The sequence below is a fragment of the Pelophylax lessonae genome, assembly GCF_965119305.1.
Source record: "Pelophylax lessonae genome assembly, chromosome: 1".
In the NCBI taxonomy this organism is placed as follows: Eukaryota; Metazoa; Chordata; class Amphibia; order Anura; family Ranidae; genus Pelophylax; species Pelophylax lessonae.
The window spans coordinates 370768030-371043992 of NC_138768.1; the positions used below are offsets into that span (position 1 = coordinate 370768030).

General features: G+C 43.9%; 2 protein-coding genes across 2 annotated transcripts in view; both read right to left on the minus strand.

The window, feature by feature from the left end:
* Window positions 1-1149: 1149 nt before the first annotated feature.
* On the minus strand, window positions 1150-195014 carry SMC5 (structural maintenance of chromosomes 5). Its single transcript, XM_082243764.1, has 24 exons — window positions 194870-195014; window positions 185915-186056; window positions 182535-182587; window positions 176736-176898; window positions 175445-175579; window positions 161206-161346; window positions 160307-160468; window positions 148020-148091; window positions 144992-145247; window positions 144176-144330; window positions 139106-139219; window positions 129809-129903; window positions 127140-127272; window positions 109804-109977; window positions 108028-108197; window positions 100290-100413; window positions 93909-94031; window positions 73190-73315; window positions 43997-44092; window positions 43540-43644; window positions 37464-37583; window positions 29289-29468; window positions 27643-27738; window positions 1150-1313 (listed from the first exon to the last, which is right to left on the minus strand). Exons 1-24 carry the CDS (start codon window positions 194986-194988, stop codon window positions 1176-1178), a joined length of 3192 nt encoding a protein of 1063 aa, XP_082099890.1. The 5' UTR covers window positions 194989-195014; the 3' UTR covers window positions 1150-1175.
* Window positions 195015-210294: 15280 nt separating this feature from the next.
* MAMDC2 (MAM domain containing 2) overlaps window positions 210295-275963 on the minus strand; it is a 199326-nt gene continuing 133657 nt past the window's right edge. The window contains 14 exon segments of the mRNA XM_082247924.1: window positions 210295-210698; window positions 221348-221432; window positions 223933-224195; window positions 226143-226194; window positions 226196-226239; window positions 226242-226295; window positions 228322-228415; window positions 229058-229323; window positions 230627-230767; window positions 235957-236050; window positions 238065-238321; window positions 247567-247704; window positions 258010-258094; window positions 260241-260509. Coding sequence (XP_082104050.1) covers window positions 210631-210698; window positions 221348-221432; window positions 223933-224195; window positions 226143-226194; window positions 226196-226239; window positions 226242-226295; window positions 228322-228415; window positions 229058-229323; window positions 230627-230767; window positions 235957-236050; window positions 238065-238321; window positions 247567-247704; window positions 258010-258094; window positions 260241-260509 — 1910 coding nt within the window. The 3' untranslated portion in view covers window positions 210295-210630.

The window sequence follows — 275963 nt, forward strand, 5'->3', positions numbered from 1 at the left end:
AAGTTCTGTCATTTGGAAGTAAAAGAATACTACTCACCATAATTTTCAGTAAAGTGCATACTTATTTAGCCATAAGACCAGCTTTTAAATCCCTGCTCTGTGTATGCTGTGACCTTTACATTTCTACTCAAGTAATTATGAAGGTCATAAAAAAATGTATTAATAAATATGTAACAATACTTTTTTTATTCACAAAGTTAAGTTAAAGAAAATTGGGAAATACATTTTTTTTTCAGAATAAAGACACATGTAAAACAAAAAAAAGTGCAATAATAATGGCAATAAAGTGATATTAAATTCTGTCTACTGCAATGCATTTTCCTTTACGCGATCAACAGACATTCTGAAAAAATGTATTTCTTAATGTGGCCATATTTTGTGAAATGCTAAATAATTTTGTAACAAATACGTACATTTTTCATAAACCTATTAAAGTAGCTGGTAAACCTATTAAACTAACATTGGTAATGAATCCAGATAAGATAAAGTATCATTTTACCTAAACCTTAAAAGCAGAGCTCCAGCCACAAATGTATTTTAAGTTTTAGAGTGAGAAAGGGTTTCAACATGTCTTAGTTATTTATTTTTGCCAACTGTGTTATCAGTTGGGGAGATCAATCCTCATTGTTAATCATAGGGACGAATGTCACAAAGACCAAACCCAAACATGTATTTATTTTTGCCAGTAGAGAAATAGAGGGGATATTCTTTAATGGTAGACACCTATTCCAGTGACTTTCGTCAAGGGATTGGATCTCCTCCTACTTTGAGGAGATTTCTTAACATTTCCTGTTACCTCTCAGGCATAGAAGTACAGGGAAAACAGCCAGATGGGAACACTAAATATATATATAAAACAAAACCTGACAGATATATACCTTTCATTGTCTCTTTTAAATTAAATTAGGAGAGGAAAACAAGTTTGGGTGGGATCTCTACTATGCTACAAAATTATTTTTCCCCTTGTAATTATCTCTGCCCATGTGTGGCAAAACATTTAAGCCAAGTATAATTGTATCATTTAGGTAACCTTTTTACCTAAAACTGAATTATCAGCTTTATAGGGGTGTTTTTATCTTCGAAAAATTGCATATATCAAATACACTCTTCTGCCCTGAATTATTAAAACAATTTTGCCATCTGATGACATCAACTATAAAGATGGAAATCCAAGGTCACTCAGTCGCTGCAGCTACTCTTCGGCGTCTTCGATGAAAAGCTTTTAAGTTCCATTTTGTGGGTTCCAGCATGCATGGTCCATTGTAGACAAATAATACAGTCATCTTGTCAGAATAAGTAAGATTCTGGAGAAGCTGTGTGAAAAAATAAATAAAAAATATATATTGTGAACATTCACAAAGACATTTTTATTAAATATTCTTTTTTATAAACGTACTTTAACACACAGTCCAATATTTCTTTAGGGTGAAGATGCCACACTGCCCCAGTCCCCCATTTTTTTTCTGTAAAAGGTTTGCTCTCTTAATTTATTGGATAGATATGCTCTCTAATTAGATACAATATTTCTTTTCCAGATATTTTTTTTCAAGGACAATGGAGAGGGATATGAGTATTTGGAGAAATCTAAACATTTTTGGTAACTTATTTAAAGCGGAGTTCCGGCCACATACACATTTTTGAGATAAAAATACCCCCCTAATCCTAAGCTAACACCAATTACACTAACCCCACATTACAGGACAGTAATTAAATTAAGATAAAATCTTACCTTTAAAATTGATTGTAGACCGCGTCCATCTCCGGTGTGGGCATCTGAAGCTGCTGTGTCCCCCGCTGTGACCTTCTTCCTGGTTTCTGGCTCCCAGAATGCCGATCGCAATCTCGCGCATGCGCTGTAGATTGTAATCGGCAATCAGAGTAGCGGCCGGCCATTCCCATTGCATCCTGGGATTGATGACTCACATCTCTCAGGACACAATGCGAAACCGGAAGTGACGTCCGGGGCCGTGACCGCAGGAGGAGGAAGTTGGACAGAGATGCCCCTAAAATAAGGTAAGTGACCCCCCCCCAAAAATGTCCAATTCTTTTTTAACCTGCTTTTCCCCACAGGAATCCGGAAAGAAGTAAAAGAGGGTGGAACTCAGCTTTAATAAAAAGCAGGGATCTCTGTTAGAAATAATAGGACTCTGTACAGCCTACAAGTTTTGTGCAGGCTGGAGTACTGTGTGTACCCCCTTATTGGTGGCCCTGCAGTTAGGTGCAAGTTTGGAGGGGGAGGGGGGGTGTGAGTGAGGGTTAGGGTTAAAAAATATGCACTGTTACTATAATAATAAACAATAACAAGCAATAAAAACACTTACAGTTGAAGTAAGGGTAAGCAAGCAGGAACAAGCAGCAAAAGACGTCACCCGGTCTACGGCCGAGACCGGAAGCATCTGTGGACAACGCATCGGCGGTTTGTTTTTGCTGCTTGTTCCTGCTTGCTTACCCTAATTCAACTGTAAGTGTTTTTATTGCTTGCTTTATTAAAGTATTTACCTACTACACTATGAGCGCCCCCTCTTGTCATTTTGATGATTGAGTGGCATAGGAATACATCAGGATAAACGTTCCCTTAAGGAGAGGAATTTCCACTAGAGACAACTATTCTACGATCTGAGGAGATATCCACTGTCCATTCCCAGTTATACTTCGTTGGAAAAGCCCCTGATGTCCTTGATGGTGATCTAACACACCAATAACGCTCTTTTGAGTGTTAATGGAGGTGAGCGGCCAATGCACTTAATTTAGGATTAAAGCTCACGAATTAATTGCACACGTATATCACTGGATGAGATTCTTTGTTTTTTACACTGGAACACCCTTGAACTCTTTCACCCCATTTTGCATTTATTTATTTATATCTATTTTGTGCACACCATCCAGTGACACATGGACTATTTATGCTGTTAGCATCCTCACAGTGTTTTTGTATGCTACTTTATTGCATCACTTGTACTTTTATTTATTTGCTGTTCAGTATTGTCACAGTCACGTTTATGTGTTGATTTGTTGCATCTTTTGCCCTTTTATGATTACTTATTTATCACTTCACTAAGCACTTCAGCACTTTTTGCTCATTTGCATATTTTCGAAAATTTATCACCTATTAGCTATTTAGCTAATTTTATGATCTTCATTGTATATTTCATATTATATATATATATTGTTTATTCATCATATATTTCTTGTGAACACCTTTCATCCACTTTGTGTTTTGTGGCCCACCATTTTAGAAATTGATCGCTGATTCCCCCCTTTACGCTTTAAAATTGCACATGCTCGTGCAATGTCAAAAAACGAATGTGCTTAAAAATGTAGACGACATTTTCAACATCTTTACAGCTTACCTGTTTTGAGTTACAGAGGAGGTCTAGCGCTAGAAGTGTTGTTCTTGCTCTGAGGTTTGTGGGGATACCTCACATATGTGTGGAGCAAACATCTTTCAATATGCGTGCGTGACTTACGTATGCGCTCGCTTTTGCACGGGAGCATGAAGGGATGGGATGGGGTTCCTTTACATTTTTTTTGTCCTTTATTTTACTTTTAATTTTTACACTGTCCATTTAACCACTTTAGCCCCGGAGGATTTTGCTGCTTAATGACCAGGCCCTATTTTGCGATTCAGCACTGCATTACTTTAACGGACAATTGCGCTGTCGTGCGACGCTGTAAATAAAATTGACGTCCTTTTTTTTTCCCCACAGAGATTTCTTTTGGTGGTATTTGATCACCTGTGCGATTTTTATTTTTTGCGCTATAAACAAAAAAAGAGCGACAATTTTGAAAAAAATAAATAAATAAATATTTTTCATATTCTGCTATATAACATTCCCAAAAAAAAACAAATTAAAAAAAAATCTAATTTTTTTAACATTTTAGGTCAATTTGTTTTCTGCTACATATTTTTGGTAAAATGTTCGCGCAAAAGTTATTGCGTTTACTAACTATGGGAAAGATTTATGTCATTTTTATTGTTTTTTTTTTTACCAGTAATGGCGGCGGTCTGGGATTTTTTGCGGGACTGCGACATTGCGAACGGACAGATCAGACCCCTAACTGACATTTTTGACACTTTTGGGGGGACCAGTGACATTACTACAGTAATCAGTGCTAAAAAATATGCACTGTTACTGTAATAATGCCATTGGCAGGGAAGGGGTTAACAGTATTAGTGATCAAGTGGTTAAATGTAAGCCTAGGGGGAGTGATTCTAACTGTAGAGGGGCGTGGCTTGTGAGATCATCACAGAGACATGCGATCCTATATAGCAGGATCACATAGCCTCTGTGATCACTTCAGGGAGAAGGACAGATGGCTGTGTTTACATCAGCCGTCCGTCCTTCTCTGTCAGAGGGGGGGGAGATCGCGAGTGGCCGGCGGCCATCGGAGCTGCCTGTCACACGCACTGGCTCCCTGGCTGACGAAGCTCTGAGGAAGAGGCGAAGCCTCGAAATGCATCAGCTATCCACTAAGGACAGTGGACATTCGTATAGACTACTCCTGACACTTGGTTTTGAGATGACTGATTTACACCATTGTTTGTAAAGCCTTTATTGAGGATAATGTGCTAGGCCGGTGCACCCTTCTTTGTTTGCAGTACTTGTTGGACTACCCCAGTCCTATAGGGCAGCAAGGCCATAGCCATTTGAGATGCCAAACGTGAGTCCCGTCGAAAGAGTGGTCGGGGAGCTTGGATTCTGAGCGCAGGAGCAAGGTGTTATAAACACTATATCATTTTGGTGGTGTAATGGTGTGGGAAGTATTTTCGTGGCACACTTTGGGCCCCTTAGTACCAATTGAGCATAGTTTAACCACTTAAAGACTGCCCACCGCAGATTTAATGCGGTAGGCAGCCACTCCTGGGCAAACCGACGTAGTATTCCGTCGCTCGCTCAGGAGACTCTATGGGACGAGTGCGCACCGCCGCCCCCGCTCGTCAGCCGAGGAGCCAGTGTGTGTGACCGGCTGCTCCAATGGCCATCGGCCACTCACGATCTCCCGCAGCTGAGAGAGGACAGACGGCTGATGTAAACACAACCTTCTGTCATTCTCCCTGAAGTGATCACAGAGGCTATGTAATCCTGCTATATAGGATCACATGTCTCTGTGATGACTTCACAAGCCACGCCCCCTGACAGTTAGCATCACGCCCCTAGGGACAAATTTAACTCCTTGATCACCCATACTGTTAACCCCTTCCCTGTCAGTGTAATTTTTACAGTAACAGTGCATATTTTTAGCACCGATTACTGTAGTGATGTCACTGGTACCCCCAAAAGTGTCAAAAATGTCCGTTAGAGGTCCGATCTGTCTGCCGCAATGTCGCAGTCCCGCATTAAAATCGCAATACGCTTATTGCGATTTTTTTTTACCAAAAATATGTAGCAGAAAACAAATTGGCTACAATGTTAAAAAATTTAGATTTTTACATTTTTTTGAGAATTTCCTATAAAAGAATGTGAAAATATTTTTTCAAAATTGTCGCTCTTTTTTTGTTTATAGCGCAAAAAATAAAAATCACACAGGTGATCAAATACCACCAAAAGAAAGCTCTATTTGTGGGAAAAAAATTACGTCAATCTCGTTTGGGTACAGCGTCGTGCGACCGTGCAATTGTCCGTTATAGTCACGCAGTGCCGAATCACATAGGGCCTGGCCATTGAGCAGCCAAATCCTCTGGGGCTAAAGTGGTTAAATGCCACATCCTACCTGAGTATTGTTGCTGACCATGTCCATCCCTTTATGAGTACAGTATACCATCTTCTGATGGCTACTTCCAGCAGGATTATGCACCATTTTAGAAAGCTCAAATCATCCCAAACTGGTTTCTTGAACATGACAATGAGGTCACTGTACTCCATTGGCCTCCACAGTCACCAGATCTCATCTAATAGAGCACCTTTGAGATGTGGTGGAACAGGAGATTTGCATCCTGGATGTGCAGCCGACAAATCTGCAGCAACTGCGTGATGCTATCATGTCACTATGGACCAAAATCCCTGAGGAATGTTTCCAACGCCTTGTTGAATCTATGCCACGAGGAATTCAGGCAGTTTTGAAGACAATAGGTGGTCTAATCCAGTACTAGCAAGGTGTAACTAATAAAGTGGCCGGTGAGTGTAAATTTTTTAAAGCATTCTTACTATATAGCATTTCTTCACACCTGCTTAAAGCTTTTGCACAGTACTGTGTTTTATCTGTGCATTTAGAGGTTTGCTTGGAGCTCAACAGTTTAGAGGAACTACTGCATTTTTAATGTTTTTGGTTGTGATGTAGGCTGCCTGTGTTTTTTTATTCCCATCAAGAAAGTGACAGTAATTTATTTTTCAAATACTTTTTACTGAAATAAAATGTGATTTTGGTAATCCTAACATGTGCCATATTGACAGTAAATTTTAATGGTAGATCCACTTTAAAATAATACCTTAAAATACAATGCAATACTATGTGCAACACAATTTTTACACTGACTTAATGGAATTGGCAGCACGTGGATGAATTTAACCCACCCAATACATAAACTTCAATAAGCAAAATAAAGTAGGTATATCACATAGCACTGCTACCTAGGAATTACCTCAACATAAAAAAAAAAGTAAGATTTACAATAAAAACATGACCTTAAAAATTGTCCAACTTTTCTACAATAAAATGTGTTCCACAGACTCTTATAATAGGTACAGCAGGTATGTAAATCAGGAATGCAGATATGTGTGTCTACATACAAGTTACAGACAAAAACATTGGGGTATGATTCACCTGAAACGTTGTGTAGTACAGAATAAATATTCAGTAAACAGGATAATCCCAGATTGCAACAAGCCCTAGGAGCATAGCAAATGATGTACACAAGTGGCACTTCTGCCTTCCTAAATGATAAAGAAGATCAGCACAGTACTGGAGAAAAACAGGTCTACTCCTAGGTGACTGCATATCATTCCAGCTGCAACGTTTACTGAAGTGCACATCACAGATAAGTGACATTTCAAAGGGACTTCCCTATTTTCCCCCCACACAGAAAGGAAGGCCCTCCAAAACAGCACTGCTTCTATGTGATATGCTCTTCAAGAAATATGGTGTTTGTCACCCTAAATTTGAATCGGGACCTCTTCATTTTTAGTATATATAGTCATCATCTAGGGGTAGACATGATTTTTAGCAAGCCTATGCTCTTTGTTTTAATTCCAAATGGAGCCTTGCGGTCGTATATTATTATTATTATGACCTGTGGTGTTTTTTTTTTTTTTTTTTTTTTATCAGCAAGTTTAGTTCCCCTACGTTAGCAATTGGTAATTTCCTTCCAACTAATTACACAATGTTAACTCTTGCACTTTGTTCCTACTGTTTTTTTTTTTTTTTTCATATTTCCTTAAGCTTTTTGGGGGGTTGGGATGGCAAGGTGGATGTAATATCCTTAATCCCTTAAATACCTTAATGCCTGAAGGTGAAAAAAAAAATCATAATGCCTACATGCAGTTTTTCAACTTTGGCAGGTGATTGTAAAACTCTACATATCATCATACCTACATAGGTGAATCATACCTTGCTTCCAGTATAAACTGGGCCTTCATTTGTTGGTAAATAGTATTTTATATCACCCAATATTTGTTTATTACCAAAGAAAAAGCAGGCCAAAATAAATAGTAAAAAATAAATACTCCAACTACTGACAGCTGTGGCGATCATAATTATTATTTTATATATATATATATATATATATATATATATATATATACATATATACACACACACACACACACATACATTTATATACATACACATACATAAGGAATTGACCGAGTATCGGTCACAAAACTTGCTGATATGACAGATATTGTGTGCGGAGCACACGTCATTGCGTAAGTTGCGCCACACGCCTCCACGCACTGGGCCTGCACGTTCAGGATACTTAGGACACCTCCCTAATTTTGGACAGAGCAAGCCACGAATGACACGCCAGCCAGCAGCCAACCACCCACAGCCCCTGTGCCAGCCAGCTAGCCACAGCAGCAGGGTTCCAGCCAGCCACCCACAGCCCGATGCCAGCTAGCCACCCGGTGCCAGCTAGCCAGTCACCCACAGCCCGGTGCAAGCTAGCCACCTGGTGTCTTAAACATATTGGACTAGGTGGGACTTTAAATGAGACCCAAGCTGGTGTTGCCCGGCATCTCCATCCCTATAACAAAAAACAAAATGAGGTTGAAGGATTGTAAGAGGTGCACTCTTACAAGAGCTGGCTGACTTTCATGCACCTCTTACAATCCTTCAACCTTATTTTGTATTTAGCCACCTGGTGTCAGCCAGCCAGCCACCCACAGCCCCTGAGCCAGCCAGGCACAGCAGGGAGCCAGCCAGCCACCCACCCACAACAGGGTGCCAGCAAGCCGGCCACCCACCCACAACAGGGTGCCAGTCAGCCAGCCACCCACAACAGGGTGCCAGTCAGCCAGCCACCCACAACAGGGGGCCAGCCAGCCAGCCACCCACAGCAGCAGAGTGCCAGCCAGCCACCCACAACAGGGTGCCAGCCAGCCAGCCACCCACCCACAACAGGGTGCCAGTCAGCCAGCCACCCACAACAGGGTGCCAGTCAGCCAGCCACCCACAACAGGGGGCCAGCCAGCCAGCCACCCACAGCAGCAGAGTGCCAGCCAGCCACCCACAACAGGGTGCCAGCCAGCCACCCACCCACAACAGGGTGCCAGCCAGCCACCCACTGCAGGGTGTCAGCCAGCCACCCACAGCAGAATGCCAGTCAGCCAGCCACCCACAGCAGTAGGGTGCCAGCCAGCCACCCACAACAGGGTGCCAGCCAGCCACAACAGGGTGCCAGCCAGCCACCCACAACATAATGCTATAATGTAAAGTAGTGAGTGTACAGCGTGTATGCAACAAAAGCGAGTACGCCCCTAAGTGAAAATGTCCAAAGTGGGCCCAATTAGCCCTTTTCCCTCCCAGTGTCATGTGACCCATTAGTTTTACAAGGTCTCAGGTGTGTTAAATTTGGTGTTATCGCTCTTACTCTCTCTCTTACAGGTAAAGAATTGTTGCTCTACATAAAGATGGCCTAGGCTATAAGAAGATTGACAAGACCCTTAAACTGAGCTGCAGCACGGTGTCCAAGACCATACAAGGAGTTAATAGGACAGGTTCCACTCCAAACAGGCCTAAACGTGGTCGACCAAAAAAGTTGAGTTCACGTGCGCAGCAGCATATCCAGACGTTGTCTTTGGGGCAAGAAAGCCCGCAAACAGTTTGCTGAAGACAAGCAGACTAAGGACATGGGTTACTGGAACCATGTCCTGTGGTCTGATGACACCAAGATAAACTTATTTGGTTCAGATGCTGTCAAGCGTGTATGGCGGCAACCATGTGAGGAGTACAAAGACAAGTGCGTCTTGCCTAGAGTCAAGCATGGTGATGGGAGTGTCATGGTCTGGGGCTGCATGAGTGCTGCCGGCCCGGGAGAGCTACAGTTCATTGAGGAACCATGAATGCCAACATGTACTGTGACATACTGAAGCAAAGCATGATCCCCTCCCTTCGGTGACTGGGCCGCAGGGCAGTATTCCAACATGTTAATGACCCCAAAGACACCTCCAAGAGGACCACTGGCTTGCTAAAGAAGCTGAGGGTAAAGGTGATGGACTGGCCAAGCATGTTTCCAGACCTAAACCCTATTGAACATCTGTGGGGCAACCTCAAACAAAAGGTGGAGGAGCGCAAGGTCTCTGACATCCACCAGTTCCGTGATGTTGTCATGGAGGAGAGGAAGAGGACTGTAGTGGCAATCTGTAAAGCTCTGGTGAACTCCATGCCCAAGAGGGTTAAAGGCAGTGCTGGAAAATAATGGTGGCCACACAAAATATTGACACTTTGGGCCCAATTTGGACATTTTCACTTAGGCGTGTACTCACTTTTGTTGCCAGCGGTTTAAACATTAATGGCTGTTTGTTGAGTTATTTTGAGGGGACAGCAAATTTACAGTTATACAAGCTGTACACTCATTACTTTACATTGTAGCAAAGTGTAATTTCCTCAGTGTTGTCACGTGAAAAGATATAAGATATTTACAAAAATGTGAGGGGTGTACTCACTTTTGTGAGATACTGTATATACACATTTATTAGAGCTGCATGATTCTGGATAAAATGGGAATCACAATTTTTTTGCTTAGAATGAAGATCACGATTCTCTGCGTAACATCATCTTTCACATTATACAAAAAAATTGTGCCAACTTTACTGTTTAGTTTTTTTTTTTTAAATTCATTAAAGTTTATTTTTCCCCAAAAAACGTGTTTGAAAGACCGCTTTGCAAAAACAGTGTGACATAAAAGATTGCAAAGATCACCATTTTATTCTCTAGGGCCTCTGCTAAAAGGAAAAAAAATGTTTTATAATATATTATATATATATATATATATATATATATATATATAATTTTTAGGGGTTCCAAGTCATTTTCTAGCAAAACATACTGATTTTAACTTGTAGGCAACAAAATTCAGAAAAAGGCTTAGTTCTTAAGAGATTAAACTGCCCTCCTTTACAGATGGAAGTTCATTCCTTTGATCTAAAAGAACAAAAACGGAATTTTTGTAAAATCTTACCTGTAAAATTCCTTTCTCTGAGTCCTCCGACAGTCGCCGCCTCTTCATATTCGTCACATATGGGGTATTAGACTTTGCTCCGAAGGAGTAGCTAGGCAACAGAATATGTTAACAATAAAGCTTTTAACATATCCCACCCTCAAGGGGTGGTCCCCTCAGTCAATACCCTCCTACTTCCTGCAACCATATCTCAGTTTTAGTGGAATAGCAGTAGAGTATACAACCAAACCCCAAAAGAGGGGCGGGGGCGGCGACTGTCGGAGGACTCAGAGAAAGGAATTTTACAGGTAAGATTTTACAAAAATTCCGTTTTCTCTTACGTCCTCCGACAGTCGCCGCCTCTTCATATTCGTCACATATGGGGACGTCCCAAAGCAGTGCAAACATGAGGGGTGGGAAACGCATCCGTGCCGAAAGGCAACGCAGTCTCCGCATCAAAGAAAGGAACCTTACCAAAGGAAGGAAACCAGCTGGGCAACAGCAAAAAAACAAGTGCTCAACAGGAGCAACAACCCAGGAAAAGACAAAAAACCAGGGGATACAAAACTTATCCCAACAGCCAGGAGTCCCCAACAAGGGACCCTAGGGAACAGCCGCACTAAGAACCTTGCGGCCAAAGGAAGCATCCGCCGATGCCTGAACATCTACTTTGTAGAATTTTGTGAAAGTGTGCACGGTCGACCAAGTCGCCGCCTTACACACCTGGGCTACAGAAGCCCCATGACGACAGGCCCAAGACGTACTCAAGGATCTAGTAGAGTGCGCCTTCACAGGTACAGGAGGAACCATTCCCTGCAAAGCATAGGCCTGTTCAATGGTCTGCCTGATCCATTTGGCGATGGTAGAGGCCGAAGCCGCCATGCCCTTCCGAGGACCCTCTGGAAGAACAAACAAGGAGTCCGTCTTACGAAAAGACTCAGTCGATTTAAGGTAAACCCTTATCGCCCGAACAACATCCAGAGAATGCAATCTCACCTCCTTTGGATGTTTAGGCTTCGCGCACAACGAAGGCAAGACAATATCCTCATTAAGATGGAATTCCGAAACTCGTTTCGGAAGAAAAGAAGGATTAGGTCGCAAGACCACCTTATCCAAATGAATAACCAGGTACGGAGACTTGCAGGACAAAGCCGCCAGCTCCGACACTCTGCGAGCCGAAGTGATCGCCACCAAAAAGGCGACCTTTTTGGACAACATAGACAACGAGATCTCCCTGATCTGTTCAAAAGGAGCACGTTGTAACACAGATAGAACGAGATTCAAGTCCCAAGGGGGCAGAGGATCCCTCCTAGGGGGAACCAGATGCCGCACACCCTGAACAAAGGAGTTGGAAGCCACGGGACGTTGAAACAGAACGGCCAGCGCAGACACCTGACCCTTTATCGTAGCCAGCGCCAAACGCTGATCGACACCCGTCTGAAGGAAAGACAGCACACGGGAAACCGAGTACGTGCGGGGTGAAAACCCCCTGGACTCACACCAGGCAAAATAGGCCTTCCAAGTACGGTAATAAACCTTCCCCGAGGAAGACTTCCTCGCGTTGATCAAAGTATGAACGACCTCTGGAGAGAGACCCTTCTCCTTCAGGACCTCGGTCTCAACAGCCAGGCCGTCAAAGCCAGCGACTGTAAAGCAGGATGGTAAATCGGTCCTTGAGACAGTAGATCGTCTCGAAGAGGCAGACGCCACGGGGCGTCGACCGCCAGATTCACGAGGTCTGCGTACCAGGACCGGCGAGGCCAGTCCGGTGCCACAAGAATCACCGCGCTGCGTTCCGAGTGCAACCTGCGAAGGAACCTGGACAGCAACTGAATCGGTGGAAACGCGTACATCAGCCTGTACTGATGCCATGGGGCCACTAACGCGTCCGACGCGTCTGCCCGAGGGTCGCGCGTCCGTGCCACGAACCTTCTCACCTTGTTGTTGAGACGAGACGCGAACAGGTCCACATCTGGAAGACCCCACTTCGCGCACAACATCTGGAAGACAGCCGGGTGGAGAGACCATTCCCCCTGATCCAGGGTCTGGCGACTCAGATAGTCCGCCTGCCAGTTCTCCACCCCCGGAATGTGAACCGCCGTTATCGCCGGGACATGAGTCTCGGCCCAAGCCAGAATGTCGGCCACTTCTCGAGCCGCTCGGGCACTCCTGGTGCCCCCTTGGTGGTTGATGTAGGCCACCGCCGTGGCATTGTCCGTCTGCACCCGAACCGGGCAGCCCTGCAGCCGGTCCGTCCAGCGATGAAGACAGAGACTTATCGCACGCAATTCCAGAATGTTGATCGGAAGGGAAGACTCCCCCTCCGACCAAGTCCCCTGGGCGGACAGAACGCCCAGAACTCCACCCCAGCCCGACAGGCTGGCATCCGTGGTGATCACCGTCCACAAGACAGGACGAAACGACTTGCCCCCAGACACCAACGGGGACTGGAGCCACCACAGAAGGTTTTCTCTGGTGCGATGACTCAACGAGATTTGAAGATCCAGAGATTGAGGTCGCCCGTCCCACCTGGACAGGATCTCCGCCTGGAGACCCCGCGTGTGAAACTGGGCGAATGGAATCGCCTCGAAGGCCGAGACCATCAATCCCAGACATCTCATACACGTCCGCAGAGACGAGTGCGGAACGTCCCTGAGGGACCTGACTTCCTCCTGGAGAGTCCTGAGTTTGTCTTCCGGCAGGAAGACCTTCGCCTGCACCGAGTCCAGAATCATTCCCAGGTAGGGAAGACGAACCGACGGACTCAGTGTCGACTTTGGAAAATTTATCGTCCAACCAAACTCCTGCAGAGTTTGCATCGTGACAGACAGGTCCTTCTCCAGACCCTGGCTGGTCGCAGACCGAACCAGAATGTCGTCCAGATACCCCAGGACAGAAACGCCCTGGGCCCTCAATAATGCCAGAACCGGTGCAAGCACCTTGGTGAAGACCCGCGGAGCCGAGGCGAGACCAAAAGGCAACGCCACGAACTGGTAGTGATCCTCCGCAATGGCAAATCGAAGGTACCTCTGGTGACCCTCGAAAATGGGGATGTGAAGATACGCATCCTTCAAATCGATGGAGGCCATGAATTCCCCCGGAACCAGGGCAGCCACCACCGACCGCAGGGATTCCATGCGGAACTTGCGAACCCGCACAGAGCGGTTCAGAGCCTTCAAGTCCAGAATTGGACGAACCTTGCCCTCCTTCCTGGGCACGGTGAACAGATTGGAATAAAACCCCTGAAATCTGTCCCGATGAGGCACCGGAACCACCACTCCCTGAGCCCTCAGGTCCCGCAGACGCTCCGCCAGGTGCAGGTCCCGCAAACGCTCTGGAGACAGTTGAAGATTTGAGGGAAAAAATCTGCTCTCCGGCCGAGAGAGAAACTCGATCTTGTAACCAGATCGAACGATTTCCTGAACCCATCTGTCCCGCACACGGGCCAACCAGGGCTGAAGAAAACCGAGCAAGCGTCCCCCCACCCCAAAACTGGGTGAGGGCGCCCCTTCAGGCCGAACTGTTATGGGCTGCAGATCCGGATTGGCCGGACTTCTGTTTACCAGACCAGGGCTTCTTCTGAGAGCCTTGACCTTTGAACGGCTTGCCCTTGTAGTGCGGCCGAAAGGCACGAAAGGACCCCTGAGGGGGCCGAAAATTAGCATGCTTCTTCCCAGAAGCCCCCTTAGCCTTGGGGAAATGGGGCAAGAGAGTGCTCTTACCCCCGGTGATCCCCTTAATCAACACATCCAGGGATTCCCCAAAAAGGCGAGACCCATCATAAGGAAGATTGGCTAAGGTCTTACGTGAAGATTGGTCCACCGACCAACATTTTAACCAAACCAGGCGGCGAGACAACACCGCCACGCTGTGCACACGTGCAGCCAACGGAACCAGGTCCAGGTCCGCATCACACAGATACATGACACCCTGGTGGATTTGATCCACCATATCCAGGGTCGCCGGCGAGGCCGAGTCGGCCACTAGGACGCGCCTAAGCATCTGCGTCCAACTTGCGATCGCCTGGGCCGCCATGAGAGAAGCAAACAGAGCCTTAAGCACAGAACCCGTAACAGAATAAGTATGACGGGCAAGAGACTCCAGTCTCCTATCCGTGGCATCACGGAACACAGGGGAATCCTCTGCAGGAATCGCAGTGGCTTTGTTCAAAACCGCAATTGCGTGATCCACTGGGGGAGGCACACACCACCTTTCATCAGTGGAAGGCGAAAAAGGATAACGCAGCTTGAATCTACTTGGTACCGCAAAAGGTTTGCGCAGATTGCGTCATTGTTCCTTAACAGCGCGCTGAAAATCATCATTGCAGGGGAAAACCTGCGGCGTCCTGCGTTTTCTCTGCGTCCCATAAGCCGCCAAGGCAGCGGGGGGGACACACTTCATCCTGCAAACGCAGCGTTTGCTTTATGGAAGCAATCAACTCATCCATGATTGCAAGCTCTTCAGGCGAGCCAGGGGGAGAATTATCAACCCCCTCAACTTCAGCCTCCACCTCAGACCCCACCAGATCAAGAGAGGAGCGGGACCCCGATAAGGAGGCCCCCGCCATAACAGCCCCATCACCTTCACCCTCAGAATCAGAGGAAAGAGCAACTCTGGGCCTTTTAGTAGATTGAGCAGCCACCAGCATCTGCACCTGAGCAGCAAGGCCAGCCACAATAGTGGCTAAATCCCCCCCCTGGGGGGGAAACAGCGGTCCCCTGGCTTTCCACCAATGCTGTAGGAAATTTGCCCTCCTGAGAATCCATTGCCCCTGTAATGCCAGACAACAAAGGGTTAACTGCCCCTTTTAAGCAAGCGCGGCAAGCGCAGCCCACCGCACCACACTCAAGCACAATAAGACCCCCACAGGGAATATGCAAACTGAACACAGGCAATGGATAGCAAGAACAGAAGGATAAAACCTGAGGAGACCCTCGCCGCTGCTGCTGCCTCGATCGGTGTTCCTGGAAAGAGGAAGTGATGCTGCCAGGGCGCTCTATGTAAGCCTATGGAGGCTACAAGAAAATGGCCGCCATGCATGTAAAACATGCGGCCGGAGCGAGTGTAGGCAAAATGGCGTCGTTTGGCGCCGAAACCGCCGCTCCACAGTGCATTAAAACACACATTACATTCCAATATCAGAATACATGTCAGATCGCCGCAGCGATCGCTGTATATGCCCAAACATGCCAAAAAAACATGCCCCACAGCACACAGCTTCTCACACTGACCAGTCTGACACACACAGTGTCATACAGCTCCCCCCCCCCCTTGCAGCCCACAGCATGCAGCCGAGAGATAGGGAGACAAGCAGTGTGAATAGAGGCAGGTTACACAGTCCCAGACTGACACCCCCCCAGACAGACAGGTCCCCACATAAATACACTTACCTCACATGGCGTGGGGGACCCGCACAGGCGAACAAGCCGCTGCACATGAGGCAGGGAGAGTCGCATTCAAGACGCACACAATGGGGGTTAAGAAACCGCACAGCGTCCAGTGAGGTAGCCACCTCACCAATCATCCCTGCACCGAACAGGGATGGGTCGTTCACTGTGCCAGGAGCGTTACCTGGCTGAACGCTCGATGGCAGACTGGGAAGCCACTGACCCACGACCTGCGACCAGGGGGATCAGCCCGAGACCCAGTCCGCATGATCCTCTTCATCAGAAGAACTAACTAACGCTGACAAAAATAACAGCTAAGTAAAGGTAGAGAGAAAACTTCAAACAAAATTTTAAAAAGAAGAAAGAGTCTGGGGCAGAAAACCCCAGCACAGAGAGAGCCAGCCACTCCTGACAAGCTAGACATTAAAACTGAGATATGGTTGCAGGAAGTAGGAGGGTATTGACTGAGGGGACCACCCCTTGAGGGTGGGATATGTTAAAAGCTTTATTGTTAACATATTCTGTTGCCTAGCTACTCCTTCGGAGCAAAGTCTAATGCCCCACATGTGACGAATATGAAGAGGCGGCGACTGTCGGAGGACGTAAGAGAAATGATAAATTGTAAAACATTGTGTTTATAGTTATCTCGCAGCCCTAAAATGAAGATAAACATTTGGAGGCTCTTTCCAGGAAAGGTACTGGTCTTAGTATGAACATTGAATTGTTTTTGAGGAGACAACCGCACAAGGAATGGAAAGCGGAGTTAAGCAGGCTGGTCCAGGTGGAGATGTGGTTGGACGAGAGCTACAGAGCCCTCCGCTGGTATGTAACCCAAGTGTGCCCATGGACAGCGGACTAAAGCCCAACGGAAGGCTTTTTCTACAGCAGCCCTGGGCTGTTATTAGAGAGGCTGTCCAAGGACCCAGACTTTGGGAGTGATTTGGAGTGGCGGTTAGAGGAAATTGAGGATTACAGAGAAGAGATCCTGAACATCTCGGAAGTGTTCTGGGCACTGGAAGATTTGGAATTTCTAGCCAATCAGGAATGGGAGCTGGAGATCGCCTACAGATGGCTGCTAGACTGCTCAGTGCCGGGCCTGGGAATATCCAGAAGTACCAGCTGACAGTCCAGAAATCCTGCCTGAAGAATCGACAATATGGCACAGTAATAATGTGTTTTGCTCACCTGCACCCACGGTCTTGGATGCGGAGGTCTTATGGCAGATGCAGCAAGTGCTGACTCACCTTGGCGAACCTGTTTCTGCACAGGATGAGCTTGGATGGAGGAATGCCTCTGCACAGCCACTGGATAAGGCTATGGGAGAAGAGGAAGCCATCTTCATTCCCCAACCACTGGTCACAGATTTAATTGACTCCTTCGGAGGATGATATGGATGATAAATCACGCGCCAAAGTGTTGGCATCAGCCCATACCCTGGACTTTCAGCAATTCCAGAGGCCGGGGGATTTAGTAGACTTTTCTGCTGAGGAGGAACATCCCAGTAAGCCTACGGCAGAAGAGGGGGCATCCAGGCATAGCGCTGCTGACCTCTGCCTGCAACAATTTGTGACCCAAGAAGATGTGTGCAAGGCCACTGACTTTTCAGTTTACTTTCCTGCAGAACAGCTGGTATCAGGGCCTAACATCACTGAGCACTGCCCTACACCAACAGCAGCTTCAGCCTCTCTGAGAGAAGAGGCAGCGGACCTATCTACTACACCACTGACAGGGACATTGGATTTCCTGCCAGCAGCATCTGTGGAGTTACAAGAAACTTCTTCAGCTGAAGCGCTGACAACTGGACAGATGGTCCAAGACCTCTGCCCCACACCTGTGGCAGTTCCAGAGGCCCAGGGTGAGAAGGTGGTGATCACTCCCCAACAGCAGCTACACAGTTCGGAGAATAAGGTGGTCATCCTTCCTCCCCAGTGAGAGATCCACAGTCTGGGAGCGGAGGAAGCCAGTCTCCCTCCCCAACAGTTAGCCGGAGCGGATTATGTGGAGTCCCCGGCAGAAGTGCTGGCAACAGGGCAGAGTGCTACCAACCTCTGCCCAGCACCCGCAACAGCTACAGAGTTCCAGGAAGCTGGAGAAATCGGCCCCTCGCCCCAGCGACAAGCTGATGAAGTGAAGCTTCTACACCCAGCTGAAGCGCTGGCAGTCAACGACCTCTGCCCCTCACCTGTGGCAGTTTGGAGGCCCAGGGTGAGAAGGGAGAGGAGGTTGTTGCCCTCCCTCCACAACAGTCAGTCGGAGCGGAGGAAACGGTCTTCCCTCCCCAGCCAAGATCTGTGCATCTGGGAGACAGTACCAGAGAAAGGTTGTCCCAACCGCCAGACGAGGGTAAGGAAGATGGAGCAGCTGTCTCCCCTTCCCAGCAGTAGATGGTGTGTCCCAGAATGATGACACCAACCCAGCAGAAGAGCTGGCAACAGAGCAGAGTGCGGCTGGCCTCTGCCCTCAACGCACAAAAGATGGAGTTCTTGTGGTAGTGGATGGGACTGCGGTCTTCACCTCTATATCCCAGGGATGACCAGGCAGTCAGCCAAGGTCCCCAACAGCATGAGGGTGTGAGCCCAGCCACCCTCCCTGTCTTCCCTCCAGCGGCTGAAAGAAATCCAGGAAGAAGGGCCAGTCCATGCTTCTCCTCCACAGCAAATATGTTCTACGAGAGAGGCAGAGGTTGGCTGGGTGAGTAATGCTCTGTTTGGGACAATTTGCTTGGGGTACTGTGTGGGTACAGACATTGGTGGACTGGAACTACGAACTAACTTCGAAGTCAACCTGTTTGGGGTCTTCTTCTGTGTTAGTCTCCTGCCGAAAGGGGAGGTATGTGATTTGGGTGGGGGGCTCGTGGAACCCAGATTACTTTAGAGAGGTCGGGAAACTCCTTGTCCAGCTTCCCAGCCCCTCTTATGTGTAAGTCGCCCAGTGTCTATTAGGGGCACAGGGTGACTAAGAACCCCAGTCGGGTCTGCACTAATCAGACTCGATGTACAACCACACGCATTTTGTGTTACCCCGGTTATCCTGGGTTCTATATGTGTGGTTTGTGTTGAAAGAATGAAGGGCCTCTTTCACTCAAGGACAATAATATTTAATAAAATAAATAAAGTCAAAATAAAAAACTTAAATAATATGGTTACATAAGTGTGCACACCTTTAAACTAATACTTTGTTGAAGCACCTTTTGATTTTATTACAGCACTCAGTCTTTTGGGTATGAGTATCAGCATGGCACATCTTGACTTGGCAATATTCGCCCACTCTTCTTTGCAAAAACACTTCAAATCTGTCAGATTGTGAAGGCATCTCCTGTGCACAGCCCTCTTCAAATTACCCCCCAGATTTTCAATCGGATTCAGGTCTGGGCTCTTGCTGGGCCATTCCAAAACTTTAATCTTCTTCTGGTGAAGCCATTCCTTTGCTGATTTGGATGTATGCTTAGGGTCCTTGTCATGCTGAAATATGAATTTCCTCTTCGTGTTCAGCTTTCTAGAAGACGACTGAAAGCAATGGCAATATTGACTGGTATTTGGAACTGTTCATAATTCCCTCTACCTTGACTAAGGCCCATGTTCCAGCTGAAGAAAAACAGCCCAAATCATGATGGGTATGGTGTTCTTTTGGTGATGTGCAGTGTTGTTTTTGCCCCAAACATATTTTTTGGAATTAGGGCCAAAAAGTTCAACCTCGGTTTCATTAGACCATAACACATTTTCTCACATGCTTTTGGGAGACTTCAGCTGTGTTTTTGTAAAATTTAGCCGGGCTTGGATGTTTTTCTTCGTAAGCAAAGGCTTCTGTCTTGCCACTCTACCTCACAGCCCAGATATATGAAGAACACGGGAGATTGTTGTCACATGTGCCACAAGCCAGTACTTGCCAAATATTCCTGCAGCTCCTCTAATGTTGCTGTAGGCCTCTTGGCAGCTTCCCTGACCAGTTTTCCTCTCATCTTTTCATCAATTTTGGAGGGTCGTTCAGTTCTTGGTAATGTCACTATTTTGCCATAATTTCTCCATTTGATGAGGACTGTCTTCACTGTGTTCCATGGTGCGCTCTGATTCCTTTTTTACCAAATTGTATTGTAACCAATGTCTGCCTTCATTTTGTTAAGTGCTGCGCAAACATTTGGCGCTATATAAATCCTGTATAATAATACTATCTAATGCCTTGGAAATTCTTTTGTTACAAGAAATGGGCAATTTGGGACTTTATGGGATATCCCATCTTGCTTTTCAATTGACTATTCACAGGGATGGAGACACTGAGCAGTGCTCGCCAGTTCTCACATAAAGTCCCAAATTGCCCATTTCATGTATCTTACTAGGGATGGAGACGCTTGCTTTACAGGCGGGTGTCTCACTCAAAGTCCCCATTTGCCTATAACATCTTTACTAAAGGGATGGGGGTGTGTGTCTCCCAGCTGATCACATTTAGTTTGCACCCCATGGTTTTTTATACAGCCATGCGTTTTTTATTGCCAGTCATGGATTGGAGCAGGTGGGGGAGGATTGGGCGGTCTCCAATCCCATCTGTTTCCCATCCATCTATTAGCAAGCATGTACTTCCCTTTGTGAAGAAACTTGGACACTCAGGTTGAGTAGTGTTATTTAGTGTTAGGTTCTGCAAGTAACGCAGGATGCCTTGTCGTTGGCCTTGCAGCTTCCGCATGCATTTGCAAATATGTGTTAACTAAACTCCTGCTTTTAACTTATATTGTTAGACAGGTTTATTTTGGTTTGTTAGCAGACTGGTGGGTAAGTATTTCAAACTAGGGACCGGCTGTTTTTCACACACCTTCATTTATCCCATCTTGCTTTTCAATTGGAAATTCTTTTGTAACCTTCTCCTGACTGATACCTTTTAACAATGAGATCCCTCTGATGCTTTGGAAGCCCTCTGCAGACCATGGCTTTTGCTGTAGGATGCGACTAAGAAAATGTCATGAAAGACCTACTAGAACAGCTGAACTTTATTTAGGGTTAATCAGAGGCACTTTAAATGGTGTACTGACTTCTATTGAACATGAGTTTGAATGTGATTGCTTAATTACGAACAGTTTTTTTATTTTTACCCCCCCCCCCCAAAAGAATTCAGTTTCTTGTTCAACTGAGTTGTACAGTTTATAGGTCACATTAAAAGGTGGAAAAAGTTCTGAAATTATTCATCTTTGTCTCACAGAAACCTGACATTTTAACAGGGGTGTGTAGACTTTTTATATCGTGTGTGTCTGTGTGAGAGAGTTAAAGGAGAGTTTAGGGTGATCATGGTAATACCCAATCTAGGGATGTAACGATATCGAAGATATCGCGATATCGTATCGTCGTGGTCGTCTCGATATCGTCGCGGTCATGTCTCGATATCAACGTGGTTGGGTTACAATATTAAAAGGACAGGTGTCCGTCAAAAAGCAAGAGGAATAAACACAGTCCCGCGGAACAAATCATTGTTAACTACATAGACCAGAGTTTAAGGATTTTTTTTACTGTTTTTTTTTTTCTTGCAATGTAGATATTTTGATCTTTCTGATGAAAAAACGTGAACATAAGCTAAATGATAGGTCAGTGGTTTTTTTAAAGGCTTTTTGACTGACTATTTTATTTAAGTTTAAGTTATGTTCCTAAATACCAGTTTTAAAAGGCTGCCTTTATTTGCCTTGCACATTTAAACCTGACTTAACTTGATCTTTGTTTGCACTTAAAGGGAATTGCCTATTGTTTGTTTACAATTGTTCTAGCTGCTTCTTAACTTGAACATTGCACAGAAGAATCAGTTATGCAACCAAATATTACTATACAGAATATTGATGTTCCTGACTACAACTTGCACTTTAAAAGCACTATGTGATCAGTGTTTTATGTTGTCATGGATCCATAAATACAACAATAAATTGCCTGTTGACTGGCAAAAGCAGAATAAATGTCAGTATTTTTTCGCTATTATCATCACAAACACTATCATAAGCTATTTAACAATACCATGAGCTTTTCCACAATATCGCAATAAATATCGTACCGTGAGGTCAATATCGAAATTGTATCGTACCGTGAGATTTTGATATCGTTACATCCCTATATGGTACCTGTGTTTTTTGACTCCTGATCATTAGTACGAGACAAGGAGCTATTGGTGACAGCTCAATCTCCTTGCTGAAGCACAAACCTCACTGCATATACTCAGCTCAGAAGACCCCCCCCCCCCCCCTACGACACTGCATATATTATTCATTAGTTTTACATAAACAAATCAGGAGTTCTGTTGAACTTATTTCACCAACATAAGGATATCGGTCAAAGTGGATCTCTGCCTTTCTATTTTGCCCTCAACACACACACAATTATTTTACCACTTACTGTGGTCTTAGGGGCAGGACCTGCACTCTTACCACATCATTGGAGGTATTGCGCTGCTAGTAGTATTCTATATTACACACCATTATGACCCTAGAGTGTAAGGGCGCATGCATACTGTATCTCAAAGAAGCAACTCCTACAGGCTTTTGAGCTTTTTCTGCCTGAAAACTCCCCTCCATGTTAGCCAATGTGTCCATGCACACCAAGCCTTTTTCAGGAGTTTACAGGCATATGCTCTTACAGGCAGAGAAAAAAAAAAAAAAAACACCCACCAAACTCACGTTTTTTGAGAGGAGCTTTTGAGCAGAAAATATGCTTAAGGGCCCAAAAACGTGGAAAAAAGCGTGAAATAGTTCAAAAAAGCTTGCCAAAAATGAGCTAAGGGGAGGGTTTGTGAAAAAACCTGCTTATGCTCAAAAACAAAAAAAAATAAATAAATAAAAAAAAAAACCTCAAAAAGAGCTCAATTAAAACACGCAAAAAAGCACAAGCTTCTTCAAGCTTTTAGGCAGAAAAATAGAAGCTCAAATGCCCGTAAAGCAGCTTTTTTTTGAGCTGCAGTGTGCATGAGCCTTTAAACTGATTATCGAAATGAACCCGCCAGGACAGAATTACAGAGCTGCCATGGCTATTTAAGGAGTCACTGGGGTTAATTTACTAAAGGTAAATGGTCTGTGCACCGCAAGTGCAGTTTGCTCTAGATCTGAAGGGAACATGCAAGGGGAAAAAAAAGAATACATAACCCAACTCAGAGGGGTGGGTGCTGTGTCCATCAAAGAACATCAGAGGAAAGGATTTTACAGTAAGACAAAAATCCAGTTTTCTCTTTCGTTCATTGACGGACACAGCTCCATATTCTCTTTGACCCTTGGCACATCCCAAAGCAGTGTCAATATGAGGGGTGGGAAAACACAGCAGTGGATAGAATTCCCAAAAGAGGCTAAACACAGCCAACCAGGTAAACTAGGAGCTCAACCAGGAACAACTGGAACTCACCAACCAGAAAAAAATACACCCTCAAGAGGCAGGAGCCTCTGCAATGGCAGCCTGCAAAACTTTGCGGCCGAACACAGCATCTGCAGATGCGAGCACATCCACCTTGTAAAACCTTGTGAATGTATGCACAGATGACTATGTGGCTGCCTTACACACCTGGACCACTGACGCCTGATGACGGACGGCCCATGAGGCACTAACCCTTGTAGAATGCGTCTTAAACAGGGAAAGGAGGAACCTGACCCCCTGATGGAATAGGCCTGCACCACCGTCTGCATGATCCATCTGGAAATGGTCACAGCAGATGTGGCCTGCTCCTTACGAGATCCATCTGTAAGGACAAACAAGGTATCCGATTTTCAAATCGACTTAGTCACCGCCAGGTACACCCCGATTGCCCGAACCACATCCAGGGAATTTAAAGCAATTTCTTTAGGATGTTTTGGCTTAGGGCACAAGGAAGGCAACCCAATGTCTTCATTCAAGTGGAAACGACGAGACGACCTTAGGAAGGAACGACTGTCAGGGACGGAGCACCACTTTGTCCCTGTGAACCACCAGGTAAGGTGATGCAGAAGTAATAGCCACCAAGAAGGCCACCTTCTATGACAGAGTAAGCAGAGGAAGTTCACAAATATTTTCAAAAGGCGGTTTTTGAAGAACCGACAGTACCAGGATTGAGGTCCCATGGAGGTACCAGGGACCTTACCGGGGGAGCCAAGTGGCGAACCCCCTGGACGAAAGTGTGAACCAAAGAATTTGCAGCAAACGGCCATTGGAAAGAAAATTGCCAAGGTGGAAATCTGGCCCTTGATGGTGCCCAGAGCCAAACGCTGATCTACGTCCTGTTGTAGAAACTCCAGCAAACGGGACACTGAAAAGGAACAGGGAGAAACCCCTCGAGACTCACACCAAGAAATGTACGCCCTCCAAACACGATGATAAATCTTCCTAGAAGTAGATTTTCTAACTTTTAACGGTGTAGGAATCATCAAATTCGACAACCCTCTATACTTCAGTACCTGGCTTTCAATAGCCAGGCCGTTAAAGCCAGCGACCATGAAGAAGGATGGGAGATCGGACCTTGAGACAAAAGATCTTCTCAGAGAGGGAGTCTCCAAGGAGCATCGGCTACCAGACCTACGAAGCCTGCATAACAAACCAGCGAGGCTAGTCTGGAGCCACCAGAATGACTGTAATCCCTTCTGCCTCGATTCTGTGCAGAAGTCTCAGCAGAAGCTGTAGTGGAGGAAAAGCGTAACTTTAATAATACCGTCCCCCAAGGGGCCACCAGAGCGTCGGCCAAAGGATCCCGAGATCATGCCACAAACCTCCACCTTCCGGTTGAGACGAGAGGCCAACAGGTCCGCATCGGGAGCCCCCCACCGTAGACACAGTTGTTGAAATACTTCTGGGTGAAGAAACTATTTACCTGCCTCCAATGCCTGTCGACTGAGGTTTGCCTGACAATTTTCCACCCCTGGAATGTGCACAGTAGAGGCTGGAACATATCGTTCTGCCCACCTTAAAATGCCGGTTACTTCTCTGGCCGCTAGGGCACTTTTGGTGCCCACTTGGTGATTGACATATGCCACAGCCGTGGCATTGTCTGACTGAATCCCTACTGGGCACCCCTGCAGACGATCTGTCCACAGGGACAGGCAAAGCCTGATCGCCCGAATCTCCAGGATATTAAATCGGCAGACTGGACTCCTCCCAAGTCCAAACCCCTTAAGCGGATTCTGTGCCCAAGACACCTCCCCACCTGGACAGGCTGGCGTCCGAGGAAACCACTGTCCAGTACAGGGGGAGAAAGGAATTCCCTTGTTGAAACGCCGCCACCAAATCAATGATCCCTTCGCACCCTGGCTTAACAGGATCAGATTGTACAGAGATCTAGGATTCTTGTCCTATTTGGCAAGCATCTCCTTTTGCAGAGGCCTGGTAAGGAATTGAGCAAACGGAACCGCCTTGAAGGTGGAGTCCATCAAGCCCAGCACTTGCATGCAAGTCCTGAGAGATGGCCGACGGTCGGACAACAGGAGCCGAATCTCATGCTGCAACTTCAGCAGTTTCACCTCCGGAAGAAACACATTGGCTGCGGCTGAATCCAAAGTCAGGCCCAGGTAGTCCAGGTTGTGGGATGGAGTCAGAGCCGATTTCTGAAAATTCAGTGTCCAGCCAAACTCTTGCAAGGTTCACACAGTGATGTCCAAGTCATCTTGTAAGACAGACGGAGACTCTGCTCACAGAAGGAGATCGTCCAGGTACCCCAGTACCGTGATCCCCCTCTGCCTGAGCAAGGAAACACCAGGGCCAACACTTTTGTGAACACCCAAGAAGCTGAGGCGAGACCAAAGGGTAACGCCATGAATTGATAATGCTCCTCTCCCATAGCAAAGCGAAGAAACGCTGGTGCCAGACATATATTGAGATATGAAGGTAAGTGTCCTTGATATCGATAGAGGCCAGAAATCCCTGTTGATGCAGGGGTGCCACCACTGTGCAAATGGACTCCATCCGAAATTTCTGAACCTGCAAAAAGCAGTTTAGAGCCTTGAGGTCCAAGATCGGACAGACTTTTCCTTTTTTCCTGGAAACAGTAAACCGATTTGAATAAAATCCCTGAAAACTGGCACAATTACTCCCTGTGATAACAGATCCTGCAACCGATCCAGGGATAGACGCAAATTGGAAGGGAGGAACCGCGCCGGAAGCAAGGACCGAAACTCGATCTTGTAACCGGACCAAATCAACTTGTGGACACATTTGTCTTAAATGAGCAAGGTCCATGGGTCTGGAAAGAAACAAAGACATCCCCCCATCCGATACAGGTGAGGGTGTCCCCTCAGGCAGAAGAGGGCTGGTCTGCGGGGTAGCAGAACCCGCTTTTGACTTACCAATCCAAGGATCTCTTGGAGCCTCCTGCGAAGTAACGGGTGGATCTTGATCCCTTGTTCTGTGAAACTGCTGGACAAAAAGGGCCGTTTGTGAGCCGAGAAGAAAGGACCACGTTTACGACAAGGCTCTTTGCAACCTGAGGAAGCAGAGTATTCTTACCTCCTGAAAGACCTTTAATGATCTCTTCCATAGAAGCACCGAACAGAGGGTCTTCTACAAAGGGTAGATCAGTCAGCACCTTTTTGGAAGCCTGGTCCGCAGACCAGTATTTCAACCAAATCATGCAGCAAAGGATCACAGCTGTCACAGACACCCTGCAAGCCAAAGGGGCCACATCTAGGTAGGAACCCCAGATATACTGTAACCCCTGTATCAACTGATCAGCCAGCTCCGCCAGCTCAGGAGGATGGTGACCTCCTTCCAGATCCTGGCGTAAAAGTTTTGCCCATTCTGTTAAGGTCTGGGAGACCAAGGTGATGGCAAAACACTGGGAGGAGGGGCACGGACGGAGCACTGCACACACCGACAGGCAGCAGGTGGATGCAGGTGGCTAGAGGCTGACCAGCGATTCTACTACACCACTACAATACAGTTTCTGATACTGGATTGCTATTGATAGATTGGTGCACTCACAGCACCAACAGTATAGCGATCCCTGAGGTAGGACCCCCCACTTGGGGGGATTGGAAGATTGTTCCCAGCCTAGGAAGGCACTAAGCGTTTTCTGACCAAGCTTAATTGCAAGGTCGCATAAATTGAGGTGAGGACCCAGCCATGAGGGGGTGCACGGTTTTAGGTGAACTTTCACTGGGACACTGTTTGAAGCACATTGTCACTTTGTATTTCTTTTTGAGCTTGATATTGGCACGTCTACAGCACTACTGGCACTTTTTGGAGAAAGGATTGTTTGTGACAGCACTCCATATTAATATGGACTTTTTTCACCGCACAATATTGTTATTTAAGCATTTTTATATGTAATATAGATGTATGATCCTACATTTGTTATTTAGCACATATTCATACGTTGGAGGTTTCCGTATATTTCAAGGACTTTATTGCACAGTTAAAATATTGCCTACATTTATATTTATTGCGTGGCATTATTTGCTTACACTTATGAGATAGTGGAGTGCCTGCAGCATTAATTTTTACACATCTTGGTTGCTTGCAGGACTAATTATATATATATATATATATATATATATATATATATATATATATATACACACACATTCAAACGTGAACCTGCCACGGTGAAAAGGCATCGGACCAGAGCCTCAGCTCTCTTGTCCACAGGGTCCTTAAAAGACAGGGAATCCTCCACCAGAAGAAGCATGGGTTTATTTAATCTGGAAACCTGAGAATCCACCATCACTATTGTGCACATGTATGTTATGTTTACCTTTGGTGTGATAAAGAAATATTGAGAAGTATCGTTTTTGCAGGCAGTCCTCACCACCATTTCAAACACTCTTCTTTCATTCACTGGATCCATGCCCTTAAATAAAAAAAGAAGATTGATCCTGTTAGTAAACAAATCACTTCAGTACCAGGACATTAAGACCCAGTTCACATTGGTGCCATGCGGGAACCCTGTGAATCCATTGTGGGTTCCCGCATCACACCCGACTCGCAGGCAGTTCACACTGCCATATGCGAACTGCTGGGAGTGTCAATACAAAGTTAATGACACCACCAGATTAGTTCGCATATCGCAGTGCAAACTCTCGATTTGGATAGGAATCAGATCGTATGAACACCCATGTGATCAGATTCTGGTGCGGACCAAAAAAAGGTCCTGCACGAGTTTGTTCCGAATGCGATACAAATTCAGCCATACAGTCTGTATGTCTGAATTTGCATCACACAGTCATCGCATGTGATTTGCACAGCAGTACGGTGCGAATCACATGCAATGTCTGGCATCGTTACAGTGTGACCGGCCCTCAGCCCTGGTTCACACTGAATGTGGCTTTGAAGTCGTGCAACTTCATTTAACCACTTCCCGCCCAAGGCTGTCATATGACGTCCTGGACTTTGAGTGAAGATATGCAGGCATCATTCAGATATTTTTCAGCCGGCGATTCCCTGCACCATAAGAATAATCATATCGGCAGTTCGGTCGCTTAATCGTTCTTACAGGCAACAGGGGACGGCGGCGACGGAAGTTAACCATAGAGAATACCGAGGACCAGATGGTCCCCGTCAATCTCTTTGACCTTCGGAGGCCCGGGCACGACAGTATGACGTCATGTCTGGCCCGGCAGATGTAAACAGTGCCGTGTACTCGGCTGGAAAGGACGAGATTTTTTTTTTTTTTTTGCTCAGTCGTTCCTGCCTAGAGGAGAGATGTGGGGTCTTCTAGACCCCACATCTCTCCATAAAGAGGATCTGTCATGCCATGTTCCTATTACAAGGGATGTTTACATTCCTTGTAATAAGAATAAAAGTGATTAAAAAAAAAAAGAAAAAAAATAATAATTTTAAGTGCCAGCGTCCCCGCGTCGCACCCACATATGTAAACGGCATTCAAACCACACATGTGAGGTATCGCCACAAACGTTAGATAGAGAGCATCAATTCTAGTCTAGTCGTCTGCGCAAATAGTGTGCTACATAAAAATTAGCAACGACCGCCATTTTTCTCCCTAGGGTCTGCTAAAAAAAAACATATAAAATGTTTGGGGGTTCTGAGTGATTTTCTAGAAAAAAATTATGATTTTTTACGTATAGGAGAGGAGTGCCAGAACAGGCCCCATATGGAAGTAGTTAAAAGCGCATGAATTCAAAGCAGCATGTCAGTGCGACTTCAGGTGTTTTGGTGGAAATCTGTGCGACTTCATGCACAGATGTCTATGCAGGTCGCACCTGAAATCGCAAAAGTAGTGCAGGAACTACTTTTTCAATATCACGGTGAGGCACTGCAAAGTCGGTGTCGCACTGATTTGAACAGTTCCATTGGTGACACTAGGGTGCGACTTGTCATGTGATTTGACCTGTCAAATTGCACCGGTGTGAATATGGGCTCAAATCGTGACTAGTGCATTACCTGGTTTATTTCATCCACAACTCGGAAGGGGCACCTGTTGAGTTCCTGAAGAGCCATGAGGTAAAGCATTGTGGACACACTTCTCTCTCCTCCACTCTGGTGATGGGGGTTCAGCTCATGTAGTTGTGTGCTGCTTCTAAACTTTACACGGATTCTTATGCCATACTTATCATAATCCTCCTATTGTGAACCCACATTTAAAAAAAAAAAAAAAAACAGACGTTAGCTTTAAAGTAATGTTGAAACAAAACAGAATATCACATATCCTTTTATAACCGATAAGGTAAAATTACCCCTGGCCAAAAAAAAAAATTGCACATCACGTTCATAAGAACAAACTATCATATAGAACATCCTAAATCCAACTTGCTCCACCATGACAGTCATAGCTATAAACTGGCCCTCAAAGAAAAGAAGTGAATAAATGCTCACTGTATCCACAAGGTCAGAGGTATTAATGAAGCCAGATCCTAACTTTCACATGTGGACCCAACCCTACTGGATAGAACCTATATACAAATCACCCCATACTGCAACACCTTCCTAATGAAAGCAAAAAAATCACAGGACTGCACTCCTGATCCCTTTAATAATGCTTTTTTCAATACATATATATAACTGCTTCCAAACTTTTTTTTTTTTTTTTAATCAGAAAGACAAAGCGTTATTGTAGTCAAACATTTCCAGAGCAGTAAATCTGTGTTCCTACATATGACTCATAGGACATAAAGTTCTCCAAGCAAATAAAAACAGCAGGTATTTCTATACATTTGCGAGAGTAAAGGACACCAGCTACGTACAATGTTAATTAAATGGTGTAGTCGAAAAATACAGAGCTATGCCCCTCACCCCAGTCAGTAATCATTCTGCCAAAGACTAGATCTATTGGGCACAACCCAAGCGTATCAATCCAAGGCACCTGAAGTTTTTTTTAAACTTGAGAGGACATGCCCTATGCTGACAAATAAGACATTCCTTTGTAAGCACGCCTCCAACATTACATATCCACTTTTTAACCGTGGAAAGTAGGGATGCACCGAATATTCGGCGGCCGAACATTATTCGGCCGAAAATAGAGAAAATAGCACTTTCGGCGTTCAGCCAAATAAGTCAAAAGGCCGAATAATTTTGAGCCGAACAATGTCAGCTTCCGCCCTGACCGCTCACCTTCCTCATTGCGGCTCGCGGCTCCCTTCTCACACGCCGCCGGTGTCCTGTCCGGCCGCGAGTAGGGGGTGTGACGTCACACGCACGTCCCACCCCCTGCTCCTGACTGCGGCTCCTTCACACTAGGTCCACGCCCCACCCCCCTGTTCGCGGCTTTTGGCTCTGGCTGCAGTTCAGGTATGTGATGTGGAGCTGAGCACATTTGGGGGAGAGTACGGTAGCTGGCAGCTGCACAAGCATTAGTGTGCAGACTGCCATATGTTGTTGCCACTTGCCATGCTCATTACATTAGAGTGCCCTATAAAGTGCCCCTTAAAAAAAAAAAAAAAAAAAAAAAAAAAAATGTGCCCAACAGAGTGCTCCCTTGACATAAAATGTGGCCATCAGCGTGCCCCTTATTTTATGCTAAGGGACATGCTGATGAGCATATTTTATGTTAAGGGGCACTCTGATGAGCATATTTTATGTTAAGGGGCACTCTGATGGGCATATTTTATTTTAAGGGGCACGCTAATGGGCATATTTTATGTTAAGAGCAACGCTGATTTAAAGGTTTTGTTTTGCCCATCAGAGTGCCCCCTAACATAAAATGTGCCCATCAGCGTGCCCCCTAACATAAAATGTGCCCATCAGCGTGCCCCCTAAAAATTGGCAAAATAAATGGAAAAAATGCGAAACACCGCGTTCGGTATTCGGCCTTCGGCCAAGCATTTCATTATTATTCGGCTTCGGCCAAGAATTTCATTTCGGTGCATCCCTAGTGGAAAGGGTCTTCGACTTCCAGGGAAGCAAAATAAGTTTGGGCACTAGGAACAATGCCCTAGAAATAGCTCCTTCAGTCAACTCTTGCACAGGAAGGGGGTTCTAAGATGCCTAATGGGCACTGCTTTGGATCTACCTAAATAGTAGTTTGGAACACTATCCTCCACCACTGTCCAGTATATGTGTTGTTTGGGGCATCGCCAGAGAAAATATACAGAGCCTTAAAAAAGTATTCATACCCCTTGACATTTTCCACATTTTGTCATGTTACAACCAAAAACGTAAATGTAATTTATTGAGATTTTATGTGATACACCAACACAAAATGGCACAGAATTGTAAAGTGTAAGGAAAATGATAATGAATGGTTTTCAAAAATGTTTACAAATAAAAAAAAATGTATGTGAAAAGTGTGGCGTGTGTTTATTTTCAGCCCGCTTTACTTTGATACCCCTAACTAAAACCTGATTAGTAAATAGAGTCCACCTGTATGTAATTTAATCTCAGTATAAATAGAGCTGTTCTGTGAAGCCCTCAGAGGTTTGTTAGAGAACCCTAATGAACAAACAGCATCATGAAGGCCAAGAAACACACCAAACAGGTCAAGGATAAAGTTGTGGAGAAGTTTAAAGCAGGTTTAGGTTATAAAAAAAATATCCCAAGCTTTGAACAGCTCACGGAGCACTGTTAAATCTATCATCCGAAAATGGAAAGAGTATGGCACAACTGCAAACCTACCAAGACATGGCCTTATTTGACAGGTTGGGCAAGGAGAGCATTTAATCAGAGAAGCAGTAAAGAGGCCCATGGTAACTCTGGAGGATCTGCAGAGATCCACAGCTCAGATAGGAGAATCTGTCCACAAGACAACTATTAGGTGTGCACTCCAGAAATTTGGCCTTTATGGAAGAGTGGCAAGAAGAAAGCCATTGTTGAAAGCGAGCCATAAGAAGTCCTGTTTGCAAGAAGCTATGTGGCGGACACAGCAAACGTGTGGAAGAAGGAGCTCTGGCCATATGAGACCAAAATTGGACTTGAAACATGGTGGTGGCAGCATCATGTTGTAGGAATACAGGGCAATCTTAGAAGAAAACCTGTTAAGAGTCTGCAAAAGACTTGAGGCTGGGGTGGAGGTTCACCTTCCAGCAGGACAATGACCCTAAGCATACAGCCAGAGCTACAATGGAACGGTTTAGATCAAAGCATATTCATGTGTTAGACTGGCACAGTCAAAGTCCAGACCTAAATCCAATTGAGAAACTGTGGAAAGACTTGAAAATTGCTGTTCACAGACGCTCTCCATCCAATATGACAGGGCTTGATCTATTTTGTATAGAAAAATGGGCAAACATTTCACTAGAACTATCTAGATGTGCAAAGCAGGTATAGACATGCCCAAAAAAACTTGCAGCTGTAATTGCATCGAAAGGTGGTGTAATGATATCACGTACTGGATACATGAAAAGCTATAGCAAGCCGCCATGTTGTTCAGTTATCATAGGTAAGCCATGACAGTCTTGCAGAACAGTTACACCTTGCCGCAGAGATATTACCCCCTCCCGCCTCCTTTAATTCATGGAATGCATAGGTTTTACACTTCAAAAGAGTTGTCATCTCAACTCAGAGACATCAGAAACTAGCGCTTAGGCCTGTGCAGAGCTGTAAAAAGCTAATTGAGTCCTGGCAGGATGTCTGTTTCTGCTGTCCAGGCCTATCGTAAAACCATGACCAAATCACTAAAGGATACCCAGAACTAATGGGGATCGTTAAAGGCAATCAATTCAAAACCTACCAAATCCACACATAATTCCTAAACTCAGACAGGAACATGACGCATTAATAATAAGTATATATTTGAATGAGAAATGTTGTACTGAACGAAATAAGGTCATGACCACACTAGCACATATAGAAGGGAAGATAGCTGTCAGATACTGCCTGGGTGACAAGTTTATCTGAGCTACCCTGGGTTTAGATATTCCTGGACGCGAAACTAAATGCTTAACAATTACCTATCAGTTTCAAGAATGCAACGGGTACATATTGCAAGATATGAACAGCGGTATAAAACTGTGTGCAAAGAAGGGACCTGATATTGTGATAAACAGCAGGACAGCACAAGGATCCTCTGTTTTATTGGTCAGGGGAATCTGTCAACACCCCTTTGATTCCAGAGAAAAAGGGAGATGCCTAACCAGTGGGGAGTTCTCATGGTACCATCAAAGCAGGAACATCTGTCAAGTTTGAGTACCGATAACACCTGGCTCATCGACTGAACTCTGATAACACCCGGGACATTGACTGCAAGTATTCTTCCTCCTCAATTCTACCTTATTTTGCTATTGCTGAATTATGTCTCTATTTCTTTGAAACACCTTTTTTCTGTAAATATTTTATTTGCAGCAACTTTGATCTTTTCATTATTAAAACCTTATTTTGAAAAGTGTTGACCTTGTCCCTAAGCTCTTAATGCAAACTAAAAAAGAACCTGTCTCTTGAAGAGTGCTACTGTATAGAATAAATCCTATGAACATTCCGGTCTGTGTTGAGTCTGTGTTACAGATGATTATTCTAAAATCATAATTTGTATTGCTAGAATTAAAAGCTTCCTCCTGCTTGGACCAAACGATGGTGGTGGCATTTAAAGGGTTAAATGCTTAGTTAGCCCAGTGACAATTGCTCTCAGGCTGCTGGCACCTAGATTGTGGTCCTTCGAGCTGGAAAATCTTTGTGCAAGGTGCAGCAGAGATTGGCATTGTTAAGTAAGTGACAGCATGGTGTGAGATTGGCTGGTGCTTGGTCACAAGTTAGTGAGAAGGACAGGGATCTGATAACAGCATCCATTACAACAGGTGGTTCTACTAAGTATTGACTCAGGGGGCTGAATACAAATGCACACCACACTTTTCACATATTTATTTGTAAAACATTTTGAAAATAATTTATCATTTTCCTTCCACTTCACAATTATGTGCCACTTTGTGTTGGTCTATCATATAAAATTCCCATAAAATACATTTACTTTTTTGGTTGTAACATGACAAAATGTGGAAAATTTCAAAGGAGGTATGAATACTATTCAGGGTCCCCATGACCTCTGTGACATCTGCCACACCTTTAATCATCAATTAAACCCATGTTAACCACTTCAATACCAGGCACTTTTACCCCCTTCCTGCCCAAGCTAATTTTCAGCTTTCAGTGCTTTGGCAATTTGAATGACAATTGCGCGGTCATGCAACACTGTACCCAAACTATGTTTTTAACATCTTATTCACACAAATAGAGGTTTATTTTGGTGGTATTTATTCACCACTGTTTTTTTTTTTTATTTTATGGTTTGCTAAGCAAAACAAAAAAAAAAATTCTTCATAAATTTAGCCCAAAATGTATTCTGCTACATTTCTTTGGTGAAAATAACCCAAACCAGTGTAGATTATTTAGTCTATGTGAAAGTTAGTCTCCACAAGCTATAGTATATACCTGAAAATTACTGTACTGACGGATCTCATTTCTTGAGGCCCTAAAATGCCTGGACAGTAGAAATATCCCCCAAATTACTTATTTTCAGGGTTATTAGTAAGAGACACAGTAAGTTTTTTGAAGTTGTATTTTTTTGTCATCATTTTTTGGAAAATAAAGAAATTCTAAAAAAAATGTTTCACTTTTTTTTTTTTTGTTTACATACCGTCACCAGTGCAGTACAGTGTCATCATATAAGTGATTTTGCGGTGATCAGGTACACTGACTGGTGACAGTATGAATATATTAAAAAATGTGTTATTTTTTTTAAAATGTATTATTATATTTTGTTATTCTTTTTTTACAATTTTTTAATACACTGTGACTAGAGTAATATAATGTTACCATAGTAACTCTTATGTTTGCCTATAGCAGTGCATTACATTTCTATAAGCAAACGAATAATACTGAATCATTCAGTCTGTGTTGTTATTAGCTGTGATTGGTCAAAGCTCATCACACATACAGATGGGCTGTGATTGGGCTTTTCTATACCATGTGATCAAATTGACCAATCACAGCTAGCAACACAATCGTACAGAATTGATGGCATGAAAAGAAGCCATCCATTGTTTACAACTGTCATGTGACCTGTGGCGATTCAGCACAGCCGCACAATCGGCGCTTCCTGACAGGACGTGATATAATGTCTAGCCAGGATTGGAAAGCCACAGCCCGGCCGTCATTTGTCTATAGGCCGGACGAGAAGTGGCCAAATAATATAGTGGGAGTATACTGAGACCGTAGCACTATCTGTAACATTGAGAGTGCACTGCTGAACAGTCTGGCCGCTTCCAACTGGTCCCCTTCTAAAAGGCCTACATCTTTCTCCCAGTGTTTTATCGCATTAGATGGGAAATCATAAAGAAAAGCTCCCAGCAAATGGGAGTAAAAGTGGAAAATAAGGATCTCAAAAGTATTAGTACTATGCATAAAATTAAAAATTAGGGTAGGACACAGCATCAAGTCTGTCAATGAACCCTGGGCCTGCCATGCATGCTAAAGCTGCAAGTAAAGAAAATGCATATGTTAGGGGAGAGAGAATTCAGAGCATGAATCTGAAAAGGAAAGGAGTGAGCAACCAGAAAAGATATGATGAAAGTGTGCGACTCCCTTAGGTTATCCATTTAGCGCTGTAGTGCAACTGACCAATTCCATATACATATTATTGTGCCCAATAGGACTGTAGAGGGTGAAGCCTGATACCCGTTGAAGCCATTTAGCTTTATTCCATATCTTTTTTTTTTTTTTTTTAAACAGGACACGCGCATTTGCCACAACAAGGTTAGGAAGATTGACATGACAATCCTGAAGATTTTTAGAAGTATAATCACTGGTGTTTTGTGTGGAAAATATAAAAGTTGGGGCATAAGTATCATCTAAATTAGGCTGTTTAAGAGATGGACATAACTTATTCCAGATTTTAACTTTACTCTGGAAACTGGTAAGTAATGGAGTTATGTTTAGGTGGCAGAAGTTGATTAGGGATGGGATAATTGGAATCCCTAATTATTTAAAAGAGGTAGTGACAGGATTGGGCCACTGGTTGCTCCATATCATCCAATAACATCAAGACTGATTTGGACCAATTTATAGTCAGCCCCAAATAAACCATAAATGGTTAGTGAACATTGCTTATGTAAGGAGGAGGTAGTATCTCCTAACATTATCAAAGTATCATTAGCATAGAGCATGATGTTATCATGCAGAAATCCACAACGGAAGAGAATCATTTTTGGATTGGATCTGATCCTGGCAGCCAGTGGCTCAATAGCATAGGCAAAAAGGAGAGCGGACAATAGCCACCCCTGTCTAGTGCCCATCTGAGCTCAAACAGGATATAAATCATTCTAGCTTCCCTAATAACTGCCTTCGAGAAGCTATAGAGTAGCTTAACCTAGGAGATAAACCTTTCCCTGAACCTGAACTTTGATAGCACCGTCCAAAAATATGGCCACTCAATGCTGTCAAAAGCCTTGGTAGCGTCCAATGATAGCAAAACTCTCTGCCCTAAGTTATCTGTACGTGGTTGCATATTTACAATCAACGTAGCTTTATGGCAGTCGACTTGTTAGGCCCCTTCCACGCGGGATGGGCTCTGGTGGAGTCCACCTGCTCAGTGGGGAATCTCTCCGCTAGGCAAGCGGATGGCTGGTCCGTATTCCCTCTGCTTATACAGACACAACCCCCTCTCCTCTTTGGATGCTTGGATGTAAAAAGACTGCCTGTCTGTTTACACCCGACTGCCAGCTTATCCACGGGACGGATGGGGAACGTATCCCCATCTGTCTGTTTTTAGTGGATTGATTTGGATGTCAGCGGGTGTAAACAGACACATGCCCATTTACACCCACCACTCTATAGTGAAGACTGGAGGGTCCGATCGGGTCTGTCTAAAAAACTGACAGGTGGACCCAATCGGTACGCTAGTGTGAAAGGGGCCTTGGGCATAAAGCCAGCTTGATCCCTAAGTATAATAGTAGATATCACTAGCTTTCAAACTTTAATGAACTCATTGAATAAAAAGACAATAAAGGAATCTCATTTACCTACCAAGTGTAGGGCTGAATTTCCCTGCAGTGAAATCATAACCATAAATCATTTCTTTGTATACAAATGTGCTAAAAACTCCAGCAATAAAATAGTGTATTTATTGATTATAAAGAAAAACCTATTGGTAAAAACAATACTAAGTAACATTTTTTACTAAGCCAAAAGCTTTACCTCATTTTCGGTGTGAAGATCGACTTCACCTACACACTGCATGGAACTGAAGAAGCTGCTGAACTGTTCATTGATTTTCTCCACTAAGTGCTTCAAAGGTGTGAGCCAGTCTTGTTTTATCTGGGGGGAAAAGAAAAAAAAAACACGTTAGTTTGTCACACAGCTATAAACTTTCATTGAAATAATGTTCTAAAAGAGATTTCTGAAAGTCTCAAAAATTGAATGCATATTTGCAGCTGCAGACAAAATTGAAGCTTATTGGCCCAAATGTGGACTAAACCAGTAAAAATTCAGGAACTTCTATGGGTGTTCCCTTACACACCGATTCTCCTGTGTATATTTTACAGCCTCTCTGCAGACCTTTTTCCATATCCACGATAAATGTAGGTCAACTACAGGGCGTTCTACATACACTATATTGTCAAAAGTATTGGGACGCCTGCCTTTACACACACATGAACTTTAATGGCATTCCAGTTTTAGTCTGTAGGGTTCAATATTGAGTTGGCCCACCCTTTGCAGCTATACCAGCTTCAACTCTTCTGGGAAGGCTGTCCACAAGGTTTAGGAGTATATCTATCTATGTGAATGTTTGACCATTCTTCCAGAAGCGCATTTGTGAGGTCAGGCACTGATGTTGGACAAGAAGGCCTGGCTCACAGTCTCCACTCTAATTCATCCCAAAGGTGTTCTATCAGATTGAGGTCAGGACTCTATGTAGGCTAGTCAAGTTCCTCCACCACAAACTCGCTCATCCATGTCTTTATGGACCTTGCTTTGTGTACTGGTGAGAAGTCATGTTGGAACAGGAAGGGGCAATCCCCAAACTTTTCCCACAAAGCTGGGAGCATAAATTGTCCAAAATGTCTTGGTATGTTGACCCTTTAAGAGTTCTCTTTACTGGAACTAAGAGGTCAAGCCCAACCGCTTAAAAACAACCCCACACCATAATCCCCCCTCCACTAAATGATTTAGACAAGTGCACAAAGCAAGTTCCATAAAGAGATGGATGAGCGAGTTTGGGGTGGAGGAACTTGACTGATCTGCACAAAGTCCTGACCTCAATCCAACAGAACACCTTTGGTATGAATTAGAGCGGAGACGGCAAGCCAGGCCTTCTCGTTCAACATTAGTGCCTGACCTCACAAAAAAGCTTCTGGAAGAGTTGAAGCTGTTCTATCTGCAAAGGGTGGGCCTACTCAATATTGAACCCTACGGACTAAGACTGGGATGCCATTAAAGTTCACGTGAGTGTAAAGACGGGCGTCCCAATACTTTTGACAATAGAGTGTATGAGCACCAAGAACACACATACCTGTACATCCGCCTGTAAAGGTATAATTACATACTTGCTGGAAGATTACCGGTGTAATAGAGAGTAAATTGAGAACATGAGTGACCTATCAGATTATGATGATAACCATGTTGTGTAGACAAAGGGAGGTACACTAGAAAGTACACACCTTGCATTTATTGCATCCAACACAATCCATACGTTAGCATGCATATAAACCCTGAATTTACTTGTTCTCTTCCTGTGCATGCTGACATATGCAGCCACATGCTTAACCATTTCTGGACCGGAAGGTTTTACCCCCTTAATGACCAGGCCATTTTTTGCGATATGGCACTGCGTTACTTTAACTGGCAATTGCGCGATCATGCGACGCTGTACCCAAATAAAACTATGTCTTTTTTTCCCACAAATAGAGCTTTCTTTTGGTGGTACTTGATCACCTTTGCGGTTTTTATTTTTTGCGCTATAAACAAAAAGAACAACATTTTTTTTTTTACTTTCTGCTATTAAACACAGCCAATAAAATAAATAAATAAAATAAATAAAATTTTTTCATCATTTTAGCCCAATATGTATTGTCACATATATTTGGTAAAAAAAAATCTCAATAAATGTATATTGATTGGTTTGCGCAAAAGATATCCAGTCTACAAACTTGGAGATACATTTATGGCATTTTTATTTATTTAATAGTAATGGCTGCGGTCAGCGATTTTTAGCGGGACTGCAACATTGCGGTGGACAGATCGGACACCTGACACTTTTGGGGGGACCAGTGACATTACTACAGTAATCCCTGCTAAAAATATGCACTCTTACTGTACTGACACTGGCAGGGAAGGGGTTAACACCAGGGACGATCAAAGGGTAAGGCGTGTCCCTAGGGCAGGGATAAGCAAACTGTGGCCCTTCAGCTGTTGCAAAACTACAAGTCCCATCATGCTTTTCCCTCTGGGTGTCATGCTTGTGGCTGTCAGAGTCTTGATATGCCTCATGGGACTTGCAACATCTGGAGGGCCACAGTTTGCATATCCCTGCCCTAGGGAGTGTTTTCTAACTGTGTGGAGGGTGGACCCACTAGATGAACATAGAGATAGGTGTTCCTGAATAGCAGGAACACAAGATCCCGGTGTTCATCTGTGACAGAACGGCGATCTGCTTGTTTACATAGGCAGACCGCCGTTCTGTCTCTCTGGGGAGCGATCGCGGATGGCCCGGCGGACATCGCATCCTGATTTGTTCCCCCTCTGGCCAATCAGCACGCGCACCCCAACTGGCTATTGCACGAAACGACATACAGGTATGAAGAGGTTAGCAAACTAGGACTGTATGCATGCACTTAAGTGTTTTTCCACTTTTACAGCCAAATCTGAGAAACCTCTACTATAAAAGTTTGTTATGCGTTTCCATTTACACAGCACACTTAAAGAGGATTAACCATTTCAATACCGGACACTGCCCAGGTCAGTTTTCAGCTTTCAGCACGGTCACACTTTGAATAATAAATGTGTGCTCCTGCAATGCTGTACCCATGTGAATTTTGTATAATTTTCTCACACAAATAGAGCTTTCCTTTGGTTGTATTTAATCATCACTGGGTTTTTTATTTTTTGCTAAATAAATTTTAAAAATTACAATTTAAAAATAAAAAAAACGTTCTTTTCTTTGTTTCTGTTATAAAATTTTTCAAATAATTGTTCTTCAAAAATTTAGGCCAAAATGTATACCGCTACAGTTCTTTGGTGAAAAAAACCTAAATCAGTTTTTATCATTTAGTCTGTAGGAAAGTCCACAAACTATGGTATATATCTAATGGCTTATCTAATTTCTTAAGGCCATAAAATGCCAGGACAGTACAAATACCCCACAAACTATACCTTTTTGGAAAGCAGAAAGTCCAATGTATTTAGTAATAGGAATGGCAAATTTCTTAAAATTGTACATTTTTGTCACAATGTTTTTAGTAAACATTTTTGGAAAACGTGGCAGTGATAAGGGACACTGACTGGTATAAACAACCATTTTTACTGAAAATTTAATCATTCAGTGTTTACTATTGTGGTTAGCTGTGATCGGCCACAGCTAATCACATGATACAGATGGACTTTGATTGGCCCTGTCTGTACCATGTGATCACTGTGACCAATCAGAGATCAACACAATAGTATACAATGAATGGCATGAATGGAAGCCATCCATTGTGTACAATTGTCAAGTGATCTGCTGTGATTGGTCACAGCAATCACATGGTACCAGCAAGTGAGTCAGCACACTGATCTGTCACCCGCTGTGTCCGGTGGCCACAGCAGGTAACATGTTGCGCCACAGCAAGGTGCATTCTGGGGAGGACGTCATATGACCGCTCCTTTTTGTAAGCTGGTCAATTTTTCAGACTTCTTCACATCTATTTTACCTTGTAATCTTGTGAATTGAAAGAAATAGTCCTAGACAGCCTTTGAGAACGTCACCGGATGTGACGAAACGCGTCAGTACATGGACCGCACAACGTGACTCACCGTTGGAAAGCAAGCCGGATTTACCTCCGCTCGCCACTCTGCATGGTCGTATTGAATGTCACGGACATCAGCATAATAGATCCTTGCAGGAACTTGCTGAATCGTTGTTAGACTTTGCTATTTTGGGAATAAACCTTGAATTTACAATATCACACTATCTGGAGTTTTTATCTTCTTTCCATTTATAACAACCTGAGCTGCTTTATGGAACGGTGAGGAGGAAAAACCGCCAGCGGCATAGGAGGATCTCAAAGGGAACTTGCCATTAAGCTTGATTGGTCTCAATATTATAAGATATGTGAGACCCACTCCATTTGGTAAGTTACCCATCTTATAAATTTACTGCACCGGGAGGAAGGCTTCAAGCACCTGCACTTTACCAGTCACTATTTATATTTTTGAAAGAGCATTTGCACATCTTCTGAGAAAAGGAATTTTCACGGATATTTTACTTAATATTTTTTCATAGATTTATATTTTGATTATTTTTATATACAAGATGGACTTTTATTCATAAAATTTTATGTATTAATTTATACACGGATTTGATAATATTGGACGATTGATTGGCACAAATAGTTTGCACACTTGTACTTTTATTGTGAATTTACGAATTTATGTATTATTATTGCACAGATTTATGTTTTATATATTTTAGCAAGCGCCGTAGATAGCCCTATTTTTAGGACTATTTCTTTCATTCCTACCATTTTATACTACTGCTGCTGCTATATCTTATAATTTTACACAATTTTTCACTTATTTATATATTTATATCCAACAAAATTAACTCCTAGGCGCGGGGAGTACACTTTTTTCGGAAAAGGGTACTTGTTTTCATAAATCTTGTGAATTACCTACTTCCTGGCCCATCATGTCTACACTTCTTTACCTACTATATATTTGGAGTGAGCCATGGTTGTTATACAGTCTGGACCTCAAACATGTTGCCTTTGTTCATTATCTGGTGGGTTGACAGGTCTACTAGATTACATAAGAAAGATAACAGGATTTTTTGCTCTTTTCAGCTAACAGGGTGTGACATGGTTACTGAAATTCTGTCAAGAAAATCAATTTTCTGTACTTGATAAAAAATGTTTTTAGTCTGAAAAAGGAAACAAATGCAGCGACTACACTGAAGGAATGCGAAGCTGCAATATATAACATTTTGGGGCTTAGATACCATTTAAGGCAAGCACAGAACGTAAATCTTTCAAAAAACAAAAACACAAAATGCACTTTGCTATTAGACATAAAGAGGAGAAAGAAAAATAAAGAACCAATATGTTTCCTGGGTTTTAAAAAAAAAAAAATTAACCTAACTTTCTACAACCGGCTCTACAAGCCATTCACTATCAAGTATATAATTTTCATGCCATATGGGTATAAAATACACAACAAATATATAATGAATCTAAACCTACAAATAAAACTCCAAGTCTAAGCATGTAGCAGTAATCCTTATTCTTTCAGTGTAATTTGTCAAATATACAGTATTTTAGGCTTATGTGTAATTAACCCTCATCTTTTATAATAGTCAATTTGCATCATCAGTGAACCACCCACACACAGCAGGCAGACACACACTGGAAGTCTTTAGCATGTCTGTGTTTTTGGTGTACTACTTTACCTTTCAGGATAATGGGGCTACCTCCAAGATAAACCTGCTCTCAGATTTTCTCAATACTTTGTCATTAATACTTATGTCCATTGTTGGAAGCTCATATATTTTAGAGCTTGTAAATGAACATTGCGGATGTGCCATAGTAATGCAGCTTCAAGTAGACTTACAAATGTATATATCTAAATGCCAGAAACAGTTTACCCAAGTTATACATTGTTAGAGATTCCTCTTTTTTTGTTGCTTCAGAGGTAGAAGGATTGCAAATACAAGTTAAACAAAATGTGGTCACACAGTTCCCGTTCATTAGAAAAGATTTTCAAGAAACACATTGGGGTTGATTTACTAAAACTTGAGAGTGCAAAATCTCTGCAGGATAACCAATCAGCTCCTAACTTCAGCTTGTTCAATTAAGCTTTGACAATAAAAACCTGGAAAGCTGATTGGATTCGAAGCAGAGCTGCACCAGATTTTGCACTCTCCTGTTTAAGTAAACCAACCCCTTTGTCTAATATTACTAAAGAGACTGATTATGTATGTTTAAACAAACATTTACATTAGAATATCATCAATCTTTGCTTACACCGCCAAGCAATTGCAGCATTACTCTTAATAACTGCAGTGTACATTGTGGGATTCTACCTTTGAAATGTTTTGCCTGTAGTCTTCCAGCTCTTTCTTCTTTTGGTCGAGCTCCTTAGTCTTAACTTCTATTTCTCGAGTTCGTCTAGTGTAGTCTTCCACAACCTTTTGAAATGAAGAATTAAAAATAATTTAGACAAGGACTACTAAACAAAGGAAACATTAAAATACTTCTCACAACACATTGCTTATAGTGCTTTATGGTCTGTGTTTTAGAACTCAATGCAAGATGAAATGACACATGGCAACATAAACAACAGTTGCCAGGTTAAGCACAGTATTTTTTTGGTGCAAGAGAACATTATGTTCTGTTCTTTCTTAAAGGCTCTACTTAAAATTCTAATAGATTCAAATTCTGGCATTTCAAACATATTGTTCCTGCTGCCTAGCTTATTATTACTGAGCTTTAATACAGCGTGGGAGGGTTAAGTACTATCAGAAAAACTAGACAACATACAGAAGCATTTAAGCCCATGAAGCAAGAGGCTCTGGACCGCTCATCATTAAGTGCAGCATCTATTTCATCCAGAGTATTCGGAAGAGACTGGAAGGCCTGAAAAACAAGAAAAGGCTTATTTAGTAAAAAAAATAATCATGACGTTTGCAGGTTAAGGTGTAACAACATCACATGCAAAGAGAACAAGGTTCCATGCAAACTGAAGAAAGCATGCTGCCAGTTTTCACTAAGAGGAAAAAAAAGTTGTAAAAGGAAACAATACAATGGCTTTTACTGAAGTGGACATTTGAAAATCACAGATTTGGAACAACCCAGGTTTCTGCACAATCAGGCTCTAACTATAGCCATCCAAATGTCATTATTGTAATATCAATGAACTAAGAAGGTATATTTTAACATATGTTCATTATACATCCAGACAGGTAGGAATTTACAATTCTCATCTCGTTGTAAGAAAGCAGAATTGTTAACAAAGGCATTAACATGCTGGCAGCTGAAGCTACTTACTGTTTCTTTGCCCCAGCAGAGGCTTATTAGTAAAGAATGTAGTCTTAATATTAACAAATGAAAGTGATAAATATGCATAATAACATGGTATGCCATCATGTGTACAACACCATCATTAACAAGGGATTAGGGCAGTAAAGAAACACACCGATTATATAAACAAGAGATTAAACTTGACCTATACACACACACACACAATGTGAAGATTTGTGCTTTCATACGGAATTTATAGAGAGGGTCATTTTGATTAAGCAGTACCCTGTTGCCTTGATTTCATCCTAAAAAAATATCAGTGCACTTCCTGACGTGACTGTGCCCAGGGCCCTTCTAGTCTGTAGCATGAGATCATCCAAGACAGGGTTGCCTCTGACTGCTAGTCCCACTAGATTGGGGACATTACTTTTGCTCACTGTTCTCCTGTGTGCCTGTTCAAGAGGAAACTACTTGAGGACCTGCAGTGCAAGATCTCCGTGCTCCTACATCATTCTTCAAATCTATTTTTGCTTTATCTACCTCACCTGCTGTTTCTTGATCAAAAGCCTACCAGTCTTCCGATCGCCAGTCATTATTAGGCTGCTGTGATGACAGGAAGCAAAGCCCTATAGCTATACCAAGATGGCCACCTTAACATAGACACAGTGTGGAACAAAACTTGGTAGGTCAAAAATGGGAACTACCTGCAGCTGTGAAGCCACAGGATTAACGGGCCTTTGCACTCAGCTTGCCTCCTTGGGCACACAAAAACTCATGACTGAAAAACACATGGTTTGTGCTAACCATATCCATTCAATTGGTGAAACCAACCAGCAACAGTTTTTTTAAATCCATTTTTAAAAGGGAAGAGAAAATCAATTTAGCTGCTGTTAACACAATACAGATAGTTCTCATTTAAAACATTACCAATAGCTGACCAATGTACTGTACATATATAAACGTCCTGCCAGCAAGTGGTTATCACAAAATAGTGGATTACTGATCGCTCAGTTCTCAGGTCCGCTCTGAGCACAGAGCAGTGACTGTCACCGCTATGTGCTCTGCCTCTCCAGTACTCACTAGACCGCTGGGCTGCAGAGGGGGCAGAAGAAGCTTGCTCATGCTCTCAGCCGCACACTGAGACGCTGAGCCAGTTGCCGGTCAGTCATCTGAGCAGATCCTGACGTCAGGATCCCTGCAGAGCATGGACCGTCTCTGTGACGTCAGCAGACAGAAGACTTTAGCCTGCTGTCAGCTGAATCTGGGTCACAAGAGTGCAGAACCATATGCACTCCTGTGATCCACAGGGGATGTATGGCCAAAAGAGCTTTGGCCATACTTCCCCTTTAATGTCTCACCTAAAATTCAACCCATGAGGCATTCTGCAATAGTTTAAAAATCCACAATGCCACCCTTTCCAGAAGCCTCCTGTGTAAGTCCCCTCCCACTCTTGGGTAAAACTACCCCAAAGGCTGCCATGAAAAGTAAAAAACAAAATGTTACTACCATGTTATTTCAATAAATAAATAAAATAACAACAACTTAAGACGCATTTGAGAGACAAGAAGGAGAAAGAATAAATCCCCTACAATAGTGCAAATGATTCAAATCCCGTTCTAAGCGCATAAGCTGTATATTCTACATCAGTGGTGGTCAATACAGGGTCTCGAATCCCACCCCCAAAATGTCCAGGGGACTGCAGAATAGCAACAATTCCTCAAGTGTAACTAAAGTAAAAAACAAAAATTACATACATGCTTCATGTTTTAATTTTCAATTGTTTTATTCTCTTTCCTTAAAATGCTGTGTATTTTTAGTCCCCACAGATACCTTACAATGATTTCAGATATCCCCATCTGTAGTCAATTGCTTTGTGCCTATGTCTATAAATTAATTCTGCTCTTTCAACATTCTCCATTGTAGCCACCCATTCACATGCAATTAGAGCAGAAAGTGTAAGTGATGACGAGTCATGAGCCTGAGTGAAGCGCGCGCAACAGCACCGCACCAGGCACCCTCCAGCAGCACAAGTAAAACTGGCACCAATGTAATTTACTCCTGACATGCTGGAATGCCTGTTTATGCCACCAGAAGGCTGCAGGAGTCCTTGCACATGCCAAAAAAATAAAAATAATTAAAAAGACACCCTGGGTAAATGTTCAAAGGACTTCGTATTGACAAAGTGCCAAAAAAGCCCCATTGGCTCAAAACTGTAATGTCCATAATTATTTAGACAAAATAAAGGTGAATGAAGCAAGAGGACCAGATGGTTTAAATCAAAGTCCTCAAAGCTTTGGGCTCTTTTATTTCAAAGAAATAGTTTATAATTTTTAGAGATTCTTTAACCACTTGCCGACCGCCGCAAGTACATATACTGCGGCGGTCAGCCCCTCACAGGCAAAGTGACGTATGGGTACGTCACTAGCCTGTGAGGCTCTGGGGAGCGAGCGCGAGCCGCCGGAGGCGCGCTCCCGCTCGGTCACGGACCCCCCCGCGCGTGTGCCCGGCGGACCCGATGTCCGCCGGACACTCACAATCGTCCGTGACAGCGGGAGAAAGGCAGGCGGCTAATGTAAACAAGCCGCCTGTCATTCTCCCCTGTGTAGGAATAGTGATCATACGGTTCTACTATGTAGGACCGTTGACCACTGTTCCTACAGCTCAAGCCCCAGCCAATCACAGTTAAAAGCACGCCCCTAGGGACACACACTACCCCTCCCTCTAAAAAAAAAAAACTGAATTTTTGTAAAATCTTACCTGTAAAATTCCTTTCTCTGAGTCCTCCGACAGTCACCGCCTCCTCTAAGTCATCACTGTTGGGTATTGTCATCTGCTCCGCAGGAGTAGCTAGGCATAGACTTAGTTAAAAACAAAAGGCATTTGCATGTATACACCCCTGGGGGCTGTCCCATCTGGTCAATACCCCCCTGCAGTGACCACTCCCAACTCAGTTTGGTAGCATAGCAGTAAGTAACAAGAACCCCAATAGAGGGGCGGGGGCGGCGACTGTCGGAGGACTCAGAGAAAGGAATTTTACAGGTAAGATTTTACAAAAATTCTGTTTTCTCTTACGTCCTCCGACAGTCGCCGCCTCCTCTAAGTCATCACTGATGGGATGTCCCAAAGCAGTATAGACATGAGGGGTGGGAGACGCAACCGTAGAACAAGGCAACGCAGTACCCACATCAGAGAAAGGAATCTCACATGCACTGTAAGAGAACCCTCTGGGCAACAGAAAAAAACAATGCTCAACAGGAGCAACAGCCCAGGAAAGCAAACACCAACAGCCAGGGACCCATAAAAAAACAAGGGTCCTTCATGGCACTGCCGCACTGAGAACTTTGCGGCCAAAGGAAGCATCAGCCGATGCCAGAACATCTACTTTGTAGAAATTGGAGAAAGTGTGCACCGACGACCAAGTCGCAGCCTTGCACACCTGGGCCACCGAGGCCCGATGCCAACAAGCCCAGGACGTACTCACAGATCTAGTAGAGTGTGCCTTAACAGGGAAGGGTGGAACCCGTTCCTTCAAAGCATAAGCCTGCTCAATGGTCTGTCTGATCCATTTGGCAATAGTTGCTGCGGACGCAGTCATGCCCTTCCGAGATCCCTCAGGAAGAACAAAACAGGGAATCCGTTTTACGAAAGGATTCTGTAGACGACAGGTAAACCCCGATCGCCCGGACAACATCCAAAGAATGCAAAGCAATCTCCTTCGGATGCTTAGGCTTCGTGCAAAGCGAAGGCAGGACAATTTCCTCATTAAGGTGAAATTCAGTGACCACCTTGGGAAGAAAGGACGGGAGTGTTCTCAACACCACCTTATCCTTATGGATCAAATAAGGGGAGCGGCAAGACAACGCCGCCAGCTCCGACACTCTGCGAGCCGAAGTGATCGCCCCCAAAAAGGCGACCTTCTTCGACAACAGAGGCAAAGCCAACTGATATTTTCAAAGGAAGCACGCTGCAACACGGACAGAACCAAGTTCAAGTCCCATGGAGGTAAAGGCTCCTTCCTGGGAGGAGCCAAGTGTCGCACACCTTGAATGAAGGTGCGGACCAAGGAATTAGACGCCACAGGGCGTAGGAAAAGGATAGCCAGGGCAGACACCTGACCCATTATCGTGGCCAGCGCCAGGCGCTGATCCACTCCAGACTGGAGGAAAGCCAAGATTCTCGACACCGAGTAAAAACGAGGGGAGAACCCCCTGGACTCACACCAGGCGAAAAAAGCTTTTCAGGTACAGTAATAGATCTTACCAGAGGAGGAATTTCCAGCCTTGAATAGGGCAGGGATAACCTCAGAGGATCGACCCTTGTCCTGCAAGTCATGGGTCTCAACAGCCAGGCCGGTAAGCCAGCGACCGTAAGCAAGATGACAGATCGGACCCTGAAACAGGAGATCTTCCCGCATGGACAGACGCCACGGAGGCACCACTGCCAAGTGAACAACGTCGGCGTGCCAGGACCAGCGAGGCCAGTCCGGCGCCACCAGAAACACCATGTGCGGTTCCAACCATTCTGCAAAGGAACCGGGATAGTAACTGAATCGGAGGAAAGGCGTACATCAGACGATACTGATGCCAAGGGGCCACCAACGCATCCGAGGCAGCCGCCAACGGATCGCGCGTGCTTGCCCAAATCTTTCCACCCTTCGGTGTTGCCGGGATGCGAGCAGATCCACGTCTGGGGATCCCCATCGCACACACAGCATCTGAAAGCCCTCCAGGTGTAGGGACCATTCCCCCTGGCCCAGGGACTGGCGGCTCAGACAGTCGGCCCGCCAAAATTGCACACCCGGGATGTGAATTGCCGAGATCGCCGGGACATGATCTTCGGCCCCAGACTGTCACCTCCCGGGCCGCTCGAGCACTCCTGGTGCCCCCCTGGTGGCTGATGTAAGCCACCGCGGTAGCATTGTCCGCCTGTACGCGGACAGGAAGGCCCCAGAGACGGTCCGACCACTGGAAGAGACAGAGGTTTATCGCTCGTAGCTCCAGCACAGTCATCGGGAGGGAGGACTCCTCCTCCGACCAAGTGCCCTGGGCAGACAGGTTGCCCAGGACTCCACCCCAGCCCGACAGGCTGGCGTCCGTGGTAACCACTGTCCACACTGACGGACGGAAGGACTTGCCTTCCGACACCGACGGGGACTGGATCCACCATAGAAGAGCCAATCTGATCCGGCGACTCAGGGAGACACCCAGATCCAAGGCCTGAGGAAGTCTGTCCCACCTGGCCAGGATCTCCGACTGGAGAGCCCGCGTGTGGAACCGGGTAAAGGGAACCGCCTGGAAGGCCGACACAATCAACCCCAGGCCCCGCAAGCAGGTCCTGAGTGACGAGGACGGATCGTCCCTGAGGGACCTGAGATCGTCCCGCAAAGTCCGGAGCTTGTCCTCCGGCAAGAACACCATTACCCGAGCAAAGTTCAGAACCATTCCCGCTAGGGAAGGCGAAGCGGTGGAGACAATGTTGAATCTTGAACATTGATGGCCCATCCGAACTCCTGGAGCGTCTGTACCGTGAAGAACAGACCGCGCACAAGGTCCTGACTGGCACGCGATCCCAGAAGCAGATCGTCCAGGTATCCCAGGACCGCAATGTCCTGGGCCCGCAGCAGGCCCAGGACCGGAGCCAACACCCCGGTAAATACCCTGGGTGCCGAAGCGAGACTGAAAGGTAACGCCACAAACAGGTAGTGAACCCCTGTGACAGCAAGCCGAAGGCACCGCTGATGACCCTCGAAAATAGGGATGTGCAGGTACGCATCCTTCAGATCCATCGAAGCCAGGAATTCTCCTGGGCTCAAGGAAGCCACACCCGAACGGAGAGACTCCATTGGAAACTTCCGAACACGCACAAAGCGGTTCAGCGCTGTTAGGTCCAGAATAGGACGCACTTTGCTCTCCTTCTTGGGCACAGTGAACAGATTCGAATAAAACCCCCGAAACCTGTCCCGATGAGGCACCGAGACAAACACTCCCTGAGCAAGCAGGTCCAACACCGCTTGATGCAAGTCCTGCAAACGCCCCGGAAGCAGATGAAGATGGGAGGGAAGGAATCTGTCCGCCGGCCGGGAAAGGAATTCGATCTGGAAACCCGATCAAACGATTTCCTGGACCCACCTGTCCGATAGCCGGATCAGCCAAGGTCGGAGGAAACCGCGCAAACGTCCCCCCACCCCTGAAACAGGTAGAGGCGGACTGACCCGCCGAGCCGGCATTGCCGGACTCCTGCTCGCCTGCCCAGGACTTCTTCTGGGTGCCCTGGGCCTGGAAGGTCTTGCCCTTGGGACAGGCCCGAAAGGATCCCCGAGTAGAATCAGACGCAAAACCCCGCCTGCCTCGAAAAGACTTGGTCTTCGGGTTCTGGGGCGGCACAGAGCTCATGCCCCCTGTGACGCCAGAAACCAGGGTGTCCAAAGCCTCGCCAAAAAGGCGAGAGCCAGCATAGGGAAAATCAGCAACCGTTTCCCTTGAGGCCTGGTCAGCCGACCAGCCCTTCAGCCATAACATTCGCCGTTGAAGCACCGCGACACTAGAGAGGCGAGCCACTAAGGGGGCCTCGGCCAAGGCTGCATCACACAAGTACATTACTCCTCGGTGGATTTGATACACCAATTCCAGCCGGGCAGGTGCAACACCAGCAGACACAAGATTGCGCTTAAGCATCTTAGTCCAATCAGTAGCCGCCTGAGCCACCAGAACGGACGCGAAAACGGGTTTGAGCAACGAACCCGCCACCGTATAGGAATGGCGAGATAGGGACTCCAACCGCCGGTCCGTGTGACCCCGGAAAACCGGGGCATCCTCAGTGGGAACTAAGGTAGCCTTGTTCAGCACGGCCACAGCGTGATACACCTGTTGAGGCACACACCATCGTGATTCCGTAGCCGGATCAAAAGGATAAAGCAACCCAAACCGACTAGGTACCAGAAAAGGACGTTTTAACGTGCGCCACTGTGCATTAACAGTGTCATGGAATTCTTCCGGGCAGGGAAAAACATGCGCAGACTTGCGGGTCCTGTGCGTCCCAAACGGGGACACAACGCCCGGAGGACAGGGCTCATCCTCTAAACATAAGGTGTCCTTAACAGACACAGTCAAATCATCCATGGTCGCCCGTTCTGCAGGCGACCCCGGGGAGGGGGCATCAACCCCTTCCATCACAGCCTCCCCCTCAGACCCCAAAGTATGAGCGGGACCCTGAAAAGGGCACGCTCGCAGCAGCCATATCACCATCTGAATCAGAGGAGAGGGACAATCTGGGTCCCTGACGAGCAGCACGTTCAGCCATCAGCAGTTCCCTATCAGACACCAAAGTCGCCACCACAGCGGCCAAATCAGGTCTCAGAGGGGCCACAGGAGAACTGGGGGCCCCCACCAAGGCTGGTGGAAAATTGCTATCCTGAGAATCCATGCTCAAGTGAGAAAAAAAGGACAGTGCAAGAATTAGGTGCTGTCCCCTTAAGAGCGCTGCGAGTGCGCAGCCCACCGCTCCAGCTATACAGACAAAAAGACCCCAAACAGGAAAGGAGACAAAACTGAGCCAGAAGCGACAGTACAGAGATATATTGAGAGCAATAACCTGCAGAGCCCCGCAGAGTGTTGCCACCGCTGTCCTGCTTCAGAGGAAAGAGGAAGTGCTGCAAAAGTAGGCTGAACTAATCTGCTGCATGACCCAGGGAAAATGGCTGCCCCATAGAAACGTATGGGAGACTCCACCAAAATGGCCGCTGACATGCGGCCGAACCGAGCGTTCGGTCACCGTAAAAATGGCGGCGATTGGCGCCAAATCCGCATGTTGTTTAGCCCATAGAGAAGCTCACATGCCTGCCCAGTGTATAAAAAAATGGCGGACCGCGCGGTGTCACCCCACCGCGGTCCATACACAGTCTGCACCCCCAAACACCTAAGTGACCCAGGGAAGGGGACCCCCAAACACACACAGTGCCGCAGCGCATGTACAAGCGATCCCCGCAGGGATCGCAGCAGGGAGTCACACAAGGCACAGACATGGGGAACACACAGCAACCAGGACTGCCACCCCACACAGAGGCCCCACACAGAAGTACTTACCTGTACCCGATGGCGTGGGGAGCCTCACAGAAAGCCACTGTCCTCAGCTGACAGGGAATGCCGTTTGGCAGGGACATTGCACTGCTGAATCGCAGATGCGTCCAGTGAGGTAGCCACCTCACAGCTGCATCCCTGCTGCAAACAGGGATGGGTCGTTCTAGCTGAACGCTCGATGGCGGGCTGGGGGTCCATCTGACCCTCTGTGCCCTGGGGAACCAGGGCGGCCAGTCCGAATCCCAGCACCACATGTCCATCTTCGTCCGAAAAGTCGACTAAAAACTAAAGCTGACAAAATAAACAGCTAGTAAAGAAAGAAAAACTGACATTTTTCAAGAAAATCAAATAAAAAAGAAGATAGGCTGAGACCGAAGCCCCAGCACAGGGAAAGCCTAACTACTCCTGATGCTAGGCAAATAAAAACTGGGTTGGGAGTGGTCACTGCAGGGGGCTATTGACCAGATGGGACAGCCCCCAGGGGTGTATACATGCAAATGCCTTTTGTTTTTAACTAAGTCTATATGCCTAGCTACTCCTGCGGAGCAGATGACAATACCCAACAGTGATGACTTAGAGGAGGCGGCGACTGTCGGAGGACATAAGAGAAAGTTAACCCCTTCACTACCAGTGTCATTTTACAGTAACAGTGCATATGTATAGCACTGATTACTATAGTAATGTCACTGGTAACCCCAAAAGTGTCAAAAATGTCAGTCAAGGGTCCGATCTGTCCGCCCCAATGTCGCAGTCCCGCAAAAAAAAAAATTGCAGATCGCCGCCATTACGCGTTAAAAAAAAAAAAAAACAACAAAAATGACAAAAATCTTTCCCTTTGTTAGTAAACGCGATAACTTTTGCGCAAACCAATCAAAATACGCTTTTTGTGATTTTTTTTTACCAAACATATGTAGCATAAAACAAATTGGCCGAAAATGTTAAAAAATTTTGATTTTTACATTTTTTGGGGAATTTCATATAAAAAAATGTGAAAAATATTGTTATTTTTGCAAAATTGACGATCTTTTTTTGTTTGTAGCGCATGATCAAAAAAACGCACAGGTGATCAAATACCACCAAAAGAAAGCTCTGTTTGTGGGGAAAAAAAAGGACGTCAAATTAGTTTAGGTACAGCGTGGCACGACCGCGCAATTGTCCGTTAAAGTCACGCAGTGCCGAATCGCAAAATACCCCCTGGTCAGGAAGGGGGTAAAATCTTCCGGGGCTTAAGTGGTTAATGACTGGCCCAGTACCAATAGACTGGCGCAAGGCCAGTGTGGTGCCTATATTTAAAAAGGGAACACAGTCTTTACCAAGTAACTGTAGACCTGTTAGTTTAACTTCTATAGTTGGGAAGATACATGAGAGTTTGATTAAAGCCTAGAGCAGGCATGTCCAACCTGCGGCCCGAAACCTCAGGCAATGCGGCCCACTGCTCCCTGACAATTTTTTTTTTGCTGGGGAGGAGGGAAGTCAGGTCGGGGGCACGGCCACAGCAGCTTCCAAATAACGGTAGGCAGAGGCTGCCTCAGAGGGGGGAGGGGAACATGTGCAGTGTTTCTGACTCCTACCACCATGACCACTTCAAATCACTGAAGTGGTGATGGTGGTTAGAGTGTTCCTTTATTATCGCTCCGAAGCAGTAAACCTCTGTATACTGATTCCATTTCATTTGATCCTCTAGTTGTGTTAAATCAGTGCGGGGGGCGTGGTGGCGCGGCGACATTTTATTACTTATATACCTTCACTATAGTATATATATTTAATATGCGGCCCGAGAAAATTTCTCTACACTCAATGTGGCCCAGAGAAGCCAAAAGGTTGGACACCCATGGCCTAGAGTATGTGGTGAAAAAGGCGGTTTCATTCGGCTTTGCCTATACAAAAAGTATTTTGTGTCTTTCAAAGAGGTTGCATCAGGCAGAACAGCAGAAATCTAAATACCTAGTTGTACATATACTTGAAATGTCCAACTTGCAAAGGAATTCTGCTCAGCCACTGTTGTAAATCAGGTAACCCTGGCCACAAAGCTTGGGATGTGACCTCACTTTCCTCCAGTGCAGTTACAGCTTAGTTACAGACCCTCTTCCAACCAGTTGATTTGACAATTAAAAGCACACTAAATTTTAATTCTGCACGTTCTTCCTCTGGTCACGTTCCTGGCATAAAACTAACGGCTAACAGTGCTGTGCTGAACAATACTGCATTGCATTTGTGTGAACCAAGCCTATTGGAAGCAATAGATTTCAGATTGATATTGCACTGGCCCTGCATTGAGCAATGAATGCCAATGGAAATTGTGGTAATGGGACCTAAGGCAAACATCAGGGGAGGTATGAGCATATATATGCTTACCTAAAAAGGTTTCTATCATCAGTATGATTTATCACATTTACCCAAGTGGAATGTATATTATAACAAGTAATGAAAACATGCAGTGTATCTTCGCTTAGGCTTAAAATTACGTTATGGTTACATCTGAATCTTTTGTCAAAAGACCAGACAAAACAAGCCCATTTTCATATATCAAGTCTATATCGCTGCTCGCTTTTTAAAAACACAGTTTGAGTTTATAAAATGTTTTCTCCTTGTCTTGGGTTTACAGCTTAATGTAGTTTTTTGCCGGGCACTTTTTACCACAGTAATATACATTTGTGTAGGGACTGAAGGCAACTATTTTTAAATCTCCCAATGGTGGGCTTCAGGAATACAAGGAGAGAGAATACTTTACATGAATATTTAAAATCATAAAATATTTATCAATTATTTAAAAAGGACAATGAAAATAAAATGTCTGCTCTAGTAAAAAAAAAAAGCAGAGCATAGCAGCGCAGCATATAGTTTTTGTAGCCAAATATGGTATGTGCATACTACCAAGACTAAATTTTACCTAAAAAATTGTAAAGTTGCTGAAGAATCCTATATAGCTGAGTATATAAATTTATTATGAATTTCTTGGTCTGAGCAGATGGTATAAACAGAACTATCACAACTGGTCTTATGATGGAATCTGAATATTTAGCAAATTTTTATATTAACTTTGTAGGCTATGAAAAAACTTATATTTTCACCTTACCTACTACTACATTTGAGCCTGACACTTTAGCTGAAGCATCAAGTACAGATGCTGCCTGTCAACTGCCTGACCTCACACACCACACTCTGACCCTTTGCTTCAACCATACAGTGGATGGCCGCACACAATTATAGGGAAACTCTAAAACTTTTATTAAACAATCATCCACAAATAAAACATCACAGCATTGAACTGCAGAGAGATAAGTTGACGCGTTTCACTCTAAGAAGCGCTTACTCATACCATCTGAGAGCAATATCCTCACACACTTTGAGCTTACACAGCAGGGCTCAATCAGTAGTGTGTATCTCACACAACAAATCAAAAGAAGATGAAAGGCCTACAAAAAAAAAAAAAAAAAGAAACAAAACAACAAAAGGAAAAAGCATACATGATAAAATAGTACCAAAATCCAATACTAAATCCATCTAAAAAAAAAAGAAATTCATACAGAGGGAAGGGATAGAAGAGGAAAGGAAAAGGAAAAAGAGGCACGGTCCAAGCAGGACTGGATTCCCAATCCCTCTGTCACTGTCTCATAAAAATGTGTGACATTCCCACTCAAAATTGAATCCTTTGCGGGTGACGTTTCTGCAGTGTCCATCACTGAGAGGGTTCCTAGACAGGGTGGGGATGTGTTTCGGCTTCTGTGCTGGAGAGTGGTTTACTAGATTTTCCACCTCCAGACCTGAATACCCAAAGGGCTCAATTTTTACTAGGATTTCACACATTTTTATGAGTGACACAGGGATTCGGATCCCTCTCCTGCATGGACCGTGCCTCTTTTCCCCACTCATTTTCATCCTCCTTCCTCTGTGTTGTATGGATTTTCATCTTTTTTTTTTTTTTTTAATACAATTTTGTATGTTTAGATGGATTCAGTATTGGATGTCGGTACTACTTTATTATGTATGCTTTTTCCTTTTTTTGTAGCCTTTGTATCACTATTCTTTTTAGTTGTGGGAGATAACTACTGACTGAGCCCTGCTGTGTAATTTCAAAGTGTGTGATGGTATATAAAGGATTTTAGTCTCAGATGTGTTAGGTTATAAGCACTTCTTAGTGTAAAACGTGTCAACATCTCTCTCTGAGGTTCTGTGCTGTGTTGTTTTATCTGTGGATCATTGTTCATTAAAAGTTTTTGGAGTTTCCTTAGAATTGCGTGTGGCCATTCACTATACAGTACAGTTGAAGCTGTCTTGGTTTGCGAGCCGGACAGGCACAGCACCTCCTTGTAAGAAATTTGGGAACAGATAACGGGCGGACAAACCTGGAACAGTTCTTTACTATTGTTGGACTCTGACCATTTACCTCAGAAGGAATCATTGCACTACAATTACCTGACCACTTTAACAGTTACATTTTCATTGCAAAAACACAGATTATTAAAAGCAAATTATCTAGAGTAGCCATTAAATGGATGGTTTGAAACCGGGAATGGTCTAGATTACAAACTTACAGACATTACAGGGCATAGGATCAGAGTAATAGACACAGGACATACAAAAGTAGTGTAACGAAGGAGTAAAAAACACAGCAAAAAAAGGCGCTAACAGGCGAAAAAAGAGCATCCTTAAGCACCTGCAACTGGCATTAGAAGTGGCCTGAGCATCTAGATGGTAAAACTTAAACATATGAACAAAAGACCAGATGATTGCCTTAAAAATCTGGAAAACAGATGCCTGATGCTGAAAATCCCATACAGCGCTGTTAGGTTGAGTGTGCCTTAACAGGGAAGGGTGAAAATCTTTTTAGACTATAGGCTCAGATGATGACTTGTTTAATCCACCTAGTAATAAGTAAACTAAGGGCAGGCTGTCCCCTACCAGCACGCTCAGCAACAGATAAAGCCAGCCATAGATTTATCAAATCTTGGCGGGTTCAGTAGGGCCAGGCAGAGATTTGATCAATTCATAGGCAGGCTGGATGTACTAAAGTTGATCCATTGCATCATCAATGGCCTGCCTTAGAGTGAGTCCAATTATCTAAAAGAAGCTGTTGATGAGAGGTTCCACAGCACATATCACATCTAGTTATTGTGTAGAGAAATTTACCTGGAATGTGTTGAAGCAGGAAAAGAAAAAGGAAGAACAATGTCCTGGTTAAGAAGTAAACCACATTGGGAAGAAGGAATGCCTTGGGCCTTAATTAAACCCTATCTCTGTGTATCTTTACAGGATAAGACCTCTACACTTCGCAGAGGTGACAACGTGAAAGGCAACCTTGTGATTGAGGGTAGACAGAGGAATATTCCTAAATGCTTAAACGGCAGTTTCTAAAAGACCAACAAAACCAGGATTAGATCTCTGTCACTGGGTAATGTCCAGGAAGAGCAATGTGTGTAACTATGCACTAAAGCTTTCACAAATGAGCGAGAGCCAAGCAGTCTTTGGAAAACAATGGGCAGGGCCAAGATTTGACCCTTGAGGGTACTAAAGGCCAAATGCTGATCCAGATTGCATTTAGTCACTTGCCAACTGGGCACTTTTATCCCCTTCCTGCCAAGGCCAATTTTCAGCTTTCAGCGCCATCACACTTTGAATGACAGTCATGGTACACTGTACGTTTTTATCATTTTTTTCCCACACAAATAGAGTATTCTTTTGGTGATATTTAATCACCAGTGGGATTATTTTTTTGCTAAATAAAAGAAAAAAGGCAGAAAATTAAAAAAAAAAAAACGGAATTTTTGTAAAATCTTACCTGTAAAATTCCTTTCTCTGAGTCCTCCGACAGTCGCCGCCTCCTCTAAGTCATCACTGATGGGTATTGTCATCTGCTCCGCAGGAGTAGCTAGGCATATAGACTTAGTTAAAAACAAAAAGGCATTTGCATGTATACACCCCTGGGGGCTGTCCCATCTGGTCAATACCCCCCTGCAGTGACCACTCCCAACTCAGTTTGGTAGCATAGCAGTAAGTAACAAGAACCCCAATAGAGGGGCGGGGGCGGCGACTGTCGGAGGACTCAGAGAAAGGAATTTTACAGGTAAGATTTTACAAAAATTCCGTTTTCTCTTACGTCCTCCGACAGTCGCCGCCTCCTCTAAGTCATCACTGATGGGATGTCCCAAAGCAGTATAGACATGAGGGGTGGGAGACGCAACCGTAGAACAAAGCAACGCAGTACCCACATCAGAGAAAGGAATCTTACATGCACTGTAAGAGAACCCTCTGGGAAACAGAAAAAAACAATGCTCAACAGGAGCAACAACCCAGGAAAGCAAACACCAACAGCCAGGGACCCATAAAAAACAAGGGTCCTTCATGGCACTGCCGCACTGAGAACTTTGCGGCCAAAGGAAGCATCAGCTGATGCCAGAACATCTACCTTGTAGAATTTGGAGAAAGTGTGCACCGACGACCAAGTCACAGCCTTGCACACCTGGGCCACCGAGGCCCGATGCCAACAAGCCTAGGACGTACTTACAGATCTAGTAGAGTGCGCCTTAACAGGGAAGGGTGGAACCCGTTCCTTCAAAGCATAAGCCTGCTCAATGGTCTGTCTGATCCATTTGGCAATAGTTGCTGCGGACGCAGCCATGCCCTTCCGAGATCCCTCAGGAAGAACAAACAGGGAATCCGTTTTACGAAAGGATTCCGTAGACGACAGGTAAACCCTGATTGCCCGGACAACATCCAAAGAATGCAAAGCAATCTCCTTCGGATGCTTAGGCTTGCAAAGCGAAGGCAGGACAATTTCCTCATTAAGGTGAAATTCAGTGACCACCTTGGGAAGAAAGGATGGGAGTGTTCTCAACACCACCTTATCCTTATGGATTATCAAATAAGGGGAGCGGCAAGACAATGCCGCCAGCTCCGACACTCTGCGAGCTGAAGTGATCGCCACCAAAAAAGCGACCTTCTTCGACAACAGAGGCAAAGAAATCTCCCTGATATTTTCAAAGGGAGCACGCTGTAACACGGACAGAACCAAGTTCAAGTCCCATGGAGGTAAAGGCTCCTTCCTGGGAGGAGCCAAGTGTCGCACACCTTGAATGAAGGTGCGGACCAAGGAATTAGACGCCACAGGGCGTTGGAAAAGGATGGCCAGGGCAGACACCTGACCCTTTATCGTGGCCAGCGCCAGGCGCTGATCCACTCCAGACTGGAGGAAAGCCAAGATTCTCGACATCGAGTAAGAACGAGGGGAGAACCCCCTGGACTCACACCAGGTGAAAGAGGCTTTCCAGGTACAGTAATAGATCTTACCAGAGGAGGATTTCCTAGCCTTGATTAGAGTAGGGATAACCTCAGGGGAGAGACCCTTGTCCCTCAGGACCTGGGTCTCAGCAGCCAGGCCGTTAAAGCCAGCGACTGTAAAGCAGGATGGAAGATCGGTCCTTGAGATAGAAGATCTTCCCGCACGGGCAGTCACCACGGAGGCGCTACTGCCAGGTGAACAACGTCGGCGTACCAGGACCGGCGAGGCCAGTCCGGCGCTACCAGAATCATCAGGTGCGGTTCCGAGGCTAGCCTGCGGAGGAACCTGGACAGCAACTGAATTGGAGGAAAGGCATACATCAGACGATACTGATGCCAAGGGGCCACTAACGCATCAGAGGCGTCCGCCAACGGATCGCGCGTTCTTGCCACGAACCTTTCCACCTTTCGATTTAGCCGAGATGCGAACAGATCCATGTCCGGGGATCCCCACTTCGCACACAGCATTTGGAAGACCTCCGGGTGCAAGGACCATTCCCCCTGGTCCAGGGTCTGACGACTCAGATAGTCGGCCTGCCAATTCTCTACACCCGGAATGTGAACCGCTGAGATTGCCGGGACATGAATCTCGGCCCACGACAGAATGTCGGTTACCTCCCGGGCTGCCCGAGCACTCCTGATGCCCCCTTGGTGGTTGATGTAAGCCACCGCGGTAGCATTGTCCGTCTGTACAGGGCGACCCCGTAGACGGTCCGACCACTGGAGGAGGCAGAGCTTGATCGCTCGCAATTCCAGGACGTTGATCGGAAGGGAGGACTCCTCCTCCGACCAAGTGCCCTGGGCAGACAGGGTGCCCAGGACCCCAGCCTAACAGGCTGGCATCCGTGGTGATCACCGTCCAAACCAACGGACAGAAATACTTGCCCTCCGTCACCGACGGGGACTGGAGCCACCACAGAAGAGCCAATTTTGTCTGACGACTCAAGGAGATACGCAGATCCAGGGACTGAGCCAGTCCGTCCCATTTGACCAGGATCTCCGCTTGGAGAGCCCGCGTGTGAAGGCAGGCGGAACATCATCAGACACGAGGTTGCTCCTAAGCACCTTAGTCCAATCAGCAACCGCCTGCGCCACTAACACAGATGCGAAAATGGGTTTGAGCAGAGAGCCCGCCACCGTATAGGAATGGCGGGCCAAAGACTCCACACGCCGGTCCGTTGGATCCCGGAAAACCCGGGAATCCTCCGTAGGAACCAAGGTAGCCTTGTGCAACACTGCAACCGTGTGATCCACCTGTGGAGGTACACACCAGTGCGATTCCGTAGCCGGTGCAAAGGGGCAATTTGAACCGACTAGGCACCACAAACGGGCGTTTTAACGTGCGCCACACTTCATTAACAGTGCAATGAAACTCAGCGGGACAGGGAAAAACCTGCACCAACTTGCGGGTCCTGTGCGTCCCAAAAGAAGAAACAACGCCCGGAGGACTGGGCTCATCCTCCAAATGTAAAGTTTCCTTCACAGAAGTAATTAATTCATCCATGGTCGCCCGTTCTTCGGGCGACCCCGGAGAGGAGGTATCAACCCCCTCCACCTCTGCCTCCCCCTCAGACCCCTGCAGGTCCAAGGATGAGCGGGACCCTGAAAAGGGCACGCTCGCAGCAGCAGCCATATCATCTGAATCAGAGGAGAGGGACAATCTGGGCCTCATACGAGCAGCATGTTCTGCTTAAAAAAAAAAAAAATTGGATTTTTGTCTTACTGTAAAATCCTTTTCTCTGATGTTCATTGACGGACATCGCTCCATAATCTTCTTGACCATTGGGTTATGCTGACCCCTACAGGAGTAGGACACTAGGCAGAAAAAAGCTTTACCATGCCTATGGGGCAGTCCCAGGGGGTATACTCCAACTTTCTGCTATAGGCATTCAGTTTTATTACAAGCAGTGTCAGAAGAAAAAATAACCCAACTCTATAGAGGGGTGGGTGCTGTGTCCGTCAATGAACAGCAGAGGAAAAAAAAAATCCAGTTTTCTTTTTCATTCATTGACAGACACAGCTCTAGAATCTTCTTGACCATTGGGACATCCAAAATCAGTGTCAAACATGAGGGGTGGGAAAAAACACAGAAGAAAAAAATCCCAAAGGCTAAACCTAGCCAAGTAACATGGAGCTCAACCAGGAATAACTAGAGCTCACCTGAATAGTCCTCTGAAACAGCAGCCTGCAAAACTGCAGCCAAAAGCAGCATCCGCAGATGCCAACACATTAAATTTGTAAAATTTTGTGAAAGTGTGCAAAGACGACCAGGTGGCCACTTTGCAAACCTGCGTCACTGACACCTGATGGCAGAAGGCACTATGCGCCTGCATAGAATGCGCCTTAACAGGGAAAGGAGGAACCTGACCCTTGAATGAACAGGCCTGCACTACCGTCTGTCTGATCCATCTGGAAATGGTCGCAGTCTGATTTCCTAAATGACTCGGTTTCCACCAGGTACACCCTGATTGCCCGAAGCACATCCAGAGAATGCAAGGCAATCTTCTTAGGATGGTTAGGCTTAGGACAAGGTCTTCATTCAGATGGAAACCAGAGACAACTTTAGGAGGGAACGACTGACAAGGGTGAAGCACCACTATCTCTGTGAACCACCAAATAAGGTGAACAACAAGACAAAGCTGCCAGATTGGACAGCCTGTGTGCAGAAGTAATCTCCACTAAGAAGGCTACCTTATGGGAAAATGTAGGAGAATCTCACAAATACTTTCAAAAGTCGGTTTCTGAAGACCCGACAGTAACAAACTGAGGTCTCACGGAGGCAACGTAGACCACACAGTGGTGAACCCCCTGAACAAAGGTGCGAACCAAGGAATGCGGAGCCAAAAGACAAAAAAAAAGAAAAAAAAAAAATCGCCAAGGCCGAAACCTGGCTCTTGATGATAACCAAGACCAGGCGCTGTTCCACATCTCTTTGGAGGAACTCCAAAATTCGAGCCACCAAAAAGAAACGGGGAGAAATCCCCAGAGACTCACATTACGCAATGTACGACTTCCAGACGTGATGGTAAATCTTCCCAGAGGTAGATTTCCCAGCTTTTAACAGCATGGGAATCACCGAGTCAGACAACCCCCTATCTTTCAGCGCCTGGCTTTCAACAGCCAAGCCATTAGGAAAATGGAAACGAATGCATGCACTAAATAAAAGGACTGAAAAGCTGCAAAATATTACATTTTGTCTGTGTTTAAAATACACTGACCAGAACTTTTTACCAATTTTTAAGTCTATACCACCAGGAAAAATATTACCGTAAAATTCCTTTCTCTGAGTCCTCCGACAGTCGCCGCCCCTCACATAGTCTTCACCAATGGGTATTGACTTCCGCTCCGCAGGAGTAGCTAGGCATAAGACTTGTTAGAAACAAAAGCTTTTAGAATAAACACACCCATGGGGGCTGTCCCACTGGTCAATACCCCCCCTGCAGTAAGCCATCTCAACTCAGTTTGGTAGCATATCAGTAAGTGTACAAGAAAAATGGGATGTCCCAAAGCAGTGTAGACATGAGGGGTGGGAAACTCAACTGTAGAAAAGGCAACGCAGTACCCACATCAGAGAACGGAACCTTACACGCACAGTAAGAGAACCTTCTGGGCAACAGAAACAGGCTCAACAGGAGCAACAGCCCAGGAAAGTAATTAACCCAGGGGATAAACAACCCCAACAGCCAGGGACCCACAAAAAAACAAGGGTCCCCTATGGCACTGCCGCACTGAGAACTTTGCGGCCAAAGGAGGCATCAGCTGATGCCAGAACATCAACCTTATAGAATTTGGAAAAGGTGTGCAACGACAACCAAGTCGCAGCTTTGCACACCTGGGTCACCGAGGCTTGATGCCGGTAGGCCCAGGACGTACTCAGTGATCTGGTAGAGTGCGCCTTAACAGGAAAGGGCGGAACCCGCTCCTTCAAAGCATAGGCCTGGACAATCGTCTGTCTGATCCATTTGGCAATGGTCGCCGCAGACGCAGCCATGCCCTTCCGAGGTCCCTCAGGAAGGACAAAGAGGGAATCCGATTTCCGAAAAGACTCCGTGGGCGACAGGTAAACCCTGATCGCCCTGACAACTTCCAAGGAATGCAATGCATCCTCCTTCGGACGCTTAGGCTTCGCACAGAGCGAAGGCAAAACAATGTCCTCATTAAGGTGAAAGTCAGACACCACCTTAGGGAGAAATGACGAATGAGGTCGCAAGACCACCTTATCCTTATGAACCACCAGGTAAGGAGAGCGGCAAGACAACGCCGCCAACTCCGACACCCTGCAAGCCAAGTGATCGCCACCAGAAAGGCAACCTTCTTAGACAGCAGAGGCAACGATATCTCCCGGATGTTTTCAAAGGGAGAACGCTGTAACACGGATAGAACCAAGTTCAAATCCCATGGAGGTAAAGCCTCCCTCCGGGGAGGGGCCAAATGTCGCACACCTTGAATGAAGGTGCGAATTAAGGAATGAGACGCCACTGGGCGTTGAAAAAGAACAGCCAGTGCAGATACCTGGCCCCTAATCATGACTAGCGCCAGGCGCTGATCCACACCAGTTTGGAGGAAATCCCCTGGACTCACACCAGGCAAAATAAGCTTTCCAGGTACGATAATAAATCTTACCAGATGAGGCTTTTCTAGCCTTGATTAAAGTAGGAATGACCTCTGGGGAGAGACCCCTGTCTCTCAGGACCTGGCTTTCAACAGCCAGGCCGTTAAAGCCAGCGACTGTAAAGCAGGATGGAAGATCGGTCCCTGAGACAGTAGATCTTCCGGCATCGGCAGCCGCCAAGGAGGCTCGACCGCCAGGTGAACAATGTCCGCGTACCAGGACCGGCATGGCCAGTCCGGAGCCACTAGAATCACCAAGTTCGGTTCCGAGGTCAGCCTGCGAAGGAACCTGGACAACAACTGAATCGGAGGAAAGGTATACATCAGACGATACTGATGCCAAGGGGCCACCAGCGCATCCGTGGCGTCCGCCCGAGGATCGCGCGTTCTTGCCATGAACCTTTCCACCTTGTGGTTTAGCCGAGACGCGAACAGATCCACGCCTGGGGATCCCCACTTCGCACACAGCATTTCGAAGACCTCCGGGTGTAGGGACCATTCCCCCTGATCCAGGGTCTGGCGGCTCAGATAATCTGTCTGCCAATTCTACACACCCGGAATGTGAACTGCCGAAATCGCCGGGACAGGAGTCTCGGCCCAAGACAGAATGTCGGTCACCTCCCGGGCCGCTCGGGGACTTCTGGTGCCCCCTTGGTGGTTGATGTAAGCCACCACGGTAGCATTGTCCGTCTGTACCCGTACAGGACAGCCCCGAAGTCGATCCGACCACTGGAAGAGACAGAGCTTGATCGCTCTTAACTCCAACACGTTAATCAGAAGGGAGGATTCCTCCTCCGACCAAGTGCCCTGGGCAGTAAGGTTGCCCAGGACTCCACCCCAGCCAGACAGGCCGGCATCAGTGGTAATCACTGTCCACAACAACGGACGGAAGGATTTTCCTTCCGACACCGCCGGGGATTGAAGCCACCACAGAAGATCCATTCTGGTCTGGCGACTCAACGAGACACTCAGATCCAAGGACTGAGGTAGCCTGTCCCACCTGGCCAGGATCTCCGCTTGGAGAGACCGAGTGTGAAACTGAGCATACGGTATCGCTTCGAAGGCCGATACCATCAACCCCAGGCACCGCATACAGGTCCTGAGAGACGAGGATCTCGTTCTGAAGGATCCGGAGCTTGTCCTCCGGCAGAAACACTCTTGCTTGAGCAGAGTCCAGAATCATTCCCAGATAGGGAAGACGAACCGAAGGAGACGTCGACTTCTGAACGTTGATGGTCCAACCGAACTCCTGGATCGTCTGTACTGTAGTCGACAGATTGCACAACAGGCTCTGACTGGCACTCGATCTTAACAGGAGATCGTCCAGATATCCCAAGACCGCAATGCCCTGTGCCCTCAACAGGGCCAGAACAGGCGCCAGCACTTTGGTAAAGACCCTTGGAGCCGAAGCGAGACCGAAAGGTAACGCCACGACCTGATAGTGGTCCTCCGCAATGGCGAACCGGAGGTACCTCTGATGACCCACGAAAATGGGGATGTGCAGGTACGCATCCTTCAGGTCGATAGAGGCCAGGAATTCCCCTGGACTCAGGGAGGCCACCACTGAGCGGAGGGATTCCATGCAGAACTTCCGAACGCGCACAAAGCGATTCAGAGCTTTCAAGTCCAGGATAGGACGCACCTTGCCCTCCTTTCGGGGCACAGTGAACAGATTGGAGTAAAACCCCCGAAACCTGTTCCGATGAGGCATCGGGACAATCACCCCCTGGGCGACGAGGTCCTGCACCGCACGATGCAGGTCCTGTAGACGTCCTGGCGTCAAATGAAGATTTGAGGGAAAGAATCTGGCCGCCGGCCGTGAAAGGAATTCGATCTTGTATCCTGATCAAATGATCTCCTGAACCCACCTGTCCTGAATACGGAGCAGCCAAGGTTGGAGGAACCCGCGCAAACGTTCCCCCACCCCTGAAACGGGTGAGGGCGCCCCTTCAGGCAGAGGCGGAGTGGGCCGCCGTACCAGCATGGCCGGACTTTTGCTTGCCCGCCCAGGGTTTCTTCTGGCCACCTTGGCCCTTGAAAGGTTTGCCCTTGTTTTGAGGCTTAAAGGCACAAAAGGAACCCTGAGAGGGTCTAAAGGCGGGACCCCGTTTGCCGTGAAAAGACTTGTTCTTTGGATTCTGGGGCAGCAGAGTGCTTCTGCCCCCAGTGACTCAATTCACCAAAGTATCTAAAGCCTCACCAAAAAGACGAGACCCTGCATAGGGAAAATAAGCCACCGTTTTCCGTGACGTCTGGTCAGCCGACCAGCTCTTCAGCCAGATCAGTCGACGGTTAAGCACCGCGACACTAGACAGGCGTGCAGCCAAAGGGGCCTCATTTAAGGCCGTATCGCACAAAAACATGACCCCTTGATGAATTTGGTCCACCATTGCCAGTGTAGCAGATGGGGCAGAGTAAGACACTAGTGTGCGTCTAAGCACCTTAGTCCAGTCCGCCACCGCCTGAGCCACCATGACAGAAGCGAAAATTGGTTTGAGCATGGAACCCGCCACCGTGTAGGCATGGCGAGCCAGAGACTCCAACCTCCTATCCGTAGGATCCCGGAACACCGGGGTATCTTCAGTGGGAACCAAAGTAGCCTTGTTTAACACGGCCACATCGTGATCCACCTGGGGGGCCACACACCAACTCGCATCCGTAGAAGGCGCAAAGGGGTAAAGCAGTTTAAACTGACTAGGCACCATGAAAGGGCGTTTTAAACTGCGCCATTGTTCATTCACCATGTGATGAAACTCAGCAGGACAGGCAAAAACCTGCGCCGACTTGCAGGTCCTATGTGTACCAAATGAGGACACAATGCCCGGAGGAGAGGGCTCATCCTCCAAATGTAGTGTTTCTTTTACAGAAGAAATCAACGCATCCATATTAGCGCTTTCTTCAGGCGACCCCGGGGAAGATTCATCAACCCCCTCCACCTCCGCCTCCCCCTCAGACCCCAGAAGGTCCAGGGACGAGCGAGACCCTGAAAAGGGCACGCCAGCCACAGCAGCCACATCACCATCTGAATCGGAGGAGAAAGATAATCTAGGCCTTTTTCTAGCAGCCCGTTCAGCCATCAGCACCTCCATTTTTGACACCAAAGTCGCCACCACAGCGGCCAAATTAGGTATAATGGGGGGTTCAGCAGAACTGGGGTCCCCCACCAAGGCTGGGGGGAATTTGCTGTCCTGAGAATCCATTGCAAAAAACAATGAGTAAAAGTACTGGCCCCTTAAAAGCGCTGCGGATAGCGCAGCCCACCGCTATAAGAACAGTGTACACAGACCCCCAAAAATGGACAAAACTGAGCCAGGAAGGACAAAACAGAGAGATATGGAAGAGACAGTCTGCAGAGCCCCACAGAGTGTTACCACACCGATCGCTGCTCCAGAGGAAAAGGAAATGAGGTCACCAGAGCTGAACTATATGCTGCAAGGCTCAGGGAAAATGGCTGCCCATAGGAATGAATGGGAGGCTTCGGCAAGATGGCCGCCGACATGTGCTCGGAACGATCATTCTGCCACACACAAGATGGCGCCAAAACCACTACATAGCAAGCTATTGTAAAAGCCCACAGTGAAGCCAGACATGCTGCCCACATCAAAAATGGCGGACCGCGCGGTTTTTAGCCGCAGTGGTCGCCCCACACACAGTCTGCACCTCCCAAACACTAAAAGTGACACAGGAGAGGGGCCCCCACACCACACAGTGCCAGCAGTGTATTAAAGCAGACCCCCGCAGGGATCACATCAGGGAGCCCCACAAACGCACAGACATGAGGGGACACACAGCAACACAGGACTGCCACCCCAGACAGAGGTCCCCACACAGAAAGTACTTACCTGTACCGGATGGCGTGGGGTGCCTCTAAGAATGGAAAGCCTCTGTCCTCAGATGACAGGGAATGCCGTCAGCCAAAAACGCAGGACACTGCAGCACAGAACCGCAGATGTGTCCAGTGAGGTCGTTCATAGCGCCAGGGCGAACCATAGCCGAACGCTTGTTGGCAGGCTGGGAATCCATCTGACCCTCTGCCCTAGAAAGCCAGGGCGGCCAGTCCGATTCCCAGCTCCACATGATCCATCTTCATCCGAAGATCCGACTAAACTAAAGCTGACAAAATAAACAGCTAGTAAAGTAAAGAAAAAAACTGACATTTTTGCAAAATAAAAATCAGAAGAAAAGATTAGAAGGCTGAGACTGTAGCCCCAGCACAGGGAAGCCTAACTACTCCTAACGCTAGGCAGAGACAAACTGAGTTGGGATGGCTTACTGCAGGGGGGGTATTGACCAGTGGGACAGCCCCCATGGGTGTGTTTATGCTAAAAGCTTTTGTTTCTAACAAGTCTTATGCCTAGCTACTCCTGCGGAGCGGAAGTCAATACCCATTGGTGAAGACTATGTGAGGGGCGGCGACTGTCTGAGGACGTAAGAGAAATATTGATTGGAAGCTTGGCTCAATGGTATCAATAAAATTATCGTAGTAGAGGTTCTGAACATAACTGAAGAAACAAAGGTGGTCTGTCCCATAGTCAGACGTTTTTAAATTTTGTATTACTGGGGTCAAAGGCCTCCATCCAGGTAAAATGGGAGAACAAGCCACCGTAGAATGTTAATGTTTTAAACGTTTTTGTCCTGACAGATCTAAAGTGAATCTATCACAGATCTATGCAATTTGGACTGAGCATCTGATGAAGAAAATGCAGAGACAGAGGTTAGCTTCTAGGAAAATCACATGGCAAAATGGCAAGAAAATCTTGATATATAATTTTAAAGGGAAAAGGAAATCATAACTTTTTACCATAAAAGTAACGCTTGACCCACCCTCATACCTATTTTTTGGTGCCTTAACAATGAGGAGGCTTGGCTGGTGCCTTAACAATGAGCAGGCTTGGCTGATGTAGAGGGCAGAAGCCATGCTTGACTTTTACAGGAAAAGGTTTGAGATTTGAATAGAACTAGCTGCACTTCTGGATTGTCTTCATTAAATGGCTTTCATTAAAAGAAGTTAAAGTGCACCTTCACTCATAAAGGGGAGTTTGTTCCCTTGCAACCTTCCCATCTCCACAAACGGAAACAGATTTTTTTTGTGTTTGCTCACATTTTTTTGTCTTGCGTTCTTAGTCTTGCAGCCTCTGGGATAAGCACATCACCTCTCCCAGAAGGCTGCAGGACCGGAGACACAGAGTGGTCACTTATGAGTGGGAAAAGACCTAGATGGCAGTGAAGGACTTGGGGTATGTAAGCTGAACAGTGGATCACAGTGGAACAACACTGGGTTCACTGGGTGAGTGAGTATGTGTTTTGAAGACAATCCAACCCCAACTCCAGATTTATCGATTAGTTGTTTCGGCCCTACTTTAAAGTAACAAAATGTAAAAATGGGAATTAATGACCGGTCTAGAATAAGGCATTTTAAGGGCCCATTGTACCATGTGTCTTAGATTTTTAGCATTAAAAGAGAAGTGCAGGCTTTAAAAAAAAAAAAAAAAACAATTATACTCACCTAGGTGGTTGCAGCATTGGTCTGATTGCTGCATCTGTCCCTCGCCACCTCTAAGATCAAGTGTTTAACCACTTCTGAACTGGAAGGCTTTACCCCCCTTACTGACCAGGCGATTTTTTGCGATTAAGCACTGCGTTACATTAACTGACAATTGTGCAGTCGTGCAATGCTATACCCTAATAAAACTGATGTTCTTTTTTTCCCCTTCAAATAGAGCTTTCTTTTGGTGGTATTTGATTACCTGTGAGAATTTTATTTTTTGTGCTATAAACAAAAAAAGAGCAACAATTGTGAAAAAAAAATATATATTTTTTTTACTTTCTGCTATAAAACATTCCCAATAAAAAAAAATGTAAAAATCAAATGTTTTCATAATTTTAGGCCAATTTGTATTCTGCTACATATTTTTGCTTTAAAAAAATCCTAATAAGTGTATATTGATTGGTTTGCGCAAAAGTTATCGCGTCTACAAACTAGGGGAAAGATTTATGCCATTTTTATTTATTTATTTTTACTAGCAATGGTGGCAATTAGCGATTTTTAGGGGGACTGCGGCATTGCGGTGGGCAGATTGGACACCTTACTGATATTTTTAACACTTTTAGGGGAGGGGGGGGCAGTGACATTACTACAGTAATCAGTGCTAAAAATATGCACTGTTACTATACTAATGACACTGGCAGGGAAGAAGTTAACACCAGGGGCGATCAAAGGCTTAAATATGTCCCTAAGGGGTGCTTTCTAACTGTGGGGGAATGGGCTTGCTGCATGAACACAGCGACCTGTGTCCCTAAATAAGAGGAACACAGGATTCCTGTGTTCATAACTGACAGAACATCGGTCTACCGTGTTTACAATGGCAGATCGCCGTTCTGTCTCCACGGGGAATGATCGCGGGTGCCCTGCGACAATCGCGGCCCGCCGGACCTGCTTATTAGCTTCCCCTGTGGCGAATGTGCACACGCGTGCCCCCCCCCCCCTAGCAGTTCTGCAACGCGACATACAGGTACATCGTTATGCGGGTCAGAGCCGACCTGCTGCCATAAAACTACGGTGGCTGGGCGCCAAGCCGTTAAAGACCACTGACTCAGTTTTCAGTCTTCAGTGAGAAGGGAGCAGGCAGCTGGTGACTGATGCCAGAATCAGCCAACCAGAATTATTTTTCCGATTTTCGCTAGCGACTGCTAAAGCCACTATCACTGCCAACTGCAAATTCCCCTGTCAGCACGGTCAGTGTTAAAGGGTGAATCATGCAAATTTCTTTCCTGCAATCTGTGGTTGCAGGAAAGAAATTCCCATCGTGTATGGCCAGCCTTAGTTTTACACAATAATGAATATTAAATAGCAGTATTTACCTATTGTGAGCCTATTTGTTTCTTCAGAGTACCATAACATATATATTAGTTTATGCAGCCATTTTAATGAGGAGGATTGGAAGATGGATTCCGGGATGCCGTGGTTGGATATGTATGATTAGGCGCATTATGACCTGCCTGTAATTTGGAGGTCAATATTAAATAGTGAACAATATTTTATGAGGTGGTGGCTTTCTGGAGTGTGGGTTTCACAGACTGGTGATATAATGAGAAGACTAAAATAAATGGACTTTCTGACACATTTCTTTACAAATGTTTCATCACTTCCTACATTTTTGGTGTTTTAGGGCAAATGTGTTAAAGCTCTGAGAAAGACAATAACTAGCATTTTGAAAGGGGGCGAACACTTGAAGCGCCCCCTACTTTTCTCATGATAGAGCCACTACAAGCACCTAGGTGTATAGCCTGCACGTACCAGTATCCCCAATACCCTCCAGTCTTGGCCATATGGCAGAACTGCCACTAAGCCCACCCTGCACCTCTAGGTACCTGCACTTTTTTCTTATAGCTTTTTTTCCCTAGGCTACTTACTTCTCTAAACGTTAAAAAAAGGAAGAAAATTCAGCTCCCATAGTCACGTTAGCAGGCAGCCCAATAATATTTTTGACATGCCGACTTTACCTAAACTTAGTGAGTAGGAACAAGTATGGTGATCAGCAAAGTCAAAACTCTGTTTGTATGCTTATTCTAGGTGACAGAAGGCAAAGAAACCACAAGGTCAGAATGGAATCCAGGTAACTAGCAATTTAGAAGTCAGCCAGCAATGTCAGCCTCCATGTTTTTACCCTATACAACATTTGTCTTCTATTTTACCCAAATAACAGCATTGGCATCTTTATAGTTAGGGACTGCAAAGGAAGAGTAAAAATGCAAGAACACAGAAACTAAGGCAATACACTCAGCTCACAGTTAAAGCGGAGTTCCACCCAAAAGTGGAACTTCCGCTTTAGGTAGTGCTAACCCCCTGCTGACATGCCACATTTGGCATGTCATTTTTTTTTTTTTGGGGGGGGGGGGGGGGCAGGTACCTAGTTTTGACAGGTACTCGCTCCCACTTCCGCTCGGAGCGATGCAGCGCCCTGAGCGGAAGTTCTCCTCTCCCCCTCCCTCCCTGCAATCTTCTGGGACATGTCAGAGGTCCCAGAAGATTGCCGGCCAATCATGACGTGTAGCGCAACTCACGCATGCGCAGTGCGTACCCGGCTGTGAAGCCGCAAACTGTCACAGCCGGGTGCCCACACCAGTGATGCCGGCGCCGGAGAGCAGAGAGTGAGAAGAGCGAGGCTTTGGGCGGCCGCATCGCTGGACCGTTGGACAGGTGAGTGTGTTAGGCTGGAACTCCGCTTTAAGGAAATCCTAGATATACATTTTTTCCAGTCTGATTGATAAATGAAGGTAAACTACTGTTTGCAGAAGGCAAAAAAAAATAAAAACAATTTCTCCTTTACATTACTTGCCATAAATTATCCTTACTTGGCCTAATTTATAAAAATTTCTGAAATACAAGCTGTGTTTATTGTCACACCTCAAACAGATTTAATCTTTCAAATGTTTTTTTCCAATGAAGTTCTGAAAATGAACAATTGCTGTCAAACACAGATTGGCCTTGCGCCAGACATTAATAAATTAGGTTGACTGCCTAAATGTAAATGTATACATCAATAAAAAAGCATAAGATTTATTTTACCGATGACAACTATATGTAGAATCTTATAAATAAATTTTCAGGTGTTACTATGTGTTTGTAAAGCACTTCATTTTAGGCCTACAACTGTATATATGTGTCAAGGTAATGCTTTTATGTCCGAGCTTCATTTATTTGTCATAGTTTGAAATGAGCTAAAAGTATTTATTAAGCAGTACTCACAGTTTGAAATTCTTGTGGAACTTCATCTTTGGGTCCAAGCTGACACGCTTGTTTTGCCTTCCTCAAGAGGTCTTTACAATTTTCAAAAAAACTGATCTTGCAGTCATCCACATCCTTAAACTGACTCTTGCATAGAAGATAAAAAAAGAAAAAAAAAATTAAAATTTGTAATTTTCATGCCAAAACCGGGGGGGGTTTAGACTTGTCATACTGTGTTATTGTAAAGTGTTACATTTTCTTCTGGCAGGGAAAGCAGAATATAGAAGCCATTGTAAATAGTTACAGTCAGGATCTTCATTCCTGATCATATAAATTCTACAAGCTAAAAAATAAAGCACCTAAAACAAGATTATTGGCGGAGCCTACTTGCATAAGGTAAAATACATGTACCATGTTCTGTGAATGAATAGAAAGCTTCCATTGATTGGCTGAGGCAGGGAGGCGGTCTGATGCCATCACAAACTCCACCAATAAAACAAAGCTTTGTAATTCATTCACAGAATAAAACGCTTCCCAGAATGGCTGAGCAGTGATTAGCCTAGCTTGATTTAATTCTGGGAGGAGGGCAGAAGGGTCTCATCCCACTGCCAGAACACAGCGCTGTATACTGTTTTATACAGCACTCACAGTCACTGCAACGGTTAGAGAAAAAAACATTTGCTTGGACCAGCTTGGTCCAAACAAACTATTTAAAGTTAAATTAAACCTGGAGATCAGCTTTAATCACTAAAACATGCTGATTGTGTACCACATTCTACAGGGAGTCATGATCAGTAGAGCAACTTAAAAAAAACACTGGTGCGCTACTTAGCCTTAATATCAGGAATTTCCCCAGGTACATCTGTACACTGCTGATTTCTAACAGTGCATCGGTTATCTGAGGTCATTTTTTTTTGTATTATAATGAATATTCTACATCCTTGAGTAAATATTAAGACTCCAGGAAAAAAAGTGAACTGTGAATGCCATCTTATGAACTTCCCTAGCAAGTTTAAATTTGATTGGAGAATCAGATTACTCCACAGAATTTTTTTAAAGGGTAACTTTATTGAACTTTTTTATTTCCTTGTGTTAACAAAAAAAAAGGGAAAAAATGTGCCCAGCAAGGCACAGCACCAAGACGCAGCTCGAAACAATACAGAACAGAAATATCAAATTATCCATACATGCCATAACCAGATGGTGTAATAGGGACCAAAAAAGGAAGGTCCCTGCTCAAGAAATAACATACAGTAGCAAGTACAATATCACATGGAATGAAAAATGTATGAAATGCCTCGCAGCAAATGACAGAAAATGGTTATGAACATAAGAGATACATAACATTAACCGGTAGCAACCATATATTGGGAATCAAGCCAGGGAGAGCAAAATTTTGTACATTTCTTGGGGCAGCCTCATGCTTCGTAGGTTACTTTATACATAGGTATAGCTTGGTTAACAATATGAAGCATTAGGAGTAAGGATGGTGGGGCCTGAGACTTCTAATGCATAAGTATTCATTTTTTTTGGCATAGAAAAACAGTAAGGTTATTAATATTTTAATCCCACTAGGGAGAGTATCCTCCTCCACATAACCCAGTAAACATCGCAGTGCATTACAGATATTGGAAATCTAAAGAGTTGTACTATTAAAATCCGTAACCTTAGCGCAAGCTCTGATAGAAGGGCACTCCCAGTTCATATGGTAAAAAGTACCAAGTACAAAGTACAAGCGGGAGAGGGAAGCCTGCCCATCTTGCAAAGAAAATAAGAGGTATAATAAGAGCGATTGAGGAATTTTGTTTAAAGGACCTTATCTCGGGCAGATACAACCATAGGGGATTTTACTCCACAGAATTTAGTTTGAACACTGGTAAAACAGGCTTTTTGTATATGGCACCTTACACCGAGGTGAGTTTGAAGTACCCCCACTGCTTTACAAACAGTTAAATCTGAATTCCAGAAATTCAGCTACTTTGTAAAAACTGCAGACATACAATCATGAGTAAAGTCTAATGAGGTTGCAGCCTCATAGAATTATCTCTATTTTACACATCTGACAAGTAGAAGGAAGATAACTTCCGGAGCTTTGAACTTGCTCACTCACTGGTCTCTGTTCCTTCAAGAGTAGAATCACTAGAACTGTTTTCCCTGGCCCTCCCCTCCTTCTGCCCATTCACAGATGCCTTAGTATTATGTGAACTATCATACAAAATATGAAGGCTTCTGTGAATGGGCAGCAGAAGGGAGGGATGGGCATAGCAGCTGTGTGCACTTCTCTCCTCTCACAGCCAGAGTGTCCTCCAGGAGGGCAATAAACCTGTCACATGTAAGTAATAGAGAAGACCTGGAGGTGAATTGCACCTAAGTTGACTTACCTCCTAGTGTGCCTACAGTTTTTGCAAAGTTGCTGAATTACTGGAATTGAAGAGTAGCAATACGTTTGTTGAAAAAAAGTCCCCTCTGGGTGATCTAGGTACATTGCAAGGAATTTAACAAACATTGTACCTTTTTTCAGTTCTTATGAAAAAGATGTGTGTTCTACTATGTCCTCAGAACACCGATTCATGAATGGGAAAATCTGTGCTCAATATAATCAGCTGATGCACTTTCAGCATTCTAATAAGGAAAGTTGTAGTCAGGGTCCCTTTAGAAATAATTAACCATTAGGGAGCATCTTGTCAAAAATATAATTCCTATTGCAGAGGGTGCCTAAAATTTGACTTGCATCTTAGTGCAGTTACAGTTAGTATATTTCTGGGGAAGTTCTGTACATCAACTGTGTACAGAAGGCCTTACAGGTTGTGATATTGCATTGAATTTTACAGAAAATGACAGCGCTGCAAACTGAAAAGGAAAGGTAATGTTGGTTAACAATAAATTACAATAGCAGCTGCACATGTTAAAGCTAGATCTATCTTTATTATTTTTGCTATTTTTTTTCCACGAAAGTGAAGTTACCCTTTAAGTTTAATTAAATATTAAAAAAATCAGCACCAGGGATGCTACTTACAATGAATTAAAAGCATTCCTTGTGTTAGTGGCTGCTATATTCATTGAAATCTTCTTTGCTCTGCCCCCTTGGATAACCCTGCAGCTGTGATCTTCCAGTGATGTGGGGGTCAATACAAGCTGCCTTTTCTGCTCCCCTGCCCTATTTATAAAAGCTGTACTATTGCTATGGCTTGAATAAAAACTGAAGCCTTGAGCAGGAAGGCTGTGTACCCTGTATACATTTGAAGGCCTAATTTTCATTTTGACCGTGTGCCTTTTCAGTGAACAAATTGTTATTTCAGCGTTTAACATTTTTTTATGTTTTTTTTCCCTCTTTTTAACATTCTTGCTCTCAGTGACTCATAACATGTACTCCATTTCCACCAACAAATTTTGAGCCTCAGAATGCATTATTTCCAGTTAGTAAGCCAACTTTAAAAAGGTTGATTTCCTAAAGTAATACAGGCCATTTACTTACCAATGTGAAAGCTCACTTTGCAAAGTTAACATTCAGAAGTGAGGTCAAACTGTTTTCACATCAATCAATCGTGTTAACACAAATCTTTTTTTTTCTTTCATATCCCTTGGTGTATAAATTTTGTGAACAGCCCCTACATCTTCCTAAATCAACCTCATAAACTTGCATTGTGAGAAGGAGCAGTACAGCAAAACAATTGTATACCCCTGCAAAGCAGTAAGCAGAGCCTGCACAAGTAACGAGCCCATAAGCTGCCCTCATGTACATATATAATTGAACATCTACAAAGAATCATGTTTTTAAGAAAATTAAAATACAGTAAAACCTTGGTTTGAGAGTAACTTGGTTTGAGAGCGCTTTGCAAGACAAGCACATTTTTAAAATAAATTTTGACTTGATATACAAGCGATGTCTTGATATACAAGTAGCGTCATGTATAAAAAAGAAGAGAGGAGCCTCTAAAGTGTAGCAATATGGTTACATTTAATGAAGGTTCTATATTTAGCAACTCACATGGTTGATGATTAAAACAGGCACATCTAAGTATGCAGGCATCCAGGGTAAAGCTGTCCACATAGACTATCCTCTGCACAGCCATCTTCATCATCCCTTCCCCGCTGCACTCCACGAGTGATTCAAAGCCTCACTTTCAGATCACTCTACTGCAGGCTATTCTTCCCGGTCACGATTGCAGACTGACAGTGGTGAGTGCCGGTGGTTTAGAAGATGGTTTATGTGGACAGCTTTACCCCGGATGCCTGCATACTTAGATGTGCCTATTATAATCATCAACCATGTGAGTTGCTAAATTTTGAACCTTCATTAAATGTAACCATATTGCTACACTTAGAGGCTCCTCTCATCTCTCTTATATTCTGTAGCTCTGCTAGATTTTGCTTCTAATCCCCTTGGGAAGGCTACATCTTGTGGATGAACATTTTATGGTTACACAACCTATCACATTGCTATAATCTTTGTATATAGACTATAAACTGAAGGACTTGTGGAACGAATCATCTGAGTTTCCATTATTTCTTATGGGGAAATTTGCTTTGATATAAGAGTGCTTTGGATTACAAGCATGTTTTCAGAACGAATTATGCTCGCAATCCAAGGTTTTACTGTATATATAAAAAAGATTGTTTACACCATGCTGATGTCTTTATATGCAACCTTAGGGCTCCTTTTACATTAGCAGTATAATTTTCAGCCCCCCTAAAAAGCGTTCTGTGGTGGGGGCTAAACGGATATCAGCTGGTAATACTTCCTCCACCCGTTTTTTTTTTTGTATACATTTTCCTTTCCTATTTTAATTACGAACAGTACATTTTACATTACAGGACTGCACAGCATCTGTGAGCCAAGTGTTTGCCTCGCGGATGCAGTGCAGCCTCATTCACCTAAATGGGAGAGTTTGACAGGCAGCGCCACCTATCAAACTCTACTGTAGCATTAAAATGGACACGCCACAATGCAAAGCTCCAAGCAAACAGCAATATGTTCTCTTGTAGGTGCGCAGTAAAAAAAAACATAGATCAACTACCTGTTTTTTCTGTCCCCGCTGGCTTGTGTGAAAGGTGCCTAAAAATTAATTGAATATGGGGAAAAGGAGGGCTGTATTATCCCCCTTTTCTTTATGGGATGGCGGCAGGGGCATATTAAAAGGTGACCCTTTATTATTAACCTTTATTCAAAGTATGGCTTATCCCTGAGTTAAGGGCCGTTTGACCTCTTTCCTCTGGGGTCATTTAGCCGTCTTTCCCGCTAAATTTAATCCTGTATCTGGGTAGTTTTTCAAACAGCTGTGGTCTTCCCGCCCAAATTAAGCTTGTTTTTGGGGAGATTCTGGCGTGAGCCCCGCTTTCCCGCTCAAATCTCCCGCCTGGATAGCTCAGCCAGTCCCATCCAGTTCTCTTTTAGGGCTATTTAAGGAGGACCCCCAGCAGCTCTGACTCAGCCGCCTCAAGAAACTGAGCTGTGGTGTTCCCCTCCCTCCCTCCCCTTTTTTCCTGGTTGTCGCAGCCAGTTATTTATTGGTTAACGCGTCGCATTTGTGTAATGCTTAGGTGGACGGTAGTAGTTTTCCTGAGAAGTTGAAGTATTTGGTTGGATAAATTTATTTGAATTTCATGTTGTGTATTTTCAACCTGAGCCGTAGTGGCTAGGTTGTTTTCAAGTGTTATGTGTAATATGTTGAAATAAGGAATTTTTATTTAAGTTTATTTATACCAATAATAAAACGTCTGCGGCCTATTTATTCCAATCCAATGTCGTGTTTATAAGCCAATTCAGGTATAGTCATTATAACACATATCCTGCCTGCAATCCCATAGCCTGCATGAAAAACTTTGCTGAATGTTAGACTTGAAGTGCTTGTAAACCTTTACATATAACCACTGAAGTGTTGGTGAATTAGTGTCTGTGGAAGTGCGGGAGGAAGCGGCGGCAGCTGTGAAACAGACAGCGGGTTATTTAGAAACCCCTGAAACAGCGTTAGTGGACATGCAAAGGAAGTGGCTGTGAGCCACATGTGGAGAACAGGATCATCCCTTTAGCCCACACTGTATTCCCTAAAGGACTGCTGTTGTGGACAAACTGAGTGGTCATCGAGTTACCTTGTACTTTAAAGCAGCAAAAACCGAAACCTGTTCATTGAACACTTCTGATCTAAATGGATACCCACTGGAAAATCATTCATGACGGAGTAACCAAGGAGTGCCTTTGTCTGACATCTTGCTGATTATATTGATATATAACATCTTGCTGGGAGAGGCTGTCTCATTCAATTGAGTAGCCACGGAGTTCTGGTAAGCTGCTTACTGCACTTGTGCACGGAGGTGTCCCCATCTTGCACTTTCCCCTGGTGTCACTGGAAGGAGTGTTCTTCATAGCATCCTGCACTGGGATTTATTTCTACTTACACCATTTTTGGGACTTTATCCATTTCTTTTGGACATTACCCCCCTTTTATTCTTTGTGGATCATTTATTTGGTTTTTCACAAATCTTTTAGAGTTGTACAATATAATAATAATTACTTTTAGCGCTGCACTTTTTGGAATTATTATGTTTATGGATCACGGTTAGTTGATTTTGTGCTAGCTGCTTTGTTTATTCATCACCCTTCACCCTTATTTTTTAGCGCAGAAATTTCTCTTTGTATATTTCTTACTCAGAATTTTGGCCTCTGATCCATAATGGGTGCACTTCTTTCCCGGTGGAAGTTTGAGCACGTTTAAGGCCATACTTCCTCTCAGTGCTGACCTGCGGTTACATCTGACTAGCCTGTCATCTTGGATCCTATAGAGATTGAGCCAATTTGTGCATCTTTTACCATTATCTGGTAAGCATATTGGCATGCCACTCTAACGGACGCACTGCGGAGGATTGTATTTAACACTGCTGTGGTGGAGGACTTATATATTTTTTCTACACCATTGTGACCTTAATTCTTGGGACATTTATTTTCTTTTATTCATTTAGATATATTTCATTATTACAATTTTTTTCCTTCCCTCTGAATTGTGCACTATATTACATCCATTTTTTGTTATATTTGATCTTACCATATTGCACTTTTGCACATATGTATTCATTTTGATTTAACACACTTGATAGTATTTATTTATTGTCATTTATCATATCTAGCGCAGCTACATTTTTTGTATTCTGTTTAGGTGTTTTTCTCACTTTTAGTTGCAGCTTTATAATTTTGATTGTGTATTAGCACGGTTATTTTTTATAATTCTATAATCACTGAAGTGACAACACAGATAGGAAACAAATCCTCCCACATAAGTTGTACCTGTTAATTTGCAACCCTCTCTCCTCCAGTTTTCCAAAACACACATTTTACATACATCTCTAAGCAGCAGAAAGCAAGGGGTGGGGATCTGACATCTCACACACTGCAGAGCTAGAACACAGAGCACCGACAAATCAGATAGCTGATTAGAGGGAAGGGAACGCACACTCTCCTCTAACAGGCTCATAAAGAAAAACCGAGAACGGAGTCCATGAGTCATCTAATGTGCTAGAGGGGGGCGAGCCATCCCCCGGGAGGCTGAGGTGTCGGCTAGAAATCTTTTCAGTGACTCATGAAGATAGCAGAGGGATCGGAGATCATACCGTAGAAGAACTAGGCTCAGTGCTTTGGATTCAGGCTAGTGCATACTACAGAGATATGTTTCACTGTTAATGTGTGAACCACTAAAGGTTGGCCAGACACTAGAAGAATTTTGTGTAAAAAAAAAAAAAAAAAAACTTTTGTTCAGGAACGTTCTTCGATTTTCAGATTTTTAATGGGGGTCAGAGTTTCGTTTGGGATTGAAATTTAAATGTTTTCTCCAGCAAATAAACTTGAAAAAAACTGTAAATATGGTTTTTGTTTGAGAAAAAAAAACATTCGATTTTGGAAATAATGTAAATGAAATTTTGAAGTGCTTTCGACTACATTCGTCAAGTCACTGAATGTACGGATACAAATTTTTGTACGAATATTCGTATGAATGTTTGTTCGTAAATCTACTAGCATATGGCCAGATTTAGGCTCAGAGTTTTGTGACCTTAAAATTTAATTTTCAGCCATGTACAGTTATATTATCTCCAAATCCTATTTTAAATTACTTGATTTAAAATAGGGGGCAAAAATACCACAAATGTATCAGTAGAGGAAAATTGTTTAATAAAAGGCCAAAAATCTATCTGCAGTTGTTTAACATAACTGTATAAACTAAATGCCATAAAAAAGAGGTTTTGTGCTTATTAATGTGTGACTGCTTTGAATGGTTGCAAAGAAAAAATACTCTGCTCTATGCACATGCGTCATGTGCTAAATATGAAAAAAGAAAAATATATCTGGGCTACTGGTTTAGAAATTATGATCTTTTTGCATCAACAATTTAATGTGCCTCAATGTAAACACATAAAACACTCAGTGGTTAGCAAAATGCGTAATACAAGGTATTGCAGATATTTTATGATCACCACTTCCTTAAGGTTCATCAATGTTTCCATATTTTAATAAGAAAAGCAGCAGTGTGCAACCTAAACTGAATCAACATTTTACACAACCTGATTTTTAATTATAATGAATTAAAACAAACTATACAGTACTGAATGCTTTATGTGCCGTGCAATTTAGAAACAAATAATCCTATATGAACCTATCCACATATGCTGACAGTTTTGCTGCAGATATAGCAAACGTCTAAAGTAAATATCTAGGCTTGGCTTGATGATTCCAAATACAATTATTTTATTTACTAGGCAATATATATCATATGCATTAAAGCAGGGGTCCTCAAACTTTTTAAACAGGGGGCCAGTTCACTGTCCTTCAGACACTGTTGGGGCTCGGACTATAGTTTAAAAAAAAAATATGAACTAATTCCTCTGCACATATGTACAGATATGCACATTAACCACCTCAATACTGGGCACTTAAACCCCCTTCCTTCCCAGACCAATTTTCAGTTTTTAGCGCTGTTGCAATTTGAATGACAATTGCAACACTGTACCTAAACCAAATTTGTGTCATTTTTTTCCCCACAAATAGAGCTTTCTTTTGGTGGTATTTGATCACCGTCAGGTTTTTTCTTTTTTGGTGCACAAATAAAAAAAGACTGAAAAGTTTGGAAAAAAAAAAAAAGTTTTTTTGTTTAGGTTATAAAATTTTGTAAATAGATATGTTTTTTCCTGCACTGATGAGCACTGATGATGCCGCACTGACAGGCACTGATGAGGAGACACTGATGGGGTGGCACTGATATGCAGCACTGATGGGCACTGATAGGTAGCACTGATATGCAGCACTGATGGGCACTGATATGTGGCACTGATAGATAGCACTGATATGCAGCATTGGTGGGCACTGATAGGCAGCACTGATGGGCACTGATAGGTGGCACTGTTGGGCGGCAATGATCGGCACTGATGGGGGGCACTGATAGGCAGCACTGGTGGGCAAAAATGGGCACTGGTGGGCGGCACTGATAGATGGCAATAACGGCACTGGTGGGCAGCACTGATAGATGGCATTGGTGGGCAACACTGATAGGGAGGGCACTGGGGGGCTCTCTGAGCCCTGCTTGGCATCCCTGGTGGTCATGGGTGGGCATCCCTGGTGGCTTAGTGGCACCCCTCCCCCCCCCCCAGGGCTGCACTGGTAATCAATGTTCTGATTACCAGCACAGACCCCCCCTGTGATCAGTGAGTAATTAGAAATACTCACTGATCACCCCCGCAGCAGTACCGATCATCCCTCTTCTCCTCACTGACAGGATCTGTCAGGAGGAGAAGAGATCGAAGCCGTTACAACGGCTCTATTTACATTACATGACGGCTGTGATTGGACACAGCCGTCATGTGATCAGGAGGGCCAATCACAGGGCCCTCCTGCCGAATGATGTTGCTCTGTGTCCGAGGGACACAGGCACATCGAGATCGCGCTGCTGAGCGTGCCCGCGGCGGCGCGATCTCTCTCCTTCTGAAGGACGTTCTGGAACGTCCATTCAGAAGGACGAGACTCCCACCCGGCCGTATATTTACAATGGCCCGGGTGGGAGGTGGTTAAATACCTGCTTGCTCTGTTATATACACCAGATATGCACATTAAATACCTGCTCGCTCTGTTATATACACCAGATATGCACATTAAATACCTGCTCGCTCTGTTATATACACCAGATATGCACATTAAATACCTGCTCGCTCTGTTATATACACCAGATATGCACAATAAATACCTGCTCGCTCTGTTATATACACCAGATATGCACATTAAATACCTGCTCGCTCGGTTATATACACCAGATATGCACATTAAATACCTGCTCGCTCTGTTATATACACCAGATATGCACATTAAATACCTGCTCGCTCTGTTATATACACCAGATATGCACAATAAATACCTGCTCGCTCTGTTATATACACCAGATATGCACATTAAATACCTGCTTGCTCTGTTATATACACCAGATATGCACATTAAATACCTGCTCGCTCTGTTATATACACCAGATATGCACATTAAATACCTGCTCGCTCTGTTAAATACCTGCTCCCTCTGTTATATACACCAGATATGCACAATAAAATACCTGCTCCCTCTGTTATATACACCAGATATGCACATTAAATACCTGCTCCCTCTGTTATATACACCAGATATGCACAATAAATACCTGCTCGCTCTGTTATATACACCAGATATGCACATTAAATACCTACTCGCTCTATTAGACCCCGTTTACACTGGGGTGACCCGACTTGCCGGGGCGACCTGTGAAGTCGCGGTGCGCAGCTCGCACCACGACCCCAGAGCGGCTGGCATGGACTTCGTATCATTGAAGTCAATGCAGGTCACCCCAAAGAAGCTCCGGACCCTTTTTCTAAGTCGGAGCGACTTGTGTCGCTCCTATTAGAACGGGTCCTGTGCTGCTCTATGGCAGGCGACCCACAGCAACTTGTCAGGCGACCAGGTCGCCCCAGTGTGAACGGGGTCTTAAATACCTACTCGCTCTGTAATATACACCAGATATGCACATTAAATACCTGCTTGCTCTGGTTAACAATTAATTTCCCCTGGGGGACTTGTACCACCATGGCCTAATGAACTAAAGTGCAAGCAGTGCAGACAAGTCCCTGTATGAACCCCTCAGAGCTGAAGAACTGACCCCCCCAACTTGTGAATGACTACAAGTCCCAGCATGAACCCATGAGATCTAAGGGGTCACATTCTTAGATCTCAGGGGCTTATGCTGGGACTAATAGTCCTTCACTAGTTGGGGGGCTGTCATGTCTTCAGCTCTGAGGGGTTCATGCTGGGACTAGTAGTCCTTCACTTTTGGGGGGGGTCACATTTTTAGATTACAGGGGCTCGTGTAGGGACTTGTAGTTCTTCACTAGTTAGGAGGCGATGTCATGTCCTCAGATCTGAGAGGTGCATGCTGGAACTGGCAGTCCTTCACTTTTAGATAGTTCATACCTCCCAAAAGTGATTGACTACAAGTCCCAGCATGAACCCCTGAGATCTAAGGATGTGACACCCCCCCCCCCCAAAAAAAGTAAAGGACTACTTGTCCCATCATGAACCCCTTAGATCTAAAGCTGTGACCTCCCCCCTCAAAGATGGACTACTAGTCCCAGCATGAACCCCTTCGATCTCATGGGTTCATGCTGGGGCCTGTAGTCCTTCACTTATGGGGGATCACATCCCCCAAAAGTAAAAGACTACAAGTCCCAGCATGAACCCCATCCCCTTTGTATGGGTCTCTCTGCAGTGCCTGGCTCCCCATGACACACATGATCCATCCTCGGCGCTCAGTCAGCCTCACCTCAGACCAGAGAATAGCTCTCGAGTCCTGGCAGTTCTTTCCCCTCTGTCCATGCTTCCTGAGATGATGGAGGTGGGAGGAGCTAAACCACTCAGGACAGGGGGAGGAGGAGGAAGTTAGATCCTCCTCCGCTCTAAATGCTGAGGCCTCGGGCTCGCTCTGCTTTAGGTCAGATGATGTGACGTCAGCCTAGTCCGCCCCTGGGTCCTGCAATTGCCGGCGGGCTGGGTTCAGGACCCTGGCGGGCTGTAGTTTGAGGACCACTGTATTAAAGCAACTGGCACGCAAATAGTGGCAGTTTGAGAAGAACACAGCCTACTGCTGACATTTACTCAAATCAAATGCGCTCAAAAGAAAACTCAAAATTAGGCTAACATATTACAGTGGTATGAAACTCAAAACCAAAAATCATTAGATGTCAGGAAACCAGTACTTGTGCAGATAACATTTGTGCACATGTGCCAGCTCACAAACGGACTCAGGCCAGTAACTGGCATGCACCAACACGTCAGCGTATCTGTATGCGCCAGTATTCTCTGGCGCACACCTGGGCACCTACAGTCCCGTGAATGGCGCCAAGCTGCCTTTTAAAGGAGGCCCTGATGTGTGCTGATCGCTGGATGTTCCCCAGCTCCGTGTGATCCTTGCAACCGCACTTCATTAATACTCTGCTGCCTGACTACCTGTTATGGACTTGGCTTGTTCCTGGATATCTCTCTGACTCTCTCCTGGTCCCAACCCTGGCCTGCTGATTGACTTTGCTCCTGCTTGATCTTCTGTGTTTGACCTGGCTTGTCTTCAGACTCTCCTCCTGCTACTACTGCCTGTGTATGACACTGGCCTATCTTCTGATAACGTCTTCTTTCCAGTTGTCTGACCGTGTATGACCTTGGCTCCTGTTTTCTGATTGCGTCTCTCCGCCCGCTCCTCTTGAGCCTGGCAATCCCACCTTCCAGATTTGCTTTCTGGGTCCCATTCGGCATTCCTACTCTATTACTGCATGGACTGCTTACCGCTACTGATCCCGAGGTGTTTTACCTACATCTACCACCATCCTGGCAGACCTTCTCTACTGATCATCACTTGCCATCCAGGCACCCATGCTACCCTGAGCCTCACACACTCCGGTTCCCACATTCAGGTGTGTTTGGGGGGAGGGTGTTAGATGTACTAGCAGATTTAGATACATTAACAAACTGAAACCAAACTCCAGCTCACACTTTATAAGTAGTTACAGCATCAGCTTTTTTTTCCTTTTAGGATAAAGGTTTGACCACTTTAAGCACCCCTGCCAGTGGTAAATGGTTTAATTAAACACTAACTGCCACATCTGTAAGAGAGCTTGTTCTATTGAAAAACAAAAGCTTTACTGGCCTAATCGCCAGATGAAAATAAGGGAAAGATAGACTAAAAAAGAAAAAAAAAACAAAACAAATGCAGTGGGGTTTCCCACTGACCGATAAATGTAAACAAAACCAAGGACCGCTTCCGCTCCTTCCATCATTCAGCGCTGTGATCTGTGATATCAGTCCCTCCAGCCCGGTGGGTAGGTCCATGCATTCCCCAGATCAGTCAGCTGGCTGCACTCTATTTCAGTATGTAGTGCTGCGGTGCTTTCCTGTCTGTGTATACTATACAACAGCTTTAATTAAATGGTGGACCATGGGGTCACTCTGATGGGGGACACCTGCTCCATGGGGTCCCTCTGATGGGGACACCTGCTCCATGGGGTCGCTCTATGGGGGAAACCCCTGATGGGGACATCTGCACTTCTGGGGCACTCTGAGGCTGTAGTGACCCCTCTGGTGGACATTTCCTTGTGCTGTGTGAGCTGAGGAATGGGATTTTGCCATGCTGGTATTTTTAGTGCCATAAAAAAACTCTCCGTTCTCTCCCTCTTTCTTTTGCCTATTTTCCTCTATATTTGCCCCCCCCCCCCCCACACACACACACTCTTTTCCCCATTTTTTCTCTCTCGCACACCCCTTTGTCTTTCTCTCTCTACACCCACACCCCACTCTCATCCTGACTTCTGCACTCAATACCCTTTATTATAGGTTACTCACACTCCTGCACTCAAACATGTTGTATGGAAATGCAGGAGGTGGGGCTGGAGGAGGAGGAGGCCGTAGGATGACAGTATGGTCCTCCTAGGAGTGGGCCAACAGTGTTGAGTGTTGTGTTTCTTCATCACTTGGTCTCATCCAGATGATAAGTTTACACAGCACACTGATAGATGGTGACCCCCCCCCCCCCTCCCTGTTCCTCCTCGTCTTGATCTATCTAAATGCCAGAAATAGGTATCGGTAATTGGCGAGTACTTTAAAAAAGTATTGGCACTCCTACTCCTTGCTTAAAAGAAAAAAAAAAGTGGTATTGGTGCATCCCTAGTCAATATTGTTTCCAGTAAATCCAGATTCAGTTGCCGCTACAGATTTAGAATTGCAGTGGGTGGAACTGTTCAAGTTTTTGGTAGTGCTAATTTCATGTAATGTCAGATTTGTTACTCTTAACTTAATGCTGTTATTCCACAATGTCAAGGCAAAACTCAAGGCATGGGAGAATCTGCCATTATCTCTGCTAGACTGAATTACCTTCATTAAACTCTGTTCTGAAACTCCTCTCATTGGATTCCCCAAATGTTTTTTTACCCAGCCTAACCAATTGCTGTCCCCATCCCCCTATATACAAACTGACCACTCTGATAAGACCCACTCTGGGGGGGGGGCTCACACTACCTGATTGCCACAGATATTTTATTACCTCTCAGTAACGACTCGGTAGTGACCGTGCCCGATCACCTCCAACCCTTCTATGGTTCTGGAAGCAGCTGTCCTACTTTTTCTGATGGCGCTCCAATTTCTACTACTTCGAGGTCCAAAAGCTGCATGCCCCGACTCCATCCATGCTCACTCACCCTTACCTTAAGGTTTGGAGGGTGGTGTTAGGCTATGAAAAGCAGACATCATCTCTCCAATCCCACCTTGCCACACTACTTCTCCCAGATTCTCAAGCATGGACTTAACATAAGATTAAAACTGTATTACAAACTGTAGAAAATTGCTCCACACTCTTTTTCCAATATCTGCAAAAAAATACAATTTATTGGCCTCCTACTATTTTAGATACTTGCAGTTAACCCATGTCTTCACTAGTCCATTTCCTCACAATCAAGTTGTATTTGCCTTTTTTGATCTTGAACACCTACTCATTTCTGAATATTTTGATTAACCTACCTCCACCATATAGAACCATTTTCTTATGATGGCACTCCACGATACGTTGTCACTTAAAAAAAAAATAACTTGGGAAGATTCCGGATTAACGAGGACTGGACAGACATCTGGAACCTACCCTTTTAATATCTAGTGTCCCTTTAGAGACAGGCTTATTTAATTCAAGAGTGACCACAGAGCATACTTCACCCCCAACAGGCTTCACAAGCTGGATGCAAGCATCCCCCTGGCTTGAAAATAAAGAAAAAAGGTGCGCAATACTAAAGATGGGGTTATCAGCTGCTACCGATACTCCAACCTGGATGGAGTGATTTGAAATGGAAAAATGGTATAAGGTGCGCTTGGATATAAATATGTACTGTCTGAAGGTACAAAATAAAATAGGGTGTATATCCACAAACATAAACACAACTAATAACACAGCCAAATGTGACATGTACACTCCAATCCCAGTGGACGCCTTCATAAGGGGAAACGCGTCGGGTGGAGAAGCCGCGCTATCACTACTCGCGGACCGCGTTGCAGAGCGGCCGCAAACATCTGTTACCTGTCCAATTTTTTTCCATCCATGTAAGTGTGTTTCTTTTAATAAATTCTGTTAAGAAGATAATGCACTATTGCCTGCCTATATTTTCTTGACATATGGGGAGCTATCCTGCGGATGCCTATTGGGAGCCATCTTAAGCATCAGTTTTATGCTCAACACCTAAGAGCCAGGATTCTTTAAGGAACACCTATTCTTGGATAAACGGAGGAATCGAGACGTCCATCTTTAACCCTTCCTTTAAGTGATTGTTTATGTGACATCTGGTAAGAGTCCATTCACATTTGTTTGCAGGGGGTGAATGATTTTTAGTCTGAAGATTCCTTGCAGCATTCCATGTTTTTTTTTTTTAACATCATGCATGCTCAAGTCATTAGTCGGTAAGGGTACCTTTTCCCCCTTCATAATTTGGTGACACGAGGGACCTGTGTATTCAGCACCTGCAACCTGATTTATGAGCACTTCATCATTAAGAACATTTATTTGCACCTATTTTTTGGACTTTATTTGGAAGTTTTTGCATTTGTCAACTTCCTGCTCCTTTCAATAGAGACTTTCACATATTTGTGTACTGCACATGTCACATTTGGTTGTGTTATTAGTTGTGTTTATGTTTGTGGATATACACCCTATTTCATCCCCCTGGCTTGCTGGAGGTGTAATCACTCACCCGGAAAAACGTCTATGTTTTTTGGACATGCCCATTACTCGAAGGAGGTTATCAAAGTTATTATCACAGGAGTGTGTATTTAAAAAAAAAAAAAAAGTATATATATATATATATATATATATATATATATATATATATATATATATATATATATATACACACACACACACACACACAATATATATATATATATATATATATATATATATATATATATATATATACACATAAACTAAAATTGCACACAAGTATACTTCTAATGCCAACGACGTCAAGTGTAAGGTTTACTAAGGACAGATTGTGTATAGCCAAGAATGGAAAAAAGGAAATTACAGGAAAACCCTGTCTTGCCTTTTCCAGGCCGCTGGGCCCGATAAGGGATCAGGCTTTGGGACCCAAAGCAATGGACCTGTAGATCAACCTCCAGCTAACTATACTCGTACAATAATGTGCCAAGGTGCTCACCTAAAGCAGGACCCAGTGCCTGAAGCAAAACTTACAGGCCAGCTCCACTACAGTGGGATAAACTAACTCTCCTTCAACCCTCTTCTCCACCCCACAGCTAATATATATGACCCTCACTTCTATCCTCTCCATATTACTGCACTCAAACTCCTGCTAATTCTAAATCCACACACAAAAAACATCCAGGACATTGGGGCATGTCCCTTCATATAAATCACACTCTCACATTACCTCCCTCACCCTTCTGCTTCTCCTAACCTCTGGAGATATATCCCGAAACCCTGGGCCTCCATCATTTAACTGTACTTAACACACCCAATTCCATGCACCCTCTGGCTGCAGCTGAAATCCACACAATTTAGTTCCCATTTCTCTTCTTCCCAAAACCGGACTCCCTTTCTCTTGCACCCTTTGGAATGCCGGCTTTGTCTGTAACAAACTCACCTCTCTTCATAACCTCTTTATCGCCAATGAATTTAATCTACTCACCATTACCGAAACCTGGCTTCATGAATCCGACACTGCATCTTCTGCTGCCCAATCCCATGGTGGTCTTCTCTGGACTCACTCCCCTAGACCCAGTGGACACAAAGGAGGGGGTGTCGGAATCCTTCTAGTCCCATATAGCACCTTTCAGGTACTTCGCCCACCTCCCTGTCACTCTTCTCATTTGAGGCAAACTGCATTCGTCTTTTCTCTCCAGTTTCTCTAAGGATAGCTGTGATCTACCGGTCCCCGGACCAGTATCAACCTTTCTTGATGTCTTCTCTGCCTGGCTACCCTACTTTCTCTCTTCTGAAATCCCCACAATCATTCGGTGACTTCAAGATCCCTATTAATACTAACACTCCTGCCACTTCCAAACTTCTCCATCTAACCTCCTCATTTGACTTGAAGCAATAGATACATGCTTCTACTCACTCTGAAGGCAATACCCTTGACCTTGTTTTCTCCCATCTATGCACTCAATGCAATCTCTCCAACTATCCTTTCCCTCTCTCTGATCACTACCTTATTCATTTCACTCTCTCCCTCTCTTCCACCTCCTCTCCCTCCAACCACCTAACATTTACCAGTTGAAACCTATGCCATCTAACCCCTGCTCTTCTTTACTCTGCTACCGAACACCTCTATGACAAAATCTCACCCCTGTCCTGCACCAGCCTAGCCACTTGTCTACAAGAATTCACTTTTAGCCTCCCTAGACACACTGGCCCCCCTAACTACACACAGAATCAGGCCCGGACCCCTTCAACCATGGCAAACAGATGGCACTGGAAGTCTGAAAAAAACATAGCCATATGCTCTCGACCACCTGTGGCCTAAGACTAGGTCTCACAAAGATTTCAACCAATATAAAATCGGCCCTCCAAAATTACAATTCCGCACTGCCAAGAAGACCTATTTTATCACTCTCCTTAACAATTTATCATCCCATCCCCGTTAACTCTTCTCTACTTCGTCCTCCACTGCCTCCACCCACTAACTTACTCACTGCCCAGGATATCACCAAACACTTCAAACAGAAGATTGATTTGTGAGTAAATGTCTGCTGTTCAGATATCCTCCACACTTTACAGTTCTTGCGCACAGGTACAATCATTACTTCCCTCATTCAAGCCCCACCACTATAGACGAGGTTGCTATACTACTTGCTAACCACCTGCCCTCTGGATCCTGTTCCCTTGCAAATGCAAAACACTATTGGTTACCAATCTAGATAATGCTAGATAGAGCAAGGCAATAAATAGTCAAATCTTGATAGAAGAGTCTAATGAAAAAAAAAATGGATTTGGATTAAAGAGGGAAAAAAAAGTAGTTCAATGGAAGCGATTTCAATTGTTTTTTCAAAAAAGGTGCTGTATCAAGGCATCCTGAGATCTCTGCAAATGTTTTGGTTTAATTAGAGCAGCAATGTCAAACTGGTAATCTTTGGGCCACAAGGGCCCTTCTCATTCCTTTGACCCTCAACTGGTTTAAGAATTTAAATTAAATTACGCCCCAGCTGTTCTGTTGATAAAAAGCTACATTTCCTCACATAATTTTCCAGCTCAGCACTTAGGAGTACATTTAAAGGTCAGTTTCTCCAGAATAAAATGTTAACTTGCACTTGTTATGAAAATGTTACGTACTAGTCATTTTCTGGAATTAAGTAGGTGCCCCACAGCAAATATAACATAGCTGCTTCAAGACTGATTCAACTCAGTTTGTTCCACATTTCCGGGATCAAAGAAAGAAATTCTACAAAAAACGTTTAGGTAATCTCTCGTCTTCAACTCATAAGAACATACTAATAATTTGTTAGTAAATGCATTTATTATCCTGTAGCCCACACACCTCAACCATACCAATTTCAGTTGAATATATGGAGATCATAAGTAGGGCTGAAACAACTAATCGACTAAATCGATAATAATCGATAATTACAATCGTTGTCAACGATTGTCATTATCGATTAGTTGCTCCGTCGATTAGTTGTGCTGCATTGTGAACTTTCCCCGCTTGTAAGCGAGCTGTCTGCAGTGTGAAGCCGACGGCTATCTCTCTCTCTCACAGCTCTGCACTTCCGTGACTTCCCCCCTCCTCCCCCCTCCCTTCTCCTCCCTCCTCCCCCCTCCCTTCCCCTCCCTCCTCCTTTCCTCTCTGCCTTTCCTCTCCGCCCTCTTGCTGATGTCGGTGAGGGAGTGAGTCAGATCGAGGGGAGGCAGAAAAGAGCACAGAAGCAGCAGAAGTTAACGTGAGTGCCGAGATTAGAGCTACAGTGTCCTGTCCATGCAATGCAGCTTGCAAAAAATATAATAAAAGCTTCTCCAGATAAGAGTTAATATTCCTTATAAAGTGCAATATTATAATAGAAAAATAAGTGATTAAAAACGTCCATATAGCACATATAGGGGGTCTTTCTATGCTGCCTATTTCATATCTATGGCTGACATGGATGTTTTTATTCACTTATTTTTCTATTATAATATTGCACCTTATAAGGAATATTAACTCTTTTATCTAGATAAGCATTTATTATATTATTTACAGTATATAGGAGCTTAATTAAGAAGAAAAAAAAAAAAAAGTTTTGGTATAAGTCCCGGTTCACATTTGTGCGATGCGGGAAGGCTGCCAATATGCAGCGTGTTCCCGCATCGCATCCACACAAGAGGCAGTTCACACTGCCATATGCGATACGCAGGGGGTGTCAATTAAATGTTAACGAAACCCCCAGTTTGATCGCATATCGCAGTGCGATCTGACAGTTCGCACAGGATCGGATCGCACAAGTGTGAACCACTGTGCGATCCGATTCTGAGGCGGCTCAAAAAATGCCTCATGTGCGAGTTTGCTGCGGATGCGCTGCGAATTCAGCCATACAAAGTGTATGGCTGAACTCGCATCCGCACAGGAGATCGCATGTAATTTAGGAGCAGTGCGCTCCGAATTACATGCGATCTCGCAAACCGCACAAGTGTGAACCGGCACTAAGTGCTGGTTCACACTACTGCGGGTGCGCTGATTCGCACTGCACCCGCACAAAAGTCGCACATGACCCTTTTTTTCAGCCGCATCAGGATCGGATCGCGCAGTGGTTCACACTTGTGCGATCCGATCCTGTGCGAACTGTCAGATCGCACTGCGATATGCAATCAAACTGGGGGTGTCGTTAACATTTAATTGACACCCCTGCGTATCGCATATGGCAGTGTGAACTGCCTCTTGTGCGGATGCGATGCGGGAACAGGCTGCGAATACGCAGCCTTCCAGCATCGCACAAGTGTGAACCGGCACTTACACTCTGTTTGCTCATTATTATTTTAAATAAATGAAAAAAAAGGCATATTGAGTTTTTTTTTATTATTTTATCCGATTAATCGAAAAAATAATTGGCAACTAATCGATTATTAAAATAATCGTTAGTTGCAGCCCTAATCATAAGCACCAATAGCTGTGACTTCTCAAAGCTAGAATTAAAAAAAAAAGGCATGGAATTCTGCAAATATATGTTGCCTTAAACATTTACCTCAAGCTCCTTCATCCTGGAAATAGCCTCTTTGTATTCAGTTTCAAGCCTTTGGTTCTCCCACAAGATGGTCATGCTGTGCAGGGATAGGTCAAATTTTTCTTTACTTAGCTGTACACATTTCTAGAGGGAAGAAAATGATAATAATGTTAGGTCATGCGGAATTTAAAGTGAACCTGTAATAATGCACTTTAAAGTGAGAAGCTCTCACAGACCTCTATAGATGATGCTGAATTGCTCATTAATTCTGCATTTTAATTTCTAATAACACAGAGCAGGTGTTCAGGGAGGGAGGTAGCAGGATACTGACTGACTTTGAAGACCATAGTGTTGCTGTAAACTTTAAAGAATTTTCCATATTGCCTGCAGCTACAGGCTTGTTTTATGGTTTCTAAATATGTGTAAATATTTGAATTCCCAGAGCTTGCCAAAAGTTTAACTTTTGGGTCACCATTTCCTAATCAGAATTGTGTTGTTTCTAGGTTTAGCGATTTAATTCAAGAAAACATTTATTTTTACTGCTACAGGGCGGCCGATCTATATACACATCACTTTGCCCTGCCTTCCACCAAGGGGGCAAGAACATGCATGTGTTTACTCACAGCAGAAGCCGATCTGCCGGTGTCAGGCAATGGATGATCGTCGGCACCCACCGATCGCCAGCAGAGACACCGAGAACTGAGTTATGCAAACAAGGCAGAGCTCCATTCTGTAAGGGGGAAAGTGATGGATTGTGTGTCCCTGCAAAGCAGGGAATAAAATCCACCACATCACTTATTAAAAGCAGAACACAGTTTGATCGCCCTAGATGTTTAACACCCTTCCTAGCCAGTGTCATTAGTACAGTGACAGTGCATATTTTTAGCACTGATCACTTTATTAGTGTCACTAGTTCCAACAAAGTGTCAAAAGTGTCAGATTAGCTAATAAAGGAATTAGTTCGCAGGATATGTAGTAGGCCTTTAAACAATAGGGGTACACTATCAGAGATGCAGCCACTAAACCATAGCAATGCTATGTAAGTAATAATTAAGGATTGAAATAAGCGCAATATTTGTATGATTATTTGCAGATTAGCACAAACACATATTATATATGTAGTAGTATCATTATACAACTTAATTGTTGCTATTTATATATTTATTGCACCTTAATTCAGCACATTTTCAGCACTAGCACTTTTTTTGGTCAGTTCACATATGAGTTTTAATCACTCCACAATACAAGTCTAGCACTTCAATATTTAATAACCATCACTACAAAGATTTTTTGGATCAGAATTTATAGTTAAATAGGAGTACATATTACAGATATTGCGCTAATTTCAATCCTTAATTAAAAGTGTCAGATTGTCCACCGCAATATTGCAGTCCCGCTATAAAGACACTGATCACCACCATTACTAGCATAAAAATAAATAAATAAAAATTCCAGTATATAGACCATAGTTTGTAGACGCTATAACTTTTGTGGAAACCAATATTCAATATACGTTTTTATAACAAAAAGCAGAAAATATCTTTTTTTTTTTCCATAATTTTTGATCTTTTGTGTATAGCGTAAAAAAGAAAAAAAAAAAAACTGCAGTGGTAAACAAATACCACCAAAAGAAAGCTCTATTTGTGGGGAAAAATTACATATATTTTATTTGGGTACAGTGTTGCATGACCGCGCAAATCTCAGTTAAAATACCGCAGTATCCCAAAAATAGCTGAGTTATGAAGGGGGGTAAATCTTCCGGAGGTCAAGTGGTTAATCAAATACTGTAGTTTTAATTACGTTTAATAGGCATTGCAAAAAAAACAAAAAGCATACACAAACAAATCTCACTGGCCTCCCACCCATCCCATTTCTTATAAAAGGAATTAGCATTGAGTTCACAAACTTCTCTGACTCAGACATTAACAATACATAGAGATATTCATTATTGCAAAACACATATTTGATTAATAAAGAAGATAAAAATAAAATACAAGCTTTGTGAAATAAAGCGGTATAGGAGAACACGTGCTCTGCTGCAATCAGGAAATGATTTTATAATTTGACTATAAAAAGCGTGCCTGTTCATTGAACAGGCTAATTACGAATGTGTGTTGGTTCTCTGATAGCAATTACAAGAATGTGTGGGGTTCTCTGATAGCAACTACAAGAAAGTGTGGGGGTGCAGTGGCAGGGAGTGTAAGAATAGGTGTGGATACAGCATTATCAAGTATAAAATGCACATCAGGGGCAGTGCCAGTGAGTACAAGGAAGGGCATCCAGTGCAGTAGCAGCGAGAGTATGTCAGATGCATGAGTCCATGTTTGTGCACTGGCATCCAGTGCAAGGATGTGCATCCGTGCAGGTGGTGGGGGGGGGGGGGCAGCAGCAGCAAGCTGGGTCAGGAACGTTGGTGCAGTGGTGCCAAAGGGGTTTGCATACACATGCAAGAGTTGAGAGGAAGAGTTAGTCTTGGCACTCCTCTCCCCTCTTTGCCTGCAGCAAGTATACATAGTATGAAAGCACACTGTACATTATTAAAAGAGCAGAGGAACACCAGTACAAAGCTATCCATTAAAAAAAAAAAAAAAAAAACTAGGTTGGCCACTACAGTTAATATACTACCCATGAATGGATGAGCATGCAAGCAGCATTGGCGCTACCGGTGGGAATCTTTCCTGATCCCTCCCCACTCCCATAGTATGTATGTTTTGGGCTAGCCCAGAGTAAGTGGCAGTGATAATCTATAAATGCACAGTAGGTCACATTGTTTGAGGCTTTTGCTACTGCACATGTGCAGTGTTGTCTGTGATGTCAGCACATATGGTGGTGGGATTCAGAGCAAGAGCAGTAGCAACCTTAGAGATATTACAGCGCATGGGAGGTTTACCACCACTAAATGACGATGTCAGAAAATTGCAAAGTAGTGACTGCTCTGTACTGACACTGCTACACATGCATGGTAACTTGCTGCTATATGCGAGTGAGTGCATTCTGACTGAAGGTCAATATTTCATCTGCGTGGCTGTAATAGAAAAGCAATAATCTGTGCTCGTATTAATGACACTTAATGAAACAATACTGAGCATGTGTGGCCACAATAAAAGTGTCATTGTGTGAACTCGTCTTAGTGACGCAACCACCAAGTCATATGCAATATAACCCAGACATGATCTTGAAGATATCTAGGGTTATTATTTAGAAATTAAACATTTTGAAACTAAACATTATCAGCCTCTAACCAATGAATGTAATGCTAATTCTATATTATTACTAAAATCTGCATTAGAACATGAAACTAAGACTGGCCATAGACAAGTCCTGCTGGTTGAGCGAAAAAAAAGGACTTGATTCCCCCATCCACATGAAGGATGAAGGAATTACTACCACTGAGCATTTTTATTCCGACAGCTGTTAGATTTCTCCACCATCCAAATACACATCAGCACCGCCGGTCATAGCTGGCAGCACTGATCTAAAGAATATTTCCCAACAGGCTATATCGATAGATCAACTTGTGTACAACCAGCCAGCTCATACAAGGATCAAAAATTAGGCTGGTCCCTGTTGAAGTGGCCAAATTTCAATCCATGTATGGCTGGCCTTCGAAAGAAACAAAACCATAGGATGATGTGCAGTGTAACACTGGAACAATGATTTCAGATCCAGTCAAATAAACAACTTATTTTGTGTACATGGACCTTTCTTTATTAAATCGCTTAAAAAAAAAAAAAATAAATAAGAAAGGAAAAAACGTGAAGGTGGTGTTCCACTGCGGTAGGCAGTACACCAGGGAAAGGAAAGAAAAAACCTCTCTTGTCTCACTGGCAGCAATAAAGCAGTGCACCAGGGAAGCTGATGGTGCCACATCATGTATGTCTGTCCAATTGTCCCATCATTTTAAACATTTCTAAAAGGCAGCCTCTATGCTAGAGGATTGTTTTACATTCTCCAATTAAAGTCAAAGTGACAAGATTTTTCTAGAGTATAAAAGTAGGTGGCTTATGGGATAGCCATTTTTGTACTATACGTTTAGCTGAGCTAAAAAAGGAGTTATGAAAATGTAAGTGTGAGATGAACAATTTTTCTGATCCAATAGTCCCAGAAGACGTATCCATAGGTCTAGGGCCATATTTACCTGGAAAGCACTAGCCACTGCATGCAACACATCCCTCCATTAACTAAATACATTTAGGATATCTTAAAAATACAACCCCGATACCAAAAAAGTAGGGATACTGAGGAAAAAAAGTATATCTGAAAGACAGCAACAAGAACCTGGTCAGCAGTAAGAAAGCCAGGGGTTCCAAACTCTCTCAAATAGGGTTTATCTCGTAAGACACTCACAATATTTTCGTTGAGCATGATCCAAGTGAGCTTGCGCTTCATCAAAGCCAAATCAACCGCTGGACTTTTCCAAGCTGTTCCTATTGCAATTTTGGCCACTAAAAACAAAGTTGATCAAAATCTGTGTGTCTCTGGATATTTTCAACTGGTGCATTCATTAATACAGACTGAGCATCTTTGGTAATATTAACCAAGGTGACAGAGTGTATAAGGGAGTGGCGATGTATCCAAAAGTGATAGACCTTATGACAAGTCCACCACATATGGAGGGCCATTTCCACCAGGCCACAGCCCCAGAAGCAAGAGGACAAGGATACTGTGACGGGAGTCACTTTGGGCGCGGGGTGACCAGGAAACTGGGGGGGCACTGGGGATATGGTTTGGATGGCTCCAAATGGGACAGTGATATTCAGGAATGATGTCTCTCTTGAAATATGAAGATTTTATTCCCTGTACATTGTGAGGTCCATGACCAGGAAGTACAACTCCTAATATGGGCATTCCAAGAAGTTCAATGTGGAGACAGACTGTCTATTGCTTAACGATGTTGCTTTTGTCTGAATAAGTAAATTGTGATATTCTTGTCTGAGGTGGCTTTCCATTCACCTACTGTTACGTGTGCTAATGAACTCACTTGTTGTCTGCTAAGGGATGTATTGACACTCAGAGTAATGTGTATTGGGGGCTCATTATGTAACCATTGTGTGATGTTGGGGGCTGGATTTGGGTCATTGTTCATGTAGCGACTGCATTACTTCTAACGTGTATATAAAGCGTGTATTCCTTTTCAATAAACAGTCTGATTCCTGCTTGACCCTCGATACAGAGCCATGTCTTGTACTTGGGGGGGGGGGGGGGGGGGATTATTCGTATGGGTTTCTTGTTCGGCTGAGTGGAGTGTCCGCTAGCTGCCTTTGTGTTCTGGAATGAAATGTCCTAAACGACTGTAACCCCTTTCATACCCGGGGTGTCGTTACAGATACATTGTGTCTGAATACATTTCGGAAAGGCGCTTCAGGACCAAGTACCATTTAATGTATACTTTTGTATCCAGCCTCGACCAATGCTACATTGTACACAGGTTTTCACAGATTGGTGAACCTCTGCCCCTCTTTACTTTTGAGACACTCTGACTCTCTAAGATGCTCTTTTTATACCCAGTCACGTTATTGACCTGTTGTCAATTAACCTAATTAGGTGCAAAATGTTCTTCCAGCTCTTTCTTCTTAGTTCTGCTTACTTCAGCCAGCTTTTTGTTGCCCTGTGCCAACAATTTTGGTACATGTTGCTGTTGATTTCAAATTTACCTAATTTTTCTCTTAAAATTGTATATTTTCTCACTTTTCTATTGTGAATAAAATATGGTATTATGAGATTTGCAAATCATTGCATTCTGTTTTTACACAGATTGTACACAGCATACAAACTGTTTTGGAATTGGGGTTGTAGATCATCAGAGCTTTCTCCACACCTTTAGGAGTGCATAATGGATTGAGTATAGTGTGTTCAGAGAAGGAGCTGCTATAACCAAGTTCTTGTGGTTGTCTCTTCCAGGGGGTGTTCTGTATACAGAAAATTACAGTGCTGCAGATAAGACATTTTTAATACTATTCACTTACAATATGACTTGAGTCGCAATTGTATTTGCTATAATATTATTTTTTCAATTTGCTATTTTTTCCCCCTCAAAAGTGGAGTTATCCTTTAAGGAGAGGGTGGAGTTATATGTTTAGGCCCTAGGAGCAGCCCTAGAAAATGTTTTTTCCAGTGTTCAGTCACCTGAAGATAACAGCATACCAGTCATGTGTCCTGTACTGTATAACTAAGATAAGAATGTACCTTGTGAAAAGTACAGTGAGGACAATGGAACATAAAACATACAAATCCCTGGAGACATTTAAATATATAACCAAAGCAACATGAAAAATAAATGTGGCAACAACTATAGAATTTGAGGGCTCTGCTTTGACTTTACAAATGCAAGGTTTGTTTAGAACAACTGATTACTCACACTAAATATATACTAACCCAATCACTAAAAACATGAGATCTTACCATAACTAATCTGGTGAATTCAGTAACAAGTTTTGCTTTCTGGAGATTAACTTCTCTCATTTTGGCATTAGCTTGTTCTTCAGCATCTTCCAAATTATTATTCTCTTGCTCCAACTGTTTCAAGCTAAAATCAATGTAGAAATATCTTTTATTCGCCAATGTAAGTTATTTAGGATGCAGTCTTTTGGGGGAAAAAACAGTACAAGACTGCTGAAGTGAAAGGCTAAATTCATCTTTGAAACACATTACACGCTGCACCCATAAATAAGGTGCAAAATGTAATATGTCCCAGCACCCCCTTACCCCTGTGTCCCCCCCCCCCCCCCTTCACTGTGACAGCGGATGAGGATGTTACAGCTGAGGAGCACCCTTGTAGTCCACTGACACTTCCTTCAGCTTTCTAAACAGAAAGCACATACAGAGGTTTTGGCAGAGAGTTGGAGGACATTTCTGCAGGAGCCTGACATTGCACCCAGAATCCACTGAAAACGGGTGCAATGCTTTGCAGGCTCCTGTAGGTCAAAAATAAATGCACATTTGTTTCTGCAAAAATATGGGTATTTATTATTTTTTCCTGAAAGATGAGCTTAATATGTTAAAAACAAAAAAAAAAAAAAAAAAGTAAATCATTACGGTAAAAAAAAACTAGACATATGGCATTCAATTCTTTGTATCTATCATTGCAGCAATTCATTTAAATGGCAAGGAAGCAGTATTCAGAAATCAGTCTGTGCACATCCATAAAAAAATGCAAATCAAGTATATGACATGTTTTACTATACGTGTTCCTCCCTGAGTAGCTTAGGGAGGAACACTATCAACTATATGATACACTATCAACTGCTGCAGTCATCTATAGTGTTGAATGCATTGGTAATTGTTCTTGGATATTACAGGTGGGTTTTAGCTTACAGTATACTACACTTTATCACATTCAGTTTAAAGAACTACTCCATCTCGACGTGGCTCAACAAAGTTATGTGTGTTAACATGTTGGAAGATTTGGTCCTCAGTGTCCTGCAAAAGCTGGAGCAGTATACGAAAAAGTGGTTCTACTGGAACATGTTCATCTACTCTGACGAGAGCAAGTCCCTTCTAATTGCCTGTTTTGGGGACTAAATTCTCTCAGCCTTCACTTTGTCGGTACGTTTCCCAGCATGTTCTTCCTTATCTCGCCTCCCCCCCCCCCCCCTTTTTTTCTCCCTATCCTTCTCCACCTCCCCCCTTACTCTTTCTTCTTATCCTGTCCCTTCTCCCTCTTCAAAAATCAGAAAATTGGGTGTCCATTTAAGCTAGTAATAGCCGACTCCAAATATGAAAACACCTATCTTATTGGCATACGTTATGTGATACTCATTTATTATTCTTGCACTTTGTACCTCATGTACATTGTTTTTTGCTTTGTTCTTTGTTTTCTATGTGTCTTTATCTAATTTGGCACTTAACTTGTTATGAAACGTTGCTGATATTTACTCATGTACTGCTTTGTTGGATTCTTATTTGGATAAATAAAGAACTCCAAAAACATGAAATACATTGCTTGATCCTGCTGTAAATATGTGTAAATTTGTGTAATCAGGCAGAGGAAATTAACACAAAGGGGTGAGACTTCTGTCCATTTATGAAATCCAAGAAAAGGATGGTATGACAAGTACATGTACAACAATTCTTGTTTTAGCCTCTAAGCACACTCCTGGCAGCACTTTTGAACCTTTTTTTCTGCCTCTAGAAGCAAATAGTGTTATCCTTCTTTCTCTGCACACTATTTTAGTCTAGAAGTAAATTTTAGGCTTCAAAAAATAAATAAATAAAAAAAACGCTGAACAATTCTAAACTCTGCTAAATGCTGATAGCCACTGCTAGGAGCGAGTTTCCAGCATTTATTCCCCCTTACCGGGCGACTGCCAGCGTCCTTAACAGGGAGAGGCCAGCAAGTAGGCCGCTGCATCCTTAACAACAGATGACTCAGCTGTCAATGGGGTTCCCACTGACAGCTGAGTGTAAACAAAAGAATTGCCAGCAATTACTTGAGAAAACAAACACCCCCCCCCCCCAATCCATACTGGTGTGGATGTTAAGGGGAACCTCACGCCAAAATAATAATAAAAATAAAAAAAAGTGGTGGTGGGGGGGGGGGGGGGGGGACATGGCAGGCCAGAAATGTGTGTGTGGGGGAGGGGTGCCCTACACCATTTTTTTTTATTTATTTATTTATTTTTTCATTCTGGCATTGGGTTCCCCTTAAAATCCCTAACAGACTCAAAGGTCCTGGTATTGGTTGGGGGGACACCCACGCTGTCTTTTTTTCTCAAGTTTTAATTGCTGGCAATTCCTTTTTTTGATTACCAGCCCACTCCTTAAAGTGGTTGTAAAGGCAGAATGTTTGCATTAAGATAAAAAAAATCTTCTGTGTGCAGCAGCCCCCCTCATACTTACCTGAGCCCCATCTCTATCCAGCAATGTGCACGATTGCCTCGGCCCTCCAGAACTCGCCCTCCTGATTGGCTGAGACACAGCAGCGGCTCCATTAACTCCTGCTACTGTCAAAGACAGTTAGCCAACCAGGAGAAAGAGGGGGATGGGGCCCGGTTGCGGCTCCATTTCTGAATAGATACACAGAGCTGTGGCTTGGCTCAGGTGCCCCTATAGCAAGCTGGTTGCTGTAGGGGGAACTCAACAGGAGGGAGGGGCCAAGAGAGCTGAAGAGAAATCCAAGAAGAAGAGGTTCTAGGCTGCTCTGTGCAAAACAAACTGCAGAGAGCAGGTAAGTAGGAAATGTTTGTAATTTTTAAAGAAAAAAATAACCAGACTTTACAATCACTTTAACAACCAGCTTACACTGCTAAATGTTGTTAAAACGCCGGCACAAAATTAATACAAAACAAACATTGGGCATTTTTTATCCACCGTTTTTCTGTAGTTTTTTTCAGCTCCTAGTGTGCATGAATCCCTAAACCTTTGTTCAAACGGTCCAACTGAGGGGAGAGAAACACAGCAAAACTATGCTAAAAGTCCCAAACAAAAGAGCTGGAGATGGTCTGCAGTTCAAAGAACCACCTGAAGGACCTTAAACCAAAAGATGGCATCAGATACAGCCTGAACATTAATCTGGTAGAACTTGGAGAACGTCCAAATAAAAAAGACTTGTTGGCAGTCTTGCAAAACTGGGAGACAGTAGCCTGGTGCCAAAATGCCCAAGATGTACTCAAACCTAGTATGCCTTGACAAGAAACAGTGGACCCCATCCTTTAACTAAACATGAATAATGGTCTGTCTAAGCCACCTCAAGACGATGTGGCAAGAAGCTGCAGTTCCCTTACGAGGACCATCCAGAAAAGCAAAAAAGGGGGATCAGTCTTTCTGAAGGAGGCAGCAGCTAAGATATAGACTCTTGTAGCCTGAACTACACCCAGACAATAGGGTATTCTCCTTTTGATGAACCTAGAGCCAGACATAGAGATGAACGATTTTCGGGTTGAGGTAAAAGACCAATACTAGCTTAGACGAGAAGACCATATTGGGCCTAAACATCCCCAGAACCAGAAAAAAAAGCTTAGGATAAGGTTGCCAGCTCAGACACTCTCCTTGCTGAGGTAATGGCTGCATAAAACATCACTTTGTGGGTAAATGTAGAGGGTACTTTTTCTAACAGTTTCAATTGGTAGTTTTTGAAGTGCAGAGTACACCAGATTTAGATCCCACAGAGTCATAGGGGAAGCTATATAGGAGACTTAAGCTTATCACAGAGATTCGAACGATGTATGGGAAGGCTAAATGTACCCAAGTTGATTGATCGATCAACTTGGGTACAACCACCATGTCAGATTTTTCATGTGATAATGGCCAGTGGCAGAAACAGCTCCCCCCCCCCCTCAAACAATTGCAAGAAAGAAAGTCACACCATCTATGGCCGGCATTATACAATGAGACACCGCTGGTCTCTAAAACAGGCAAGCAGCAGCAAAGACCTAACCCTTGATGCTGCTGAGAGCCAAAAGCTGCTTCAGGTGTAGAAAGGAGAGGATTTCGCACATGGAAAATATCCTAGGGTGGAAGCCCTGAGACTTGCACCAGGAGAAGCCTTTTATGCCCAGTGAAACTCTGCACAAGCAAAAAACTATATAATATTGTGTACCACTTAGGGAGTCACACTCACAATTACCCGAATACACAATAATCAAAAGACAAAAAAAATAGATATGTTGCGCTATCCCTTTTATGATGAATTTTATAATATTGACCATCAATCTAAATCAGTGTTTCTCAGTGGTCCTTAGGGCACACTAACAGGCCAGATTTTAAGTATTACCTTGGGGAGATGCAGACTAGAATACTGCAATCACTGAGCAGCAAATTATATGATGCATTTCAGTTTTCTTGCAAACCTGGCCTGTTAGTGTGCCCTGAGGACCGGAGTTAAGAAACACTGCTCTAAATATCTTATTTTTCAAGATGGTATAGGTTTTAATATTCAGATTATCTCAAAAACACTTTAGTGGTTCGATGGTCACTTTTAACCACTTGACTTTCAAGCCATTTCTCTCATACATGTAAAAATCTGCATTTTTGTTTGCTAGAAAATTACTTTGAACCCCCAAACATTATATATTTTTAGGCAGAGGCCCTAGAGAATAAAATGGTGGATGTTGAAATTTTTTATGTTATACGATATTTTCGCAGCGGTTTTTTAAAACGCACATTTTTTTGAAAAAATAATCATTGATTTTAGTGAACACAAACATAATCTATCATTTTTGTTAAAATCCAAAAGATGTTACTCCACATAAATAGATACCGAACATGTCATGCTTTAAAATTGGGCATGCCCGTGTAATGGCGAAAAACTATGGTACATTAAATTGTCCATAGCTATTGCTTTAAAAGCCTTAACAGGTTACAACATTTAGAGTAAAGCCCCGTACACACGTACCGATTGTCGGCCGTAAATATTCGGCCGCCGACCGATTGTAGGCTTGTTAGTATGATGCTTCCGACAGCGCATTTTCGGCCGAACAGAATCTGTCGTGCAGACTTTAAAATATTTGTTGGCCGTCACCAGAACGGCCGATTGTTCGCCAGTCAGTACAGATTTCGGCCAACAAACAGCAGATTAGCAAGACTGGGCATGCTCAGAAAAGAAAAAACACAGGGAAAGTCAACCATCACATGACATCACTTCTGCAGTCGGCTGTTGTTGGCCGACAAAATTCGTGTGCAGTCTTTTGCAGTTTTCAACAGACACGACAGCCCTAGACAAAAGACGGCCGATCGCTCGGCCGACGATCGGTACGTGTGTACAGGGCTTTACACAGGAGGTCTGGTGCTAGCCTTATGGCTCTCACTCTGACAATCACAGTGATATCTCACACGTGTGGTGTGAGATATGTGCAAGTTCACTTTTGTGAGCACAGGGGTACGGAGTGCTTTAAAACAAACATTTTTTATTTTTTTAAATGTTATTTATTTTAAAACATTTTTACACTGTTTCTTGCTATCACAAGACTTTTTTGGAGGCCTCCAAAGCATTTGATCAAACCGAGATCAGTTTAGTCAGAGGTTTTTAAAAGCTGGTAACATCTTGTAAACAACAAACCGAAACCGGAAGTGACAAAATCCTCTTTGATTTCAGTTGTGACATCAGAGAAGGGGGGGCATCCATTTTTCTCAATAATCTATACAGCCGCTCGGGTCACTTTTACATTGTGCAGAATTACCAGCTGAAAAAAACTGTACCAAGATCATGGTTGTAGCTGCAACCGTGATCCCGGCATAACCACCTCAATACAAGACAGTACAGCATATTGAGGTGGTTAACCACTTTACCTCTGCTCACAGTAATATTACTGCGGCAGAGTGGCTCGTTATCGTCTGACGACGTAGTACTACGTCGTCAGACACTCCCCCTTCTGGGCGGCGCTTGCGCGCCGCCGGAGGCTCGCTCCCGCTGTTTTCATTCACAGCGGGAGTCGGGCCAGGGGAGGAGCAGCGGCGATCGCCGCTGCTCTTACCCGATCGTCGGGGATCGAGTCTGGAGATCCGCCCGCTGTGTGTAAACACAGTGGGCGGATCTCCATAGTGACAGGGAGTGACAGATCGGACTGTTCAGCATAGCTGGACATCCGATCTGTCCATGACTCACTCAGTCACCTCCCCCCCTACACGTCAGTAAGCACCAGGCATACATTAACCCCTCCCTCTCCAATAAAATTAACCCCTTCCCTGCCAGTGTCATTTTTACAGTAACAGTGCATATATATAGCACTGATTACTGCAGTAATGTCACTGGTACCCCCAAAAGTGTCAAAAATGTCAGTCAAGGGTCCGATCTGTCCGCCGCAATGTCGCAGTCCCGCAAAAAAAATCGCAGATCGCCGCCATTACGCGTTAAAAAAAAAAACACCAAAAATGACAGAAATCTTTCCCTTTGTTAGTAAACGCAATAACTTTTGCGCAAACCAATCAAAATACGCTTATTGCGATTTTTTTTACCAAACATAGGTAGCAGAAAACAAATTGGCCAAAAATTTTAAAAAAAATTGTTTTTTACATCTTTTTTGGGGAGAATTTCATATAAAAAAATGTTAAAAATATTGTTATTTTTTCAAAATAAATGCTCTTTTTTTGTTTATAGCGCAAAAAGTAAAAATCGCACAGGTGATCAAATACCACCAAAAGAAAGCTCTGTTTGTGGGAAAAAAAGGACGTAAATTTCGTTTGGGTACGGCGTCGCACGACCGCGCAATTGTCAGTTGAAGTCGCACAGCGCCGAATCGCAAAAAGTGGCCTGGACGGAAGACAGCAAAATCCTCCGGTGGTAAAGTGGTTAAAGGGGTAGTGCAACATATCTTTTTTCCATACCAAAACAAGTATGTCTTTCATGCGTGAAGATCTTGTGATAAGTAGGACTTCTAGCTTTAATCATTGCAGTAATCACTGATTGAGCAATACCCGTCTCTCAGAACTTCAGAGCTCTAAAACCATTCAGTCTAAGCCAGAAGCTGTGAAGCAGGATAGTAAATTGAAACAGAAGATTCGGGCAATCTGAAAGAGCCCATGAAGCATCCGACAGAAGTCTTATCAGATCACGCCTGCCTGGATCAATCCAGTGCAATGAGGATCACTGGAATTCTCTCTAACTCAGCAGATAAGAAAGAAGTTTCAGGGAGAGGTAAAGAAGATCAATGTATACTGATCCCACAGAGCCACCAAAGCATCTCACACCACAGACATGGGTCCTGGAGCATCTTCAGGTGTAGGGACTACTTCCCTGGGATCAGACACTACCAGCTGAGGAAGTCTGACTGCCAAGACAATGTCCATCCAGTCCTCTATTAGACAGCAATATAAGCTGACAGTATGTAACTTACTACCCGAACATTTAAGACTTTCTGTATCCCTCAATGGATGGGAACGAAATACATAATAGCAACTCCCAAGTAACTATTACAGAGTAGAAAAAATCCAGATTACAGATCCATGATACATTGTGAATAGACTGGCACTCCAAAAACGCAATGACTAAACTTCCCCACTGAGTAGGCAAAATATTTAATGGAAATATGTTACAGCAATGCACTAATTACCCAACTGCTTTTCTACATTCATTCTAACATAGCAGCACATTTGACTTGTGGAAAACAATACAGCCCTGCAGGAAGCTGAAATATAGTTAACATGTAGCAAGTCAAAAAACCACAGTGTACATGGACATTTTGCAACAAGTGAAAGTTTAACTTACCTATCATATTTGGTACTAATTCTCTGTTCCAGCTGCCGCTTTTTGGTTTTCATATCCAGGATTTCCTTTTTCCGTGACCGTATTTGATTATCTCGTTTCTCTAGCAACTTCTGGTTATCAGTTAGTTCACGCATCTGGTTGTCTAACACTGAGCATCTTTCTTCAATCTTCTAAAATTATCAACACAAGTGGAAAATAAATAAATGGCAAACTTCTAATAGCAGTATTCTACGTACCATATACACAAACATGTGCTTAAGTAGTAAGGTGGGATTTTATTTTGTTTATTCATAAAGCAGCAAATTGTCATCTAAAATAGCTTACAAAATCCTGTAGAGATCAGAGCAACAGTGACACCTGCAGGTAATACATGAATACACATCCACTGAGAATGACTTGATCTATTCTATGTTGAGTTGTGTAGCTCTCTAACTTTTGTTTCACTATGCCATCCATCACTCATTTTGCTATTCATAGGGTTTATACCCTTTAGCCCCAAAAGATGTCTTCTGATGACGAAATTGGTCTGGCAGAGCTTCAATCAGACACCATCACAGATTACAAGATACATGCTGGATTTGAATCCATGGATATTCGCATTGTTTTTTCTTCTTACATGTGAGTGTACCTTTTGTTAAAAAAATGGTTTTAAGCTTTTTTTTTTTTACAGTATGAAGAGGCATCTGTTTAATTTACATGAGCAACCGGATATATAAAACACTGCAGCCATATGTGTATATCGGTTATCCCTGTTTTATTGAGGAGTGTCCACAGTGGAGATTTGGGGTCCACCCTAACACCCAAAAAAGTGGGTTATGACTAACCTGAAAGGGTGGGACATGTGGAGTCAGTAAGTGACCATTTCATCTATCACTTTGGGTGAAGGTGTCGGTGGGTCTTGTCATATAATCCATGGGACTGTAAACCATGTTTCACCTCTGATTATCTTCCGGTCACACAATTAGATTGGAATTGTTTAAGTTACCACTTTGGCTTCATGGTGTGGGGAGGTTTTTACTCCCTTTTGTATTTTTTTTTGTCACTGGGGAAACCAAGCAATTTTCTTTCCTGCAACCCATGGTTGCAGGAAAGAAAATGGTGTCATCTATGGCCTGCCTAAAGACGGTTACATGCAGGCACAACAAGGTTTTCTTACCTCTTACACAGCTTGTTAGCAGTGTTAGTACAGGACTGTTCTTAGTGCAGTGCTATGCTGTTTGCTCAGTATAAATGTTGCCTTGAGTCAACAATCAAGTAATATGGAGGTTCATTTGGATAATCAATATAAAAGGATATCTCCACTTTGGTGGGAAAAAAATACAGCAAATAAAAAGTATAATATACCATATATATTTGCAACCCAAAGGCATTCTGTAAACACCGCCTCTAGAAATTTAATTTCCTGTTTGTTTGAGAAATTCTACACTAAGATGCAAGTCAGGTTTTAGACAAAAAAGTATTTTTGGTGAGATGCTTCCTAAGTGTTAATCACTTCTAAAGAGATGCAACCACTGCAACTTTACTCAGAACCCTGAAAGTGCACCAGCTGCTTGTAATGAATTAGTCACTCCTATTCAGAAGCAGTCCTGCACAAGGCATGGTCTAATTCCTTCATAGCAGAAACAGGTAAGAATCTGAAACAAAGTTTGTTAAAAATCTTTGTAATGTACATTGATCTCTCAGAGGGGATTGTTTTTTCTCAACAAAAGCGGAGTTGCTCTTTAATGCTGTTATTTAAAAGGTGCAACTTTACACTACTCAATCTCTGATCTTTACCTTATATTGTTCAAGAACCTGTCTCCTCTCCTCCGGATCCACTGTGACTGTGAGAAATCTGGCTTCCTTTAAAGGATTGTTACTTGAGATCACTTTGTTACTATATGCAGATACCTTTGTGAGGTACCTTTCTTCTGCTGTGTACAACTGCCGGAGTTTGGTCTCTTTTATTACCTAAAAATTGAGCAGAAAAAATGTAAATTACTGAAAAGGAAGTATTAGAAAAACCACTAACACATACATGATATCATTTTTATAAACTGGTTTAAGTGAAAGAGGTTTTAGGGAAGTTTGTGGAAAATGCAATAATTATAAAAGTTTCAGAATACCAAAACGTCATGCAATAAAATGAAGGTAGAATAAAGGTGGATGATTTTCCAACACACAGCTAGCTTCCTGTACAAACATTGTACTTACTCATCTTTGGCCCAATCTAGTCTGAGCTCCACTGTGACAGTCAGTGGTGGCTGCAGAGGAGAGGAGAGTGTGCTAGATGATAACTGGAAATTCTAGGAGTGGTGACATCACCCATAGGCTCCCATGTTCCATCCCATGAGCGTGCTAGATGATAACTGGAAATTCTAGGAGTGGTGACATCACCCATAGGCTCCCATGTTCCATCTATTGTCTGCGTTACCTCCTCTTCCCTGCAGCCCCTACTGACTTACATAGGGGAGGCAGATCACATAACCGGATCAGAGCAGGCTGACAATAAGTATATACATCTTTCTTACACAGGTTAGTCAGTATAGGTGTTAGGAGAATGACGAGGGCAGTTTTAAGACTAGTTAGGTTTAGCCCTGTATTTTACTTTAAGCAGGACAACTTGTGAACATGGAATACCATTTTCCTGACAGAACCGAGACTCATCAGCATTCCCTGCCAAACCTCCTCTAACTGACAACACATCTCTTAACCAGATCCACACCTCTGCCTGCATTTGTCAGTGGTGCACAGTCCATTGAAATCCATAGAAATATACCAAACCTGATAAGTCAGCTTATTATTTTATTTATTTTGCATTTTAGTATCTCTTGATTGAGTTGTTCCTGCCAATGGCAATTTATTTTTGGAGGTATTTTACCCAGACCCATGTTAAATCTTTGTAATATGGTCTTTTTATAGTCAAGTGGGGTTTTTTCAGTTCCTGCAGGTTAAGGGTATGAGAGCGGCATCTTACTTCATGTTCCCGTGAGAGTATTTACTAATTGCCATAGAGATTGATTAGAATCTATATAACCTCACGAGTAGCTTGGTACTCCACCTACTGAAGAAGCCCAGTCACGTGTCTATACAGGTCTAGGGGAGTAGTGGAGCTTGGTGATGTTTACCGGGGTCGCGCTGTGAGGTGGTGAGCCGGATAATATTTATAACGCATGTTTTATTTGATGCTCTTGTAAATGTTTTTAAAGTGGGGTTTAATAAAATTGGTCTTGTGTAGTACACTATGTCTGTCCTTTCTGCCCCAATATATACAATATCTGCTGTGGGGACCTGTGAGGACGTGAACTTGTATCCCTTCAAAGAGGAGAGAAGGAGTGGAGCCATTGATCCAGGTTGAGAGGAGATAAGCTGTTTTTTATTGTTATGGAGGTAAGCAGGCACTCTGTGATGGATAGTTACAGTGTGTGAAGATAAGGCATTGGGTGTTTGATAGCAATCAACCACACATTCACAAAGAACTTCACTTACATTGATGTTTTAGTTAGCTTTGTATGGGATCACATCTTCATGGGACTTTTTTGACTTTTTTTTTTTTTTTTTTTTTAAATGCTACGCTACACTGTATCCATTTTATAGCTGGATTCTGATTTATATTGATTTCAATGAAAAAACACATCAGACACAAAAGCTCCAACTATCATTTGCAGAAAGATGTTGGCAATGAGAGTCTCCATGCTATTTTTAGGAACAGTTTCCTTTAGGCATTTTTTCAATTCAATCTGTCCAAGATATATACGGTGATCAAAAAAAAAAAAAAAAAATAGCAGCACTTATCTGACAAATATTTTATTATAGTAGGTTACAACATTTCCCAACATGTTTGATCATTTATGACATACATATACCAATCAGCTAGAACATTCTGATCACTGCCAGGTAAAATGGATAACATTGATTATCTTGTTACTCCCAAAGTGGGTGGGATATCTTAGGCAGAAAATGAACATGTTGTCCTTGAAGTTGATGTATTGAAAGCAGAAAAAAAATGGGCAAGCATTAGGATTTGGAGCACTTTGACAAAGGCCAAATTATAACAGCTAGATGACTGGGTCAGAGCAGCTCCAAACTGCAGCTGTTGTGGGATGTTCTCAGTCTTCAGTGGTCAGGATCTACCAAAAGGGCTCTAAGGAAGCAAAACTGGTGAACCGGGGACAGAACCATGGCTGGCCAAAGCTAACTGATGCACCTGGCATGTAGTCCAATCCAATAGAAGAGCTACTATAGCTCAAACTGCTGTTTCTGATAGAAAGGTGTCAGAACACAAAATGCATTGCAGTTGAGTATTGGGCTGTGTAGCCACACACTCATCAGTGTGCCCATGCTGACCCGTGTCCAAAGCTGTGTTCACACCTACAATGGGTATGTGAGCATCAGAACTGGACCAAGGAGCAATAGAAGGAGGTGGCCTGGTCTGATGAATTCAAGAATGGTTTGAGGAACACAACAACAAGTTTGAGGTGTTGACTTGACCTCCAAATTCTCCAGACCTCAATCCAGTGGAACATCTTTGGGATATGCTGACAATAACAAATTTGATCCATGGACCTACCTCGCGACTTAAAGGCTATGCTACTGATGGCTTGGTGCCAGATACCACAGTTCTAATGGAGTCCATGCCTTCGTGGGTTATGGCGGGTGACCATAATAGTATGGCTAATTGGTGTATATCTGGCGACTGAAAGTTACCTGATAGAACAGGCTGGATTCAGGTTTTGTATTGCAGTGTTTGGTTTGTATGAATGAAAAAATATATAAAGCTGTATACATGGGGTGGAGGTGAAGAGTTACTCTATTACCATGGCCTCATATAATGCACAATTGTCCACCAGAGATCACAATTACTCCAAATACAAGCACAGCTCTTCCTGTATGACAGTAAAGGCATGCTGAAACATCTGAGATACATGGGGTTCTCCAACAATGTTAGGGTGCTAGAGGGAGCGGATTGGAAATTGTTTTTTTCTGACTTCACTTTGAAATGACTATAAAAAAGCAACATAAAATGCATCTATGAAACCATGGAGATTTTTTTTTGGGGGGGGGGGGGGTATATTAATATAATTGATAGAGCATTCCACCCCAGAGCCTGTTATTATCCTGATAATGTTCACCCAGGGTCTGCATTTCTGCTCACACCTACTGCAGTGACCTGCTTTTTACCGCTCTGGATGAAAGCAGCTCACCACTAGGATGCACAGAAATAATTGTCTTTTAGGTGTCCTGTTCACACTGCAATGCAGTCCCCAGGTGAGATTTTTTAACATTTTGTTAAGCTTTATTTAGCTTTACATACTTTGGAGCCAAGACCCCCCCCCAGGCTTGCCAGTTGCCGCTGTGTCATCTGTCTGATCTCATGCAGCTGGTGGCTGCTAACATGCTAGAATACCAAGCACATTCTGACCTGGTTCCACACTGGACCCTCCGAGCAACCATAGGAATGCTTTAAATTGAATCCTGGCATGTTGTGACAGCTGGAGAAAGTCTGGTGACAGATGCAGGGTGAGGATGTTTCCTTAACTGTACAATAAGAGCTGTTGCTTTAGAGCCCCTGTCAAGTAAAATATAACACCCTGATTGCATGCCTAAAATAAAATTAGGCTCAGTGCAAACTTGGTCCTGAGGAAGCCTTCAATTTTAACTGTCAGCTATAAGACGAAGAGGACAGTGGATTACTGTAAAGGAAGCAGGAGGTCAGTATTGTCAGTTCAAATAAACTTGTTAAGTGGGAGTTATAATATACTGTATATATACAAAGTATCTCACAAAAGTGAGTACACCCCTCACATTTTTGTAAATATTTTATTATATCTTTTCATGTGACAACACTGAAGAAATTACGATTTGCTATAATGTATAACAGTGTAAATTTGCTGTCCCCTCAAAATAACAATACACAGCCATTAATGTCTAAACCACTGGAAACAAAAGTGAGTACACCCCTAAGTGAAAATGCCCAAATTGGGCCCAATTAGCCATTTTCCCTCCTCAGGTGTCATGTGACTCGTTAGGGTTACAAGATCTCTGGTGTGAATGGGGAGCAGGTGTGTTAAATTTGGTGTTATCGCTCGCTCACTCTCAAACTGGTCACTGGAAGTTCAACATGGCACCTCATGGCAAAGAGCTCTCGAACGATCTGTAAAAGAAAAAAAAAAAAACTGTTGCGCTACATAAAGATGGCCTAGGGTCCTAGCCTACAAGAAGATTGCCAAGACCCTGAAACTGAGCTGCAGCATAGTGGCCAAGACCATACAGCAGTTTACCAGGACAGGTTCCACTATGAACAGGCCTCGCCATGGTCGTCCTTTAAGTTGAGTGCATGTGCTCAGCGTCATATCCAGAGGTTGTCTTTGGGAAATAGACCTGTGAGTGCTGCCAGCATTGCAGAGGTTGAAGGGATGGGGGGGGGGGGGGTCAGCCTGTCAGTGCTCAAACCGTACTTTGCACACTGCGTCAAATTGGTCTGCATGGCTGTCGTCCCAGAAGGAAGCCTCTTCTTAAGATGATGCACAAGAAAGCCCACAAACAGTTTGCTGAAGACAAGCAGACTAAGGACATGGATTACTGGAACCATGTCCTGTGGTCTGATGAGACCAAGATAAACTTATTTGGTTCAGATGGTGTCAAGCATGTGTGGTGGCAACCAGGTGAGGAGTACAAAGACAAGTGTGTCTTGCCTACAGTCAAGCATGATGGTGGAAGTGTCATGGTCCGGCACTGGGAGACTAAAGTTTATTGGGGTAACCATGAGTGCCAACATGTACTGTGATATACTGAAGCAGAGCATAATCCCCTCCCTTCGGAGACTGGGCGGCAGGGCAGTATTCCAACATGATAACCACCCCAAACACACCTCAAAGATGACCACTGCCTTGCTAAAGAAGCTGAGGGTAAAAGTGATAGACTGGCCAAGCATCTATTCCAGACCTAAACCCTACTGAGCATCTGTGGGGCATCCTCAAACGGAAGGTGGAGGAGCGCAAGGTCTCTAAAATCCACCAGCTCCGTGATGTCGTCATGGAGGAGTGGAAGAGGACTCCAGTGGCAACCTGTGAAGCTCTGGTGAACTCCATGCCCAAAAGGGTTATTAAGGCAGCGCTACAGTAGAAAGTATAAACTCAGACTGTATAATTGTGAAAAAGTCCTGACTGAACAATTAAATCACAAATACTGTGCAAGCTTAAAATAAAGAAGAGTCCTTTAAATGTCACAAATCCAAGCCATAAGATCAAGGAAAACCCGTGCTGTAAAGGATGAAACAGATGCACCTCTTCATAAGTGACTCCATCACCAGAGTGTGTGCTAGCCTCTCACCTCAATTCTCAGACCTCTAGGGTCATAACGCAGTGTGTTTTCAAACACCTGATGGGCTCCCAATCTGCTCAGCTTTGCCTCCAACCTCCAACCTCAGACCGATCATAGAGTAAGAGATTCCATCATAGAGGGGGGGACAAAAGGACATCTAGTGCTCTCCGTATATATAACAGTTTATTAAATAATAAAAGATATTGCACTTACAAGCATGGCACTATCCTAGTGCAAAACGAACAGCATAAGTGTATAACAGCACAGCCAGCTGGCCGCTCGGTGTGCGATCCCTTCGGAGCGTCGCGGGTGACGTCACAGCTCCTCCCCCGTACGCGTTGCGTCAGTGGGCGTGACTTCTTCAGCGGGGTACGTGGAGGGCGGCACCCGCACGCTATTTATTGATGCTGCTAAGCAACCGGACCAATCGTTCCAGGGCGGAACAGGAAACTCTCAGGTTTCCATTTTGGAATAGGGAAAGAGAACCAGCTCTACTTCCTGATGACTCCGGAGCTAACAAAAACTCATATTTACAGACCGGAAACAGGGGAAAAGACACGGTTCAGTTCCTCTCTGTCTATGTCGATGTAATTAGGAGCTAATAAATATACTATTGCACTTCGTGAATGCTAGGGGCACAAAACCTTTAACAGGACATAAAGTGACAATGCATAGTGCATAATATAATAACCTAAAAGTTTTCAAAAAATTCTTTTATATAAAAACTCTTTTTTTCTTCAAAAGTCTTTTTGAAAAAATAGCAAATGTTAAATAAGATAGTAAATACAATTCTAAAATCTTTTCATAAAAGCTAAAAAAGACGTGTAACCGCGATGCTCCGTATGGATCTTACAAACACATGTATATATAAAAAACATAAAAAACATAACAGAAAAAACATCTAAAAATCAGCAATAATCATCTATTGGAAATAAAACAATTAAGATCAAATTCTACATTTAACCCCCCTGGTACTAAAACTTTAGTCTGGTAAATCCAGAATGATTCTCTTCGACTTAGTTGCCTAGTAAAGTTACCTCCCCTCCAATGCCTGGTAGTTTTCTCAATCCCCCAAAACTTTAATCCAGTAGGGTCACAGTGATGGTATCTTTTAAAGTGTTTGGGGACATTGTGCTTATCCTTTCCCTGTCTAATTCTGTTCATATGCTCTCCTACTCGAACATGCAATGCCCTCGTGGTTCTGCCCACGTATTGATATCCGCATTTACATTCGAGCATATAAACGACACCTTTGGTCTCACATGTAATGAAATCCCTCAAAACATGCACTTCCTGTGTGGCTGTAGCTAAAAATTCCTTCCTTCTTTTGATGTTACCTTTTGAGGTTTTGCATGCAGCACATCTTCCACAGGCGTAAAAACCTTTCATAGATGGAAAGAGCCTATTATCAGATTTAATGGGGGGATCCAGAACCCCTGGTGCCAGCCGATCTCTCAGGGTTGGCGCCCTTCGGTAGACAAATTTAGGTTTTGATGGAAGGGTCGGGCCCAATACCCTGTCTTGTTGTAGGATGGGCCAATACTTGGCTACTATATTTTCAAACTTCTTGTACTGGACATTATAGTCCAGCACAAAGCAAAATTCATTACTGGTAGCCATTTTTTTAGAGGGCATAAGAGTGGTTTCTCGTTCGATCTCACTCACTCTAGATAATTCCTTCTCTATGTGTTCTGGAGCATAACCTTTTTCTAAAAACCTAGAGGCTAATATTTTGGACTGTGAGCGAAAGTCTTCTTCCTGAGAACAGTTTCGTTTCATCCTTAAAAACTGCCCTCTGGGGATATTACATAACCAAAGATTATGGTGGCAACTTCCTATCGGTATATAGGAGTTACGATCAGTGGGTTTGAAGTAGGTACGAGTTTTTAGACACCCATCATTTTTGAAAATCTCCAAATCCAAGAATATAATGCTTTCGGTGTTTACATTCCAAGTTAGTTCAATGTTCCTATTATTGGAACTAAGATGGTTCATGAATTGCTGCAGACTGGTCATATCTCCTCTCCAAACTAGGAGGAGATCGTCGATGAAACGACGGTAACAACTCAGCTGGGGAGGACGGTTTGTGAAGATCTTCACAAACCGTCCTCCCCAGCTGAGTTGTTACCGTCGTTTCATCGACGATCTCCTCCTAGTTTGGAGAGGAGATATGACCAGTCTGCAGCAATTCATGAACCATCTTAGTTCCAATAATAGGAACATTGAACTAACTTGGAATGTAAACACCGAAAGCATTATATTCTTGGATTTGGAGATTTTCAAAAATGATGGGTGTCTAAAAACTCGTACCTACTTCAAACCCACTGATCGTAACTCCTATATACCGACAGGAAGTTGCCACCATAATCTTTGGTTATGTAATATCCCCAGAGGGCAGTTTTTAAGGATGAAACGAAACTGTTCTCAGGAAGAAGACTTTCGCTCACAGTCCAAAATATTAGCCTCTAGGTTTTTAGAAAAAGGTTATGCTCCAGAACACATAGAGAAGGAATTATCTAGAGTGAGTGAGATCGAACGAGAAACCACTCTTATGCCCTCTAAAAAAATGGCTACCAGTAATGAATTTTGCTTTGTGCTGGACTATAATGTCCAGTACAAGAAGTTTGAAAATATAGTAGCCAAGTATTGGCCCATCCTACAACAAGACAGGGTATTGGGCCCGACCCTTCCATCAAAACCTAAATTTGTCTACCGAAGGGCGCCAACCCTGAGAGATCGGCTGGCACCAGGGGTTCTGGATCCCCCCATTAAATCTGATAATAGGCTCTTTCCATCTATGAAAGGTTTTTACGCCTGTGGAAGATGTGCTGCATGCAAAACCTCAAAAGGTAACATCAAAAGAAGGAAGGAATTTTTAGCTACAGCCACACAGGAAGTGCATGTTTTGAGGGATTTCATTACATGTGAGACCAAAGGTGTCGTTTATATGCTCGAATGTAAATGCGGATATCAATACGTGGGCAGAACCACGAGGGCATTGCATGTTCGAGTAGGAGAGCATATGAACAGAATTAGACAGGGAAAGGATAAGCACAATGTCCCCAAACACTTTAAAAGATACCATCACTGTGACCCTACTGGATTAAAGTTTTGGGGGATTGAGAAAACTACCAGGCATTGGAGGGGAGGTAACTTTACTAGGCAACTAAGTCGAAGAGAATCATTCTGGATTTACCAGACTAAAGTTTTAGTACCAGGGGGGTTAAATGTAGAATTTGATCTTAATTGTTTTATTTCCAATAGATGATTATTGCTGATTTTTAGATGTTTTTTCTGTTATGTTTTTTATGTTTTTTATATATACATGTGTTTGTAAGATCCATACGGAGCATCGCGGTTACACGTCTTTTTTAGCTTTTATGAAAAGATTTTAGAATTGTATTTACTATCTTATTTAACATTTGCTATTTTTTCAAAAAGACTTTTGAAGAAAAAAAGAGTTTTTATATAAAAGAATTTTTTGAAAACTTTTAGGTTATTATATTATGCACTATGCATTGTCACTTTATGTCCTGTTAAAGGTTTTGTGCCCCTAGCATTCACGAAGTGCAATAGTATATTTATTAGCTCCTAATTACATCGACATAGACAGAGAGGAACTGAACCGTGTCTTTTCCCCTGTTTCCGGTCTGTAAATATGAGTTTTTGTTAGCTCCGGAGTCATCAGGAAGTAGAGCTGGTTCTCTTTCCCTATTCCAAAATGGAAACCTGAGAGTTTCCTGTTCCGCCCTGGAACGATTGGTCCGGTTGCTTAGCAGCATCAATAAATAGCGTGCGGGTGCCGCCCTCCACGTACCCCGCTGAAGAAGTCACGCCCACTGACGCAACGCGTACGGGGGAGGAGCTGTGACGTCACCCGCGACGCTCCGAAGGGATCGCACACCGAGCGGCCAGCTGGCTGTGCTGTTATACACTTATGCTGTTCGTTTTGCACTAGGATAGTGCCATGCTTGTAAGTGCAATATCTTTTATTATTTAATAAACTGTTATATATACGGAGAGCACTAGATGTCCTTTTGTCCCCCCCTCTATGATGGAATCTCTTACTCTATGATCGGTCTGAGGTTGGAGGTTGGAGGCAAAGCTGAGCAGATTGGGAGCCCATCAGGTGTTTGAAAACACACTGCGTTATGACCCTAGAGGTCTGAGAATTGAGGTGAGAGGCTAGCACACACTCTGGTGATGGAGTCACTTATGAAGAGGTGCATCTGTTTCATCCTTTACAGCACGGGTTTTCCTTGATCTTATGGCTTGGATTTGGGACATTTAAAGGACTCTTCTTTATTTTAAGCTTGCACAGTATTTGTGATTTAATTGTTCAGTCAGGACTTTTTCACAATTATACAGTCTGAGTTTATACTTTCTACTGTAGCGCTGCACCCCTTTTGTATTTTATGTTTCATCTGGGTTTTGATAGATTTGACCTTTACCGGTGTTCAGCAGCTTTTATTCCATTTTGCTGATTGTAGCGCTGAATGAGTTTTCTTTTTATAGGTTATTAAGGCAGTGCTGGAAAATAATGGTGGCCACACAAAATATTGAAACGTTGGGCCCAATTTGGACATTTTCACTTAGAGGTGTACTCACTTTTGTTGCCAGTGGTTTAGACATTAATGGCGGTGTGTTGAAGTTATTTTGAGGGGACAGCAAATTTACACTGTTATACAAGCTGTACACTCACTACTTTACATTGTAGCAAAGTGTAATTTCTTCAGTGTTGTCAAATGAAAAGATATAAAAAATATTTACAAAAATGTGAGGGATGTACTCCCTTCTGTGAGATACTGTATATAAATGGATTTTTGTAAGATCTTACCGTAAAATCCTTTTCTCTGTCGCTCATTGACAGACGTAGTCCTCCTTGATTAATATCAACTTGGGTTATACTGCCCTCTACAGGAGTAGGACTAGACAGGAAAGAAAACGTTCTGGCCACACCTTAGGGGCAGTCCCAGAGGGTATATCCTCTCACTTCCTGCTACAGGATATCAGTTATGTCACAAAGCAGTGTTTAGAGAATTTAACCCAACCCAACTCAAAAACAGAGTGGCGGGTACAACGTCTGTCAATGAGCTTAAGAGAAAAGGATTTTACGGTAAGATCTTACAAAAATCCATTTTTCTCTGTCGCTCATTGACAGACGTAGTCCTCCTTGATTAATATCAACTCGGGACGTCCCAAAGCAGTGCCACAAATGAGGGGTGGGATAACAGAAATCAAAATCCAGAAGGCCCAACCGGAGCCAACCAGAAGCATCAAGGACTCATCGAGCAAAAAGATGAGACCTAAGTGAAAAAACCCAACAAACCCTCGAGGTAGACCAACGGTCTCCTCAAATTGCAGCCTGCAAAACCTTGCGGCCAAATGAGACATCCGACGATGCCATCACATCAACTTTATAAAATTTTGTAAAGGTATGAACCGACGATCAAGTAATCGCCTTGAAAACCTGGACCCCTGACGCCTGATGGTGAAAGGCCCAGGAAACACTAAGCGCCCGAATAGAGTGCGCCTTAAACAGGGAACGGGGGATCCCGCCCCTTAATAGAATAAGCCTGTACCACCGTCTGTCTGATCCATCTAGACATGGTCGCGGCAGAAACAGGCAGCCCCTTTCTAGGGTCATCCGTGATCACGAAAAGTGAATCAGTTTTACGAAACTAGTTCGTAGTAGTCAAGTGTACCCTGATTGTCCGAACCACATCCAAGGAGTGTAATGCAAACTCCCAAGGATGGCTAGGCTTAGGACACACGGAAGGTAACACAATATTCTCATTCAGATGAAACTCTGAAACCACTTTAGGAAGGAAGGATGGATTCGGACGAAGAACCACCTTATCCCTATGAACCACCAGATATGGGGAACAACAAGATAATGCGGCCAGTTCTGACACCCTGCGTGCAGAAGTGATAGCCACCAAGAAGGCCACCTTCTGGGATAATGTAAGCAAGAGAATCTCCCTGATATTTTCAAAGGGAGGTTTCTGAAAAACCGACAACACCAAATTAAGATCCCAGGGTGGTAAGGGCGCGTGCACTGGCGGAGCCAAGTGCCGCACCCCCTGGATGAAATTCCGCACCAAGGAATGGGTAGCCAGAGGCTTCTGGAAGAAGATTGCTAACGCTGTAACCTGACCCTTGATATTGCTCAAGGATAGTTTCTGCTCAACCCCCCCTTTTGCAGAAAAGCCAAGATTCGGGTCACCGAATAGGTACGTGAGGGAAAACCCAACAATTCACACCACGCAATATAAGCCTTCCATGTGCGATAATAGACTTTGCTGGAAGTCGCTTTCCTTGCTTTAATTAGAGTAGGAATAACTGAAGCTGACAATCCTCTGTCCTTCAGTACCTGGGTCTCAATGGCCAGGCCGTTAAAGCCAGCAACTGTAAAGCACGATGGAAGATCGGTCCTTGAGACCGCAGATCCTCCCTGAGAAGAAGTCTCCAAGGAGCGTCCGCCACTAGTCTGCCCAAGTCGGCGTACCCGGCTCGACAAGGCCAGCCCGGAATTACCAGGATAACTGGAGTCCCTCCACCTCTATCCTGCAGAGAAATCTCAGCAGTAACTTGACAGGGGGGAAGACATACAGTAGCTGATACTGCCCCTACGGGGCGCTCAGCGCGTCTGCTGCGTCCGCTAGAGGATCGCGGGCGTGAGCCCTGTTGAGCCGACATGCCAACAGATCCATACCGGGGTGCCCCAATGAAGGGACAGCTGGTGAAATACCTCTGGATGAAGAGACTATTCCTCTTGATCCAGAATCTGACGGCTGAAATAATCTGCCTGTCCACCCCCGGGATGAATATCGCGGGGAGAGCTAGAACAACTGTTTCGCCCAATAAAGAATGTTGTCCACTTCTATGGCCACCAGGGCACTCTTGGTGCCCCTTGGTGATTGACATAAGTCATGACCGTGGCATAGTCCGATTGGAGCCGAACCGGGCTGCCCTGGAGCTGCTCGGTCCAGTAAATCGGACAAAGTTTGATCGCTCTCAGTTCCAACACATTTATCGGTAACCTGGAATTTATCAGAAGAAAAGACTTCCCCTGGCTGAGCATCAGAGACCGAAGCCACCAGACCAGAGCCTCCCTGGTCCGCTCGCTCAATCGGATCCGATTGTCCAGGGAATCGGGATTCCGATTCCATTTGAGACGAATCTCCTCTCGGAGAATTCGGGTATGAGACTGGGCAAACGGTACTGCCTCTAAGGAGGCGATCATCAGTCCCAGCCAGTTGACGGACAGCAACATCTGAATCATTGACTGAATCTTCTGGAGTTTCTCCGCATGGAGAAACACTCTTGCCAAGGATGTATCCAAAATTAGGCCCAGATAGTTCAGTGTCCTGGTGGGAACCAGCCTGTGAAGATGGGGATATGAAGATAGGCATCCTAAATGTCTATGGACGCCAGGAGATCCCCCTGATGCCGGGAGGCCACCACTGTTCGGATGGACTCCATCTCTCCCAAGACCAGAGTTGGACGCACCTAGCCCTTTTTCCTGGGCATTGCTCAACATCCAGCCCGTCGCCCACTTCCAGCGTACTTTCTTGAAGATCTCACAGGAACACTGGAGAAGAAAAGCTGCCTAAAAAAGTATTTCTAAAAAATCTTGCCAGGACCAAAGATCCCAGCAAGGAACTTAGGTCCTTACTCCTAACTAGACAGAAAAAAACTGATATCCTGTAGCAGGAAGTGAGAGGATATACCCTCTGGGACTGCCCCTAAGGTGTGGCCAGAACGTTTTTCTTTCCTGTCTAGTCCTACTCCTGTAGAGGGCAGTATAACCCGAGTTGATATTAATCAAGGAGGACTACGTCTGTCAATGAGCGACAGAGAAATATATATTTTTTAATATTGTGACAGGCTGAGGAGACACACACAGGATTTGCATTAAGGAATAATGTGAGGTTCTGAACAGACGAAGTTGTGTTTTTGGTTTTCTCCAGATTCTGTATCTATAGGAGAAGTATGGCCAAAAAAAGCTTTGGCCATACTTCTCCTTTTAAAGAGATCAGAGAACAGAATTAGAAGGGTAGAAACCTAGCCCTTGATAATGTTTAGAGTCAAACACTAGTCAAGTTCCACAAGCAGGAAGTAAAGGATTCGTACTATAGAAACAGGTAAGGTAGAAGGCCCAAGGCTCACATCAAGTGAAGCCTATCACCTCCAATGATAGACTTTGTGGGAGGTAGCCTTTCTAGGTTTGAGCATCATAAGAATCAGATTTTAAAAAAATGCCCCTGTCTCGCAGAACCTGAACTTCAATAAACCATAACATTGAAGCCAGCAACCACGAAGCAGGATGGAAAATTGATCCTTGAGACAAAGGAAATTGATCTGGTATAGATCATGGTGCATCTCCTAGATATCTTACCAGGTCAGCACATGCCTGGCCAGTCTAGAGCAATGAAGATCACCAGAATGCATCTGATCCCTAACAATAAAAACCCAATCTTGATCTTGTGAAGCAGAGAAGGAAAAAGCTTCAGTAAAGGAAAGGTATAGATCGGGGTGTACCGATATTACAGAGCCACCTGAGCATCCACTACAGGATCCCAGTATCTGGAGATAAACCTGTCTAGTTTGTTGTTGAATCCTAAACACCTCTGAGGGTAGGGATCACTCCCTTGGATCAAAGTGCTGTCAGCTAAAGAAGTCTGTCTGCCAATTGTCTAGGCCTGGAATGTATACAGCGGACAAGGATTGAAAGTGAAGTTCTGCCCAGGACAGTATCCAATCTACCTCTCTTGCCACAGTAAGACTTCTGGTTTGCCCCTGTTGGTTGGTGTACATCCCCGTCATGCTTTTGTCTGACTGAATCCCTTGCGCGGATCCTAGAATAAAAAATAAAAACAAAGAAAGGGAAATAAAGGCTATCCTGAGTCTAGACCAGGGAAAACCTGGTCTTGGTGTCAAATGAGTTGTTTTGTCCAGAGATCTGATTGAATTGTCTCACAATGACAGAATGTTGCATTGTTAACGATTACTGGAGAGCTTGAATCTTACATCAGAGAATCTGAAGTTTCTTCTGTGAAAGAAAAACAGATGAGTTGGTTCCAGAAATGATTTCCGAAGGTTAAGGATCCATCTTAACCACTAACACCTTGACAATCATAGCCACATTGTTCAACAGAGCCCATGCCGACTGTTCCCTCAAGAGGAGGTCAACTAAGTATTCTATAATGGGGGTCTTACGAAAGAGCACCAGGGCTAATACTGGGACCAGCACTTTGGTGCACAGGAAAGATGGGGATATGCAAGCCCCTATCCTTGATATCCACCGCAGCTAGAAATTCTGTTTAGAAATTTTGTGGATTTCATGCAAAATTTCTAGGCTTGAATGAAGACAGTCAGAGCTTTGAGATTAAAAATGGGGCAAGTGCTCTCTTTTGGCTTGGAAACTGAGAACAGGTTCGAGTAAAATCCTTGAAGCTTTTCTGCCACAATAACTGGGGCAATGACACCCTGGTCCAAAAGTGCTCAATGGAGGTCTGCTAACTGTGCAATGATAAAGGGGGGCTGGAGATGAGAAACAGGAGGGGACAGGAAGTGAAACTGCAGTTTCTAGCCCTGGAATACCAATTCCTGCTCCATGAATTGGAGATGCAATTTGTCCAAGCATCCACAAAAGTTCAAAAACATCCAACCACTCTGGAAAGTGGGGACACACAGTCATGCAGAAGCAACCTTGTCTGAGAATTTGGAAGATTTGAGTGCCGGATCTTACGAGCGGATAGGGACCAAGCTTGGAGAGTCTCATTGAGGTTGAGGGAATGGAGAAACTAAATGAAAGTTTCTTAACAGTCAAAGAGTGCAGAAGACCTCCCAGTATGTGCCTTGGGTTTCTTCCTCTGGGGAACATAGGTACTCCTACCACCAGTAGCATCCTTGATGATCATATCAAAAGCAAGTCCACAAGAGACCTTGTCCCTCAAAGGCCAGGCAGCTTAAATGTTTTTTTTACACGAGATCTCCACAGTCCACTACTTGAAGCAAAGTGCTGCCCTATGCATGTATTCTGACATGATGAGACAAGAGGTTTTTAACCACTTATAGCTGTGCTATCTTCTGTGTGGATGAGAGGGAGACCTTAGTCACATTTTCCAGAATATTGGACCATTCCTCATTAGACATGGGACCAATATCCTCCTCCCATCCCTTTCTACATGTTAAAGACATCCCATTGGATACTTGATTCAAAAAGGAGCTATACAAAAATGAGATAGTACCTTTTTTAATATTCTTTCCCAGAAGCCTATATAGTATCACCGGATTAGACAGAGTCCAGAGAGAAATCTTTGCCTGTGCAGATATGGCATGTCTTAACTGTAAATATTGGAAAAACACAACATTTGGAAGTCCAAACTCCATTTTAAGTGACTGAAAATCCTTCAGTGTTGTACCCTCATATACTTGTGGGATATATCGCAATCCATATTCAGACCACGTCGAAAAACCTTTCAATTTAAATAATTCAACAAAGTTATAATTATAGAAAAGCCGAGAATATCTTGTATATCCCTCGTATTTGAAGTGTTGCTTTGTTTTGATCCACAATCTATTTAGCAGGAGCAATGTAGGACACATTGTCAGTTTACCCATTTCTCCTGCCTCCAGACACTCCACTACATCTTTAATAGACAAAATAGAGGATATAATCTCCCTGTTTGGTTCCCGACACTCAACATTTCCCCAGCCTGCTAAATGCTGAAGCTAAGCAGCCATATAGTAAAAGTAAGGATTAGGGACTGCAAGATCTCCAGCCTCATTCACTTCCTGTAGCTTTTCCAGTTTTATACGGGGGAATATTTTTCCTCCAAATCAACGCACGAAATAAGGTATTACACCTCCTAAAAATATGTATAGGTATCCATACAGGGGCATTATGTAGAGCATACAACAATTGTGGATTCCAAATCATTTAATCAGGTTACAACGAACTGCTTATCCTTAAAGTGTATTTCCACTTTTGCAGCCAAATTGGGACAACAACTACTTTATATTTGTTACGTGTTCCCACAAACATAGCATAACTTAAAAAAAAAAATGCTTAATAACCCTTACATGCACTCATTGCTTTGTACATTTTAATGAGGGGGCTGTCAAAAATTTGACATAATTAACCTTGTCTACACTGTGTTCACAGTTCTTTATTATCAGCTGTAAAATAGAACTAAACATAGTCTGTTCTAAACAGGGTTATACATGTAGAAATCACCCTCCCATATTGTACGGTAAAGGACAGGTTCAACTTTACAGAAAAAAATAATAAAAAAAATAATAAATGCACATATTTATTCCTGCAGGAGCCTGGAAAGAATTGCACCCATGATCAGTAGATCAGTTGAAGGTACACAATGGATGGACACCAGGCATGCAGATAGCATGGAGAGAAAGAGACAGTTGTCAGAATCCTTTGGTGATGTCGGGAGGGGGGGGGGGGAGCATAATGTGTTTTAAGGGACTCTGCCCTCTTTTTCAAATGCATAGGGAAGGCCATAAGCTAAAAGGTTTCAATAACCAGTGGGGCGGGCAAATGGGAGAAGGCACAGAGACCAGGCATTCGCGGCAATGTGACAATCATACAACAAGAGAGCTCGTCAGCGCCCTCGCAGCCCATTGAAACAAGTCCATCTGCTGCGGTGGCAGATGCTACTTGTGTACAATCTGGGTGCCCATACATGGATCAAAATTCACCTCATTCAGCTTAAGACAGTCATATAAAGTATATTATATGTACTGTAAAATTGCAAGCATCTTTAATGTATTTTCTCACCACTTACTTTTTCTATCAAATGTCGAGTCTTTTCTGTTCCCACAGGAACTTCATGCACATGATACTGGCAGACCAAGTAATTCATCACTGGCTGAGGAGCATCAAACAGTTCTCTCAAGTAAGAGAAAAAGCCATATTGTCTGTAGGAAGAGTAAAGGCAGAAAAGAAACACATATTAAAAACAAAAATACACAGCATCAAGAATATAGTTTGGGAAAATATTTCAACATTAGTGAGCAATTAAAGATTTAGCATTAAGCAGGCCATAGATGGATCGAACTTTAATCCATGTATGAGTAGGCTGATTGTACGTACAACCAGCCTTTCAAGTTTTTTTTTTTTTGTGACCATTGTACTCTGATGGCTGGGAAACCTCCTGCTGTCAGAATGCAATAGCGCTGCGAGAGGGATTCCCCCATCAACACTGATGTGTTGGGGGAATCAAGATATTTTCCTTCCTTCAACCCGTGGTTGAAGGAAAAAAAAGTGTGTGTGTATACACATTATCACTAATAATACAATAATCTCATTTATATACGCACTGTCACTGTACTCTAAGTCGGTTTAGGACCAGTTTATCAGTGATGATCCAAGAAAAGGGATGTTATGTTGGGTGCTTACAGGCTTCATTGATGGTAATCTGATTCTGGCAAGAATTATCTTATTACGAGAAGGCAGCCAATAAGTTATGTAAATTCCTTTCCTTCCACCATGGATAGAAGGGAAAAAAACTGCTTGATCCCTGAATCAACATAGTCAGTACTAATAGGGAAATCCTTTCTGCAGTGCTATTGTGTTCTGTCAGCGTAAAGCACGGGGAGCCTTTCCTGCTGGCAAAACACAACGATCACTGCTGTTTGCTATAGCAAAGAATGATCACATAAAAAAAGCCAATGATCGCATGAAAAAAAAAAATCAGATAGTCTAGTTGTACTGAAGTCTATCAAAGGATTGACTTCAGTACAACCCACCTGCTTATAGATGGATTAAATCTCGGGCCAGTCTCTGCTGAACTGGCCAAGATTTGATCCATCTAAGACCAGCTTTAAGTGGGGTGCACACTATAAGAAAATCGGGCGAACGCTTGTCTGATTTTCCTTGTTGTTTCACAGCAAATTAAAACCGATGAACTAAAACTTTCGAACAACAAAGGCCTTTTTTTGTTGTTTATTGTTTCTGATCATGCGCACTCTTTTCGGATTTTTCTTGTACGAAAAACTGTACACACTAAAACAAAAAATTGTTCATTCTGTTCCAATGCAAGAAAAATGTTGCAGTTTGTGCCTTCGGGAATTTTCGTACGAAAAGTCGGAATCGGCTGTTGAAAGTTGTGTACACACTATACGAAAATTGTACGAAAGTTCCTTTGGACAAAAATTTTCACCCCGATTTTCTTACAGTGTACACAAGCCTTTAGCCCAGGAGTACAAAGAGCAGAGGAAGAGACTCATTTATTAATGTGAAACAGAAAAAGATTGTTTTGCCCTGAAAGGTCCTCCTCCCTTTCTGTACCTCAGTGAAGTATTGGAAAGGTGACAAAATCATTTTCTGCTATAGAGAACAAAAGCACATTGTAGAACAAGATCCATAAAAGATGGAGCGGCTGCATATCACACAAATATAATAGTATAAGGTAGGAATGCCAGTTTAAAATATCAGATACAAAGCCTCCCTACACAACACTGATGTTTTGGCCTGCTGAAGAAGACTTAATGATGAAACGTGTCCATGGCATGATCACGTGGCCTCTGCAGTGAGTGATGGTGGTTTCAGGGTTGCCCGGGAATCACCCGACTTTCAGTGTCAACGAGCAAGTAGCGGTGAGAGACTCTGTTAACGCTGATCACAGTTTGCAAACATTCAAAGCTGTTTGTGTATACATCGTGTGAGTGCAATTTTAATGGGGATTGGGGCAATAAAGCTTTAAACAGTATTATGCTTTATACTTCGTCCCTTTATTGCATGAGCACTCTTCTATGGAAAGATGGATGGGTGAGCTGCCTAGGCTGATGCCAAGTTGTCTCTTAACAGTTTGCTTTGTGGATGGTATATAAGCTGCCTGAACGGAATCAAGGCGTATATATTTCATTGATCTGGTGAGGAGCACACGAGGTGTGGTGAAGCGACTAGCTGGATCAGCTTTACTATCTGCAACAGATCGATTTCACCATCTTTCAGATTATCACTAATCACCTTGTGGTTTAATTTCTATGCCTATGGACTGATACTAATATAAGTTAATTTAGGCCCCTTTCACAGTTGTGCGACTTGTCCTGCGAATAGGGACTGCAAAGTCGCATGACAAGTAGCACTCTATGATTTCCAATGAGTACCTTTCATATCTGTACGACTTCAAGCCGCAACAACTTTAAAGTAGTCCCTGCACTACTTTGGGACGATTTTAATGCATTTTTAGGTCCAAAGACATAGGCATTGCTTCAAGTCCAGTCAAAATCACGGTAAAATAGTGGCAATAAAATCGCGCAACTTTTAGGTCGCATAAGGCCTCTTTCACACTTACGCAACCAAAAAGTCACGCGATTTTACAGCAATTTTCTTACCGCGATTTTGACTGGACTTGAAGCAATGCCTAGGTCTTTGGACTTAAAGCTCCCTTGGTACAACTGATACGACAAATGTCATGCTTTTTACAGGGAAAGAAAAATGGCAGCTCACTGTAACTCAGTGATTGGTTTCATTGGCTCTCGATCTGCAAATTGTTCTGGAGGTGAACACACTGCATTTACCCTTAATCTCCTATTGTCACGGACCTAAAAAAAAAAAAAAGAATAAAAGTAGTAATAGGCAATACAGACATGTTCCCACAAATATATGTGCATCAAATAGTATTAGTAGATCCTAACCCCTTCCCACTGCCTGTACACATATGTGGCCTCTCTAAAGTAAGTCTTCTTCCATGAGATCGCATATGCATACCAGTGCATTTGTGCTGGGAGCGTGCTGCACACCGTGATCCCAGCCCATAGACTGGGCTCCTGATCACCTGATCACTGTGATAGCCTCCACTTTTTGGCTTTCACATTGATCAGTCACTGTGCAGCCCCCGTCCCTGTTTTCTCTCTCTTCTGAATGGAGAGAAAGATACATTGCATCTTCTCTCTGCTTGCCAGGGGAGAAAGATATAAACAAACAAGTGTGTGTAAAAATGTGTATATATACACAGTATCTCACAAAAGTGAGTACACTCTTAAGTTTTTTGTAAATATTCATACAGCCATTAATTCATTTAATTTAAATTAAAAACACACAGCCAATAAGGTCTAAACCGCTGGCAACAAAAGTGAGTATACCCCCAAGTAAAAATGTCCAAATTGGGCCCAATTAGCCATTTTCCCTCCCTGGTGTCATGTGACTCGTTAGTGTTACAAGGTCTCAGGTGTGAATGGGGAGCAGGTGTGCTAAATTTGGTGTTATCACTCTCTCTGGTCACTGGAAGTTCAACACGGCGCTTCATGACAAAGAACTCTCTGAGGATCTGAAAAAAATAATTTTTGCTCTACGTAAAGATGGCCTAGGCTATAATAAGATTGCCAAGACCCTGAAGCTGAGCTCCAGCATGGTGACCATACAGCAGTTTAACAGGACAGGTTCCACTCAGAACAGGCCTCGCCTTGTTCGACCAAAGAAGTGGAGTGCACGTACTTAGTGTCATATCCAGAGGTTGTCTTTGGGAAATAGACGAATGAGTGCTCTCAGCATTGCTTCAGAGGTTGAAGGGGTGGGGGAGTCAGCCCGTCCGTGCTCAGACCATACACCGCACAATCCATCAAATTGGTCTGCAAGGCTGTCATTCCAGAAGGAAGCCTCTTCTAAGGATGATGCACAAGAAAGCCCCCAGTTTGCTGAAGACAGGCAGACTAAGGACATGGATTACTGGAGCCATGTCCTGTGGTCTGATGAGACCAAGATAAACGTATTTGGTTCAGATGGTGTCAAGCGTGTGCGGAAGCAATCAGGGGAGGAGTACAAAGACAAGTGTGTCTTGCCTACAGTCAAACATGGTGGTGGAAGTGTCACGGTCTGGGGCTGCATGAGTGCTGCCGGCACTGGGGAGCTACAGTTCATTGAGGGAACCATGAATGCCAACTTGTACTGTGACATACTGAAGCAGATCATGATCCCCCTCCCTTTGGAGACTGGGCCGCAGGGCAGTATTCCAACATGAGAACGACCCTAAACGCACCTCCAAGACGACCAATGCCTTGCTAAAGAAGCTGAGAGTAAAGATGATGGACTAGCCAAGCCTGTCACCAGACCTAAACCCTATTGAGCATCTGTGGGGCATCCTCAAACGAAAGGTAGAAGAGAGCAAGGTCTCCAACATCCACCAGCTCCTTTAGGTCATCATGGAGAAGTGGAAGAGGACTCCAGTGGCAACCTGTGAAGCTCTGGTGAACTCCATGCCCAAGAGGGTTAAGGCAGTGGTGGAAAATAATGGTGGCCACAAAATATTGATACTTTGGGTCAATTTAGGGGTGTACTCACTTTTGTTGCCAGCAGTTTAGACATTAATGGCTGTGTGTTGAGTTTTATTTGAGGGGAAAGCAAATTTACACTGTTATACAAGCTGTACACTCACTACTTTAAGTTGTAGCAAAGTGTCATTTCTTCAGTGTTGTCACATGAAAAGATATTTACAAAAATGTTAGGGGTGTACTCACTTTTGCAAAATACTGTGTGTATGTATATATATATAAGTTTTAAAAGGTCAGGGTCAGTATTTTTTTGGGAAGAATTCTTTTTTTTTTTTATCAGTTTTTTTTTTATCAGTGTCAGTTAGTGTGTGTGTTTTCAGTAGGATACAAACAAAACAAAATGGGCACTGTTGTTTCTGGGCCCTACTACGGGTAGAAACAACAACTAACATGCACATATGTGATGTCGCAGCTGTCGTCAGGAGCAGAACTTATTTTGGGCTGTTCTTTGGTGTTAAGTTATGGTAGAAGCAAGAAATATACAGCTAAATTAAACTTTATACTATTTTGGGCCAGTTTTCCTTCGAGAATTAAAAAGAAAAAAAAAAAAAAAAAAAACAACAGAGATTATCAGTTATTATTTACAAGGAAAAAACTGCATTTTTGTCTTACCGTAAAATCCTTTTCTCTGATGTTCATTGGACGGACACAGCGCCATATCTTTTTTGACCCTTGGGTTATGCTGCTCTTCATAGGGGTAGGACACTAGGTAGAAAATAATATACTACACCTATAGGACAGTCCAAGGGGGGTATACTCCCACTTCCTCCTATAGGACTTCAGTTTTGTAACAAGGTAAATCAGGAGCTCAACCAGGAACTGGAGCTCACCTACCAAAAAAAAAAAAAAAAAAATACTCCCTCAAGAGGCTTAAGCTTTGTGTCCAAAAGCAGCATCCGCAGATGCAAATACATCCACCTTGTAAAATCTTGTGAAGGTGTTCACAGACAACCAGGTGGCCGCCTTGCCAACCTGGACCACTGACGCCTGATGATGGAAGGCCCAGGAGGCACTAAGCGCCCTTGTAGAGTGCGCCTTGACAGGGAAAGGAGGAACCTGACCCCTGATGGAATAGGCATGAACCACCGTCTGTTTGATCCATCTGGAAATGGTTGCAGAGGAAGCGGACAACCCTTTTTGAGGTCCATCCGAGAGCACAAACCGAGTCGGACTTCCTGAAAGACTTAGTCGCCGCCAAGTACACCCTGTTTGCCCGAACCACATCCAAGGAATGTAAGGCAATCTCTTTAGGATAATTAGGCTTAGGACACAAGGAAGGCAACACGACCTTAGGAAGGAACGACTGGCAGGGACATAGCACCACTTTGTCAGGTATGGTGACCGACAGGACAACACAGCCAACTCCAACATCCTGCGTGCATAAGTAATAGCCACCAAGAAGGCCAACTTCTGTGACAAAGTAAGCAGAGGAAGTTCACAAATATTTTCAAAAGGCGGTTTTTGAAGAACAGACAGTACCAGATTGAGGTCACACAGAGGCATCGGGGGACCTTACCGAAGGAGCCAGGTGGCGTATCCCCTAAACGAAAGTGTGAACCAAGGAATTTGTGGCCAACGGGCGTTGGAAGAAGATTGCCAAAGCGGAAATCTGACCCTTGTTGGTGCCCAGGGCCAACCGCTGATTTAAACCTTTGTAGAAACTCCAGCAGACTTGACACCGAATAGGAACGGGGGAAACGCCCCGAGACTCGCAGCAAGTAATGTACGCCCTCCAAACTCAATGATAAATCTTCCTAGAAGTAGATTTCCTAGCTTTTAACAGTGTAGGAATTACCAAATCCGACAACCCTCTGTCCCGCAGTACCTGGCTTTCAATAGCCAGGCCATTAAAGCGAGCGACTGTAAAGCAGAATGAAAGTTCGGTCCCTGAGACAAAAGATCTTCCATGAGAGGGAGTCTCCAAGGGGCATCGGCTACCAGCCTTACTAAGCCTGTGTACCAAGACCAGCGAGGCCAATCTGGGGCCACCAGAATGACTGGAATCCCTTCTGCCTCGATTCTGAGCAGAATTCTCGGCAGAAGTTGTAGTGGCGGAAAGGCATACATTAGCCGATACAGACCCCAAGGGGCCACAGAGCGTCCGAGGCATCGGCCAGAGGATCCCAAGACCTTGCCACAAACCTCTGAACCTTCCAGGTCCACATTGGGAGTCCCCCACCGGATACACAGTTGTTAAAACACCTCCAGGTGAAGGGACTATTCGCTCGGATCCAGCGCCTGCTGACTGAGGTAGTCCGACTGCCAATTTTCCAACCCTGGAATGCGCACAGCAGAGAGGGCTGGAACAAAGCATTCTGCCACCTTAGAATGCCGGCCACTTCCCTGGCCACTAGGGCCCTTTGGGTGCCCCCTTGGTGATTGACATATGCCACAGCTGTGGCGTTGTCTGATTGAAACCTTACCGAGCGCCCCCGCAGACGATCCGTCCTCAGGGACAGGCAAAGCCGAATCGGCCAAATCTCCGGGACATCGATTGGCAGCCTGGACTCCTTCCGAGTCCAAGCCCCCTGAGCCAGATCTTTGCGCAAGACAACTTCCCACCTCGACAGGCTGGCATCCATGGTAACCACTGTCCAGTACAGGGGGAGAAAGGATTTTTCCTGTCGAAGCCCCAGGGAGCGGAGCCACCATATCAAGGACCCCCTCGTACCCCGGCTCAACAGGATCAGAGATTGTTTAGGAACTGTGAATTATTGTCTTATTTGACAAGAATCTCCTTTTGCAGAGGTCTGGTATGGAACTGAGTAAACGGAACTGCCTCGAAGGTGGAGACCATCAAGCCCAGCACTTGCATGCAAGTCCTGAGAGATGACCGCCAGTTGGACAACAGGAGCCGAATCGCATGCTGTAATTTTTTGGCTCCAGAAGAAACATCCGGGCTGAAGCCGAATCCAGAGTCAGGCTCAGGTAGTCCAGCTTGATGGACGGAGTCGGAGCGGATTTCTGAAAATTCAGTTTCCAGCCAAACTCTTGCAAGGTTTGCACAGTGATGTCCAAATCCTCTTTTAAGACAGTCGGAGACTCTGCACGCAGAAGGAGATCGCCCAGGTACCCCAGAACCGCGATCCCTCTCAGCCTGAGCAAAGCCAACACCGGGGCCTAAACATTTGTGAACACCCGAGGAGCTGAGGTGAGACCAAAGGGTAACGCCATGAATTGATAGTGCTCCTCGCCCACAGCAAAGCGAAGAAAAAGCTGGTGCCCGACATATATTGGGATATGAAGGTAAGCATCCTTGATGTCGAAAGAGGCCAGAAACTCCCCTTGGATGAAGGGATTCCACTACCGTGCGAATGGACTCCATCCGAAATTTCTGAACCCGCACAAAGCGGTTCAGGGATTTGAGATCCAAGATTGGACGAACCTTGCCTTCCTTGCTGGAAACAGTAAACAGGTTTGAATAAATAAAACCCCTGAAAACGTTCCGACTCTGGAACTGGTACAATGACTCCTTGCGAGAGCAGATCCTGTACCGCCCTGAAAAGGCCTTGCAGACGATCCGGAGACAGGCGCAAGTTGGAAGGGAAGCACTTTGCCAGAGGCAAGGACCAGAAACATGATCTTGTAACCGGACTGAATCAACTCGTGGACCCATTTGTCTTGAATGAAAGAGGTCCAGGGGTCTGGAAAAAAGCAAAGATGTTCCCCCATCCCAGGTACGGGTGAGGGTGCCCCTTCATGCAGAGGTGGACTTGTCTGCGGGACCAGTGGAACCCGCTTTTGACTTAACAGACCAGGGTCTCTTGGAACCTACCGCAAAGTTAAGGGCGGATTTTGATCCCTTGTCCTGCGATCCCGCGGGACGAAAGGGCCGTTTGTGAGCCGAGAAGAAAGGACCACGCTTGCAACTAATCTCTTTGCTCTTGGTGACCTGTGGAAGCAGAGTACTCTTACCTCCTGTAAGACCTTTAATGATCTCTGCCATAGAAGCCCCGAACAGTCGGTCTCCTACAAAGGGGAGATCGATCAGCACCCTTTTGGAAGCCTGGTCCGCAGACCAGCATTTCAACCAAATCATGCGATGAAGAGTCACAGCTGTCACGGACACTCTGCAGGCTAAAGGGGCCGCATCCAGAGAGGCATCAAAGATATACTGTAACCCCTGTACCAACTGATCCGCCAGCTCAGGAGGATGCGGACCCCCTTCCAAATCCTGGCGCAGAAGCTTAGCCCATTCCGTTAAGGTCTGGGAGACCAAGGTTATGGCAAACACTGGCCCTCAAAATTGAACCGGCCACGGTAAAAAAGTATGGGACCAGAGACTCAACTCTCGTCTACCGGGTCTTTAAAGGACGGAGAGTCCTCCACCGGCAAAAGTGTGGCTTTATTTAACCTGGAAACCTGAGAATCCACCACCGGCGGAACTGTCAGCTACTTTAAAAGGGGCTCTTCAACAGGATACCTCCTAGCAAAACACTTAGGTATCCCAACCATGCATTTCGGGGAACCCCACTGACTTGCGACAATATCATCGAAATAGGCGGGAAAGGGGAACACCTTAGTCGCCTTGGAAGGTCTGCGGGTACCAAACTGCACCAGCGCAGCCAACGCAGTGTTAGCTGTGTCCTCAAATTTTAAAGTTTCCCACACTGATACAATCAGCGCCCCCACAAGCACCTTTTCATGCATGGTCGTAGTGGAAGAGGATTCATCCTCACTGTCAGAGCACTCAGGGAGCGTGAACGCAGACCTAGTAGGGTGACTCCGCGACGGCCAAATCAACCTCAGAATATGAGGAAGGAGAGGATGCAGGTGAAGGCGGGGGGCGCTTTTTGCTAGGCCTATTTTGTAGGGCCATATCAACTTTGGACACCAGTGACTGCAGGACCGCCGTCATGGCCGCCAGGGCAGACTGAGACCACAGCTTCTGAGAGTGGGTCAGGTGGTGACACATGCTCTAGGGACTCAGTTAATCTAGGGAATGCCAGCAAAATCTGGAAAAATCGCTGTGAAAACACCTCCCCCCCCCTGCACCACCACTGTACCAGTGGCACCGCAGGTCCCAGCGCACCAAAAAAAAAACACTACTATAGCAGATAGAGGGAGCGTGCCCACCCTCCACTCACCACCACCGACTCAGGTGGGACACAGGGCGCCAAAACTGCAAGCCGTGCGACAATCAGAGAGCAAAAAGGAAGCGCGGACACTGCCACTAGAGGCCCACCCCCGAATAACCGCTGCACAGTCTACCATAAAATGGCCGCCGCATTAGAATCAATGGGAAACTGTCAAAACATGGCCACCGAGCTACACAAACATGGCTGCCGATACCATTAGGAACCATTAAAGGCAAGATGGCGGCGCCCCCGGGACCCCACAGAACCACCAGGTACATGCAGCCAGCGAGCGGGGGCCCTGGCAGGGACCCCACCAGGACCCATCACTCCAGAATGTTTGGGGACTGGTTCACCGTTGTCGCGTCCCCTCCCCCCCATCACCGCTGAACACCCCAATACATGTAAATAGTATGGCCAACCCACGGAGGGGGGGACTGAGGGGGGAGCTAGGTGAAAGACTGGCCAGGGTGGACCTCAATAATGAGGAGGAGCGCCGCTGGGAAGGAAGGACACAATGGGGGGCCTACCAACCCAGGGAGGGGCCCCCACCCAGGGAAGGGAGGACACTACTCACCACACCTTGGAACTGGGCGGGCACCACTCCAGGCAGACCACCGCACCATCTTGGAATGGGGGTGCTGAGGGCCAGAGGTATGCTGCGACTCAGGTCGTGAACAGGGCTATGCGTCCTCGCGAAACGTTTAACTCGCCAGCCCCCCTGTCCAGTGGGGCTATGTCGAGGCAGAGCTGCGTTTGGGTCGCGCTCGCGGGCCGGACTGGGAAGACCATAGGGATCTAGGATATCCAGTGCATCGCCCAGTCCAGCAGTTGATTGTAGTTCTCACTGGAACAGACTTGGTTGTAGTTCAGAAAATAATTAAAGAAAAAATTTCCATTTAAAAAAGAAAAAATGCTAGGACCAAAGATTCCAGCAAGGAACTAGGCCTATAGCAGGAAGTGGGAGTATACCCCCTAGGACTGCCCTATAGGTGTAGTCAATTCTTTTCCGCCTAGTGTCCTACTCCTATGGAGAGCAGCATAACCCAAGGGTCAAAGAAGATATGGAGCTGTGTCCATCAATGAACAAAAGGGAAAGCTCAATTTTTCCTGAAAAGTACAAGGTATAATCTACCTGGATATAAAGTCTTTGCAATATGTACAGTTTTACGAACAAAGTCAAAGTTGCAAAATTGTGTTCAGGCACTAAGATTTATTTTACCCTCCATCACAAAAGGGTTAAAGTCTTTAGCAAAACTCTCAGTAAACAGTTATCAAGTAACATAGTTGTTTTATATATTAGGTAGCTGATCCTAAACTTACAGGTATTGTCATAACCGAAACACACAAGCAGAATAAGTCAAGTTAATGCATAAGAGTGCATTTATTCTAGTGGATCCTCTATGGGATTATATATAAGAAACTTATATACAGCGGTATTTAATTCAAAACCAAAAATGTTATATATTGCAGCTTACCAATCACTTGAGGCAATTGTTGCGTTAGTGATGTTTTCTTAGGCTTTCTTTCCTCTGTTTTCACCTAGTGATCTTGCCAGTAACACACCTCTTGAATTAGTGTCCCCACTCTGAATGAATGAGTACAGGGGGCACATTTGGACGGCAGCACTATCAGTCGGAGTGGGGAGTGTTATGCCCCGTACACACGTGCAGATTATCTGAAGACTTTTGTCTTCAGATTTACCTTTTCTATGTAGTGCAAGGGCCTGCCGGATTGCATACAAATTGAAAGTGTTTAGGTTTGACCTCATATTATATGGTTTTGGTAAGTCTGCAGACAAAAGTCTTCAGATAATCTGCACGTGTGTACGGGGCATTAGATGTACTAGCAGATTTGAATACAGTAACAAACTGAAGCCAAACTCCAGCTCACACTTTATAATCAATTACAGCAAACATTTTTTTTTTCTTTTAGGGACACAGGTTTTACATCAATAAAAAAAAAGCCGATCGATGTTAGCACCCCCATCAGTGTTAAAATGGTTTGTCTCATCTCTGTAACAGATACATTCTGCTGGAGAGCTTGTTCATTTGAAAGACAACAGACTTACTGGATGGATAACCAGATGCAAATAGAAAAAAGCCTAAAAAAGAAATTGAACGGGGCCATCACATCTAAGAAATTGTAGGCTGCAATATAATGAAAGTTTGCTTTTGGGTTTAATACCGTTTTAGGATTGGGGTACAGCAACACCCTGAGTGTCACAAAGCCTGGAAATGAGGGGAAGGATCCACTTAAGGTACATAAAACCAGAGGTGTCAAGCTTCCCATATACTAAGACAACAAAATAATAAAGAACTGTCGCTAATAAGTCAAATACTGTAGTTTGATCTGCCCAGTGTATGATGACATACAATAAAAAGGGATAACATAACACTTACCTCTTTCAAAAAAGTCTCCATATCCTCTTGGCTTTCAAACACAAAGGCTTTCATGTCATTTACTGAAATGTGATTTTCCACATATTTTGCAAATGTATTATTTTTCACATTAATCTGAGGTAAGAAAAAAAAAAAAAAAAAAAAAAAAACAGTAAATAACGGCAAAAACATGCTCTAGTGTCCATTTAAAAAGATAAATGTATACTTGCTTTAGTCTTTCAAAGAAAAAGAAAAAAAATATTTTTAAAGTGTGAATTTCATATTTAAACTTATACCAAGATATTTAAACTCCACAAGAAAGAAAACTAAGGGTTTTGTGCTCCTAAATTAGAGAACATTTAACAGTATGGCAAAGCCATGTAGCCACCATTCTATGGTCTTTGAAAAGGACAAATTATGCATCATGCTCTAATTATTTTTTGTGCTCCAATCTGTGCATTCTGTGTCTGCCCCAATTACAGCATCAGTGTCTGTCCCTAAAGTGATTAGTGAAGATTTTTTCCATAGAGAACTATTGCCTACTATTAAATAAAACAAATGTGTTGTAGCATGTAATTAATAATGCATCTGCATTTACAGTAGCCTGCTAGAACCCCTTCAAAGTCAAGCAAAAACCTGTTAAAGTGTTACTAAACCCACAACAGTAAAACAGTTGGTATATGCAGTAAAGCATGCTTGTCATACTCACTGTGGAACCTGAGGGGTTAATCCTATGAAATTGTGTAAAAAGGTTGTTAGATCCTGTCTTCTCTGATCCTCCCCTTCTGCCACTGTCCCCAATACATCTCCTGATAAAACAGAGCATTGAGGGCACTCCGCACATGCTCAGTTTGGTGTGCATTGCTAGAGAGTTTTTTTTTCTTGGGGAGGGTGCATGTGATCAGCGCAGGACCAAATCAGCACTGTCCAGACAGAGGGTCTGGGGTCCTGCAGCCTCTAAGGCAATCATGGGAGAAAGAAAACGGCTCCTACAAGCTTAAATCAAACACTGATGGAAGTCGTAAGACTGCAAAATACTGCTGATGAGAAAAGGTATTTAGTAGTTTATATTTACTAAATAAACATTTCCATGTTCTGTGTACCGTAAGAGACCAGATATTAGAGCTGCACGATTCTGGATAAAAATGAGAATCACAATTTTTTTGATTAGAATAAAGATCACGATTCTCTCACAATTCTCGGAGTAACATCATCTTTCACATTATACAAAAAAAAAAAATTGGGCTAACTTTACTGTTTAGTTGTTTTTTTTTTTTGTTTTTTCTTAACTGTATTTATTCCCAAAAAATTGCGTTTGAAAGATCGCTGCGCAAATACAGCGTGACATAAAATATTACAATGATCGCCATTTTATTCTCTAGGGTCTCTGTAAAAAAATAAAAATAAAAAATGTATATAATGTTTGGGGGTTCTAAGTAATTTTCTAGCAAAAAATACAGATTTTAACTTTTAAGCAACAAGTGTCAAAAAACGATTTAGTCTTTAGGAGGTTAAACTGACCTCAATTACAGAACGAAGATCATTCCTTTGATCTAAAACAGGGGTGGGGAACCTGCGGCCAGCACGAACGCTACGTCCTGCATGCACGATCGTTACGTCCGCCCAGCCCCCCCCCCCCTCCGTGCCGCTGTGTCAGAAGGAGCCGATGGCTCCGTCCTGACACTGCGAGTCTCCGAAAAGGGTGGACCCGGGGCGCAGAGCAGTGCGCCTCGAGCCCGCCCATTTGTGTGACAATAGCGAATGAAAATTCGCTATTGTCTCACGGACCCTCCTCCTCCTTGGCCAATGCCATTGGCCGAGGAGGAGGCGGGACGCGGGGGGACTCGAAGAGACACGGGGACTGAAGAGAGGAAGCCGCCACTACAACAGGTAAGTCAAGTGCACTGGTCCTGGGGGCTTGGCACCCCATTGAAGGGGGTTCACTGTGGTCAGTCTGCATTGAAAGGGGGCACGCTGTGGTCTCTCTGCATTGAAAGGGGGCACTCTGTGGTCTCTCTGCATTGAAAGGGGACACGCTGTGGTCTCTCTGCGTTGAAAGGGGACACGCTGTGGTCTCTCTGCAATGAAAGGGGACACGCTATGGTCTCTCTGCGTTGAAAGGGGACACGCTGTGGTCTCTCTGCGTTGAAAGGGGGCACGCTGTGGTCAGTCTGCATTGAAAGGGGGCACGCTGTGGTCAGTCTGCATTGAAAGGGGGCACGCTGTGGTCAGTCTGCATTGAAAGGGGGCACGCTGTGGTCAGTCTGCATTGAAAGGGGGCACGCTGTGGTCAGTCTGCATTGAAAGGGGGCACGCTGTGGTCAGTCTGCATTGAAAGGGGGCACGCTGTGGTCAGTCTGCATTGAAAGGGGGCACGCTGTGGTCAGTCTGCATTGAAAGGGGGCACGCTGTGGTCAGTCTGCATTGCAAGGGGGCACGCTGTGGTCAGTCTGCATTGCAAGGGGGCACGCTGTGGTCAGTCTGCATTGAAAGGGGGCACGCTGTGGTCAGTCTGCATTGAAAGGGGGCACGCTGTGGTCAGTCTGCATTGAAAGGGGGCACGCTGTGGTCAGTCTGCATTGAAAGGGGGCACGCTGTGGTCAGTCTGCATTGAAAGGGGGCACGCTGTGGTCAGTCTGCATTGAAAGGGGGCACGCTGTGGTCAGTCTTCATTGAAAGGCGGCACGCTGTGGTCAGTCTGCATTGAAAGGCGGCACGCTGTGGTCAGTCTGCATTGAAAGGCGGCACGCTGTGGTCAGTCTGCATTGAAAGGCGGCACGCTGTGGTCAGTCTGCATTGAAAGGGGGCACGCTGTGGTCTCTCTGCATTGAAAGGGGGCACGCTGTGGTCTCTCTGCATTGAAAGGGGGCACGCTGTGGTCTCTCTGCATTGAAAGGGGGCACGCTGTGGTCTCTCTGCATTGAAAGGGGGCACGCTGTGGTCTCTCTGCATTGAAAGGGGGCACGCTGTGGTCTCTCTGCATTGAAAGGGGGCACGCTGTGGTCTCTCTGCATTGAAAGGGGGCAGGCTGTGGTCTCTCTGCATTGAAAGGGGGCAGGCTGTGGTCTCTCTGCATTGAAAGGGGGCACGCTGTGGTCTCTCTGCATTGAAAGGGGGCACGCTGTGGTCTCTCTGCATTGAAAGGGGGCACGCTGTGGTCTCTCTGCATTGAAAGGGGGCACGCTGTGGTCTCTCTGCATTGAAAGGGGGCACGCTGTGGTCTCTCTGCATTGAAAGGGGGCACGCTGTGGTCTCTCTGCATTGAAAGGGGGCACGTTGTGGTCTCTCTGCATTGAAAGGGGGCACGCTGTGGTCTCTCTGCATTGAAAGGGGGCACGCTGTGGTCTCTCTGCATTGAAAGGGGGCACGCTGTGGTCTCTCTGCATTGAAAGGGGGCACGCTGTGGTCTCTCTGCATTGAAAGGGGGCACGCTGTGGTCTCTCTGCATTGAAAGGGGGCACGCTGTGGTCACTCTGCATTGAAAGGGGGCACGCTGTGGTCACTCTGCATTGAAAGGGGGCACGCTGTGGTCACTCTGCATTGAAAGGGGGCACGCTGTGGTCTCTCTGCATTGAAAGGGGGCAGGCTGTGGTCTCTCTGCATTGAAAGGGGGCACGCTGTGGTCTCTCTGCATTGAAAGGGGGCACGCTGTGGTCTCTCTGCATTGAAAGGGGGCACGCTGTGGTCTCTCTGCATTGAAAGGGGGCACGCTGTGGTCTCTCTGCATTGAAAGGGGGCACGCTGTGGTCTCTCTGCATTGAAAGGGGGCACGCTGTGGTCTCTCTGCATTGAAAGGGGGCACGCTGTGGTCTCTCTGCATTGAAAGGGGGCACGCTGTGGTCTCTCTGCATTGAAAGGGGGCACGCTGTGGTCTCTCTGCATTGAAAGGGGGCACGCTGTGGTCACTCTGCATTGAAAGGGGGCACGCTGTGGTCACTCTGCATTGAAAGGGGGCACGCTGTGGTCACTCTGCATTGAAAGGGGGCACGCTGTGGTCACTCTGCATTGAAAGGGGGCACGCTGTGGTCACTCTGCATTGAAAGGGGGCACGCTGTGGTCACTCTGCATTGAAAGGGGGCACGCTGTGGTCACTCTGCATTGAAAGGGGGCTCGCTGTGGTCACTTTGCATTGAAAGGGGGCACGCTGTGGTCACTCTGCATTGAAAGGGGGCACGCTGTGGTCACTCTGCATTGAAAGGGGGCACGCTGTGGTCACTCTGCATTGAAAGGGGGCACGCTGTGGTCACTCTGCATTGAAAGGGGGCACGCTGTGGTCACTCTGCATTGAAAGGGGGCACGCTGTGGTCACTCTGCATTGAAAGGGGGCACGCTGTGGTCACTCTGCATTGAAAGAGGGCACGCTGTGGTCACTCTGCATTGAAAGGGGGCATGCTGTGGTCAAATATAACAGGCTAATTTTTAAGTTGACCATTTTGTACGGCTCACGAATAATGTTACAAAAATCCAAATGGCCCTTGGCAGAAAAAAGGTTCCCCACCCCTCATCTAAAAAGACGAAATGATACATTGTAAAGCATTGTGTCTATAGTTATTTTACAGCCTTAACAATGTTGATAAACATTTGATGGAGGCTTTTTTTTTTTTTTTTGACGGCTGTGAGTGAGCAGAGAAGAGCTCTGTATGAATTGAGGAAATGTTGTTTGAAGATCGTGAGAGGGGGTGAATCAAGATTGCGATTTTTTAACAATTAATCGTGCAGCTCTATCAGATATATAGTGAATGCAGGATCCTGGATTTAGTAACACTAAGCCTACCAGTGAAGTCCACCTAATGCAACTAATAAGATGATATGGCAGCAATGCTGCACTGCACCTGAATTCAAAGCAGAGTTACCACTCTCATATAGGCTGTGCCTGCTTGCAGTACAGAGAGATGAAAATGTCACTGCCTAGCAGTGCTTACCACTTTCTGAATGGATAGCAGTGCCTCGGTTACTGAAATTCTCAACTGTTACCTCTGAACTATAATATGAAGATGTTTTTCGTTAATCCCTGGTCTTAATAAAGTTTGATAGATTTTACTCACACATGGATAGAAAGTATATTGCAAACATTTTCTGAAATGGACTCACCTCTAACATAATGGGCAGACAGACACGTTTCTTGAAGCGATCTTTATTCTCTTTAAGCCAAACAACTGCATTGTAGGTATCTGAAAATTTTTTTTGCAAGTTTTGTTCTTTTAGATTGAGTAAATTATCATGCTGCCTAAGAAGATTAGCTTTGTCTGTGAAAAGACAAAAAGGCACATTTCATTCTAAAGGACGACACAAAAACGAACACTATACTCTATGAAGAAGTGTCGTTTGCTGTTGCATAATAGGTTAACTTCCTGTATGTACTTAATTTGCTGGATTACTTTTAATTTGCTGGCGTCATCCACTTTACATTTTTTTTTTTTTTTTTTTTTTTTTAATTGCCCAACGGTAATTTGACATTGTGGGGCCACACCACATTGTTGAGAAAAGTACTTGGTTTGCAGTTGTGGTGCTGCCCTATTGATCTCAATAGGTGAGTATGATGGGCAATGCCCACTGTATGACTCTGTAGTCCAAGTTAAGAATGCCACTGCTTGTGTAAAGCCTTGTCAGGCTTTAATGTTAAAATTCCAGTGGGTGGCTGGGGGGCAGTAAAACCTGCAGGCTAGCTGCCAAGGTGCAAGTGCCCTAGCTGACATGCTTTCTGCAGGGATGAGTGCTCAATGCATTTACTACAAAGCTGGATAGCTCTTTGAAGTAGCTTGCCTTAGATATGAGCATTTGTGATATTAGAAGCAATGATTACCAACATGTAAAATTGCCGTTATGCACATAAAAGAAAACAGAAAGTTAAAAAAAAAAATGATCATGTTTAGCACATAAATATGGAAATAACTAATCCAAGGTCACCTCTCTTTTCTCTCTCCCCGTTTTGCCTCTCCATACGCAAGTCACTCATTTCATTTTCTGCATTTGCTTTTTCTTCCTGAATTTGAGCCAGTTCACGACCAATCGCATCCATTTCCTGCTGAAATGCCTCTAGATTCCCCATTGAGCCTAACTCATTTTGCCAATCTTCAATCATCTTACGAGTGTTAACAATTCTTTTCTGTCGGTCCTGCTCTTCATCTTTCTTCATTCTCAACTTTTGCTGAACATCTTCTATCTGTTTCACAATATTAAAGACAACAAGCCACGTTAGCAAGTGAAGGAAATAAAACCTGTAAATAATAAGCCACTTTAAGTATGTGCTTTGGATTGATCCCAGACTAAAATGTCAGGATCCGTCCAGATGCCTGAACCGGCAGCTGGCTCAGCCTCTCAGTGAGCTGATGGGAGACTGAGCCAGCTGCCCCGCCCCCTCCACAGCCTGGCACTACCGTGAGCACTGGAGGGGCAGAGCACAGAACGGTGACTTACAGTAACCAGCTCTCTGCTCACTGAAGACGGAAAACTGAGTGATCAGCAGTGTTAGATCGCTCAGTTCTTGGTCTTAGAGCCGGCGGGGGGAAATGCAGCATTCACCTAGTTGAGTATGTACAGTTGTATTCAAAATTATTCAACCCCCACTGAAATTGATTGTTTTGGCCAGTTTGAGATTGATTTTGATCATTTAGTCATCCTGCTTACAATTAAATCAAAGAGGCACGTGTAGGTCAGACAAATATAACATAACATTTATAATGAAATAACCACAAATGTCTTTTCTGTGCTCACATCATTATCAGTTTTATTCAACCCCTAAGTGACATTCAATCTTAGTACTTAGTACAACATCCTTTTACAGTTATAACAGCTTTTAAACGTGAAGCATAGCTTGACACAAGTGTCTTGCAGCGATCTACGGGTATCTTCGCCCATTCGTCATGGGCAAAAGCCTCCAGTTCAGTCACATTCTTAGGCTTGTGCACTGCAACTGCTTTCTTTAATGCCCCGTACACACATGCAGATTATCTGAAGACTTTTGTCTTCAGATTGACCTTTTCTATGTAGTGCAAGGGCCTGCCGGATTGCATACAAATTGAAAGTGTTTAGGTTTGACCTCATATTATATGGTTTTGGGAAGTCTGCAGACAAAAGTCTTCAGATAATCTGCACGTGTGTACGGGGCATTAGTCCCACCAGAGGTTCTCAATCGGATTTAAGTCTGGTGACTGTGATGGCCACTCCAAAATGTTCCAGCCTTTAATCTGCAACCGTGCTCTAGTAGACTTGGAGGTATGCTTGGGATCATTGTCCTGTTGAAAGGTCCAACGTCTCCCAAGCCTCAGGTTTGTGGCGGACTGCATCACATTGTCATCCAATATCTCCTGGTACTGAAGAGAATTCATGGTACCTTGCACACGCTGAAGCTTCCCTGTACCTGCAGAAGCAAAACAGCCCCAAAGCATGATTGACCCCCCGCCATGCTTCACAGTAGGCAGTGTTCTTTTCTTCATAGGCCTTGTTCTTCCTCCTCCAAACATAGCGTTGATCCATGGGCCCAAACAGTTCTAATTTTATTTCATCAGTCCACAGAACACTATCCCAAAACTTCTGTGGTTTGTCCACATGACTTTTGGCATACTGCAGTCGACTCTTCTTATTCTTTGGAGACAGCAAGGGGGTGCGCCTGGGAGTTCTGGCATGGAGGCCTTCATTACGCAGTGTGCGCCGTATTGTCTGAGCAGAAACTTCAGTACCCACATCTGACAAATCTTTTCTCAGCAGTCACACGGGGACTTTTCTCCACTCTACGCTTCAGGTAGCGCACAGCAGTCAAAGTCAGCATCTTCTTTCTGCCACGACCGGGTAGCGTTTCAACTGTGCCCTTTGCCTTGAATTTGCGAATGATGCTTCCTATGGTGTCTCTTGGTATGTTTAACATCTTTGCAATCTTCGTATAGCCATTGCCCTTCCTGTGAAGAGTAATCACCTCTTCTCTTGTCTTCCTGGACCATTCTCTTGACTTCACCATGTTTGTAACCACACCAGTAAATGTCTAGAAGGAGCTGAGTATCACAGTCATTTTAAAGCTGCCTAATTGGTACTTATTAGGCTTTATTGCTGCTCCCTGACATCCACAGGTGTTTTCAATACCCGATTGAAAACACTTCAATGAACCTCTGTTCTTCAGAGTGGTAGTCTTTAAGGGCTCTTTCACACAGGCGGACCGTTCAGATCCGCCTGTCCGTTTTTTTGGCGGATCTGAACGGTCCCCCCATGCATTCCTATGGGGCATCGGATGGCAGCGGAGACATGTCCGCTGACATCCGACCTAATCGGATCCGTCAAATCTGGACAGATGGAAACCCTATTTTCCATCCGTCCAGCTGATCGGATGGGATCGGATGAGAACGGACCGACGGTCCGTTCCCATCCGATTTCCCCCATAGAGATGCATGGGGAACCAACAGCTGTCCTCCTGCTGCTCAGCGGGGAATCGGCGGCTCGATCCCCCGCTGAGAAAAACGGACTCCGTCCAACGGACGGAGTGTGTGAAAGGAGCCTAAGGGGTTGAATAATTGTGTCAATGAAGAATTCACAAAAGAAACATTTACTACTGTATTACAAAACCAATTGATGTCATTTTAGTTGTATATGGTTCTTTAAGAAGTCCTTGTAGGATTTCATTCTGAATACAATTACAAATGTACACTAAATTCCCTAAAACCCTTTACAGCATTGGGGGGTTGAATAATTTTGAATACAACTGTAGATTTGTTTTTTGTTTTTTTCTAATTCCCGAACTTCTTTTTCAATTAAAATGGCAACCCGTATACAACACCTTTGATGCTCACACAGCAAAGAGGTAGTAATAACTACGCTATACTAAGCTAGTATATAAAAACAAACTGGACAGAAGTATGCTTACAATTTTAGAAGCATGATAGCAACAGGGATATGGGAGCCCTACCCATTATTCTTGATACTTCGAGAACTCCATCAAAATACAAACCTGCTTTTCTTTCTTTTCCAAATATTCTTGTGTCAGTTTGCACTTCTGTGAAGTATCACGAATGTCATTTGCCTGTTAAACAATAAAACATTCTGTAAAATTTTATAACAAACTTTATATATTTCTAGACATTGATCACCTTATTTTGAGTCAATTAGAACATATTTTAGTATCTTCAACTGTAGATGTCTTAAAAATCAACTTTGACAATTATTTTGTTGGTGTAAAGATGGCCAAAGTACAATTTTTTTTCAAACATTCAAAGAATAATAATATATCCAAATGTTCTTTATGGCCAACAATTCAAAACCCCTAAATTTTATCCAAACCTGTTATTTGAATTTAATAAACCGATGCATTTAAACTGTTTTCATTACAATCTACATGATTTTTTTCCTGAACAAAAATCACATTTACAGTTAATTTGCTAAAGAAAAATCTTTCATTCTGCACCTAGAATTTTCTAGTCATTACAGTTGAAAAAAAAAAGAAAAAAAAAAAAGTGAATTTGACCCCAGTAACCTTTAGAAAATCAAACAAATGTTTCAAATGAAAGCCTTCTGGTGTATGGCCAGCTTAAAGTGTAAGTATCTACAGGTAGGCCTGCAATAAGGGTGTAGGTATAATTAATATCTCCTAAACCTGCAAGGTTTAGGAGAGATTCGTCCTGCATGCAGCCACTGAAATCAGCAGCGCATGCGCTCTGAAGGTTCGGCGGACCTTCAGAGCTCTTTGCCAGCTCCTTGCCGGAAAGTAACTCTCGCGTGCATGCATGGGAGTGACGTCATCGCGGCTCCAGCCACTCACAACGCCGGAGCTGCCAAACCAGGAAGAGACGCCGAGGGAACACGACGGCTCCCTCAGCGGTGATCGGGTGACCGTGTCGGGGCTTCGTTTTAAGGTAAGCCTTTCATAATGAGCTAGTATGCAATGCATACTAGCTCATTATGTCTTTGTCCTGCAGGGTTTGTTTTTTTTTTTGTTTTTTTCGGTGAGGATACAACCGCTTTAAGTGATAGTTCTCGCCTACTGACTGTTCTGTCAAATAGCCTGTGGTATAGCTCACTGCCTTCTGAGCAAAGCCCTTCCAACATGCAAGAAACGTGCCTTTGAGGGGACAAATAGAGTCTTATTTGATCAGGAGCCTGGTAAAAAAAGAAAAGTGAAACCAACTCAAAAAAGGCGCACCATAGATGTTTTTTGTTTAATACATACAACAGCAGCCACTTGCATGCATAAAAGGGTTGAGCGGCAAAAAAAAAAAAAAACAACATATCCCCCCCCCCCCCCCCCCAAAATCAAATAGGAGATGGTTGTAATCCCTGCTAGTTTTTTATTTGTGTCCCATTGGAGATTTCTTTTTACTGTTGCCCCATAGCCGAAACAGGAACTAAGAGGAAATCCCTCCAGAGTGAGGGAATTCTTGGTTGTCAGCAGAATTAGTTTCCCCATTGAAAGATTTTCCATCTTTTACTGTTCTAGCGGTAGCTTAAAATTTGGGATAGTGCAAATCTCATAAACAGGAGTACAGACAGCAGTAAAAGCTTGATAGGGGTTATAATCCCCCTGCCCTCTATCCAAAACCAAAAAAAGTTTTGTATTTAGTTATATCGGGGTTCATACACATTTTTACCAATAAAATTCCATGACTTTTCCATGACTTCACGTAAATATTCATGACCTAAAGTTTCATGAAATGTCTAGGTATACATGTTAAATAAGAATAAAATCCATGTCACACCCAGCATATTTTTACTAAAATAAATGACATGCTTTGTAGTGTACAGTACCTCTGCAGTTAGGGTTTCGTTTCTGGATACAGCGTGACTCAAAATGGTCCCTTGTTTTACAGTGGATGAGATGGAAGCACCACTGCCGCAGCTGGGAGTCGGTGTCAGGCGCACGGGTGAAAAAGCCAGCGATCGGATTGGAAGCTGTCAAGCACGCAGCTGCAGACTGGTGCTTTGCACCTTTAGCGTGGCTAGACAGCGCTGCCTCTCCCATGTTCGAAATGTCAAACGTTTTACGACACACACTGTACATTTAGTACGTCCCGGGTCCTGATCTTTCTCCAGCCACCTCTCATACTTTTCATCATGAAGCCATACATTTTAAAGATGCATTTCCCTGGCATTGCTACCCTGTGAACGCACTAACTTTAGCTGAAACTGCGTTACCCCCATAAAGTTAACTTGTAATTTGACCAATACACTGTAACTGGAGAAAGAAGATTAATGGCCGCTCCTGCTTGGGGATAAAGCTTCAGTTTAGGCAGTCATGATGGAGGTGTACCCGGACTGGTATGGATGGCACAGTCAGATGCACAAAATGCGGCGCTTACTCTTTAGGCCCAAGCCACAGTCATGATGGAGGTGCAGGTGGACTGGTATGGATGGCACAGGTGCACAAATGCGGCGCTTACTCTTGTCTATACTCAGGGGTCAAGTCCTGGGAAAAAAAGTGTGGGGCTGTGGACATGATACAGGAGGTGGTCAAAGGCTGCAGACATAGTACAGGAGATGGTCAGAGGTTGCGGACATGGTAGAAGAGATGGTCAGAGACTGCAGACATGGTAGAAGAGATAGTCAGAGACTGCGGACATGATACAAGAGATGGTCAGAGACTGCGGACATGATACAAGAGATGGTCAGAGACTGCGGACATGATAGAAGATAGAAGAGCACTAGGGGGGCCGGAGAGCACAGCACTGGAGGAGCTGCATGGCACAGAGGGGGGAGGGGGACTGGAGAGAATTAAGGGGGGGGTTGAAAGCATTGCAGGGGGGTTGGAAGGCACAGGGGGGTGGAATCAGGGAAAACCAGGGGGATGGAGAGCACAGGGGGAGGGGGGGCGGGAACTGGAAATCACTGAGGGGGGAGCCAGGGAGCACAGGGGGGTGGAGAGCACTGCGGGGAGCTGAAGAGCACCAGGGGGGCTAAGAGCACATCGGGGGGGTAAAGAGCACTGGGGGGGGCTAAAGAGCACTGAGGGTGGGGGTTAATAGCACTGGGGGGGGTTAAGGAGCGCTGAGGGGGGCCAGCAAAGGAAGTTGTATAGGAGGGGGATGGGGCAGCTGCATATAGATGAATTTAACTTTCCAAATTCCTCCTGCAGCCGCTGAGAGGAGGAGTAACAAGAATTCAGCGACAGCATGAGGAATATGGAAAGTTCAATTCATCTCTATGCAGCTGCCCCATCCCATCCCCATCCTATCTAGCACACAAAACAAGACTCCTCAGGCACTCTCACTGACCTTCTTCCTGCCGCTGCGCTGCAGCTGCCTTCTTCACACGGAGATGCGGACACCGGCCTGACACCCCCCCCAGTGTGGCGATGCGGGCGGCCCGGCGGACACCCCCCCAGTGCAGCCCGACACCCCCCAGTGCGGCGATGGGGGTGGCCTGGCGGACACCCCCCAGTGCAGCCTGACCCCCACTAGTGCGGCGATGCGGGCGGCCCGGCGGACACCGGCCTCACACCCCCCCCAATGCGGCCTGACACCCCCCAGTGCGGCGATCTGAGTGGCACGGCTGACACCCCCCAGTGCGTCCTGACACCCCCCAGTGCGGCGATCCTAGTGGCCCGGCTGACACCCCCTAGTGCGCCCGCTGGTACGCCCCTGGGAGCGGGACAGTAAGTGCACGATTTCTTGGTTTCAGGTTCAGGCGGATCAATCCGCCGCAGAGTTCCTAGCCTGTCACGGTCTATTCATATTGAAAAGGCCAGTGACCAGGCTTCAGCTGTGCAGTGCTCTGCGGCTGATTAATCCGCCTAAACCCGAAACAGAGCAAATAGTCCACTTACTATCCCCCACTCCCACAGAATACAGGGGGCCCGGAGACATTTTCTAAATTAAATAGTTGCACATAATTCCATGACTTTTCCAAAACTTAGTGGGGTTTACTCATTTTCCATAACTTTTCCAGGCCTGGAAAGTGTCATGTCAAAATCCCATGACTTTTCCAGGATTTTCATGACCGTATGAACCCTGTTATATTTAAGGCTGCATTTACATCTTCTCATTCCCATAATGTGTAAAAAGCTTGTGTCGTGCTTGCGGTGCCATAAATGGCATCTCAAACCAAGATATCAAATTCCTGATTTTGTGCGTGGCAACAAATGTGACAAAATGCATGGTAAAAAAAAAAAAAAAAAAAAACAAGCAAAGCCAATGCCTAGAAAGGTGCAGGAGCTTCTTTTGGCCTGTTGGTCACACATAGGGCATTACATTCATGGGAAAACACACAAAAATAAAGCGCAGAAAAAAAAAAATGGGATTTTTGACTTGCCGAAAAATCCATTTCTCTGATGTTCATTGACGGACACAGCACCCACCCCTCTGCGGAGTTATTATTCTCCTGACACTGCTTGTTACAAAACTGAGTGGCTATAGCAGAGAGAGGGAGTGTACCCCCTAGGAGTAGCCAAAAATTTTTTTTTCTGCCTAGTGTCCTACTCCTGTAGGGGGCAGTGTAACCCAATGGTTATGAATACCAGAAGCTGTTTTCGTCAATGAGCATCAGAGAAATGGATTTTACGGTAAGTCAAAAATCCTTTTTTCTCTTTCGTTCAGTGACGCACACAGCTCCTGGTATTCATAACCATTGGGACGTCCCAAAGCAGTGTTAAACATGAGAGGTGGGAACAATCAAAAAATCCCCAAGGCTAAACATTAGCCAACCAGGCAACAGGGGCTCAACCAAACAACCAGAGCCCACCTGAAAAAAAAAAAACAATACACCCTTAATGAATGACATAAGCCATGGTTGTGGCATTGTCCGATTGAATGTGCACTGGAAAACCCTGAAGACGATCCGTCCAATGATCCAGACACAGTCTGATCACACAAATTCCAAGACATTGATTGGTAGTCTGGACTCTTCCAGTGTCCAGATTGCCTGAGCAGAATGCTTGCCGTGGACTCCTTCCTTGCCGGACAGGCTGGCATCCGTGGTGACCACTGTCCAATACACGGGGAGGAAGGATTTTCCCAGCCAAAACGCCGGAGAATTAAGCCACCATATCAAGGACTCCCTTGTTCCTTGACTCAGCTGGGTCTGATTTTCCAGACACTGGGGAGCCTTATCCCATTTGGTCAGAAGCTCCCTTTGCAGGGGCTTCGTATGGAACTGTGCAAACCGAACCGCCTCGAAGATAGACACCATCAGGCCCAGCTCCTGCATGCAAGTCCGGAGGGATGACCATCTGTTGGACAGCAGGAGGCAAATTGCAGCCTGCAATTATTGGAGTTTGTCCAGAGGAAGGAGCACTCTGGCTAAAGCAGAGTCTAGAGTCAGGCCCAGATACTCCAGCTTCATGAACGGAACCAGGGTAGACTTCTGAAAGTTCAGAATCCAGCCGAACTTCCACAGAGTTTGTATTGTGATCTCCAGGTTGTCCACCAGAGCAGAGGGAGACTCCGCTCGCAGAAGTCTAAGCAGACCAGTACCACGATCCCCCGTTAGCATAGCAAGGCTAGCACCGGGGCTGAAACTTTTGTGAAGACCCAAGGAGCAGAGGAGAGACCAAAAGGGTAACACCACAAACTGATAATGCTCCGCTCCCACAGAGAAAAAGTTGGTGACCGGCACATATTGGAATGTGAAGGTAGGCATCCTTGATAGAGGCGAGGAAATCCCCCTGATCCCCCCAGGACGCCACCACTGTTAGAATAGACTCCATTCTGAACATCTGTACCCCCCCCCCACAAAGCAGTTTAGCGCCCTGAAGTCCACAATTGGACGCACTTTGCCTTCCTTCCTGGGGACTGTGAACAGGTTTGAGAAAAAACCCTGAAAACGTCCCGAAATTGGAACTGGGACAAACAGGCCCTGTAAGTGGTCTGGGGGCAGGCGCAAGTCGGAAGGAAAAAAAAACCTTGCTGGGTAACAAGAGCGAAACTCGATCTTGTAGCTGGACCGAATGACTTCGTGAACCCACTTGTCTTGCACTAGGGAAGTCAACGGGTCCGTAAACCAGCTAAGACATCCACAGATATGGGTGAGGGCGCACTTTCATGCTGAAGGAGCCTTGTCCACGGGTCGGGAGAAGCCTTATCTTGGCTTACCAGACCAGGTTTGTTTGGATCCTACTGAAGAGGAGGCTTTGAGCCCTTGTCAGTTGACCCTGAAGGATGAAAAAAAACTTCTTATGACCTGAGAAGGAGGGCCCACGTCTACCTTAGTAGCCTGTGGAAGAAAAGTACTCTTCCCCCTCTGTGAGACCTTTAATAAGGTCATCCAGGGTAGCTCCAAACAGGCGATCTCCTTGGAAAGGAAGATCAGTCAAGGCCTTTTTTTAAGTCTAATCCGCAGACCAGCATTTGAGCCAAAAGACACGCCGAAGGACCAAATCCAAAGAGGAATCACAGATAAACTGCAGCCCCTAGACAAGCTAATCCGCCAGCTCGGCAAAGGCAGGTGGGAGCTGTTCCCCCCTCTAGGTCATGGCATGAATATGGGGCTGGTTGGGAGAATGAGGAGTTTAATGGTTAGACCACATACCAAAAATTGGAACAAAGAGGAGGAACCCCCCAGTGGGACTTTAAAGGTCTTCAAAAATAGACCACTGCTGTTAGGCAATGAAAAGAGTATATATGACCCTCCAGGTCATGGCATGAGAGCTTAGCCCACTTGGTCAGAGTTTGCGAAACTAGGGCAACGATGAATACCGGCCTCATTGCTGAACCAGCCAGAGTGTACATATGGTGGGCAACAGCCTCCGCCTTCCAGTCAGACAGATCCTTGGAACATCCTTAAAAAAAAAAGAACACACTGGTGAGCTCAGCAACACCAAAAGACCCGGAAGACCACGGAAAACAACTGTGGTGGATGACCAAAGAATTATTTCCCTGGTGAAGAAAACACCCTTCACAACAGTTGTCCAGATCAAGAACACTCTCCAGGAGGTAGGTGTATGTGTGTCAAAGTCAACAATCAAGAGAAGACTTCACCAGAGTGAATACAAAGGGTACACCACAATATGTAAACCATTGGTGAGCCTCAAAAACAGGAAGGCCAGATTAGAGTTTGCCAAACAACATCTAAAAAAGCCTTTGCAGTTCTGGAACAACATCCTATGGACAGATGAGACCAAGATCAACTTGTACCAGAGTGATGGCAAGAAAAGAGTATGGGGAAGTAAAGGAACTGCTCATGATCCAAAGCATACCACCTCATCAGTGAAGCATGGTGGTGGTAGCGTCATGGCGTGGGCATGTATAGCTGCAAATGGAACTGGTTCTCTTGTATTTATTGATGATGTGACTGCTGACAAAAGCAGCAGGATGAATTTTGAAGTGTTTCGGGCAATATTATCTGCTCATATTCAGCCAAATGCTTCAGAACTCATTGGACGGCACTTCACAGTGCAGATGGACAATGACCCGAAGCATACTGCGAAAGCAACCAAAGAGTTTTTTAAGGGAAAGAAGTGGAATGTTATGCAATGGCCAAGTCAATCACCTGACCTGAATCCAATTGAGCATGCATTTCACTTGCTGAAGACAAAACTGAAGGGAAAATGCACAAGAACAAGCAGGAACTAAGGACAGTTGCAGTAGAGGCCTGGTAGAGCATCAACAGGGATGAAACCCAGCATCTGGTGATGTCTATGCGTTCCAGACTTCAGGCTGTAATTGACTGCACAGGATTTGCAACCAAATATTAAAAAGTGAAAGTTTGATTTATGATTGTTAATCTGTCCCATTACTTTTGGTCCCTTAAAAAGTGTGAGGCACATATACAAACTGTTGTAATTCTTACACCGTTCACCTGATTTGGATGTAAATACCCTCAAATTAAAGCTGAAAGTCTGCAGTTAAAGCACATCTTGTTTGTTTAATTTAAAATCCATTGTGGTGTATAGAGCCAAAAAGATTAGAATTGTGTCGATGTCCCAATATTTATGGACCTGACTGTACTTCTTAAGAAGGGACTGCTCATAGGGGTAGTGCCTAGTAAAGCGCTTAGGGACCCCACTGGACACTTTGGTCGTCCGCACTCTTTAGCAACAATTCTGTCAAAAAAGGCAGGGAAAGGAAACACCTTTGCCGCTCTGGATGACTTGTGAGTACCAAAGGGAACCTGCGTCCTCCATCTTCAGGGTCTCACGCACAGATACAATCAGTGCATCCACCAGTGGCTTTTCGTGTGCGGACGCAGATGTGGAGGAATCATCCTCACTATCAGAGGATTCCGGTCGCATTGGTTGCAGACCCAGCAAGGGGACCCACGTCCGCGGTGGCCGAATCAGATTCAGGATCTGATGAGACAGATGAGGCAGGGGAAACCGAGGGGGCGCTTTTTGCTAGCCCGCTGCCCGCAAGCCACCCCCACCTGGGACACAAGGGACTCCAGGACCACCATAAGTGCAGAGGGGAGATCAGGTAAGGGGATCTCCTCTGAGGGAGGGGATCGGGTGGTGTTCTCCAAAGACTCCATAAGTCACCAGGGGGACCCCACAAAAAATTTTTAAACACTGCTAAGGGACAACCCCCACCCCACTGGCAGCACCACCTGGCCGCCAGGCACAAAGCACCAGCGAGCTCCAGCAGAGAGGGAGAGGACCCCACCAGACTCACCACCCGCAGAGACAAGCACCTGCAGCCAGCAGGATAATCTGCACTACACATGCAGCGATCAGGAAGTAAAATGATCCAGGAGTCAGCACCAGGGGATGAGGATGGGCTCCCACCACCAAAAGCACTGCCCACAGGGCTCCACTGTCATTGCCGCCGCTATTTTCAATGGCAAACCACAGAAAAATGGCTGCCGGACTACACAAACATAGGTCGCTGTGTATAGAACACACAGGCTACAACAAAATGGCGGCCCGAGGCATACAGGGTCCCAGTATTGGGAGAGCAGGCCTCAAGGACAGATCCAGGCAGGATAGGGGACCCTGGCAGGACCCCCCACCCGGTACAAACCCCCCCCCCATGCACAGTCGATTGTCCGGTCGCCTGTGGCGCACCCCCCCCCCGGCCCCCATTGCCAGTCACCACCCTGCCCCCAAACCTAGGAAAGTGGCCAGACTACCCAAACAGCCCCAGCGTATGCAGAAGGGGGGGGGCTGGTAGGATGAGGGACTCGGCAAGGCGGGGATGCCTGGGGGAAGGAGGGGCACCACGTCCAGGAGGGGAACACGTCTACCCCAAAACCCTACAGGAGGAGAGGGGGGGGCAGCTCTCACCATACCAGGAGGGCACCGCTCCAGGCAGAACCCCTCTCCATCTAAATGGGGGGAGGGGGCTGGCAGCCAGGAGGAACACTGCGACTCGGGCCGAGACCCGTGCGTATGCGACCTCGCGAGGCATTTATCTCGCAGGCTAGCCCCCGTCCAGTGGGGCCATGTCACCGCCGACCTAGGACGGAGCTGAGGTCTGCGCACGCTCGGTGGCCAGATTGGGGTGACTACTGGATCAAGATTATTCAGCCCGTCGCCCAGTCCGGCAGTTGATTGTAGATCTCACAGGAAAAATCCAGGAAAAAAATAAAATAAAATTCTATCTAAAAAAGAAAAAATTACCAAAGATCCCAGCAAGGAACTAAGTACTTACTCCTTACTCCTGACTAGGAAGAAAACAAAAACTGAGTGGCTACAGCAGAGAGAGGGAGTATAATCTCTGGAACTGCCCATGGGTGTAGCCAGAATTTTTTTCTCCCCTCTCTGCTTAGAGATGCTCAGTTTTGTAACAAGCAGTAACAGACGCATAAAAACTCCTTACAGGGGTGGGTGCTGTGTCTGTCAAACTCAGAGAAAAGTATTTTATGGAGTACAAAAATCCTATTTTCTCTTCCATTCATTGACAGACACAGCTCCATATTCTTTACCGTAGGGGCGTCCCAAAGCAGTGCCAAACATGAGGGGTGGGAATAACAAATCCAAAGCTAAAACACAAGCCAATCCAGGTAACAGTAGCTCAACTAGAACAGGAGCCCAACCTAAAATAAACCTTAAGAGGGAAAAACAGATCCTCTAAATCACAGCTCAAAAAAACTTTGCAGATGCCAAAAACATTCACTTTGTAAAACTTTGAAAAAGTATGCACCGACGACCAGAAGGCCCAAGAAGCACTAAGTGCCCGAGTAAAATGTGTCGTCACAGGGAAGGGGGGAATCAGACCCGTAAGTGAATAAGCCTGGGTCACCATCTGTCTCATCCATCTGGATATGGTAGCAGAGGAAGCAGAAAGCCCCTTCCGCAGCCCGTCCATAATCACAAAGAGGGAGTCTGACCGCCCTGAAGGGACTCAGTGGCTGCCAAACAACATCCAGAGTAAAAAAGGCAAATTCCCTGGGATGAGCCGGCCTGGGACACAAGGACGGCAGCACAATATCCTCATTCAAATGGAAACAGAGACAACATTTGGGAGGAACAATGGCTGTGCTCGCTGGATGGTGGATTAAAAAAAATATTACACATGCCATTTGTCTTCTGTGCACCAGCCTATAGTGTAATTTTAAAAGTGAGTGGCTATTTTTTAATAAATAGGGTTTGTTTTATGGAAAGCACTAGGATTGTTTTTTTAGGCTTTATTTTGGAGTTTGCGTTCGCGGAGATGGTGAATGTTATACAGTGAAAGCAGAAAGCAGATCTGTAGGAGATACAGGAAGGATCTGACTGCATCCATAGATTACCCTTAGAGGGACAAGTGCATAAAACCCATATACTTATAGGTCACAACGGTAAGTAAGCGGCTAATGGTGGTGGTTACATATAGTGTGTATAATATAAAAGGAACAAGCACTTTCCAGTGGATTTTGTTGTTGTAAAGCACAGACACTTGGACTTTCTTTTTTCATCTTTTCAGTTTTGGAATTATAGGAGGACTTTATTCTACATATTTGATGCATGTTGGACTTTTGTATTGTTATATATGTATAATCGTCTATATAGTGGAACACAAGTGTGGCACAGAATCACTTTAGGTTGCAATATTTTAGCACATTGAAATGAGTGGTATAATTTCAGATTTCAGCAGCAGCACCCTATTTTTTATATTGCATTTTATTTTCACATAGTTGTGTGCAAGGGTTTTTGTTTTCATTTATTGCACATGCTTAGTTTACAGAGAGTTTCTATGCGGGGCATTTCCTCCCCCTCACATCTGAGCAGCCCATGTGACTATAGTCACACATGTGGGCATACACACAGTTGTAAATGGCAACCCACTCCCTCCCTTCTCCTCCATACCCACTAACCAGCTAAACACAATGGAGACAATATAATACATGTAAATTGATGGAGACTTCATCTCCCTGTTATTCTAATTTACAGGCTGGAGGGGCGTGACACAGACTGTGACTGAAAGAAATCTGCCCACACCATGTAATTGCCAAAAATTATGAAGATTTGATTCCAAATATATATTTGGACGATGATTTAATACAGTTTATTGATCTTAATAATTTATTTTTATTCTGTATCTCAAAGGCTACTTTTTTTGAACATATGACCAGAAGCAGAGGACTAGAACCTCCTCCTGCTTAGGTTTCCTTGCAGATAGGCTGGGAAAGAGCTGGGCCATGTGACAGCTTTATATCGCTTTGAAAATAGGTACTTACTTTTTTTTTTTTTTTATTAATTAAAATAATTACAGTGCTATCATCCACATACAGAAATAAAAGGGACAATGTAAGTTAAACAGTGTGTGTTTAATATCACTTTAATGCTATTTCGCTACTGAGACTTGCTATATTATTATTATATAGTATTTATATAGCGCCAACCATTTACGCAGCACTTTACATCTTGAGGGTAGACAGTACTAATACAATACACTTTAATACAGTAGGAATCAGAGGACCCTGCTCGTTAGAGCTTACAATCTAAGAGGGACGGTCTTTATGGCTATGCCCTGTCTGTGATCTTCCACTGTCCAATGAGAATGCCTCAGGAGTCAATAACTCACAGTCATCGGACAAGGGATTGAAGTTGCTTTCCAGGGAAAGTGAGGCTGCTGTAAAAGTGAAACTAAATCAGGAAGGTGCACAGATACTTTTCTGCTCAATATAGATAACAGCAACAGTGTATTGCTGCGTCAGCTCTACAGCAGGAACATCACGCTTAATGTTTTTAAACTTATTACATGTTAACTCTACAGTGGGACAAAAATTTCTGAAGTGGCAGGTACTGTATATAGCAGGTGCCTCCAGCTGCCAACATACTGCCTCTGAAACTCTATGGAGCCCACCATGCCCCCATCCTTCCCAATACTTTGGGCACTCTGTAAGCATCCTGGTTTGTAAGCTTCCTCGTGTACAGGAACATCAGTGAGCACTTACTTTTTCTTTAATTCTTGCATCGATTTGCTTTTGCTGCTTATCATACTGCTGGATTTGTTGATTCAGAGGCGCTTGATATTCTTGTTTTCTCTTAAGTTCTTCTTTTAACTTATCACGTTTTTGTTTCACTTCTTCATATTGTTGACGGCAATTTTCATATTCCTAATGAGGGAAAGTATAACATGAAGCCAATAGCAAAAAACATACAACAGTACATACCTTCCAACTTTTTTAAAATGGGAATATGGGACGCCCATTAGCAAATGTATGTAGGCATAGGACATACCCCGCCATGCCCACTTAAAGGAGAGAAAAAAAAAAAGGAAAGGATTTAAACCCACAATTTCTTTTTTTTTTTTAACCACTACTATTCCTTTATACTGACATCATCCAGAAGGAAGTTATTCCTGTGGGTAAAACAGTGAACACCGCATTCTACGAGGAAGTTTTGAAACAGTTGCTATGGTGCATTCGCCGTATTCAGCCAGAGTTGCACAGGACTGGACAGTGGGATAACGCGCCTGCGCACTGTTCAATCAGTGTGTACCAATTTTTGGCTCAGTGCAGTGTACCTGTTCTCGATCATCCACTGTACTCCCCTGATCTGGTGCCTACGGACTTCTTTCGGTTTTCCCTTCTTTCACGAAAGGCGCACGTTTTTCAGACGTGGTGGTAATCTAAGAATGTGTGACAGCGGTACTGCGATCGATTCCTAAAGAAGGCTTTGCTGACAGTTTCCAAAAGCTTTATGAACGTTGCCAAAACCGTGGTTGTAAAGGATGGCGATTATTTTGAAGGCCAATAAAAAGGTAATTCTGTTTTGTTTGTTTTTTTATATCATTCACTGAACTTTTTAGACACACAGTCAACAAAAAATGTAAATTAAAAGGGAATCTTACCACCCAAGGTCGTTTCCTCTCCAGCATCTTGATTTTATCAAGGTGACGCTTCCTTTCATAATATCTCTCAACATCCTGCTTGTAGCGTTCATTTCCTTGCTTCAATTTTTCTAAAACCTCTTCGTGACCTTTACATTTATTCTGAAAAATTCAAAAAAAGTCACTAGGAGCTACCGAAATCACCACAATTTCAACATTGTTTTCCCTATCTAAAAAGAGCTTTGCAAGGATAAAGACTTTGGACGAATTCACACTAGATAGAATTTCAGGAATTTTTCCACAAAAATTGCAGAACATAAAATATAAATATTCATGCACATACATACAATAACTAGAGATGTGCCAAAATTTTCGGAGGCCGAAACATATGGGCCGAAAATGGCGTTATCTGCATTTTGCCGAGAAGAGAAAACAGTGCTAACTTGCCGAAAACGCTTTTAGTTCCTTTTCACACTATTGTGATGTGGGAACACTGCGAATATACCGCGTGTTCCCACATCGCATCCGCAGCACAGGCAGTTCACACTGCCCTATGTAACACACTGAGGGTGTCAATTCAAGGTTAACGACTACCCCAGATTAGATCGCATATCGCAGTGCGATCTGACAGTTCGCACAGGAATCGGATCGCACTAGTGTGAACCACCATGCGATCTGATTCTGCTGCGGACCAAAAAAAGGGTCCTGTGCGTGTTCACTGCGATTGCGGTGTGAATTCAGCCATACAGACATTGCATGTGATTTTAGGAGCAGTGCGCTCCGAATCATATGCAATGTCTGTGATTGCAATAGTGTGATCCGGCACTTACTGTGATTATGGTGTGTTTTTCAAAAGGTCATGTAACTCAAAAACTGCTTTAAAAAAAATGCAACACGGGTGTGTTATTGAAGCGCTCTTGCTGCCTTTTTACTGCATTTCAACAGGGAGTTGCGTTTTTGGTGCGGTTTTTGTAACTGACAAAAAATGCAGCAAGCAGGATTTTTAACACCACAATGGAAGTGCAACAAACACCCCCCCAAGCAATTTTTTGGTGCAGCGAAGGTAATACAACTAAGGGGCTCACGGGCTCTCATCAAGAAAGTCCAACTAAGCCCATCCTTTTTGCCTAGCTTCTCCATTCATAAAAGCCTTACTACAGCTTCTATGAATGGAACAAAATCTTTGAAAGGAAGATAGACGGATGAGTGATGGTTCTGCCCCCTTCATTTATAGATCTTACTTTACTCTTAGACGTTGTAGTATAGCTTCTATGAATGTAGCAGCTGGGAAGAAAGTTTACAGCAGTAGGGGTGGTGGAGGAGCAGGAACAGAGGAAGGCTTCAACTAAAAGAATAGGAATAAGCATAAGGAACACATCCTAATAAGTTATATTCCTTGTGCTGATTTTTCTGTTATTTCAGCAACACTTAGGCTTTACTTACTGAATTACACTGCAGTTCTATTTTAAAGAAGTTTTAGAGGGACAAAGTCTCAAGCAAAAACCTGTTAACCACTTCAGTACTAGCAGTACTCAAGTAGTATATACGCTTTTGTTACCACGCCATGTTTCAGTTTTTAATGCTCTGATAGTTTGACTGACAATTACCCAGTCATGCAACACTGTACCCAAATATATATATTATCATTTTTCTTTTGGTAGCATTTAAAATCTAGTGCATGTTTTTTCTATTATGTAATGCAGGGGTCGACAACCTATGGCCCGCATCCGACCTGCCACTGCAAAATGTCCAGCCCGTCAGTGCCCATGTGCACCCGGCTCACTGACATTTTCGCCACTCTCTTCTTCATTGGACAGTGGCCGGTATCACAGGGCTAAATAGGGGCGGGAGCTGCTGGAGTTGATTTTTCACATACATTAAACAGCAGCAGTGTTAATTTCGTCGACTAAAATATTTTCGTTGACTAAATTAACCACTTAAGCCCCGGAAGATTTTACCCCCTTCCTGACCAGGGCCTATTTTGCGATTCGGCACTGCGAGACTTTAACGGACAATTGCGCAGTCGTGCGACGCTGTACCTAAACGAAATTGACGTCTTTTTTTTCCCACAGAGCTTTCTTTTGGTGGTATTTGATCACCTGTGCGATTTTTTGATCATGCGCTATAAACAAAAAAAGAGCAACAATTTTGCAAAAATAACAATATTTTTCACATTTTTTTTATATGAAATCCCCCCCCCCCCAAAAAAAAAATGTAAAAATCAAAATTTTTTAACATTTTAGGCCAAATTTGTTTTCTGCTACATATGTTTGGTAAAAAAAAAAAAAAAAAAAAAAAAAAAAATCGCAAAAAGCGTATTTTGATTGGTTTGCGCAAAAGTTATTGCGTTTACTAACTAAGGGAAAGATTTAGGTCATTTTTATTGTTTTTTTTTTTTAACGAGTAATGGCGGCGATCTGCGATTTTTTTTGCGGGACTGCGACATTGCGGCCGACAGATCGGACCTTTGACTGACATTTTTGACACTTTTGGGGGTACCAGTGACATTACTACAGTAATCAGTGCTATACATATGCACTGTTACTGTAAAAATTACACTGGGAGGGAAGGGGTAAACTTTATTGGAGAGGGAGGGGTTAAGTGTGTCCCTAAGGGCATGATTCTAACTGTCATTGGATGTGGCTGTGTGTGCAACAGCTACATAGTAGGATCGTGTAGTCTCTGCAGTTAGATCAGGGAGAATGACAGGCGGCTTTGTTTACATTAGCCACCTACCTTCCCCCCTCTCCAGCGGGAGATCGCGAGTGACCGGCGGACATCGGAGCCGCCGGTCACTCGCGCGGGGATGTCAGGGAACGAGCGGGGACGGGAGCGCGCCTCCGGCGGCACGTGCTCGCCCCCTAGAGGCTCCTGGGCGAGCGACGTAGCCCTACGTTGGTTTGCCCAGGAGAGCCAGGCTGCCGCAGTAAATAGTCGTGCGGCGGTCAGCAAGTGGTTAATGTGAAAAGTTAACTTCAGCAGTTCCCACCCCCATCCAGCCCCGTAATACCGGCCGATCTCTGCTCTGTTGTACAGTTGTGTAAGGTAGGAGAGTTCTACCTACAGTGTGTGTGTTTGTGTGGGGTGCAGAGGACACCGCAGTGGGGAGAGGGGGTGCAGGGGACACTGCAATAAGGGGGGGACCCTATTAGGTACCCCATCTCCCCTGAGGACAGGGACCCCATTTCCCCTGGGGATGGGAACCCCATCTCCCCCAAGAGCATGAACCTCATCTTCAGACCATGCAGGCTGGCAGGGCTGGTGTCAGCCACCTTTGGGTGCCAGGATGGGGGAGGGGGCAGTAAAATCCGAATCCTCAGCCACGTGCACCCTCAGGGTAAACTGGCTTTGCATTAGTGAAGCACCTTAAAACGTAACTCCACTTTTGTTGAAAAAAAAATACATTCCCCTATGAGTGATCTCTGTAAATTGCAGGGATTTTAACAAACGTTGTTGCAGATTCCCACCTTTTGTTATTCTGAAGGAATCATTGTTTGTTCCTCCTTGCCTCTGTGCTGAGGGGATCTAATGGGAGTGGTTTCATAATTATCAATCAGCTGTGGCAGTTGTGGGACACTGAGGAAAGCTGCTGGACCTGCATCCCTTTAGATGTGTTCCTATTGGGAGTATCTCACCAAAAATAAAATTTTTGTTGCAGGGGATACCAGAAATCTGACTTGTAGCTTAAGGCAGACTTCTGGGAAAATTGGTGAGCCAATCACACAAGCAGGAAATAATGTTTCTGGGGGGCGGTCAGTACACATTCAGTGTACATAACACCTCCAGGTAGCCATATTTTATTGCATTTTCAGAAAATTACAACAGCTGCAGATTGAAAAGGAAAGGTCATTTTTAATAACATTCAATTACGATATGATTTGTGTTGCAATTGTAAATGCTTTGTTTTTTTTCCCCCCCACAAAAGTGGAGTTACCCTTTAAAGTGAGGTAAACTTGTACTGGTATTATTATTATTATGTTAGGATTATTACTTTCATTTATTTATTAGCAGGTAATTGTGGCCCTCCTGATGTTAAGCAAGAAAGACCAAAAAATTGTGATTGCTTCTATTTACATTTCTTTTTTTTTTTGCTGTAAAAAATTCCCAGTCATTAGTGGTTAGTGGCACTTGAAACCCCATTTTTATAAAAAAAAAAAAAAACACACACACACAAACAAACAAAAGTAGCAGTATTCAGGGGGCTAAGCAGGTACAGTAACATAATAAAAAAAAAAAAAAAGAAGAAGGTTTAAAATAGGGATCGACCGATTATCGGAGACACCGATACATCGAGGGCCGGTATGCACTTTCCCCGATGTATCGGAATCGGCCCCGGAAGTTACCGATATTGCCGATCTTGTCGTGACGTCATTGCGTACATTGCGCTGCACACAAAACCGCCTCCCACACCTGCGCGGCGCACACTTGACGTCATTCTCCGCACGTTGCACACGTTCTACCTTCTAAGACCATCTCCCACGCCTCGGTCAGCCTCGTGTGCAGCCAGCTGCAGTCTGGTCACGGTGCTTACGGTGCCAGGCAGCCACACACAGGCCCTGGCCTCAGCCACCCACCACAGGGTGCCAGCCAGCCAGCCACCACAGAGTGCCAGCCAGCCACCCACTCCACAACAGAGTGCAAGCAGCCAGCCACCCACCCCTCATCAGGGATCCAGCAAGCCACCCACAGGTGACACCAAGCCAGCCACTCGCCACCACACAGTGTTCCAGCAAGCCAGCCACCCACAACAGGCCAGGGTGAGTGACACCAAGCCGGCCACCCACAACAGGGTGACACCAAGCAAGGCAGCCACCCACCACAGTGTTCCAGCAAGCCAGCCACCCACAACAGGGTGACACTAAGCCAGCCACCCACAACAGGGTGACACCAAGCAAGCCACCCACAACAGGGTGACACCAAGCCAGCCAAACATCAAAGTGTTCCAGCAAGCCAGGCAGCCACCCACAACAGGGCGACACCAAGCCAGCCACCCACAACAGGGCGACACCAAGCCAGCCACCCACAACAGGGCGACACCAAGCCAGCCGCCCACAACAGGGCGACACAAAGCCAGCCAACCACAACAGGGCGACACAAAGCCAGCCACCCACCACAGAGTGACTCCAAGTCAGCTACCCACCACAGTGTTCCAGCAAGCCAGCCACCCACAACAGGGTGACACCAAGCCAGCCACCCACCACAGTGTTCCAGCAAGCCAGCCAACCACAACAGGGTGACACCAAGCCAGCCAACCACAACAGGGTGACACCAAGCCAGCCACCCACCACAATGTTTCAGCAAGCCAGCCACCCACCACAGTGTTCCAGCAAGTCAGTCACCCACCACAGTGTTCCAGCAAGCCAGCCACCCACAACAGGTTGACACCAACCCAACCACCCACCACAGTGTTGCAGCAAGCCAGCCACCCACAACAGGGTGACACCAAGCCAGCCACCCACCACAGTGTTCCAGAAAGCCAGCCACCTACCACAGTGTTCCAGCAAGCCAGCCACCCACAACAGGGTGACACCAAGCCAGCCACCCACCACAGTGTTCCAGAAAGCCAGCCACCTACCACAGTGTTCCAGCAAGCCAGCCACCCACAACAGGGTGACACCAAGCCAGCCACCCACCACAGTGTTCCAGCAAGCCAGCCACCCACCCACCACAGTGTTCCAGCAAGCCAGCCACCAACAACAGGGTGACATCAAACCAGCCACCTACCACAATTCTCCAGCAAGCCACCCACCACAGTGTTCCAGCAACCCAGCCACCCACAACAGGGTGACACCAAGCCACCCACACTGCCAGGCGTCAGCCACCAACCCAAAACAGGGTGCCAGCCAGCCACCAAAACTTCATTGTCTCTTTCAAATTGCAATGGAGATTGATGAGGACAGAAAAAGTAAAAGTGTGGTCTGGGACCATTTCTCGTCTTAAACATCTCCAGAAAAAGCAGCAGTGTGCAACGCATACACAAACAATATAAACATGGGATCAGTAACTGCAAAAATACGTCAAATCATTGGGCCCATCTAAGAGTTCATCATATTCAATTATATCATGCAGCACAGAGGGTTCGTGCGGTTCGTGCGGCAAGGGAGAGAGGAGGAAGGAAGAGGAGCTGCGGGGACACGTGCGGGGGAAGCCGCACAAGGGGTGCGGGTGCACCGTGCAGGGACCAGCAACTGAGCGGAGGTGGAGGACGGGAGCCGAGGCAGAGAGCGGCGGAGGTCAGAACCCGCCTTCCTTAGTGCCTGGAAGAAGAGGAGGAGGACCGTCCGTGCCCAGTGAGGAGGAGGAGACATCCGTCCCAGTGTGTGTGTGTGTGTGTGTGTGTGTGTCAGCAGCTGTGAGTAGAGCAGCAGCTGCAAACAGGGGGAAAGCTGTGTGACTGTACTCTGTAAGAAATCAATAGCTGTTTGTCTGTACTGCGACTGACTGCTGTGTGACTGTCTCTGCAACTGAGTACCTGGTAAGTATCCTTGCGACTGGTAAGTATCCTTGCGACTGGTGAGTATCTTTGCGACTGGTGAGTATCTTTGCGACTGGTGAGTGTCCTTGCGACTGGTGAGTATCCTTGCGACTGGTGAGTATCCTTGCGACTGGTGAGTATCTTGCGACTGGTGAGTGTCCTTGCGACTGGTGAGTATCCTTGCGACTGGTGAGTATCCTTGCGACTGGTGAGTGTCCTTGCGACTGGTGAGTGTCCTTGCAACTGGTGAGTATCTTTGCGACTGGTGAGTGTCCTTGCGACTGGTGAGTATCTTTGCGACTGGTGAGTATCTTTGCGACTGGTGAGTATCTTTGCGACTGGTGAGTATCTTTGCGACTGGTGAGTGTCCTTGCGACTGGTGAGTATCCTTGCGACTGGTGAGTATCCCTGCGACTGGTGAGTATCTTTGCGACTGGTGAGTATCATTGCGACTGGTGAGTATCTTTGCGACTGGTGAGTATCTTTGCGACTGGTGAGTGTCCTTGCGACTGGGGAGTATCTTTGCGACTGGTGAGTATCTTTGCGACTGGTGAGTATCATTGCGACTGGTGAGTATCCTTGCGACTGGTGAGTATCCTTGCGACTGGTGAGTATCCTTGCGACTGGTGAGTACCTTGTGACGGGTGAGTATCCTTGCAACTGGTGAGTATCCTTGCAACTGGTGAATATCCTTGCACTGGTGAGTATCCTTGCGACTGGTGAAGTAACTTGCGACTGGTGAGTATCTTGCGACTGGTGAGTATCTTTGCGACTGGTGAGTGTCCTTGCGACTGGTGAGTATCCTTGCGACTGGTGAGTATCCTTGCGACTGGTGAGTATCCTTGCGACTGGTGAGTATCTTTGCGACTGGTGAGTATCTTTGCGACTGGTGAGTATCATTGCGACTGGTGAGTAGCTTTGCGACTGGAAGTATCTTTGCGACTGGTGAGTGTCCTTGCGACTGGTGAGTATCTTTGCGACTGGTGAGTATCTTTGCGACTGGTGAGTATCTTTGCGACTGGTGAGTATCTTGCGACTGGTGAGTATCCTTGCGACTGGTGAGTATCCTTGCGACTGGTGAGTATCCTTGCGACTGGTGAGTATCCTTGCGACTGGTGAGTATCCTTGCGACTGGTGAAGTAGCTTGCGACTGGTGAGTATCTTTGCGACTGGTGAGTATCTTTGCGACTGGTGAGTATCTTTGCGACTGGTGAGTATCTTTGCGACTGGTGAGTATCTTTGCGACTGGTGAGTATCTTGCGACTGGTGAGTATCTTGCGACTGGTGAGTATCTTGCGACTGGTGAGTATCTTGCGACTGGTGAGTATCTTGCGACTGGTGAGTATCTTGCGACTGGTGAGTATCCTTGCGACTGGTGAGGATCCTTGCGACTGGTGAGGATCCTTGCGACTGGTGAGTATCTAGTGACTGGTGAGGGTATTAGCGACTGGTGGGTACCCCAGGTTTTGTACCAGGGAAGTTAGAGGTAGTGTAGGTAAGGAAGAGCAGGTCGTTAATATTATCCCCATAGAGTAGTGGGTAATAATGTCCGACAGGATTGGGGATGCCACTCAGTGCACTTCTTGCGGCATGTATGCGTTCCTTGATGAAACAATCGAGGACGAATACTGCTGTGCAAGATGTGAGCGACTTGTTGCTCTGGAAGCCCACATCGTGGATCTAGAGAACACAGTGACAAGACTGCGTGGCATCTACAACCTGAAAAGGAGCTTGGACATTACCCAGCAGGCGCTGGCAGGGGTCAGCATAGAGGAGGAAGGAATAGAGGAGACGCAAGCAGCAGAGGTACGCAGCTGGGTGACTGTTAGGAATGTTAGGGGGAGGAGAGTCAGGGAGGCCAGTCCTGAGTTGGTACACCCTAACATGTTTGCTGAGTTGCAGGTTGAGGGGGATATCAACTCAGGGGTGGCAGAGCTGGAGCATGCGCCCTCCCCCAGCTGCCAGGGGAGGGACGGCTCCAGGAAGAAGGGGGGCCGTAACGCAGGAAAGGTTAGACAGGTTGTGGTAGTTGGGGACTCAATTATCAAGAGGACAGAGAGGGAAATCTGTAAAAAAGATCTCGTGAACCGAACAGTTTGTTGTTTACCGGGCGCCCGAGTTCGGCACATCGCAGATCTGGCAGACAGATTGTTGGGCGGGGCTGGGGATGACCCAGCGGTCATGGTGCATGTGGGCACTAATGACAAAGTTAATGGTAGGTGGAGGATCCTTAAGAACGATTTCAGGGACTTAGGTAATAGATTGAGGAAAAGGACCTCCAAGGTGGTTTTCTCTGAAATACTGCCTGTACCTCGAGCCACACAGGAGAGGCAGAAGGAGCTTAGGGAAGTTAACAAGTGGCTGAGGAATTGGTGTAGGAAGGAGGGGTTTGGGTTCCTGGAGAACTGGGCTGACTTCTCAGTCGGCTACCGGCTCTTTAGTAAGGATGGGCTGCACCTTAATGGGGACGGTACAGCTCTTTTGGGGAGAAAGATGGCCACCGAGTTGGAGGGGCTTTTAAACTAGGAGACGGGGGGGAGGGCTCAGAAGTAGAATCAGTCAGGAGGGAGCAGAGGACTGAAGGCAGTTGTAGGGTCAACAGCGACAGTAGGTCAACAACATCAATTGGCGGGTCTGTGCGGGAGAACAGCAGACCAAACAGAAATAAACAAAACCGCCAATCACGTTTAACTTCCGTAAAACTAAGAGGGGTATATGCTAATGCCAGGAGCCTAGCTAATAAGATGGATGAGTTGGAAATGTTAGTACATGAGGAAGACATAGACCTTGTGGGAATAGCGGAGACTTGGTTCGACCCCTCACATGACTGGCTGGCCAATATCCAAGGGTATTCGGTGTACCGGAAGGACAGGGTTGGTAAAAGAGGGGGAGGGGTATGTCTCTATGTCAAGAACAATATAAAGGTGCTAGAAAGGAGTGACATTACGGATGGGATGAGCATGGATTTAGAATCTGTGTGGGTTGAACTCGATAGGGAAGAAGATAAGGGAAAAGTAGTTGTGGGGGTTTGCTATAGGCCACCTAACCAAGGGGAGGAGGTAGAGCTGGAATTTTTAGCACTAATAGGTAAAGCGGCAAAACTAGGATCAGTCATCATATTGGGGGACTTCAATTATCCCGACATTGACTGGGAAGAGGGGACTGCACACTCGCATAAGGCCCGGCTATTCACGGAAACCTTACAGGATAACTACATGTCGCAGTTGGTGGATTCCCCTACTAGAGAGAATGCTATCCTGGATCTATTGATCACTAATGACCCAGACATAATCTCGGAGGTAGGAGTCCAGGACAACCTGGGCTCTAGCGATCACAGGATGATCACATTTAGTATAAATAACAATATAAAAAGGCAAGTGGGGAACATAAGAACCCTAAACTTCAGAAGGGCAGACTTTCCAAAATTGTACTCATTGATGGAAAGGGTAAACTGGGACCAAACCCTGGGATCACTGACCACAGAGGAAAAATGGGAATGCTTTAGAACAATATTAAGCAAAGGCATCTTGCAGTGCATTCCTATGGGGAATAAATTTAGAAGAGACAAAGCCAAACCTGGCTGGCTAAACCGTAGCGTTAAAAAACTTATTAGGGGAAAAAAATTGGCCTTCAAGAAATATAAATCAGAGGGCACAGTATCGGCCTTCCAGCAATACAAGGAGGAAAATAAGAAGTGTAAACACGAAATCAAGATGGCTAAAATCAACTTTGAGAGACAAATAGCGGAGGATAGTAAAAAAAACCCAAAGAAATTCTTTAAATATATCAACAGCAAAAAAACTAGGGCAGAGCATATTGCACACATAATTAACGATGATGGGAGGATGGTTACAGAGGACACTGAAAAAGCAACCGTGCTGAATTCTTTTTTCTCGTCAGTCTTTACGCAGGAAAAGGAAGGGTACACTGACCATGACTGTATGGTTAGTAGTAATACACAGGACTTGCCACTATGGCTAACAGAGGGGGAAATCAGGGAAAGACTGGATAAACTTAACACAAACAAATCACCAGGCCCGGATGGCGTACATCCGAGAGTGCTCAAGGAACTCAGTATGGTTATATCTAGACCACTGTTCCTGATCTTTGCTGACAGTATTAGGACAGGAGATGTACCAGGGGATTGGAGGAAGGCTAACGTGATTCCGATATTCAAAAAGGGCCAGAGACATATCCCGGGAAATTATAGGCCTGTCAGTCTGACATCAATAATATGTAAACTTTTGGAGGGGATGATAAGGGACTATATCGTAGAGTATGCTAAAGACAACAACATCATCAGTAGTAACCAGCACGGGTTTACAAATGGGCGTTCTTGTCAAACCAATCTCTTAGCATTCTACGAGGAAGTGAGCTGTGAGCTAGATAGGGGGAGACCAGTGGATGTGGTGTACTTGGATTTCGCTAAGGCGTTTGATACAGTTCCCCACAAGCGCTTAATTTATAAAATAAGGTCTGCAGGTATCGACAGCAGGGTTTGCTCTTGGATACGGAATTGGCTAAAAGGCCGTGTCCAAAGGGTAGTAATAAACAGCGCATACTCAGACTGGTCTGAGGTAGTAAGCGGGGTGCCCCAGGGCTCAGTCCTGGGACCAACCTTGTTCAATTTATTCATAAACAGCATTGAGGAAGGGATCAGTAGTTCGTTATCAGTTTTTGCAGATGACACAAAATTGGCCAGGGCAATAACTGCACAGCATGAAGCAGATATCCTACAGAATGACCTGGACAAAATTACGGAGTGGGCAACGACATGGCAAATGAGGTTTAATGTGGAGAAGTGTAAGGTTTTGCACTTGGGGACCAAAAACATAAAAACACAATACACGTTAGGAGGGGAACCCTTGGGGGAATCAAAAATGGAGAAAGATTTGGGAGTCTTAGTTGATGATAGATTAGGCAACAGCATGCAATGCCAAGCGGCAGCTTCCAAAGCCAACAGAATATTAGCATACATAAAGAAAGGGATGTATTCCAGAGATAAGACTATAATCCTTCCACTTTATAAAACTCTGGTCCGACCGCATCTGGAGTATTCTGTCCAGTTCTGGTCGCCAGTCCTCAGGAGGGATGTGTTGGAGCTGGAGAAAGTCCAGAGAAGGGCAACTAAACTGATTAGGGGGTTGGAGGACCTTACCTATGAAGAGCGGCTGCAATCGCTCGATTTATTTTCCCTGGAGAAAAGACGTCTGAGAGGGGACATGATAGCAATTTATAAATATCTTAATGGGGATCTCAGCTTAGAAGAAAAGCTGTTCATTCGAAGGAATTGCATGAGGACTCGAGGACATACAATGCGATTAGAGGAGAAGCGTTTTAACCTCAGGCAACGTGGGGGGTTCTTTACTGTTAGGGCTACAAGATTGTGGAATTGTCTACCACAAGAGGTGGTTTCTGCGGGTAGTATGGTGACTTTCAAAAGACTCTTAGACTTACATCTCAAGGATCAGGAGATTGAGGGCTATGTTAGATGATTACAGTCACACACACCTACACAGGTTGAACTGGATGGACTATTGTCTTTATTCAACCTCGCCTACTATGTAACTATGTAACTATATGTAACAGAAAAAACAAAATGAATATCAATGTGATTTAGAAGTACCTCCTCCACTATCCCAGGTAACAATAACAGATATGTTTCAGAAAAAAAACAGGTGTCACGGTCTAGATTCAGAATCAGATGGAAGATCCGAACTGCTGGACAGAGTAATCACAGAGATGATGGTCACTGATAACCAGCCATTTACAATGGTGTCTGCCTCAGGATTTAAGCAGTTGATGTCCATACTTGAGCCAAGCTACACACTGAAGAGTGAGAAGTATTATCGAGCCGAAATGCTGGGAAAGATTCACCAAAAGGTCGTTGAGAAAGTAAAAGGCTATGCTCCAACCAGAGAATGCTGGCAACCCACTCTCATTCACGACTGACTGCTGGTAAGGAAAAACAGAGTCAGAGTCACTAAAGATTCTTACATGCCACTTCGTTGACAGCGGATGGACAAAAAGGCAATTGGTGTTGGACTCCGTGTGGGATCCTTGCATCACTTTTGTATTCAGTAGAGAAATGTTTCTAGGCATGCTTAAATACTGGGGAATCCACAAAGACCGAGTGATGCTTGTGCTACTTCGAGACAGCGGAGCAAACATGCGGAAAGGAATAAGGGTTGCTGATATGTCAGACCTCGGCATCATGGCATACAACACCCTCCAACTTTCAAATGATGGTCTGCCAAGCCAAAGAGCTTTGATTGATATATGTTTTGTGCTTGCAAGTCTTAAGAATCCTCGATACAAGAATCATGCTTTCTCTTCTGATGATGTATTGGCCAAGGCAAAACAATGGCTGGCAGAAGATATTCAACAGGAGGTTCCTGTCGAAAAGACAAGTCCAGAACAGCATTTTTATAATCTGAAAGAACAGCATGCTGCAAAAACAAAAAAATGTCCAAAAATACGACAACGAAATCTTCTTCATCGTGGTCGAATTGATCATGTCATTTTCAGTGTTTTATTGGGGCCTCATGCGGAGGATTCAATTTCTTCTGAATCTGCAATAATGAGCCTAGATGATGAACTTCATCTCTATTTGAAGGAACCAGTAATTGACAGAAGAAGTGGTGATCCTCTTCAGTGTTGGAAAGAAAATGAGGCATGCTACAAAAGACTTTCTTCCCATGCTAGAAGATACCTCTCTCTCTCTACTCCTCTGTCCTCCTCTCCTCCTGTACCAAGTGAGCATGTTAATGAAGTGGCAGCATTATATGAACAAAACAAAAGCCGTTTAACAGGGGACCATGGACATGCTGAAATGTTCTGCTTTCTGCAGTATAATATTGTTCTACTTAACTGGGAGTATTGAAAAGTGTAGTAGTACTAGTGTCCACTCCAATTCACTGTCTAGCCTTTTTTCTAGCAGTTTTGCACTGACTGCAGTAGTTGCAGTGAGTGCACTACTGCAGCAGTATTCCACTGACTCCAGTCCAATCCACTGTCTAGCTTTTTTTCTAGCAGTTTTGCACTGACTGCACTGCAATAGTGATTTAAAATCATTGTAGTGAGTGCACTACTGCAGCGGTAGTCCACTGACTCCAATCCACTGTCTAGCTTTTTTTCTAGCAGTTTTGCACTGACTGCACTGCAGTAGTGATTTAAAATTTTTGCAGTGAGTGAATGCACTACTGCAGCAGTTTATGCATCAGTTACAATCAGATGATGTGAAACTGATGTCCCAGCAAGTGCAGTTTTCCTATCAGTTTTCATGCAGTTAAGTTGTGAAGAACGAGCTCTTAATGTTAAAAATGTTAATAAATAAAAATGAACAGGTTTAGTAACAGATTTGTATCGAAATGTGTATTTATTTTGCAAAATTTTAAATGTACAAAATATCGGCCGATACCGATAGATCACCAAAATATCGGTATTGGCAACGAAAAACCAATATTGGCCGATCACTAGTTTAAATCGTTTGAATAAACGTTGAATTTTTTTAAGTACCCCTACCAGTGTTATATTGTTTGTTTCAACCCCCCTGTAACTTTTGCTGGATAGCTTGGTCCGCATGTAAAAGTGGGGAATAATATGCTGTAAATGAAGACTTGTAAAAAATAAATGAAATGTTAAAAGGCTTGTAAAAACGAAAGAAATGTTAATTACCGTTTTGTAATGGGCTTAATGGTCTTTAATTACGGCTAACAAGCTAAGCCAACAAATTTGGTATGTATCATTTATATCCACACAAAATAGCTCATGCTTATAGAGTACCTCAAGTTCTTTTTCCTTTTCTCTGCAGTTTTTTAGTTCACAGTGAAATCGGTGCATTTCTGGAGGACCAATGGACTTCTCTGTTGCTTCCAAGAGCTCAGTTTTAGATAATTTGGCAAATTCTCCAACTTTATCCTAAAAAAAAAAAGTTTAAATTGATAAAAATCACCACTAAGAAATCACATAGCATAGCCACTTATTTATTAAAGACATATCAAGTAAAACATCATTAGAAACCTAAAGCGGAACTAAACCTTTGTATCCTTTATAGCCAAGGAGATGCCATCTTAGCATCTCTTTGATCTGCACGCAAGTGCTGCATAGTGCTGCACAGGTGACCAGTTATAACACTTGAGGGCTTGACAATTTGGCTGACAGCAAAAGTAGCTGTGACAGTTGTCATTTACAGCATGTCTCGAAAGTAACTGTTTTGGGAAACCGCTAAACTGAAGGGTTTAGTTCCGCTTTAATCAATTCCTGCCAAGGCTATAGCAAGATCAAGGCTGGCATCTTGTCGATCTAAGTGGACGTCAAATGATGTCCTTCCGGATCGCACCCCATGGGTCCATGCTGCATCAGGATCTGTCACCGGCTGTGTCCACCGGAACACAGCTGATGACTGATCCCTGTACTGGCCCGCTGATGGTACCATGTGACCAATCACAGCAGGTCACATTACAGTTGTAAACAATGGATGGCTTCCTTTCAAACCATCCATTGTGTATGATTGTATTACTAGCTATCTGTTTAGTTTGTGGACTCTAACTTTCCAACAGACTAAATAATATACACTGATTTGGACTATTTTCATCAAAGAAATAAGCATTATACATTTTGGCCGAAATTTATGAAGAACAATTTTTTCCCCCAAAATTTTATACCAGAAATGTAGAACAATTTTCGGTCTTTTTTTTGTTTATTAAGCAAAAAATAAAAAATCCAGTGGTGATTAAATACCACCAAAAGAAAGCTCTAGTTGTGTGAGCAAAATAACAAATGAAAAAAAAAGTGTGACAGTGCTGGAAGCTGAAAATTGGCCTGGGCAGAAAGGGATAAAAGTGCCAGGTAATGAAGTGGTTATAAAAGATTTAAAAAAATCAAAACGGGTCAACATACAGTATATAAATTTAGAACCCCTTTTTTTTTTTTCAAGCACTTATCAACAGCCACAAAGCATTATTGATGTTGCTACTTTTAGTTTAAATATCATGCAAGGCGTTTGCTATTCTAGAATAGACACAGTTGAAGATTTTTTTGTTTGCACAAAAGCACCTCCTTATCTTTTACATACCTGTGGCAGAAACTGACAAAGATTTCCTACTTGGATGTTCATTGCAGCCACCTCTTCTTCAACCGATTTTAGGGAGGCACTCCTTCCATTAATGTACCATGTTGAATGGTTATTTGACACTTGAATTTCACGTGTTATGACCAGATTCCCAGATGCTTTGTACCTAGAGGAATAAGTACATTTTTTTGAACAGTGAAAACTTAGTGAAAAGCGTTATCAATAGACTTCCTTTTTTTTTTTTTTTTTTTTTTTATGAATTTACAAGCACATGAAATTTCCTATAGGTATTTCCTACGGGTTCAAACATGGACATAGATTTATAGATTAAGCACAAATTGTTATAATTTCAACAGAAGAATATATATACAGCTGTAAGAAAAAGTATGTGAACCCTTTGGAATGATATGGATTTCTGCACAAATTGGTCATAAAATGTGATCTGATCATCATCTAAGTCACAACAATAGACAATCACAGTCTGCTTAAACTAATAACACACAAAGAATGAAATGTTGCCATGTTATTACTGAACACACAATGTAAACATTCACAGTGCAGGTGGAAAAAGTATGTGAACCCCTGGACTAATGACATCTCCAAGAGCTAATTGAAGTGAGATGTCAGCCAACTGGAGTCCAATCAATGAGATGAGATTGGAGGTGTTGGTTACAGCTGCCCTGCCCTATAAAAAACACACACCAGTTCAGGGTTTGCTTTTCACAAGAAGAATTGCCTGATGTGAATGATGGCTCGCACAAAAGAGCTCTCAGAAGACCTATGATTAAGAATTGTTGACTTGCATAAAGCTGGAAAGGGTTATAAAAGTATCTCCAAAAGCCTTGCTGTTCATCAGTCCACGGTAAGACAAATTGTCTATAAATGGAGAAAGTTCAGCACTGCTGCTACTCTCCCTAGGAGTGGCCGTCCTGTAAAGATGAATGCAAGAGCACAGTGCAGACAGCTCAATGAGGTGACGAAGAATCCTAGTGTCAGCTAAAGACTTACAAACGTCACTGGCAAATGCTAACATCCCTGCGAATCTACAATACATAAAACACTAAACAAGAATGGATTTCATGGGAGGATTCCACAGAGGAAGCCACTGCTGTCCAAACAAAACATTGCTGCATGTTTACAGTTTGCACAAGAGCACCTGGATGTTCCACAGCAGTACTGGCAAAATATTCTGTGGACAGATGAAACCAAAGTTAAGTTGTTTGGAAGAAACACACAACACTATGTGTGGCAAAAAAGAGGCACAGCACACCAACATCAAAACCTCATCCCAACTGTGAAGTATGGTGGTGGGGGCATCGTGGTTTGGGGCTGCTTTGCTGCATCAGGGCCTGGACGGATTGCTATCATCGAAGGAAAAATTCCCAAGTTTATCAAGACATTTTGCAGGAGAACTTAAGGTCATCTGTCTACCAGCTGAAGCTCAACAGAAGATAGGTGTTGCAACAGGACAATGACCCAAAGCATAGACGTAAATCAACAGAATGGCTTAAACAGAAGAAAATACACCTTCTGAAGAGGCCCAGTCAGAGTCCTGACCTCAACCCGATTGAGATGCTGTGGCATGACCTCAAGAAAGCGATTCACAGCAGACATCCCAAGAATATTGCTGAACTGAAATAGTTCTGTAAAGAGGAATGGTCAAGAATTACTCCTGACCGTTGTGCACGTCTGATCTGCAACTACAGGAAACGTTTGGTTGAAGTTATTGCTGCCAAAGGAGGTTCAACCAGTTATTAAATCCAAGGGTTCACATACCTTTTCCACCTGCACTGTGAATGTTTACATGGTGTGTTCAATAAAAACATGGCAACATTTCATTCTTTGTGTGTTATTAGTTTAAGCAGTCTGTGATTGTCTATTGTTGTGACTTAGATGATGATCAGATCACATTTATGACCAATTTGTGCAGAAATCCATATCATTCCAAAGGGTTCACATACTTTTTCTTGCATATTATATATATATACACACACACACACACACACACACACACAATTTCAAGGTGGGACACCTCTGCTGTGTAGATCTCTTTGCGCAAAGATTACATCTATTGTGGCACTCCCTTATTACCACAAAGTATCCATAAAATAATAGAAGATGCAATCCAATTGTTGTTCCAAATATCCTTTACTTCTGATCTTCATGCACCCAAAAAAATAAAAAAAAATAAAGTGTAGTATTACAACAAAGATGGTTTTTGACAAGTCCTTTCTTAAATTGAAGAATGTCCCCGTCGTAGCTCCAGTGAGTTTTTTTTTTTTTTTCAGCCTCCTTCCTCTGACATCTTCTTCCTCCTGTCTTCTTCTGACATCTTCTTTCTCTGGTCTTTTTCTTCTGACATCTTCTTTATCCGGTCTTCTTCTTCTGACATCTTCTTTCTCTGGTCTTTTTCTTCTGACATCTTCTTTATCCGGTCTTCTTCTTCTGACATCTTCTTTCTCCGGTCTTCTCCTTCTGACGTCTTCTTTCTCCGGTCTTCTCCTTCTGACGTCTTCTTCCTCCGGTCTTCTCCTTCTGACGTCTTCTTCCTCCGGTCTTCTCCTTCTGACGTCTTCTTCCTCCGGTCTTCTCCTTCTGACGTCTTCTTCCTCCGGTCTTCTCCTTCTGACGTCTTCTTCCTCCGGTCTTCTCCTTCTGACGTCTTCTTCCTCCGGTCTTCTCCTTCTGACTTCTTCTTCCTCCGATTTTCTCCATCTGGTGATGTCTTTTCCCTCCCCCGATGTTGTCGTCACCGTCATCTTCTTCTGCTGATGCGCCAACCTACTGAAAATAAAAAAAAATAAAAATGCAGATTCCGGGGGTTGGCTTCCCCAGAAGAAGACAATGGCGGCATCAGCCGAGGGAGAAGACATCACAGGAAGGAGGAGACCAGAGGAAGAAGAGATCAGAAGACATCAGAAGAAAAATGGAGAAAAAAAAGACTCGCTGGAGCTACAATGGGGGGGGACATTCTTTAATTAATAAAGGATTTGTCAAAAACCGACTCTGTTTTTTGGACGAATAGGTAGGTATGCCCCCTGCCCGCAGACCCCCACAACCACCGGCCAGGGCTGTTGGGACGAGGCCTTTGTCCCCATTAACATGGGGTAAGGTGCTTTGGAGTTGAGGGTGTGCGCTACCTTCCCCCCCACCCTTTTCTGACCTGCCGGGATAAGGGTCTGGTATAAATTTTGGAGGGGGGGCCCCACGCTGTTTTTTTTTTTTTTTGGCGTGGGGTTTCCCCTCAAAATCTATATTAGACTAAAGGGTCTGGTATGGTCTTGGGGGGGGAACCCAAGCCATTTTTGTTTCAAATTCTGTCGGGGGGGTTACCCCCCAGTCCAAACCAGACTCAAAGGGCCTGGTATAGACTGGGGGGGGGGGACTCCATGCCGGGGTTTTTTTTTTTTACTAACATTTTTTTTATTCTTTCAGCTCTCAGAGAGAAACCCTGACAGCCGATGACTCATCGGTGGTTAAGGATGCGGTGGCCATTAAATTTGTGCTCCTTTTTTAAGTAAAGCCCACACTCCAAGATGCCTGCTGCTACTTTTAGATCTTGCCAGCATTCCAGAGTTAAATGAGACGCCTCAGCGGTTAGTAAAGATAGTCTCTCTAAATAGAGGGTTGGTAGTTATGGAGCATAGCCTTCAAATCAAGGAAAACCATGCCCCAGTAACAGTGGAACTACGGGGCCCATATATAAAATCAGTGGTATGACCTTAAATGGCCATTCCGCTGCTTTGCAAAATGAAAATCATGCTGCGCATTTAAAAAGCAGAGATGTACATTTTTTATCACTCAGTTTCACTTGCTTTGAGACTCCAATAATCTAGAAACCAGTGTTGTTACTGCCAAGCTCTGACCTGGCTGTGAGCAAACAGACCTAACAGTACACACAAGTACTTCACCTTTGCTACAGAAAGTTTGAAAGGCTACAGCTCACTGACTTGATGTTTAGATTTGTACATGATTGGAAGAGTCAAAAAGATGTACATAAACATAGACAGACAAAATGTGAGTCATAACAACCGTGGCTGGAGGTGAGTCAAGCTGGCCACACAGCCACAGGGCTGAACGAGAAAAATTAATTGACTGACCCATGCATGCTAAGCAGCGTGGGTAAAGAAACATCACCTGCCAGGCTAATATATTTAGCAGCCACTGCTCCATAGGTTGCTGAATACCTGACCAGCGATTGCATCCGATTGGATACAAGTGCTGTTCAGCCAGACTTCTTTAACAAAAGTTGATTTAAAATACTGACAATTTCAGCAGGATGCAGCAGAAATTGAAGTAGTGTAAGCCCAAACTTTGGGCATGAAAAGAAAAGCCTGATCAAGAAGTGCCTAGGGCAGCAAAAGTACCAAGGTGCTGCATATGTTCATCTTCATAGCAAACCCTGTGCATCTGTGGAACGCATTAGACCATAGGCCAAAGTAGTACACAGGAACTCAATCTCATCTCCCTGCTGATACTATTCCCCAGCCACTGTAATTCATCTACCAAATGACAAAGCATATCTGGCCATCACAGGCTCTGGCATTTGGAAGTTAAAAGCCCTGTGCACAGCCTGGGTATAGTCTTCAATGGTCTCCAAAGGGACATCTGGATCAATCTGAATAAGGCTCCATGTACACGGGACGTTGTTAAAAGTCCCTTTGAATGCTGGAATTTTTAGGACGTTTGAAACGTCCGTTCGGTCGCGTTTGTACCCGCGTTTAGCGGGCGTTTAGCAGCGTTTGCGTTTAGAAGCGTTCCTAGAGGTCAAAAAAATTATTCCCCTTTAAAATGGAAAAACGCGAACGCTAAACGCGGGTCATCGCGTTCAGACGCGTTCAGACGCGCTCGGACGCGTTTGGACGCGTTTGTAACGCCGGGAAACACACGTTCGAACGCAAATAATTGCGTTCTAAAAACAGTCCCTGAACGCAACTGCCTGCAAATGACTGTAAACGACCTGGTGTACATAGACAGATAAGATAAAATATAGATGGGTTCAGGGGCTTCTGAAAAAAACACCCAACTGCTCCTAAACGGCCATTTCCAGCGTCCCGTGTACATGGAGCCTTAGATGTAACATAAGGTTCTTTTTGGCTAGATTAGGTTCACATACAGCAAATATTGTGAAATCAAAACTTCTAGAGCGACCCATCAGCAAGCCTAGGCATTTTTATGTGAGAGGATTTATGGCGGGGTTGGACCTATTTTTTTCCTATGCCAGGAGGTTGCAGGTGACACTGGGCTGCATCTTTTGCCATCAAGATGATAGTTTAAAACATCTAACCTGCTGCTGATAGTTTATCACCTATGTTCACTTTAAACACAAGTAAGATTGGACTATATAAGTTCCCTGCATTAAAGCCCCGTACACACACACCGATTGTCGGCCGAACGATCGGCCGTCTTTTGTCCAGTGCTGTCGTGTTGATTGAAATGTGCTCTAGACTGCACACAAATTTTGTCGGCCAACAACAACCAACTTCAGAAGTGATGTCATGTGATGGTTAACTTTCCGTGTGTTTTTTCTTCTCTGAGCATGCCCAGTCTTGCTCATCTGATTTTTGTCTGCCGAAATCTGTACTGACTGACGAACAATCGGCCGTTCTTTGTTGGCCAACAAAAATTTTATAGCCTGCACACCAGATTTTGTTCGGCCGAAAAGTCGCAGTCGGTTGTCGGAAGCATCATACTAACAAGCCGACAATCGGCGGTTCGGACGTTGGCCGAATATTTACGGCCGACAATCAGTACGTGTGTACGGGGCTTAACACATCAAAATATATCTATTCAAAATCTTACAATTCGAGCTCCACCATGCCTTTTTGACATCCACGCTTCACATAAAAGCCAACCTGAAAAATACAAAAAAAAAGAGCCTAAGGAGGAGTTTTCTTTCTTAAAATGACATGTCAAAAAACAAAAATTAATCTGCGCTACCTAAAATGAAACGGGATTACCAAAATATCTGCATCACACTGATTTGTTTCAAACTTGAAAGGAAGTGAATGAAAGAAGTCCCGGCATGTCCTTGTTGACCTTCTTATAAGAATGCTATCTGCTTGGCTCTCTCTGTCTCCAACACTTTGAGACTTTTAATCTGCAAGCCTTTTCCAGATCAGTAGAACTATTATCCTGCATAAATTGGTCAAGGTCAGTGCCTAAGAAAGTATTAAAGACACTGGATCGGCATGATAGGCACACAACTAGCATTTTCAGAAGTAAGCAATAGGAACAGACATATACTACTAACCAAAGGATTTGTTTAGGGAGAGTGACAGGGCCCCCCTGTGGCATGTATTTAGAGGTGCTTTCACATACCTTCCTCATGGTTCACCACCTCTCTGACTTGTGACTTCTTCACAATTATATTTGCCAGCAAGATTGCCCATCATTGTCATGGAACAAGAAGAATGCGTTGTGTGGGGTTTTAGCAGTAGGCTCCCACACCACCAGAACATTCCTTGCCTAAAAAGCACATCAAATAAAAATGCAGAAGGACCTCAACATCACTTGGGTGTATATAAGTGTAGACCTGTGTGAGGGCCATGTTTTGCCTGAAATGGATTCAAAGATGTTCTGTACAACCACATGCAGGCAGTCCTATTTTTGTCAAATAGGACACAAGCACTGCTCCTACCATGCCATCTGTGTGGGTATAGGTGCGTGTCCTCGAAGGCAGACAGTTTGCACCGACACACATCCACACCCACACAGCTGTCAAATTGGGAGCAGGGCTTGTGTCCTTGCAGCGGCTGCATCCCAATTGACATAAATGGAAGTGTCTGCACATGAATCTACAAAACGCCTGTGTTCCCATGCAAATGAAGCCCCCATATGAGTGCATGCTTAAGTATGCCCATGTGAACGAGGCCTTAAAGTCATGACTTGACGCTCTTCCTTCCTAGTGCTAATCACTGAACCCATGCCTCAGCCTCTATTGCTCACTGCTCTGGCATTTCACAGTGGACTGACAGCTGCGTAGTTCAGCAATGGAAGGGGTTGTTTAAATCTCAACCTTAAGGCCTCATGCACATTGGATGTTATAAAAACGCCAGTAGCGTTCGCTGTAGAATGAGTTTTGCAGAGTTTTTGCAGTAGCATTTTTTAGCAAAATTATACTCCCACAAAAACTTATGGCTCAAAAACTCTGATAAACGCAAAATAGCCATGTTTTTCAGCATTTTTAAGTTTTTATCAATTACAGCTGAAAAACTCTTCTTAATGCCGTCCAGTTCTGGAGTTTTTTTTTCCAGCCAGAAAACGCTGATGTGTGCATGGACACACAGGATAACATGCTAGGGAGTTTACTGGCTGCAGGAAAAAAAAAAAAAACACATGAAGCCAAAATCAGCAGCTGTAAAAACTTCCAGTTTGCATGAGGCCTAAAATCAGTTGAGGCACTGAAAGCTAAAGAGCTCCTAAGGGCCAAAGGAATCATTCAGCTGATGAAGTCCCGCCCAGTGGGACGTAACGCGTGCGAAGGTCGAGACCACTGTGTGTAATACGATCTGCTCAGACTGCAGATTGCATCAGAGAGGTTTTAAGACTTTAGAGACACCGTGAGGACCCATTCATTGGTACCAGAGTGGATTCATCCAGACCTAGGCTGCCCAGGAAGGAGGATATTTATCATCAGGAGAGTTTATTGATCAGCCCTATGCCATTAATCATTCGGTAAGAGGCTCATCCTCCCTTTGAGTGGTGTTTTCCAGTATATATCCTCACTTGGGCATTTTCCTTTTATCTAGATCCTAATATCTATACGCCCTTAAAACTTTTATTCTCTGGTAAGGGGCCAGTCCAGATATGGTGGTGGGATCACCTGCACCTTAAGTTGCTGTGGATTTTTCACCTGGAAGTCACCGTATATATCACAATATATCAAGGACAATTTTCTGGACTTTATGCACCTTATTTAATTTGCACCTTTCAAGAGTTTTTTTGTCTGTTGCCATTTTTATTAGTGTGTGACCTTTATTTAATACTGCTGATTTACTTTGTCCTTTGAAGCTACACTAGTTATATCACTCAGTATTCACCAATGTATGTGTTTATTATTAGTTTTGTGAGTAATTATTTTGATATCACTTTAATGGTTTCACCTGGTAACTTGATTGGTTGACACATACGAGTTTAGCGCACCTGCTTTTTTATTTATAGTATTTTTCCCTATTTGTTCTAAGGTTGCAGCTTTACTTTATTATTTTATCCAGCACACTTTTTTTATTCCAATATTCTTGAGCAAAATCTGTACCACTCTGTGCGGGATTCGAGGCTAGGACGGAGGTTCACCTTCCAGCAGGACAATGACCCCAAACACACTGCTAAAGCAACACTTGAGTGGTTTAAGGGAAAACATGTAAATGTGTTGGAATGGCCTAGTCAAAGCCCAGACCTCAATCCAATAGAAAATCTGTGGTCAGACTTAAAGATTGCTGTTCACAAGCGCAAACCATCCAACTTGAAGGAGCTGGAGCAGTTTTGCAAGGAGGAATGGGCAAAAATCCCAGTGGTTAGATGTGAAACGCTCATAGAGACTCATTGACTTTTTCTGTTATCGGCCCTGGAGGTTACCAATATTGCCGATATTTCGGGAAAGTGCTGTACCGGAGTGATGCCTGCAGCTAGAGGCATCACCCCAGTACCGGCATCCATAGCCGACAGTCGTCTGTCTTGTAACGACAACCGATGCGGCTGAGATGCCGCTCGGCTGTCATTACAAGGAGCGGGAGGGGACGTCCCCCCCCCCCCCTCCCGCCGCCTCCAGGGTAACCATCCTGCACGGCCGCGAAGACCCGATCAAAGCTGCATTCGGCTCTTATCGGGTCTCCATGTAAAAAATCCGGAAGTGATGTCATGACATCACTTCCGGGTACTCGGCTCCAAATTCAAAAAAATTACAGCATTCAAAACAGCCAAATTTGGCGTTTTGAATGCTTTTACGTGCAGAGGAGGGGTTTGGGGTCTTTTAGACCCCAGATCCCTCCACAACAGTACCTGTGAAAAAAAAATTTAAAAAATTGTTTTTTTTTTTTTTTAAATGTCTGAAAATATCGGCCGATACCGATATCCGATGACCAAAATATCGATATTAAAAAAAACGATATCAGTCGATCACTAGTTTTCATACAATAGATTTATATAAAATCTACATGGTAAATCAATCAAATGAATGTTACCTTATCAGCTCTGCCAATAAAGGAGGTCTTTCCAGCCAATCCCAGACAAATAGCACAAACGATGCTAGACTTTCCTGTTCCATTTGCACCAACAATCATATTTAAGTGAGGACCAGGAAACACCTCACACAAGTCATATGTGCTGCATAAAAAAAAAAAAAAAGATAAAGATTATTGCACCATCTAAAAAAAATATTTATAATAAAAATGTACTGTAAATTACTATGTTAACTCAAATGTATCTAAATACTACAAATAAAAATGAAGATTTTCCAGATTTACAGGTGTGCCCATTTTTCCCCTTCCTTCTCAACTGATTCTAAGCAGGGAGGATTTCTTCAAAAAGCTGGTAATATTGCTCAGATGTTGGGTCAGGATTAAAAGGTACAATTTTACTAAAAGGTTAGCAACACAATGAGAGGGCCCTTACTGGCCAATGAGGCAGTCTCAGACAGCCATGAAAGTTTTACTTTGTAATATACCTTGGCCAAGCATTGGCGCTTACAAGAACACAGTCGCATACAGCCATTAACTTCTATGGCAGGTTGTACAGTGCACATGCATCTCCTCGGGCACAGCAAAAGGCCAGGAAATCATGCAAGGTATCTAAAATGTCTGCACAAGCCCGGCGTACATAAACCCCTGACCTCATGCACACTGGGAGTGAAAAGAAGCATTAAAAAAAAAGAGCCTAAAGCAGCATTTTGCAAACACATTTAGGCAAATCAAGCGTTTGAGCGTTCATTCATTCCATTGGGCAAAATTGGCAGACTGTCTTGCTCAGCCTACAGGCTAAAGAAAAGAAAAAAAAAAAAAAAACTTTTCTCTAGTTAGAATTTTGCCAGTTATCCATTTGCTGTCTTTGTCCCCATTGGGGAAATTCAGTTTTGCCATGATGACTATTGGCCAAGTACAGAAATAAATTGAAATCTAACATTTTACAGATGTTTTGGGAAGATCATCATTTTGGGAAGATCATCCCTCATTCTGTTGTGGGTGGGAAGTAAATAAATCTCCCCAAGGGTGACACAGCAATATACAGTGCATCTGGAAAGTATTCACAGCGCTTCACTTTTTCCACATTTTGTTATGTTACAGCCTTATTCCAAAATGGATTAAATTCATTATTTTCCTCAAAATTCTACAAACAATTCCCCATGACATGTGAAAGAAGTTTGTTTGGAATAATTGCAAATGTATTAAAAAAAAAAAAATATATATATATATCACCTGTACATAAGTGTTCACAGCCTTTGCTCGATACTTTGTTGAAGCACCTTTGACACCAATTACAACCTCAAGTTTTTTTTGAGTATGATGCTACAAGCTTGGCACTCCTATTTTTGGGCAGTTTCACCAATTCTTCTCTGCAGGACATCTCAAGCTCCATCAAGTTGGATAGTGAGCATTGATGCACAGCCATTTTCAGATCTCTCCAGAGATGTTCATTTGGGTTCAAGTCTGGGCTCTGGCTGGGCCACTCAGGGACATTCACAGAGTTGTCCATAGCCATTCCTTTGTTATCTTGGCTGTGTCCTTAGGGTCATTGTCCTGTTGGAACATGAACCTTCGCCCCAGTCTGAGGTCCAGAGTGCTCTGGAGCAGGTTTTCATCAAGGATGTATCTGTACATAGCTGCATTCATCTTTCCCTCAATCCGGACTAGTCTCCCAGTTCCCGCTGCTGAAAAACACCCCCACAGCATGATGCTGCCACCACCATGCTTCACTGTAGGGATGGTATTGGTCAGGTGATGAGCGGTGCCTGGTTTTCTCCAGACATGATGCTAGCCATTCAGGCCATACAGAGAATTTTGTTTCTCATGGTCCGAAAGTCCTTCAGGTGCCTTTGAGCAAACTCTAGGCAGGCTGTCATGTGCCTTTTAGGCAGACTGTCATGTGCCTTTTACTGAAGAGTGGATTCAGCCTGGCCACTCTACCATAAAAGGTCTGATTGGTTGAGTTCTGCAAAGATGGTTGTTCTTCTGGAAGGTTCTCCTCTCTCCACAGACAAACGCTGGAGCTCTGTCAGAAGGACCATTGGGTTCTTGGTCACCTCCCTAAGGCCCTTCTCCCCCCGATCACTCAGTTTGCCTGGGCGGCCCGCTCTAGGAAGAGTCCTGGTGGTTCCAAACTTCTTCTGTTTACGGATGATGGAGGCCACTGTGCTCATTGGGACCTTCAATGCTGCAGAAAATTTTCGGTACCTTTCCCCAGATCTGTGCCTCGATACAATCCTGTCTCGGAGGTCTACAGACAATTCCTTGGAGTTCATTGCTTGGTTTGTGCTCTGGCATGTACTGTTAGCTGTGGGACCTTATATAGACTGGTGTGTGCCTTTCCAAATCATGTCCAATCTGAATTTACCACAGATGGACTCCAATCACGTTTTAGAAACATCTCAAGGATGATCAGGGGAAACAGGATGCACCTGAGCTCAATTTTCAGTGTCATAGCAAAGGCTGTGAATACTTATGTGCATGCGATATTTTTCATTTTTATTTTTATGAAACTTGCAAAGATTTCAAACAAACTTCTTTCACTTTGTCATTATGGGGTATTGCTTGTAAAATTTTGAGGAAGATAATGAATTGAATACATTTTGGAATAAGGCTGTAATATAACAAAATGTGGAAAAAGTGAAGCACTGAATACTTTCTGGATGCACGATAGATCTAAAAGAAATTCTAATTCTATGGCAGGCCATGCAAAACTAATTTTTTTCCCATTCAACTCTTTGGGTTTAACAAAAAAAGAAAAATTAACTGTTTCCCTCATCCACACGTTCAATTTAAATAGGAGAATCGTTCCCGCTGAATTATTGTATTCTGCCAACAGGAAGCCTTCACGTCACCAGAATACAATGATCAGTGTTGCTGGCTATAGCCGTTGGCACTGATCATTTGGAAAAAACCTGAGAGGCTGGTTGTACACAAGTCGATCGATAGATAGACTTGTATACAACCAGCTAGCTGATACATGGACAGAAATTCAGCTGGTCCCTGCTTAACTGGCCGCATTTCGATCCAAATATGGCCGGCTTTAGGCTTAAGTTGGCCATACACTATACAATCTGACTGTACAATCTCAGATAATTATCTTAGAGCTCACCAGACACACACGTTACAAATTAATAAAAATCTCCTTAACTCCTTCCTGTCTGAGTATTTGAAAGTGGCTGTAAACCCTTACATAAATGCAGTGAAGTGACTGGCGTCAGGTGATACACACAGATGAAACAAATCCTCCTACAAAAGTTGTACCTGTTTATATACAACCCTCTCTTCTCTACAGCTGCTCAAAGTGCTGAATTTATAAAACCTGTCTGAGCTATCAGAAAAAAGGGGTCGGAGAGCTGAAGATTTGAGAATGACACAAATAATTTTTTCGCAAAGTCTGCTGCTTCAGTGTTTTTAGATCGTTTTGTTAGATGTGACTTTGGTATACTGAAGTATAATTACAAGCAAGTGTCAAAGGCTTTTATTGACAATTACATTACGCTTATGCAAAAAGTCAATATTTGCAGTGTTGACCCTTCTTTTTCAAGACATCTGCAATTCGTTCTGGCATGCGGTCAATTAACTTCTGGGCCAAATCCTGACTGATGGCAGCCCATTCTTGCATAATCAATGCATGGAGTTTGCCAGAATTGGGGGGGGGGGTGTTTTGTTCACTCGCCTTTTGACGACTGACCACAAGTTCTCAATGGGATTAAGGTCTGGGGAGTTTCTTGGCCATGGACCCAAAATGTTGAGGTTTTGTTCCCCAAGCCACTTAGTTATCACTTTGCCTTATGGCAAGGTGCTCCATTGTGCTGGAAAAGGCATTGTTCCTCACCAAACTGTTCTTGGATAGTTGGGAGAAGTTGCTCTCTGAAGATGTTTTTGTACTATTCTATATTCATGGCTATGTTCTTGGGCAAAATTGTGAGTGAGCCTATTCCCTTGGCTGAGAGGCAACCCCACACATGAATGGTCTCAGGATGCTTTACTGTTGGCATGACACAGGACTGTTGGTAGTGCTCACCTTTTCTTCTCCGGACAAGGTTTTCTCCGGATGCCTCAAACAATCGGAAAGGGGATTCATCAGAGAAAATGACTTTCCCCCAGTCCTCAGCAGTCCATTCCTTGTACCTTTTGCGGAATATCAGTCTGTCCCTGATGTTTTTCCTGGAGAGAAATGGCTTCTTAGCTGCCCTTCTTGACACCAGGCCATCCTCCAAAAGTCTTCTCCTCACTGTACGTGCAGATGCACTCACACCTACCTGCTGCCATTCCTGAGCAAGCTCTGCACTGGTGGCGCCCCGATCCAGGCAGCTGAATTAACTGTAGGACATGGTCCTGGCACTTGCTGGACTTTTTTGGGCTCCCTGAAGCCTTCTTCACAAATGCAGTGGAAAAGTTTTTTTATGGAATTAAATTCATTTTTATGGCAAAGAGGGAATTTGCAATTAATTGCAATTCATCTGATCACTGTTCATAACATTCTGGAGGATATGCAAATTGCCATCATAAAAACTGAGGCAGCAGATTTCGTAAACATTGTGTTATTCTCAAAACTTTTAGCCACAGCTGTGCACTCTACAAAGCTCATTGAGGAGAGATCTGAGAGATGATTGGAGGGAAGGGAAACACATTCTACAGCACACAAGAACAGAGCTGAGGCTGTTAATCAACTAGAGGTCTCTCCTCTGTATACAGGCATATATTGCAAAACTGGCAATGGAGAATAATTTTAAGCAGCTTTATATACACTTGTGTTTACCCAAAGTATTACACAACATTTTATTCAGAATCATTATGTCAATAAGATCCTGAATATAAACATCAGTAAATTATTACATCCGTGTGCAACTGGCCTAAAAGGTTAAATGCCTGGGGGGGGGGGGGGGAGATCAGTGTAAATGTGACCACTGTGATTGGCTGTTGCAGTGGTCATATGACTGGGAGCCAGTCCTTTGATTGTTAGTGATGACCGAGAGCTGACAGCAGTGAATGCACTCTCAGCACAGAAACATCGGCCAATGACACATATGTGCGGTGTTTAGGCGTTAAGCTCACCCTTTTGCCACCACACATTACAACCTGGTTGTACAATCTCCTTTAGATCTACTGACAACTATGTAGTACAAAAGCCTATCTGATTGGATAGATTAGGTAGGTATTTGTATTACATAGCTTTGGTAAACCTAAAGTTGATTGTAATGTGTAAGGTAAAGGTTTTGTATTGGGGAGTATGAGTACCGATACTTTTGGTTTAGTACTCGCTGATACCAAGTACAGATACTTTGCAATGCAATTGGAATGAGCGCAAATCGCACTGCAAAGAATTGTATGCGATTTGAACAGGAATGCAGTGCAATTTCTGTCTGAAGCGCATGGGATTTCCCTCAATGCTTCTGTGTGTGAATCCAGTAAAGAAAGCAAAGCTCCATGTAGTAAAGCATTAGGCGGTTTTTTTTTAAATGTTATAACAACTCACAAGGAAAATATTTAGTCACAACCCTATTTTCAGTGTCCCCATCCATCGATGACAGCAACCCATGGACGCTGGAGGTGCTCATAGGTCTGGAGAAGTTATAGGACTCCTGTGGGGAGCCATTGTCTCCCCCTGGCAGGGGGGCAGGGAAGCCATCCCCCCCCCAGGGTGAAAACAGTAATTATTGCTAGTGGCTATAGAATCCGCTAGCGATATTCGTAAGAGAATACAGCAGGCTGATTGTACCCAAGTTGATCGAATAATCAACTTGGTACATTCAGCCCACCCATAAACAGTTTAAGAGGTTAACCGGCCTAGATTCAAACGGCCTTAGTACCGGCCTTAGTACCAAACCAGGCAGCTTTTACACATCATAGCTGAGATGGTATAGTGTGTGATCAGGCTAAAAAAGAATGTGTTGCCTAAAGCTTCCTTTAATAAGCCAGAAGAATGTACAGCCGTGGTCAAAAGTTTTGAGAAAGACAAAATATTAATGTTTACAAAGTCTGCTGCCTCAGTTTTTATGATGGCAATTTGCATATACTCCAGAATGTTATGAAGAGTGATCAGAGGAATTGCAAAGTCCCTCTTTGCCATAAAAATAAACGTAATCTCAGGGGAAAAAAAAAAAAACATTTCCACTGCATTTGTGAAGAAGGCTTCAGGGTGTCCAAGATAGTCCAGCAAGTGCCAGGACTGCCTTCTACAGTTAATTCAGCTGATTGGGCTCCAGTGCAGAGCTTGCTCAGGAAAGGCAGCAGGTAGGTGTGAGTGCATCTGTGTGTACAGTGAGGAGAAGACTTTTGGAGGATGGCCTGGTATCAAGAAGGGCAACAAAGAAGCCGCTTCTCTCCAATCTCCAAGAAAACATCAGTGACAGACTGATATTCTGAAAAAGGTACAGGAAATGGACTGCGGGAAAGTCATTTTCTCTGATGAATCCCCTTTCCATTTATGATAATCTGGAAAAAACCTTGTCCAGAGAAGAAAAGGTGAGCGCTACCAACAGTCCTCTGTCATGCCAGCAGCATGGCATGACACAGGACTAAAGCATCCTGAGACCATTCATGAGTGGGGTTGCTTCTCAGCCAAGGGAGTGGGCTCACTCACAATTTAGCCTAAGAACACAGCCATGAATAAAGAATTGTACAAAAACATCCTCCAAGAGCAACTTGTCCCAACTATCCAAGAACAGTCTGGTGACAAACAATGCCTTTTCCAGCATGATGGAGCACCATGCCATAAGGCAAAAGTGATAGCTGAGTAGCTTGGGGAACAAAATATCAACATTTTGAGTCCATGGCCAGGAAACTCCCCAGACCTTAATCCCATTGAGAACTTGTGGTCAATGTTCAAAAGGCGGGTGAACAAACCCCCCCCCCCCCCCAATTCTAACCAACTCCAAGCATTGGTTATGCAAGAATGGGCTGCCATCAGTCAGAATTAGCGATGGGATCGGGCATGTTTGGATTGAGCCCGCACGGCACACTGCCAATCATAGCCAGTGTGTGTAGGGGAAATGCCTGACTGCATATGATTGGCGGTCTACGGTGACGGCTTTCTGGTGGGCTTGATTCGAACATGCTCAAGCCCATCACTAGTCAGGATGTGGCCCAGAAATTGATTGACAGCATGCCAGGGCGAATTGAAGAGGTCTTGAAAAAGGGTCAATACTGCAAATATTGACTCTTTGCATTAACTTAACCACTAGCCAACCGCTCACGTTGCTGCTACTGCAGCAGAGCGGCTCGGCTGGGTCCAGCGACGTAGACTTAATAAAGGAAAAGGAATTGGCAGCACTCCAGGTTGAGTCAAAATCCAGATTTATTGACTGGACATCCAAATTATGACAATCGTGACAAGGTAGACGCGTTTCACACACTGACTGTGTCGCTGGATTCCTGCCTCTCTCTGCGGCGCGCGGCGCCGGAGGCTCACTCCCACTATATTCAGACACAGCAGGAGTTGGGCCAGGGTAGGAGAGGCGGCAATCACCGCCGCTCTTCACCGATCGTCGGGGAAAGAGTGAGGAAATCCGCCCGCCTGTGTAAACAAAGCGGGCGGATCTCCTCTGTGACAGGCAGGGACAGATCACATGAAACAACATAGCTGAACCTGCGATCTGTGTCTGTGTCACACAACCCCCTCCCCCCAACACACGTCAGTAAGCATGATGCACACATTTAACCCCTTGATCATCAACAGTGTTAACCCCTTCCCTGTCAGTGTCATTAGTACAATAACAGTTCATATGTATAGCACTGATTACTGTAGTAATGTCACTGGTTCCCCCAAAAGTGTCAAAAATGGCAGTTAGGGGTCCGATCTGTCCGCCACAATGTCACACTCCCGCAAAAAAAAAAAAAACGCAGATCGCCGCCATTACTAGTTAAAAAAAAAAAAAAATATCTTAAAAAAAATATCCCGTAGTTAGTAAACGCAATAACTTTTGCACAAACCAATCAAAATACGCTTATTGTGATTTTTTTTTTTACCAAAAATATGTAGCAGAAAACAAATTGGCCTAAAATGTTAAAAAATTTTGATTTGTAAATTTTTTTGGGGGAATGTTATATATCAGAATGTGAAACATATATATATATATATTTTTTTTTTAAATTGTTGCTCTTTTTTTCAAAAATTAAAAAAAAAAAAAAAAAAAAAAAAAAATCGCACAGGTGATCAAATACCACCAAAAGAAAGCTCTATTTGTGGGGAAAAAAAAAAAAGACACAAATTTAATTTGGGTACAGCGTCGCACGACCGCGCAATTGTCCGTTAAAATAATGCAGTGCCGAATCGCAAAATATGGCCTGGTCAGGAAGGGGGTACAATCTTCCGGTCTTAAAGTGGTTAAAAATACGCTCATTGGGAATTTTTTTGTCAGACATGTAGCTAAATACATTTTGGCCTAAAATATATGACAAAAATTTAATATATTGGATATTTTTTAACCGTCAATGTAGAAAATGTCAATTTTTTCGCAAAATTTCTGCTTTTTTTATTAATATCGCAAAAAATGAAGAGCGCAGAGATGATCAAATACCACCAAAAGAAAGCTCTGTTTGTGGGAAAAAAAGGACGTCAATTTCATTTGGGTACGGCATCGCACGACCGCGCAATAAATCAGTTAAATTCACACAGCGCCAAATCGCAAAAAGTGGCCCAGACGTAAGACAGCAAAATCCTCCGGTGGTAAAGTGGTTAATGTAATTGTCAGTATAAGCCTTTGACACTCATGAAATGCTTGTAATTAACTGCAATTAGAAGCATTCCATAGTAACATCTATCAAAAAGATCTATAAACACGGAAGTAGCAGACTTTGAGAACATTACAATCTGTGGCATTCTCAAAACGTTTGGCCAGAGCTGTAGAGTGGACAGATCAGTACATGGAGAGCTGTATTATGAGAGCAGTACATGGAGTTATGCATGGAATCCATCAGAGAGCTGTCAGTGCACAATACCCGGACACATACAGAAAGTTCTCCATCTTTATCCTGATGATGGCTCCCTCCACATGGTGACTGCTCTCAACCGTCCGCCCTGTCCCCAGGCTCGTGCCATCCGATTTCCTTTTGCCCAGCTGGGTCGCCATCACATCCCTCTGCCGCCAGCCAGCAATCTGTAGCAGCTAGTTTTTGCCCGGTAGAAGGACCTTGGTGATGTCAGAAGACCATGTGACTGTTTGTTCACATGAAACAGAGAAATACAGGAAGTGCAATAAGAAGTAGTTGCAAGCTGTGGCTGCTCTGCAAGATAGGTATGTTCGCGGGTTTTCTACTGCTCGAACTTCTAGTATAGCAATGGCTAATTCTTGCCCAGTAGAAGGACCTTGCTGATGTCAGTAGACCATGTGACTGTTTGGTCACATGATACACAGAAATACAGGAAGTACATAGGAACTGGTCACAACCCATGTGGCTGCTCTGTAAGACACCAGGTATGTTCGTGATTTTTTTTTTCCCTGCTTGAACATCTGCCAAGGAGTAAGGCTGCCACTAGGTGTATATGGGGGATGTCTGTAGGTGTATATGACGACTGTATATGGGGGAATGTCTCTAGGTGTATTTGGGGAATGTCTCTAGGTGAATATGAGGACTGTATATGGGGGATTTCTCTATGTGTATATGGGGAATGTCTGTAGGTGTATATGAGGACTTTTTATGGGGGAATGTCTGTAGGTGTATATGGGGAATGTCTGTAGGTGTATATGAGGACTGAATATGGGGGATTTCTCTAGGTGTATATGAGGACTGTATATGGGGGATTTCTCTATGTGTATATGGGGAATGTCTGTAGGTGTATATTAGGACTTTTTATGGGGGAATGTCTGTAGGTGTATATGAGGACTGTATAGGGGGAATGTCTGTAGGTGTATATGAGGACTGTTTATGGGGGAATGTCTGTAAGTGTATATGAGGGGAATGTCTGTAAGTGTATATGAGGAATGTCTGTAGGTGTATATGGGGGAATGTCTCTAGGTGTATATGAGGACTGTATATGGGGGATTTCTCTATGTGTATTTGGGGAATGTCTCTAGGTGTATATGAGGACTGTATATGGGGAATGTCTGTAGGTGTATATGGGGGATTTCTCTATGTGTATTTGGGGAATGTCTCTAGGTGTATATGGGGAAATGTCTGTAGGTGTATATGAGGACTGTATATCGGGGAATGTCTGTAGGTGTATATGGGGGAATGTCTCTAGGTGTATATAAGGACTGTATATGGGGGATTTCTCTATATGTATTTGGGGAATGTCTCTAGGTGTATATGAGGCTGTATATGGGTAATGTCTGTAGGGGTATATGGGGAATGTCTCTAGGTGTATATGAGGACTGAATATGGGGGGATTTCTCTAGGTGTATATGGGGAATGTCTATAGGTATATATGGGGAATGTCTCTAGGTGTATATGAGGCTGTATATGGGTAATGTCTGTAGGTGTATATGAGGAATGTCTCTAGGTGTATGAGGACAGAATATGGGGGGATTTCTCTAGGTGTATATGGGGAATGTCTATAGGTATATATGGGGAATGTCTGTAGGTGTATATGAGGACTGTATATGGGGGATTTCTCTATGTGTATATGAGGACTGTATGTGGGGGATTTCTCTAGGTGTATATGAGGACTGTATATGGGGGATTTCTCTAGATGTATGTGGGGACTGTATCTGAGGGATGTCTCTCACTGTATATGGGGACCATCTCTCATTGTATCCGGGGGGGGGGGCGCTGTCTCTCGCTGTATACAGGGGCCATATCAAGGTGGTACCCCCAGGAAGATGTCAGCTGTGACGAAACGTGTCGGGACCAGTGTGCTGACGTCACCACGCAACCCAGAAGGACGGGTGACACTGTAGCTGGCTGGCTGTATTGAGTTTTAGCGTTCTACATTTCTACCAAATGTGAGTTCCTTTCTTATATTAAAGTGTTGAGTTTCTCTCCATCCCTCCAGGATGGCCAACATGTGAGATATGGTAGCTCCTCCCCAACAGGAAACACTCTCCCCTTGCTCTTGTGTTAAAAGGCCCCAGTTTATTCCCGCTGGACTCCTGGCGTTACCGTCAGCTGACTCACTTCCTTCTTCCAAAGATGGGAGTGATTCGCTCTCCAACACTGATGTCCCCGTTTTTGAGAAGCTCTGCATTTCCAAGGACCCGATTTGCCATTCCATTGCGCTCCTGTACCAACTTCTTTGCCCTGTGGACCAGGAGTCCAAGCCTCTATTCGTGCGGGAATGGGAGAGAGACCTGCAATGTACCTTTTCCGAGCAGCAACTAACCCACATGTACCACCTGACCCACTCTAGTACGGTCGATACTAAGATGCAGGAAAATGGATATAAACTGATGACAAGGTGGTACAGGGTACGCTCCAGGCCCGCACGGATCTTCCCGGGAGCCTCAGACTGCTGTTGGAGGGGCTGCGGGGATCGGAGTACATTCCTACACATTTGGTGGGAGTTCCCGCTCCTGCGGCCTTTCTGGACAGACATCCTGGCACAGGTTCTGGCGATCTTGGACATGGACATCCCAGATGACCCACGACACTTTCTGCTGCACGTGCCATCCATCCCTCTTAGCCACTATAGGAAGAGTGTTTTGCCGCACCTGCTGAACGCTGCCCGTCTGGTCCCGATATTCTGGAAACAGACGAGGGTGCCGGACAGGGCGGACTGGATAAAGTTACTGAACAATATTATGTCGGCTGAGGAGTGGATGGCTCGCTGCAAAGACCGGTACGACAAGTTCTATACAAAGTGGGCAGTTTAGATTAACTATGCTTCCTCCAGCTCAGGTAGCCCTGTCTCTGCACTGACCGCAGCCCCTGACTCATGACTTTCCTTTATCACCAATCCGGTACAGCCCGGCACGCATGGTGACGCTGTTGCACCCTAGTCATACCCGTTTGCTGTATTCTTACCACATGACCCATGGACTCATTCTCCCTTCTTCCTGTCCCTTCCCCCCCCCTTCTTGCCCCCCTTCTGTCTCCTCTTCTCCTTGCCCCCTTCCCCCTAGGCGGCTGCCTCTTTATTACTGACCCTGGTTTTTCTGGCTTCACCTACCTTACCTCTGGAGTATAGGGCATGTATCAGGGAGATTGAAATGTTTAGTTGTTGCATGTTCGGGCTACGGCCCTTGTCCATACGTCTTTGCCACTATGCATGAGGTTTTACTGTTCCCGGATGTTCATGGTCATTATTATCATTACCTACATTGCCTCTAGGGGACACCCACCCCCTACGTGTTGTATATTGTACGTACTGTATCTGACTAATATGTCCCTTTCTGTTTGTGTGTTTGCATTTTTAAAAACTAAAATAAAGATTATATAAAAAAAATGGCCCCAGTTTAGTGTGTTTTTCTCCCACAGCGAAACGTTTGTTATTTTCTCTGACCCAAAACAATGCTGGTGTGGATGGGTCCCCCTGTAAGCCAGGTTCGGTCAGGCCGAGGTTAGGCTTCACCTTACCTGCCGCCTTCTAGGCTTCTTACAGGTGGCCAAGAAGCCCCAGGCAGTCGTTCCTATGAGGTGGTCCTTCCTAGCCTGGGCCCTGACGGGGCTGCGGGGGGTCTCCTCCGCTCTCCCAGAAGATCGCAGCGGCTTGAGCCTTCAGCCTTTCGGAAAGGTAAGGCTGCTAAGGAAAAACCCGTTGCTGCTCGCCTTATGGAGAAAGGAAAGTCGCTCTGGGTGGCTACTTCAAAAAAGCAGAACGGATAACGGTAAGACCGTAGGGTTTCCTTTTTCTGTAAGGGGAAGTTGTGTACCAGTGTAAACTTGGGTCCTGGTGAATCCCGCTTACCCCCGAATTCATGTAGCCTAAAAATGTAAGTCTTTAAACCTGAAATGGGAAGACTGCCAAGGAAAACCCGCTGCGACGCGCCTCATGCAAGAGGAAAAGTTGCTTCGGGTGGCTACCACGAAAAGCAGACCGGATCCCGGTAAGACCGTTGCTTTCCTTTATCTGCTAGGGGGGAGTTGTGTACCAGTGTTAACTTGGGTCCTGGTGAATCCCGCTTACCCCCGAATTCATGTAACCTGAATTGGGAAGACTTCCAAGGAAACAAAACCCGCTGCGACGTGCCTCATGGAAGAGGAAAAGTCGCTCAGAGTGGCTACCACTAAAAACAGACCGGATCCCCGGTAAAACCGTTTGTTTCCTCGTCTAAAAGGGGAGGGGTTGTACCGATGTCTGCATTAGGCTCTGGTGACCCCCATGTTTCCCTCAGGTAATGTTGCCTATGCATCTGAATATTGCAGGAAGAGTGATCGGTTGGTAATCTTCTCTTCTCTTGCAGAAGTCCCTATCGGGACCCAGGAGGCCTCTATCAGATCACTCCCTATTGCAGCTATCACTAGCTCCCCTAAGAGATGTGTAAAACTGCAGGGATAGATCCTATTCAAAGCCTCTTTGTTACACCTGTATTAACAAACTGACAGGTAAGAGGCCTCAGGGTTGACATAAGTGCTTCCTTCCCATGTGTTCAGGAGGATTGGACCATTTTTAGTGCAATTTTTGATCTGATATTGCACTCCCTGACTAGAGGTCTTATCAAAGTAGTGCAGCCACCTTTCGAGAGTCTCTGCAGCCTTCAGTTGCAGAGGACCAGGCAAGGTCACAGGATAAATCGCACCAGTGAAAACAGAACCTAAGAGTTAATTGGGACCCCTGGTGGTTTGGGCTACTGCCCACCCCATGATGAACTAGGTGCAGTACTGTCTGCAACTCTAGTTGATGACATTTTGGGTACAAAAGCCTCTATACAACAGCTACATATATTAACCTGTATTTGTTTAGTCCTTCAGGTGTCTGATTGTCTCCAAACCTCCCTGAGGCTGATTTTAAATGATCTACAGGTCTGTGCTCAGTAAGACCTTAAGCCCAGTACACACGATCAGATTATCGAAAGATCTGTCATCCGTTTTTTGTGGCATGCTAGTCTCATTTGGAAAGTGAAGAGGTTATTTTCATATGAATTTTCCCGTATGACAGAATTCTACTTCAGAAGTGATGTCATGTGTTGAATTGTTTTGTATGTGTTCTTTCATCTCTGAGCATGCCTAGTCTTGCTCTTAAGATTTTTTTTCAGACGAAAACTATACTAATTAAACATAAATCTGACATTGTGTTGATGTACGATAAAAATTTTATAGCCTGCACATCCAGTTTTTACCGTCCGAAAATCCGTAATCGGCTGTCGAAAGCACTATACTGTACTAACTTTCCGAAAATTGGCAGATCGTTTGTTGGATGAAATTTCCCTTCCGATTTTCGTATCATGTGTACGGGCCTTTAGATGCTGCAAAACTTGGATTCCCACCTGTGTGTGGGGCAGCTACACCCACTCGTATGAAGATAGGGTAACAGCAACTACTACTGTGGTGCATACACCTACCTGAGACTTCCATTATTTGGAGTTACCTGGATTCTCCTCTGGTGGAGGAAGGTTGAGTATATAAAGAGTCCAAACTATGCTGATATAAAGTTTGCCCTCTGCAGACTATTTTTTCAGTAGAAATCGTTATGATTATAACTGATGCCGGGGCTGCTGTGTCTCTGAAATGCACTATATGGAAGTTTATGTGTATGTGGGTGTTATGACTAATCAGACAATACGCAACACTGTTGTCTGTCTTTTTCTGTTTGTTTGCTATATGATTATTTTTTCTTACTAAAAATAGTACACATTAAAAGTTGCAGGTATCTGTCTATTACACTCTTTTCTTCTAGAAATGCACTATATTGCATTAGTAACATATTTGTTGGTTACTTGGCTGTACCCTGACTGCTTAGTCAGAAATGCACAAAGGTTTCCAGTTTAATTTCTGTTATAACTACACTGGTATTAATCAAGTGCGCAACTTTAGGTTCCCTTTAAGTTTTGGCCCTCAAAACTAGCCATCCTGGCTAGCTGTCGCTACAGCCAGAAGAGTGGGGAATTTACAAGGTCTTCTAGTAAAGAACCATTTATGTTAATCTTTCCAGATAGGATTATCCTAAAATCAGATCCCTTCCACAGTAGCCTCTTCCTTCCACAGGAAGCTGGAGATGGTACTACCATCCTTTTGGATATTCCTATGAATAAAAAAGAAATTATATTTCATTATTTAGATGCGAGGAGAGGTCTCCTCACTTATTCAGAAAGGACCAAGGAGTTTAGGAGGTATAATCGTCCTCTGGTCCTCTACTCTGGACCAGAAAAGGAATGCATGCATAAAAGCCTTTAATTTCCAGGTGGACTAAGCAAGCTATTACCATGAAATAAATAGTCTGGTGCACTACAACAATAATGCCCCGTACACACGTGCAGATTATCTGCAGACTTTTGTCTGCAGATTTACCTTTTCTATGTAGTGCAAGGGCCTGCCGGATTGCATACAAATTGAAAGTGTTTAGGTTTGACCTCATATTATATGGTTTTGGTAAGTCTGCAGACAAAAGTCTGCAGATAATCTGCACGTGTGTATGGGGCATAAGGGCTCTTTCACACAGTGTCCGTCAAACGGACTCTGCTTTTCTCAGCGGGGGATCAATCTGCCGTTTCCCCCGCTGTGTCTCCGCGCTGTGCAGAGACACAGCTGTCAGTTCCCCATGCATGGGGGAAATCAGATGGGAACGGACTGTCTAGTGCCGATAAAATTAGGCCTTTCTGGTCTCAGGTTACTGGCTTTCTGTCTGCACCTTTTGATCTCCCTAACGTATCTAGCCCCCAAATGGTGCATTCTAGGAATCTTGGAAGATATAGGTTTGCGCTCTAGCCAAAAGCAATTCCTAATACTATTACTGTTTTATTCCAGGAAAACAGTTGTGATGCAGTGGACCGGTACTTCTTGCATTTTGTTGAATCTTTGGAAGAATATGGTGAATCAGGTTCTTCCCTTGTATAAATTGACGTATGAGGCTAAGGGCTGCCCAGATACATTTCTCAAAATATGGGGAGCTTGGGTTGATATGGTTGAGACCTGTGCCACAGAGTAGGTTTAACCTCCCACAATGTATAAGACAGATGGGCGTGTGAGCATGGAGAGCCTGTTCCTGGAGCTGTGTACCATCTGCGAGACCTACTCGGTATAGTACCTGTTTTTCACTGCTTATATTTTTCTTTTGAGTAATATTGAATGTTGACTATATCCTTGTGTAATTTTGCCTTAATTACTTGACTTCCTTTTTGGTTTCCCTCCCCCCCCCCCCCTCCCTTTTATATCCCATGCCAATGTGTATTGCAATGCTTTCTTTAACACTCACTTTGCTCCTCCTTATTGTTTCTACCTGTTTTGAGTCCCGAAACTGGGTTTGTAACCCTTTCCATGAAGAGTGTTGCGTTTTACTTTTGTATGACTGATTACTTTAATAAAGTTGAAGTTAAAAAAAAATATATATATATATTTCCTAAACATAAATGTGTTTTGTCATTTCAATGACAAAATGACTTGCCCTTACCTGGCGCCACCCTGCTCATCAGGAGCTTGTGTGAGAAAATTCTTCCTGGCTCCATTATATGGGCTGAGCAAGGGAAAAGTCTCGCTCACACTGCTCTCCCGCTGTCACTGAAGCATTGGGGTAGACTTGGTGAGAGTGCCACAGCTGCGCAGGACAGCGCTGTGTCAGGCACCCCGCGACACTCACCAAGTCCGCAGTAGACCAGGTAGGACCCATGGTAGGGCCGGCCCTGGCCGAGAGTAAACCCACATGTATCTACAAAGGTACACGTTTGGTTTACTTCTTAGAAAGGGACACTTTAAAACTTTAGTTGTACTTTAACCACTTCTGGACCAGGCCTTTTTCTGACACTTAAAATCCTTTTTTTTTTTTTTTTTTTTTTTTTTTTTTGCTAGGAAATTACTTGGAACCCCCCAAAAAAAAAAAAAAAAAATATATATATATATATATATATATATATATATATATATATATATATATATATATATATATATATATATATATATATATATATAATTATTTTTAGCAATGACCCTAGAGCAGTAATGGCGAAACTTGGCACCCCAGATGTGCATGAGCATCATGGGAAATGTAGTTCCAAAACATCTGGGGTGCCATGGTTTGCCATCACTGCCCTAGAGAATAAAATTGAGATTGTTGGAATATTTTTTATCTCACTGTATTTGTGCAGCAAATAGAAATGCAATTTTTTGGAAAAAAAAAAATATTTGTTGAATTAAAATAAGAAAACAGAGTAAAGTTAGCCCGATTTGTCTCTATAATGTGAAAGATAATGTTACGCCGAGAAAATAGATACCCAACATGTCATGCTTCAAAATTGTGCACGCTCATGGAATGGCAAAAAACATTGGTACTTAAAAATCCCCATAGGCGACTCTCTTTAAAAATTTTTACAGGTTACCAAATTAGAGTTACAGAGGAGGTTTAGGACTCGAATAATTGCTCTCGCTCTAACAATCACGGCGATACCTCACATGTGTGGTTTGAACACCGTTTTACGTATGTGGGCACGCCTTGCGTATGCCTCTGCGGGTGAGCTAACGGGGATGGGGCGCTTTCATCATCCTTCTTCTTTTTTTTTTTTTTTTTTTTTTTTTTTTTTTTTCGTATTTATTTTATCTTTTTTATTTTTACACAGTTTTTTGTTAAAAATAATAAAAATTTGATCGCTTTTATTCCTATTAAAAATGGACTCTTTTATATCCGTTGCTAGGAAGCAACGTATGATGGCGCCGACTTGCCCTCACTCGACTTCCTGCCCGAGAGGAGAGCGGACCGGATCGTTTTTCCACGCTACCAACGGGTCTGGTAAGCAGGAAAACGACCGGGGGGGGGGGAGAGGGGGAGACACCCCTCTTCCGCCTATAAGGGATGATTCCTGCGGCGGATCCGCCACTGGGACTACCCACTGTTTAAAAAAAAAAAAAATACAGGGGTTATGGCAGCTAAAAAAAAAAAAAAAATATGGGTTATGGCAGCTAACGTCAAAGTACCGAAGTAAATATATTGTGGGTGGGGTCCATAAGTGGTTAAGAATAGGAATTGTGAGGGCCTGAATTTTAAAATGAAAAATAAGCAACCTTCACATGTATCCTATTATAAATAAAAATATTATAAATATAAATGTATACATCCGCATAATGAATTAAAAGTATGAGTTCTTAAATATAATACCAACTAACAGCACAGTTCATATGATCCAACAATTAATTTCTGATTGGCATTAGTAAATCTAAATCCATAATTATAGAAAACGATGGTTATACAATTCCAAAAAACAGCCTATTCATCCCATTTCTCTGACTCTCAAAAAAGAGAATCTTGTGATCTAATTTACTGGATCAAGTAGCATTCTGATCAGCAAAGGAATAGTTTGAGTCCAGTCTGGACAAAACCACAAACTTTTCTTCTCCCCACACAGAGTTAGAGTTGGAAGATTTTATTCAATTTAAATTGTAATGTTTTATTCTTTTTACAGTTGACCAATATCCGGGAGAAGGTGGCTATAAGAGTACAAATTAAAATAATAGATTTGTACCGAAGTGGTGTCAGGAAAGTAAGCGAAATTCTAGGACACACTAATGCTTATGTTGCTCAGGAAGTTTACCAGAAGAGACATGGAGAAGATTTTATCCTACCAGAAAAGAGATTGGTTAAATCCAGGCGTGAGGGACGAAGCTCAACAGTAGACCAGGAAAATATTCTGTACTTGAGAAATTCCTGGAAGGAACAGAATCCAGAAATGAATGTCTTTTGCCAGTTAAGCTCCTATAAGGGTGACACTGTGCATCCGCAAAACTTTATGTATTGTTACCAAACAAACTGGCAAAAGAGATTGCCCCAAAAATCTACAGTAAACAAATGACCCCCTTTGATGCTACATACCGAACAACACGTTACGCATTTCCCCATTTCCCCTTTTTTTTTTTTTTTACTTTGTGTTCCTACAAATGTGTGCTATGTCATAGTTGGAAACCACGTTGCTTTTTGGTTGATTTTTGTGTTGAAGAGATTAATGCCATCTCCAAAACTTTCAAAGGTAATTACGTTTTATTTTGTAGCTTAAAAAAAATCTGCTCAAAGGTGCAAAATCTCCAAATAAAATATAATCTATGACTGATAAAATTTTGTTTTGCTTTTATTTACTACACTGCTCAAAAAAATGAAAGGAACACTTTTCAGAGTATAGCATCAGATAATTTAAACTCCTGGGATATTGATCTGGTCAGTTGAGTATCAGAGGGGGTTGTTAATCAGTTTCAGCTGCTTTTTGGTGTTAATGAAATGAACAGGTGCACTAGATGGGCAACAATGAGACAACTTCCAAAACGGGAATGTTTTTACAGGTGGAGGCCACCAACCTTTTTTTTCTTTCTGACTGTTTTTCGCTAGTTTTGCATTTAGCTAGGGTCAGTGTCACTACTGGTAGCCTGAGGCGATACCTGGACCCTATAGAGGTTGCTCAGGTAGTCCAACTCCTCCAGGATGACACCTCAATATGTGCCATTGCCAGAAGGTTTGCTGTGTGTGTCTCCAAAAGCATAGTTTTAAGAGCATGAAGGAGATTCCAGGAGACAGGCAGTTACTCTAGGAGAGCAGTGGAAGGTCCCTAACCCATCAGCAGGACCAATATCTGCTCCTTTGTGCAAGGAGAAACAGGATGAGCACTGCCAGAGCCCTACAAAATGACCCCCAGCAGGCCACCGCAAGGTCTCAACTCACCCCCCTTCTTTACGAAGAAAAAACCGGCATCCATTGGTGAAGTGGACTTAAGAATGTGCCCCCAGGCAAGCGCGTCCGCCACAAACTCCTCCATTGGCCTTACTCCCAGCAACCGAGAGAGGATAAACCCTGCCAAGAGGGGAAATGGCACCAGGTTTCAAGTCGATGGCACAATCGTACAGACAATGAGGAAGAAGAGTACCAGCGTGCACCTTGTCAAATACATTTTGATACTCATGATATTCAGTAGGCAACACTGAATCTGAGGAGGTACAAAGGCCCATGGATACAAACAGTGCCACACTGTGGAGACCAAGAGAAGATCTCGACCGACTGCCAATCAAAGGTTGGATTGTGTTTCTGAAGCCAAGGGTACCCCAAAACAACAGAGTAGTGTGGGGACGATATAACCTGGAAACAGGTTGACTCCCTGTGAACAGCCCCTATTGGCATGTCAACCGGAACAGTCTCGTGGGTAACCTGTGCCAGTTGCAGAAGTCTGCCATCAATTGCCGCCTCTGATGAGTGGAAAAACATGGGGCTGCAAGGGTATAGAATTTTCAGCATCAAACGTACTGTCAAAGTAACCACCAGCACCAGAGTCTACCAACACCTGAGTAACCACTGAACCAGCTGCCCAGGAGAGGACAACTGTGATTAGCGGTTTATCGTCACAGGAAACCGGGGACGAGGAAAATCCACCTAAGATCTGCCCCTGACAGGACCTTGGGTGCGAGCCTTTCCTGGACAGGTCGGATAAAATTTCAGGAAATGCCCACCAAGGCTGCATTACAGGCAACGCCCCTCCCTCTTCCTAATGGCCCGCTCAGCCTCAGAACCCCAGATGCACGGGTTCACAGCCAGACGCACCATCCCCAGGAGGCGTGGGAGCTGAGGGAGGAATGGGTGGGGAAGAAAACTTAGGAGCCAATCTGGTAGGAGGCCTCCGCAGGTGCTCCTTTAAAATGATGTTCTCTTGCAGATCCTGGTATCGATCAAAATCAGGAAAGATATGAGAGGCTCAAGCTTGTCAGGAAGTTCCTTTGCCACAATCTCATCCTTCAATGCATCGGAGAGACCATGAGAGAAGAGAGCCACCAGAGCCTCATTATTCCAGCCCACCTCTGCTGCCAGGGTATGAAATTTGATGGCCTACTCGGCAATGGTTTGTATACCCTGTTGAATGGACAGGAGCAGCAGAGGAAGCCCGCCTTGGAGATAGAGAGAGAGAGAGAGAGATAGATATATATATATATATATATAATCTCTATATTATCTCTATATTTTAGTCAGATGTGCAACATCATCACTGAGCAATGCCCAGGGAGCAGGCAAGTGATGATGCAAACAGTTTATAAGACATAGTGGTCTGCACATGTCCAAAATGTCTGCCAACAGGAAGGCAAGGTAAGACCTTGACAGATCCTGGACCTCAAGGCCCTGAACTGCTTTGTGCGGGTACAGAAATTCAGAATGGAGTCCATTCACACCGTGCTGGCATCCCAACTTCAGGGGGAATTCCTTGCCTCTATTGGCATCAAGGATGCTTACCTGCACATTCCAATATGTTGTGGGAAATGAGCACTATCAGTTTGTGGCGTTACCCTTCAGTCTCGCCTCCGCTCCTCGGGTCTTCACAAAATTGTTTGCCCCGGTTCTGGCGTTGCTACGCCAGCGGGGGATTGTGGTACTGGGCTGCCTGGATGACCTACTCTTGCGTGCAGAATCCTCTGCTACCTTGATGGAAGATGTGGAGATCACTATACAGACCCTAAAGGAGTTTGTTTGGCTTCTAAACTACCAGAAATCTGCTCTGATTCCACCCAAAAAATTGGATTATGTGGGTCTTACTCTGGATTCAGCTCTAGCCAAAGTATTCCTTCCTCTGGACAAACTCCATAAGTTGCATGCTGCGATTCCTCTATTGCTGTCCAGCAGGTGGTCCTTCCTCTGGACTTGCATGCGTGTGCTGGGCCTGATGGGGTCTAGCTTCGAGGCCGTTCTGTTTGGTAAAATGTGACAAGTGTCTGAAGTCTCTGGACAACCAGATTTGGCTGAGCCAGGAAACCAGGGGTTCCCTGGTCTGGTGGCTTTGCTCTCCGGCTCTTCGGCAGGGCAAATTATTTCTCCTCTTGTATTGGACAGTGGTCACTATGGATGCCTGTCTGTCCGGGTGGGGAGGTGTCCTGGGACTGAGCTCCACTCATTGTTGTTGGACGCTGGGGGAATCTAAACTACCGATCAATGTATTTGAACTTCAGCGATCAGACAATGCCATGGTGTTGGCTGTTGCTTATGTCAGTCCCCAGGGAGGAACAAACAATGTGGTAGCTGCCCTGGAAGTAGCTGTCATCCTCTGGCGGGCAGTACGCTTAGTCCTGGCCCTCTCCGCAGTACACATTCCCAGAATGGAAAACTGGCAAACGGATGATCTCAGTTGGAAGGCATTGGATAAAGGGGAGTGGTTGTTTCATCTGGACGTGCTTCATCAGATATGTCTCCAGTGGGGCACCCCCAAGGTGGAGCTGTTGGTGTCTTGGTTTAAAAAAAAAAAAGGTACCGAGGTTTGGGGCAAGGTCACAGGATCCTCTGGTGGACCCCACAGACGCTCTGGTGGCCCCATGGGGCCAGTATCGTCTGATCTATGCCTTTCCTCCTCTCAAGCTTCTGCCTCAGCTTTTGCGCAGGATCAAAGCCGAAGGGATTCCAGTCATTCTAGGGCAGTGTTTCTCAACTCCAGTCCTTAGGACCCACTAACAGGCCAGATTTTAAGTATCACCTTGAGGAGATACAGACTAGAATACTGCAATCACTGAGCAGCAAAATAGATCACCTGTGATGTATTTCAGTTATCTTGCAAACCTGGCCTGTTAGTGGGTCCCGAGGCCCGGAGTTGAGAACCACTGTTCTAGTGGCCCTGGACTAGCCTTGCCAACCTGGTGTGTTTTTTTTTTTTTTTTTTTTTGCTTCTGGATAACCCTTGGAGGCTACCTCTCAGGGAGAATCTACTGTCCCAAGGGCCGATCTTTCATCCTGATTTACAGTCGCTGGTTTTGACGGCCTGGCTGTGAGTATTGAGGATTGCCCCTGGGGGTCTGCCTGAAGTTAGAGGGGACCATTCTGGAAGAGGTTTGGGGATCCAGTGCCAGCTAGTGGTGAAAGGGGGTACCTAGGTTGAGGACGCTGAAGTGACAGAGGGGGTGCATAGTCAGTGGACCCTGCAGAGCTTAAAGTGTAAAGGGAGTGCCTGCGGTTTGGGCCCTAAAGTGCCAGTGCACAGTGTGAGGTGTGACAGTTGAGAGTTGCAGCAGTACAGGAACTTACAAGGAGTTTTCTCAGCCAGTTCAGTGCTGGAGGGAGCCATTCAGTGACTTTGAGCTATAGCAGTGTTACAAGTCAAGCAGTTCCACAGTCCTGGATCTTCTGGACTAAAGTCGAGGATCCAGCACAGTTTTCAGTGATACAGTGTTCAAGCGTCAGTAAGAGTTGGCTAGCGTCGGCTGGCGTCAAGACAGCGCTAACAGGTATTTTTGCCAGAAAAGTCCCACAATTGTATTTAGTTGAGCCTAAAGGAGTATCCCACTCATTCCCTTCTCCCATCCCTTTTAAATACAATAAAACAACAAAACAAAGGTGCCGGAGTTGTCAATGTCTTAGTGCTCACACCCAGGGTCGCAGCTCACATGGGCTGGAGGGGTAACCGGTAACAATGGCAGACCCGCCACAGGCCTGGAAAACCTGCTGCACCTGAAATACTGCTTTTCTGTAACCCAGCTTCCTTGTACCAATATAGATAGCAGGATGTCAGAATACACAGATGAATGATTCACAAAGAACACTCTTTTTGTTTTTTAGTCAAGTAGGTCTGCATTTCAACTCTTCAGCAGCATTGAACAAGTGCAATGGTATTTGCCAGTACTTCCCAGTATGCTCTGACTGTAAACACTGTACCATGAAAGCACATGCTTTGCTTTAAAAGCCATTACAGGTTATAATATGAATGATACCCCCCAAAAAAACACCCTGATTACCACCACACTGGTCATATGGTGATGCTGTATGGCTCTGGTGCCAGTATGTAAAAAAAAAAAAAATTGTTACACAAAGATTAAAACTTCAAAAAAACTCACCATTCCTCTTACTAAATACCTTTGACTGTCTACTTTACAAAAAAGGGTCATTTGGGGGATATTTGTACTGTCCTGACATTTTAGGGCCTCAAAATGCCAGTACTTTAGGATTGGTCGATTTTCAAATATCTATACCATAGTTTGTAGACTCTACCACTTTCCTACAGACTACACAATATACACTTATTTGGATTATTTTTACCAAAGAAATGTAGCCGTATACAAGTTGGCCTAAATGTATGAAGAAATATAATTTATTTGAAAATTTTTCAGAAACAAAGAAAATTGCATTTTTTTCCCCCCAATTTTCAGTCATTTTTCGTTTTTTAGCAAGAAATAGGAAACCCAGTGGTGATTAAATATCACCAAAAGAAAGCTCAAAAAATGATAAAAAATTAAATTTGGGTACAGGGTTGCATGACTTGAGTAATTGGCATTCAAAGTGTGACAGTACTGAAATCTGAAAATTGGCTGGGGCAGGAAGAGGGTGAAAGTCTAATATTGAGGTGGTTAAAGACAAGACTTTCCATTTTGAAAAAGAACAGTTACATTTCCAAAGAAACAACCTGCTAAAAAAAATTTATCACAAATAAAATATTTTATTGTGAATAAATTTTACTGGTTCCCACCTGTGTTAGGAAAAGACACACACACTGAAAAATACACACAAAACCAATACAGTGAAAACAGTGGCAAACAGCAACGCTGTACACACATAGTTATTGACAATACATGCATTTGTAACATATTTCTAGCCCTGAGTAGATTTTCTTGTCTGCGAACACAAGTGCTCTGAGTTGTGCTATGTATCTGTAAATATTTTATAAAAATTCTTCAGATTGCTCTATCAAAGATTTGCTGTGCAGTTTCTGGAGTGACAATGTCTATTTATTCTTTTTTTCGGGAAAAGTAATGGCTTAGAACTCAATTTCATTGAATTCATCTGAATATCCGGATGATTGTAGTGTCCCAGAATCGTCTGAATCTGTAATAATGAAAGGTAATAATTATCACATTTGTACTTGCTTCTGGATACTCAAAACCCTACATTTAGCTGTTCCAAACTATGTTTGCATTTTAAAACGACTCCTTCAGTATGGGTCTGCCTTCATTATAACATGAACAGAACCTTGATTTACATTATCTTTAGGAATGCCGGTAAATATTTCAGCCAAAATGGAACTCCTATTGCAGGTGATGCCTCTATTTTCACTCACAGCTCTGTCCTGACGTAAGGAAAAACAGTTAGCTAATCTGCAATAATCACAATACAGTTACCTGATCAACCAAAGGCAATAATAAGAAAATAAATATTGTCTGCATCCCTTTGCTTGTTAAGAACCTAAAGAATATTTGAGAAAAAAACAAAAAGGGAACTCTTATTGCAGGTGATGCCTCTAGTTTGACTTCATGCTCTGCAGACCCTGCCTTCATTATCATCACCTGAGCAATCTTAGGAAACACTATCTTTAGCCCTTTAGTTATAAAGAATCTTAAAGAGTATCTAATATAAATTGGACTACTCCCGCAGTACATGCCTATAATTTGACATCTAGTTCTATGCAAACTTCTAAAGAAGACAGTAAAACCAATCCCATGCACAGGAACGGTACAGGATACCTCCAGTTTGCCATATGACGAGTAAGTGACAGTTGATTTTTTTTTTTTTGAGAAAATTCTAGCAACTGTCAATTGAAATGGAAAGGTATTTTTATAACATTAACTAACACAATGCATAGTGTATCAATTACACAGTATATCTAGAATATAGAAATACCACCACTACCTCCTGGCTGGGTGCAGCAGCAGTAACACACACTCAGTCCAGATGCAATTGAAAGAACTTGTATTGAAGTTAGAGTGAAACAGTTCACAGCAAGCCCGGTGGAAAGCAGCCGAACCAGGAACACTTACGAATGAACTGCAGCTTGTAGCAGAGCAGGTCTCAGCCGAGTAGACAGAGAGAGTGATGAATCCCTGCGCTATCCCTACTCATTTGTGACCTTTCGCTGCCATTATTTCTGTCCTTGACAGAGGAGTGGCCTGTCCCTATGCTACCCACATGATAGAATGCATGCCAAATCCAGGAGCCAGGGTCGTAAATAGACTGTGCCACACATAAGATAGTTGTCAGAGTCATATGGGTGGCCAGCATCCAATCAGATCGCTGCCCCAGTGACCCAGGAAACCATAGAAGAACCATGTTCCTCTTTACTTCCTCTTTCTCTGCAATGCCACTGCAGTTCGGCATCATCTGCAGAGGAGAAAATAAACTGTACCTGCCTACAGAGCCCTGCTCTTTGACAGATGCTGTACTCAGCATTGAAAATACAATAATGTAAAGGCATAGCATACAAAATTGAAACAACATAGAGTATTTTGCAGGAAGCTGAGTGCGGTTAGAAGGCAAAGGGCACAAGTCACAGTGTCCTCTGTGGAATCATGTTGTAAGTAATTCGCTTCTAGATGAGGTTCTGAGGCTGCAGGAGGGTGAGGGCTGTCTGCATCCTCCATTCCCTCCTCATCTGGGCCCAGAACTGATTCCTCAGACAGTCTGTGGTACTGTCTAGGGTTGTTGGACTGTCTGTGGTAATTGTGCTGGGGCTTTTTGCCTCTGGAGTGTCAGAAGCCAGAGGCTCAAGCAGCAAACCGGACAGGTACAATTTATCAGGCACCTCCTGTACAGGTGGAATATCCATGGAATCAACTGGCTCTCTGTCTCTAGCTGGTCCGGTAGAGCAGTTGCCACTCAGCACACGTCTTTTTTAGATTTTGGTTAACTCCTCTTTTAACGGGATTAGGTTCTTCAGAGACTGTCAAACACTGGAGTTGGAGGGAAAGACTGCTTCTCTACTCGAAAAGGGGGAATGCTACCATTTAGGTTCAGCAACGGCAATACATCTAGGATTGAATCTGCACCTAAGTCTTTGTGTCTATTCAGTACCACCTGCTTGGCTTTCTGAATTTGATCCAAGTGTTCATGCACCCAGGTGCTATGCGTCCTGGGGTGACAGTTCTCTGGAAAGCCCAGTAGGAGATCAATGCTAATCGCCTGTAGTGCCCGAACATAAGGAAGAAGGGCATGTGCCCCGTAGCATGGTGGGCCATATTGTTGTAGGCCCACACTACAGCCCCTTCATGCTGATGCCAGCGATCACAGTGCCCCTGCTCTAGAATCCTTGGCATGCCCAGTAGAGTGCTGTTGAACTGCTCACAGGTCCCATTACCCTGAGGGGTAATGTGGAGTGGTCAGAAGTACCTCCTGACTAAGGACTTATTGTTCAGTAGAAATGCGTGCCTGACAATACAGGACATTGAACCAAAACCTCTTTTTGGGACTTTGTAGGGAACCAAAAAAAAATTATATACATACAGTGGGTACGGAAAGTATTCAGACCCCCTTAAATTTTTCACACTTTGTTATATTGCAGCCATTTGCTAAAATCAGTTAAGTTCATTCTTCTTCCTCATGAATTTACACACAGCACCCCATACTGACAGAAAAACACAGAATTGTTGACATTGTTGCAGATTTATTAAAAAAGAAAAACTGAAATATCACATGGTCCTAAGTATTCAGACCCTTTGCTCAGTATTTAGTAGAAGCCCCCTTTTGATCTAATACAGCCAGGAGTCTTTTTGGGAAAGATGCAACAAGTCTTTCACACCTGGATTTGGGGATCCTCTGCCATTCCTCCTTGCAGATCCTCTCCAGTTCTGTCAGGTTGGATGGTAAACGTTGGTGGACAGCCATTTTTAGGTCTCTCCAGAGATGCTCAATTGGGTTTGTCAGGGCTCTGGCTGGGCCATTCAAGAACAGTCACGGAGTTGTTGTGAAGCCACTCCTTCGTTATTTTAGCTGTGTGCTTAGGGTCATTGTCTTGTTGCAAGGTAAACCTTCGGCCCAGTCTGAGGTCCAGAGCACTCTGGAGAAGGTTTTTGTCCAGGATATCCCTGTACTTGGCCGCATTCATCTTTCCCTCGATTGCAACCAGTCGTCCTGTCCCTGCAGCTGAAAAACACCCCCACAGCATGATGCTGCCACCACCATGCTTCACTGTTGGGACTGTATTGGACAGGTGATGAGCAGTGCCTTGTTTTCTCCACACATACCGCTTAGAATTAAGGCCAAAAAGTTCTATTTTGGTCTCATCAGACCAGAGAATCTTATTTCTCACCATCTTGGAGTCCTTCAGGTGTTTTTTAGCAAACTCCATGCGGGCTTTCATGTGTCTTACACTGAGGAGATGCTTCCGTCGGGCTACTCTGCCATAAAGCCTCGACTGGTGGAGGGCTGCAGTGATGGTTGACTTTCTACAACTTTCTCCCATCTCCTGACTTCATCTCTGGAGCTCAGCCACAGTGATCTTTGGGTTCTTCTTTACCTCTCTCACCAAGGCTCTTCTCCCCCGATAGCTCAGTTTGGCCGGATGGCCAGCTCTAGGAAGGGTTCTGGTCGTCCCAAACGTCTTCCATTTGAGGATTATGGAGGCCACTGTGCTCTTAGGAACCTTAAGTGCAGCAGAAATCTTTTTGTAACCTTGGCCAGATCTGTGCCTTGCCACAATTCTGTCTCTGAGCTCTTCAGGCAGTTCCTTTTGACCTCATGATTCTCATTTGCTCTGACATGCATTGTGATCTGGAAGGTCTTATATAGACAGGTGTGTGGCTTTCCTAATCAAGTCCAATCAGTATAATCAAACACAGCTGGACTCAAATGAAGGTGTAGAACCATCTCAAGGATGATCAGAAGAAATGGAAAGCACCTGAGTTAAATATATGAGTGTCACAGCAAAGGGTCTGAATACTTAGGACCATGTGATATTTCAGTTTTTCTTTTTTAATAAATCTGCAACAATGTCAACAATTCTGTGTTTTTCTGTCAGTATGGGGTGCTATGTGTACATTCATGAGGAAGAAGAATGAACTTAAATGATTTTAGCAAATGGCTGCAATATAACAAAGAGTGAAAAATTTAAGGGGGTCTGAATACTTTTCGTACCCACTGTATATGTTTTGATAAAAAAAGGTATTTTTAGTTGATTACACATAATAAAAACCCCTCTTTGTTGTTTGGGAGTGCCAAAACATATTTGATTACATTACATTAAACGAAAATAGAAAAAATGAGGATCAACATCACATAATTGTGCTTCACAGTGTGTGGTACATCCAGTTGTTGTTTGATGTCAAAGATGTGAGCCCCCACAGTAAACGCCCAACTGGAATCATCCAATGTGTTTCAAACGCCAATTTACAATGCATTCTTTCTCAGGGAAGTACCGCACTAGAAGTAAATGAACAATATTATAATTTCACAATATTAAACTGCACAGAATGTGAAATTATAATATTGTTCATTTACTGTGAGGGTTCACCTCTATGACAGCAAACAACAACTGGATGTACCACACACTGAAGCGCAATCATTTGATGGTGAACCTTCTTTTTTTTTTTATATTCTTTTAATGTAATATTGTGATCAACTATGTTTCAACACTCCCAAACTACAAAGGAAGGAGTTTTCATTATGTGTAATTTAAAAAAATGTAAAACTTTTTTTCAAAACCTAATATATATATATATATATATACTTTTTTTCTTGATTGCTTACAAAGTCCCAAAAAGAGGTTTTGTATAGAAAATTTTTTAAAGAAGGGATGATGGCAACCATTTCCTGCACTTTGAAGTGATTTTTTTGCCTTTTGTTAAATCAGTGCCCACTCATTTTGGGTGCAGATTTCACCAGGTCCATCTTGTAGATCAGTGCCCTGCTCCTTGAAGGAACGAGAAGAGGCTGCTTCCATGTCCTCTAGGCTAGAATCCACATCCTCCCCTGGGCGCTCCACCGGATATTGGTACAGAGCATCCACATGCCCTTTAACCTTCCCGGATTATGTACTTGATTATGTACTTAATGGATTTTGTACTTGAATTAGGCGAGGCAGACGACCCATCTCTGCTCATGTGCCCCTAACTTTGCCGTATCCAAGTAGGCTAGCAGGTTGTTATCTGTGAAGACTTCTATCTCTGCTCTGCTCCAGTTAGGTACTGTGGAAATTTCTCATTGAGGGCCCACACCAGGGCCAGTAGCACCAGTTTAAAGGAACTGCAGTTGTGAGGGTTCTTTTCAGTAGGCTGCAAGCTGCAGCTGGTGTAAGCAATTACAGGCTCACAAGTTGAGCTAGTACAGCTCCCAGGCCTTGCAAACTTCCATCAGTATACCCCCAGAAGGGCTTGGTATAGTCTGCTTAAGCCAGCAAAGGCCCCGAGGTCAGTTCCTATTTCAATGTTTCCTTCCGTAGTGGATTCTCGCCCTTAGAGGGAGGGGCCGAATCCCTTTAAAGTGTGGACACCTGTTGTTTCAGGGAAGCCACATCAAAAGCCAGTTCCCTTAATATTGTCTGTATGGCGGACAGCGGTGAAGAGACCAAGGCCTCTTTTCTTTTATATGCAGCAGATCATACTTTTTGGTCACTGCTATCCTTGCCTCTGCATTTTACCACAGTGTTATGGAAAGAGAAGTAGGTTGTATTGTAATTCGTTCTTGCAGTGCCCTCCTGACCGGGGCTGATTTCAGTTCTGCTTTTTTCATTTAGCCAGCAGGTGAACCAAGTGATGTTGATGCAGGGATCTCTCCCACTGCTCTATTGTAGTCTGACAGTGGGGACTCTACCCCCCCATCAGAATATACAGATCAGCACTTGCAGCCAGTGGCTGAAAGCATTGATCGAATGCTGGTTATCCAGCATGACTGTTCATCTTATGGACACACAGAGACAGCTCGGGAGCGAGCACACATGAGTACCCCCATAGCAAACGGCTTGCTATGGAGGCATTCGGCAAGGGGGAGGGGCCAGGAGCCTTGGCAGGGGACCCAAGAAGAGAAGGACAAGGGCTGCTCTGTGCAAAACCATTGCATAGAGCAGGTAGATATAACGTGTTTATTATTTTAAAAATGATAAAATATGAGCCTGTAATATCACTTTAAAGGAAATCAATGGACAAATAGAACACAAGTGACAAGAATATTTATTGTAATAAACAGTCATATAAGCCCCAAACTGATTTCTATTTTTCACTTAAATAATCATAATATTGAGCATATTTATGTGTTGCTTTTGTTATACAGTATCTCACATTTTTGTAAATATTTTTATTATATCTGTTCATGTGACAACACTGAATAAATTACACTTTGCTACAATGTAAAGTAGTGCGTGTAGAGCTTGTACAACAGTGTAAAATTTGCTGTCCTCTTAAAATAACTCAACACATTTAATGTCTAAACCACTGGCAACAAAAGTGAGTACACCCCTAAGTCAAAATGTCCAAATTGGGCCAATTAGCCGTTTTCTCTCCCCCCCCCCCCCCCCCCGTGTCATGTGACTTGTGTTACAAGGTCTCAGGTCTGAATGGGGAGCAGGTGTGTTGAATTTGGTGTCATTACTTTCACTCTCTTCATACTGGTCACTGGAAGTTCAGCATGGCACCTCATGGCAAATAACTCTGAGGATCTGAAAAAAAAAATGTGTTGCCCTACATAAAGATGGCGTAGGCTATAAGAAGATTGCCAAGACCCTGAAACTGAGCTGTAGCACAGTGGCCAAGACCATACAGCAGTTTAACAGGACAGGCTCCACTCAGAACAGGCCTCGCCAAGGAAGTTGAGTGTACATGTTCCGCGTCATATCTAGAGGTTGTCTTTGGGAAATAGACATATGAATGCTGCCAGCTTTGCTGCAGAGGTTGAAGGGATGGGGGATCAGCCTGTCAGTGCTCAGACCATACGCCGCAACACTGCATCAAATTGGTCTGCATGGCTGTCGTACCAGAAGGAAGCCTCTTCTAAAGATGATGCACAAGAAAGCCTGCAAACAGCTTCCTGAAGACAAGCAGACTCAGGACATGGATTACTGATGAGACCAAGATAAACTTATTTGGTTCAGATGGTGTCAAGTGTGTGTGGCGGTAACCTGGTGAGAAGTACAAAGACAAGTGTGTCTTGCCTACAGTTAAGCATGGTGGTTCGAGTGTCATGGTCTCAGGCTGCATGAGTGCTGCTGGCACTGGGGAGCTACAGTTCATTGAGGGAACCATGAATGCCAACATGTACTGTGACATACTGAAGCAGAGCATGATCTCCTCCCTTCGGAGACTGGGCCGCATGGCAATATTCCAACATAACGACCCCAAACACAACTCCAAGACGACCACTGCCTTGCTAAAGAAGCTGAGTGTAAAGGTGATGGACTGGCCAAACATATCTCCAGACTTAAACCCTATTGAGCATCTGTGGGGCATCCTCAAACGGAAGGTGGAGGAGCGCAAGGTCTTTAACATCCACCAGCTCCGTGAAGTTGTCATGGAGGAGTGGAAGAGGACTTCAGTGGCAACCTGTGAAGCTCTGGTGAACTCCATGCCCAAGAGGGTTAAGACTGGGCTGGAAATTTTGTGCCCAATTTGGACATTTTGACTTAGAGGTGTACTCACTTTTGTTACCAGTGGTTTAGACATTAATGGCTGTGTGTTATTTTGAGTGGACAGCAAATTTACGCTGTTATACAAGCTTGTACACTCACTACTTTACATTGTAGCAAAGTGTCATTTCATTAGTGTTATCACATGAAAAGATATAATAAAATATTTACAAAAATGTGAGGGGTGTACTCACTTTTGTGAGATATTGTACCTTTACACTAAACATAACTTTTTATACAGAGAAGACATATGTATTTATACAGTGGGTATAGAAAAGAATCACCCCCAATAAAATAATCACATTTTGTTGCTTTGCAGCCTGAAAGGAAGACAGACACAGTTTTTGTTTTATCCAGCTATATTTACTCAGTGCAACTTGTAACATCCAAGTGAAATAGATAACACCAGAACAAAAATAAAAATAATTCAAAAACAATATCACAAAATTAAAAAAAAGGATCACTCCCTCCTAAAAATGACTTGTAAAGTTAATCAGGTGTAGCTAATTAACTTCTCAATGGCAGACAAAGCCATTTGACTTTCAACTGTGATCAGCTGTGGTTATTTGATTAGCTCAGAATAACAAGAGCTTTCCTGGAGCATTTTAGTCCCTGGTAGTGCAACTGAAGCAAACAATCAACTATGGGTGGCAAGGCACTGTCAAAAGATCTCCAGAATAAAATTGTGGACAGGCACAAGTCAGGAGGTGGATATGAAAAAAAGGATATATCAATGCCTAGAAGCACAGTGAAGTCTATTAAGAAGTAGAGGGTATTTGGTACAACACAGGTCCTCCCTGGATCAAGAAATCACTTCAAACTGGATGAAAGGGCCAGGAGGAAACTGTTGAGAGGCTACCAAGAGGCTGACAGCAACTCTGAAGCAGTTGCAGGAATTTATGAGTGGTCATTGTGTGCTTCTATGGGTGGGTTGCAAGAAAAAAGCCACTCCTCAAGAAAGGCCACATGCAGTGATGACTGAGCTTTGCCAAAACGCACCTTGAAGATTCTGAGGCCACATGGAAAAAAAGTGTTATGGACAGATAAGACTAAAATTTAATAATTTGGCCTCAAACAGCAAACGATATGTCTGGTGGAAATCCAATACAGCTCACCATCCAAATACCATCATTCCTAGAGTACAGCATGGAGGTGGTAATATCCTGTTATAGGGGTGTTTCTCTGCAGCAGGGACTGGAGCACTTGTTAGGATAGCAGGAAAAATGGATGGGGCAAAATACCTTCAAATTCATGAGGAAAATCTGCTGCCCTCTGACAGAAAGTTGTTAATGGGAAGAAGGTTTACTTTCCAGCATGACAATGATCCAAAGCAAAAATGACCACACAGTGGTTGAAGAAGAAAAAACGTGAATGTCCTTGCATGGCTTAGTCGGAGCCTGACTTAAACACCATTGAAAATCTGTGGAATGACTTGAAGACTGCAGTCCACAAACGGGCACCATCAAACTTACCTGAACTTAAGCAGTTCTGCAGAGAAGAGTGGGCAAATATTGCAAAGTCTAGATGTGCAAAGTTAGCAGAGTCAAATCCCAACAGACTAAGACTAAAGACTGTAATTAAAGAGGAAGTAAACTTCCCTCTGTAACTTTTACTTATAGGTAAGCCCATGATAAGGCTTACCTATAGGTAGTGTAAATATCTCCTAAACTTGCACTGTTTAGAAGATATTTACTTTACATGCAGCCACTAACATCATTGGTGCATGCACTCTGAAGGAATAGCCGCCCGTGCCGTTCCGTCAGAACCCCATGCCATGAACGCCGTATCCCGCGTGCATTCGCGGGAGTGACTTCATTGCGGCTCTGGCCAATCAGACGGCTGGACTACGTGATACTGGAAGGATTACAGGTGAACATGTCAGCTGTCTCAGCGGTGAGCGGGCGCCGCTGGAAGGGCTTCGTTCTAAGAGAAGTATTTTATAATGAGCTAGTATGCAATGCATACTAGCTCATTATGCCTTTGTCTTACAGGTTTTTATTTTTTATTTAGGAGGTTTACAACCTCTTTAAAGCAAAAGGTGGTTCAACAAAATACTGACACAAGGGAGGGGGGGATCTAACTCAGTGATTCTATTTTTTATTTTTTTCTGACATGTTGGTGGTATATCTTTCGCTTGGATGTTCTAAATTGCAAAAGCCGACTGAATATTAGCATGCATAAGGAAGGGGATATATTCCAGAGACAAAGCTATAATCCTACCACTTTATAAAACTCTGGTCCGCCCACATCTGGAGTATTCTGTTCAGTTCTGGTCGCCAATCCTCAGAAGGGATGTGCTGGAACTGGAGAGAGTCCAGAAAAGGGCAACTAAACTAGTTAGGGGATTGGAGGAACTTAATTACGAGAAGCGATTACAAGCGCTTAATTCTCCTTGGAGAGGAGATGCCTGAGAGGGAACATGATAGCGATTTACAAATACCAAAATGGTGATCCCAGCATAGGAAAAAAAACAATTTAGTCTCAAGGAGTGCAAGAGGACATGTGGTCACACAATGAGATGAGAGGAGAGGTGGTTTAACCTTAAGCTGCGTAAGGGGTTCTTCACTGTAAGGGCGGTGAGAATGTGGAACTCTCTTCCACAATTGGTGGTAGCTGCAGGGAGTATGGCTACTTTTAAAAGACTCTTGGACATGCATCTTACAGATCACAACATTCAGGGGTATGGGAAATGATCACACCACTGACACACACACACCAGCACATGTTGAACCGGATGGACTGTTGTTTTTATTCAACCTCAACTACTATGTAACTTTGTAACTGTGCACTAGATACAGCTGCATAAAACAAAAACTGTGTCTGTCTTCATTTCAGGCTGCAAAGCCACAAAATGTGATTATTTTAAAGGGGGTGATTATTTTCTATACCCACTGTAAATGACCTGTAACATCCAAATACTATTTTATAAATATTTGATGCCGGCTTCAGTGTCCGCTTGATATCACTGGATTTTACCTCTGATTTGTACCTGTATTGTGAACATACCCTTTGTGAATTATAATCCCTTGCTATGTCAGGACATTTTATTTTATCTTAATTCAGTAGAATGTTACAGAGTATATTTTATATGCTTCACAAACAAAAAGGAGGCAATAACACAACATAACAGATTTAGATATACACCAAGGATTACCTTTGCAAGATCCATTTTGAAACATTATATCGTCAACTGCAATATCACTTCGTATAGAAATACCACGTATGGCTTCAAACACTATCTGTTTAAGCAAAATAAAAAATAGAACATTCTTATTACAACAGGTATTAATCAATTCTACAAGTATGAAGAAATAACGATTTGACTTTTTCCACTGGATTTTTCATATTTTATAATACAACTGGTTGTCTATACAAACTGAGTTTAATATTACAGGCATAACGGATCCTAATCAAGTGCCATGAAGACATTTTAGTGCATTGAACCATTACTAATAAAAAAAACTTTAAGGTTTGTTTTTTACTGAAGTTGTTGAATTAAATATATACACTTAAACAGCCCTGCTGCTGCTGTATAATGCTTCTGAGTATTTCGAGTAACACTTCCTCCGCTGACCACTGTGGTTCCCATCACTGACCCCAATGTCACTATTGTATCTTGTAGTGATGTAGGGAGTCCGCTGGAGAAATCAGGGAGTGTCAATCTCCTGGTTTTCCATAGCACTAAGGCTTGGTTCACACCTATGCGTGTGGCTGCGGGTGTGAGAATTGCAGCGATTCTCCCACCCGCAGTGAAAATGTGCTGCTGTTCGAAAACATGCAGGGCTGCAATTCATTCTGAATGTCACTTCAAAGCATGTCAAATTGCAGCGCATGTGCCGAAACCACACTGTCAAAATAACTATGCAATTTTCCTGTGATAAAGGTGCATGCGGGAAACTCAGGCAGGCAGCCCATTGAAATTAACAGGCTGCCATGCCTGCACAAACGCGGCCCGCAGAAACACATAGATGTGACCCGAAGGTAAGTGGTTTTTACCATTGACCTCCATGGCCATACAGTTACAGAATCTAGGGTAATTATTTGTTTCAAAACAGGGTTGATTTAAGCTTAGTACACTTGATCACTGGTTGCTGACATGGTAAAAGTACAGAAATGAATGTGGGCTGCCATGTCATGTATGGTACTATATCCTTGTTATTGAGAACACTTGTCCAAAATGAATAAAAATGATGCTATTTCAATCCTGAACTCCAGGAAAACAGCTGAATACACAGATAAAATCCAATCCGGGGAGCTGTTTTACTGTACCTGTCAAAAGGATTTGCATTTCTGCCTATCCTGTCCTGATAGTTACACAGCTCTGGAACGCTGCACAGGTCTGTTTGGCAGCTGTGAGAGACCTGATTTGTATCTGCTACAGTTAAATCAGTATTAAACCCAATGCCAAAAATTTAATATGTAAAGTTTTTTTTCTTTTTTTAGGTTTTTTTTTTCCTTCCGTTTTCACCTGGTGGTCTGGCCAGTAAAACACCTCCTGTATTAGAGTGCCCCCCCACTCTGGATGGGATAAAAGTTTTACATAAATAAATAAAAGCTGACCATTGTAAGCACTCCTGTCCGTGGTAAATGGTTTGTCTCAACACTCTAACTGCTATATCTGCAGGAGAGCTGGTTCTGTTGAAAAACAACAGACTTACTTGCTGGATCAGTAGGTGAAAAAAAAGGAAAGAAAGCCTAAAAAAGAAAACGGATGCAGCCATTACATCTAAGAAATTGATAAATGTTTGCTTTGGGGTTTAATACTGCTTTAAGTAACACTTATGGTTTTGTCCTTCCCCCAACCAGTGAAAAGAAGCAGCAGACTGATGAGCTGATCTCTTTATCACTTTGTTCTCTCCTCCTATCAGCATTAAATTATTTTTATTTATGGATACAGAGCTGCAATAATTTTTATAATATGTCTGGACTTCAACACATGAATATAGATTGGTGAATGTTGTAACTTAAATGGAGTTTGGATTAGAGCAGTTCTGCTTAAGACTACAGTTGTTCTTTAAAAAGGAGGAGGGGAACATAAAATATGAATGTAGTTGTATACTCTAAAGCAGTCTCAGCGGTCTCCAAACTGTGGCTTGTGGGCCAGATGCGGCCCTTTGCTTGCTGTTTTATGGCCCCCATCTACTGATACCAACAATGGGGCATAATTCCCCCCTCCACTAACACCAGTGAGGGAGCAAGATTCCTTCCAATGACCTAATGACACCAACACTTGGGCCCAATGACACCAATGATGGGGCAAGAATCCTTCCAAAGACACCAACTTTGGGGCACTATTCCTCCCCCTGACACCAAAGATGGAGCATTGATTTTTCCAGCTGACGTTGGAAACTTTTCTACTCCCACAGGCCGAAGTCCAGCCCCATACTTTCCCTGAAGGACATTAAACTGTCCCTTTATTTAGAAAGTTTGGAGACCCTGCTCTAAAGAAAGATCAAGGCAGACAATATTTCTTCCATCTTGATTTATCAGTGTGATATTTCCTATTTTCAAAGAGATACCTATAGTCAGATAAAGCAGAAGGTAGTGAGCCCTTCTCACATTATAAATAGCAGTAGCCCATGGAAGCCAGTCATTTTCCATTATTAGTTTAATTAGGGTACACTGATACAAATTAAATCTCCCTTTTGGGTCTCTCTCACTTAAATGTGAGTTTGTTCACAGTTCTACTTTTATGTAACTGTTACATCATAATATGTTATGTGGTTCATTAAGACTTACCCTATGTTGCTTGTTGCTTTCATATTCTATCTGTGCTCTCAACCAACTAATACTTTGTTCACCTCTCCTGGTCCACAGAAGAGTATCTTTAGATCTGCCAACTTCTTCTCTCACATATACATTAAGAAGTCCAGTGCCAGCACCGTACATATTGTAGAAGAAACTTAAGCACTGTTTTCCATGGATGGCTCGAAGTGGCCTAGAGATAAGCCTTGCTTTCTGTCCGTAAACCATGTTAGTGGCTTCAATATACATGTAATATCCTTAAATGAATAAAATTACAAAAACATTTGAACCATTAAATTCAATAATTAAGTATTCCAAAGTGCTAGTCAATAAAAAAATAAATCAGTTTTCGGTAGATCTCATTTGCAAACAATTCAATAATTACTTTAAAAAAATGTTATTCCAGAAATTAAAATATGCAATTTGAGACCGTACATATACTGTCATGTTACAATGTGTATACTGTACATATACAGTAGTTAAAAGAGAGATCATTTGCGATAAAGTAGATTATATCAGTTGTGGTAATATGTTTTAACCACTTGCCTACTGTGCACTTAAACACCCTTCCCATCCAGGCCAATTTTCAGCTTTCAGTGCTCTCACGCTTTGAATGACAATTGCGCGGTCATGCTACACTGTACCCATATGAAATTTTTATCATTTTTTTTTCACACAAATAGAGCTTTCTTTTGGTGGTATTTAATCATCTCTGGGTTTTTTATTTTTTACAAAAAAAAGAATAAAGACAGAAAATTTGTAAAAAAAAAAAGTTTTTCTTATTTTCTGCGAGTAAATTTTGAAAATACATTTTTCTCCTTCACTGATGTGCGCTGATGAGGCGGCACTGATGGGCACTGATAGGCTGCACTGATGGGCACTGATGAGGTGGCACTTATGGGCACTGATGAGGTGGCACTTATGCCTAGGCACGCTCTCATCTTCTAGACTCACATAATGACTTTGGCAACACTGGTGGCCAGCCTAAGAAGAGGAATATCTTGCAAGAGAACATGTTGCAAGACTACTAATATGGTGGGTGCCTTGGAGCCACATATTGTTGTATAGTAGTCCTGGGCAAAATTATCACTATATATATATTATCATTCATCATAAATAGGCTTGCCTGAGTTTAGGTACAGTACATGTTTCCCAAAAAGATTCCAATGGAACACTGTTTCCTGAACATAATAAAATGTTGTGCTCTATTCCCTAAACAAATGCTCACCTCTTCAGCTGCTGACACTACTGTTCCTTCCCAATCCATCCTGTGGATGGCAGGACACAACCAGCATTGGTTGAGCAACCCTTAGAAAGTCACAAAGGAGCATACCTAGGCTTCCTCTCTACCCACGTTTGTGCAGTCCAGTTGCAGCTCTTCATTTTTGCAAGGGTAAAGAAGGGCGGAGTGGGCATTGGGGAGGCAGGGTGGAAGTGCTAGTTTGTGGATTGTTTTGGGCCACACATCCGGGGCTCAATGTGTCCTGCCATCTGCAGGATGGGTTGCGGAGGACAATTGTTTTGGCAGCTGGGGTATTTGTTTGGGGAACAGAGCACAGCATTTTAATATACTGGGAACACTGTGGTACTTGGGGACCTTTTGGGGAAACATATGTAAAGTGAACTTATCCTTTACCAATCTGAACTTTTTATCTTCTTTTCTCAATGTATGCGTTGTATGCATTTGCTAAATGTTAACATGCTGAGACGTTATATACATTTAGGGCCTAGTCACACTTTCATGAAGTAAAACGCATGAATTTTATTGCATGAAAACTGATTTCAAGGCATATGTTACTGGTTTACATCTATACACTGCAGTCTAATGTGTATTTAAAGTGAACATATAAGGTTCCAGTTACCACACACTGCAATGTCATTGTATAATTTGTAACCTTCCAGTAGCCAAAAATGTAAATGTTTTACTTCTACCACATGCCTCCATTTTAGTAGACGAAGAATCCCACTTACAATCATAAAAGGTAAGAACAGTCAGTTTGTACTGCTAAATGCAGACACAGTAGACATTAGTAATGTTCCACCTTATCTCAGCACTAGCCTTTCTTGACATGCACTATACAGACCTCTGAAACAAAGGAAAACCCACCCCAGTGTGCACATGACCTTGAATACCCAAGTTAATTTCCAAAAAAATGCAGTTGTCATGTATGTATGTTGCTTTGTATAAAAACTGCAGAACTCACCTACCCCGGAAGTGTGGTCTCCCTTTGGTCCAGTGTAAGATGTTGGTGTTTCCCCTCGTTTTCTGTGCCAAATACCTCTTCTTTGCCATTCCTGTTGAAATCCACAATCATCCCTTTCAAAGTTACATCTTCCAGGCAGTGGAGGCATCCTATCTGTAATATGCCAACGCAAACATAGATAAGATTAAAGATAGTCCCTTGTTAACAAAGAAAATAAACATTCTTGAATCCTTGACTAATATATATTCAACAAGGCAATATGAGTCCCCTTTCACACTGGGGCGACCTGGTCGCCTCACAGGTCGCCGTAGGTGGCCTTCCATAGGGAAGCTGCGGACCCGTTCTAATAGGAGCGACACAAGTCGCTCCGACCTAGAAAAAGGGTCCGGAGCTTCTTTGGGGCGACCCCGAGCGACCGTCATAGACTTCAATGTTATGAAGTCCGTGCCGGCCACTCTGAGGTCACGGGGCGAGCAGCGCGCCGCGACCTCGGAGGTCGCCCCGGAAAGTAGCGTCGCTGCTATGTGAACGGGGCCTAAGTGAACCTATAATTTATAAACAACAAAAATAATATTGAGAATGCTACTCCCTTCTCTGAAAAATATCTCACTTTATGTTTTGCTTCAGCTGATAGTGAAGTCTAAAAATTAACTGAAAATACAATATTAAAGTGGAAATAAACTCTTACATAATCCCACTGATGTGACCAGTCACAGATGATACACAGTGATGAAGCAAATCCTCCTACATAAGCTCTACCTCTTTATCTGCAGCCTTCTCTTCTCCAGAGCATTCAAAGTTCAGTTTTATTTATCATCCAAATGAACAGTAGGTGTTGTCACTGCATAATTTAATATGTGGTTAATGTAACCACTTAAGCCCCAGCCCTATTTCAGACACTTTTTGTTTACAAGTTAAAACTAGTAGTTTTTCCTAGAAAACTACTTAGAACCCCCAAACATTATATATATTTTTTTAGCAAAAACTCTGGAGAATAAAATGTCGGTCATTGCAATATTTTTTGTCACATGGTATTTGCGAAGCGGTCTTTAAAACTCAATTTTTTGGGAAAAATTTTGAAAAATCACATTTCACTGCATTTAAAAAATACTAAACAGTAAAGTTAGCCCATTTTTTTGTATATTAGGAAAGATGATGTCACGCCGAGTAAATAGATACCCAACATGTTACCGTTTAACATTGCGCCCCCCCCGTGGGATGGCGACAAACTACGGTCAATAAAGATCTCAATAGGCGACGTTAAATTTTTTTAACGGTTACCAGTTTAGAGTTAAAGTGTAGCTCTGGAGATCGCGGCGATACCTCACATGTGGGGTTTGAACAGCGATTTCATTCGCGGCTCGACTTCCGTATATGTTTTTTTTTTTTTTGCGCGCCAGCTAACGGTGACGGGGGGTGGCTAAATTTTTTTTCCTATTTTTTTTATATTTTTTTTAACTTTATTACAGGTTTTTAAAAAAAAAAACATCTGATCACTTTTATTGCTGTCACAAGCAATGTAAACATCCCTTGTGACACCAATATGCAGTGACAGGTACTCTTTATGGAGGGATCGGGGGTCTAAAAGACCCTAGACCCCTCCACTACACTTCCATGTATGCAAAATGCCGAAAACGGCGTTTTTGCATACACCCGTTTTTTAAATTTGCCGCCTTTTGCAGCACAGTAACCCGGAATGATGTAATGGACGCCGCCTCCGGGTTACGTCATCGGAGACCCGATCGAAGCCGTTTCCGGCTTTAATCGGGACTCCATCCAGCCTACTCGGGGCTCCCGGTGGGACGGGAGCCCCGAGCAAAGTCACGGAAGGCGGCGGGAGGGGGGGGGACGTCCCCTCCCGCTCACCCGGGTAACGATCGAGTGGCTCCCGAGCTGCATCGGTCGTTACAGACGGAAAGCCGACTGTTGGCTCTAAACCACGGTACCGGGATGGTGCCTCTAGCTAGAGGCATCATCCCGGTATACTACCGCAAAGTTTGCCGACGTAGATCTACATTACTTTGCGGTAAGTGGTTAAAATGTTTTAACTACTTTTCCAAGCTAATATATCGGCAAGTACAAGAAGTGCAATGTGTACACAAATGTCCATTTACTTCCAACCTGGTACAAATATGTTTTTTTTCTGTTTAATATTGTTAAAGTGTAGTTGTTGTTTTACCTGCTACTTGGCAGTTTCCAATGTTCACTGTAACATCATCAAGTGCTGCAAGACCACAATCCCAAAAACTTTTACACCAACTTACAAACACCACCTAAAAAAAGAACAGAAAGCACAACGCAAGCTGTTTTTACACAGAATCATCTGAAAAAGAGGGGGTACTGCCTATTCACGTATATGTGTAAATTTCTGATTTTGCTATTGAGCTCTGTAAACAAAATACTTTTTTTTTTTCAGCAGACAAGCTAAGGACTGTCTTGAAAACATATGGGAAACCTAGAGTTCCACCTACTGGCTGCATATGTAAATACAAAAATATTAATTTGCAATATTTCATATTTCCCCAAAATGATGTTTTACTGCAGTGGCATCTGTAGTGCCATTTGAATTCTACAGGATTTTTTTGTGAATAAAGCAATGAGTCAGCATTTGATCACTACTTCATTGCTGACACTCTGATTGGTCCTCAATCATTATTGGGATCAGTGCTGTCAGTGACAACTATGACTTGCAGGCAGCATTTATGAGCAGTGTTGGCTGACACCTGTCAGTTCCTGCTGTGACTGACTGGAATCCGTATGATTAAAGCATGGAGCATTGTTTTTCTACAAATTGTGGGCAAGAACTGATTTGACCAGTTATTGTTTTTAGTATTAAAAAAAAAAAAAACTAGCTCTAGTAATTAATGCAATATATAAAAAAATGCTAATTTAACCACTATATAAACATTCTGTACCTGGCAAGTCATCGGCTTATTTATGCTCATTTCAGCTCGTTGCCAAACTCCTTTAGGTGACTCCCGAACAGACCACATTTTTTCTTGAACCACATGGTTTTCTTCAAAGATGTAAACAGCCAAGGAGTCACTCATCTTAGAAAATCCATAGAGTGTGTAGAAAAATCGTAGGCAATATTGCATGTTTCCTGGCAAAGAGGGGCCATAAAGACGTCCCAAATAACCCGACTGAGAAGTAAACCTTGTATTCGCCAGCATGAAATAACCTGTAAAATGCAAAGTCAGTAAACACATCTAATAATAAGACTTACACATATGTTTCTATGTTTTTTCATTCATTACAATAAATGCTACCTAAAATGCACTAAACAAAGCAGTTCAAATGAAAAAGCCAATTTACTATGTACTGTAATATTTTAACAGAATCTCAAAATAACTGTCCACAGATGTAAAAAAAAAATATATAACAAGCACCACAATATTTTTGGGTAGAATTATCTACTGTATCTGATGGTAAAAATGTCTATACCTAAGTTCTTAAAGAGGAGCTTTAGTCAGGTTTAAAAAACAATGAAAAAATACTGTAGCTGCTGACCATTAACAAAAAGAAACACCAGACCAGGGATTCAGCTCTCTCTTCACCCAGGCTGGTTCTTGGCCAGTATTTGGGTGCTGGTCCAACAGGAATTTCTGTGTTCCAGAGGGTTCCCATACCTTGGATCTGTCAGTAGTTGTTGCCCACCCATCAGCTAGACTGCTTTTGGATTTTCCAACTTTATTTGAAATCCTTTGTCCCTCAACTGACAATGGAGACATAATATATTTGTACTTAAGAATGTTAAACACAGGCTGAATATCAGCCGATTTTAGCTGGTTTAACAGAAACCAGCTGACTTTCAGCCCTAGTGTACATAAGCCTGTGTGACAAAAGCCAGCCATTTGGTCAGATTCTGTCGAATGGGCATACTTGAGTACCAGCAGCCAATCAGCAATGGCAGCCAATAGCTGTGAGCGATGACCAATGTGTTCTGGCTGAAGGGGCAGTTCACCATGGAACTGCATTTTAGGTAAACATGCAAAAATGTTGAAGAAGAGGTACTTATTCTTAAGTATTATTCAGAATGATTTTTTTTTTTCGAACACCCAAACATATCACAGGTTCCTGTAGTGGGATTGCCTTCCAAAGGCCTGATTTTGTCATGGGACCCAATCATTTACAATGACTCTTTACAAATTATAGTATTTTCAATTTATGTAACCATATAGCATTTAGGAAAAGTATCCATGGGCTTTTGTTCACTTCAGAACTGCTTCCCTCCCCATTTAAGTCTATGGGAAGGAAAACAGGTCAAATGCAAGTCAATTGCACCTGCAATGAATGGTCTCAAAAGAATCTCAAACCAATGTCAAAGCAAACTGCATCTGCCCAGTAAAGCTTAAGGGTCCTTATAATTGTTAAAAAGTGGAACCAATGTCACAGAGAAAAAATAAGGAATGAAAAGACGGTCATCACAATAAAGCCCAATGAATGGATCACTTTACTCGCTGAATGTGCTTTTCATAATGTACCCAGGCCAGTTGTATGGTCTCCCATTCTGTAGATATTGGGCTTCACTTTCACTCTGCTCCATCCATCTTTATTATCTAGGTGGAACTTGCAAAGATCATCCTCAAAATCACATCCGGCTTCATGTGCATTGAATACAGTCTCTGAAAAAAAAAAAAAAAACATGTACACATGGTACAAAGGAATAATTATAGTGAGATCTGAAACAGGTGGTCACCAGACTGACCACCTATATGTTTATAAAAGAATAAGACTGGAGAAAAATAGTTGAGGTCAGCACTTATTTTATCATTGCACATGTTTCTGATATTTACACTACAATAGAAAGAACATTGTTCTTCATGCTGTAAAACAAAAAGGCACAACATCAAAAGAGAGTGCAATGTGGATCCGGGAATCATTTAATAAATCTTTACCCAGCAAGAGTAAGAAAAAAAGAATACCTAAGAGTTATTTATTTATGTCTAAAATGACATCATTGTACTTTTCTGCTCAATAACATGCTTTCTTCCTAATAATATTGCCACAAAAATTTTAACCAAAGCATGCCTTATACAAAATCAGGTTTAGGTACTAAGATAAAGCAGTATGTTGGGTGTTTGAGCCCGCAGCAAACTTTTAGAATTTTATTTGTTGTGGGTCTGACTGCAGTAAAGTTAAAGGACAATTTATTCTTTTTTTTTTTTTTTATCATGTTACACTGACCTTTTTACGAACAGACCTCCCCGTTCCCTGATCTCACAGCTAGCGGGGATCTTCTCATCCCCCCCCCCCCCCCGCTAGCTGTCAAGGTTAAAAAGACAATAACCAAGCGTGGCTCTGATTCCCTGACCACCTCACTCATTCACAGTGTCCATGGTAGTTCATTCTCTCTTCCTGTCAGTGTATCTAGTGCATCCAGTAAATCTGGATGGCACCAATGATCTTATTTTTTGAATAAAATAAATGCACATTTTTTTACCTGCAAAAAAATTTGCATTTATTTATTTATTTATTTTTTCTAAAAACTAAACTTATCCTTTAACTGTGGATAGGTGACTGCAGTCAGCTTATCACAGCTTTGCCCTGGCCTACTTGTACAAAGGGCTTTTTTTCTCAGAGAATAAGTGCATGAACTCAACCACGCCCCCCACTTTCCCCAAAGAGGGGGGCAGGATAGCACGCAGCAGCAAATGGTGGGTGTGGCCAAATTGCACTAAGAGTGGGAGAGTCTTAAAGGGGCATTACATAGCAAACGTGTGCTACATACAGAATGCAGAGTTTAAGAGTGCACAGTGTACAGGGTTTAGGAGTGCAAGGAGAACAGAGTGCATAGACCTGGAGTAAGTGGTGTACAGAATGAAGAGTTTAGGAGTGCAGGGTTTAGGAGTGTGTGGTGTACAGAGTGCATGGTTTAGGAGTGTGCGGTGTACAGTGTGAAGGGTTTAAGAGTGTGTGGTGTACAGAGTGCAGTATTTAGGAATGCACAGTGCTCGGAGTGTAGAGATCAGGAGTGCACTATGTAAAGAGTGCGGAGATCAGAAGTGCGTAGTAATAGAGTGCAGGGTTCAGGAGTGTGCTACATACAGTGTGCAAAGTTTAGAAGTGCACAGTGTAGAGAGCAGGGTTTAGGAGTGCATGGTGTACAGAGTGCAGAGATCAGGAGTGGGCAATAAACAGCGTGAAGGGTTTAGGAGTGCGTGGTGTACAGAGTGCAGGATTTTAGAGTGCAGAGATCAGAAGTGCAAGTGCATGGTGTAAAGAGTGCAGGGTTCAGGAATGCAGGAATGTGCTACATACACATTGCAGACAATGCAGAGTTAGGGCATGCCCTGTACAGAAAGCACAGTTCAGAACTGCATTTCTCACTGGCCACTTTAAATAAAAAATGAATACCCCCCCCCCTTACAAATCGTCTCCCACCCCCAAATCCTCATCCTGGACAGGATCGATATCCCTCTTCCAGTACAAGCCCCCCATCAATGTAAACTGTCTTCCCCTGCCATAAATACTTTTGTTTCTCCTCCTTTTTTTTTATCTCCCAACACAGACCTCAGATACAGCGCGGGCCCAGGATCCATGCGGGCGGAAAATGTTCTTTCTCCCTGGCTCCTCCTTGTGTGGTCTGTCATAAGACAAGTCAGAGCCGAGGAGAAGCCTAGGGAAAGCGAACAATACAAATGACATAAATCTTTCCCATAGTTAGTAAACGCAATAACTTTTGCGAAAACCAATCAAAATACGCTTATTGCGATTTTTTTTTTTACCAAATATATGTAGCAGAAAACAAATTGGCCTAAAATGTTAAAAAATTTAGATTTTTACATTTTTTTGGGGGGGAATTTCATATAAAAAAATTTGAAAAATATTGTTATTTCAAAATCCAATCAGTGGTTTTTAATTAAAAAAACACTAATAGTATGCTCAAAGAGCATTCTTACTGTTAGAAATCACTAGATTCTGATCGCTCCCACTTATTCCTAGCCGACAACATCATAACTATGGTCTTCCGCATTTCTGCAGTGCTTTATTTCTGCCCTCTGTATGTTTCCCTGGCCATAATCCGCGCATGCGCATTACACGCCGTATCCGTACCTTGTCAATGGGGAAGGAGTCTCGCGGGATCTCGGGGCTGACGCCGACAGAAGGAAATGACGCAGCCCCGGCATAGACCCAGTATTTTTCCAGCAGCCTAAGCTTGCCGGAAAATAAGGAATAACGGCGCTTGCGCAGGTGACGTCATTAAAAGAAAAAACAACAATTTTTTGAAAAGGAAGCAGGTAAGAGGAGCATAGAAAATAGCAAAAAATACAATAGCCTGCTATTATTCATTTAAAGAAACATGATCAAAATGGGGATACTACTACTTTAATCGAGCTACAAAGGGGTAAACTGTATAGTTTACTGCCCAGCAGAACCCTTTTGCCCTTAAAAATTCAGTAAGGTACACTCATTATGCCTAATTATTACAAAGGATGCAGCCTGCATTTATAATAAGAAACATTTCAGTCCCCCATGTACATAGATGTGTACTGCTGTCTGACTGGCTTCTGTTGAAAGGTCTTGCTGAAAGAATAGCATTTGATCAGCCAATGGCTGCAGCACTGATCAGTGTATTCTGACAGGGGAGAGCCCCCACTGTCAGAATATAGTAGCACAATGAGAGAGATCTCTGCATCCACATCGCTGTTGTTGATGCAGGGATCTGTGAGTTGCGTGTATACCCTAGTATTTTTACACCCTGGTAAGAATATTTATATTATGCTGCTTACATTCACATGCAAAGTTGTTGATGAAACTGTTAACTTGGATATGACCTGTAAAAAACAGCATCTCCTGCATTTTTCCTTTATACATTTGTAATTAATCAGATGCTAATTAGTATGCAATGTTGAGCCATAATTATAGTCAAGACACCTTTCAGCATATCGTGTATAAAGACCAAGGTTTATAATCTCTAATGTCAATCACAAAGCATGGAGCACTTTTTCCGGCACATTGTGGAGTACAGGAGTACAACATCTATGGACAAATGCTGTTATAACTACATAACAAATATATACCTCAAGCTATCCAGAATTTGCTTTTAAAAAAATTCTGTTTACACAAAGATTAAGAGAGAGTCGCTGACAAATTCAACAATGCTCTGTTAATTTACATGATCTCTCAACAGATAAAGTATGATAGTTAATAAAACTCCAATAAAGCTGATTGGATACTTTCTCAGCTGTACCAAGCTGTTATGGAAAAAAAACATTTATGAATCCGGCTGTCACCGTTACCAAACAATGAGATCAGCTGCTTTATAAGCCAAATGTACAAGTACTTGCCAAAATCTAATAGACACAAAGGAGAAATAGCTTTACAGATGCAGTAAGAGAGCCTCTCAAATAATTCTATATATAGTAATAAACAGCTAAATGGCCGGTTATAACTAGTAATAATGGATAGCTATAGTGCCTTGAAAAAGTATTCATACCCAGGACTGGCCCAAGACATTTTGCTGCCTGGGTCCAAGAATGAAATGCTGCCCCCCCCAAAAAAAAAAAAAAAAAAAATCATGCCCACCAAAAGGCCCCCACATCCATTATTTTATATCATGATAATTAAAATTAAATTTATAAGGAAGTCAGATTTACATGCAACAGGACCTTGTCTATATGAAAAATTATATGACATACCCATAGGTGTGCGCAGCCTATTGCATTAGGGTGTGCACCCCAAAGCTCAAACACACACGCATGTGTCCCTCTCCAATAAAGTTAACCCCTTCCCTCCCAGTGTCATTTTTACAGTAACAGTGCATATGTATAGCACTGATTACTGTAGTAATGTCACTGGTATCCCCAAAAGTGTCAAAAATGTCAGTCAAGGGTCCGATCTGTCCGCCGCAATGTCGTAGTCCCACAAAAAAAATTGCAGATCGCCGCCATTACTAGTTAAAAAAAAATCAATAAAAATGACATAAATTTCCCGTAGTTAGTAGCTGCGATAACTTTTGCGCAAACCAATCAAAATACGCTTATTGCGATTTTTTTTTACCAAAAATATGTAGCAGAAAACAAATTGGCCTAAAATGTTAAAAAATTTAGATTTTTACATTTTTTTGGGGCAGAATTTCATATAAAAAAATGTGAAAAATATTGTTATTTTTCCAAAATTGTCGCTCTTTTTTTGTATATAGCGCAAAAAGTAAAAATCGCACAGGTGATCAAATACCACCAAAAGAAAGCTCTATTTGTGGGGGAAAAAAGGACATAAATGTAATTTGGGTACAGCGTTGCACGACTGCACAATTGTCCGTTAAAGTAACGCAGTACCGAATTGCAAAATATGGCCTGGTCAGGAATGGGGTAAAATCTTCCGGTCTTAAAGCGGTTAAAAATACACTCATTGAGAATTTTTTTGTTAAAGACATGTAGCTAAATACATTTTGGCCTAAATATATGACAAAAATTGAATATATTGGATATTTTTTAACTGTCAAAGTAGAAAAATATTATTTTTTCAAAATTGTCACATTTTTTTATTAATATCGCAAAAAATAAAAAGCGCAGAGGTGATCAAATACCACCAAAAGAAAGCTCTGTTTGTGGGGAAAAAAAGGAAGTAAATTTTGTTTGGGTACGACATTGCATGACCGCACAATTGTCAGTTAAATTCGCACAGTGCAGAATCGCAAAAAGTGGCCTGGACGTAAGACAGCAAAATCCTCCGGTGGTAAAGTGGTAAATGTTTTTCATAGCTATACCTGCAAAAGAGGCCAGCTTGAAGTGATCTAGCAGGACTTAATTTTCTGACCAAAGTTCAACAATTTATGTAGGAAAATAAACATAAAACAAAATATGTATACCTTTTTCTCCATTACAGAATTCTGAGGAAAATGAAATGTCATCTACAGCAACATATCCTGCTTGGATGCCATTAAATGCAACTTCAAAGACAACCTGAAATGAAAGAACAGAATAAAATAAATGGTAATATTTTTAACACTATCAGTAATTCAATTTTGTTTAATCTGAATGAAAAGATAAATTACACATCAGTTATTGTGGGAAAAAATAATATTACACAGGTATGGAATATAAATGCATAATTATTGTTTTACCCATCTTTATTATAAGTTGTTCTGCATTTTTTAGGTTCAGTTGTTCTCCATTTTTAAGTTCACTTGCCATATTCAGCATATGAGAAGAGTGAAGCAGAACCTCCAACAAATCACCTTTTAGACATGAATGAATTAAAGGATGACTGTGCTTGCGGTGCCACTAACTTGGCTCTAAATATCCTTTTAGGACTTTTAGGACTAATGAGGTCCTTTTAGGACCTCATTAGAAGAGATGGCTTTGTGCCATCCTCTGTGCTTGTACTCTTCTAAATTCTGCTCCAAATTTACTATGCTGATGAAGCAATTGCTGGGGGGAGGCTTTTGGAATATAGACTCTGCGGCAGGTTGAATGCACAACCTACCTCCTCTCTGGCAAGAGTCCGCTGATCTCTTGAGTTAGGTGCAATGTCCCATTTTGTTTTTATTGTGCAGTCTGCAACTCCAATACCAACTTTAGCATCTGCGCTTAAAGTGAAGTTATCCTTTAAAGTCAAAAGAGTGCATGCATAAAAATTGGAAGAAGGAAGCATTCCCATGAAAAACAACTATACACCAGCATTTTTTTTTTTTCTAGAGCATTTTGGAAAATTCAAGTTAACATTTGCCTGAGTGGTAATCTACCATTTGTGGGGCAGAAACTGCCATGATGTAAAATGAGAATCAGCACTGTGTACAGTGTGCAAAGGGATAGATTTACTAAAACTGAATCACTGAGAATCTGGTGCAGCTGTGCATGGCAGCCAATCAGCTTCTAACTTCAGCTTGTTCAGTTAAGCTTTGGCAATAAAACCTGGAAGCTGACTGGTTCCTATTAAGAGTTGCACCAGATTTTACACTCTACGGTTTTAGTAAATAATCCCCAAGGTCTATTATCCAGCATATCTACCTAGTATTTCTCTGAAAACATTTCACCTTTCCTACATTAACCTGCTGAAAATAAACAATTTAACTAATATAGATGCATAACACCGAGCTCATAATATTTCCTCCTCCACGTGCCCCTTCCCCGGAATTCTCTGTCAAGATCAATGGAACAACTATCAGTCCTTCCACACATGCCAGGGTGCTAGGGGTAACCCTGGACTCTGCACTGACCTTTCAGGCTCACATCCAATCCCTGTCCAAATCATGCCGCCTTAACCTCCGCAACATCGCTAGAATATGGCCCTTTTTAACCAATGACACCACCAAGCTTTTAATTCACGCCATGGTTATCTCTTGCCTCGACTATTGCAACTCCCTCCTCATTGGATTACCCTTACATAGATTATCCCCCCTTCAATCCATAATGAATGGTGCTGCAAGACTTATCCACCTTACCAACCGTTCAGTGTCCTCCACATCTCTCTGCCAATCCCTTCACTGGCTTCCACTCACCCAACGAATACAATTCAAAGTGCTAACAATAGTTTAAAAAGCCATCCACAACTCCTGCTCTCTAGCTCCCTCATCACCTCTTCCTATGCTCGCTTCCAGGATTTCTCCAGAGCTTCTCCCATTCTTTGGAACTCTCTACCCCGATCTGTCCGACTGTCCGACTGTCCCCTAATCTATCCATCTTTAGACGATCCCTGAAAACCCTTCTCTTTAGAGAAGCCTACCCGGCTACTAACTAATAACACTGTTTCACTTGCTCCATCAGCTCATCCCCCACAGCTATTGCCTTTTGTATCAATTGACCCTCCCTTTTAGATTGTAAGCTCTAACGAGCAGGGCCCTCTGATTCCTTTTGTTCCAAATTGTATAGTAACTGTAATGTCTGCCTTAATTTTGTTAAGCGCTGCGCAAACTGTTGGCGCTATATAAATCCTGTATAATAATAATAATAAAAATAAAAATAACACTAGCCTTACCTCTACTGGGAATAATGCATTTAGGTTAACCTCTGCCAGGTTCCATTCCCCTTGCCGTACATCTCTCATTTTCCAGAGTTCCTCATAGCTGCCATGCAAGTCTCTAGTGTAGACCATAAAAACATTGCTGCTTTCGCGCTGAATTCGATAATAAAAAGAAAGGCAGCCAGATATTGGAGTTATAATCAAAGGGGAGACCAACTGAGCTACTTCTTGGAACCGCTTGGCATAAACAGAGTCAACATACATATAGTGACCTATAATTAAAAAGAAGACATGTAATTAAATCAAGGATTCTAAAACGTTATTAACATAGCAGCATTTGATCAAGGTGGTATAAAGTATAAGCTTCCCCAAACAAGAGGCTATCTGCTCAGCTGACGGATGGCATATTACACTAGAGGGCTCATTATCCAAAACAATATTTTGGGTCACTGGCATAAATGCCGCTTGCTGTCAGATGTCTGCCAACATACAGTTGTGAGGGAAAGCTTGTAAGCCCTAAGGAATTATCTGGATTTCTGCATGATTTCCTCCTAAAATTCGTTTTGATATGCATCTAGGTCATAATAGCAAAGATGGACTTTTTTTTATCAGACAACACACATTTCACATTGCATTATCTTTACCGAACAAATGGATTAACCATCTCATGACCAGAGGTCATCAATACCTAGATGCCCAGACCAAATTTAGCATTGTCAGTAAGCATCGGTTAACAATAACTTACGGTACCTAAAAAAAAGGCTTTTATTTATTACAATGTTTTAATTTTACTTTTGTTTTATTTTTACTTTTAATTTTATTTTATTTACCCTTCTCAGAATTATTCCTATTATAGGCTTAAAATTGGACAAAGAAAAAAGGGAAAACAAAAAAAGGTAGTGTATTAAAAATGATTATATTTTTTAAATTCTAATTTGTCCTTCAAATAATACATTTCTTTGGGCACAGCAATTGTCCAAAGAAAGCAATACACCAGCAGTTGTCACCGATATGGACAGCTGTTATGTTAACAAACAAAGCTACTGTATAGCTGGTAACAATTTCATTAACCAAACGTTTTGGTTTTTTATAAGTGAAGATCTGGATCTATCAGTAACAGCACAGTTCTCACAGCTAGGAGCACACAGCATTGCATGCTCCTAGTTTCAAAGAGTTGCAAAGAGAAGGAAGATAAAAGTGGTTGTAAAGCTCAGACATGAAATATGAACAAAGCCTATCCCTCTATAATGGGTACTTGTCTCAATCTAGAACACTAAATGTTATCTCTGTCTGCTGCCTCATTACTCTGCTATTTGTATGAGTCACTTCGGACAAGTTTTCCTAATACCAAGAGGTAAAAAGGTGCCAAGGGAGAGAGCGCCACCACACAGCCTGTGATTGACAGATTGTTCCTGCATGCGGTGTAATGGGGGGGGGGGGTGTCCTCCAATCAGCTCTCACTAAGCTCTACAGAGTGTAACTTCAGCTCCCTGCACCTTGTTTTCTAAAAGGCTCAGACAAGCTGTATACATTCTGCACTTTGAATGACTGTAGAGAAGAGGGTGCTGCAGATAAACAGATGCAACTTATGTAGGAGGATTTATTTCATCTCTGTGTATCATCCAAAATCGGTGACTTCACTGGGTATATATATGTAAGCGTTTACAACCACTTTAAAATGGTTGTTAAGGCAGAAGGTTTTTTTAACTCAATCCGTTTTTAATGCATTAAGATAAAAAGCCTTCTGTGTAGAGCAGCCGCCCTCAGCCCCACTAATACCTACCTGAGCCCCATCCCAATCCAGTGATGTTGCAGGAGTGTCTCGGCTGCCCAGAACTCCCCTCCTTATTGGCTAAGACAGCAGCACTAAGCCATTGCCTCCTGCAGCTGTCAATCAGTCAGTCAGCCAAAGAGGAGAGAAAGGGGATGGGGTCAGGCCTTGACTCCATGTTTGAATGGACACAGGGAGCTGTGGCTGTTGAGTGGCCCCATAGCAAGCTGCCTGCTGTGCAGGCACTCAACAGGAGGGAGGGGCCAGGAGCACCGTAGAGGGACCCAAGAAGAGGAGGATCTGGCCTGTTCTGTGCAAAACCACTGTACAGAGCAGGTAAGTATAACATGTTCGTTATTTTTAAACAAAAATAAACAAGACTTACCTATCACTTTATCATCTTGGCGTGGGGCATCGTGCTAAGGAATGTAAATCTACAGACTGCATGCAGGAAGGATTAAACAATCAAGGTGATTGGTGAAAAAGCACATAAATCCTTTTATTAATCACTTTTGTAGCTGTTGTTCAGATTTTGGCATTGGTTAGGCCAGGAATTGGCAAACTACGGCCCAGCGGACCTTTTAATCTGGCCCGTGGAGCGTGCAGTGTTCCCCAACCCCCGGCCCGCGGACCGATACCGTGGATCAAATGGTACCGGGCCGCCTGAGGAACTTCGGCAGTGGCGGCCGGGGCGCACAGAGCAGTGCGGCCCGAGCCAGCCCATTGTGTGACAATAGCGAATGAAAATTTGTTATTGTCACACGGATCCTCCTCCTGGCCAATTATTATTATACAGGATTTATATAGCGCCATGCCATTGGCCGAGGAGGAGGCGGGAGGACTAAGGACTCGAGGAGACGTCAGGGGACTGAAGAGAAGCGCTGCCTGAGGTAAGTGCACTAGTCTCGCGGGGGGGGCCTGGCATATCTGCATTGAAAGGGGGCACGCTGGCATATCTGCATTGACAGGGGGCACGCTGGCATATCTGCATTGACAGGGGGCACGCTGGCATATCTGCATTAAAAGGGGGCACGCTGGCATATCTGCATTGAAAGGGGGCACGCTGGCATATTTGCATGTAAAGGGGGCCCCCTGGCATATCTGCATTGAAAGGGGGCACGCTGGCATATTTGCATGTAAAGGGGGCCCCCTGGCATATCTGCATTGAAAGGGGGCCCCCTGGCATATCTGCATTGAAAGGGGGCACACTGGCATATCTGCATTGAAAGGGGGCAGGCTGGCATATCTGCATTGAAAGGAAGCACATTGGCATATCTGCATTGAAAGGGGCCCCCTGGCATATCTGCATTGAAAGGGGACACGCTGGCATATCTGCATTGAAAGGGGGCCCCCTGGCATATCTGCATTGAAAGGGGGCACGCTGGCATATCTGCATTGAAAGGGGGCACGCTGGCATCTCTGCATTGAAAGGGGGCACACATACACACCATCCATCTACTCTTGGTCCGGCCCCCGGGTCCAATATATGAACCCATTGCGGCCCTCGAGTCAAAAAGTTTGCCCACCCCTGGGTTAGGCTATATCCAGGACCATTCCTGTATATAGAATGGTTTAAGTTTGTGTATATTTAGGGATATCTTGCTTAAACAGCATGCTTAAAAAAATACCAATGCAAGATTGAGGTCAGGACTCTGACTTGGCGATCCTCACAACTGTGATTACATAGCACTTCATAGAAAGTTACCATATAATTTTTAAACTGACGGAAAGTAGTCATATTCAAGAGAAAGAACAGCTGCATATCAATTTCCTGCATGGAGACACCAGTAACATGAAAATGACTAAGTTCTAAAATACAGATGTAACTGATTTTACTTATAGTGGTGAGCCAAGACATATGCAGTCCATCCCAACAGTGAATGTAAGCTGTCTAGCTAGCAGGTTCAGTCTCATGTTGAAAGTTTATTTAAAACACATTTGGTCTAGTATACATTTACTAAACAGAAAATTGTTAGATTCATAGAGTATACTAGCAAACCTGTACCCATTCCAGAATAGTTAGATTTGTGGAATGGAGCAGATTTGTAGAGCAAAGTGTAATGTGCAGGTAGTGGAGTAGTGGGGGACAGATGAGGAAGAGGGCACTTGTGGAATGGAGCTGATTGTCAGAGCAGAGTGTGATGGGCAGGTAGTGGAGTTGTGGGGGACAGATGAGGAAGAGGGCCCTTGTGGAACAGAGCTGATTCTCAGAGTAGAGTGTAATGAGCAGGTAGTGGGGTGGTAGGGGACAGATAAGGAAGAGGGCAATTGTGGAACGGAGCTGATTGTCAGAACAGAGTGTAATGTGCAGGTAGTGGGGTGGTAGGGGACAGATAAGGAAGAGGGCAATTGTGGAACGGAGCTGATTGTCAGAACAGAGTGTAATGTGCTGGTAGTGGGGTGGTGGGGGACAGATGAGGAAGAGGGCATTTGTGGAATGGAGCTGATTGTAAGAACAGGGTGTAATGTGCTGGTAGTGGGTTGGTGGGGGACAGACGAGGAAGAGACACTTGTGGAACTGAGCTTATTGTCAGAGCAGAGTGTAATGGGTAGGTAGTGGAGTGGTAGGGGACAGACGAGGAAAAGGGCACTTGTCGAACTGAGCTGATTGTCAGAGCAGAGTGTAATGTGCTGGTAGTGGGGTGGTGGGGGACAGATGAGAAAGAGGACAATAATTCAAAGAAAATGTGACCGCACTCAGGAGAAGTTGAAGAAAGAAGTATTTAATCCCCCGTATAATAGAATACAAACAGTGCTTCATAAAGACACGGGACAGGTAAACGCGTTTCACGATTCCACAGATCGCTTAATCATTACCAAGGAGGAAGAGGACACTTGTGGAATGGAGCTGACTGTCAGAACAGAGTTCAATGTGCAGGTAGTGGAGTGGTGGCGGACAGATGAGGAAGAGGGCACTTGTGGAATGTAGCTGATTGTCAGAGCAGAGTGTGATGGGCAGGTAGTGGAGTTGTGGGGGACAGATGAGGAAGAGGGCACTTGTGGAACAAAGCTGATTCTCAGAGTAGAGTGTAATGAGCAGGTAGTGGAGTGGTGGGGGACAGATAAGGAAGAGGGCACTTGTGGAACAAAGCTGATTCTCAGAGCAGAGTGTAATGAGCAGGTAGTGGGGTGGTAGGGGACAGATAAGGAAGAGGGCACTTGTGGAACGGAGCTGATTGTCAGAACAGAGTGTAATGTGCAGGTAGTGGAGTGGTGGCGGAGAGATGAGGAAGAGGTCACTTGTGGAATGTAGCTGATTGTCAGAGCAGAGTGTGATGGGCAGGTAGTGGAGTTGTGGGGGACAGATGAGGAAGAGGGCACTTGTGGAACAGAGCGGATTGTCAGAGCAGAGTGTAATGGGCAGGAACTGGAGTGGTGGGGGACAGACGAAGAAAAGGGTACTTGTGGAAAGTATTGATTGTCAGAGCAGAGTGTAATGTGCAGGAACTGGAGTGGTGGGAGGACAGATAAGGAAGAGGGCACTTGTGGAACGGAGCTGATTGTTAGAGCAGAGTGTAGTGTGCAGGTAGTGGAGTGGTGGGGGGACAGATGAGGAAGAGGGCACTTGTGGAACGGATTGATTGTCAGAACAGAGTGTAATGTGCAGGTAGTGGAGTGGTGGGGGACAGACGAGGAAGAGGGCACTTGTGGAACTGAGCTGATTGTCAGAACAGAGTGTAATGTGCAGATAGTGGGGTGGTGGGGGACAGACGAGGAAGAGGGCACTTGTGGAACTGAGCTGATTGTCAGAACAGAGTGTAATGTGCAGGTAGTGGGGTGGTAGGGGACAGATAAGGAAGAGGGCACTTGTGGAACGGAGCTGATTGTCAGAACAGAGTGTAATGTGCTGGTAGTGGGGTGGTGGGGGATAGATGAGGAAGAGGGCATTTGTGGAATGGAGCTGATTGTCAGAACAGGGTGTAATGTGCTGGTAGTGGGTTGGTGGGGGACAGTTGAGGAAGAGGGCACTTGTGGAACTGAGCTTATTGTCAGAGCAGAGTGTAAATGGTAGGTAGTGGAGTGGTAGGGTGACAGACGAGGAAGAGGGCACTTGTCGAACTGAGCTGATTGTCAGAGCAGAGTGTAATGTGCTGGTAGTGGAGTGGTGAGGGACAGATGAGGAAGAGGGCACTTGTGGAACTGAGCTTATTGTCAGAGCAGAGTGTAATGGGTAGGTAGTGGAGTGGTAGGGGACAGATAAGTAAGAGGGCACTTGTCGAACTGAGCTGATTGTCAGAGCAGAGTGTAATGTGCTGGTAGTGGGGTGGTGGGGGAAAGATGAGCAAGAGGACAATAATTCAAAGAAAATGTGACCGCACTCAGGAGAAGTTGAAGAAAGAAGTATTTAATCCCCCCGTATAATAGAATACAAACAGTGCTTCATAAAGACACGGGACAGGTAAACGCGTTTCACAATTCCACAGATCGCTTAATCATTACCAAGGAGGAAGAGGACACTTGTGGAACGGAGCTGACTGCCAGAACAGAGTTCAATGTGCAGGTAGTGGAGTAGTGGCAGACAGATGAGGAAGAGGTCACTTGTGGAATGTAGCTGATTGTCAGAGCAGAGTGTGATGGGCAGGTAGTGGAGTTGTGGGGGACAGATGAGGAAGAGGGCACTTGTGGAACAGAGCTGATTGTCAGAGCAGAGTGTAATGGGCAGGAACTGGAGTGGTGGGGGACAGACGAAGAAAAGGGTACTTGTGGAAAGTATTGATTGTCAGAGCAGAGTGTAATGTGCAGGAACTGGAGTGGTGGGAGGACAGATAAGGAAGAGGGCACTTGTGGAACGGAGCTGATTGTTAGAGCAGAGTGTAGTGTGCAGGTAGTGGAGTGGTGGGGGGACAGATGAGGAAGAGGGCACTTGTGGAACGGATTGATTGTCAGAACAGAGTGTAATGTGCAGATAGTGGGGTGGCGGGGGACAGACGAGGAAGAGGGCACTTGTGGAACTGAGCTGATTGTCAGAACAGAGTGTAATGGGCAGGTAGTGGAGTGGTGGGGGACAGATGAGGAAAAGGGCACTTGTGGAACGGATTGATTGTCAGAACAGAGAGTAATGTGCAGGTGGTGGGGGACAGATGAGGAAAAGGGCACTTGTGGAACAGATTGATTGTCAGAGCAGAGTGTAGTGTGCTGGTAGTGGGGTGGTAGGGGACAGATGAGGAAGAGGGCACTTGTGGAACGGAACTGATTGTCAGAGCAGTGTAATGTTCAGGTAGTTCGGTGGTGGGGGACAGATAAGTAAGAGGGCACTTGTGGAACGGAGCTGATTGTCAGAACACAGTGTAATGTGCTGGTAGTGGGGTGGTGGGGGACAGACGAGGAAGAGGGCACTTGTGGAATGGAGCTGATTGTCAGAACAGAGTGTAATGTGCAGGTGGTGGGGACAGATGAGGAAGAGGGCGTTTGTGGAACAGAGCTGATTGTCAGAGCAGAGTGTGATGGGCAGTTAGTGGAGTAGTGGGGGACAGATGAGGAAGAGGGCACTTGTGGAACGGAGCTTATTGTCAGAGCAGTGTAATGTTCAGGTAGTTGGGTGGTGGGGGACAGATAAGGAAGAGGGCACTTGTGGAACGGAGCTGATTGTCAGAACAGAGTGTAATGTGCTGGTAGTGGGGTGGTGGGGGACAGACGAGGAAGAGGGCACTTGTGGAATGGAGCTGATTGTCCGAACAGAGTGTAATGTCCAAGTGGTGGGGACAGACGAGGAAGAGGGCGTTTGTGGAACGGAGCTGATTGTCAGAGCAGAGTGTGATGGGCAGTTAGTGGAGTAGTGGTGGACAGATGAGGAAGAGGGCACTTGTGGAACGGAGCTGATTGTCAGAGCACAGTGTAATGGGCACTTGTGGAACAGAGCTGATTGTCAGAACAGAGGGCAATGTGCAGGTGGTGGGGGACAGATGCCCCAGTTGTGAACTCACAACTACAAAAGCATATTCTAATACAGCAAATATTATATACTAATGAAAATTATTTTTCTTTTTTTTTTTTTAAATAAATAGTGTGTTCTTTTTCAGATGTCTAATTCTGTGGTCATGTGACCACACAGCCAGCCTCCATTCACACCCCTCCATGCAAAGAGGGGGGAGGCTGCATGCATAGTAGGCAGACAGGCCAGAAATAACACCACACACAGCAGGTAAGTATGCTTCCAGTATGTGTTGACTGCAGGTTTGACAGTGAGGCTCCTTCTGTTTGCATTGATGAAACAGAGGAAATGGTTGTGAGAGCATATCACAGGGGATGCATTGTGAGTGGGTGGTGGGGGGGAAAGAGGGATTCAGAGTGGGGTGGCCATGAGGAATGCACTGCAGTGTAAGCAGAGAGGGAATAAAGGCTAGGTGGATGGGAGGGATTCATGGTAAATGCAGGCATGAAGTGGCTGGGAGAGATGCAGAGTGTCTGGAGGAATGCGCTGTGAAAGGGTGGTGGTAGTTGGGAGGGATGCAGTTTGAGTAGAGGGTGCGAGATGACCTGGGAGGGATGCAGTGTAAGTGGAAAAGAAGAGAAGGGTCTAGAAAGGATTTGTGGTAAATGGGGGGTGAGGTGGCTGGGAAGGATACAGCATGACTGGCAAGGGGGGTGTTGAGGTGGCCAGGCTATGCCTAATACACAGACTTACTATCCCTGGCTCCAGCTCCATGCAGATACAGGGAATTCTTCAGTTCCAGACTTACCTTGCAGCTCTTTTTGTCTAATGACATAGTTAGGTGTGTCTGGGACAGAACATCTCCCTGAAGTTGCTGAGTGTCCCCACTGATCATGAGGTCTGCATGGAGTAGGAGCTGGTGAGTCTATGTGTGTTTCAGCAGGGCCTCATGCTGATAAGGGGTCTGGAAGGGAAGGGAAAAAGGGGGTACCAGTGGGGAAAGTGACTGGAAACACATAACCCACACTTTCCTTGTTTACGTAATAATTCTAACATATAATGCTAGATTACAATTATTGCTGATATATTAAAGTGTATGGAAAGCCAATATTTTTTGGATATAGTAGAAAATGCTTAAGACCCCTGTCAGGTATTATTTATTGTCTGTGCCCACTCAGGGAGAATTATTTTTCACTTAAGCCTGGTACACACGATGAGAATATCGAACGAATGATCTCATGTAGACTGGTCATTGAAGAAATGTCTGAATGAGCATGTATGCCTGGCTGCTGGGCAGAGCTAGCGGGGAGAACCTGGACAGTATTCCTTCTGCTCTTATGGGAGTAGCGCTACACATATCCAATTACAGACTTTCCACATAGGTTTTTTAAGGGGATGAATCTGTGAATCAGGGCAATGGTGGAAGGCAGACAAGGTAAGATCAAGCACTTTATGATGCCTGCTACCAAGCTGCAGTATTACTTTTATTTATTCATCCTTTAATAATGTTAAATGATGTGAATATTAGGAAAACATTTTGTGCTTTTTGGTTAGTAATCGTATGTGTTGAATGTGTTTTTCTTTTCCCTGCTTTTGATGCCACTTTATCAATGTGTTATTAGAAATAACAGCCCATGTGAGGGCCTTAGTAATTGTTTAGCAGAATTAATACACTGCCTGCTCATTTGATAGCTATTGAAGGGAGAAATCACAAATAATTCATAAAAAACAATCATTAAAAAGCCACTTCAAAAATAATTTTAAGGGATTTCCGATAAACATGTTACTAAAATACATCATAATTACTTATTTTTTAACATACTTTATTCCAATCGCCCTATGTCAACCACCTCTATTTTTTATTTCCAACTTACCTAGCTCACTGTTAAGAGTGTGGTCTTTAGGCATGATAGCCTGTGCATTTCTGATGTTGCCTCCTCCAACAAACCAGTTTACGTTTGGGTTCCAGTTGTTCATGTAACCACAAAGATGGTTTTCTTCAAAGTCACACTCTACAATAAAACATAAGGGTCAACAATAATAGGAACATAACTGATGTGGTATTTTTATCAATACATGTTTGCTATGTCTACAATCATAAATCATTTTTCTGTTCAATATATTTTACTTTGTCATAAAAAAGAAACACAAATACATTGTACAGGTAGATGCCCAAAATGTCAACAAAGTATCAATCATATCAAGAGTAATACAAACATTAATGTATTACTAACAACACTTGGTCAATAAAGCAGAACAATAGGAGAAATGGTGGCTACAGGGCCAATGTGGCAAATTGACCTTAGTGCCAAACACGGCATCATCCCAAAAGAAGAAAAAAGAGAAAAAGAACGGGGGGGGGAGAGGGGGTCGGGGGGAAAGGGAGCGAGGTGTGACGCAAGGGGTATCCAGTCCACTAGGATGCCTCTTATGCGGCTCCCAGGCTCACCATAGAAATCAATGGGTGTCAGTATGAGAGCCATGGGCTCCAAATTTTGAGGAATTTGGCTTGAGTGTTGGTGAAGATACTAGTCAGTTGTTCGCTAAAAAAGATGCCATCCAAGCAAGATTACATTTCTGAGAAATGGGTATAATACTTCTTCCATTCTTTAGCGATTGTAAGCTTAGAGGCTAGCAAAACAAAGTGGACCAATTTAAATTGCTGTTTAGTAATGTTGGGAGGTTTGAAGTGCAGGAAGGCCAGTCAGGGGTTCTTAGTGAATGGGGTACCTAGTAATGTACGCATTATTGAGAGAACCCTGGCCCAAAAATAGGCCAACATAGGACAGGTCTACCAAATATGAAGAACATCACCTGTTGTTTGGCATCCCCAAAAGAATAAGCCTGAATGGACAGGGAAAATATGGGCTAGTCTGGAAGGGACCATGTACCATCTAGTCATCACTTTTAAGGGAGATTCAAAAGTGATGATAATAATGATGCAGGAGGTGGTGGTGGACCAAACGACCTGCCAATCCAGGGCCGACTTGTTCTTCAAATCCACCTCCCACGGAGTCACATAGGCATAAGCTGTCGACGTGGGTAGTTGGTTAAGTTTATAATATACTAACGAGATTAGTTTATAAGCCAGAGGGGTGTGGTGACAGGTGTTTTCGAAGATAGTAAGCAATGTGGAGAAATCTTTATCCTAAATGACACCAGAAATCCAGTGCCTAATCTTTGTGTACCGAAAGAGCTCGGACTCCAGAGCTTTAAATCGTTCTGGAATGATTTGCTAGAAGAGAATTGAACCTTAAAAATCATTTTTTAATTCAAAAAGGTTTAATTATATGGATTAACTAAATGCACTTCATACACATTAAATTACAGATTTCTGCAGTATAAAAAAACTTTTCACAAAAAATTTGGAACAGATTGTCACCCCTTTAAATAACACCCCTTCTGGTTGTCACTAATTTTAAGGTCTGTTTGACAAGATAGAAAATTGAGCCCCTTCTCATGTAGATAAAATAATAATTTAAAAGATTAAATTACGGTGAATAGAAAAATAAAGGCCTTCAGGGCCGGTTCACATTAGTAATCGCACAGGAACACGCTGAGCTTTCCTGTGCAGTATGCATGCGGTTCTGTGTGGTGCGATTTGAGCCCATTCTTTCTGAATGGGCGCAAATCACACTGCGCCGCACCAAAAGTCGTGCATGCAATACTTTGGGAAACACACTACAACCAGATTGCATGGTAGTTCCGTACCATATAATCTGATTCAGGCAAAGGCATTGTGTTTGCAACCTGTGTTTGGGGTGTTAATTTAACATTGACACTCACTGCAGATTGCAACTGCAGTGCGTTTTGAGCAGGGTGATTTAAAAGCAAACCCAGAACATAAATGACAGCATTTAGTGCGTTACTAACGTTATCCAGTAAAACACCACAGCTGTGCTAAAGACAGAAAGTTTCACTTAAAAATATGATCCGTACTTTGCTTACCCTGCTCCTGTATTATGCACATAAAACAATTATCTTGTGATGAAAGAAACCAATGGCCCCCACCATCATGGCCTGGAAGGCATTGACAAGGCTTTGCCGATGTATAAAGCCACATATCCTAATAGAGGGGTACCTGACAAGTTTTAAAAGGTATGGGGTGGTTGGATAGAGGATAACTCCCCAGTGTCAGATTAATTGCTCTCTGGTTAAGGGTTGCTTTTGTGGCGAGATGCTGAATCTGTATAGGCCTTGAGGGTCACCTAATTCAATTTCTCTTGGTATTGCAGGGGGGGTATGGTATTGTTTATTGTGAATTTGTACTATATGTACCCCTCTTTATGGGAAGATTGTCACTTTCATTGGTCTGGGAGCTGCATTGTACAATGGTGCTGTTGAATTGTAATGCTGAATGCTGAACATGATTCTATGTTGTAACATTTATGTGAAAAAACTTCTAATAAAAATGTTTTAAAAAAAAATTAAAATAAAAAATTACCTTATCTGAGTTTTATGTTTTATCCTACAGAATAAATGTACATTTCAATGTGTTATTTCTGAAGCCTGTGCTGTGCAAAATCCCCTCTCTACTTTCTAAATCATAAATTACACTCAGTCTACCATGTGTAGCACCCTACAGGTAGGTGCTAGGTAAAGATATAGTGGGCCTTGTCTGCTTAACAGCTGGGCTTTGATTTGTTAGGTAGGGTGTCAGGGCTTCCAGATGTGCCTGCTGAAGGGAGAAGTATCCCCACTGGCTCCTGTGAGAGCCTTCTCATAGGGCAGTGTGGGAAGCCCAATCAGGGGACACATCCCAGCTTGTAACTACCCCAGAAGGCAGATTAGGCTGCAAAGGATTCTGGGAGTGGGTATAAGTTTGGGGGAAGTGCGTGACAGGGTGTCTTTGGCGGGAGCAGAGTCCCAGGAAGGAGAGTGCTGCTGTCTCTCCTCCTGTCTGAGGAAGGTGGATGTCTCGGGTTGTCGCCTGAGTGTCCAGAGCGTGCTGAGTGAGCTGAGGGGATCCGGTGTGCCAAGAGAGCCTGCGGAGAGAGAGAGGGGTCCAGTCCCAGGAAAGCCTACACAGGTCATGAGTACTGCAGATTGCCCCTGGGGGTCTGCCTGAAGCTAGAGGGGACCACTCCGGAGGAGGTTCTGGGATCCAGTGCCAGCTAGTTGTAAAGGGGGTACCTAGGTTGAGGACCCTGAATTTACAGAGGGGGTACATAGTCAGTGGACCCTGAGGAGTTCAAGTGAAAGGGGGCACCTGTGGTTGGGCCCTGAATTGCACAGAGTGTGCCAGTTGCAAGTACAGCTATACAGAGTTCTATTTCCTACTACCTCAAGCTAGCCAAAGTGGGGGGAAAGTGTTCAGTGACTTCCACAGCACAATAGTGTCAGGAGTTCTACAGTTATCAGTCCTATATCTTTTGGACTCATAGTCAAGGATTCAGCACTTTCGTGTTCTACAGGCTATATACAGCGTTAGTGAGCATTGGCTGGCGTAGGCTGGCGTCAAGGAAGTGCCAAGAGCAAAGTCCCATGTGTAATTAGTTCAAGCCTCAAGGAGTATCCCACTCATTCCCTTCTCCCATCCCCTTTAAACCAAATAAAAACCACAAACAAAGATGCAGGAGTTGTCGCTGCTTCAGTTGTCACACCCAGGGTCACAGCTCACATGGGCTGGAGAGAGTACCGGTACTGATGGCAAACCCACATCAGGCCACAGGCCTGGAAACCTTGCTACACAAGGTTTGTTTGATATTGATTGGTTACTGTGCAAAACCTCTAAGCAATGACATTCCCAAGTCAATCTTTTTTTTTTCCCCTGTGATATGATGTCTGTTGAGTGGAATCACAAGCACGCCTGATAAAACAAAACACAAAGACTGAAAACCCCTTTACAACCACAATCTGTACATTTACATCCAGTTGACTGGGTTCTATTCCTGCAGCACTTTAACTTAAATAATGTGTTTACATTGTGCCAGTACTTTTTCTCTGCAGAGCAAAGCAACAGGTTCACTCAACTGAATGCCTGAGTGGCCAACAACCAATCAACAGTTTGAGAAAGGGGCTAGTGTTATTAAATGTGGTACTAGGTTCCACATTTCTCTCTTGGCAGATAAACAGAGAGGCAGGGAAACAAAGGTAAGATAAAGTAAGGGCAGCTTGGGAAGGTGGCAAAGCACAGGTTCACTTTGACTGTATAGCAGTGCATGAAATACGGACTTGAAAGTTGGATACATTGACAACCTAGGAGTCTAGCATTGACAACTTAGGGGTCTACTGAAGCAAGGATCCTCTTCTGTGGTTCCAAGTCAGTGATTTTACTAGGCAACACTAAAAATGTTCCATTTTAACTTCCTGTACCTATTTCATGTTATCTTAATATTTTCTCAAATGATAAGCTTTTCAAGGAATGGCAGCAATGACACATTTAAACTTGCTATTTTAAGACTACACATGAGCAGGCCATGCAGGCACTAACAGCATGTAATATACAAGCAGGCCATGCAGGCACTAACAACATGTAATATACAAGCAGGCCATGAAGGTCCCACATCCTGGTGTGACCTGTTTATTGGTGCTTACGTCACTTCACCAGGAGTTAATATGCTATATGCATCTGGGTTTAATCTTTGTTTTGGGTTTTACTAAGACCCACATGTTTCATGTTACAAAGACCATGGGTGACTAGCAGTAAGATTTTAAACATTTTATAATTGATAAAAGTAGAAATGTTCTGATTTTCTAATTAACTCTCCTTTAGTGAGAGTGTCCTGATGCATATATTGCTATATTCTTTATGACACAAGGTGGAGATCTAAACCACCATTAATGACTGTCCTTTCTGGACATTCTCTCTTCATTTAGAAAGCTCTTCACATCAATATACCTGGCAATATACCTGGCATAGCACTTTGTGGATTTATTCTATTTAAACTGCAGAGACAGCAATGATATTTGCATGCATGTGGTCTGTGCATTACAGAATAACACTTGCCAACAATATATTTGTGTATTATTCCATGTACAGACTCGGTTCTATAAAATAATCTTTGCAATCAGTCCGTGCCACTATATATGTGTATATTTTGGTATGGGCATGTTTCAATCATATCAAAGGACAGACATTTTTACCAGGGGCATGAAGCAATGAAATCTGCTGATCATTTGGCAGAGTCACGGAATGGAGCAAGGCAGAGTTCCATTCTGTCAAGGGGGGAGTAATGGATTTGCTTTCTCTGCAGAGCAGGGAATAAAATCTATCTCTTCCCCTAGTAAGGCTATGTGACGGTGCTCACTGTCACTGGTAGTAAAAGACAGGCTTTAACTATTGTTTGTATATTGAGATAAAGTGTATTGTGCCTGTCCCATTGTTAAATGTTAATGACCTCACATTGTTCTGTCCAGATGGCCAGCTAATTAGTTCAGGTTAATTCTGTTTCTGTATACAATTTCATCTGCATATGATAATGTAATCATTCAGTCCCTGACCTGTGTGAAGTAAATTTGATGCTCATGTGTGTATAAATTGAGTGTGTGTCTGTTCAATAAACTGTCTGTTTTTACCCCTTCATGAAGTCTTGACTCATGTTTGGGGGGAATATGCTACAAGGGATTGCTATGCTCTTTATACTCCCTTGGATAATCACTAAGCTCTTGTAAGAGCTTGTTCATGTTCCTGCTGCACTCTCTGGGGAAATAGAGGTTCACCCACTGGAACCTGGAGTCTTGTCGTAGGTCAAGGGTGGGTAGGAGACGGCGAGACCCCAACCAAGCTGCGGCGGTTCGTGGGGTCTGAGGTGGTTATGGTGTCTGGTGGAGTGCTTGGAGCCCTCGGGAAGCACTAGGAGCATTCGTCAACGGAGGTACACAGTCAGGGTGCTGGTTGATCCGTTACATTGATGGCAAGCGGTGGGATGGCGTCCTAGTGCGGAGAAGCATTCTTGGAGACACCCCCAGCATATCGTATGTCGTGGAGCTAGTCCCGGAGCCAGTATGGAAGATGTTAATTGCCGTGTGTGGCAAGGAAGAGGAGTATCAACCATGCATTCGGTGGCGGAATGCTGCTCTTGCCGAGCAAGAGAGGGCGGCTGGCTTTAGGCAAGAAAAGCACAGTGGAGGCCCTAGTGCGATTAAGGTGGGCGGATGTATGTCTAGCAAGTGACATACTCCGCTTTGCAACTATTTCCCAAATGTTTGCAGTGCAGCAGCATGGCGGGGGAAGAGTTACAGTACCGCGCAGGAAAGCGTGCCACAAACAGGACTGCCCAAGGGGAGGAGTGATCGCCCAACATGGCGAAAGGGTGGAGACAGCGGGAACATCTGGCCAATCCGGAGAGGCCGAGGGGACCCTATTAATATCCCCTCCTTCGGGTGCGGCTGTGCGGGAGACACGTGTGGAGGAAGGAGACAAGTCGTTCACCAGAGGAGCGAAGGGTGTTCCCGCTATTGCTGCCACCATGGGCCAAAACCCTGCAGAGCAGAGCCGAGAGCAGATCTACCAGCCCAATCACCTACTAGTTTGGGATCCCGGTATCCGGATGGTACCGGACGGTGGACTCACGCTTTGCACCGGAGGAGGTCGGGAGTTCCTGGGAGTGGTATGTCCTCAATGTGCCACTGTTACTCTAAGGGTGCAGGCGTTTGTTCAATGTGGGCAATGTGGTGATTTGCTGCTCAGGGCAGAGAAGAGCGAGGGCCGTCCCAAGAAGCTTACAGTCATGTGGGATACAGGCCTCCCTCAGAAGGTGACAAGGAATGAGTTTAAGTTCCTCTGTGGTGCCGGGAGAGGGGTATTCAGGCTGATGATGCAGATGAAGACCCTACCAGCAGCCGATGGGCTCGCACTCTGCGGGGAGGGAGTTTGGTGGCAGAGCTCCATAGGGAGGGGATCTGTGTCCACCCAAACAGTAGGGACCGGGCCAGAAGTACCGCCGGTCAGGGCCCTAACGGTATCCGCCCCATCAGTATCCCCCAGCCTGTGCAGACAGAAATTCCCCAAGAGACTTCTTCCAGCACCAGCAGTGAAGGTGAAAAGTGCCCTATCAGGGTGAATTCCCCATCTTTTTACACAAAATATGGGTCTGTGGAGGAAGATATAGATGATTGGGGATCCATTGAGGAAACCGAGTGGGAATGGGGATCAGAGAAGGAAATGATTCAGAGAGTTCACACCCCTTTTTCTCCACCAGGGAGAGGTAACCCGGAGGACCCTTCCCAGGTTATCTAGAATACAGCGCTGGATGCAAAAAAAGGTTGCACTGGAGTATGGTTATGACTACCCCTATGCTCCAAGGGAGGTCATGCTGCTGGTGGAGAAATTTAGGGACTGGTGGTGTGATTAGCTTATTTGGGACTATCTCTTTGCCCCCAAGCCATATAGGGACTCCCCCGAGGAGGGATTGAAAGAAAAATTCGCTAAGGTCAGGCTCAGTGGTTTTATGGGCGCTCCATCTTTATTGATAGGGTGGAGGCCCGTCGTCCGGGTGGCTCGAGACATGCTTGAATATGTTCAAGTGCCTCATCCAGAGTATTACATCTAAGAAGTATGACTCTTTAGTACCTTATCAAGGAAAATGGGAGGAGTTCAGGAATAACTAAGACCAAGAAGACAAAAAAAATTTGTGTGGCCGGCCGGCTACCACAACTGACCAAGGAAATTTTTGTTGAGAGAAACATAATGCTGACGTTGAATTGCATCTGTTGAATTGAAATAGACCCATTTGGGCCATCGGGCCAGAGTCTTTGGAAAAGAAAGTCAAATGTTGTATTACTAGACTTTTTTGGGCCATCGGGTTCGGGTCTTTGGAGAGCTAATTCTTGTGTGCTAGATCCTGGGAGACAGTACTGGAGAAAGGTTGTCCCAACCGCCAGATGGGGGTAAGAAAGGTGGAGCAGCTGACTCCTCTTCCCAGAAACAGTTGGTGCCCCTGAATGAGGACCCCCAACCCAGCAGAAGAGCTGGCAACAGAGCAGAGTGCGGTTGGCCTCTGTCCTCAACATACAAAAGATGGAATTCTGTGGTAGGGGATGGGACTACAGTCTTCACTTGTATATCCCAGGGATGCTGGACAGTCGGCCCAGATACCCAAAAGCCTGAGGAAGTCAGCCCCACTACCCTGTCTTCTCTCCAGCGGCTGAAAGGACTCCCAAGAGAAGGGCCAGTCCACGCTTATCCCCAGCAGCGGGTATATTATACAAGAGAGCCAGAGGTTGGCTGGGTAAGTAACGCTGTTTTCCGGACAATTTGTTTGGGGTACTGGGTGGGTGCAGACATTGAGAGGGCCCGTGGAACACAGCCTACCTTAGAGAGGTTGGAATATCCCTCTCTCAGCCCACTAGGCCCCGCTTACGTCTAAGTCGCCCTGTGTCTATTAGGGACACAGGGTGCCCAAGAAGCCCAGTCTGGCCTGCCCAAACAAGACTTCCACAGACTGATCGGCTATGAGAACTCCATGCGCCTTGCCAGAACAAACTTACAAACTATGCGGAACTTTGTCAAGGAAGCTGCCATGATGGATTGACTCTTTGGCACTTGTTACCCGACTAACCCAGGCACACACCAGTTGGAGGTCTGGTACCTGGTTAGTCTGCCTTTGGGGGGAAGATATGTGACGGTGCTCACCATCACTGGTAGTGAAAGACAGGCTATAACTATTGGAGGGGGATGTGCTCATGTGTGTATAAATTGAGTGTGTGTTTTTACACCTTCATGAAGCCTTGACTCATGTTTGGGGGGAATATGCTACAAGGGATTTCTATGCTCTTCATAATCACTGGACAATCACTAAGCTCTTGTAAGAGCTTGTTCATGTTCCTGCTGCACTCTCTGGGGAAAGAGAGGTTCACCCACTGGAACCTGGAGCCTTGTCGTAGGTCCAGGGTGGTAGGAGACGGCGAGACCCCAACAAAGCTGCAGCAATTTGTGGGGTCTGAGGTGGTTATGGTGTCTGGTGGAGTGCTTGGAGCCCTCCGGAAGCACTAGGAACATCCGTCAACAGAGGTATCCAGTCGGGGTGACGGTTGATCCGTTACAGGCTCCATTCACAGCTGAGCAATCTGGATCGTGGGTGGAATTGGTGAGATTTTGTCTGCAATTGCAGAATCGTGGAAGAATGCATTTGCGACGCTGTTATTTCTTAATGACACCCCAAATGCGGGCTGATTTTGCCACGGTTGTCAAGCGAAAAATCGCTGTACAATAGTGGAAAAAGTTGCGACTGCAAACGCTCCTGGCTCTGTGCCAAGATTTAGTACATGATCTTCTTTTGGAGCATTTTGGAGCAGAAGGAGGCCCACTCAAATAAAGGGTGCCACTCAAAAAACACTCAAATAGAAAACAAAAAAAAAAGCTCAAAAAAAGAGTGGCTGCCGCTGCAGGTTGCTCAGGTGTGAACAGAGCCTAAAAGCAACACATAAAATACACAAAAACACTGGCTAGGCACACACACAGTTAATGCAATCACAGTGAACACGCACAGAACCCTTTTTTTGGTCCGCAGCAGAATCGGATCGCATGGTGGTTCACACCAGTGCGATCCGAATCATCTGCGAACTGTCAGATCACATTGCAATATGCAATCTGATCTGGGGGTGTCGTTAACTTCGAATTGACACCCCCAGCGTATCGCATATGGCAGTGTGAACTGCCTGTGCTGCGGATGCGATACAGGAACATGCAGTATATTCGCAGTGTTCCCGCATCGCAATAGTGTGAACCGGCACTAAGAGGGGAATTCCCCTCACTTTACAAGGATTTCTTCTTTCTTCCTGTTATATCTCGAGGACAGGATATGAAGGGGAAACAACAATTTTGGGCTGTACACACGCTTTCATTTATTTTGTAAAGAAGAAAGTAACATTTGATTTAAAAAGTAAAAAGGTTTTTTAAAAAATGCAAAGGAAAACATGGACATTTTTTTTTACCAGTCATAATGAATGCATTCTAATATACATAAAGTACACATATCAGGTGCTCTTGTACTCAAGAAAACTCGACAAATATTGTTTGGAGTCATTTCCGCAGACTGTGCTCAGAATTACTATAGGAGAGATTGTGGGAAAAGCCTAATTTATCATTTTTCTGTGCTAGATTTCAACTGCATTTTGCACTTAATATAAAAAGATTTTGACTTCCTATTTAATCAAAAGAAGGCTCTGTGAAATGTGTCCTTGTCACAAAGGTGTAATATAACTCCCGAATTGAATGGGTAAATCTAATTGTCTTTGGTGTCTTGTGATTTCAGACAGCTTTAATGATATGATTTAATCATGTTTGATATCCTGTTTTTGTTGCTGAGATACCAGTAATTCAAATGTAAAAAAACTTTTATCATCCAGTTTAATATTACAAATATTATACATACCAATGCAATATCCTGTGGTAATTTTTAATTCATAAATGGCAATACTGCTATTATCATCTGATCCAAGTATTCCTTCTAGTATTATCTAGAATGGAGATAAAAAGCAAGAACAAAGCATAATAGGATAAAATGGTCACACATTTTATGTGTTCTTTACCTGATTCCATTATAATATTAATCATATCACACTTGCAGGATTTACCTGCAGTGTAACTAAAGGCATAACTTTTTTTTTTCTTTTTTAGTTTTGGATAGAGCGGACAGGAATTACAACACCTGTTTGGGTTCATTCACACAGGCTTTTTTATGCCAGGCGGACTCCGTTTTGCTCAGCCCAATTTTTGAGTTGACATCAGGACACTAATAGAGGGGAAAATCTTCCAATGGGAACACTAGTTCTGGTGACCCTGGTGACATACCGAGGTTCCCTCACTTTGGAGAGATTTCATCTCCCCTGTTTTGGCTGTATGACAGAAAGTAGTTTAGTTACACTTTAAGAGTTGTATCCCCCCCCCCCCAAAAAAAAATAAAATAAATAAATTAAACAAAATCTTGCAGGACAATGGCGTAATGTGCTAGTATGCATCGCATACTGGCACATTATAAAAAACTTACCTTAGAAAGAAGCCCCCATACGGTCACCCGGACACCGCTGAGGGAGCTGACATGTTCCCTCGATGTCTCTTCTGGGTTCGGCGGCTCCGGCGCTGTGAGTTGTCAGAGCCACGATGACATCACTCCCACGCATGCACGCGGGAGTTCGCTTTCCGGCGAGGAGCCGACAAGGAGCTCTAAAGGTCCAGCAAGATACGCCGAACCTTCAGAGCGCATGCGCCGCTGGTGTCAGCGGCTGCATGCAGGGTGAATATCTCCTAAACCGTGCAAGTTTAGAAGTAATCATTTTACCTACAGGTAAGCCTTATTATAGGCTTACCTGTAGGTAAAAATTAAAAAGCGGAGTATACTACCGCTTTAAGCAATGATAATGCTCACAGTAACAAAGTAAACGCCACCTTTAAATCACACAGAAGAGTAAAAGTAATTACTGATCTGTTACTATAGGTTGCTATACTTTGGATGTTTATATTTGTCTTATTAAATATAGAAGAAAAACATAAATTAAAGCACAAAATTACAATAAAGTATTCAAAATCAAATAATACCCAACAAAAATCTTCATGTTTTTGCCCAGCTTCCTAGACCACTTCTGGTATAATTGCCAAAATGTCCACACTAAAATATAATTTTACTCAAATGACAGCAAAAAAGGACATCAAATGGAGGCCACTGTAGGTTCCAGCAAATTCTTCAAATCTTAAGGGCCATACACACAGTGCAAGGGCCTGCCAGATTGCATACAAATTGAAAGTGTTTAGGTTTGACCTCATATTATATGGTTTTAGTAAGTCTAAAGGAAAAAGTCTTCAGAAAATCTTATAGTGTGTATGGCCCATTATGCTCTTCCTATCTAGTATTAAAGTCAAGTGTCACTTTCAAATGGGGGATTCTGCCTCAAGTTTGGTGGGATCCTACCCCCAGCACATTTATTAATCCCCTATATTCTGTCCCCCATATCCACGTCAACAGTGAACGGCCTCTCCACTACCCAGAGCTCCCCTACCCGCATTGTGCATTGTATAAAAAATGAAAAGCACAGGAGGTTTCTTACACCAATTAGGCTGTACACCCTCATTTAAGATACTCCTATCTCCTGTCTTCCCTGTATTCCAAAGAATGGACACACTTTTCTAGTACCAACAAATGGCCTCCAGACTGATTTCTTTATTAAGAAAACATTTAGTTCCTGAAGCACAGCCCAGCCTTGGCATCTCCCACACATTACTGTCGGTCAATTGAGCTTGGTCGTCATATTTATGGACCAATGAGATGCTGTAGGCAGGAAGTGGAAGGGCCCAATCTTAATTTCATTATTTTCATAACATTGTCGTAAATTTTGGGCTCCCATAGCAGTTTGAAAACCATTTAAAGATATATGCAGGAACTGCTACGTAACTTTTTCTGAACTCAATTTGCTTACCCATTTATTTCAAAGTTCTTTCAAAGTCATGTAAATAGAATTTGTAGCAGAAATCTGTTCAAGAGCTTGAAAAGCATAAAATACAACTGTGTGTGTTTTACTTGCCAATATATTTTTACCTCTTTTTAGCTAATATTGTAATTTACACACACCTGCGAAACTGTTTAACCATTTATTATTATTGCTCATTTACCTTGTACCTTTTTGATGTAGTTCTCAAATCAACACTTGCTATTAGCCAGCCATCGGACTGTTCCTGGGTGGACCACAGCAGATGATCAAAGCTCTCGCCTTCAGGCTGAACAAAAACATTCAACATGGTTGGGTTGGGAGAGAATTCCGCACCAGTTATCTGGTAAACCAATCGAAGGCAGCTCCATTCATCAGGTTGCAGGTCGGGACTGATGAGGACAGCTCTCTGTCCTTGAACCCCATGAGTTGTATCCAGTGAAATATAGTGACCTAAGAAAACAAGTACAAGTTACCAAGAGGTGATATTTTAATAGCAACAAATATCTTATTATTTATTTATTTATTTCCAAAAAAAATAAAAATAAAAAGAGGCAGATCTGCTTCATTACACAACTGCTAATTGGTAAATGTATTGATTTTAAATTGCTCCTTATCAGAACCAGTGGAGTGATAATTGTCATAACAGCTACATAATCACTGAAACAAAAAAAGCATAGAAATAGAAAGTTTTTTTGTTATATTTGACCTGCTTATTTTTCTATGTTGGTGGCTCAAATCTATCGATGCTGACCACAGCTAGTGAACTAGCAGTTTGAGAAAAAAAATAATTCCAGCCCGCATTTTTTTTTTCATGGTAGGTGTACTTTAATTCTTTCCTTTGCTCTGATTTTTTTTTACTAAAGGAAACCCTTTATTTAAGAAACATGTGGGTTGGCACAGCTGCCTTATTTTTCTGACAGTGCTAGCTGCCTGGCTGTTATGCTGATCCCCATTGCTTCAATACTTTGAAACAAAGATGAGAAACAAGTGTGCACATAAGGACCTTTGGTTTTTCCCTGTCTCCCCTTGAACTGTACTCATCCTCTGATCTGGGGATTCAGAAAGTATTGAAGCCAGACACAGCTAGTGGTATCCTTTAGATGGCATATCGTTTGTAAAATCAAACTGGCCCATAAAGTCTATGTAATAGCCACAACTTTTTAAAGTTTTGGATGAAGTGTGAACGGATTAGAACCCCCTGTTAAGCTTTTATTGCTGCCTGTTTCCCTGCTGGGTCAAGACTATTGTTTCTAAATAGGAAGTTACCTACATTTATGCACAGTTACTGTATGTACAATGATTTTAGTATGCTTAATTGCATTGTCCAGGGAATTCTTTATATGTACAATGTACTAAACGGTTTCAATTGCAGTGGTTATCTGTAAGTGGCATTGGAGTTTTTGTGCAGCTTTATCAAGGATTATAGTGCTATACATAGCTCCCAACTGTCCCTGATTTCGAGGGACTGTCCCTGATTGGAAACAAAGTCCCTCTGTCCCTCTTTCCTCCTTATTTGTCTCTCATTTTGGTCTGATTTCTGAAGTTGTATATAAAATTTACTTTTTATCTTTCAAAAAGTGTTTCCCAGTGCTAATCCTTTCATCCAATTTTTCTAAATTGTTGCATTTGTAAATTTCAAAAGCCAAAATAAAGGAATAGTAGTGGTAAAAAAAAGCACTTGTAGGTTTAAATAATAGCTCCCAACTGTCCCTGATTTCGAGGGACTGTCCCTGATTGGAAACAAAGTCCATCTGTCCCTCTTTCCTCCTTATTTGTCTCTCATTTTGGTCTGATTTATGAAGTTGTATATAAAATGTACTTTTTATCTTTCAAAAAGTGTTTCCCAGTGTTAATCCTTTCATCCAATTTTTCTAAATTGTTGCATTTGTAAATTTCAAAAGCCAAAATAAAGGAATAGTAGTGGTAAAAAAAAGCACTTGTAGGTTTAACTAATCTTTTTTTACATTAGGGAACTAATCTTGTCCCTATTTGCCATCTAAAAAAGCTGGGAGGTATGTATTATATACAGCATATACTCAAAGGAGATTTCAAAGGAAACGACATAACCTCAGACTTCCAAAATACACTAAACCAGTGTATCACCTAGCTAACTCCCTTTGAAGTATTTTATTTCCTATAGAAGCACAGCTAAATCTTAAGAAATAATTTGCCACTTACTACACAATATGAGGCTATACTGCTATGTGGTTTCACATGACATGGAAAATTTCCATGTAATCTAATGTAATGTAATACAGCATAAGACACGCAGAAAGTCGTTGGTTCACAGCTACTAGAAGAAGGTTATGTAGCTACAAGCAGAGAAGACATCTGCCAACATTCCTAACTTCAAATTATATAACATGCAATAAAGTGTGTGCCCAAAATACTCCTAGCAATTTTTCTTTCCAGAATGCAAAACCTCCTAGCAAGTGGTGAAGACACACAACCACTAACATCCAGAGTAATGACCAGTTCTTCATACACATTAGAAATCATAGGAAAGTACTCTAAAACACAACTAATTTTAAGCATGTTTCACTTGAAATAGTTCTAAATCCCTAAACAATAAAACAGTAGAATACATTGCATGTTGTTTCCCCCCGAATTTGAGGTAGCTAACGTTTTTGTCCCCATGCACACAGGGTGTTTTTACAGCCGCTTTTAGGAGCTACAGGCGTTTTTTTTTTTTTTTTGCAGCTTAAAAACGCCCTCCATGTTACTTTATAGCCTCATGCACATACAGGCATTTAGGAGCTGTAAGTGGCATAGGCGTTTTCCATCTGCAGAAAAAACCCAGGGCCTGCACGTTCTGAGGACTGGCATTACAGCTGTAAAAATGTCTGATGCTGCTAAAGGCTGCTAAACACTGCTTAATGCCGGATACAGCACTAAGCCGCGTCAGTCGTTCTTTGTTTTTTTTTTTTTTACATTTCGAAATCAATGGTTCCCTATGAGAGCCGACTTGTGGTGCCACTTGTGCTCTGAGGACCTTGAAGGGGAACCCCACGCCATAATGAAAAAAAAAAAAAACACTGTGTGGGGTCTGGACCCTTCGGTTTGGTACGTATTTTAAGGGGAACCCCCACGCCAAAAAAAATGGTATGGGGTTACCCCAAAAATACATAACAGACCCTTATTATGAGCATGCAGCGCGACAGGTCAGAAAAGGGGAGGGGATGAGTGCGCATCCCCCCCACACGCCCTCAACATGGGTGGGTGCTTTGGGGCAAGGGGGGCTCAAACCCAAGGGGGGCTCAACCCCCCTACCCCAAAGCACCGTTTCACCATGTTGATGGGGACAAGGCCCTCTTCCCAACAACCCTGGGCTGTGGTTTTGGGGGTCTGCGGGCAGGGGACTTATCGGAACCTGGAATCAAGGGGGCCCCTAGATTCTGGCCCTTCACTATGGGAATGAGTATGGGGTACATTGTACCCCTACCCATTCTCCCCCCAAAAAAGCAATATAGTGTAAATAAAGACAAGAGACGGTTTTGAGAAGTCCTTTATTAAAAATCTTCATCCAATCTTCTCTCTCAGGTCTTCTTCCTCTGATCTTCTCCCTTCGATCTTCTCCCTCCAGAGTTCTTTCTCCTTGACCTCATAAGGGGCTAGGTCTCATTGTGATTTCACCTGATGGCCACGCCTTATGGCTATATAAGAACTGGCAGAGAGCAGAGCTGGCATAACCACGGGAGACAGGAGGACCAGATTGGCGGCGGAGAAGACCGGAGGCAGATAAGACAGGAGGCAGAAGACCAGAGAAAGAACACTGGAGGGAGAAGATGGGAGGGAGAAGATCATTTTGAGGGCATGCGGCCTGGTATGGTCCAGGAGGGGGGCGCTCAGTCGGCACACTCCCCTTCCCTGACCTGCCGGGCTACATGCTATGATAAGGGTCTGGTATGGATTTTGAAGGGTGACCTCATGACTTTTTTTTATTGTTTTGGTCTGGGGGTTCCCCTCAAAATCCGTACCAGACTGAAGGGTCTGGTATGGTCTTGGGGGGGGGGGCCCATGCTGTGTTTTTTTTTATTTTGGCATGGGGTTCCCTTTTTAAGATCCATGCCAGACGTAAAAGGTCTGGATCTTGGGGGGGGGAACCCCACGCAATTTTTTTTATATATTTTGGCGTGGGGCTACCCTTCAAGATACTCAGAGCACAAGTCGCAACAGAAGTCGGATCATCATGGTTTGACTTCGACGTGACTTCCATTCAAATCAATAGGCTGAAAGTCAGATCAAAGAGGACTCTGATAGGGAACCACTGATTTAGAATAGAGTCAGAGAAACGCTGCTAAAAGCTATTGCGGCTTAACGCTCATTAACGCCAAAGCAAAAAGCTACTAAAAGCTAATTTTTACAGCTTCTTTTTTCCTGGCGTTATTAGTGGCTTTGCAGCTCGTTTTTTCTAACACCCTGTGTGCATGAGGCCTTCATATAAAAATGTATAATCTATATAATCAGCAGTACTTAACTGTCATTTTGACAGCTTTCTATGGCACAGTGCAAGAGATGGCTGGAGCGATGTGGAGATAGGAAAGGCTCTCGTCCCCTCCCCAGCACATCACTCTAGGAGGGAGCCTCTTCTGACCACCAATGGAAGGAGCATTCTTCCCACCCTATTATAACCTTCACTGGAATGGTATCTCTTTTCCATCTTGTCATGTTTTTGTTTTCTGTGCAGCAATGTTTTAATTTCACTTGTTTCCCCAATTGTTGATCTAGCCTGATGAGCGTGAACAATTATTTTTTTTTTCCATATGAATATGTAACAATTTTCCCTCAAATCCCAGAATTCAGTGCATAATGCCTAAGCAACCAATCCCCTGGCCTGAGACATGTGGCAGCGGGAAAGCATGACTTGTCCTGGGCCAATGTTTACTCTCAGAAATTTAGAAATTGCATAGTTTCTGGGGTGTCTGACAGCAGATCAAGCAAGCAAAGAAAAAAGGAGACACTTTTTGGTATTTGCTACCAAGTCTGGCCATTATTTAAAACTGTAGAAAGTGTTTATGCTTGTGCTCTCCCTTAAAGTCTAGGGTGCATGTAAATAGGGAGAATTAGTTACCTTATTCCTCACTCTCAAAGGCTATCTCTCTGCTCATTCCAGTCCAATAAAGTCAAGTCTCTTTTCTAGTTATGTAGCCACTCACCTTGCCATAGTCATTACATACAATGCAAGACCAGAGTCCCCTTTTGGTCCTACATTGTATAAAATCATGTTGAAGGCCCACCCACACTCTGGAGAGCAAGCAAAGAAAAGCGCTTATTGCTGTTAAACAAAGAATAGGCTAAGTATTCCTTTGCATTACACCCCTTCCATCCGAGGTTCCCAAGGCTATTTGGCCCACCGCCCCCTTTTACAAAAAAAATTACTCAGTGTCCCCCTGGAAATCTACAAAGATAAAAGCAGATGTACTTACCTGATCCTCCACTTCTCTCTGCTCTAGCGTTCTTGAGTCCTGATGTCATCAGCCCAGAGCAGCAGCCATAGCCCTGCTCTGGAAGTGAGGACACCAGGAACAGTCCACCGCTGGATTGTGGGGGAGCGCCATTGGGCAGGGGAGCAGAGTTTCAGGTAAGTATAAAGATTTTTCCATTCCCCTGAACAAAATGAGCGCTTAACCTAAACCTTAACCGCGCTGCGCTTAGGGTGCAACCCCGCTGCAAGGGATTTTTTTTTTTCTGCCTGAAGTTAGGATTTTAGACATGTTGGTAGACCTGACCACTGATTAATTTTGACTTGCATTTTGTGTGTTTATTTGGAAAATAAAGTAATCAATATGACTTCAACTCTATGTTACACAACAGATGAAGCATGTGCAAACGCTTTCACATTTTTTTTACACTTCTCTTCTTTCTTTATGCTTCCACTGATTTTTTTTTTAATTGAACACCTCCCAATTGCACTCAAGGCTACTACCGCCCCCTTGGATCATTACAGCACCTTCAGGGGGCAGTATCACCAACTTTGAGAAGCACTGGCTTAGACTAAACAAGCATTAAATCATTAATATACTGTATATTGCTGACTGGAGTTCAACTTTCAAGAAACCTCCATTTAGGGCTACATGAGGGCTCGTTTAAAAACAACAAAGAGCAAATAATTTTAACTACTTGAAAGCATGTGGGATTGTTTGCAAGCCAGATACTGAAAATTAGAGGAAATAGGTAATAAATTCAATAAACACAATAATTAAGTTATCCTTTCATACCCCCCAACCCTCTTGGGAAGCCATACTTATAGTGACTCTGAGAGCATGGTTTGCTCATAAAAATTAGGGAGGCCATGGCACGCATGCGCAGTGTGAAGAGCTGCCTGCCAGGAACCTGTTGGAAGAAAGATTGCTAAATTGGCAAGGAAAGTATTATTCTAGGTGGGATGCACACTTAGCTAAACAAGATGTTGCCTTAAAGAAATCTTGAAAACCATGAAAATCTTATGTAAGCTTTAACATGGTAAGGTCATTTTTAGTATTTTGAAAGCTGCAGCTTTCATTAACCACTTCAGTTCTCGAAGGTTTTACCCCCTTAGAACACTTTTTGCAATTTGGCACGGCGCTGATTTAACTGGTAATTGTGTGGTCTTGCAACGCTTTACCCAAACAAAATTTGAGTCCTTTTTTTCCCACAAATAGAACTTTATTTTGGTGGTATTTGATCACCACTGGGATTTTTATTTTTTGCGATATAAATGAAAAAAAAAATGAAAAATATATTAAAAAATTATATTTTCTACTTTTGTTATAAAAAAAAAATCCAAAAAGCTCAATTTTTGTCATACATTTAGGTCAAAATGTATTGAGCCAGGTCTTGGGTAAAAAAAAAATTAAAAAAGTGTATATTTATCGGTTTGTGCAAAATTTATAGAGTCTATACTGTAGTCTACAACCTATGGTACATGTACTTGAATTTACGCAGCTTTTAGTTTATGACTGCCAATCTCATTTCTTGAGGTGCTAATATGTCAGCGCAGTACAACCCCCCCCCCCCCTAAATTACCCATCCCAAAATTGTCACAAAGTTATCACTGAAATGATATATTGCTCACACATGCCATGGGTATATGTGGAATTACACCCCAACATACATTCTGCTGCTTCTCCTGAATATGGGGACACCACATGTGTGAGACTTTTTGGCAGTATAGCCGCGTACAGGACCCCGAAAACCAATCACCGCCTTCAGGCTTTCTAAGGGCATAAATTATTGATTTCACCCCTCACTATCTATCACAGTTTTGGAGTCTATAAAATGCCAAGATATCACAACCCCCCCCCCCCCCTCATTTTTTGTCACAAAGTTTTGAAATTTGAAAAAATAAAAAAAAAAAAATATTCCTTTTCTTTCTTAATTTTTAAAAACAAATGAGTGCTGCAAAATACTCACCATGCCTCTTAGCAAATAGCTTGGGGTGTCTACTTTCCAAAAAATGGGTCAATTGGGGGAGTGTTGTGCTATCTTGGCATTTCATGGCCTCCAAAACTGTGATAGGTAGCGAGGAAGTAAAATGAGCAATTTACGCTGTCTGGGATTGACCCTAACGGACGCTGATGCTGACGTTAACTGGTGTTACCCATGACTCTAATACAGTGATCAGAAAGAAAGATCTGTACACTTTATTGTGACACTGTGACAGGGAGGGAAAGTGTTAACTGGGAGGCGATCAGGGGGTTAAAAATTTATTATAAAATATGTGGCGGGACCCTGACCCTATACTAAGACTGACACTGACGCTAACTAGCATCACCCATGACACTAATACAGTGATCACTAACTTATCTGTACACTTTATATAGTGACACTGTGACAGGGCAGTGAAGGGGTTAACTTGGGCTGTTTAAGGGGTTAAACCTTTATTAGTGGATATATGGTGGGTACCCTAAACCTATCTGGGACTGAGGATAACTACTGCTGACTTCTGCTGGCGCTAACTGGCGTCACCAGTAGTGACACTTATACAGTGATCAGTAAATTATCTGTATACTGTATTAATGACACTGTGACAGGGAGTGAAAGGGTTAACTAGGGGGTGATCAGGGGGTTAAATATGTGCCTATGTGTACTGGTGTCAGTGTAGTGCTTGTGTACTCACTGTGATGCTTTCTTCTCTCCAGTAGAGGAGATTGCATAATTCCCTGTGCCTGTGGTTACACTACACAGGCACAGGACGTTCTGCAATTGGATGTTCTGCAATTGGCCATAAATTATTTGCCTGGACCTAATGACTGATTGGTTCTGAACCAAATCAGATCACCTTGGAGACAGAGGGCGAGCGCGCACGCCCCCTACCCACAGGTGTGCATCCTGTACTTGTAAGCAATTTTGTGCAGCCGCGCCACCTGGCCACAGTATATATGTGGTGGGCTGTCTGGAACTGGTTAATATACAGTGCATCCGGAAAGTATTCACAGTGATTCATTTTTTCAACATTTTGTTATGTTACAGCCTTATTCCAAAATGGATTAACCACTTAAGGACAGGAAGGTTTTACCCCCTTAATGACCAGGCCATTTTTTGCGATACGGCACTGCGTTACTTTAGCTCACAATAGCGGGATTGTGCAACGATGTACCCAAATAAAATTTATATCCTTTTTTTACCCACAAATAGTGCTTTCTTTTGGTGGTATTTGATCACCTCTGCTATTTTTATTTTTTGCGCTATACACAAAAAAATAGAGTGACAATTTTGAAAAAAAAAACAATATTTTTTACTTTCTACTATACAACATTCCCAATAAAAAAAATTAAAAAATCTAATTTTTTCATCATTTTAGGCCAATATGTATTCTGCTACATATTTTTGATAAAATAAAAATCTCAATAAGTACATATTGATTGGTTTGCGCAAAAGTTATCATGTCTGCAAACTAGAGGAAAGATTTATGTCATTTTTATTTATTTTTTTACTAATAATGGCGGCCATTTTTAGTGGGACTGTGACATTGCGGCAAACAGATCGGACACCTAACATATATAAAACTGTGTTGCGCAGAATAAAAATCTATTATATAAGATAAATATCTTCAATAAACTGGTGCATATACAAGTTCAATTGGATGAATCCCTAATAATCCTCATCGATAAAAAAAATCTGGTATATATAAATAATGACCAATATAAAATGTACAAAGTGATTGGTGAATAATTTAGTATAATAAATAATATAATAAAACCTAATATACTCTCAATAAATCTATTAAAATCCTCATATAAGTGCGTAGTGCAAATACTGTGCAATGTACATCAATTTGCAAACCACAGTGCTAAACAGTCCTAATATAGTCCAACATAAATTAATCCAATAATGAAGTGCAAAATATATAAGTGAAAAATATTGATATATAATTGGTGTCCAAAAATAGAAAATACAAGTCCTTGTGAATCAGTGCGAATGACAATTCTTTGCAGTGCTCAGAACCACCTAAAGGTGGCGGGTGCTCCCCAAGATAGTGAGTGACCAGAGTGTCACAGATCCTAGAATCACTGTGCACCCCCTTGTGAGTGGGCGCTCACCTTATAAACGATTATAATAGGCTCATCTATAGGGGCTCCTTCTCAGGGTTGACCCTTCTAGGTCTTATTAAACCAGTGGTCCATGGCTCAAAACACGATTTAAATAGGCCCTTATACCGGGAATCAGGCGAATCAATCCATCCAAACCATGACACTCCAGCAGCAAGTTTCACTGTGTTATATGCGAAAAAGAAATCTCCAATAGTGCTTATACCTTTAAAACATTTATTTCAATAAAAGAAGAATCGATATAAACTCACATATTTCAGTGCATCCATGCACCTTTAACAAGCAGTGTACAGTTATCCATGCAACGAATCAAGCCGTAATGGAAAAGCGGGAGACGCCGTGGCTGTGTATCTTCTCCTCTGCCAATGCAGCCCGAGAGTCTCACAATCAGTGAAGCGCTCCGTCCGTCCTTGCCCCTCCCCTACGCGTGACGACACAGGGACCTCGTGTCTTCCTCAGGGGGATGTGATCAATCACTTTTATGCAAAGATGCAGCATGCATTTCAGAAAACGTGAAATCTAATAGAAAGTCTATAGTACATTGAGGGTCATCTGCACGAAAACCGTGGGTACACTGCACTGCAGTCAATCAGCAGCGCAGTAGTGTGAAATTGGATCTGATACATCATTTAATGATGTATTGATAATTACAGAGCTGCATTTATGTGTTTCTTTTAGCTCTACCAGGAGTTCAGCTTTAAACTACAAATGGAAAATGCTACAAGTAACAACAATTATTTAAAGTGTAACCCAGGCATGTAAAACTCAAATAAAATGAGTAGTATGACCCAAGAAGGGTCATTATTAGTTTTATCAGGGGTCTTTTTCTACTTTCAATATTTTTATTAGTATGGACAAAAGGTTAACAAATGTATAGAAGATTGTAAGCTCTAAAGAGCAGGGCTCTCTAATTCCTCCTGTATTGAATTATAATGTAACTGTATTGTCTTCCCTTATATTGTAAAGCGCTGCGCAAACTGTTCGCGCTATATAGATCCTGTATATTAATAATAGTAATAATAATAGAAGATCAATAATCATCCATAGCAAATTAACAGAAATAGAAGAGGAGGATGAACACCTCTCAGTCTACACAGATCAAAACAGAACAGCAGAATTATGATTACCGTATTCTGGTATAATGAGACAAACTCAGTCTCATGCCATCTAATAGGTCTACACCCCAAGACAAATAACATATAAATGTACATTCAGAAATGGCTAAAACCAACCTGGATAATGAACCTGAAAAATAAAAAGGAGAGGAGATCCAGTCATAAAGTAATGGAGACGCTCCCACCTCATAACCTTTTTTTTTTAAAAGGTGTTTATTTACATTTTTGCATAACAATAACAAAGAAAAAACACACAAGGGCAGACATTGCCCATAAAACAAGTGTAAGGCAAGCATGTAAATTACACAATGGTATCAGAAGACAACTTAACCTAACAATACCGGGGGGGGGAGGGAATAGAGAGGGACCGTGATGGCCCACCGCAAGAGGGGGAAGGGGGGAAAAGGGGGTGCGTACCACAGAAGACCAGGAGAACCAAGCAGCTACGAGGCTACGCACCCGACCGGTCATCACAGTAGAAACACCTTCTGGGTTGACCAGAGGTGGGGGGGGGGGGGGGGGAAAGACACACAAACAAGACTAACAACACCACCAAAGAACTGAAACACACAACAAAAGACTACACCATACACACCAACACATCCACATTCACACATCTTCCCCTACCTCCAGGTACCCAAGGGGGGGGGGGGGGTATATAACATACATCTTATTCAGTAAAAAATAAACCGCATACTATCCGGGGCCACTCAGAATCAGTCAACGGATAAGCTGGAGGGCAGAGGGGCATCTGCCCAATACGAGTCTTCCACATCAAGCCAAGGTTGCCAGACATTAGTGAACTTTTTAGGACACCCTCTACTCTTATAAATTAGCTTATAAAGCGGTACATCACTGCGCACCAAAGCATAGAACTCCTGCATGGTAGGCGGTTCAGCCATCTTCCAATGTAATAAAATAAGTTTCCTGGCATAGAACAATAGGATGCGGAGCAGGATCCTAGGGCGTACACGATGTATAATGTCATTCAACACACCCAGCTGGCCTACCTCAGGAGTAAGAGGGACCGATAGGTGCAGTTTATCAGTAAAAAAGGCAAAAATAGATGTCCAGTATCCACTAACATGGGGACAGGACCAGAACATGTGGAGCAAGTCCGCTGCGAGACAGCCGCACCTAGGGCAAGCGGCTCCCGGGGCAACCCCCATACGGACCAACTTCTGAGGTGTATAATGCAGATGATGAATGAATTTAAACTGTATTAACCTATGGTTTGAGCTAATAAGATCCTGGAAGCAAACCTCCGTGGCCTCCTCCCATGTCTCCTCTGTCAGGTCAGGCAGGAGTGCGACCCACCGGCCCATGGCCGTTTTAAACGGGTCAGCACCCGTCGCCTGCAGCCTCATATAAAACATAGTGACCATTTTATTTATCCCTTGAATAGACAGTAACAGCTCCATCGGGGATTCCCCGAGCTACAGGGTCAGCCCAGCAAACTGCGCACGGGCGGCGTGGCGTAATAACAAGTATTTAAAGAAAAAACAGTTGCTCACACCATGGTGGGCCTTCAGGTCATCAAAGGAAACAAAATGAGTCGACCGAAAGACGTGAGAGACATGAGTCACCCCAAGTCCAGACCACCAGCCCGAATCCGGACGACCAAAGAGCTCGGGGAAGTTGTGATTATCCCACAATGGGGCATTGGGAGACACGGCAGGCGTCTCCACTAGCATCCTGTTACCAGCATGCCAGGCCAACCATCCTACCTCCATAGGAGAGGCACGAGAGCAGCGTCTAGGGACAGATCTGTGTAGAGCATCTGTAGCCTGTGCTTGCGAGCCATGCATGGCCAATACGAGAATGGTGGAGGAGTTACCAGGAGATTCGTCAAAGCCATCGTAAAGGTAGGTAAGCTGGGACGCAATGAAGTACTTATAAAGGTCTGGACACGCCAGGCCCCCCTGAAATTTGAAGGCCTGGAGAGAGGACCTAGCTATGCGAGGGCGGGAGCCCTGCCAAAAAAAGGAAGTAAGGGCAGAATCAATTTTATTGAATAACCGCCTAGGTAGAAAAACCGGGGAAGCCCGAAAAACATAAAGGAATTTTGGTAAGTAAATCATCTTAAAAATGTTAATCCTGCCAATGAGATTCAGTGGCAGCGAAGACCAGGTACGCAGCCGAACCTCCATATGTGCGATAATAGGCTGTACATTCAAAGAACTATAAGCCTGGAGATCCATGTTTACCTGTATCCCCAAGTACTTAAATGCTGGAGAGAGGGAAACGCCAAAACGTTGCAAAAAACTATAATCCGCGGGCGGGCCAAGCGGAAAAGCCACCGATTTATCCCACCCCACTCGAAGGCCAGACACCCCGCCAAACTCCTCCACCACTCCCATCAAGGCCTCAAAAGAGGACTCGGAGCCATCCAGATATATGAGGGCATCATCCGCATACAGCGAAATTTTCTCCTCCAGGCCACCACAAATGATACCACCCACTGTCACCGTCTGTCGCACCGCCAGAGCCAGGGGCTCAATGGCAAGGGCAAACAGTAACGGCGACAGAGGGCAGCCCTGCCTAGTACCACGGTGGAGGGAAAAGGTCGGAGATACATCCTTGTTCGTACAAATTCTGGCTAGCGGCCGCGAGTAGAGCAGACGCACCCATTTGATAAACGGGAGGCCAAACCCCATCTTCGACATGACCTGCCAAAGGAAGTCCCATCTCACAGTATCAAAGGCCTTCCTAATATCAAGGGACAACACCAGGCCACTCCTCCTTAGTTGCAGTATATTGATGTAGATGGAGCCGGCGGATATTATCATACGTGCTCTTCCCAGGCATGAACCCATTCTGATCAGGATGGATAAGTGTAGTTATAGCCTTGGCAAGACGGGTAGCTAAAATTTTTGCAAGAATCTTCACATCACTGTTAAGCAGCGAAATAGGTCGATATGAGTCACACAGTAAGCCGTCCTTGTCCGGTTTGGGCAGTACTACTATGAGAGCCTCCCGCATAGATGCCGGGAGTTTACCCTCATCCAGGGCCCCGCATAGAGGTCCCGCAGTCTACTGGCAAGGTCCCCGGGGTACTCTTGGTACCATTCCGCGGGCAAGCCATCAAGCCCAGGGGTCTTATTAGATGGCAAGGAGCCTACAGCAGTCTCGATCTCCTTAGCTGTCAGAGGGGCGTCCAGCATTAGCCTGTGGGCATCGGACAACACCGGGAAGACCAACGAGTCCAAAAACCCAACAAGCACGGTCTCGTCAACCGTCCCCTGCTCCGAATACAAATCAGAGTAAAAGGAGCGGAACATCTCATTAATTCGCAGTGGGTCCGTCACCACCGAACCATCAGTCGTCCTAATCCGGGCAATCGATCAGTCCACGTAATCCGCCCTGGAGAGAAATGCTAGAAGTTTACCATTCTTCCCACTATGTTCATGCAGTCTAGCAGCAAGATACAGTTGCTGTTTACGGGTCATGTCAATCAAGTGTAGCTTAAGGGCTGTATGGGCCCCGACCAGGGCATCCCGGAGCACCGAAGTAGGGTCAGCAGCGTAACGAGCACACGCAGCGGCCAGGGAGTTCTCTAACTCACGCAAAGCAGCCTGGCTGGAACAGCGATGGGCCGCGATGCGGGAGATGTAGGCCCCCCGAGTAGAGGCCTTAAAGGTATCCCAGTGAGACCCCGCGGTAGAGGAGTGAGCATTAAATTCCCAGTAGGAATTCATATCCTGGAGGACCAAGTCCCGCAGTTCAGGCGCAGAGACCCATAAAGGGCTGAGCCTCCACGTCCGAAAAGCGACCCTGTGGCCCAACATCAAGTCAACCGTAAGTATAGAATGGTCCGATAGCGTCTGAGCAACATAGTCCACAGAGCGAACCAAAGGCGTCATGTCAGATGAAGTCAGGGCATAGTCAAGCCTGGAAAGAGCATTGTACGTTCTAGATTGGCAAGAATAAACCCTCGCCACAGGGTGGCGCAGGCGCCAGACATCAACATAATTATACGAGGCACACCACTGACTGAACAGCCTAGACTCATGCTGGAGGGGCCTCAAGCGGTCCAGGACAGGGTCCAGAACCGAGTTAAAGTCCCCCAAGAGGAGAGAAGGAACACAGGGAAACTCAGCCAACCCCACACTCAGGTCCGGGAAAAAGGCAGCCGTAACAGGAAGAGACACATATACCACCACCAGGAGGAGCTGTACCGCATGAATGTGGCAGTGTAAAAATATGTAGCGGCCAAACGGGTCCGTGAGCACCCTGGAACACACAAAGGGCAACCCCTTACGGATCAATATGGAGACCCCCCTAGCGTAATTAGAGTAAGTGGAGTGATAGGAACTAGAGACCCAATGTTTGTGTAGCGCACGGATGCGAGAGCCAGTCAGGTGCGTCTCCTGCAAACACAGGACATGCGGTTTGTGGCTCTTCAGGAAATCAAATAACATGGCCCTCTTAAATTTCGAATTTAGACCCCTCACGTTCCAGGAGACACACGTGACCCGTGACATAGATAAAACATCAAATAATCAAGAAAGGGCTGTGAAACCCAACACACCATATCCCCAGATACAGCAGCATGACCCCGGAGGCAGAGGAAGGCAACAGAAAGCCAGTCACACACATACACACCACACACACAGACACACACCCGACCAGACAAGAAAGAAATGAGACAATGGGGGGACAGGGCTCACAAAAAGAAAAATAGCCCCAGCCCCCCAGCACACAAACAACCAGGGAGAAAAAAGGGAGGGGGGAAAAAACAAAATAACCCCTCGGAATCCCCTGCCCGGACGCCCAAAAGAAAAGGAGCAAAAAAGACCAAACTAGGCGCGGGCTTTATCCCAAAACTTGTACTGGAGGCGAGAGAACGTGGCCAGCCAGGGTCAGTCGGCTAAGACCAACCTGGGCAGTGTCCCCAGCATGCAACAAAAAGGAAAGTACTCAACTGTAGCGTCCAATATCCAACAAGTCAAGGGGAAAAATGATTGAGAACAAGGGGGAATCAAAACAGGGCAGCCCCTAGCTCAAGGAGGGGGAGCTCCCCTCACTAGCAGGGCTGTAAGGCACCCTAACACTCCCAAAAAAAGAGTCCAAGTGGTCCTGGACGAGAGACAGCCATCATGAAACTGAACCAAAACTGCATCCGAGAAGACAGGTCAGGTATCAGGGGCACGGTGTCCAGACGCGCGGTCTTGGCGAGGCAGGGACTTCAACCAGGAAACAACAGCTGCAGGAGACTGAAAAAAATGTGCTTTATCTTGATAGGTGACTCGGAGGGTA

Excerpts from the sequence above, each read along its gene's own strand:
- SMC5 (XM_082243764.1), bottom strand. The coding sequence starts at position 194,988 with ATGGCGACCCAGCTGGGCAAAAGGAAATCGGATGGCACGAGCCTGGGG. Across the intron at positions 100,414-108,027 it reads ATTAGTACCAAATATGATAG|CTTGAAACAGTTGGAGCAAG; the intron begins GTAAGTTAAACT and ends CATTGATTTTAG. Across the intron at positions 94,032-100,289 it reads AATTCACCAGATTAGTTATG|AAATGTGTACAGCTAAGTAA; the intron begins GTAAGATCTCAT and ends TCTTCCCTCTAG.